This window comes from Mus caroli, unplaced genomic scaffold (genome assembly GCF_978045245.1).
Source record: "Mus caroli unplaced genomic scaffold, Mus_caroli_1 scaffold_2, whole genome shotgun sequence".
Taxonomy (NCBI): Eukaryota; Metazoa; Chordata; class Mammalia; order Rodentia; family Muridae; genus Mus; species Mus caroli.
The window spans coordinates 18,450,650-18,657,393 of NW_028227257.1; the positions used below are offsets into that span (position 1 = coordinate 18,450,650).

The 206,744-nt window shown below is 43.1% G+C and overlaps 1 protein-coding gene and 1 pseudogene across 9 annotated transcripts; one reads left to right on the forward strand and one right to left on the reverse strand.

The window, feature by feature from the left end:
* Positions 1-11,074: 11,074 nt before the first annotated feature.
* Chd6 (chromodomain helicase DNA binding protein 6) lies at positions 11,075-173,837 on the forward strand. 9 transcript variants are annotated; one of them, XM_085832597.1, is made up of 39 exons: positions 11,075-11,157; positions 17,975-18,107; positions 63,332-63,387; positions 69,922-70,439; positions 82,162-82,309; positions 84,850-84,999; positions 93,965-94,027; positions 94,809-94,867; positions 95,474-95,591; positions 98,526-98,612; positions 98,758-98,892; positions 102,618-102,739; positions 104,058-104,301; positions 105,538-105,714; positions 106,423-106,566; positions 109,415-109,670; positions 110,566-110,776; positions 115,286-115,481; positions 131,277-131,441; positions 133,182-133,361; positions 135,279-135,389; positions 138,551-138,753; positions 139,305-139,504; positions 139,965-140,124; positions 140,461-140,550; positions 141,524-141,627; positions 143,626-143,755; positions 145,153-145,200; positions 145,594-145,654; positions 153,013-153,073; positions 153,664-153,880; positions 155,208-155,416; positions 156,457-158,028; positions 161,126-161,277; positions 161,662-161,868; positions 162,906-163,358; positions 165,802-165,993; positions 166,830-166,949; positions 171,097-173,837. In XM_085832597.1, the coding sequence occupies exons 3-39, from the start codon at positions 63,355-63,357 to the stop codon at positions 171,982-171,984; spliced, it is 8,184 nt and encodes a 2,727-aa protein (XP_085688723.1). In that variant the 5' UTR covers positions 11,075-11,157; positions 17,975-18,107; positions 63,332-63,354; the 3' UTR covers positions 171,985-173,837. The 9 variants fall into 9 exon arrangements, with proteins under 9 accessions (XP_085688723.1, XP_085688725.1, XP_085688718.1 ...); XM_085832599.1 differs by having other exon boundaries at positions 17,975-18,093; XM_029474374.2 differs by lacking the exon at positions 17,975-18,107 and adding an exon at positions 60,765-60,995 and having other exon boundaries at positions 11,089-11,157.
* Positions 126,626-126,750, reverse strand: LOC115030508 (small nucleolar RNA SNORA17; annotated as a pseudogene).
* Positions 173,838-206,744: the final 32,907 nt, after the last annotated feature.

Here is a 206,744-nt window from a genome sequence, read left to right on the forward strand (position 1 = left end):
TGAGCTCAGAGACACTTTAAGAGTTAAGCCAGTCAGATTATTACATGGGGAATGGAGGCTGTGAATCTACAAAAGGCATCAGAAGAGATGGGAGGGCTCCTACGCCCAATGTAGGATCAGTGACTTGAGCCTAATCAATGTTAATTCATATGCTTCAAAAAGGCCAAATCAATGAAGAAGGGGCATAGAGAAATGGAGCAGAGGGCAGGATGTAATCGCCATGCAATGATAAATAGCAAGCAGGTACTGTGTGCCAACTACTGTATGCGGATCGTTCAATCCACACAACTCTCATAGTTGGAATACAATACGCAAATTAAGTGAATTTCTTAAGGTAGCAGAGCTTGGATTTTGATGAAATATGGAGCATTTCAGAGTCTGTAGCATTAACTATTCTTTTCTAGTTCTGTCCTAGAGAGTGGTAATCCTGGCAAGAGGACCCCTTCCCCTACCCAGTGGCAGATTTATCTCCAGTGACTTCAGTTCCACAATACACACTGGCTATTAGCATCATTTCTTTGACTCTCAGTTCCAGATCCCAGAAGTCACCTTCAATCCAAACTCCTCTTCCCACAGAAAAAAAAACCAGGTCAGTATCTGATAAGACAGAGCATCTGTCACAATAGACATCTCGATCAACAGGGTACCCCACACAGCAGGGCATCCTACAAAACAGGGTATCCCACACAATAGGGTATCCAGCACAACAGAGTATCTATCTCACACAATAGGATATCTCACACAACAGAACATCTCACACAACAGGGTATCCCACAACAGGGACAATTTCCAAGGGAATATTTATTTAAATACATATATTTTAAATGAACAATCATAAAATATTTCAAACATACGGAAAATAATATACAAGATTAGCCCAGGCTGACTGTGGTGGTATGTGAATATAATCCTAACATTTGGGAGGTAGAGGCAAGAAGATCAGGTGTTCAAGGCCAGTTTCAGCAAGATATATAGCCAGTTCACATTCATGAGCTACATGGGACCCTGTTTCACACAAACGACAACAACAACAAACTACAAGGGTTTGTGATGGTGGGTCAGTGGGTAAAGCAGTTGACTTGCAAGCCTAAGGATCTGCGTTTGATCTGCTGAAGCTGGCCATGGTGGCATGTGCTTGTAATTCCAGCACCGAGAAGGCAGAAAAAGATCCCTAGGGCTCACTGGCCATGTCTGTCTAGCTCAATTACTGATCTCCAAGCCAACAAGACTCCCTTTCTCAAAGGAAGTCGGCTAAATTCTTGAAAACGATATTCAAGGTTGATTTCTAGCCTCCACACATACATGCACTGACACATGTGTAGGGCAGTGGGCGTAGGGGAATAAAGGGAGTGGGAGAAATCCTGGGTCCCACCCGAGGTCCGGTGCTCTGGGCGGGCACGCTTTCCACACGGCCCCCAGGTGGGTGTCTGGCTGTGAGAAGCCACGGAACCCAGCCCACCAGGGGGTGGACAAGGGGCAGTCCGAGGTCTCTGGGCCTCCTGAGGCAGAGATAACAGGTTCTCATTCTCGGGCATCCCAGATGACGCTGGACAACGCAGAAGAGCTGAGAACAAAGTGGGAGCCCCAGGGGCAGCTCAGTTATCCCCAAGGCCAAAGAGAAGAGAGGTCAGGGAGAGAGGGGGCATTGGGTGGTTCCCACACAGGAGAGAGTCCTTGGTACGGTCCATGGACTGTCCTGTCCTTTGTAGAGTTTTCTACTGGGTCTCCGAAGCAAGCCTCATTCAACCAAAACAGGCTGCCTTTCATGGCCCCCCACACATATATGAACACATGCATATATATACTGTCAAAAATGGAGGGGCTGATGCTAGAGCACTTGACTAGTATGTATAATGTCCTAGGTTCAATCTACAGCATTGGAAATGAGGGGTGGTAAAAGGTTACCCAATACTAAATTTTATTAATATTTGTTGTGTTTGCTGTAGAATTCCTCCTTCCCCCAAACACTAGTTAAGACAGGGATTTTGCCAAAGACAGACAGATCTGAAAACAGCACACACGTAAGTTGCTTTCAAAGGGCAGCACTAGTGGAAATACCCTTGTGGTCACATATGATGTTTCTTTGGAGGGCAATTAAGGTGGCAACTCTAACATGCTTCATATCTTACTTAGCTCAAGGATAGTTTTCCTGGTTTTCTTCTAGCACAACCTCAGCATCATGTAGCACCCTCTATAATATTGCTTTTCAAGATGTTAAAACTGTTCCTATTTTTGTTGGACTGATTTCTATCCTTGCATAGACTGCAGGCCTTACAAGGCAGAGCATGTACCACATCTTATTCAGTACTGCACCTCCAGTACTAGGACAGTTTCTCAGTACTGGGCATTTAAATACAAACAAACAAACAAACAAACAAAAAAGAACATTCAAGGTGTGTATTCAGTTTTAAACATCAACCTCTTTAGAAGCTTCTAAGAACAAAAATTGTACAGACTGAATATGGAAGTCCATAACAGTACTATTCATAATAGTTACAAAATAGAAACAATTTAAATGCCTGTCATATTGTGTGAATTTCCTGTGGAGATGTGGGAAAAAAAACCCAAAAAACGAAAAAAAAACTTCAGTCCAGGTAGGGCATCAATGTCAAGCCAAAGAGCCCATCCAAGTCTACCTTAGTATACCTGTAAGTTTATTGGGGTTTCTTGCAGGAGCAGGAACAACTCAAAGGTAGCTTCGTCAATGAAAAGTCCACTCAATATGATTAACAAGCCATGAAATCTGCATCCCTTGCTGGACAGACTAGAGAGTCTTTTCTGCCCAGCATGGTTTACTGCTTGGATAATCTTGGGGAAGGGCCTCGTAGATCTTGTAAGTTCCAGACTTGTGTGTTTCATTTAATTTGTGAGTCTGATGAGCCTCCCTTCTGCCTCTAAAATGAGATTACACACAACCATCATAACTAGGCTTGGTAGCACAGGTGTGTAATTCTAGCTACTTCTAGTTACTTGGAAAGCATACGCAGGAAGAGCTAAAGGTCAAATCCAATCTGGACTACAGAGTTAGCTAGAGACCAGGCTGGGCGACTTAGTGAAATCATTCTTCAAAACAAAAACATAAAAAAAGGACTGGGGATGTATCTCTGGTAGAGTATTTGCTTAACATGTACAAAATCCTGGGAATGATCCTTCATGTTGAATGGAAGGAAGGAAGGAAGGAAGGAAGGAAGGAAGGAAGGAAGGAAAGGGAAGGGAAGGGAAGGAAGGAAGGAAGGAAGGAAGGAAGGAAAAAAAGGCAGACAAATCCATCATTTTGTGAATGTATAAACAAAAGTGGCATATCCATTATGAAAGTTAGTTTCAATGGTCAACTGACATTATCTAAAATCACCTGGGAAGAAAGTGTAAATGAGGGATTCTTTAGCCTAGGTTGATCTGTGGGGGTGTCTTTAGGGGATCATCATGAGTGTGCAGATCAGTATTGGAAGACCTGCCTGCTGTGGGCGACACCATTCCCTAGGCATGACCCCTAAGAGTGTGGAAAATGAACTGAGCACAAGCACTCATACTTTCATGTCTCTGCTTCTGATTATGGAAGTGACATGAATCAACTCCTTCGAGTTTCTGCCACTGTGACTTCCTTGTTATAATGACTACAACCGGGAATTATAAGCTAAAATAAACCCTTTCTCCCCTAAGTTGTTTTGGATAGAGTATTTTATCACAGTTACCCAAAAAGAAACTAAGACACCCATACAATGGAACATTGCCCACCAATTTAAAAGAAAGAATGAATTAGCAAAACATTCTACAGCGTAGATGAGCCAAAAAAAATGTTATATGAAATATGCCAGAGATGAAATACTACATATAGGGGAAACGTGAGCCAATGGGTTTGCATGACAATTAGGTTCAACTGTAAATGGCAGCAGTGGAAATATTCTAAAGCTGGATTGTGGGATGGATGCTTGACTGTATAGATTTACTAAACATCATCAAATTGTTCACTTTTTTTGTAGGCAAATTGTACAGGAATGAATTTTGTACCACAGCAAAGTGGCTAAAGTTGTTTTAGGAAATCAATCTCCTTACTTGGCCACTTTATCCAACGCTACACTCTGTGGAGCATTACCTTTGTGGGACATTGACCTATGGAGCATTTCATTTGTGGGACATTGGTGCAGTTATGCTAGTTGTGTCTATCAACTCTTTAGGGACAGATCTGATTTTTTAACTTGACACATCAAAAAGAAAATAGCCTATTTCCCAGCCTCCTTTGTATCTTGAGAAAAAAAAAAAAACCCTGCAAGCAAGTTCTGGCCACAAGATGTAAACAAAGGCGGTGCAGTATTTTCTGAGAGGCTGTTGAAGACACTGAGCCCCAGGCTTTGCATTTTTCGTCATCTCCTTTATCTTTCCAGGAAGACCTGGACTGGTGCTCCAGTCGTCAGCATGAACGATGAGGCGAAGAGGGAGAGCTAAGAAAGGTGGAGCAACAAGATCGTGAACCTGGTTGTTAACATGCCATGCCACTATCAGACTGTTTGCCTCTTATAGTTCTTTTTTTTTCTTTTTAAAGATTTATTTATTGATTATATGTAAGTACACTGTAGCTGTCTTCAGACACTCCAGAAGAGGGCGCCAGATCTCGTTGCGGATGGTTGTGAGCCACCATGTGGTTGCTGGGATTTGATCTCCGGACCTTTGAAAGAGCAGTCGGGTGCTCTTACCCACTGAGTCATCTCACCAGCCCCCTTAATTATTTTTGTTTTTTGTTTGTTTGTTTGTTTGTTTGTTTTTGAGACAGGGTTTCGCTGTATAGCCCTGGCTGTCCTGGAACTCACTCTGTAGACCAGGCTGGCCTCGAACTCAGAGATCCGCCTGCCTCTGCTTCCCAAGTGCTGGGATTAAAGGCATGTGCCACCACCGCCCGTATAGTTCTTATATAAGATGAAAATCAGTGTGAAAATTATTATTCTTTTGCAGTCATTTCTTTTTTTAGTAAAAGTTATTAATTTTTTTAGCACTTTTAATTATGTGTATGAACGAGTTAAGTACCTCAGTGGCCAGAAACCTTGGACTTTCTTGGAACTGGAATTGCAGGTGGTTGTGAGCTACTTAAAGTGAGTGCTGGGAACTGAACCTAGGTCCTCTGCAAGAACATTAAGTGTTCTTATCCACACTAAGCTATCTCTCCGCACTCCTTTGCAGCCATTTTTATTATATGCAGCTGTCTTAGCTAGGGTTTCTATTGCTGCAATGACAACATCATGACCAAGGAGCAAGTTGTGCAGGAAAGTGTTTATTTGGCTTACATTTCCATACTCTTGCTCATCATCGAAGTAACTCAGGATGGGAATTCAAATAGAGCAGGAACCTGGAGGCAGGAGCTGATGCAGAGGCCATGGAGGGGTGCTGCTTACTGGCTTGCTCCTCATGGCTTGTTCAGCCTGCTTTCTTGTAGAACCTGGGACCACCAGTCCAGGGATGGCCCTACCCACAATGGGCTGGGCTCTCCCACATCAATCACTAATTTTAAAAAATGCCATATAGCCAGATTTTCTGGAGGTGTTTTCTTAATTGAGGTTCTCTCTGCTCAAATACGTCTAGTTTGTGGGTCTCCTTGACATATGGCCAGCCAGCACAGCATCCCAAATTTAATCCTAAGTAATATCAGATTTAGTCGGTATGAAATGAGAGAAGAGTTCTATGGTCAAGTAATTTTAAGAGCTATTAAAACTGTACAGACTTTAATAATGCAAGGTCAGTTGAGAGTTTGGGGGGGATGCTAATAAGTAGTTTCCAAGAACACCCCAAAAGGTCCCAACTCCGATCCCAAAACTATTTTAGTTGGGCATCTCTTACAACAAGTGATTTGAAGGTGGTAAGTGTTGTTTGCAAAAGTTTGTATTTTCGGCTCTTCTTTTCTAATCCTTCCTTCTAGACAGCTCATGAGATCACCTTTAAATGTAAGTGTAACGGAAGAACATCTTAGTTTGAAAGGCTTGAAGGATTCCTATAGGATAGATTTCGAACTTCCCATTTTCATGCTTCAAAAGTTTATTTCTATTTGCCAAGTAAGACATAAAGAACTTGTATTCAACTCAAATGAAATGCATACGAATCAAGAAGTTCTGCAGAATGTGCTAAGAATATGTTTCTTTCCAGTGCTTTCCAGTCAGGCCAGTCCTGCAAACATTTCATGAGGTGAGTGCATTTTCTGAAGGAGGGTGAGGCAAGAGTTTTTCTGGTTGTGCATCCTATCTTGGGGTGCATTGGTCAATGTTCACATCACAGGCTGGGTTCCTGGAAAAGCCCAGTTCTAGGTGAGGCTATGAGAGCTCCAATACTTCCTTTCTTACTTGTTGCAACTGACTTTCAGAGCATTGGGTTTGTTTTGTTTGGTTTGTTGTCATCACAAGCCAGGATCATCTGGAAGACAGAACCTCATGTGAGAAGATGACTCCATCAGACTGTCCTGTAGACTGGCCTGTGGGGCATTTCCTCATGTGAGGAGATGACTCCATCAGACTGTCCTGTAGACCGGCCTGTGGGGCATTTTCTTGATTGATTATTGATGTGGAAGTGCCCAGCCCACTGTGGAAGGTGCCATGCCCAGGCAAGCCAGGAGGAGGAAGCCAGGAAGCAGTATTGCTCCAATGTCTCTGCTTCAGTTCCTGCCTCCAGATTCCTGCCTTGAGTTTCTACCCTGACTTCCCTCCATGATGGACTATAAACTGTAAGCTGAAATAAACCCTTTCCTCTACAAGTTGCTTTTAATCATGATGTATTATCATGGGGAACTTAATTTTTCCCCTTTAAATATATTTTCTACAACTTCATACATATATAATATTTATTTTCATCCCATCTACCCCTCACCGGGCTTCCCTTTTCAATTTAGTCTGTGCTCTCTCTCTAGCCTCACTCGAACTAATCTCCCCCTCTTATGCCATGGACCTTGTCAGAGCTGAGAGTGAAACATATTTTCCCTGACCTTTCCACCGGACACCCTTCCTGGAGCATTTCCTGCCTGTTATCTTGCCTCCGATGTGATCACCTAGCCTTTCAGACCAGACTCAGACATCAGCTCAACACACTCATTCATACTTGGAGCTATGCCTTCTATCTGTAAGACACCGCACCTGTGCTTGAGTGACAAACAATCTCTGTCCTGGAAGGACCAAGAATTCAATGACATCAGACAAGTCCTGTGTTGGTCAGGGTATGCGACTGGATGCAACCATCAGCCTGCATACATCAGTCGCTTGACACTGTGAACTTATTTCTTGTACACAGCATTGTCCAGTGCAGGTGTACAGGGGTTCTGCTCTTTGCAGTCATTCGGGAACCTGGGCCCATGCTATTGCCATTTCCCAATTCTCTTCTGGATAATTATGCTTAGGACCAGCAGATGAAGGAAGGAAGTGAGCTTGGGGGACCAACAGGAGTGTTTAGGGGATGCCCCCAAGTGACACAAATCTTATTTCTACCAAGATTCATTTTTTCAAGAGGTCAGTTGGATGCGCCTACTCAGAGTAATTTTGCTGTAAGTTTTCGGGGGAAAATGAAATGGCCTGGTGAAAAAAGCCTCTTTCTCTCTTCCATAGATTTTGAGACGAGAACAATGAAGAAGCTCATGTTCTAATGGAGGAAACAGAATGGAGGCAGAAGAACACAGCCATGTATCTTCCGTCTCCTCCTTATAGAGTTATCATCAGAAAGTTCTGGAAGTGCAGGAAGTCTTTCTGAGGCTACTGTTTTGAGTTGTAACATTTTTTTTTCTCTCCTGGGACACCATGGGAGTGGATGTATTACTATATGGTACAGACATTCTTATATTTCTGTTCTCACCTTTGTATTAGGCCTTCATAGCCTCATGGTATCAACTGACTCTTCTTGCAGCTGCAGTGGCGAGCGGCTCTGGGTGTGGGCCATCTGTCTTCACACATGTGGCCCCTGATAGTGCTTTGGCTCATGGCCCTCCTTCCAGGGTCCCCGTTGACACTGCGTTTGGGAACACCACAGAAGCTTGTTTGGGATGTAGCCATGACTAACTGACGTGAATCCCTGCCCAATGAAAGAAGAGCTGGTGAGTCAACTTCCTTTCTTCCCCTGCGACACAGGCAATGCCGAGACTCATGTTACATGGCTTCTTAGAGAATAATCTCAGAGCAGAAACTATCCGCCACACGTAGAGGAGGCCAAACTAAAAGTCACTCTGGAATTTGCTTTTCATCCCTACCTTACACTCACACCTCATTCCTTTAGCACAAAACCAGCCTTTGCTTCTGGGCAGAACTCAGCAAAATGCAGCTTAGCTGCTGCCTCTTCCCAGACTGCTGCCCTAGCTGTAGGACCCTAGCTGCTTTCAGAGTCAGCTTCTCAATTCTGCAGACCTATTCTTTCATGGCTGGGCCTGCAGTATCTTGTCTTCTGAATGTAGCCTCAGGCACTTCCTTTGCTCCCACGCATTCTATTCTATTTGGTTGTGAAGCCACCCTGGACTCCTATTGATTCCCTGTCTGACCACCCCACATTGTGTCTTTGTGTCTTATGCTATTGACTTGCCTCTGAGAATGGCAAGGCAAGGCAAGTCTACCTTTCCTTTCTGTCCAGCACCTGCCCTTCCCCAACAATCTCTCTAGTCTCTATGCCTCTGCTTAAAGGTGCTTCTTCCTCTGCCCAATTTTTATTTCCTCAGCCTCATGCCAGACAGAATAAATTCATAGATGTCAGCCCCCTTGAGTACTGTTGAAAGCTCTAGAACCCTTGATCCTGGTATTTGGGCTGACTGGGTCTGACTACCAGCTTTCTGGTCCATTAGTTGTTGCGGAAACTGGATAGGAAGGTAAGTAAGCTATCTCTTAAGAGGCCAGAGCAAGGACAGTTAGCTACCAGCTTGGCAGGATTGGAGAATCTTGAGATGCATTTCTCTCTGACTTGTCTCCAGACTGCAAGCCTCCCTTTGAACCAGGATGCTGTCTGCCTTAATACTCTATCTTTGTATCTATAAAAACAATACCTACAGACATAGCTGATACTTGATATCTAAGGAAAGATGGATAGAGGAGAAAGTATGGGCTGTGACACATTGTGGCCATCCTTGAAACAAATGGAAAAAGGTGGCAGGTGAGACAGCTATGTGATGTGCACTTTCAAACTAGACAAATTAATGGGGTAGTCCAAGAAAAGAAGAAGGTCCTTAGCTAGAATTACTGTTACTGTGATGAAACACCATGATCAAAAGCAACTTGAGGAGGAAAGGGTTTTGTTTCTCACAGCCCCATGTAACACTTCTCAGCAAAAGCAGTGAGGGCAGGAACTCACAACGGGTAGGAATCAGAAGGCAGGGGCTGATAGAGAGGCCATGGACAGGTGCTGCTTACTAGCTTGCTCCTTATGACTTACTTGGTCAGCTTGTTTTCTTATAGATTCCCAGGACCACCAGCCTAGGAGTGGCACTCCCCACAATGGGCTGAGCCCTCCCCCATGAATCATTTAAAAATATGCCCTACTGGCTTACCTATAGTCTGATCAAGGCTCCCTCCTCTGATGACTCTAGTTTGTGTCAAGTTGGCATAAAACTAGCTAGTATAAGAAGCAGGACCCAGAAGAGAATTAGGGCCATTGGCTGAAAGACGTAAGACAATCAGGATCTCTAAGAAGCTAAACATATTCTCTTAGGGAGTACAGGAAGGCTCTGGTAACATTGTGATTACCCTGGACACACGCAAACCACCCTCATCCTAAACAATTCTGACAAACTGCTCTTGGAGTCATCAGACTCAGATCATTCCTGCTTTAATTAAGGTAAAGTGAGCTTTTAAAGTCAGAGTCCAGTCAGTTTTGGGCATTTTATTTTTCTTCTTCTTTTTATTTAAGTATTCACTGGGGAAACACTCCAGATGGGACAGGCAGGAGTGAAGAGGAAAAGTGATCACCGGGTCCCAGAGTAGGGAGGATGCTATGAGGAATATTCAGCTAGGAAGGGTAGGCTCTAAATTCCTCCTTGCCCTAATTGTTCCTCCCCCATCTCTGGTCTGATGTCCTTCCTCCCGCCATCTGTTTTCTTTATGGCATTTATCACTACCTGCCTCTGTGTTCATTTATTTATTTTATTTATTGCCTTTCCTTTGCCTGTTCGGTGAGTGCAAGGGCTTTGTCCTATTGACCGCTACATCCTCCGTCTCAGATCAATGTCAGGTATTTAGTGGGCACTTAAAAATTAGCTGCTAAAAAACGAATTACGGAAGACAACAATTGGTTGAATCTCTGTCATATGCTAGGCCCTGTCCTTGAGGATGCTACAAGGATGGTAGTGGAGATAGGCCCGAAAATAAACACACCATGGTTCCACTCCTGATGTTACTGAAGCATATCCAATGCGCTGCAGGATCCTCAGGGCTGGAAAACTCCCGGGGTGTGCAGGGCCCTGGGAAGACGTTCCTAGTATGCTAGAGAGCCAGGCGGATCTGCAGTATAAGCAGCTGGAGACTGACGACCCGGCTCCTCGCTTCCCTGGGCCTCTCAGCATCTTCTTTTTCCTGTCCGTTGGGACCTTCACCTCTCCTCGAGTGCGCGTTGCAGGATCTGGGCGCCGGCGGGACGCTCACATCGTGGGACCCCAGTACATCTTCTCCCACCTTCGGAGAGCCAATCCCGGGTTTTCCAGCTTGCTTGCCCACTACCTGCGAGACCTCCACCTGCAGGTTGAGCCCCAGCCCCAGGCCAGCGCCCATGTCCTCGCCCCCTGCTTGCAAAACAGAGCGCAGCACCCCGCCCCGCCCCCTCCGCCTGCGGGACCCCAGCCCCGCCCCGCCCCCGCGGCCGGGCCGCTTCATTCCGGGGGGGGGGGGGGCGGGCCGGGAGCTGCGCTGTCTGCAAGGCGGGGAGATCTAGGCTGGGAGGCGGAGCAGCTCCGACATCGACCAATCACCGCTGCGATCACATCCATGCAAATACGAGCACAATGGAGCGAGCCCATCACTCGCTCCTGCAAGCAAGCTTGAAACGGGCTTCAGTCTGATCGGCAGCCCACACGACCAATGAACCTGTGTTTTGGGCAGGCGAAACCCAATAGCGCGGTAGGGGAGGCGGGCCCAAGCTGGGTTAGGGTGTCCTTGCAGGGTGTCTGAGCTAAACTTCACCAAATAATAGCTGTTTGTATTTTGGCTGCTGCAGGAGCCATTTTAGGTAAGTTCTTCTCTTAACTTTTTATTTTCCTGCCTGGCCCCGACAGGCTGGGCTTGCCCGCAGGGACCCTGTCTCCGCCCCGCTGGCTGGGATGGGGCTGCCCTATGAATGGAGCGGGGCTGAGGGGCCGCGGCGGCGCGAGGCCCGGCCGGGCAGGGGTCCGAGCGCGGCCGCGGGCGTACGGCCAGGCCGAGGGCCCCGAGGCCTGAGGCGAGGGGTTTGGCGTCCGCCCCTCCGGGCTGCCGCGCGCTCCGGCCACCCGCCCGCCGTCCTTGGGAGAGCGCCACTGCGGGGCCACGCGCCCAGGCTTGGGGTCCCGCTTCAGACCCCAAGCGCGGGCCTTTGCGGCGGGGCGGGGCCTGCCAAGGCTTCCCAGGGGACCCCGGCGGCCCACGGCGCGTGAGGGCCACCCCCGCGCCCGCCAGCCGCTACCGCCCCCGCGGAGAAGTTGCTCCGCTCCGCGTCCTGCGTCTGTTTGCAGGGGTGGAGGAGGGTGGGCCGGTGCCAGGCTGCTGCTCCGGGAGGGGGCGGGGGCCCCGGCGCGTCCCCGGGTCGCGCGCCCCTCCGGCCCGCTCCTCACGCACTAGCGCGCACTCGCCCCCGAAAATTTGAGCCCTCAAGACTCCAAGCCACCAAGCTACCCCGCTGCCAAGTTTGGTGCGTTATTAGATTGCATGTTAGAGCTTGCAAAGAAATTAAAGAGAGAGAGGGAATATGGAAAAAAAAAATCTGTTCCCTTCAGGGTATTTATTTTTCTTCTCTGTTGAGAAGTAACGGAGGAATGTCCTTCCTAAAATTTCCAGGGACCATGCCTGTTAGATGTGGAGAGGGGTTGGCAGCTCCTTAGGTTTTAAAACGAGGTTATTAGGAAATCCCCACACTAGTGAGATAATTGAAATGTGAGTTTGTTTGCAGCTTCAGTTTTATTTGATCCAATTAAAAATGCATAAGCATGCACTTTATATTTGTGTACATAGAGTATTCCTAGTTTCAGTTATGACTAATATGACTGTGGTTTCACGAGTGTGGGATCTAATAAGGCAGTATAATTCAATTTTGAGCTCGTAGGCCCGTGTTCTCCAAATTAGGCTTTATAGACCATTAGTAATCTGGCCAAGGTTTCTAGCGAGTCTCTGGCATCCCGGAGCATCCTTCTCCGGGGCTGTTTGTGCCTTTTTTGCCACCCCTCAAGAAACTGTTCATTTCTGCTGTAACAGATCCATGAACAGAGAAAATAGATATTTTAAATATTGACAGTTTTCAAGAGTGTCTGAAATATTTTGCCTAGGATTTGATTATTTCCCAAATGGTATATAAGAATACCATGCCAGTAGGCCCTCCTATTGGCATACTCCATGGGCATCTGCTTATAGTGCTTTTGGAAAAGTCTGGACAGACACCATGCTTTCTTCCAGAGCTGTGAGTGCTTGACTTATTGTAAGGGAGTGAGTGGGTCTGTCTCTTTCACTGTGGGTAGCACAGTAGTTCAGTTGAAAGCCAAGTTGGAAGATCAGGTTGGCAGCCTCTGAGAGAGTTTTTGTGAACTTTGTGGTTCTCTGGCAACAGAAGGATTTGAGATGTGTGTATGATAAAATGATTAGGCATGAGTTGTCATGTAGCATGGTTTATGCCAACCAGGGCAGGTGGTTTCACATAAGGGGTGCATCCATCCCTTTCACCAAGGGCCTGGGAAGTGCTGTGACTTAATTTGGAGTTCCTTCTGTCCCAAGATTTCATAGATGGATTATTAATGTTTTTGTATTTAAACTAACTCAAAGACTAGGAAGATGGCCTGTTGTGGTAAAGTGTTTGCCATGCTAGCATTAAGACTCAAGTTTGTATCCCTAGCATCCACATAAAAAAAATCAGGCATTATGGCTAACTCCTGTCATCTCTGGGGCTTGGGGGCCAGCCAGCCAACCTAGCTGAATTGGCAAACTCTAAAGTGAGAGACCTTGTCTCAAAAAAATGTGGTAGTAAGATTGAGGAAGAAACATTTGACATTTGGCCTCCATGTGCACAGGCACACTTACCCAAGCACACACAAAAAGCTAACCTGTACATATCCCTACCCTCACTCTGTTGTTTGGGAATCTCTGCTTATAGTAAGTAGTTTGAAGTGCTATTTTTTTTTTTTTTTTTGCCAGCGGGATATTGCAGGTTAATCAGAAACAGTATGTCCTGAGACCACTATATTTTGAAGATTCTTTGGTTTAAATTTCAAAAAAAATTTTGGTTTTCTTGGAAGCATGGCTTAATCCCAACCGAGTTTGAGATCATTTTCTCTTGTGTTAAAACCATGGAGCTTTGTACCTCAGACTGTCCTGTCATTGCCTGTGCCCTCCAACTTAGGTGGGAAGTCTGTTGGGAAAGACCAGTGGGTCTACATGTGCCCTTTGCATAGGTTGCTGGATTCAGAGTCTCCCTGCAAAAATACCTTTGCTACAGGACAGAGACAGTGTCCACATCCAATGAAGAAACTGCTTTCTTTAGGCCATTTTCCCCAGTGGTTGTACTGCTTATTGCAAAGCCTGCAATAGTTTGGTTCTTAATAAATACTTCTGTTTCTTCTACTTCCATCCCTCATAAAAGCTGTGATTTAGTTCAAGTAAAAAGCTACAGTGGATTTCCTGGGGTTGCCTGCATCTTCCTATACCAGATTATTATACTTCGGACTCCAAAATACATAAAGTAATAGTTAGGGTTTGGTGTCTGTTCCTTAAGGAATATTTTGTTTGCAGTGGAATGTGAAACACTTGAGACAAGCAGCAGAGAACCAGCACTGATTGGATAGATATCCGGTGTGCATCTAGCACTCAGCTGGGGACAGGGGCCATGGGTGTAAATGCCTTTGCTTTCTAACCATTTCATGAAGCTGGGCTGCAGCTCACTGGGATGAAGTATGTTCAAGGCCACCAACTATGGGTAGAATTTGAACCCAGATCCAGAGTAATTCCTTTGGATCAAAGATGACTTCAGAAGCTTGAGTGTAGCGTCTTGTTTTAGTCGTATGGTGCGAGGTCAACAACCATACCTTTTTAAGCCTGCATCCAGGCTTGCTTTTCCATTTCAAGAATCTATCTCCGAAAGGGGGACATACAGTGAGGGCACGGCTTGCCCTCCTTCCCAGCCCGAGGTGCACTTCAGAAGAGTCTGGTGCACAGCAATCATGGCATGCAGAGGGAGAATGGAGTCACTTCCCCTGCCAGAATGTTCTTTTCTTTTGTTTGTGTTGTGGAGGCGTTGATACTCTCATGAGAAATTCTGCTACTTCCATAAAAGTCCTGAAGGTAGTAAAATAGAGTTATTTTAAAATGTCCATTGCTGTTCCCATCCTGAACTCAATTGTTTGGATAAAATCCAGAGAAAAACGCTTTGTAGTACCTCTTGTTTGTCGGTTTCTATAGCTTGTGATAGAGTTTGTGTGCCCTCAGTGCTCTTTATGTCCTTTACCATTCTTACTCTACTCTGGGACCTTTAGAATATATAAGACACATATGACATGATTTAAACTTCTTTTTGGAAGCTTTTTTGTTTTTTGTTTTTTTTTTTAACTTTGAACTTTTTTCCCCTCTGTAATCATGAATGACTTAATTAAAAAATATTTTATGGCTGGGCAGTGGTGGCACACGCCTTTAACCCCAGCACTTGGGAGGCGGATTTCTGAGTTCGAGGCCAGCCTGGTCTACAAAGTGAGTGCCAGGACAGCCAGGGCTACACAGAGAAACCCTGTCTCGAAAAACCAAAAAAAAAAAAAAAAAAAAAAAAAAAAATTATGTGTATGAATGTGTACTCTGTGAGTACTCAGGGGTTACAGATAGTTTCAAGCCATCTTTGCGCCCTTTGGGAATTGAGTCCAGGTCCTCTCCAAGAGTGACAAGTACTCTTACCCACCGAGCAATCTCTCAAGCTCTCAAGTGTTTTACAAGGCAAAAGCCATGATTGTTCATGGTGTGGTTATCCTTTATTTTAGAATTTAGGACAGTATTTGGAAATTTCAGGAGAATTAGGAAATAGAATATTAGAATCTTTTCAGGGTGCATTTCCAAACGTAAATGAGAGTGATGAGTATGCACTGGAGTTTTCTAACTGTCTGAAGGGATATTTTCTTTTTTGTATGTGTTCTATAGGGTTCTTATAGGGAGTATTCATCCATATAGTTTTATAGATAAAATTTTTACAAAACAGTTAAACTTTTGATATATTTTGGATTTTGTTGTATGCTATGTGAACATGTTATTTTATTTGGAGATATATATATATATTTGTTTGTTTTTCCTTTTATTTTTATTTATTTTTGAGACGGGGTCTCTCTCACTGTGTAGTCCTGGTTGGCCTGGAGCCCACTATGTAGACCAGGCTGGCCTCCAACTCACGGACAGATCCATCTATTTCTGCCTCCCAAGTGCTAGGATTAAAGGCGCATACTACCATGCCCTCTCCCCTCTCTCTTGACTTCCACATTTGTTTATGTGAAAGGCCTGGCTTTCAGTGGAGAAGAGATCTAGGTAGGACATTCAGTACTTTTCTAGTTTGGTTGCTACTTCTCATCCTGTCATTAGTTTGTCTTTGAAGGCTACAGAATAGTATGCAAATCTATTGTCATTTGTGGTTCTCATACTATTCCCCTCACCCCGTTTCTATCCACATACTAAAAAGTTAAATTTAGATTCATTGGTTTAAGTCATTTCAAAATAACTGTCCTGTGTGTGCAGCCCCAGCCTCTGCTGGGGAGGTCCCTCGGCAGCGTCCCTGGGGTCACCTCCAGACTTCTTTCCTCCTGTGCTCCTCTGGAAGTTGTTTCTTGCCCATCCTACTACTTTGTAGGCTCTAAGGTTGGAAGTGGGGGCAGTTGTAAGACAGCTTAGAGGGTTCTGGGCTTCTCAGTGCCTGCCATCTGCCTCTGCAGATGGGGCTAGCAGGATGGCTATGGCAAGAATGCATGGCATTTCTTTTCTTCCTTATTAATATTGTTATTGCTTCATTCTGTATATTAGGATTTCCTTTTTCCTAAACCCAGAGTAAACAGTTTAGGTGCTGTCTTTACTCACATACACTTAAGGAAGGAACAAGCCAACAGTTCTTACTATAATTAACCAAAATGCCTCTTTCTTCAAGTCTCAAGACTTAGGTAGTGTCTTACAACTAATATGAACATTAAGTGGCATTTTCTAAAAAGGTTTCTACTTGAGTGTACTGTTTTACAGAGAACGTGCATATGTGTCAGAGTCCATAAAATCAGCTGTTACTGTAGGAAAGTATCTTGTTTTAAGGTTCTTGGGTCTCGCTGTGCGATTTCCTTAAATAGAAACAAATTGATGAACTAGATATCTAGCGCAGTAAGAATCAAAAGAGCAGTTGTAGCAAATCACTGACCGCAGGATTCTTACAGGTTTCCTTATGGAACCTACTTATTGGACTGGAATACCAATTGAAGAGAAGAATCAGCCCGTTTTTCATGACCTGTAGATTAGATGGTTTAGTAAAGGTCACTGATTCCTCTAAGGCAGTTCTCAACCTGTGGGTTAAACAACTCTTTCACAGGGGGTTGCCCAAGACCATCAGAAAACAGATATTTATATTACAGTTCATAACAGTAGCAAAATTACAGTTAGGAAGTAGTAATGAAGATAATTTTGAGGTTGGGGGTCATCACAACATAAGGGACTGTATTAAAGGGTCACAGCATTAGGAAGGGCGAGAGCCATTGCTATAAGGGGACTCTATTTGGTTTGTTCCCTGAGTGTTCATAGTAAAAAAAAAAAAAAGTGTGCCTGGTCTGTTTGCTTTGGGTTCAAGAAAAAATAGTGTTCTCAAAAGTTCTTTGAAAGATTTTCTGAAATGCTAGGTCCAGATCATACGTTTTATTTACTGAAAAAAATTTATGTAATTTAACAGACACTTGATTATTGCTTGTGTATTTTAGCTTAACAATTCTCACAGTGTTAGCAGTCTAAATTCAACTGTTAGGTTCCTTGAAAACATTTGGCTTTCATCATTGCTGGTCATATGACAGGATTAGATTACACTATAAATACATATCACACTATATATACATCTGTATTGGTTACTTTTTGATGCTGTGACAGAATACCTGACAGGAATTAGGGAGGAGGGATTTATTCTTGCTCAGTGTTCAGGGGAAGGCATGTTGATGAAGGTTTGTGGCCATGTTGTGGTTGTGGCGGCAGGAATGTGGGGGCTGATCATGTTGGCATTAGTCAGGAATCAGAGAGAACCCAGTAGGCCCACAAGAGGGCTGCCTGCTACCTCCAGCTAGGCTCCATTCTCTAAAGGTGCCTCTTTCTCCCAAAGCAATGCCACCATCTGGGGTAGCACATGTGATCTGCAGGGACAGTCCCCATCCTGACCCTGTCATCACTAGATTGTCTTTAAAGCCAACTTGGTAAGATTCCATGTTAAGAATTTAAGGGAATTTTACTTAATGGAATTAATAGTTTTGCCTTAAATTGTAAAAATACATTGAGAAACTTGTAGAGGTTATGAAAGATTAATGGCAAACTCCAGAAAGATGATTGTAAAAGTATAAAATCATTCTTTACAGATCAGATATCTTAAAATGGTTCCCAGACTTGTGAAGATCTGAACTCTAGGTCTTTGTGTTGAGTTGTGTACAGCGCATGCAGTAAGCATGCAGACACCTTTGTGTAGTTCTGTAGAAAGGTTGCTTTACTTTTAATTTTTTTATTTTACCTTATATCTAATAATAAAATAATAATATATCTAATAAACACTTATATTGTCCTGTTTAATGTGGCTTTTCCCCCCAGCAATCTATTTTTCTGATATTTTATAGAATTATTAGCTTATGACTGATTGGAAAAGAACAGAAATGAAAATGGGCCTTTCACTGGCAGAGAGCACTTGTGCCCGGTGATGAGCTACTTCATCACTACTTCGAAGCTTGTCAGAAATGTAAGTCCAGTCAGGTACGTAGTGGAGAACCACGAATCTATCGGAGATTTTTATGAAGATTAACATTTAAGAAATTATTCTAAATAAGCCTAGTAAAACTTGGTCCCTTGCTAGCCATGTGTCACCTTTAAACCCTTCAAATGTGGCTGAAGGGAACTTTGAGTTTTAATATTAATATTAATTGGAGTTTCAGTGGCCAGTGCCACTCATATAGAATAGCACAACTTTAGAATCTTAGTTTTTGTGGCACAGACACACCTGCTGTAGTAAAAGTACAACATACTTTTTTTTTTTTTTTTAAATTTTGCTGGAAAGGCAAATAAGAGACAAGACTATCCTTTAGCCTGAAATGAGGGTAAGCAAGTCATACGCTTAAAACTGACACGATTTACCCATTTATATTTGCCAATTTTTATGTGAAAGTTGATTTGAAAGTTCAGAAAATCATAGGATCAGAAATAAATTTAGATGTGTTTCACAAGGAATTAAAAGCAGCAAGGTAGCTGGTAGGTATGCCAGCAAGGCTCTTACCTTCCTGTCTGACTGCTATGCATACTCTCTCAGCACAGCTTCTGAAGTGTTTTCTTATTAAAGATTTAAAGGCAGACAGCTTTTGAGTGCAGTATTGTAGCTCTCCAGTGCTGGTTATGATGGTTCCCATCTCATTAGGTCGTATGTAGGGTTTCTGTTTCAGGTATCAGCTAAGAACTAGGATGGTTTTGCAGTTCATAAAGAATACCATCTTTAATAATATTATCCTTTGAAAGACTGTTTTTCTCTGTCCCCTTTGCATCATGTTTTAAAAAGTAATTTGGTAAAAAAAAAAAGATTTCTTTTACTCATTCAGGAATATATATGTCTCTCTCTGTGTCGAGTGCTTGTACATCAAAATTTAAACTTAAGAAACTCAAGGATAGCATTGATTCCAGTGTATTGATCAGTGTCCCCAGAAGAATTGCAAATTATTTTGTGATTGGAAAGAAAATAGAAATTTGACTACATAAAACTCACATTTGACTGTGAAGATCCACATGTTGAGTCATCTTTTAAAAATGTTATCTAGTTATAATAAATAGGTCTAATCAAACATCAATGTTATTAAACATATTTATTAGATTTCTAGTTCACAGACAGGGAATTGTTGGAATTATTTAGTTAATGCTTCTTAGAGAGGGAGGCTGGGGTGGGGAGAGAGAGAGAGAGAGAGAGAGAGAGAGAGAGAGAGAGAGAGAGAACGAACGAGAGCACGAGCTGTCAGAAGCTAGAGAGCACTGTGTGTAACACAGCAGTGTCTGTCCTGGCTATATCAAGTCACTTGTCCCATTGTCATTCTTTTGAGTGTCAGGTTATATGCTAAGGGCCCAGTGAGCTGTGATACATGGTAGGGAAGAGTGTTTAACTGAAAATGATATGAGAACTTGACTAATACTGATTTGGGGATTTGATGTTTTGAAAATGCTGTTTCGACTTATTTTTGTTTATTTGCATTAATTTTTTAAAGACAATCTCTCTGTATATCTCTGCCATTCTCTACTTGATGCTATATCAAGTGTGTGCCACTGTGCCTTGCTTGCTTTTGGGTAACTTTTCTCCCTAAAGAATGCAAAAATCTAGACATCTGCATGTATATTGAAATTATGTGGCTCTCTCTTGCCCTCCTCTCCCTCTCCCTCTCCCTCTTCCTCTCCTGCTTCTGGCAAGGCTTCAGAGATTCCATATTGGCCCCAAACTTGCTGAGTTGAGTGGAGTATGACCTCCCCCTTGCTTTTACCTTCGAAGAGCTGAAATTACATGTTGGTGCAAACGTGCTTGGTTTAGGCAGTGCTGAGGATTGGACTTTCTTGGGACTTTCTTGCATGTTAGGTAAGCACTCTACCAGCTGAGCAGCTGCACCCTAGCCCACTATAAGGTCTTGAAGAATGGATGGGATTGGCAGATCCTGTGCTTTGAATGTTTGTAGTTTTCCTTGCTTCAGGCTTGTTCCCACACTGCTGCCTCTGCCTCACATATGTTCCCATGTTGACATGGTGCTGCTACACGACCACTTACGTGAGCTGTACACAGGTACACTCTCCACTCTTACCTGCTCTGTATCTGTGTGCAGTGTTTCAAACCAGCAGGGCTCTTCCCTGATGTTCGTATTAAACTAAGCTTTGTTGCTGCCTTTATTAGTGTGGTTATGACAGTTATTTCTAGCTTACAGTTTAAGTGTATCAGATATTGTAGACATTGGCAGCATAACTGGATTTCTCACAAAGTAAAGAAAGTTGCTTTCTCAGTTTTCAGAGTGCCGTAGAGTTGCAAAGTATTTCTGAGAATGTATAATCTAACCTCATTATCTTATGAGTAGTGACATGGGATCCTAGGCATATTAGTATTTTTGAGTCCTTAGTATTGATCTGTGAAGTTTTAGATTCTCATTTTACAGTACAGTTCTGCCTCCTTAGCCTTTGTAGGTTCAGGGTCCTGAAAACTCACATAGGAATTTTTTTTAATAGGGTGTTGGGGGCTAAAGAGAAGGTTTAGCAGCTAAGAGCCCTTGCTGCTCTTCCAGAGGGTGTGGGTTCTATTCTCAGTTCCCATGTAGTAGCTCACAATCATCTGTAACTCCAGTCCCAGGGTATCTGACACCACTTCTTGGCCTGTGTGGTCACTAGATGTTCATTTGGTGCACAGGCATACATGCATGCAAAACACCCATACACATAAAATATATTAATAAAAAAAGAGGGGAAATGTGGGGATGAGGAGTGGCTTGAAAGGAATAGATCTGTGAGCTACATAACATTTACGTTTTCTGAAAATTTTAAATCAGCATTATCTATTAGATACCACTGAGGTTTTTAAACAAATGTTATTCTACTTCCATTTCCCCCATTGCCTGATATTGCCCGTTATTTTCATCTTTCACGTACCATGTGTCCTTTTGTCTCCCCTTCTTACTGTCTAATATTATCCCCTCTTGTTCTCCTTAGATTTTTTTAGACTTTGTCCACATGTATTCCTGTTTATATACGTACATATATACATTATAGGCTAAGATCTGCATACGAGGGACAGCATACATTTTTGTTTTTCTCAATTCAGGACACCTCACTAAATATTATACTTTACAGATCTATCCATATTCTTGCAAGTTTCATGATTTCATATTTCTTTACAGATGAGTAATAGACTATTGTGTATATGTACCATATTTTTATTATTCATTCATCTGTTGTTAGACATTTAGGCTGGTTCTATTTCCTTGCTGTTGTGAACATAGCAGCCATAAACATGGGTGCACAAAGTCTCTCTGGTAGGCTATGGACTACTTTGGGTATATATTTAGGAATGGTATCGTTGGATCATATGGTAGTCCTATTTTAAATTGTTTGAGGAACCTCTACACTGATTTCCGTCCTTGCTGTATTAATTTGAACTCCTACCAACAGAGAGTAAAGATTCCTCTCTCCTCATACCCTCTCCAACATTTAAAAATACTATTTAAAATAAAATGTTAAAGACGTTATCACTGAGACTGTACTATTTTGGTAGGTTTTTATTCTATCTTCTCTTTAAGAAACATGGGCAACCAGTGATTTAACTTTCGAACCCTGCATTCTTAGATGCTGCAGTATTCCACGCTTCTGTGCTCCAGCATCTTGATGCCCATTATTACGTATGAAACATAAGCCCTGCCTCAACTAAAGTTAAAGTTCAGGATTATCTCCTACTAGATTCAGCCTGCCCAGTGTGGTGCTGTAAAGCCCCCCACCCTCTTGTAATCTGTTACCTTTTTTTGTTTCCTTCTGAAACTTTGTCTTTTCTAACATGATAGACAGCCCTGTGTCAATTGTGTGTCCTCCAATCTCTAGTATTTTGGGAGTTTCAGAAGGCCATTGACTTTATGGATAGGATAGCTCCCCATAGTCAGAAAGCCTGTACAGGGTGGTGGTATGGTGTCTACAGCAAGCCCATAGATTATAGGCTCTGCCACTCACTTCCTGTGTGATCCTCCCTCTGCTTCACTTTTCCCATCTAAAGTGGAAGTAATGTCTGTGTCCTATGGTGGGTTTGAAAAGCATGTGAGTTAATTGGTTTGAAGAGCCTGGGAGCAGTACCTGCCATTGAAATCATGTTATGTATTGGATATTATAAAGATTCAGGGAAAAATCACTGGTAATCTTTCTAGTTAAAGCTTTAATACTGCTTTTTATTTAAGCGTCCCTACCACCCTTTTAAGCAGGAATTTCTGATGATACTCTGCAAAGCTTTTTATGCTGGAATGGGGGGATCTTAGAATTTGGTCTCAAGGTTCATCGGGTAAATATATATCATAGGGACATAATATGCCCACAAACACCTGTATATAGGTAATTGTTGTGCTACAGCATTACTTGTGGAAAGTATCATAAGACAGGGGCTCTGGGAGCTCAGGGAGTACAAAGGAGAGTTGGAGAGGTTGTCAGGACACTGAGTGGGACTGGGCAGGCAGGCATGCAGGATTTGGATATATGGAGACTGGTGAGGAGGCAGCAATGTCAGAGGTACAGACCTGAGTCCTAGGGCACCCACTGGAGTTTCCAGGCTCTGTGACCTAAGACAGTGAACTGCATCAGGGACATATGCTTAGAAATATAAATACAGATGGTGTGTTAAGAATAGAAAATCCAACCAGGTGGTGGTGGCGCACACCTTTAATCCTAGCACTCGGGAGGCAGAGGCAGGTGGATTTCTGAGTTTGAGGCCAGCCTGGTCTACAAAGTGAGTTCCAGGACAGCCAGGGCTACACAGAGAAACCCTGTCTCGGGGGGAAAAAAAGAATAGGAAAACCCTCCTGAGAACAAGAGTAGGCTAATGAGCTAAAAGCATGTTTAAAAAAAAATGTCAACGAACCTCATCCCCCTTTTCATGTCCATGCTCTTGTTACATGTATGTAGCCCAGGTGGAGGAGGAGGTCTAGTCTTTTTCTGCCCAGTGGGTTTCTCTCTCTCTCTCTCTCTTATATTGATCTCAATGTTTCTTTCTAGTTCTTGCTTGTCTGTCTGCTGCAGGAGGAAGATAAGGATTAGAGGGCCTAGTACTGTCGTCAGTGTATCCACCACCTAGTCAGTCAAGGTGCACTGAATACCCATGTGCCGGATGTGCAGGCCTGCAGTGCAGCAGCAGACAAAACAGAGCGCCTGCTCTTCCCACATTACGTCCTAGAGAGTATCTGAGCACGTAGGAGGCAGGAAACATTTAGTCAACTGAAAAGCATAATGCATTTCTGAAAATTCTTTTAAAACTTTGAAGGGACCCATGGTGTCCTTGACCAGCAGCCGTTTCCCAGGGTGAGGCATGGGCAGGGTTTCCCACACATGTAGTTCCATTCCTTGTTTTTTCAGCTTGTCTGGATATTTTCTTTCTCTTGAAACTTGAGAAAAATCTCAATGGTTCATTTCCATATTTCCCTCCCTATATCTGCCTGAAGAGCAGCCTCTCTCACCAACACTTCTATAGAAATATTTGGCCTGGTTGACTATGTTGGGACTTCACATTGAACTGCCTGTCTTTCCTCATAGTGCTACTCACTTATTTAGTAAACAGTTAGTTGTTTTTTGTTTTTAATCTGAGCCCTCAGGATTTGAAGATACGTACACATGGTCTCTCTGTCCTTATGGAATGCGTAGTATGCTAGAGGAAGCAGAAAGGTAATGTTCTGTTCAAGGTTTGACTAAAATGAGAGTGAGTAGCCATCAGTGCATGGCCTTAACCTGGCCTGAGTTAAGGCTTCTGCAAGGCAGAGACTCTTAAATCGGTTCTTGGGGGTACTCGGGATCAGCATCTGTGAGTTTGAAGAACCTTTCTTTCATTTAGGGAAATCCTGACCTAAAAGTGCATTGTGAGTTGTGGCTGGAACATTGTGGGGGAGCTGTGGAGGATGGAGGTGGGAGGTACAGGAAGTTGAGGTGTTGAAAGATCATAGCAGGGAGAATTCGGAGGCATTAACCAGTGGCGCGCTGCATGCTTGGGTAGTATGTGGTGCTCAAACTGGTGCACTTGAGGATCATTGAAGAGCTTTTAAAAATGCAAGTGTTCAGGTGCATAGAATCAAATCACACTAGGTGGTAGAGGGACCCAACTTGTAGATTTTTTTTGTAACCTAGGCAATGCCAGTGAACACTGGAATTTGAGAATACGGATTTCAAGTATCCTGCCAATAAAATAATGAATCAGAATTGGCCTAGGCCAGGAGCCACACAGGAGGAGACAGAGCCAACCATTATTCTTTTATTTTCTGTGTTCTTGACTTCTCTAACAATTGGGGCCCCCATGGGCACAAAGTTTATTTTTCATAGAGATGAGTATGTAGTGGGTTTTTTTTTTTCCTCAAATGCTTGTATTGATTAAAGTTAATTTTTTTGTTGTTCAAATACTCCTATTTGAATAGGTAGAACAATCTTAGTTATTTCTCCTTTTTATTGTTAAGTAGGATTGCCTGTGGGGTGAGAGTAGGTGGAAATGAAAGCTCTTGGTTAGTTTTATTGTCTTGTAGCTCTGATTAAAGTTAAGTTGGACCAGTTAACTATGTGTGGTGGCACAACCGTGTAATTCCAGCACTTGGAAATTTGAAGGGGAAGGGTCAGCCGGTTAAAGTCATATGCAGCTGTAGTCTCAAATGGTTTGGGTTAGATGTCCTACCTCAGAGGAAAGTTCGCTTAGGTTATAGCATTTGTATAAAACCCACAGTGCTGATGCTCTCTTTAAGATACAGAAAAGCTGTCCAGCCTGTGGTCAGTATGGTTACCAAACAAGGCCTCGACTCTGATAGCTGTCTTCTTCCGAGGGGTTTGTGAATATGCTATAGATGCCGCCTTGGCTTTTACATGTAAAACATTCTCTTTGCCACATAAATTGTGATGTGGGTAGTAGTTAAATGAAGCACTTTGGGCCAGATTTGTCTTCTTCATTCTAGCGCAGAATTGGAGCATGGAGAATTAAAAACATGTTTATACTTGAAGGCATTTCTATGCCCCTTTTTTGTTTTAAAGATACAAAATATTCAAAATAGTACTTGTCATGGCTATTCTTGGTTGTCAATTTAACTGCATCTGGAGTTAACTAAAAGCCAACAGGCTGGATATATCTGTGAAGGATTTTTTTTTCCTTAATTAAATCATTTGAAGTGAGACCCACTTTTAATCTGGATCTTTTGAGGTGGAAAATACACCTCAGTCTGGGCCGCAGCTTCTGTGAGCAGTCTCTGTCTTTGCTTCGTTCTGCCACATGAGTTACTTGGATACACTGTCATGTAGTTCACCACTGGAGGCAGCTTCTGTGAGCAGTCTCTGTCTTTGCTTCGTTCTGCCACATGAGTTACTTGGATACACTGTCATGTAGTTCACCACTGGAGGCAGCTTCTGTGAGCAGTCTTTGTCTTTGCTTTGTTCTGCCACATGAGTTACTTGGATACACTGTCATGTAGTTCACCACTGGAGGTTTTCCGTCTGTCCTAGAAAGCTCCTGTAGGGCTGCTACATCAGCATTTACCAAATAGCCAGTCCCAATTGAAACTCTCTCCACGGTGGTTTTTTATGGTGTCTCCTTCTAGCTCCTCCCACCCTCCATTAGGGTCCAGTTAGGTATCTTGCATTGTGTTAAGGTGTCATGTGTCCTTAACATTCAGTAGTGATTAGTTTAATCTGGTATCCTAGGATTTCAGAAGTGGAAACAAAGATTTGTCATGGAAAATGGTCTGGTTTAGCTTTCTCCTCTTCCTTTCTTGTTTCTGTCTTTCCATACTCCCTGCTGCAGGCCAAGAATTTACTTTAGAAGATGGAGACAAAATTCTCAAGTGGAAGGAAACTTAGATCTCATACACACTTGTTTGTTCATGTCTTCCTGAGACAGGGAGAGGCTTTGTTTTAAGTTATTTTCCAGTTTAGGATTAAAGCTATTGAATCACCTGTGTGCCTAGCTTTAAAAAATGCAGTATTATCAAGATTTTGGGAAAAGATTTTCATAGCTGACTCTTAAGTCATCATTAGAAATGAAGTTTTCCACCTTTTTTTTTAAAGACTTATTTTATGTGTATGAGTGTATGTATGTATGTATGTATGTATGTATGTACATTATGTGCACTCCTGGTGCCTGCAGAAGTCAGAAGAGGACATTGGATCCCTGGAACTAGAGTTACAGATGGTTGTGGGCACTCATGTGAATGCTGGGAACTGAACTTGGGTCCTCTGCAAGATCAACAAATGCCCTTACCTGCTAAGCCATCTCTCCAGCCCAGCTTTCCACTACTTCTTGAAGACCACTGATTATCATGGCCTGGTTTTGATACATAGTTTATGGAGCTTTACTGTTTTTATTTTTAAATTTTTATCTTTTTTATCCGTTCTAAATATTCCTTTGTATTACGTAGTTTTGTACTTGTGAAAGAGACTTTTTTCCTTCTTGTTTTAAATCTCAATGGCTGTAAGCCTGTATTTTACTTCCGGTTTCCTCTCTGATACAAACTTTAATTCCATTCATACAAAGCAGCTCCATTCTCCTGTCCCTTAAGCACAACCAAGCTCAGCATCTTTCCATAAAAACTAGAAACTGGCTAGACTGTTAGACCTGAGATTGGAGTGAAGTATGGAATTTGTCCAGACCTCTGCCTGACCTATACCTGAAGACCTTACCCTTCCTGGTCCCCTATCCCCTAGTCTACCCACACATGTGTGTGTACACACGTGTAGACACATGGACTCGCACATGTGTGCACACACATGGCAGGCAGTGCCTTACCATTTCCACATTGTGGGCATTTAAGTTTTCCCTCTTCATTTTCTTTCCCAGGGTACTTTTTTAGACCATGTTTTTGGCTTTAGTGCCTTCTTGAAAATGTAATGCCATAGATTCACTATATCTGTGTGTTTTTTCCTTGATACGTATGGATGAGATATTTTCACCCTCAGGAACTGGTGTTTCCCTCTCTGTTGCCCCAGGCAGAGTGTCGGCTTAAATTTAAGCTGGAGTCATATGAAAAGCTGCACATTGAACTGACCAGAGAGTTTGCTGTCTTTTCCACCACTTAGAAGCTCTTTACATCTGACCACTGAAGCTCTAAGGCTTGTAACCTATTGACCACACTTACATCAATAAATACACTGTTACACCCACCATGTTTCTTTTAAAGCTTGTATTGTGGGGGAAGAGCACATGCCATGGCCAATGTGTAGAGCTTAGAGGACAGCCTTGTGGATGCCTGTCTCCTCCATTTTATATGAGTTCTGAAAGTCAGACTTATGTGGCAAATGTTTTGAATTCTAAGTCATCTCACCACCCAATGCAAAGATTGATACTGTTTATTCCCCCGATTTGTAGGATACATTCTGGGCTATATGTTCTCCAGCTTTTGAAAGTAGTTTTATTAAAGTATGCATAGTATAAAACTCACTTACAAATTGTATACAGGTTTTAACTTAAATGCTGATTATGGTCCAATCTAGAGTATGAAAACTATCAGCAAGAATACTATCGGGCAGGCATAGCTGCTCTACAGATCATTTGTCTTTACCAGAAGGGAAGGGAGGGCAGGAACCTGACCTTGAACCACTGTTCTTAGTATTGTCAGTGGTCAAAAGTTTCAGCACACACCTTCAGTTTGAATAAACTGGCACTTTCACTTTTTATGTGCTGTGTAGTATGGGAACTCATGACAAAGGAGAGTTCGAGAGAGCTTTCGCTTGTGTTTCCATGTGCATATCGAGGCCAGAGATCGCTGTTGCCTGTTTCCTCAATACCTCTACCTTATGTTTGAGACAAGGTCTCTCATTGAACCTGGCACTCACTGGCTCAGCTAGACTAACTGACCAGAACAGCCCCGGGCTCTTCCTGTTTTTGCTCCCCAGTGCTAGGATTATAGGCAGATGCTGCCATGCCCAACTTTTTACATGGGTATTGGGGATCCAAACTCAGGTCCTTGACTAGAGCATCTCCCGGCCCTATAGAATTTTATTTTGTTGTGTTTTGTTTTTAAAGACCCCCTTATAAAGCTGCTCCAGTTGGCAGGCACTAGTGCTTGGGTGAAGGGGGCTTTTGTTCTGTAGCTTCAGTGCCAGCAGCACATCCTTTCCTTTCTAAAAGCAGCAGGTAGGGGAGACATGAGCGATTTTCTTAGCTTACAGTTTGAGAGGTTGGGAGCACACAGGGACACATCCCTTGTGACCTGCTTCCTTTTCACTGTGTCATATCTTCTACTTTTTATCAACTGGCAGTAATGCCACTGGTTTACAAATCCATCAAGGGATTAATCCAGTAGTTATATCAGAGCCTTCATGGAGTCTTCTCATCACAAGAGACTCCTTATAGAGACACAGAGAATGTACTGCACCAATCACCAGTCAAGCTGGCAGTCAAGATTGGCCATCACAGGACTTGTATATTAGGCTGATTTTGCCATCATTATTACAACTTTACATTGTCCTTGTTCTGTTGACAAGAGAGAGGACACTGAGGAAATGATATAAGAAAAATAATAATGTTTTCATTTAAGAGAATGGAAAAAAGTGGGTCCATAGAAGAGGTGTTTTATTGGGAGGGAAAAAAAAAACCTTCCCTAGAGCATGCCAGGAGAACTCGGTTGTGCAACAAGAAGTCCAGTTGTAGAAAGACGGGCTAGGTCTGGCCCCAGTGCCAGAAAGGCAGGCACGTCCCAGAGTCGTAAGATGAAGAGCAAACATTTTTTTTTCCAAGAGCTTGAGGATACCAGCACTAAGCATGTTAGAGTACAGGTTTTGTTTCTGCCTCCATTTTCTCAGTGAAGGAGCTCAGACACCAGGAGGTAACAGCTTGTTTTTTATGGCCACAGTTACCACAAAAGCAGCTGTCGTGAGCCTTGACTGTCACAGTTGCTCCTGCTTGACCCTCACTGGGTTTTCCTGCATTTTCCTAGAGAACCATACATAGATACCACTTGGAATTAGGACTTTGCAACTGGATGCTGATGCTAGGAATGACCTTTCTTTTCAGTATTCTTTTAAAATGATTGAGCTACATTCTAGCCAAAATGGAATCACTTCTGTTCCAACCTCCATGGAACAAATTGTAGGTATCCACCTGATCTTGATGCCACCTTGATGTTGTTGGGATTTTGTTTGTTTTGCCTTTTTTTTTTTTTTTTTTTTTTGAGTCTTTTTTCAGTGTTTCCAGTCTGGCCTTGAATTCACTGTCTAACCTACTACATACTGGGATTAAAGGTGTGTACCTCTATATTTGGCGTAGCCAGTGCTTACTTACATTTGTTAAAGTTCCATATCGCCCCCTAGTGCTTTGAAATGCTTAAATCATATGTCTCAGTAGTAGTGTAACTGAGGAGAGAGATGTCATTCTACAAACAGTTACAGCAATGAATTGTTGATCAACTTTCAGTCATAAAAATGGTTTTCAGAAGACTTTCTGGAGAAGAGTGTGTGTGTGTGTGTGTGTGTGTGTGTGTGTGTGTAGAATCTGTGAAGCAGTGAGGTGTCCAGGGACCTAGAGTAAGTGATTCAATTTTGGATTGAGTTGAATTATAAGAATGCCAGAAATGTCACATTAGGAAGAATTTTTGAAGAAAGCATTAGTATTTAAGTTTGTCCTTTGCTTACACTGGAGCATAAGCAGCCTCAAATATGGCCCTGAAAGCCGGGTGTGGTGGCACACGCCTTTAATCCTAGCACTCGGGAGGCAGAGGCAGGTGGATTTCTGAGTTTGAGGCCAGCCTGGTCTACAAAGTGAGTTCCAGGACAGCCAGGGCTATACAGAGAAGCCCTGTCTTGAAAAACAACAACAACAACAACAAAAAAAAACCCCAAAAAACCAAAAACCAAACCAAACCAAAACAAACCAATGGCCCTGAAATAACACAGTGGAGAAGCAAAGAATGGATGTTAATATGGGTTGTCACTGGAGCAAAGGATGGGGTTCTGGAAGTGCTGTTGTGGTGGACAAGATAAGGCTAGGCTGTGAACATTTTTTCCCTCCAAAAATGGAGATGTCTTGATGTTCCATTAATGCTTTAAAAATCCTCTAAGGTTGGATATGTTAGCATTTCTTCTCTTATCAACTGGATTTTATACCAAATACATTCTTCATTGCATCACTTTGCCAAGGATGCTATAACAAAATGCCACAGGCTGGGTATCTCATACTTCTGATTGCTTTGATGTCTGAGATCAAGGTGTGTGTTGGCAGGGTGGCTTTCTTAGGAAGTCTCAGCTTGAGTGAGAGCTGTTTTTGTTTGTCTTCTCATGGTCTTTTCCTTGTTCATGTCTGTTGAGAACCTGTCATCTTTTTATAAGGATTAGATTGGATTTGGATGGATCCATTTTAACATGAATGGATTTGACATTTAGCATTGTCTCTTTAATACTGACCTGTCACACAATGAAGTTCTGGGGCCTAAGATTTCAACTTAGGTATTTTGGGGATCAGACCCATAATCTTTCAGAACCTGCCATGAGGAGACAGACTGTTGGAGGCTAAAGGAGAGGCAAGAAGAGAGCAGTGTTGTGGCCAGTCTGTGTGCACCTGGGCGGTGATTCTGGTCCCACTCTTAACCGTCATCTCAGAGTTCCTAGTGGCTCAGGACGATCCACACAAACCCTCAATACCTGAGAAGAGAAGCATAAAGGCTGGTGGGCACCACGAGTGAGGTAATTTCCTAACTTCACTATCAGTCTGTTTGAGCCAGCACATTGTACCCCCTTCTTTCACCATTGAAACCCTTTTGGGCAGTGTTACACAGTCTGGCATTCTCCTCATGAAGACATTGAATACACAGTTAAAGCAGATCATCTCAGCCCACATACTCCTTGGAGTAAGAAAGCATTTCTATAGGATTCTAAGTCATTTTGATTTTTGAGTTTTCGTTGCCACAAAGAGAGGTTTAGGAGTAAGGGGATTTCTGCTACCTCTAAGGCAAGGCTTTTTTAGTAAAGGAAATAAGGATATGCAAGACTTGTACATAGTCACTTCTTAAAGTTGTTCCCATTGAAGATAAAGGGACTCTACTTGAGTTGTTTGTAACTCCCTGAGTTCCCTGGTAACAGGAGAGAGGCTTTAGGTGCCCAAGCAGGAGCAATAATCGTTTTTGTTTACCCACAGGCACTGATAGGAAATTCTTTTGGAATTAGAACTTTGCAGCTTCTGAGAACCTGCAAGAGCTTAATATGCTGTGTTGGCTCAGGTTGGGTACTCTTGGGAAATGATGGCCCACAGGTGTTCTAGTGCGGCAACCCTCTCATGCCCAAGCTGTGCCATTGCCTCTGCATTCTCTTAATTACAGCTTAGTTAGCCCTGAATTAGATTTTTTGCCAGGACAGTCTGGGTTTAGATGTATTTTAAAGTCTTTGAACCAACAGTCCAAAGTAATTGTAATTTCTCTTTGTGTTTATATGCATTTTTTGTGTTTATAATTTGTTTGGCAGTTTATTGAGGATTGATATTTCTTTAACAGAGCTCAGTGAGTCTTTGCTGATTCTTTTAGAAAGGAATAAGCTTGTTGTTTGGAATAGATCATACTTCAAAAATGTACTGAGAATATTACTTTTTCTTTAAAGAAACAAAATGTCTTTCTCAAAAGTCTCTGTTTAAGACCGTAAACTTCCTTGTCTTCCTGGAAAATTACCTTAGCTTTCTGGATTGTTCAGTTTTATTTTCAGGCATTTTGTTCTACTGTTCTACCCTCTGCCTCACTTTGACTTTATCCTCTTTTTCTCTTGGGTGTGGAGGGATGTACATGACTTTTTTTTTTTTTTTTTTTTTTTTCTTGTTTAAAAACTAAATAGAGGGTGCTAGAGAGAGGGGGCACTAACTGCTCTTCCAGAGGTTTTTGAGTTCAATTCCCAGCAACTACATGGTGGCTCATAACCATTTGTAATGGGATCTGATGCCCTCTTCTGGTGTACTCGCATAAAATTAATTAATTAATTAATTAATTAAAAAGAAAAAAAAACCTAAATAGAGAATCGCACTCAGAATAGTCATCTTTTTTGTTTTTACCATAAAGGTGCTTTATGTTCTCAACAGCATTGAACTTCGGTGTCCTCCGAATCATTACAGCACAGGAGACTGATGACTCTCCTGGCAGTGTTCAGAGCAGCTTTCTGGTGGAAATCCTTGCTTGGTTTATCCCCCTACCACCATTTTAATTATAAGGTTTTTTGTGTTAGTTTTTGTTATTTTGTTTGTTTTACTTTTTACATTGATAATTTATAGCTCATATCCTGTATTTTCAGGGGAGAAAGATAGATAAGAGTCCAAACAATATCATATCAGGAAGTAGGAGTTAGTTCAGGGAGTCTTAATCACTACAATGTAGTTTGAGTCTTTCGGTTACAAGGAACAGGGATTAAACCTGGCTAGCTTTGAAAAGTGGTGGGTGTGATATAGTAGATCAAATTCTATTCTTACATTCTTTTGGCGTAGTTTACTGCTTGATTTTAGGCCTGTACATTTGATTTACTGCTGTGGTGGATAAGATAAGTCAGAGGTATGTGGTGTACTTCTCCCTTAGGTTTGTCCTTAAATCAGTGCCATGGTAGTCCCCATGAAAAGATAATAGTTATAGTCCCTTCAGCCTGGGTCTCATTGTCAGACCACAGAGCACAGACTTTATGGCAGACAGCTTTCAGCAACACTAACCTGACTTAGATGAGTGAACCTAAGTGAATGTCAAGTTTTTATTTGTATGCAACTGAAATTTTTGGTCTGATTTTTAGCATTATTATTGCAGTAGTTGATTGATACCATCATCCTGAGGTGGGAGCAACTCTAAGAAGTTAGTAAGCAGATAGTTTTGATGATTTTTAGCATTTTGACGTTTACAAAGATCCCTACGATTTGGCTCTACTCTCCTTTTCTTACTCATTGGCTGCCTCATCCTATTGGTCTTCTCTTCATGTTCATTCAACTTACTTATCCATGCCATACTCAAGGCCCTGCATAGCTTCTCCAGGCTTGAATCAGCTTTAAACTTCTCTCCTTCCTACTCATAGTACTTCAACGCTTATTCCCTTGGTACATTCTGTTTCGATGTAAGAGAATATTTTACCCAACAGGTACCTTTTTCTCTAACAATGTCATGTTCTTGTTGGTTAGTGTGTTTAGGCATTGGCAGCTGTGATTGGCCTATTTTGTTTAACTAGATACAGCAAGATATGTATTAGAAGAAGAGAGATGTCTTTATGTTTTCAGTGCCTATAAGTGGTTGCCTCAACAATAGTGGACATGAATATGCAGAAGGCTTGTGATAGTTTTTCTGCATTGTTAAGTGCACTGTGTGCATTAACACTTGACAGGTTCCAGACTGAGCAGTCTCCTTTTAGCATTTGGGGGGCTACAATCCAATGTTTTTTCCTACTTTCAAGACCCAGCCTTACATCAAGAGGTCTCAGAATCAACCTCTTTCATAGGAAAGTCTGAGTGGAGAGACCACTAGAAAAAGAAAGCTTAACTCATCCTTAACGTTCTATATTTGTTCCCCAGACAAAGAATTGGGAAGAAACAGTTTATAGAAGAACATGGACAGCTTAAAATTCATTTATAACAATTTTAATGCTATGGTTGAAATTATTTAAGTATTTATTTAGGTATGTTTTGGGTACAGTAATAAGCGGCACTTTAAAAACATTTACTGAGTCTTTCTCACTAATAAGTATATATAGTAAGTTGCTAATAGTTTAATTTTCTGTTTTTTTTTCCCCTTAAAACTTGTAGTGGTAATGATGGTAACATTGTTGTATTATAAAAGACACATGTTATAATGTGGACTCTGCAGCCATCCTGCCTATATTTACATCCCAGTTTAGCAATCAATTTATTAGAATGGTTCATAGGCCATGTCCTGACAAAAAGGCCTGTAGTTGTACCAGTTGGATGTCTCAGTAGTCCCAGTCTGACATTGGCATCCCTGACATAACAGCAGTGAAGGAATGCCTCAGCAGCAGTGTAATGAATTTGCCAGTGTGCTTGTGTGTTACTTCTAACTCCTGAGCGCTGGGATCACTGGGGTTACAGATGTGTCACCTTTCCTGGCTTGCTTTGATGGGGGAGAGATAGTGTGCTTGGTCTTCCCTTCTGTTCTTTGGTTCTCATTGAGCTCACAATAGCTGCTGCCTGTGTGAGATTATTATGTACGGTAAAGTTTACTGCCTTCTGGCATCTTAATTGTTAACAGTAAATGTTAGAAAGGCAAATCTAACCTCAGATTCTTAGAAGCCAAGGTCTTTAAGTAGAAGGGCTTTTAATAAGTAGGCCCTGTCTAAATCTTAGTGTGGCTAAATATAGCTACTTGAGTATTAATTAAGGAAGTAACACTTTTGCTTGGGATATTAAAGACAGAGAGGGAACTGAGCTAATTAATTCTACCTCGAAGGTGGTGATGTTTTGTGTGTGCGGGTTTTTTTTTTTTCCTCTTTCTTGGGGTAGAATAATCTATCCTGTTCCCAAAAGATTAAGATCTCAAACAACAACAGCAACAACAACAAACAAACAACAGATTCCTCAAGAGGAATTGATCCCCGTATGATCAATCAAGTATGTTAATGTATAGTTTCTTTTCTGTTGTGTTCATACTGTAGTTATTCTTTAGGTATTATGTGTTGTTAGATTTGATAGGTTTTCTTTTTTACTTCCATTACTAACCAAACCATGTTCAAATTACAAATAGCAGAGAAGAGCCACAAATAGGGGAGTAAATGATATTCAAAGTACTTGGCAGACTACAGGGTGCAGTATTTTGGATTCATTTTTCTTGCCTAATGAGAGATTCTTTGGTGCCTGTATTATTGAACTAATCTGTATTTTGTTAGTGGTTAACACATTTCATCAGTATCCTCTAGTATTACTTAAGTGTAGCAGACTACTATTACTTGAGGTTTTGAAAGAAAAATGTGTGATGTATTTGACCTGCAAGTTTGTGGTAGTCAGCTAAGGCTCTATCAACACCGACACCTAGGATGAGGTGACGCTGACTCTGTTGAGCAGAGAGCAGGGGACAAGGAGCTTTAAGTTTCAAGTGCTTTAAGTTTCCTTTTTAGCTATGGTGGTATTTTTACTGTATAAAAGATTCCTTCGAGCCGGGCGTGGTGGTGCACGCCTTTAATCCCAGCACTTGGGAGGCAGAGGCAGGCGGATTTCTGAGTTCGAGGCCAGCCTGGTCTACAGAGTGAGTTCCAGGACAGCCAAGGCTACACAGAGAAACCCTGTCTCGAAAAACCAAAAAAAAAGATTCCTGTATAATTATATTTATTTATATTAATTTTGGAGAAATTTGAACAGCAACAGGGATCAACCCCTTAGTTTGTGTGTTTAAAACTAGCATGTCTTAGTAGTCAGTTTCCTAGAATAACTTCTCTGGGTAGAGTTTGTGGAAGTTTGGTTTTGTTGTCTACCTTGTTGGCTGCATTTTTCTTTCTTGGCACATGCTAGGATTCTCTGTTGGCAAAAGAAGCTCACTCAGGACTTCTGTAGTTGTTAGAGGCCTTCTGTTAGCATCTAACATAGGCTTTCTGCAGTTTTGCATGCCTTTTAGTTGCTGGCCAAATTTAGGGTTAGCTTTAGATTTTTGCTATTTCTTTAATCCTCAAGAATATTTTTAATTTAAGAAAATTTTAAGTGACCTAGAAGTAGAATAATACAGTGGATCCTCTTGTCATTTATTTTTTACTCATCCTTCTTATATGACAGGTTCTAAACAGGACGATCATTTCACCTATCTATGTTTAGTGTGCACACCTATGGACTCTATGGAAAACCATACTGTCATTCTCTATAAAATTAACCTACCCCTCCCCTCCCTGTAATGTGCATTGGTGTTTTGCCTGCATGCATCTGTGTGGGGGTGTGAGATCCTCTGGAACTGGAGTTACAGACAGTTGTAAGCTGCCATGTGGGTGCCAGGAATTGGACCTGAGTCCTCTAGAAGAGCAGTAGCCAGTGCTCTTACCGCTGAGCCATCTCTCCAGCCCTAATCCTGATCTATTAATGTTATCTAAAACTAAATCTTTTTTTCTTCATTTTTTTCAAACTTGGCTTTACAGCTAATTCTTTGAGTGAGTCAGGATGAGGCTCACAGAAAGCATTTGATTGATCGGCACACCTCTTCAGTGTTTTTATTGATGATTGCCTCTCCACTTTAGGGTTTATGGAATTTATTTATTGTGGAGACTGGCTGCTTCTCCCCAGCCACTTTGTGACTTTTACTTGAACATCTTTGTATTATACTGTGTTCCTCTTTCCCACATTACTGGTAAGCATGTTGACTTAGAGGTAGGATTATTTTATGATTTGTTTGTTTGTTTGTTTTTGTTTTTCAAGACAGGGTTTCTCTGTGTAGCCCTGGCTGTCCTGGAACTCACTCTGTAGACGAGACTGGCCTCGAACTCAGAAATCTGCCTGCCTCTGCCTCCCAAGTGCTAGGGTTAAAGGCGTGCACCACCATTGTCCGGCACAGTACATGGTTTTAACCACTGACCTTCTCTCTAGTCCAGCAGCTAGTATCTTATTTTTATTTTTAATTTTTTTTTTTTTTTTTTTTTGGTTTTTTTCGAGACAGGGTTTCTCTGTGTAGCCTTGGCTGTCCTGGAACTCACTCTGTAGACCAGGCTGGCCTCGAACTCAGAAATCCGCCTGCCTCTGCCTCCCGAGTGCTGGGATTAAAGGCTTGCGCCACCACGCCTGGCTTATTTTTAATTTTTTAAAAAATTATTTTATTTACATTCCAGCCATTCACATTTACATTTCCCCAATCCTCTCTCACGGTTCTCACCCCATTTCTCCTCTCCCTGCCTCCAAGAGTGTGCTCCCTCCCTCCCTCAACGAGGCATCCCTCTTCCTTGGGGCCTCAAGTCTCTTGAGAATTAGGCACATTTTCTTACACTGAGGCCAAACCTGGCAATCCTCTGTTATAATCCTCTCAGGGGCCTGTGTATGCTGCCTGGTTGGTGACTCAGTCTCTGTGAGCTCCCAAGGGTCTGGGTTAGTTGAGACTGCTGGTCTTCCTGTGGGGTTGCCCTCCCCTTCAGCTTCTTCAATCCTTCCCCTAATTCAACTGTAAGGGTCCCCAACTTCAGTCCAATGATTAGGTGTAAGTATCTGAGTCTGTCTCAGTCAGCTGCTTATAGGGCCTCTCAGAGGGCATCCATGCCAGGCTCCTGTCTGTAAGCACATCATAGCATAGTAGTGTCAGGCCTTGGTGCCCCCACATGAGATGGATCCCAAGGTGGGCCTGTCTTTGGACCACCTTTTCCTTCAGTCTCTTCTCCATTTTTGTTCTTGTAGTTCTTTTAGACAGAATCAGTTCTCAGTCAGAAATATTGACTGTGGGTTGGTAATCCTGTCCCTCTACTTGAGGCCCTGTCTATCTACTGGAGATAGAGTCTTCTATTCCCTCTCCCCAATTTTGGGCATTTTGACTAAGGTCACCCCCATTAGTTCTGAGAGTCTCTCACCTCCCAGGTGTCTGGTACTTTCTAGAGGGTCCCCCCAGAGGCTGCATATTTCTGTTCATTCTTCTAGCCCTCTGGGCTTCTCTCCTGTCCCCCTGCATCATCCCCCCCGCCCCCTGCCATACCTTATCATGTTTCCCCTTTCCCCTCTCCTACCCAGGTCCCTCTCTCCCTCTGCCTCCTGTGATTATTTTCTAACCCCTTCTAAGTGGGAGTGAAACATTCTCACTTAGGCCTTCCTGCTTGTTAAACTTCTTTCGGTATATGGGTTGTATCCTAGGTTTTCTGTACTTTTTGGCTAATACCCACTTATCAGTGAGTACCTACCATGCATGTCCTTTTGGGTCTGGGTTACCTCACTTAGGATATTTTCTAGTTCCATCCATTTGCCTGCAAAATTCATGATGTTCTCTTTTTTTTCTTTTTTATTAGATATTTTCTTTATTTACATTTCAAATGCTATCCCCCCGTCCTGCTCCCTAACCCACCCACTCCTGCTTCCTGGCCCTAGCATTTCCCTGTACTGGGGCATATAAAGTTTGCAAGACCAATGATGGCCAACTAGGCCATCTCCTGCTACATATGCAACTAGAGACACAAGCTCTGGGGGTACTGGTTAGTTCATATTGTTGTTCTTCCTATAGGGTTGCAGACCCCTTCAGCTCCTTGGGTACTTTCTTTGGTAATAATTATTTTAATTAATTTTTTCTCAATAGGGAGAATGTCTTTTAAGCACTTGACATGTTTTGCTAACGATGTTTTGACTTCTGACAGAAATGGGTTTCCTGAGTCATCCTCTAGCCTCTGTGCAGTCTTCCCTTCTTAGGAAATCCCAGTTGGGCAAAAACCATCTATTTATTTTTCTGTTTGTCTATTTATCTACCTCCTATCTGCTCATCAGTCAATTAATTGATCAGTCAGTGAAATCTTTTTTACCCATAGAAAGCACTTAGTTATAGAGGGCACGTCTTCTCGTTTCTGTGGAGGATTTATTTACAGATGTGTTTTTTCTATATACGTTTTAAGGACTGAGATCATAGAATTATAGGGCTTTAGAAGAGTGTGAAATCTTCAGAAAAGGAACCTAAGGAAATTTTAAACTTCTATCTCCTCGGTGAGGAAGCAGAGTTGTTTAATGTTTTGCCTTCCTGCAGTGTCTCCTTGTGTTGATCAGTGTTGTTCTGGGCATTTTAGACAGTATAAAGCAAGACAGGAGACAGCAAATTGGAAAGAATTGGGAGGTCAGTAAATCATTTATTTAGCTGGACAACATAGTTACACATCTGTTATTCTCATATTTGGGAGACTGAGGCAGGAAGTCAGTCTGAGCTCTATAATAAGACCCACATCTTAAAAAGACAAAATGTTTATGTGTGTCTATTCAAAGTGAAAACTATGAAAAATAACTACCTTTTCTTTATATATACACCTCCTTGGTTCTCATCACACATATCCAATGAGACCAACTCTCCACTGGCTATACCTGCCTAAGGGACCATTTTCAAGGCACAGACCTAGCTTGAGAGGCCTTATCTATTGCAGGACAATTTGACATTTCAGTGGATCTGATCCCATTGTGCAAAAGGTACATATGAGTACAACTCACGTTTAGCTTGTTTTGGGAAACACCTGGAATTGAGCTAATATATGCGTAGCATGCTATCCACTTGAATTCCTGTTACATTAAATTTAACCTTTTCTCTGACTGCCTGCTCTCCTCTTATGACTTATTCTCTCTGGAGAGCTAGACGGTGTCCAGTCTTCAGAAAATCTAAATGGTTGCTGAAAGATCTTTAATTTTAGACTCATAGTGTTTAGGTTCAGGCCTAAACTCTGTCATTAATTGAAGTTGGGTTATTTCAGAAAATTAAGCTCTGAACAAAATAGAAGATACCCTTCCATGGTTCAGATGGAAAAGACAGTTGTAACCCATGGGGTAGCAGAGTTCTCTGGGTTTCCTGGGGTAGAGGTAGCCTACAATTACTGGGCAAGCAAGACGCAGCTCTCTGGGATAAGGCAAACAGAGGCTAGGATGTCATAAAGAGACAGTACAAAGCTTGGTGCACACTGTACACACCAGTGAGACCTCGGAAACATCCCTCAGGGTCCATTGGAGCTAGTGGGTAGAAATGTTGTAGGAGTTAGTGTGCCACTGAAGCCACAGTGTCAGGAGCAAATAAATATGGGTATCCTGGTTGCAACAAGACAACTCTGAGTTATAAGCACACAGAAGCATTGAAGAGACTATTGTATGACACCTGGATACCTGAAACCTTCTGTGTCTGCAGGACAATAGAGAGATGGTTACGAGATCAGGACTTCAGCAGCCCAGACCCCCTCAGCCCCCATATATTAATTTCAAAAGTATTTGTAGTTTTCCCACCACCACAAGTGACTATGGTTTTGTCATGCAACTGGAGCAGTGCACACCACCAGATGTCTCCATTATACTCCACTGTTGACTGTTGACTTGGAGCACGATGAGCAGAAGCACAGCACTGGAACCAAAAGGAGAAGCACCCTTCTTCCTGCAGTGCCCCTTCCACTCTCTCCAGTGGTCACTTGACATCATACTCCACCAAAGGAGAAGCGTCAGAGTCTACTCCAGTGCTACCGAGTTAGTGCTGAAGGATGCTTGGAGCTGAAAGGTGATGACCAGCACACATCACAGCCGCACCAATACCTACTATCCAATTTCACCTCCACTAGGCAAAACTAACCTACATGACAGTCAGGCTAGTGGCTACTTACGGGGAAAGGGTGACCAGAAGGGACATGGGTGTTGTTTTCACAGTGGTGTGCAGTTTCTGAAGAGTTGCGTTCGTGTATATTATACTTTAGTAAAAGTTGAAATATGGAACAGTTGGATTTTAAAAAGTAGAAACGTGAAAACATGATCCAGTGTAGTATAGATGAAATAAAAATCCAGGCTGTCTCAACCTCTTAGATTTGTGGGAGGTGGTGGAGGCAATAATGCATGTATATGTATATGTGTGTATGTATGTATGTATGTATGTGTGTGTGTGTATATGTGTGTGTATGTGTATATACATATATATGTGTGTGTATATATATATATATATATATATATATATATATATATGGAGACATATTTGTTGGTAGGCATTCGTGCTCGTGGGTATGTATAGAGGCCACGGTGTCTTCGTTCATCACTCTCCATCTTACTTTGTGAGACAGAGTTCCTCTCTGAACTTGGAGCATAACAATTTGGCTAGACTGGCCACCCAAGGAGTTCCAGAATCCTCCTGTTCTATCCTGATCTGATGCTAAGTGTACAGGTATGCACTGGGCCTAGCTTTTTTGTAGGTTCTGGGATCTGAACTCAGATCCTCATGCTTGTGTTGTAGACAGTTTACTGACAGATCCACCTCCCAAGGTTTGTTGTTGTCTGCATTTTTTAAAGGCCATTTGAGAGGTTTCTCATTTATATTACCTTTCTGTTGGAATAAAAAATTTAAATTCTGAGAACAGTTTATAATTTTTCTGCTGTCATACCATGTGTATGCATGTGAACAGCACATACATGTTTTTACATGTGAGCCTTCTTCCTTATTTGAGACAGTTTCTTAATGTTCACTGCTTCATATGCTAGACTTGTGACCTTCCTGGGATTCTCAGGTCTCCAGTCTTGTAATAAGAATGTGCTACTGCGTCCAAGTTACCTGGTTTCTGGGAATTTGAATTCAGAGCTTCACTTACGCACAGTGACTCTTTTACTCTTTGAGCCATTTCTCCAGCCCTACCGTTGTACCTATTATCATCAGCTCTTGAATAGCAACTTTTGAGCCGGTGTTTTTTTTTTTTGCCACCAGTTATCATTGTTTCAGTTTGAATCTGATGTCTTCAACATGCTCATGTTTTGAATGTTTGGTTCTCAGCTCTTGGTGCTGTTTGGGGAGTCGGTGAAACCTAGCTAGCAAAAGTGACTGGAGACAAGCCTTTGAATGTTTCCATGGCCTCTCCCTTTCTCCTCACTTCCTGTTCTGTGAGGTGAAAGCTTGTCACCATCTACCTCAGGACTGCTGCTCTACTGTGCCTTCCCTGGCATGCAGCGTTCAGTGGACTTTCAGAGATAAACCAGGAGCCAAAATAAATGATTCTTTAAGTTGTTTCTATAAGGTCTGTGAGTCCATGGCTACAAGGCTTTCAAGACAGAAAGCTGGTGCAGAGAAGTGGGATGGTCCCTGGCCAAACCTGACCACATGTGCGTTAGCCTGCAGGACTGAGTTTTGGGAGGAAGTTTTAAAAGTTTGGAAATACAACTAGAAAAGTTCTAGAATTTTATCAGTAGAGATTTAACGTGGGGACTTCTGGTGGGAGTTCAGAGAATCTGAACGGTGAAGTCCTAGCTTACAAGGATTCTGTTGGGAATTGGACTAGAGTTTATTCTTGCTAAATTTTATTATTTTGTTTTGCCTCTGCCCTGAAATTTTGCGTGAAGATGAATACAAGGATAGTGGTGTGTAATAATTGGGGAAGTGGAGATTTCAGAATAGCATGGTACCATTGTGGTAGTTACTTGCTGCTTTCAGCCAGGTTTATGGTGAGAATTGGGGGGGAACTGAAGTAGAAAGATGTGAAAATGCACAGTTGGCCAGAAAAACACCTTTAAAGTTACTGACAAGAGTAGTTATTACAGAGATTAGTGGCTTTAAAGAGAAGCCACATGCTGTTCAGGGACCATAAGAAGAGTGCTTTGAGGGACCTTCAGGAATAGGGCATGGCTGTAACACATCCCAGGATGGAAAACTGCAAATTCATTTGAAAGACTTTGCTTTAATAAGTAAGTGTTCCTGGAGTGCCCTGTTCATGGAAACTTTTCCCATGTTCAGCTGTTTTAGGCAATCAGAGGTTTTACAGACATGGTCCAAGGGCTGAACTTTGCTCAAGCTGGTGTCAGGGCTTGGTGTCATCTATATGGTGGGCAGATTGTAGTCATGTAGAATGTAGGGATTACTAAGAGACTTGCACCAGGAGTGTTTAAGGAAAGTCTAGGAGGCCAAGCAGTGTGTAGCAGGGTTGGATTCCCATGAGGAGCCAGTGACAAGACATGAAGCTGTTAAAGTGAAGCCTTAATTGCATTGGGTGATCCCAGGATGTTGGAACTGCCAGAAATGTGGGTAATAGAACTAGCTGTACTTATGTTTATATTTTTAAATTGTCTTTGGATTTGAGAGTCTACCAGGAATGTAACTGGTGTTTTTTTGTGGCTCTCTTGACATGAATTGTATTGTTCCCCAGACAAGTTGTCCTAAAAGATAGTGATTTGTGTCAGTCTGAACCTTATTGATTGTTACATCTAAGTAAGTATTTGGGTGTTAGAAGTCAGTAGTTCTTTTTTTGTTTTGTTTTGTTTTGTTTTTCAAGACAGGGTTTCTCTGTGTAGCCCTGGCTGTCCTGGAACTCACTCTGTAGACCAGGCTGGCCTCAAACTCAGAAATTTGCCTGCCTCTGCCTCTCAAGTGCTGGGATTAAAGGCGTGCACCACCACTGCCCGTCGAAGTCAGTAGTTCTAATACTATTTTGTTTGCAGGTATACTATGAATTTAAAATGAGTGACCAACCATACTAATATGTATTATTACTAATATGTATATATATATATACACACACATATGTATAATATGCATATTGAGTGATTTACATATAATAGGGATGGAATTAGTAGATTTGAGTGGGTTGGCTTAGGTATACCTAAAGAGGCAGTGTCTTCTAAAGTTTTGTCATATTGCCTATAGTTTCTGATTTTAGATGTGGAGAAACAAATGTTTTGATTTTTAAACTTCCTACTAGAGAGGAGGGTTCTGTTTAGCTGCTTTCTCACCCTCCTTACTTGTTTCTGGCAGAACTTTATTTTGGGTGAGGTGGATGTCTCACTGTATAGTCCAGACCACTGTATAGTCCAGACTGTCCTGGAATCCATGCTATCCCTTCTGCTGTTTCTGGGATCCCAGGCTTGCACCACCCGCTTGGCTCTGTAAGAGCTTCCCATCATGGAGTACCTTATACTAAGTTTGCCTCTTGACTCAGAACTTACAGGTTTCGAGAAAGGAGAGATTGGAAGTGAGAAGATTGAGAGCTGTTCTCATCTACAGCTGTTCTGAGACCCCAAGCCCAAGGTTAAACAGCTTACAGGAAACTGAAATGTCTGGAATCCATCAGGATTTGACAAAAGATGTGAAAGTGTACAGATATCAGGATTTCACCTTTGAAGATGAGGAAATTTGTGTCAGATTCAGAATCTATACTCTTTAAACAAAGACACCGTGGGAAAACATTGAGTTTTTAGAAATTATACTTTAATATAGGACAGTTGTAGAAATAGGGGAAAAACCAGTCTCTAGCTGAGAAGTCCCCAGATTAGTTACAATTGCTGCAGACTCACTCGTGTGGTTCCCTGTTGTCTTGGATCACTTCTAGTTAGATTTCTTACCAGAAATTGCTCTATAACAACGGTTGAAAAATTCAAAATTATAATGGAAGCCTTTATGAATTTAAATGAACAGAATTATAGTTGTATGTGGCCTCCCTTCCCCCCAGCCTGGAACCTGCCTGCTCAAGGGTGGAGCTACCGGCTCATTCGTCCTGCCACGCCCACTGCTGGAACCTGCCCTCTGCTGCCTGGAGGCACACACGTGTTCGTCCTGCTACTGGACCCTGAGTTACTTGGCGGGAAATTGGGTTCCCTCCCCCTTCCTTTATAAACTGAGTGTCTGGAAATATTAAATTGAGTCTTGATCCGAATGTTGTCTTGACTCCATTGTTTCTTCCGCCCCGTCTAGATTCCTCTCTTTGCAGGGAACTGCCATTCTCAGTTGAACCGTTCGTGTTGTGGACCGCGGGCGGGCCGCAACAGTTGTATCCCTCAAGTCTTTATCCATGCTTAGCTATCATATGAATTTGTATAAAATATTCTTCTTTGTGTAATGTTCTTGGACAGATTCATTCACATTGTCTGAGGAGTGTCCTAATGTCCTCTGGTACCATAGTTATTTCAAGCTGTCCTAATTGCTTTCTGTTTCCTCCAGCCGGGGTGAACCATCCTCTGCCACAGTTCTACTTTTTGACATGTATCCTAATGTTACTTTCTATTTATCTCACATATTACATCCCAACCACTCCCCTCCCCCCAGTCTTCCTTCTTCCCTTCCCCTCTCACCCAGATCTACTCCCCTCTGTGTCCTCAGATAAGAATAGGCCTCCAAGGGAAAGCAACCAAATACGACCTAACAAGCAACAGTAAGACCAGGCACATCAGGACTGGACAAGGCAACCTAGTAGGAGGAAAAGGGTTCTACAAGTAGGCAAAAGAGTCAGGGATGGCCCCACATCCCACTTTAGGATTCCCCTAAGAACACCAAGCTACTCATCCATAACAAACATAGAGAGGAATTAGGTCAGGCCCCTACAGGCTCCCGGATCTCTATGAGTCCCCATGAATCCCAGTCAGTCCTGGTGTGTCCCTGACCACTCTAGATTCTCTGATCCCTCCTCCTACACGTCTGTAAGACTTTTCCGAGTTCCACCTAATGTTTGGCTGTGGTACTCTGGTCCCATCAGTTGTTGGATTAAGTCTCTTGTCTCATTGATGACTGTTTTGCTAGGCTTCAGTCCCAGATCACTCTGCAGGCAGGACAAACTAGGTTCAAAAGTTCTGTGACTGGGTTAGTGTCCCAGCCCCTCTACTTGAGGTCTTGCCTGGTTACAGAAGATGGCCAATTCAGGCTCCATGTCCCCCATTACTAGGAGTCTTTGCTAGTGTTATTCCATGGAGTTTCCATTGTACTAGGTTTCCACCTTACCCTCAAAATGCCACCCATTTCCAGTAGTTTCTCTTAGTATTTTCTCCCTCACCTCCACCCTCACCCCATTACCTCCTGTTCCTAATTCCACCTGCTCCCAGTCCTCCCAAGAAATACTCTTGTTTTCCCTTCCCCAGGAGATCCTTGCATCCCCCTTGTTATTTTGTTACTCTGGGTCTGTTTACTACAGCATGACTATCTTTACTTTATAGCTAATATTCACTTATAATTATATACATAACCTGTTTGTCTTTTTGAGTCTGGGTTATCTCACTCAGGATGATTTTTTTTTTTTTTACTTCCATATATTTGCCTGCAAATTTCATGATGTCATTGTTTTTAACAGCTGAGTAATACTCCATTGTGTAAATGCACCACATTTTCTTTACCCATTCTTTGTTTGGGGATATCTAGGTAGTTTCCAGTTTCTAGCTTTTATGAATAAAGCTGCCGTGAACATAGCTGAGCAAGTGTCGCTGTGATAGAATATATCATCCTCTGGATCTGTGCCCAGGTGTGTATAGCTGGGTCTTGAGATAGATTGATTTCCAATTTTCTGAGAAACCACCATATTGACTTCCAAAGTGGCTGTACAAGTTTGCACTCCCACCAACAATGGAGGAGTGTTCCACCTTTTCCACATACTCACCTTGCCAGTTTGCACTGTCATTTGTGGTTTTGGTCTTAGCTATTTTGATGGATATAAAATGGAATCTTAGAGTCATTTTTATTTGTATTTCTCTGATGGCTAAAGATGTTGAATATTTCTTTAAGTGTTCCACTGTTGAGAATTCTGTTTGGATCTGTACCCCATTTTTTAAAATTGTATTATTTAGTTGGTTGATGTCTAGTTTCTTGAGTTCTTTATATATTTTGGATATTAGTTCTCTGTCTGATGGGGAGCTGGTTGAAGATCTTTTTGCATTCTGTGGGCTGCCTTTTGTCACATTAATAGTGTCCTTTGCTTTATAGAAGCTTTTCAGTTTTATGAGGTCCCATTTATTAATTATTGCTCTCTAGTGACTGTGCTATTGGTATCTATTTATTAAGTTGTCTCTTATGACAATGTATTCAAGATTATTCCTCACTTTCTATTCTATCAGATTTAGTGTATCTGGTTTTATGCTGAGGTCTTTGATCCACTTGGACTTGAGTTTTGTGCAGGGTGATAGATGGGGGTCTATTTGCATTCTTCTACCTGCAGACATCCAGTTAGAACAGTACCATTTACTGAAGATGCTTTCTTTTTTTCTGTTGTCTATGTCTGGCTTCTTTATCAAGAATTAGGTGTTCATAGGTGTGTGGATTTACATCTGGGTCTTCTATTTGATTTCATTGATCAACAGGTTGTTTTTATGCCAATAGCAAGCTGTTTTTTATTACTCCAGCTCTATAGCTGTAGCTCTGTATCTGGAGATCAGTAACACCTCTGGAAGCTCTTTGATTGCACAGGATTGTTCTAGCTATACTTGTTCCTGCCCCCCCCCTTCAAAGTCTATAAGGAATTGTGTTGGAATTTTGATGAGGATTGTATTGAATCTATAGATTGTGTTTGATAGGGTGGCCATTTTTACTATGTTAATACTATTGATCCATGAACATGAGAGATCTAAACGTCTTCTGGTATCTTCAAGTTCCTTTAAAGAACTGGAAGTTTTTAATCATACAAGTCTTTCTTTCACTTGCTTGGTTAGCGTTACCCAAGACATTTTGTATTATTTGTGGCTATTGTGAATGGTATTGTCTCCCTGATTGCTTCTTGACTTGTTTGTCATTTGTAAATAGGAGGTCTGCTGATTTTTATTTATTTATTTATTTTAGTCTTGTATCCAGCTGTTGCGGCCCGCCCGCGGTCCACAACACGAACGGTTCACTGAGAATGGCAGTTCCCTGCAAAGAGAGGAATCTAGACGGGGCGGAAGAAACAATGGAGTCAAGACAAGCAGTTCTGATCAAGACTCAATATTTCCAGACACTCAGTTTATAAAGGAAGGGGGAGGGAACCCAATTTCCCGCCAAGTAACTCAGGGTCCAGTAGCAGGACGAACACGTGTGTGACTCCAGGCAGCAGAGGCAGGTTCCAGCAGTGGGCGTGGCAGGACGAATGAGCCGGTAGCTCCACCCTTGAGCAGGCAGGTTCCAGGCTGGGGGGAAGGGAGGCCACATTTCCCCCCATTAGATAACAAAACAAAAATAAAAAAAAAGGGGGTGGCCTGTGGCAGAAAAATTATCTATGTTCAATAGTTCTGCCTGAGTTCCTAGGGCTAAAGAAAAAAAACTGTATCTGGCTGAGACTGTCTTAAAAGCACTGACTGAATAGCAGCACTGGGCTGTAGGCTCTGACTTTATAATGCTAATTAGTGCTGAATTGGTAGCTACCTGTTTGCCTTTTAAGTAGGGCTTGGAACCCTGGCTGAGTTTAACTAAACAATTTTAGAATAACACTGAACTGATAATCCTCTGCAATTTTGGGTAAAAGGCAGGGGAACAGTGAGAAGGGGTTAAGACCAGCTCTTTAGTACAAGGCCAATTGGCTTTTTTATTATTTGGGTGGGAGACAGTGAAGGGCCTGCTCTTACAACAGCAAGGTCTCCAATCTCTCTCCCCCCTATTAATTAAGTTAAATAGGCAATGCTTAACAGAGGTGATCAAATGATTTTCTCATCCGTAGATGAGTGGGCCTTTAACCTTGACTTGGGTGGACATTGGCCTGATTCCTCCTGTGAGCATTGTAACAACTCACATCTGTGGCTCTTCGTATCTTTTGGGGAGGGGAGGCAGAGCCTTAAGTATTTTTGGTTTTTAGCTGGAGTCGGATACCAACCTCCTTCAAATCAGGTGTGTCGCACAGGGAACTCAGAAACGGTCAAACTGGACCTTCCCTCCGCAGTAATCTCCTGCGCCAAGCGGTACCCATACTGTATTCATATGATTATGAATCAGTATCGCAATTCTAAGTTATTGCGAGGTCTCTATATGAGACTTGTCAACCTCAGATTTAGCAAGGCCTAGACAAGAATTATGTCAGTATTAACACCATTAATTTTGGTTAAACTAGGAGCTGAAAGTCTTTCCTCTTCATCTCTGTTATTCCCAGTAGCCTGAGGAACTAAGGACACCTTGCAGTAACAGCAAGGGTGAAAAGCCAGAGGCTAGCTAAGGGACTAAGCCTATATCTATCAAAATAAGAACTAATCTTTGTAAATATATATGAAATTTCTACTTCCCTAGCTCTCCTGTTAAATCTAAATCTTCTCTAGACTGAAAAGCCACATACTGGGATGTCCCTGGAAGGGAGATTAGCAGTACCACCTGTTTGCTCGTAGGGGCGGAGAACCGGAGAATGTAGATTGACCTGCTTGAGAGAAGGAAGAATTCTAAACAATGAGAGTGTAGCAATGTAAATTTTCTGTTCGGAGAAGTCAAGGTACTTTATTTAGATGCAAATTGTAAAGCTAAAGTTAATCTCCGGCCTCTTGTAGGGGAATTGGGAAACAGAGGAAAACAGTTTTCCTGAGAGCTTCTACTCCCAGCACAAGAGGAATTTTAGTCTTTAGAATGATACTTACGAGGAGAGACAGAATCTGTGTTTACCTGACGAATTAATCTCTCTGGTAGCCACCGTGCTTCATCTTCATCTCGTGAAAAAACACAAACCGAGCCTCTTCCCCAGATTAGAACTGGATCTGGACCCTTCCATTTATTAGTCAGGGCGTCCTTCCATTTTACCAATGCATAAGAATTAGAAGTAACTGGGTGCCAGTGGCGTTCCGCTGCAGACTGACCTTTAATGTCAGTTTGCAAAAAGTTTAGGACAAATAAGGTAAAGGCAAGGTGAGCCTTTGGTGACCTTGGGGGATATGCTCTGAATTAACTTTGCTAGGTAATTTAGAATATAGGAATCTCTAATAATTGAACTGAATATTAGACCAGTCTAAGATTGAGTTAGAATGGCTGGTCACACTGAAGAAGAGTGAAAAATCATTATGACTTTATTAAATGACTAATTTTACTAAGTCTGAATATACAGTCTCTGATGTACTATTGCCATAAAGTTAAAAGGCTAGAAGTTAGTCTAAACTGGAAAAATGACAAGCAAGGATGGATCTAAAACATGAATTTAATCTCTTAGTCCTTTTAATCAGGACATTGAGTTAACTTACCTGTCAGCTCAGCACACGAATTACCAATATGCTTCTGTAGAGTTCTGTGGAGAGAACCTGTTTTTCTCTTTTTCTAATAAGGTAGCTGTTTTAGGATCAATTTATAAGCCAATAAGTAGATCCTTTTAAGATACTAAAAAGCATTTATTAAATTTGACATTTTAATCTCAAATTTTGAAAATAAAGGTATGATTTAAATAGTGTGCATGGAAATGCACTAAATAGTATATATGGGGATACAATTTTTCTCTTTTGTCTTTTAAGAGGTTAAAGTTTAAAATTTTACAATATCTAACCTTTTGAATTAATAACTTTTTGGACAAAACATTTTAAATATTTGGCTGTAAAGGGGCAGTGACTGATTGCACTTTCAATCATTTTTCTTAAGGAACGGTTGTAACTAGAAGGCTAGAAAAGTTATTAAGAGTCACACGTGCATAATTTATTTATTTATTAACTAGAAATATGTATAAGCAATTGTAAATTTGAGAATTAATAGTATCTGAGGGACGAATAATTTTAAGTAATTATGAGCTCAGAGATATAGCATTGACTATCAATATATAAATTAAGGTTTGATTGTTCAGCATTTTAAAACACCATCTACAGCACACAACCAGATTATTTGTGCTGGAATAGGGGCAACTGTGTCTTAAGACTCCGCTCCACAGCAGCTAGTTGGGCCCACGTGGGCTAACGATCGGCTGGGAGGATGAGAAAAATGACTTTACAATAATGTTTTTTCTGGCCAAAGAATTGTCTTGGGCACAACTAATTTTTAATTACCAATTAACAACAATTATAAAAGCTTTCTTTATTTTTTGTAAAACCTTTTGTAGTAAACTAAAACACCAAATAACAAAAGGATACTGTCTCTGAATCTTTTGGGTGAGAGCAAGGATTTAAGGTAAACTTCCCTTGAGAAGCATTAGTTAATAAAATACTTTCCACTTAGGAAACAATATATACTGAAAGATTAAAACTTTTGGCTTCTTGTAAAGAAGCAGAAACAATAAACATTTTTCTTACATAATGTAAAGCTATATTAGCCATACATAGAGGCAAAATTTTCTAGTGATTACCAGTTTACTAGAAGCAAAAATCTTTGAATTTAAGCATTATTTTAAACATCTGAATAGATCTGTAACACTGTTAAAAAGAAATTTTCTTGAACACAGGGAAAAACTTTTTTAGGCATTGTTTGCAAAACAAAAGAAAGTTCACAAGCCGCTCTGGGGCTGCCCAGAGCCCTGTATTGACTCAAAGGTAAAATACTTTTTAATCTGAGCATCAATCTTAAATTTGCAATCAAACTGCAAGCTGCAGTCAATGGAACAATGGCAGTTTTAACCATAATTTTTAAGTTTTTGTGCAAGGTTAGGATAATATCTACAACTTTGGGAAAGCAAAACCTATGTTTAAAACAATTTATCACCTTTAAAATCAATATTAGAAGCATTACTATCATATTACGAAGTTTGGATATCAATTAATACCTATGAATACCTATTAAAGCAAGCTTTAACGCTTTAATAAAGAGGCATTGCTTTATATCTTATCTTAAATTTTACTATTTAGGATAGGAACCACATTAATCATTATCTAAACTAGAAATATCTTAAGAGACTCAGCCTCTGAAGCTTAATCTCAAACTTTAACTCGCTTCAGGGCCTCACCAACTTTCTCTCAGGTTCCACAATCTATCGTTTCTTCTTCTTTGAACCATGGACAACAGCTATCTATCTTATCTAAAAAATTTCTTACTAATTGTACTTCAAGCCTTACTCCTTTTTCCTTAAGCAACTCCTGAAAACTAAACACAATCGCCTGATCCATGATTTTGAACCCTTCTTTCTTCCACCTAAGCAGTTTTCTAAAAAACTGCGGCACACCGCCTGTCTCCGTATCTAGTTCCGATTAACGAAACTGCTGACCCCAAGCAGAAACAGTGTTGGGTCAGCACTGCTTCAAACTTGTTCGTATCCTACCGCATCCTCAGCAACACTTTACAAAACTGAAATTTTTTAGGCTAGCGCTAGCATGTGTACCTGTCCGTTGCTCCGATACGAAGATTCTTTCCTTTCTTGTGGAGCTCCACACAGCAGTCGTTTCTCTTAACATCCCTCTGCCATTCTTCAGGTCCCAGTTCTGGCGCCAACTGTTGCGGCCCGCCCGCGGTCCACAACACGAACGGTTCACTGAGAATGGCAGTTCCCTGCAAAGAGAGGAATCTAGACGGGGCGGAAGAAACAATGGAGTCAAGACAAGCAGTTCTGATCAAGACTCAATTTAATATTTCCAGACACTCAGTTTATAAAGGAAGGGGGAGGGAACCCAATTTCCCGCCAAGTAACTCAGGGTCCAGTAGCAGGACGAACACGTGTGTGCCTCCAGGCAGCAGAGGCAGGTTCCAGCAGTGGGCGTGGCAGGACGAATGAGCCGGTAGCTCCACCCTTGAGCAGGCAGGTTCCAGGCTGGGGGGAAGGGTGTATTAGCTGTAGGAGTTCCCTGGTAGAATCTTTGGGGTCGCCAATGTATACTATCATATCACCTGCAAATAACGATACTTTGACTTCATCCATTCCTATTTGTGTCTCCTTGATCTCTATTAGTTGTCTTATTGCTCTAGCTAGAACTTGAAGGACTATTTTGAATAGAGATAGAGAAAATGGGCAGCTTTGTCTTGTCCCTGATTTTAGTGGAATTGCTTTGAGTTTCTCTTCATTTAATTTGGTGTTGGTTATAGGCTTACCTTTACTATATTTAGCTATGACCCTTGTATTCTTAATTTTTCCAGTACTTTTTTTCATGAAGGGTTGTTGGATTTTGTTAAAGGCTCTTTCAGCATCTTATAAGATGAGCATGTGGGCTTTTTTCTTTCAGTTTGTTTATATGGTGGATTACATTGACTGATTTTTATATGTTGAACCATCCCTGCATCTCGGGGATGAAGCCTACTTGATCATGGAGGATGATCTTTTTTATGTGTTCCTCTATTCAGTCTTCCTTCGGATATTTTATTTAGTATTTTTGCATCAATGTTTATATTTTTATGCTTTCATGGTAAACACAAAGAGGAAATACCCTAAATCATTTTAAGTTACTTTGTATAGGTGACTTGTGTAGGTAACTTATTTTGATGTAATAGAATAACTTTTTAAAAATCTATGTCATAGCCTGATACCATTTTTTATACAAATTCTATAATTGAAATAGAACCAAGAAAATTTGATTTCAGAATGTAGGTATTCAGAACGTAGGTAACTTCACTCCCAAATCTGTAGATGTTACTGTTCTATGATGGCATTAAAGTGTTAGGAGATAAGATATCATGTCTTATTGGTGGGTCCTTCTGAGGCTGACTGTAGAGTGATATTTGTGAAACCCTTTGTCTTTCCATGTGGGATTATCACATGAATTTTCAGAACTCTGACTATTGAGTGGGCTTAACTATCAGTGAACTGTTTTCTTCAGCTCTGTGTACAAACATGTTCATTCCTGGTTGTTACCGGTTGACATTATAGCACAGGGTATAAAGACAGGAAGGAAGCAAAAGCCCTGATGCGACTTTTGATAGCTCAGGAAGGGCATGAGCTGCTGCTGCCTTTAGTAGTGATATCTGGGGTTTCAGAATCTGTAACTCCAGCTCCAAGGGATCTGAAGCCTCCTCTGACCGGTGGGCACCTGTATTCACATGTACATAGCCATACACGTAATAAAAAATAAAAATAAAAACATTTGGCTATGCACACAGGTATGCTGCATTTAGTTGGTAGGAGGAGTAGGACCGTGGAGCGATGCTCTGAAAGTCCAAGGAGACCGCCCTCCAGCTCGTGCTTCCCTAGCTAGTGTAACATCAAGAGGAGCATTTTGGGACACGATCATCTTAGAAACATACCACTCATTCAGATGTTTCCCAGAGGTGAGGGGTCACTGAGACAATGATGGGATTTGGGGGAGGCAGAGAACATTACCCAGGCTCAGATGCCATATAAGGAAGGATGCTGGATGGCCAGTTCCTGTTGGATATTATTGGATTTGGGATGGGAAATGATGGTAATTCAGTAGATATGGACTACATGACATGTTGCTTATGCAGGACTCTGCTCTGCGTTTAAAGGGCTCTACCTTTACGTCTGGGATCCATGTTACTCCCAAGGGCATGTTGATGTCCATGGTCTGAAACTTTAATTTATTTCAAAACTCTTTTTTTCATTTTTTATTAGATATTTTCTTCATTTACATTTCAAATGCTATCCCGAAAGTCCCCTATACCCTCCCCCCGCCTTGTTCCCTAACCCACCCATTCCCACTTCCTGGCCCTGGCATTCCCCTGTACTGGGGCATTTGATCTTTGCAAGACCAAGGACCTCTCCTCCCAATGATGGCTGACTAGGCCATCCTCTGCTACATATGCAGCTAGAGACACAAGCTCTGGGGGTACTGGTTAGTTCATATTGTTGATCCTCCTTTACGGTTGCTGACCCCTTTAGCTCCTTGGGTACTTTCTCTAGCTCCTTCTTTAGCGGCCTTGTGTTCCATCCAATAGATGATGGTTACCAACTAAACAGAATATCCACTGTGAGCATGTATTTGCCAGGCACTGGCATAGCCTCACAAGAGATAGCTATATCAGGGTCCTGTCAGCAAAATCTTGCTGGCATATGCAATAGTGTATGGGTTTGGTGGTTGTATATGGGATGGATCTCCCGGGTGAGGCAGTCTCTGGATGGTCTTTCCTTCCATCTTAGCTCCGAACTTGAGTTTCATGTGTTTTGCAAATTGTATCTCGGGTAGTCTTAAGTTTCTGGGCTAATATCCACTTATCAGTGAGTGCATATCAAGTGAGTTCTTTTGTGGTTGGGTTACCTCACTCAGGATGATATCCTCCAGATCCATCCATTTGCCTAAGAATTTCATAAATACGTTGTTTTTAATTGCTGAGTAGTACTCCATTGTGTAAATAAATGTACCATATTTTCTGTATCCATTCCTCTCTTGAGGGATATCTGGGTTCTTTCAAACCCAGATTTCAAATGGGCTATTATCAAAACTTATTTTTAATGATGATTCTAAAATGCTTTAACCTCCATTGTAGCCTATCACCCACCAGAGGTAGTAGAAAAGAAAGGATAAGAGGGAAGTGGGCCTGTTTAGAAATAGTTCTTTGGAGCAACTCCTCCCGTCTATGTTGTCTGGAAATCAGCAGTTCAGTTCACAGGTTAGGAGTGGCAAGTTGATCCCCTTGCAAACACTTCACACCAGCAGTTCAGTTCAGTAGAGTCGGGATACCAAACACGAATCAGCAGCAGTGGCACGACCTAGCACAAACAGCTAGCCCTCAGCCTCCGCTCAAGTCAGCAGGAGGGGTGCCAGAAGTTCTTGGCTATGCCTCTCTCAGAGAAGCAAAGATCAGCGAAGAAGACTCGATCATAAGCGTTGCACAGCTAGCTCTATCAGCAAGCCAAGCTCAGCCTCCCTCACTGTCGAGTCCTATTTATACACTCTGCCACGGGTATTTACCACTCAGCCCAGGTCTTGTCTCAGCACATGCGTCTGTCTCAACTGACTTCACTCTGCCAATCAGACCCAGTCCACAGAAGCAGCAAGAAATTGCAGCACCAGAAGTTTTTTGGTGCCTTTCCCTCTGTGGAGTCCCGAGAAATGCAGCTCAACTACACAATGTAAGGCAGACCAGTATATATGTGTTGTTAGCAAAGGATCCTTCATCACATGACCTTTCACATGCTTGTTTTAGCAGAACATCCTTTCTCCTGTGTCTGCTTCAGCAAAACATTACTTCACGGGTCTGCTTTAGTCTTTCACTTGTGTGCACATCAGCTAAACATTCCTTCATGTGTTTGCCCCAGCGAAACAACATGTAACCGACTTTATAAAGAACCCTTAAGTTTCCACTTCAGTGGTCCATGCTACCACAAGGGCCATGCTGGTGTCCTTGATCCTGTTTTGAGGCTGGGGGGCCATGTGGATGTCTGTGGTCTGTGCTGCCACTAGAAGCCATGTTGGTGTCCACGGCCCAGCAGCAGCCTGGGGTCAGGTTGATGTCTGTGGTCCATGCCATAGCCAGAAACTATGTGCAGTCCATGGTCTGTGCTGCTGCTGCTGACTGTGAAAGGACGAGGAAACTTCTTTTGCAGTGGTAGTGATGGCTGCAGACTCGCAGTTGAGAATGAGAGACATAGAAGACTTGTGTGACAACCTCTCTCTCCCCTTCTACCTCCATCCCCCAGCCCCAAAGAAATGGTCTAGACAGGAAGCCATTGAATAGAACTCTTCAAAAATTGTGATAGGGATGTTGAAGTGTAGCTCTTCATAGTTGGTGGCTTCTAGTGGGGGTAGGGCTGGGGAAGGACTCAGTTTTCTTTAAGGGGCTGGCCACTAGGAATTTGATCATGCCTTATAGTGAGTATACAGGCAACATAAACTGGCCTTGGTATTTTTTTCTTCTTTCTCTCTTTTTTTGGGGGGGTGGGGTGGGGTGGGGGGTGGACCTGGGAGAACTGGGAAGAGTGTGTGATAGGGTACATTATTTGAAGTTTTCAAATAACCAATAAAAATATTATGTTCAAACAAAAATCCACAGTACCTACTAAAGAGGTATCTGATTTTGTTAGCACAGTGGTACTCAACCTGTGGGTCAGGACCTTTTGGGGACTGTCAAATGACCCTTTTGCAAGGATATCCTGCATATTGGATATTTACATTTCAATTCATAACCAGCAAAATTAGTTACAAAGTAGCAACACAAATAATTTTATGGTTGGAGGTCACTACAACATGAGGAACTGTATTAAAGGGTTACAGCATTAGGAATGTTGAGAACAATTGTGTTAGCATTTCAGGGAAAAATATTCTTGATAGCAGTAAAATGGTAGGGTTAGGTTAGGGCAATAGACAACATGGAGTGTAGAGAGGTCCTTAGGAGGCTCTTTCAGACAGGAAGTGATGCCAAAGGGGGTGGGAATAAACCAAAGTGTGCTGGGAAGGAACAACATGATCAGGAATTACAAAAAAGTTACAGGTAAGGGAGACCAAAAAGAGTTTTAGGCTGAGAGGCAGACTGCAGAACACTGCTCTCCAACAGGAACATAGGCATGCAAATGGTAGTGCTTTTGAGGTTAGTTTTCAAGACTTGAAGGGGGGATGGGATGCCTGTGTGATCCCTTCCTAGAACTGGCTGGGATTAGGTTGGGTACGTCTACATAAAGATCAGAAGCAAGGCTTGGATTTAGAAGTGCACAGTGGTCATTGTGTAGAGAAGCTTGGGAGTTTAAAAGAATTTTCAGGAGACTTTGTGGGGTTGAGTGGATTAAGTCCTGGAAGCCATGACATTTGAGAGGAGCCTGTAAAGGGAAGCTGAGCTCAATCAGAATCGGAAAAAAAAATCTTCAAGAAACCCGTGGTTAGGAGCCCTGCTCCTAATCTGAGAAGCTGTGTGCAGTTGATAGCTGCTAGGAGAGCGACAAGTCTACTTTCTCCAGTGGACTGACAGGTTACATCAGCCCCGCTCCAGACCGCATGTCCACACATCCGCCAACACAAAACAGCTCCACCTTTTCTTTTCTTTCTTCCTTTCTATTTTTCTTTCTTTCTTTTTCTTAGAAAATATGAAGTTGGAGGGCAAAGAATATGATCAAAGTATACTGTGAAATTTTAAAAACATTTATAAAAATTTTAAATTAGCCTTTTTAATGTACAGAATAGTAAGTATAAAATGTTCCCAAACGCCCTATCTCTTATCCCACAAAAATTCTCTATTAACATCTTGTATTAATTTGATTCATTGTTTAATGATGAATGAATGTTCATATGTTAAGTCCATAGTTTAGAGTGTACACTCTTTGTATCAGACAGTCTTCCTCCCACCCCACATAGAAAACAGTAGGATGAGCATTCTGAAGCAAGAAGCGAATGAAAGGAGGAGGACTGGGTGGTGTGTATAGGGTTTGTTGCAGTTGATACTATTTTGAGTTGAACATGCTTCTTTGCTGAAACAAGAGCTACAGAAAGTGGGAAATTAGTGATTTTTTTTTTAAACTAGGGGAAATGAACCTCTCATTCAACAAATGTTCGATAAGCATCTCACTACAAGCCCATGAGAGTCTAGCTCCTAGAAGTATAGCATGAATAAAATGGCTAACTTTCCTGTGTTGTGTACAGAGGACACCTGTAGTAAACTCAGAACCCAAAAGCAGAATGATAGAGAAAAACAAGCCTCAAGAAACAGGATTGCAGTGAGATGAGAGATTGAGGATGGGGAGGTACTGTTCTTATTAGACAAGAAAAGACACTTCTGAAGAGGCAGAGAGACTCTCGAATAAAATGAAATGTAGCTGAGGGGATAAGAATTGGCCTCTTGCCGTTTGCAAAGTAATATATACACTAAGCTTGAAATTAATGCTTTGTATAACAGAAGTGCCCCCATCCAGTAGTTCTCACCATTCATATTTATTACATGCCTAAGGGTTATAAATTTGTGCTAAAAAACTTAGTTTCTTCATTTTAAAATCTTGCAACTCCTATCAAAGTTCACTCCCTACCATGGTCCTTATACTTTGGTCCTTTATCATTCTCTCTGACCTGCTTCAAAACACCTTCCTCCTGGAGACTCTCTGTCACCGTTGTCAGGGGTGGACTCCCAAGGACTGGTCCTCAGGAGTGCTGCCACCTTATCTGACCGTAAGGGTTGTCAGCACTTACAGCTGACATAGAGTTTTTATTCACTGTGCAACAGGTGCCATAGGTTGTCATCCTCTTTAATTCTCCTGACCCCTCTGGGGCAGGTGTCCCCATTTGACAATCTGTGAAACCTCTGGAAGGGATCTTCCACAATCACTCCCGGACATTGGATTTGAACTCTGATTTTTGGCACTTCAAATTCTTGATATTTAATAACACCTATAATTTGCTTCACGTCCAGTGTGAGATAAGTAACTTTGTCCAATTTGTGTCTCAAGGGCAAATACGTGATATCTTAGTTCTTTTTTATTCTGGCTGACAGTTCAATGTACATCCTATTTCATCCAGGGAAATGAAATTAGCAGGAGCTTGAAGACTGCTGGTTACACATCATCCACAAATCAGGAAACAGCAGGTGAACACAGGCTAGTGCTCACTTTCTCTGTGTTCGGCAGTCCAGGGTCCCCTGCCCAAGGAATGGAGCCACCCACAGTTCAGATGGCTCTTCCTACATCAGTTAATGTAATAAGGTCACTCCTCACAGGCGAGCGCAGAGGCCCACTTCCCAGGTGATCTAAATTCTGCCAACAGTTGTCAACACTAATGATCACAGGTAGAATGGGAAACTGAGGTAGCTGAGGGGTCCTAAGTGCTGGGTCCTCATTGTGACCGAAATCCAGGTTCTTAAACTGTGGTGCTGTGTGACTGAATGAGTGTTCTGACATGTATAAGTTATGTTGTTTAATTAAGTGTTGAGATTCTGAAATTACTATTTGATTTGTTCTTCACTGAGTCACGATCTAATCACAACTTCTGAGTTCTGGTGACACAGCAGCAGAGGCCATAAAAACCTTTCTGTGTGCGGGATCACAAACCATTCCTGGTGCACAGCATTCAGCTTTACAGAAAGATGAGTTCTAGGGTTTCTGTGTGTTTGTTTTGTGTTTTGTCATCAGAAAGCCTTTTAAAAAGTAGGGGTAGTTTCAAAGAGGATGTTTATAGATTGTAAGGTGCTTAGGAACTGTACAGTGTTTTGAAGTGTCTATTCAGCACTTACTGATGTTATTAATTACTGCTATTTTGTGGGGTGGTAGCATGCAAGTTGGTGGCAACCTATAGGGCATCTAGAAATGAACTAACAGTAATGATTTTAAGCTTTCCCAGGGTTCTTTTCAGTGAACTGGAACAGTTAACCCTGAACAGTCAGGGTTCTTTAAAGTAGCAGAACCTATAGAATGAATCTTTCATTTATATTTGTTTATGGGATTTATATATATGTGTGTACAGAAGGTCTGAGAATCCAGTAGTTGCTCAGTTCATGAGGCTGGATTTCTCACAGGGTCTTCAGTATACACCGGACGGAGTCCTGGAAAAGTAGGTTCCCAGTTGTGTGTGAGAGAGCAAGCAAGCAGGCAGAAGGGAAGCTTCCTTTTTCCATGTTCAGCAGAAGGTGTGGCCCAGATTAAAGGTGGATCTTCCTACCTCAAAGAACCAGATCAGAAGTGAGTCTTCCTATTTCAAATTGTTTAAGAAAAAAATCTCCCACAGGTGTGCCCAGCCATTTGACTTTTAGTTAATTTTATTGTAGTCAAGTTGACAACCAAGAATAACCATCACACTTGCAGAGTCACATGATCTACACTGCCTTGAGTTTCAGAGTATAGGTGAGGGAAACACTTGTGCCTCTTCCCAGCCTTCCTAGCCTGTGGTACTATCTTCTCTGACCTGTGCTCATGACAGAAACCCAAGAACTTGTGCAATGGGAAGTGTCTTCCTTCATCCCACCCCCCTCATCCCATAGCCATCCTCTGCTGCTCAAGCACCTTCCTTCCTGGCTCATTTCTTTATGATGCGTTCCTTAAAGTGGAGCTGGTGAGTGAGCAAGGGCTGGGCAGTAGAGATCTAGTGCACCTTGTTTGAGTTTAGGTTTTAGGAACGCTTGAAAAGAAAGTGCCACTTGCCTGTCAGTGTGGAAAGTAGGGCCTGGTTTTGCACATTCCTAATAATGTTGGGAACTTACTTATTTGACCATGTTAGTTTGCAGCACCAAATGTAAAATACAGAATATTTTGTGGTTTTGTGTTGGTGATTTCTTTTCTTTTCTTTTTTTATCAGTGATCGTGTTTGGTTTGGTATCTGGTTTTTCTTGGACCAGTTATTTATATATTAAATGTAATTTATTGGTGCTGGTAGAACGTCTGTATATTTTTAATGATTTCATTTTATTGAGCAGAAATGTTGGTAAATGTCTAGATTGATAATAACTTTTTTATTAAATGAAATTAATTTTAAAAATTAACTTCAGAATTTGTGGTAGTTTATGAGATAAGGTGAGAATATAGAGTTTTCTGGATGCTCTAGAAATATGTGGTAGTTAGTGGTGGCTGAGAATTAAGATTTTTCTGAGTCTGATAGTTTGAAGTTGAAATTAAAGGGAAAAATATTAACATAATTTACCCAGAACTATAATGAAGCTTATAAAAGAATATTCTTTTTACGTCTTACTTGCTGTGATTGAGAGCTGTTTCTTTTTTCTCTAGGATTGATGGTTGTCTTGGGATGAATCTCTGCGAACCAGTCAGTGCTAACTCTGACTTACTCTTAGAAGCATTTGGCCTAGTGATGGGCCAGTGGTCTGCCTCTCTGCACTGCCTGCTTTCTAGCTTGTTACCTCACTTGCTGTGGAAAATAGCAGCACCCTGGTGGATAAGCCATTAGCAGATTTTCTTAAACTTTGTCCACTCGTGACTCCAGAAATGTATATAAAATAGGTGAATAAGTCAACTTTACTGATAGTAAATCATAAGGAATTTATTTTAGAACAGTTTGTATGATATACATATTTTACTTTTATAAAGATAGAAAGCAAATCTGCGTACCAGTAAAATGAATGAATGTATTCATGTATTTTTATATAAAGAATTAAATTCTGACTCAATGTATGAGATTGAAAGACATAGAGCATCTTAGGTATTTTTCAAAGGAGATTTTTTTTTTTTGTCTGTATGTCTGTTTCTGTGTATGCATGTGTGTGTGTGTGTGTGTGTACATGTGCCAGAGGACAAATTTCTATGCTAGTCCCTGCCTTCCATCTTGTTTGAGGCCACATTTCTTTTTGGTTGGTTGTTCTATGTATCTATGTCTATCCATGGTCTCTTTTTGTTTATTTGTTTGTATATGTGTATATTTGTATGAATGCATGTATGTACCTATGCGGTGTCTCTGGTTTTTGTTTGTTACTATGCTCCAGTACCCAGGCTGTCTGCTCATAAGCTTCTGAAGAGGATTCTCCTTTCCCTGCCTCTCATCCTGTCAGTTCATGCTACCACACCCAGCTTTCACAGGTCTGGGGATTCAGACTCAGATCATAGTGTTTGCACAGCAAGCCTTTCATCCATTAAGCCGTCACTCTAGTCCTTGACCAATATTTTGATTTTATAATGGTCATTGCTGAGAGTGCTGCTTCACATAAATGCATAGTACAACATGACAGAAATGTTTAGGGAATGTTTTCAGAAATAATTGGAAATTTTGCCCTTATCACAAGCCAAAATTTACTAAATCACCTTTTTTTGAAATTCAAGTCAAGAACTCAAGCAGTGATTTTTAAAATCAAATTTTAAAGTAAAACCAAAGATAAGCTAATTTGATATTTATATGCTGGGGAATAATAATAGGAAAATACTAAAAGTTTTAGTTTTCTATACTAAAGCCATTGTGTTTTGATAGAAGAAGAAAACTTGGTATAGTAGTGAAAGCTCTGTGACATCATAGCTGTGTTCATTAGCACCATAGTTCATTAGTCGTGTGCAATGGTGAGTACAGTGCAGAGAACAAATGTATGTTTCAAACCAAGGCTGCAGTGAAGTCCTGTGACACAGCAGGCAGATACTGCCAGGAAATCTTGCTTCATTATACATTTGATTCTAATTTTTGGTAGTTGCCATTCAGACACCTTTTACTGTTGCCAAATTATTTTTTGATCTCCACATTCATTTATGTAACCCTATATGTTGTCATCATGGCCAACAGCTTAAGAAATTGTACTTCAAAGAATACTTTTAATTTTAAAAAATAATTGTTGTTGTAAATTGACCAACTGTGTGTGTGTGTGTGAGCTATAAAGTGATGTTAGGATTTATGAATATAAATATAAGTAAGTCAAGCCAAGGAACATATATCCACATCTCAGATACTTCTCTCTCTTTTATTTTAAAGGTCTAGTAATGCTCGCACTTCATTCATACAGATTTGATTAATGCTGATGTGATTGTATGCCTCTGCTAACATGTTAGGAAATCTCTAACTCTAGCCTAGAGCCCGAAGCCGGGATTCTGTGGACCCCCCCCCGCCCCCCATTTTGTATGGGGGAATATCAGATCTGTAGGTAGTATTTGTAGTTAGTGATGCAAGCAGGCCCCAAACAGGGTTCTCTAGGCCCAGTTCTTTGCTGGCCCAGAAAACCAGTTGCTGGATTCTTGAGGTCCTCACAAGCCACACTGAGGAAACATTGTATCAGAAAGGTCATTGTGCTTCAGATGACGGGTTAAGACCTGAGTAGAATGAAATCAGTCCTTTAAACAAATCATGAACTATTGCACTGTAACTTACCAAGTAGTGTTTTTACCTGGCTTTAAAACATTTAGCAACGTAAGAAAACACCAGGAGGTAGAAGATGCTCCCCTACCAGTGTCAAGGAGGCAAAATTACTCTAAACCATTGAGCTATCTTCTTTTATTGCCTGCATTTCTATTATTTTAATCGATTTGCCTGTGGTAAACAATGTATTGTTGGGTTCCCCCCCCCCCAAGGATGAAGCTTACCTATTTGTACTCTTTCTCCTCGTTTCCGTGGATACAGCTATGCCATTTATTTTTATTTCTGGTTTTAGTTACCTGGCTTTGATATGCCAGCATCTTTTATAAATTACCTGATCTGTAAAGACAGTATCTCTCTTTGACTTCATCCCATCTGGAACATTAATTCGGGTCTGGTGAGAGTTACGTGTAGACTTAGAGGACTGAGCATAGTTTTACAATTAATCTGGAGGAAATCTAAATGTTTTGTGTGGGACTTATTATAATCTTTGCCTTTTTATGTTTTATAGAAATAAATACCTTCCCTTAATTGATGAAAATGAAAATACAGAAGAAAGAGAAGCAGGTAAGTGGTCCCATTTCTTTTAAGTGTTGTGTCTATTGCTAAAGAGGATAGGCTGTGGCTCACGTTTAACCTCTGACAGTTGCCTGTTGCTTCTGTTCTTTATTCTCCACAGAATAACAGAGCTCTGAGTGAGTAGTGCATGGAGTTTCCCTGCTGCTTCAGTCATGTCCATATAGGAACAGTGTAATTGAACTGAATCAGAGCATTAAAATTAGCCTGGTAGAAACGCTTCCTCTCAGAACAGCTCTTTATATTTTTCTGAGTTATGTGACCAATTCTCTGTAGTTTACATATTAATCATTTTTGGAAATTTAGATTGCTAAAAGTATTTTCCCCCTTTGTGTGTGTGTGTGTGTGTGTGTGTGTGTGTGTGTGTGTGTGTGTTCTGTTCGAGGATCTGAGATAGCTACTGGGCAGGTGCTCTTGCTTCACTGGCCAGGAGTACAAAATGGGTAGCCTGCAACATACATCCACCAAAAAAAGGATCGTTTACCTACATTGTAGAATATACCCCAAACCCTCAAAATTGTTGTTATTTATGATATGCAGACAGTCTTACAGTTCTTAAGGTAATTGTCATTTTATTTTTGAACATTCGGTAAGGTAATCTATTATGTAGTTTTAGTTATGGGGTTTAATTTAAACTTCATGGTAATAGCAGGGTGGGATTTTTGTTTTTTGAGAGGCGTCTGTTTGGGGTTTGTTTGTTGGTGTCTGTCGGCATTCGAGTTAATCTTGATAAAGAAGTGCAGGTTTGCTGTGTAGTCAGTGCATATCAGCCTCCTGAGTGCTGGGACTGTAGAGTTACCCTGCTGTACCTTGCTGCAGATTGGAAACTTTACTTGGAAATGACTGTTCGCTGTATAGGGGCTGGGTTGAATAAATGGAAGGACCTGATCCTGTTCTTTTGTCAGTATTTGGCATTGGGTCACATGGACTATTGACCTGTAAGAAATTGCAGAGCATGAACTGGAAATGAATATTGGAGCCAAAACACTTTGTAGTCATACAGTTTAGGGATGGATAGAAAGAAAGAAAGGGCTTCGGTTTTCATAGAATGAGATTGAAATTCCCACTGGGCCACTTAGGATCTCGGAGCAAGTTCAGCCTCATTTTACACCATGTAGAAAAAGATTAAATGCGGTAGTTAAATACTTAGCATTGGAGAAAGAAGCAAGGGGGAGGGGAAAATCTTAAAAAACATCCATTCTTCAAAAAAAAAAAAAACAAACAAAAAAACCTCATTCCGTCTAGTTTACTTTTCTACTTCTATGAAGATAAATCCATTCTGATCTTTAAATTGTTCAAAATTTTTATCAAGGAAAATTAAAATGAGATGATAGATTTTTTTACAAGTTAATAAAAATTTAGCCATAAATAATCATGCTTCTTATTAACCAGGAAGGGTATAGCAGGCGGCGTGCCAGTAATAAAGGCTTTAAACGTTGATTTTGTGTTGCCAAAGGAAATCTTGGAAAAAAAAACTGTGAAAAGGAATCTCTTAGAGTCTTCTTAACTATGTTAATGAAAATAACTAAACTGCCTCTAAGAAGTGGGTAGAGTTAAATGACTAAGATTACCAAACAGTAGTAGGCAGGCAAAAATTAGCTAGCAAAACAAGGTGTAAGTTGTAATTATTAGAGCCAGCTTTTTGGAGTTGAAAATAACTTAAGGGGACACAGCCTTATCTCACTGAGAACAGACCTATGCAGACCTACCTATCCGTTTGATACTAAGAAGTATAAAGTATGACAGACATGAAATTTGATATACAAATAGTAAGTACTTTAGTAATCTAGATCAATTAATCCAGTTTAAAAAATGTAATACTACCGGGCAGTGGTGGCGCACGCCTTTAATCCCAGCACTTGTGGATTTCTGAGTTCGAGGACAGCCAGGGCTACACAGAGAAACCCTGTCTCCAAAAAAAAAAAAAAAATGTAATACTAAAACTTGGAGCTATAATCAGGAGATAATATAGACTTGGTGACTTTGGGAGAACCTTGCTTCCATGAACAAATACTTAGCAGGCATAGCTGACATTTTCCTTCCTTGAGAAAACACAACGGTGATGGATCGGGAAGAGCAATTAGGAATTGCAGACCTTGAGACCCTTCAACCATGTTTTCTTCCTTGAATGAATGTGGACACGACTTATTCAGTAAACAAATACTGCTGAGTTTTCCACATTTCTGCAAGAAGTATTTAAGTTCTACTTCAGGCCAGACACTGCAGTGACTTAAATGTTCTTCTAAAGAAATGTATAGTCTGCTTACAGAAGGCGGTTAGGGTAGAGAATGGCACCTGACTCAGGAGAACAGGATTTTACAATGTGGGTGGCAGGGTAGTGGTCTGGTATTAAATAGAGACACAGGTAATAATCAGCCCCACCAAAGAACCTAAGGGTGTTTTAGAAGGAACAGGGCCTCTGGGGTCAGCCAAGTCGTGTCAGAGAACTCCACATGGAGGCATCGGCAAGCTCCAGAAGTAACTAGGAGTAAGGGGCAAAAGGGAGGCCTGGAGTGCAGGGCTCAGTTTTTGTGGTGGCAAAAGGTGAACTAGAATAAGTATAGTGGATTTAGCTTGCTGCCATGTTCCTAGCACAGTGTGTCCTCTCAGAGAGGAAGGCATTGACCACCAGAACGGATTGCTGGATCATAGCCCTTGGTTGAAGTAGTGAGAGAGGAAGACTAACCAGCTGATAGCGTGAGTGAGTGAGCAGTTGATGGTGAGACTTTGCAGCAGCATTACCTGTCAGAGCAGGGTTGGTGCCGCAGACCTTCAGTCAGTTTGCGTATCAGTCTAGCAGTTTAAAACATTGTCTTCGTGAGTCAAAAGGATTTCAAATGGACTTTCTCCAACTCCTTCCTCCGAGCAGCACATTCTTTCTTTGCATCTTAATATACTTTACAGGACACTCCCTACCCCACGCATGTACAGTACAATCATTCTATTGGTTTTGTATCTGAAATATGCACTTGAGCCCAGAGTAAAGGCCTGAATAGTAAAAGAAGGCTGACTCGTTGCCTGTGAGTTTCATGAATGGAGCAGGGCACTCGAGCCCCAGGGTGAAGACTTCTGGGCCTCTTGAGAGGGAGGTGAAATGTTGATGGATTCACTGACAAGAACGGACCAAGTTGGCCCTCTTCAGTTCCTGGTGTCTCCTGGTCCCTTGGCTTAGCTTCCGTGTCCTTGCTTCTCTTTGTTCCTTCTTGCTGCCCTGGACTGTTTTTCTTCCGTTTCTTCTTCACTCCAGTACCTCTGCTTCCACAATCCTCCATCCCGTTATGGGACATCAGTGTCCTAGGGAAAAGGTTATCAGCTTCCCCTTCGGTATGCATACATCCATACATTGTGTGTACAGTTTTCTTTTAACCTAGGCTTTTGCCGGTGATAATGGACTAAATGAACTTTTCTTAATTTGAGAACCATTGCCTTGGACTGTAATCTTTTCATTTGTTTTTAAACCTTTTTAATTAAGATGAATGTAGTTCATTTACCTATTTTTGAGGAGTATTATGGGTTAATGAGCTTAAATCAAAGGAACACCACTTGGTTTATGTTCTTTTAACAGCCCCTTTCTGTTTCTGTTTGTACCTTGTTCCTAGGCTTTTGCCCCTATTTAAGTTGGTAATATGAAGCAAATTATTGTTGGCCCCTTGTGGTCTACTATCCCTAGAGTTGTTCCTGTTAGAGCCATTTCAGAGTGGAGACACTGACATAGGATTTTTGTTCTCAGGCTTTTTGTCTCTCCTGTCTCAGAAGTACATAAAAGAAATGTTTTTGTGTCAATTTTTTTTTCCTGCTCAGGAATCTTTTCCAAGTTCCCAACATAAAAAATACTTCCATAAGCCGAGCATGGTGGCACACACCTTTAATCCCAGCACTCGGGAGGCAGAGGCAGGCAGATTTCTGAGTTCGAGGCCAGCCTGATCTACAAAGTGAGTTCCAGGACAGCCAGGGCTATACAGAGGAAACCTGTCTCAAAAAACTAAAACAAAAAATGCTTCCATGTCTTAACAACCCCAACATTTAAATTAAAAATTGTTTTTACTAATACTTGCCACTTCCCCTCTCAATATCAAATAATTGCCTCTTCCCCCTTCGGACAGCGCCAGCTCTGTCACTTGAGGGGCTTAGCTTTGGCAAATTGTTTTCTCTCTCATCTGTAAAATTGGGGTGTGTAGGGGTGGGTTGGGGGGGGTTGTTCCTGGATAATTATCTATGATTCCTGGTAGTGAAACTTTGCGGTAAGTGTGTAAGTAGTAAAGACTGCCTGACCTTTCCCAAAGCAGTGCATATACTCATGTTTAATATGTTTAATCAAGTCTCACCTGGCTGGGCTGCTGACCTAATAACCTCTTATGGCTCCCTGGGAAGTCATGAAAATACACATCAGTGTTTGTCAGATTTCACATCCACAGTCCTCCACTTACTAGCTGTATGGTCAGGGCACAATTCCTTACAATCTCCACTTCCACTTCTCCCTCTATAGACTGGGCACCTTCACACTGACCTTGTTAGATGGTTGTAGAGGTTAGAGGTGAAATTTAGTCTTTTAGGCCTTGAAAGCCTCTTTAATAAGCAAATTACTTCTCAATTTCTTCCCACTTAAAAATCTATTTTATTTTCACACACATTGATTTTTGATCAGAGTCTTCTCCGTTATCCTCTCTATCCCTTCCCCATCCCATCAGATCTTCTTCTAAAGTCCTCCTCCTGTGTTCAACTATGGTTTATTTTCTTCTTTTAAGTTAGGATTGCCCGAATGAGTGCAGACAGGAATCTATTTACTTGAACAAAGGCAACGCACTAGTGACTGTACCACTATAAGACTCCCCTTCCCTCCAGCAATCAGAACTGTTTTCCTGCAGCTCCTGGGGTGGAGGTAGGGCTTATTCAGGCAGGTAGCTACCACTGCTGTGAATTCATGGGTGCAGCAACTGTGTCATGTCCAGAAGATTGTGGTTTTGTATTATTCTTCTTAATCCTTTAATTCTTAAATTGTTCCTACTCCCTTTTCTGAGCTCTTTCCCAAGCCCCACAGGAGGTGATATAGATGTTCTGTTGGGGTTGAATACTTAACAATCCTAGTTTACCCGTTGTTGCACACTAAGAAAACTTGATCTCTAAGGTCCAGGTGTCTAGGGCATGGACTTCATTAATACTCCAGGACGAGCACATAGCATAATTCCTTCCTTTCTGAAAGCACTGAGTCTTGTAAGAACAGCTGTTGCCCACAGGGTTTAGGTTAGTTTATTAGCAGAACGTCACTTACTGTAAAGATCCAAAAGAAAAACCTTTCCTTTCTTTGGTGTTTTCCCCCAGTAATCTCAAGTGCTATGCTGTGAGCCTCAGACTGAGAAAGGGCACCAGAAAAAGCAGACAGGGTGACATGAGGCTGAATTTACAATGTTTTTTTCCCAGCGTGGGCCAGGAAATGTGGGTACAGCTTGGGGAACCAGCACACTGGAGGGAAGCAACACCACCTGGGCAAGTATTTGTGGTTTATAACTTGCCAGGCCTTTTAATAGGAGAGCAAGTACTCAGGAATGGTGCTGCTTCTAAACTGTCACCAGAATGCAATTTTACCATCTTCCTGGAAAGCTGGCTCTCCTGGGCTCCCCTAGGCCATTCTTTGTTCTAGATTAAGGAATGAGTGCTGTCCCTGGAGCTAGCACCCACATTATTATCCAACCATTGCCAACTTATCTTGCTTATGAAATGGCAGGTACTTTTTGGCTTACCAGACTGAAAGTATGAGATGAAACTTCTACCTCTAAAGAATTGTTTCCTTAGAATTGTTCACTGAGAGACTGCTTATATTTGATTGTACTCAGAAATGGCTTTGAAGTTCCCTTTTTGGTTCTACCTCAGCTCCTATGACACGCTTCTGGCATCTGTCACAGGAAAGTTTCCTTCTATTTGGGTAGTCTGATTTTTGCAAGTGGCCAGAGGTATTTGGGACTGAGTCAAGTAGCATTCAATAGCACGCTGAACAGGCCTAGTTTTACTTATTGTCAAAAGCAAACTACCACCACTGACAAGTCTGAGTTCAGTGCCCAGGATCCGTATTCCCACAAGTTGTGCTCTGACCTGATTTTTATATACTAATTATGTACTAAAATAAGAATTTGTGTGGTGATCTGTTTGTGTAGGTGTGCATGCCATGGTGAGTGTGCAGAGGTTTCAGGGCAATTGGTTTTCACCTTTTACAAAGTCTTTTCACCTTTACAAGTGTTCTGGGGATTGAACATGGATCCTAAATTGAACAGGAACATCTTTGCCTGTAAGCCATCTTACCGGCTCATGTGCTAACTTGTGACATATTATCAGCACCATGCTCCTGCTGCATAAGGCCACAGATGGCTGTGTCCTGCTTGCTACTGTATCCCAAGACCTACTAGAACTAACACTTAGTAGCAACTCAAGATACTCACTTCTTACTGACTAAATCTATGTCTTCAAACCTAATAGCACACTTTGTGTAGAGCAGTGAGAGAGAGAGTAATGTGCTTGCTTTCTCTTTCACAGTTGTCCAAGTTAAGAGCTTTGAATCACTCCCCAATGTCGGATGCCTCTGTTAACTTTGACTACAAATCTCCGTCACCATTCGATTGCAGTCCTGATCAGGGAGAAAACATTGAAGAAGCTGCCAATCATTGTCTGCCCCATAAGAACCTCTATACTACTGAAGAGGAAGCTGACACCCTTTTTTCTAGGAAATTGACATCCCATAATGGGATGGAGGATAGTGGAGGCAGAGGTACTGGAGTAAAGAAGAAACGGAAGAAAAAGGAGCCAGGGGAGCAAGAGGGGACAAAGGGAAGCAAGGACAGAGAGCCTAAGCCAAAGAGGAAACGAGAACCTAAAGAGCCAAAAGAACCCAGAAGGGCCAAGGAGCCGAAGAGAGCCAAGGAGCCCAAGGAGACAAAGCAGAAAGATGGTGTCAAGAAGCCCCGGAAGCACCGGGAGGCCTCCAGTACCAAGGAAGGTAAAGAGAAGAGGAGCTGCACTGATTATGGATCCAGGACAAAGTCCAAGAAGGCCAGGTGTGTGCTTTCCTCCTTGTCCTTGCCTTCATGGGGCTGTTTGCCTTTGCCGTTAGCCCAACCCCTAGCCTGATTTGACTATACCTCTGCTGGCCCAAGCTGTATACCTTATTTACATAACTTCTGGCATTAATGGCAGGTGGTATTATCTAATTTCTAATTATTTTCTAATTCTGATTTCCAAAATCACACTTCAAAAACACTTTGCTTTTAGGAAATTCCAAGACTTGCTAACCTTCTTCAGATTCCGTTGGTCCTTTTTAGTGTGTGTTCCTAATATTTAGCATTCTTCATATGGTGTGTTTGTGTTCTTTGTGTCCTGTTAGCAGTCACCCAAAAATGAACCCTGTTTTACTTCCTGGCCATGTAATTTCTTTGTATTCAGTTTGTATCTAAAAGAATTTAAGCCAGGCAGTAGTGACACATGCCTTTAGTCCCAGCACTTGGGAACTGATCTGTTGAGTTTGAAGTCAGCCTGGTTACAGAGTGAGTCACATGACAGTCATGGCTGCACATAGAAACCCTGTCTCCAAAAAACAAATGAGATAAACTACAGCAACAACAGAGTTTAAATGTTAACTTGTCTAAAGTATATTGCATAGGGCATCCTGGATCAGAAAGCAAGGACACGTAGACAGCAGTGACACAGAAGCAGAGGACGCACAGCTCCAGGAGTCAGTGGTATGGTAGTCTCACAGGGCCATGAGCAGACAGAACTCTACACACAAGAGAACCGACTTTCCTCCCAGGTTCTACACTGTATTGCAAGGCCATTTCTGATCTAATTTTCTAGTTCAGTGTCTGGCACAGTCCATAACTCTTCCATAGCTGCTGAAGCAGTGCTGAATAAATGAGGCCAGAGAAGAACATAATGACTTGTGTAGGTCAGAGGCCTAGGCATAGACTCACCATATAGTGCATACCAGGCGAGAACATGCAGCAGCCGCACTCCTCACACAGGAATTAATATCTGCTGTTTGTATGCAGTTATTTCTGCATAGCTTTGTATTTAGACTTTCTGAAAAAAGTTAACAAAAGAATGTATATGCCTTAACTCAAAGAACTCAAGTTTCTGAAGTGTAAATATAGAGGCAAGGTGTCTGTCTGTCTTTCCTGTCAGACCATGAAGTCTCAGGGGTTGATGTGAATGTTGAGAACACAGCATAATGAGGCTACCACTTATCTGTCTGTCTCGGGTCAGAGCACGGAGGTATGTTTTAGAAAGGATTTTAAGTGCAACTTCAAGTTTGCTTTGTGACCAGTTTCCTCTTCGGAAGGATAGTTTGTCAGGACCAGATGGGTAATTCTTAATCTAAGTTTAAATGTTCTTCATAATATTCACTCCCACCGCGATTTCATTTTTATCTATTCAAGAGATTTGAATGTGGAAGGTTCCTAGGGGTGTAGCTGGCAGAGTAGCTATAAAATACTGTCCACCTTAGAAGGGCAGGTAAAACCAGTATTCAGACTACTGAAAATCTTAGAGGCTTTAGTTATCATTTAACATTGGAAGGATACATAGTTAGGATGGTATAGTAATTTTTGCTTCTGCCTGTCATTTCCCTTGTTTGTTGTTTTGGGGAGCTTACTTTTTTTTAAGGTGAAGGAATGTTTGAAGAAGGAAAGTCAGATTAGCAGAGTTACTTATTTCAGTCTTACAGAAAACCGTAGTGACTTGGCGAGTGCTCGAGAATTGGGGTAACTTGGAAAACTGTCCTCTGACATGGAGGACTCAGAGTACTTCTCTGAATTCACCCATATTCTGGTGAGCTCTTATGTTGACATTTTTATGTCTCCTCCCTAAAGTTCATATTGACATTATGTAAGATATCAAACAAGTTAATAATATGCAAACATAAATTATAAATTCTATTTTAGGAAAATAAGGAGTTGTTTCACGAAACAAAATTGAATATCAACTGTTGTGTCAAAATCAAGATTCTGATTAATGAAGACCTTACAGCATTAAATGAAAGGAGTGTGGTTTTGATGTAATTAAACTGAATAAATGAGTGGGTTGGAGATGTTCTTGTCCTTTTGCAGACTGTTAACATGTAACATGGAGGACAGTGAAGTCTTGAGCTTTAGAAATCCAAGAGATGTCCCTCGGTAGGAGAATGGCAGGTAAATAAGGGTGGCCATCTCTTTAGAAATATGGACCCAGGCTTTGCCTGTTCTTTAGGGCTGTATGCCATTAACTTGTAATGATATTCTTCTGTGTAGCCCAGAGAGGGCTTTGAACTTTCCTTTTCCTTTTCCTTTCCCTTTTCCTTTTCCCTTTTCTTTTCTTTTCTTTTCTCTTCTATCTTTGTAAAATTATTTCAGTTCCCTTAATTAATGATTCCAGTCAACCAGTTCTTAGTTATGACAACAGATTGAAATTTTTTTCTTTAGCTGAGTAGTGGTGGTACATGCCTTTAATTCCAGCCCTCAGGAGGAGAGGTGGGTGAATTTCTGTGAGTTTGAAGCTAGCCTGCTCTACAGAGTGAGTTCCAGGACAGCCAGAGCTACACAGAGAAACCCTGTCTCAAAAAACAAACAAACAAAAGTTAATAATTATGGTGTGTGTGTGTGTGATTTACTTTTGGAAATTGGCTCAAGTACTTATTTTTATTTGAGCAGTTATTGATTTTAACCCTGGGTAATACTTGATGGTTATAAATGATTCACTGGTTGCCTGGATTACTGCAGGAGCCTGGCCACTGATTTATAGACTTTCAGCCTCTTCTCCTTCAGTCCTTCTTACTACTGCAGCCCAGCCACTCTTTGTGGAGCATTGCTCTCGCCTCATTTATGCTGACAGTCAGTAATGTTAGTGTTAAATCAAACCCTTTTTCCTGTCTTGATTCTAAATCAGCTGAGGAATAGCCAACAAAGATGGAGATGCAGCAATCGGCTTTATTATTGATTAAACTGAGTCAAAGAACTCACATTGCTTTGTGGTTATAATCAGGGGTCAGGTAGGTCTCCAGGTAAAAAAGTGTGTTTCCAGTATTGTACCCTTTTGAAAAGTAAAGCATGTTTTCTCATGAAAATATAAAAACAAGAAAAGAGGATTTCCTTTTCAATTTGTTTATATTTGCACAGAAACTTCTGGTTGTTACAGTTGCCTTCAGAGCAAACTTGTATTCTTTTTTTTTTTTTTTTTTCCTTATTCGAAAATTTGGAGGTCTGACCCTTCCCATCTTTAATTCTGGAAACAATCTGCCAGCCAGCTAGATTGTTTTCATTAACCCTTTAGAGTACCTGTTTTTCTTGTAGATTGCTCTTGCTGTATCAGCCATAATGTCCCTTTCCCCCAAATATCCTGACTTGTTTCCAATCTTCAAGTCTGAATGCAAAACCCAGCTTTTCCCAGGAGCTTCCCCAAAATGAATGTGCTTGTGTGTCCCCTTCTGAACTTCTGTGGCACTTGGAGCCTCCATTATAAATTACAGGCTTTAGATCCCAGAAGACTGAATGGGATCTAGTTCAATCCTCTCATACTGCATTCTTGGAACTGGAGCCCCACAAAGAAGTGGTTTGTCTGAACTCTTTCCCAGTATACATTGTAAACTCAGGCCTCCCCAATTTTTTGTCTTGCATATTGACTCTGTAGCAGGCCCTCTCAGTGGCTAACTTTGGTTTTGATATATGTATGGTTTGCTTGTCTCCTCAGTAAAAGTTAAAAGCCTGAGATCAGGACCACCAAACCTTTATGTCCTTTATTCCCCTGGGGCTGATCACCAAGAAATTTGTAAGGCACAGCACAGTATTCTACATACTGAATTTAATTACATTCAAGAACACTTCTCCATCAAAATAAGATTTATATAGGATACCTATGAACTCATTAATATTTGGTGGTGTTTCTGCTTTATAATTAAAGATAGTTCTGAAATAAAGAGATAGGTCAGAGGTTAAAAGCCCACACTCTATACTTTCAGGGGATGCTAGTTCCGTTCCTAGCATCCATCCATGTCAGGCAGTTCACAGCTGCTTGTAACTCAGGCTCCAGGGCATGTGGAGCCTCTTCTTTCATCCTTGGGCACTTGTGCTCAAATGCACAGACCATACACATAATTTAAAAAATAAAAATATGTAAGAAATAATAATAAAAGATAAGTGAGTTGTCCAGGACAACAGACTGATGCGCCTCATTCTCAGATCTTCAGGTTTCCATGACTAAGGTCAAAAAGGAAAGTAGAAGATCCCTTATCAAAAAAATTTGTAGGAACTAGCCCCTTTTCCACAGACTCTCACCTTGCATACTCAATGGTCTTCTCTGACGGAATAAAATGATTCCAACTCTTTTTTTTTTTAATGATTTCATTTGCTTTGAGAGGCAGAAAGCAACAATTGAATGTGTCCTGGAGCTAAATAGTGATTGTAGTATCTAGTAACCTTTTTAAAGGTTGATATTAATAGTGATTAATATTTAGAGCTTTCAGGGAAAGCCTTCTTTAAACAATATTTTCCTCCTTTCTCCAGATTGTTTTGAGTGTTTTGTTGACCCGCTTAAGGATATAAAGCTTAAGCAAGACAAATCCCTCCAAGAAGTTGTTTGCTTTGTCATTGACTCTGAACTTAAAATTTCATTTACTATAACTTGCTTTTATTATTATTATTATTATTATTATTATTATTATTATTGTACTTTTATTCCAAGGAGGATTAGGATTACTTTTGTAAGGAAATATAACAGGTATGTGTGTACAATTTTACACACAGTGCTATACATATGTAAACACACATGGAAAAAGCTGTTGGAATCTGTGGAATCATGAAATTGATGAGAGATCTCCAGTTCTTTCGGGGAAGCCAGATTTTAGCAATTGAGAAAGGCTTCTTTAGAGAACAGTTCATGGTATAATAGGTGCTGCTGGTCTTACTGGCAGCTTTTGCATCTCACATTTATCTTCATGTACCTGTGAACTTTCTTTTTCCTAAGAGACTTTCTCTTGAAGATGTCTGCTTCCTTCTGTAAAGCACAGCTTGTGCAGCGTTCTAGTTTTCTGGCATTCCTACTCAATACAAAGGAAGTGAGTACCTGAAGACTTTGTTTGTAGTTCTTTAGATTGTCTGCTCCTGAACAAGAGACCAGGCTTTAAGACTCAGTGTCTTAGTTGGGGTTTTACTGCTGTGAACGGACACCATGACCAAGGCAACTCTTATAAGGACAACATTTAACTGGGGCTGGCTTACAGGTTCAGAGGTTCAGTCCATTATCATCAACGTGGGAGCATGGCAGCATCCAGGCAGGCATGGTGTAGGAGGAGCTGAGAGTTCTACATCTTCATCTGAAGGCTGCTAGTGGCAGCTAGAACTAAGGTATTAAGGTATGAAACCCACGCCCATAGTGACACACCTACTTCAACAAGGCCACACTACTTAATAGTGCCACTTCCTGGTCCCCATAGGCTTGTTCAAATACATGAGTCTATGGGGACCATACCTAAACATTCTATAATGCAAAATACATTTTAGTCCAACTTAGTCCCCCATAGTCTATAGCAATCTCAACAAAGTTAAAAGTCCAAAATTCAAAGTCTCTTCTGAGATTTCATCCAATCACTTAACTGTAATCCCCAAGGCAAGACAGGAAATCATCTAGGCACACTCCAAACTCCATGTCTGATGTCAAAGCAGTTATCAGATCTCCACTCCTTTTTCATCTTTGTTGACTGCAACAAACTGCTTTCTCCTGGGCTGGTTCTACTCCCTGTTAGCAGCTTTCCTCAGCAGATAGCCCATGGCTCTGGCATCTCAAACATCTTGGGGTCTCCAATGCAACTTGAATGTTACATCTTCTTGTTTCAGTGTCTGGGATCCACACATGATCTTCTTGGCTCCTCCAAAGAGCTGGTGCCATTTTTACAGCTCTGCCCTCTGTAGCACTCTAAGCTCAGGTTGATCCACTCCACTGCTGCTGCTGTTCTTGGTGATCATCCCATGGTACTGGCATCTCCAATACACTGGGGTCCACTGCAACTAGGTTTCATCAATAGCCTCTTATACGCTCTCTTTGTGGTGCCAAGCCTCGACTCCTTTGCATGGTTCCTTCAGTCCTGGGCCACCAGCTGCAACAGGGGCTGCACCTTCACCAATGGCCTTCCATGGCCTCTCACAGTGCCAAGCCTCAGCTGCTCTTCATGACCCCTTCACGTCTTCAAAACCAGTATCACCTGGGTGACTCTTACACATTACCAAGTACAGCTGCAGCATGAGGTGCAACCTTGGCTATCTCTGGAACACAGCTTCTTTGTGATCTCAGAAAACACTTCCCAGAAGATTTCACCGCAGTGATGTTGGCCTTTTCTTAATCACCACTAACTTCTTAGCTCCAGCTAACCAGCATTAATTGTCCCAGTAGTCCTTTCTATTTTTCACTCTAAAGCCAGAGCCACATGGCCGAAGCTGCCAAATTCTGCAGGAGGTGGAACATGGCCCCTTTGTTTTCCAACTCTTTCACTGCCTAAACTTGACTGTTCTGGATCTTGCTCTGTAGATTGACCTTGAACTCAGAGATCTTCATGCCTGTGTCCTGGAATTAAAGGTGTGTACCACCACACCTGGACTTAAGCTTTTCTTCATCTAGAACTTGCTGTGACCCAGGTTGGGCTTGAATTCAAATATCTGCTTTGTTTTATCTGCTGGGATTAAAAGTGTGTGCCACCATGCCTGGATCAAAATTTAGCCCCAAGGTCACTACTCCCTTAATCTGTTGTCTCCTAGAACACAGGATTCAGCTCCATTTCACTTCCTGGTGTCCCTTTAACACTCAAACCATATATTTTATATTTTTCCTTTCTCAGCTTGCTACTCTTGTTTAAAATGCTCTTCCTGAGACTTAACCAGAGAACAAAGTTTATGATGGGCATTTCTGAGACTTCCTTTGTCGATGCAATTAATCTAAGTCTCTTCACCTTAGCCTCAGGCAGACTCCTCAGACAAGGGCAAAAAGTAGCTACATTCTTCACCAAAATACCACAGAAACAGTCCTTATGCCACATGCTGAAATTCTTCTGCTCTGAAACCTCTTGGGCCAAGTCTGCACAATTCAAATCCCTCAATCATTTCAAATAACAAAGTCTTCCATAGTCTACCTAGGATGGTCCATTAAGGACCATTTAAAGCATTCCACTGCTTTCCAAATCCAAAGTTGCAAAATTCACATTCTTCCAAACAAAATCATGGTCAGGCCTATCACAGCAATACCCCAGTCCCAGTACCAACTTCTGTCTTAGTTAGGGTTTTACTGCTGTGAACAGACACCACGACCAAGGCAACTCTTATAAGGACAACATTTAATTGGGGCTGGCTTACAGGTTCAGAGGTTCAATCCATTATCATCAACGTGGGAGCATGGCAGCATCCAGGCAGGCATGGTGCAGAAGGAGCTGAGAGTTCTACATCTTCATCTGAAGGCTGCTAGTAGAATACTGGCTTCCAGGCAGCTAGGACTAGAGTATTAAGGTCACACCACTTAATAGTGCCACTTCCTGGCCCAAGCATATACAAACCATCACACCAAGTTGGAGGTTACTATTAGAAACTTGGATATGAATCTGTTGTTGGTTAAGGCAAGAGCCTAGCTTTGAAATTTTACATGTCAGAATGACTCATTTCTCTCTCTCTCTCTCTCTCTCTCTCTCTCTCTCTCTCTCTCTCTGTGTGTGTGTGTGTGTGTGTGTGTGTGTGTCCTTGAGTGTCCAAGTACACATACCTGTGCACACGTACGTGGAGACCAGAGTGGAATGACAAACGTCTTCCTTTATCATTCCCTGCCTTGTTGACTTGAGGTGGAGGTTCTCTCACTGAACTCTATCTGGCCTTTTAGGCCCCCTTTCTCTGTCCCCAAATGCTGGAGTTAAAAGTATGCACAGCCATGCCTGGCTTTCTCTGTGAGTTCTGGGGATTCAAACCCAGATCCTCATGCTTGCAAAGTGTGTGTTCTTACCTCCTGAGTGTCTCTCTAGTCTTTATCTTTGAAAAGCAAGAAATTAATCAGTATGCTGGCCCAAGTAGAGGATTGTCCACCTTTTTCTCCTGCTCTCAGATTTTGCTGTGTCTAGGGAAAACTGGGATAGCTTCTTAAGAAAAGGAATTCTCTGACCACATTCCAGAGATGATTTCTTAAGAGGAGCCCTAAGAAAATTGTAGTCCTAAAAGTGTAGCAGATTCTTTATCCTTTGAAAATTGTAGTCCCAAATGAAATTTCATCATGGTGGGCTGTGGGGATCAAGCATAAATTTATGTATTTAACATTAGCTAAGTATAAAAAGCTAAAAAAGAGGAGGTGTTGTGGTTGTTTTGCTTAGCCCCCATTCTCTGCTTCAGCCTTCCTCCCAATTTGTTTTGCTTTGTCGACCTAGAGCAGATTTGTGTAAGCTTAATAACACTTTAAAAGTTTTGCCTTCTCATCTGTGTTGGTTTCTTCTAGAAAGCGTGGAACCCCAGAACTTGTAACAATACAGACTTTGGAGATATCTTAAATACCACTGTACCAACTATCATGTGACTTATGAATAAGAAACTCTCAGAAAACAGTTTATGAAAATTTAAAGCATCAGCATCAGAATATAGGCATTATGGCTTATGCCTGTAACTCTAGGGCTTGGGAGGCTGAGGCAGGAGGATTACCAGGCTAGCCTGCGTTACATAGTAAAACATGGCACTTTTTAACAGTTCCCAAATTAAAAATTCAACAACAACAAAATACATTGAGTACAGAGAGGCCTAAGGGAGTTATATGAAGATCTGAATTTAGTGATTTTCTTATCAAGATTTCAGGAGCTATTGCTTAAACAGTCAAGCGTGACTGACTGGTGAAAGGTCTGAGTTGGGTTGTTGTCAGAAGCAGAATGTGGTGCATAGAACTGCCTTTGCTGTACAAGAGAAACCCTTCGGTAAACTAAGTTTTCTATTTTCAGTTGCTTTTCATTGTTAAAACACTGCATCTTCATCTTAGACGTTTGTGATTCTGTTCAGTTTTGATTATATTATTTCCAACTTATGCTGGTCTTTGTTTCAGTAGTGCAGATTTAACAGTTAAAGCCTCCAAGGCAGCACAGATCTGGCTCGATTTTGTCTACAGCAGATTGCATCTGTACCCAAAACAAGTGCCTTTTAACCAGTGTCCTTATTTTCTGTGCCAAATCTGTTCTCTATTTATAGATGGAATTAAATGTGGGTACTATGAAAGTTGAATGAAATGTGCAAATGAGCCTTTTCAGGGTAGTGTCTGTATTTTGGCAGCATACTTGTGGGAGTATCAAAGCCTGAGGGAATGCTGGGTTGAGACTCTTAGGAGCTGTTTCTACAGTGGAATAATGGTCCCGTGCTGGAGTCTGTAACTTCTGCTTGTCAATGGATGCTGTGACCAGGGTCAGGAGCTGTCCTTGGTTTAATGATTGTAGCTCATTCTTGCCCGCTAAGGCAACAGTTTTCACTGCACCATCACTGCCTGGACGGTTTTAATATTTTAAATGGGATGAGCAACTTCTTGAAATAATGTGCTTTGATAGATATACTCTTCAGTACCTCAAATGGTGGCACAGAGTAGTAAGATCTGTAATTGTGGTGCTGTGATGTTAGACATGTAATTGTGTGGCACTGTGATATAAGATCTGTAATTGTGTGACACTGTGATATAAGATCTGTAATTGTGTGGCACTGTGATATAAGACCTGTATCGTGTGGCACTGTGACACATCATGTACCTGCTCATCACCAGAGCAGCACTAACTCTAACATGTGCTTCTCAAAAACACCTGGGAGCCGAGGTGGGGTTAGGGGAGCAGTTTAAGAAATCCCGTCTATCCAGTACTTAGTATTGTGGTTGTGCCTATTTGGAGAGACATCTAATAAAAACTACAGGAAGTAAAGATTCCCAAAAATCTTAGTTCATGAAGCCATGTAGAACACAAGAGAGATAGGTTTAGACTTTGATATAGTTTGTATGTTGGTAGCTCCTTGTATATTATAAATGCATAGTGGGTGTGTTCTTACAGTAGATACATGTTTTATTATAGAATCAAGTTTTATTTTGTTGCTAAAATAGGTTATTTTCATACACACACACACACACACACACACAAACTTATATCTTCCTTTTTCCTTTCCTGTCCTACAAGTTAGTTTTTTCTAGGTAGAAGCTTAAAAAGGTAGGGTTATAGAAGTAAGATTGCTTTGCTCAGTCTCTAGTGCTGTTAAACAGGGAATGTTAGAACTTTGTATTATTCAGAACTCTTAGTTACAAGCAATGCAGACCCTATTTAAATTATCTTAAGTTTAAAACTGATAATTGGGGATATTCTGGCTTTCAGAATCAGAATCAAAGCTTTAATTGAGAGTTCCAAGGATTTTTGTCTCCAATTACTCTCTACACCCTGGTTAGACTCATGATTGCCACAACTTAATGATGTAGATAAAAAGACATTAACGTACCTACCCACTCCTCTCCAAAATTTTTTTTAAGATTTATTTTATTGTGTACATGGGAGTTGGGGTATGGGTGCAGGTGCCCACTGTCCCAAATTATTTCTTTTTCAAGGAAAAACTCCCAAGTTATCCTAGCTGTCATCTCCAGACCAGTCAGTTAAGAAAGGAATAGAATATCATAGCCCAGCTTTAGCTGTGTTTCTTTGTAATGTTTTTCAGAATTCTATATATGCCTTTATTCAAGTAAACTTTCCAAGATTCCCCCAACTACAAAAAAAATCTTTTAAACATTTATTAATAAGAGCATTTTGTCAGTACTTGTCTGTGAACCACGTGTATACAGCGCCTTTAGAGGCCAGCAGAGGGTGTCAGCTCCCCCGGAACTGGAGTTACAGATAGTTTTGAGGCTCCACTTGGGTGCTGGAAACCAAGCCTGGCTCCTCAATAAGAGCCCTTAGTGCTCTTAACTGCTGAGCCATCTCTCCAGCCTCTGCAAATAATCCATCCATTAATGTAGCTATCTTATCCGTTCCTTAAAATTCTTAAGACTTAAATATTAATTGAGTGCTTGCTGTGTGTGTAAAGGATAAGATTAATCAGGAATACGGAGACTAATCAGATTATCTGGGAAGGACAAGAGAGATACATGACTTCTAAGTTTGGTATCATACTTAAAAACACTGGCTTTGGTGAAATAGCAGAGTTTCAGTACCTAAAGTATTTCCAAGGTGTTTGTCAAATGTAAAGAATTTATCATACAGGCAGGTCAGGGTCTTGGTGGGTTTTTGCAGCATATACTGCCCACCTCCAGTGAATCTTGTATATACTGCCCTGGGCTGTGGCTATAGGGGACGTCGCCATGCTCACAAAGGCAAGGGCAGTGTTTGTCTTGAGTTCCTAGTACTCACTCTGGGCCTTTTATATAAAACATGCTCAGAAGAAGAGGGTGGCAGATTACAGAGCCCGCTCTTGCCATGTACCTTAGAGGTGCTATAATTTGGTGATGCTTAATGTCAGCAAAGTAATCAAACTCCCTAGTTATGACTTTGCCTTAAATTCAAAGTGAGATTTTAGAGAAATTCCTATTGTTTTCCCGATAACATTAATCCTGGCCATGGCAGTCATTGTGGGGAATGAACAAAGTGAATTCTGCCTCAGTCCATGCAGGTGTTTCTTTTCATGTTTCTCCACATTTCTGGCACAAGTCCACATTGGTCCTGGGATTCCAGGGTATGATTTCAGAGCCTAAACAATGAGTTTTCAAAACTGCCCAAAAGTTTTAATTCTGAATGTCTTGTAGCAGGGAGCAAGGACCAACCCCAGTGGAGAGAAAGAAGAAAGGAAAAAGGAAAAACGAAACCACCGTGGAGAGTTTAGAGCTGGACCAGAGTCTTCCAAACCCATCTCTGCAGAGTCCTGAGGAGCCCAGTGAGTCTGCAGACAGCCAGGTACAGCTGTGGCTGGGGACCTGCTGGAGGTTATAGACTTGTCTAGTCTCGACATTCATCAAGTACTGCTCTGTCTGCTTACTGACTGAGCACACAGACCATACACAGGCCTTTTCCAGGTCTGATAATACATTGATAAGCTCCCAGAACTTAGTGTATTTGCTGTCTCTTAAAGTAGGGCATTTCGTATAGTCTTCAGAGGCGGTTGATGTGAAAAAAGAAGTTGTTATTCAGGCTATAGTGTAAGGTTCAGAGACCGGTTTTACCATGGAGTGCTCTAAGTGCCAGGCCAGGGTATACAAGACATCCTCATACAAACATTTTATATATACATACATACATATATATGGACACGTGTGTGTGTGTGTGTGTGTGTGTGTGTATGTATGTATGTATACATACACATTCTTACATACACACACACAGACCAGAACCAGGGAAGTTTCCAAACAGAAACAGAAAGTGGCAATCTAACTTAGTTCCTAACAATAAGTGATTTTTTTTTTTCCTAAGTTGAGGTATCTTCTCTAGGACATTTGAAAGTGCTATTTCCCCTGATATCCACAGCAGGTATCTGAACTGGGGCACCATTCAGAATAAGACCACGCTGGTAGGTCCCCTTGAGTTTCTCAGTGATGTTTGCTCTAGGCAGGCATTGGCTTAATAACATCAGTCTTCATACATCAGCATTTATCTACTGTCAGAGCAAAAGTCACCACATAGACTGTAAGCTAGAATTGGTGGCTGTTAGGTGACTGTGCTGGCAGGAAAGTGGGTATATTGAGCTGACAGCATTTGGCAGAGTTAATGGTTCGTAGAATGATGATTTCTAAGTGGAAATGAGAAAAAGTTTTTTGGTTTGTTTGTTTTTTAAGAATCCCTCAAATGGGACTGGAGAGATGGCTCAACAGTTCAGAGCACTGGCTGTTCTTCCAGAGGTCCTGAGTTTCCAACAGCCACATGGTGGCTCACTCCCGTTTATGTGAACTGGTGCCCTCTTCTAGGTGCAGGTGCACATGCAGATAGAACACTCATATACATAAGACAACTAAATCTTAAAAAAGAAGACAAACCCTTCAAATGACGTTAGACATTGCAGAGGTGAGCTGGTAAGGAAGTAATGGCAACGCGCAGATGCTACCGAGTATTTTAGAAGAAAAAGCAGCTGAGGTTTTGTTTACCTTGTTTGGCCTGTAGTATTAAAGTTTGAGTCTGTGAGCCTGCTACCTGTGACTACTTTCCTGCTGCTTGGAACCAGTGCTAGGTGGAGACAGGGCCTTTGCAGTTTTTGTTTGAGGACATCACTATATTACTCTGCCTGAGAGTTGTAAGCTGTCTAGTTAGAAGCCTCCTCACCCAGTGACTTATGATTTTGTCATAGTTAAGGTCTCTGCTTTATAGGTGTAGGAGATTCTCAGTCTAAGTCCCAGTAAAATTTGTTTTGATTAATTTTCCACACTACAGCCAGGCAGCACGCCATTAATCCCAGCACTCGGGAGGCAGATGCAGGTGGATTTCTGAGTTCGAGGCCAGTCTGGTCTACAGAGTGAGTTCCAGGACAGCCAGGGCTGCACAGAGAAACCCTGTCTCAAAAACAAAACAAGATAATAATAATAATAATAATAATTTTTTCACACTACATTTTTAGGAATTGATGGTTATATGAATTGGAAAAAAGTCAAAACTAGCACCATATAAAAAAATCTAAGTGGACCTCAAAGACAGAATTGAGAGGTCCCAACCTCCATCCTTGTTGCTTGTGACTGGAAGCCTTAGAAGGAATTAAAAACCTCACTGTGGGACTGTAATGGCCTAGGGTTACTGAGGAAGGACCAAGGAGTTTCAGCCCCAAATAATCTCAGACAGGAGGACAGCAGATGTTGGCTATCTCCCCTCTTCCCAACCTGACTCCATAAAGCTGGAATTTATTACCCTAATAGGTATCAGGCCTCACTCCTTATTCAAGCGCATAAGGTCTCTCCCACAAACAACCCTGAATTCTATAGCCCCTGGGTATGTAGATGAAGCATCTTCCAATACCCCTGTCCTGGCCGATGATACCAGGCTACATAAACCTTGCCCCAGAGACCCTGGGCACCTCCCCAGGGTCATAAATACCCCCTTTTTACCCCCTAATTATTGAGCCAGCTTTCCGAAGCCATTCCCAGTTGTGTTCACTGCCCACGCACTTATCACTGACTGATAATCCTGCACTGCAGTACCTGTGCCTGAATAAGCTTCCTTCCCTCCAGTCCAGCTTAGTGTTCAGTGGGCCTGGCTGCCTTGAGGGAGAAGGAGGCACAGGCCGACACATCATTACCACGATGATGAAAACTCCCTTGATTCTGCAGACAGTTCAGAGATTGATACCATTACTTTCTCCCATGCTATGTTAGTTTCGTTTTTAAAAGAGTAGAAGATTCCTTTGAGAAGTTACAAAAATCCGGCTTGGCCTGTCATCAAGTGTAGATGATGGTGTTTGTGTGAAAATGTTTGCTTTTGATTCACAGCAGTCCTGATGAGTGTGTTTTGTTCTGCAGAAACGGCGCTCAGGACGGCAAGTAAAGCGCAGAAAATACAATGAGGACCTGGACTTCAAAGTGGTGGATGATGATGGGGAAACAATTGCTGTTTTGGGAGCTGGCCGCACATCTGCACTCTCGGCTTCCACTCTGGCCTGGCAGGCTGAGGTACAGCCCTAGCATGCCCCCACCCACATGACAGAGTTGTTCTTTGGCCCTTCACTGTAGCTTAAGTTAGATCTCCTTAACTTCCACTGGTAACCTTTCAGTGGCTTCCTACTGCACTGGGAATAAAATTCAGACTCCTCCTCAACAGCACCCTCATGATCAAACTCTCTCTACTGCACCAGATATCAGTCTGCAGAAGAGAGTTTTACCTCTTACTGCTCTCCAGCTGAAAAGCTAGCCACACCATCTACCCAGCTAAGCCTTGACCTGTGCTGGCTGGCCTTCATGGTTTCTACCAACACTTTATATAAGCGGACCACCCTCAGTTAAGTTTCACAGAAAATGAAGTCTCTGTAGAAAGATCTTTCCTGCCTCTTTTATCTAAAGTAGAACCCTGTTTCTTGCTTATTTCCTTCTTAACATATAATTTTATTGGAATGTGTTCCCTCTAAGGTTGGTTGGGTAGTTGATTCGTTGGTTGTTTTTAAGTCACTAGAATGTAAGATTCTTGCAAGTTATGTCTGGTAAATCACATCTATATTCTGACATTCTGGAGGCTGCAGTAAGAGAATCACCAATCAGTTTGAGGCCAGCCTGGACTATATGGCGACTTCTGGGCTGGCCTGGGTTGTGTAATCAGACCCTATCTCCAAAAAAAATTCCAAAAGGACTCAGGAGCTAAAAGCACTTTCCATTGTGTCTGACAACCTGAGTTCAGTCCCCAGAATCCACATGGTAGAAGGAGAGAACAACCTCCCATATTGAGAGGTTTTCAAAATCAGAGACCTAGCTGCTACAGAACCAAAATGTTCCTTCTACATTTGTTTTTACATGCGGAGTTCTTGATGGGATCTGAACCAGTTTCCCAAGCTAACACAAAGCAGCAATGCATGTATCCTTTCTGGGATGCTGGGCAATCCTCAAAGCACAACAAATCATTAAAGAAGGTGAGCGTAAGACCCTTTGATTGCTACTGTGGTGGTGCACTTGAGAAGCCAAACTAGTCTATAGAACAGCTGGGGCCACATTTTTTTTAAAAAAGGCCTGCTCACTGACATCTATCTAGTTGCTCAAGACTGTTTCAGTTTTGGCCTCCCAAGTATTTGTATAGTTTATGTGATTTCATCTTTTGGAGTAAACAGGCTTTAATTTGAATGAAGTGTCAGCTCATAGCATCGCCATGTTACTCTCTGCACTCTCAGTGCCTCCTTCTCTGGCCTTTCTCGTGCACAGCAGGCTGGAGTCTCCTCTGGCCTTTCCTGTGCACAGCAGGCTGGGTTCCCTTTCCTCTTGGAGGCTCTCCCTGCTCCCCCTGAACTAGAGATTGCCCCGCTCTGCTGCAGAACATTCTAGTACAGTTATCCTTGTCACTGTCCTTTGAATACCTGCCAACTCACTTTTTCTTGTAATCCCTGAGCTAATTCAGAGACAGGTTTGTATCTTTAAATTCAGCCTTCTTAGATGGAACCTCTCACAGCACCTCTGTCTTCTACTTTATAATGTTACAGTTGTGTTCATTTGCAGTGTTGAGTCATGTGGAACCCTGAACAACTCACAGCATCGGATGGGTTTTCATTGCCTTTGCTGTACTTTTTTTAATATCACTCTTGTTTGGCCCCTTAATCAGAGATTATAAACTCTTGCAAAACAGGATCAACTTTTAATTTTTCATAATTTTCACTTAGGTACAACTTGGTGTTAGTAGTTAATATTTACATATACTTCATTTTATTTATGTATGTATTTAACGAGTGAATATATTCAAACTCATTATTTAAATAGCTTTGCTTTCTTTTTGTTTTTGTGTGACTCCTGGGTTAAAAGAGAAGAAGGATTATTTTGCTTTGCCGGGCTCCTGTTTTCTCCTTTCCTCATGCTTGCATGTTTTCCCAGTGGTGCTCAGACTTCTTACCTATAGTGCAATCACTTGGGCCTTCAGACCCCTCACTACTGTTTGGTGCTGCTGTTCTTGTGTACTCTCTAGTGTGATTCCATGCCGTGACATCAGTTTGAACACGTGCACTGTTGTGCTCCTTTCAACTCTTAGCCAGAGCTCTGGCTTGTTTTATGCTAACTTGACATAAGCTAGAGTCATCAGAGAGGAAGAAACCTCAACTGAGAAAATGCCTCAGTAAGATCTGGCTGGAGGCAAACCTGCAGGGCATTTTCTTAACTAATTATTGATGGGAGTGGGCCCCAGCCTATTGCCTCTCCCCCCCCCCCCCCCCTTGGTTTGTGGTCCTGGGTTCTATAGGAAAGCAGGCTGAGCAAATCATGGGGAGCAAGCAAGTAAGCACCATGGCCTCTGCATCAGCTCCTGCCTCAGGCCTTGCTTCAGTGATGAGCAGCAGTGTGGAAGTGTAAGCCAAGCAAACCCTTTCCTCCCAAATTGCTTTGGCCAGGGTGTTTCATCACAGCAATAGTACCCCTGACTAAGACGGTCAGGCTTGAAGGTTTCCTGCCTCTTTCTTTCTCCATGGAATACAACCAGTCTCCACATGTCCTCTTCATGCTTGGTTTCTGCCCTTAGCCTATGCTCAGGTGAATGTTCACATCACTGCAGCATTCTTTCTTAATTCTCTGCTGCAACTCTCTGTCCTTATCAATCTAATCCCAGACTGATTTTCCCTAAAATACTAGGGGAATTACTGATAATCTGTGTCTCTTGCATACTTCCTAACTGCTGATATCAGACAAAATTCAGCTTGGATTTTTTTTTCCCCTTTTTGATGTGGCCATGTACCCTACCCCACCCCTGTCCCATTCTTTTCCCTTTCTGTTCTGTATACTGTGTTTCTAAATGAAATCCTAAGCAATTATCCTTCTACTCCTTTTACCCTGTCTTCTAACAGTCCTCTTACACACTGTCCCATCCGCCATTGGGGCTTAATTAAACCCTTGCCTAGTCCAGAATCCAAACTGGTCTCACTTTGTAAACTCAGACTGGACTTGAGTTACCGGCACACTAAGCATTTGCTCCGAGACATTCTAAGGCAAGATGTTGTTCATCATGTCTTCCTTTGGTGAGATTTCTGGAGAGCCAGGACAAGCTCAGAACCGCTTTTAAGTGCTCTGTAGCACTTGGTGAAAACTTGAGCTTCCATTTAGACCCACGTTGACAGTTAGCTAAAGAAAATTAAGTGGCATGGTTAGTTGTGGGAATAAACGAGATTTCAAATTTGGGTGATTTTCTTTTTTGTGAATAAAATTTCTAAATGATAGGAATCTCTAATACATAGTGTTTGAATTAAAATGGTCTTCTCTGAAAACAAAGCATTTAAAAAGGCATTTGAGAAAGCATTTGAGAAAACGAAGCATTTAAGAGCAGATGGGTTTTTAGAGAGCGTTTGGCAGACAGATTTAGTTTATATCTGTGTATCTGTATGCACTGAATGTTTATACATACATGATCTTGCTTATATACAAACTCAGTTGAGGGAGAAAAGATCCTGATATTCCATTTCCTTCTTTAGTGAGTATTTTAGAAATGCACATTTTAAAATTTATTTTTATTAAAATGGCAAGAAAAGAAGAAAGAAAACCCCTCTTTATTATTTGAGAGAGTCTGTGTAACACAGGCCTAGAATGTATAAATTCTGCCTCACCCTCCCCAGAAGCCTGGAGTTTTAGGTGTGTGCCACAATATTTGGCTTGGTTCTCAGTGATTTGTTTAACGTTTGTCAATTGGAATTTCTTACATGGATAGCAAAACTAAAAATTCAGATAAATGAGAGGCTTATAATGATTTTATTCTGGAGACTTGAGAGAAGGCATAGCCAGAGTCCTTCTCTTTTGTTACCTGAGTGTTGGTTATGCCTAAAATGTCTTGTTATAACAAGCCATCGATGCTTCTGGTGCTGATCCTTCAACTGCTTAAATATATATATATGAATTTATATGTGTTGGAATTGAATTCCCAACTTCTTTTAACTTGATTTTTTTTTATATATTCTATGAATGTTTTATGCCTTCTAAGAGTAAAGTCCTGTGCCTTCCTCATCCATGTATTAGTATGTCCTTAGTTTTGACCTTACTAAATACTCTTAAGAATCTTGTTAGAATCCATATTACCTGTTCTCTTTGTAGGTAAAAATAAAAGAATATTTGAAGCAGTCGATACTAGAAAAAGAAAAAAAATAGCATGTATGTGCATCAGTATGTGCTTCCTGCTGATCTGTACTCAATAGGGCTTGAACAGATTATGATTTTAGAGGTTTAGTCCATTAATATTATGGCAGTGGGCCTGGTGCTGGAGTAGTAGCTGAGAGCTACATCTTGATCTGCAGGCAGGCAGAGAAGGACACTGGGTTTTTTGAACTCTTGAAGGCTACTCTCATCAACACACTTCTCCTAAGGAAGCCACACCTATTCTAAGACTATACCTCCTAGCTTTCCAAGTAATGCGGTCGGGGACTTAGCATGCCTGTGTGTGAGCCTGTGGGAGCCATGCTCATTCAGACCACTACATATGGCTGTGTGGAGAGGGAGCACAGATTACATCAGGATTTTGGAGCTGAACACTGGAGAAGGTAGAGTTTTCTTTTACTCGGATGAGAACTGTGGTTTGAAGCATCAGGATTTAGAGCTATAGACTTGTTAATGTATCAGACTAAGATTTAATTTTCAGACATTTATATTTGAATACCTTAAGATAGCTTAGTAAAAATGGCAAGAAATAATTAGAATATGAGTCTGCACTCTGGAAAGACATTTTGATCTGGATGTGTGAATTTGGCAAGCATAACAATGAAGTTAATATTTAAAATCATGAAACTAGATGAGATCATTTTGAAATTAGTGTAGACCCCTCCAAAAAATGAGGAGAGAAAGAACCCTTAAACTGAAACCTCCTGCACCTAAATAATGTAAGTGAATATCAGAAGATTTCCCCTGCTGAGGATGGTGGTTTGAATATGCTTGGCCCAGGGAGTGGGACTATTAGGAGGTGTGGTCTTGTTGAAGGAAGTGTGCCACTGTGGGGGTGGGCTTTGAGACCCTTCTTCTGGCTGCCTGGAGGATAGTCTTCTCCTATTTTCCTCTGGAACAAGATGTATAACTTTCAGCTCCTCCAGCACCATGCCTGCCTGGATGCTGCCATATTTCACTCCTTGATGATAATGGACTGAACCTCTGAACCTGTAAGCCAGCCTCAACTAAATGTTGTCCTTTTTTTAAGAGTTGCCTCTGTCATGGTGTCTCCACAGCAGTAATTAAGATATCAGATAAGGTGCACTAGGTCACAGTGAGCCAGTGTTTAATCAGAAAAGGATAGGTTGCAAAAGCATATTGTTAAGGCATTTGATAGCTGTGGACATAGAAATTAGAAATAAGAAATTTAAAATCTTAGGCAATGAAGAGGTGAACTCACAGTCTTTAGTTGTCTTCTCTGAAGGTACTTAATGGTTCTGGAAGCTAAGGATCAGTGTTGGCCAGAAAGACTGAGACCTTCAGGAAAGGTGAAACTGTTTGAATGGTTAGGAATGTTGTGGTTTTTTTTTTTTTTTTCTTTCTTGGATTAAATGTTAACAGTTTCCTAGGCCTTACCCAACTCAGCTGACTAGATGGTATAGTCTGCCCTCTTCCTCCTGTGTCTGAAAAGATAGGAAACACTGTGACAGACACTATTACTTGCAACTATTATGTTCTTTATCCTCAGTGTCCAACATAGAATAACAGTAAGTAGATGTTCCTAGAAAACAGACATGACACAACTAGTGAGGTAATAGAAAAGAAGTTGAAAATAACTGAATGATAGATTTTGGGAAAGATGGACACATTTCCAATAGAGAAGTAAGCCTGTTAGGACAAATCAACCATTTAGAATTATGAAATCACTTCATAAGATTCAGAATACATGGAAAGATTTAAAAGCAGGGTAGATAAAACTGAAGTTAAGATTTGTGAATATGAAGACATCAATGAAATTTTTCTAAATGTAGCACAGCTTGATAAGAGCAAAACATGAAGAGAAGCAGAATTCAGTGTAAAGGCCCTTCTGAGTGCACTCTTAAGCAGAGAAGAAATGTGAGCAGAGCAACAGTCGAAGACAGAATTAATGACCGAGTTTAATAAACTGGTGAAAATATCAGCAATAGACTTGCAGTCTGGTGATCCTTAAGCAGGAAGAGTATATGAAGAAAATTTTTACCTAGGCATAGCTTATATTCTGGAAACTAAAGATGACATTTCAAGAGCTATTGGGGGAAAATATGGCTTATAACATATTAAATAGTACAGTATTTAATATATTCCCTTAGGATTTGGGAGTGAGAAGACAACTCTCAGTATACTCATTTATATTATTAAGTGCATTAGAGGCCCTGGCTGTCACAGAAAAGCAGAGAAGAAGTAAAAGGTTGGGACTGTGGAGTCAGCTTCGTTGGTGATTTCTTGTACAAGCAGGAAGGCTTAGTGTGGATCCCCAGCACCCACATAAAAGCCAGGTGGCTTTTGGCTTGTAACCCTAGCACTTAGGAAAGGGGACAAAGAGAAACATAACCTGGCAGCCATTCAGCTAATCAGTCTAGCTAGTCTGTGGACTCCAGGTTCAGTGAGAGCCATGACTGGACTCACTCTGCTTGTCAGCCTGCAGCAAGACCTAGTGTGAGGAGCTGCACCCCCTGAAGTTTCCACCTCTCCATCCCATCTGCAGCCCACACACAAAGTTACTACTATTTTCCTTCCTGTCTCCACTCGCACTATCCCTAGCATACAGATCATTAAACTAATACGTAATCCTACCTCCCTTTTCTTCATAGGCCCCCCTCCCTTGTTTCTATTTTTATTTGCTTCCATTCTGCATACTCATCTGCCGTAAGGTGATACCATATAAATATGTCAGATGTAAACAGGAAAAACAGTGATAATTAAGCTATCAGAATAAATAGTTTTGCTTTGAAGATAGGTTGATACATCAGTAGAACAGAATAGAACTGTATTGCCCAGTATAGACATTGACAACCACATGTGCCGATTGAGCATTGGAAGTGTGACTAGCTTGGATTAAAATCTGTTTTAAGTAAAGGACACACTATTATTATAGAGAGGGCTCTGTGGTTAAGAAGCACCTGCCCTGTAATCGTGAGGACCCATGTTCTGGTCCCAGTGTCCCTATAATAAGCCAGGAACCCCCCACAAACGCCTGTAACCTTAGCTTTAGGAGAGACAGACAGGCAGATAACTGGCTTTGCTGGTGTCTAGCGTAGCCGAGGCTCCAGCTGAGGTTCTGGGAGTGTCTGCCTGCTTGCTTGGTGTGCCTCATCATTTCACTGCCATTTGCCTTCCTTGTCTTTTCTTATTTTGTTTTTAACTATCATCACTTTTCTTTTTCTGAAAAAAGCTTAAGATTATTTTTAAAATGTGTTTTCTATAGTGGTATGGCCTTTGGGATAGTCGAACCTTAGAATAAGTAGCTTGAAATTGACATGCAGCACAAATCATCTTTCTGGAATGTTCTAGCTAGTCAGGTTGTCATAGTGAGCATTTGTATCTATACTTCCAGTTTTAGATTAAAGTGGGTCTGGGAAGGTCATAGAACACATGAAAACACAAAAAGGAGACTGAAAAGTCAGAAAGAAGACTAAACACCAGGGAACTCTAACACAGAATCCCTTCTAAGACTGCCGGGTTCCACTCGGGTGTTTCTGAGGCATGAAAAATCTTTTCTTTTTTCAAGACAGGGTTTCTCTGTGTAGCCCTGGCTGTCCTGGAACTCACTCTGTAGACCAGGCTGGTCTAGAACTCAGAAATCCGCCTGCCTCTGCCTCTCAAGTACTGGGATTAAAGGTGTGCACCACCACTGCCCAGCATGAATACTCTAAAGATTTCATGGAGATCAGGGGCCTGGAACTTTGGTGTGTGACTAGGCTCGGAAGGAAGGAATAGATTTTCAGTTGGAATTTCAGTGAAACAGCAGTTTAATATAAGTTGATTATGCCTTGGTTTTATAGTTCAAACTGTTTTCATGTGCTGTTTTATCCTAGTAAACTAGTTATATATTTTTTTCTACAGCTATTATGCAGAAAGCAAGGATAGTAATTAACTTTGCTGAAGTCAGTAGTTGATAGTATTAAAACTGACATCTTATGAATCCCAAGGTACTTTTTAATTTAATTTAATTTTATTACATATATTTACTCCTTGTATCATGCATACACGTGATGGACGGAGATCAGAGAACAATTCGTGAAAGTCACTGCTCTCCACCATGGGGTCTTAGCATCAAACTCTGGTTACGTTTCATAGCAAGTGGCTTTAGCCACTGTGCCCACCCTCACCCTGAGATATTTCTATTTTAGATAATTTTACACATCAAAATGTGTAACTTTTACAAATAAAGAAAATCTTAGGAGCAGTTTTATTGGTTCTTTAGCCTTACACCCCGAGACTTTTCTGCTTGTATAATAAGGGCTATGCCTGAGAACTTAGAACCCTACTGTTTGAATTCTAGCTTTGCAAAATACTTTCTTAGGGAGGCTTCAGTACTCAAAGTCTATAATGTTTTTTATTTTAAATTTCTCTCTCTCTCTCTCTCTCTCTCTGTGTGTGTGTGTGTGTGTGTGTGTGTGTGTGTGTGTGTGTGTGTGTGTATGTGTTTCAGTCATCAGTCTTCTTCCACTGTGGTACCCAGGATCCAAGTCAGGTGGTCAGACCTGTGTCCCAAGAGGTCTTACCATCTGAACCCTCTTGCCAGCCCTATGATTTGTCTTTGAGTGAAGTCATAGTGATAGTGTTACAAGCTAAACATCTCTGAGCAAATTTTTTTTAAAAATCTAAAATCTTTTGAGTGTCCACATGAAGCTAGATGAGTTGTAGATTTCAGATATTTTAATTACAGCTATTCTCGCAGTAGTCTATACAGGTACTCCAAATCCCTGAGGTCAGAAACTCCTCTGAACTCAGCCTCCACTTAGAGTTATTCTCTGAGACATTATTTCCTATAACTTTTTTTAATTTCTGTCTTCAGGAGCCTCCAGAAGATGATGCAAACATAATTGAGAAGATCCTGGCATCTAAGACTGTCCAGGAGGTCGGTAGCTCCTGTTTAATGTTTCTTTGTCACTAACAAACACAGCCTCCTAGTAAAAAAGGGTTTGCCTGGAGAACTAACTATTCATCCTTAGCTACAATGAGAAGAACATTGTCCTTGTGAAGGGTTTTAGGACACTTAGTTCTTAAATGTCTTAAGTGACTCAGTTGATAGTTTTCTCGATTAAGACCCTAACAAAGGTATTTTTATCTCTTTGTTGGTGGAGCCCAAAAAATGTCATCGGGGCCAAGAAGAGGTGGATGGGCAATCGTAACAGGAAACATTGGGGAATTTTCTTTAGGTGTCTTGGGCGTCTTAGGACTCCCCAAGAGCACGTTTCATGACTGAGGCAGTGTGTTGGTTCCAAATCAGATGTAGGTTATCTTTCCTGCAGAGCAGGCTTGTTGTTATTGCCATTTGGAGAGAGAATAGCAGGGGAAGCCAGCAAAAGATGAACTTAAGTTCCTTCTGCACCAGGCTGTGGTCCATACATTTCTGGGTCTTGGGCCAGCCTGGACTGAAAGCTTTTTCCACATGGACATTAAACAGATGCTAGAAAAGGCCCCTTTTCCATACCCCTTTATTCTATTGGATTTTTGGAAAATTTGGGGTTAGGATTAGCTGTTAGCTTGTAAGAAAAGACTTGTGATAATAGAAATTCCTCTCAGAAATCCCTCCCAAAATGAGGCATAGGTATTGGTTGGTTCACCTGTTTTGTTTGGGCCTGTATGAATGACCTTCCTGAGGTATGGACTGATAACTGCTTATTCTTGGTTTACAGGTTCACCCAGGAGAACCTCCATTTGACCTAGAGCTTTTCTACGTTAAGTATAGAAATTTGTACGTCTGTTTGATATGCTGCATGTATTTGAATTTTATATGAATAAAACTTTCTTTCCCATGACACTAAAGGGTCTTCTATATTTTCAGAAACTGGACCCTAAGGCACGACCTTGACTGAGTTAAATTCATCTTAGGCAATGTTACTCATTTAGGTTTATATAGAATCATCTGGGAGGCTTTCAAAACTACCAAAGGCCTTGTTCCAGCCAAGACCAGTTGATTCTAGTCAGAGTGTGCCCTGAGGACTGACGTGTTTTTAAAACTTCCCTGGGCATTTCTCAAGTGCACCCAAGGTGAACAAGCTGTTCAGTGGTGTATATTTTTCCTTCTTGATTTCTCTCCTTTCTGCTACCTGCCTACATTCACTGATAGTTTGTCTGGTAAACCTGCCCCTTTGTCTGTTGAGTCAGTTTCAGTGGAACTTGCAGAGAAATTAGTGATTAGAAATTAATCTTCTATTAATTGCTCTAAAAACAAGGCCTTTCTAAGCAGTGCCCAGCAGTGTCACAGCTGCTGTTTCTGTGTATAAAGTATGGCCATCCTTTTTATTGAAGCCTTAATAATATTTTGCTGTTTGTCTCACAATTGTGTGTCTTTGGATAGTTCCTATTTACATTGTAAATGGGCCACAATGGAAGAATTGGAAAAGGATCCCCGCATCGCACAGAAGATCAAGCGATTTAGGAACAAACAGGCCCAGATGAAGCACATTTTCACTGAGGTGAAACAATGTATATTAACTCACTTCACTACTGCTTATCTTTCTGCATTGAATACCTAGGCTGACTTTCTAAGCTCAAACTAAATTACTGAGTAACTCTATTGGTCAAGTCTGATATGGGTGCTGATAAACTGAACATAACCACGTATTCACTAAACTTTCTAAACTGACAGCTTGGACAATATATAGTATGAGAACAGTATACATACAGTTGTAGGCCCTCCTCCAACAATGGACATTCAGAAACAAAAAGCTATAAATGTTAGAAAAAATAAATAATTAAGCTTGAGAATTTCAAAACACAAGAAAAGACTAGTGAGTTTGCGTGTTAAATCTGTTGGTTCAGTAGGCACAACAAGCATCTCAAGTAAATAGAAAATACAGGGAGAGTCTGTGTATGATTTCTCCCTAATTACACACACGTCCATACTGGTACAGCATACATTTTTGTTCAACAAAGGAATCTTCGTATTTACACATACATATAAGTTAAGTGCCTACACAGACATTTGCCAGACAGCTTTAATAAGAAAAGTACCAGGCCTGAAGTGGAAGAAGTGGACAAATGCGCAGGGAAGTCAGAGAGAAGGAAATGTTCAGGTCATTAAGCATACCAAATGTTTGACTTCCATAGAAACCAGAAGAAGCGCAAACAAAATTGAAATCTTCCAGTTTTTATTTATTAGATACGGGTTTTAAAGGTATTTAAAGCTGTACAGGTGGTTAGCCATTACTGGCAAGAGCATAGGGCAGGGACCCTGGCTTGTACTGACTGTGAGCACAAGTAGGTCTGACCCATCAGATGTCCTAAATCCGCATGTCCTTTCTCCTGTAGAGTCTGGTTCTGTCACGTGTCTTAAAGAAAGCATCGCGTCTTTGAACAAAGAATTGGCTATTTTAAAAGTAGCTTATTCGGTGAAAAATTAAAAGCAAATGCAATGTTGGATAACTGCCATTTGCTAAGTGACATATCCTATAGTATGCCATACTATACATTTAATAATAATACTAAAGAAAATTATTGGTGATTTGGAAATATGCTTAGTGTTATAAAGTGGTGTTGGCTAAATATAAGAAAACAAGAACAGACACAGGCTCTGACAGTACATGGCACATTCATACTAGAGTGCAGGAGGAAAGAAACACCAGAATGCAATCCATAGGAACTCTCCTGAGTAAATAACATAATATCCTATCATTTGTCTCTGGTCGGTGGAATTCTAACACTAGTGTCTTTCTTATGTGTAATGTATGGTTTTATGCAAATAATTTTTGAAGGAAAGAGACAATAAAAATTATTTTTAAACTATAGTCTTACTAGATCCTAAGAGGGCACGCAGGTGCCATCAGTCATTGTAAATTGCTCATCCATTCACCCAGCTGTGATTCACATTGTGGTCCTTTTCTGCTAGTGATAAGTTCCTTCAGGAGGACATGAGCTTTTGATCCCTCTGATATAACCTCACAGTTAGTGCTAAAGATGTAGCCCACTGCTGTGGCACTTGTCTCGGGTGTCTGAGGCCCTGGGTTCAGTTACACACACACTTTCCAGTAAAATTACAGTTTGGCCAGACTCTGTGGTGGATAAGCTTATGAGAACTGTTTTTTAATAACATGTTCCTCTGAAATAGAGTGTTGGGGGAAGGAAGGTGATGACTTAATGAGGACTGTTGTGAACCGTTGGATATTATATTCTGTTTCTCAGAACATGTATTGCACATCTCTGTTTTAGCAAGTATTGCAATGAACTAACTTGTTTACATGTCTGGTTCTTCCATTTTAAGCACTTTGAGGCAGACAGAGCCTGTGTCTTTCTTATTACTGGAGCTAGGCATGGGTCAGTGCTCATTACACCAGTTCCTTGCTTCAGACTTTTCAGTGTAGGTAGATAGGTAGGTAGGTAGGTAGATAGATAGATAGACAGGCAGACAGACCAAATTTAAACTTAGTGGTACAGTACTCTGTCTTTCTGATGCAGTCCCATAGGAATGATTTTTCCTTGGTGTTGAGTGTGTCTTATAATAATATGACAGGAGTTTGAACTGGTAGGAAAGAATGCTAGGAATTGAACCTGGGTCAGTCCAGCCAGTGCTCTTAGCCACAGACCCATCTCTAGTTCCAGGAATAGACTTTTAAAAGGTTGGAGTATATCATAGAAGTAAGGATGAGTGATAGTGGAAAGGATCTTTAACTATTGGGCATTTGTATTAGCAACTTGGATAAATGATAAGTAATATTCTTGTGATATGAATTTTGAATTTTGGGTTGATCATCTTCATGCTCATTATTTCAAATCATACATATATCATACATACATACGCACATAAATACCATACATAGCCTTTGCTCAGCATCTCTCCCCTCATTCAGGCATAAAGTACCAGTAAAACCTTTTCTTCTGTAAGGGTTAAAGGGAAGCACTTGGCAGAACTTGGGATACACATTCACTACTTTTAAATGTGACCGAATCTATCCTTCTTTGGAAGTATAATATGCATAAATATGTTAATTAATTCAAAGTGTACATCCCAGTTGGTTTTTTACAAAATAAAACATGTGTAACTACCACATAAATCAGGAAATAGAACCTTATCAGTGTTACAAAAAGGAAATTATCATTCCAAGTCACCAAGGCAACAGTGAGCTCTAAGACAGAGGGATCCCTTAACCCGGCCTTTTCATATTGTTATAGACGGTGTTACTTGGCCACGGTTCAGACTATATAATGGTTTGGATCCTTTAAATTTAGTCATGAAGAGCAGAATTTGAGGTCAGTCTTTCAGAAATGTCTGTGAGATGACTTATTCTCAAGCACAGCTCTTCGGTCTGTTTTCTGGAAAGAGTCCATAGTAGGGGCCACTTAAAAGTGACACACTGGTTGCTAGAGTTGAGGGAAGAAAACTGCACATCTTAACTCTACTCTGTTTACCTCAGCCTGATGAAGACTTGTTCAATCCAGATTATATAGAAATTGATCGTATCTTAGAAGTGGCCCACACCAAGGATGCAGAAACAGGGGAGGTAGGTGTGTTGCCTTTTTCCTTTCGTAAAGTATGTCACTTCTTTCCTCACATTATGTCTCATCAAAAATGGTCTGTTTTAATGGCATTCATGCGTTCTCATGCAGGTTGACTACTTCACCAAGTTTCTTGTATTTTCCCACCAGGAAGTAACACATTACCTGGTAAAATGGTGCTCCCTGCCATATGAAGAAAGCACCTGGGAGCTAGAAGAAGATGTGGATCCTGCAAAAGTGAAAGAATTTGAATCTCTACAAATTCTCCCTGAAGTTAAACATGTGGTAATATATCAACATGTCTGATACCTCTTATAACATAAAATTTTGAAGTTAGTAATAATGATGTGTATTTGACTGGGTTTCTGAGTGGCTTCTGAAGTGTCTTACCTTTGATGTTCCCTCCCCTTGACAAACTTCATCTGCATCCTGCACAGCACTTGTTCTGATCTGTTTTAACATGTGTAACTGGTAAGAAGCTTGGGCATGTGCTTAGAATCCTTGGAGTGCACCAGTCCCTTGGTACCAGTAACATGGAATGCAGGGGAGATGGGTGTAGCTCCCTGTTTTGAATCTCTTGCTCCTTCCATGGTCTTTTTTCATTGTTTTTAACACCCACCCACACCCCCTCAACTAGAATATTCTTAAGGTGAGAGACTGGTAATGGTCCTTCATGGATCCCTGGAACCTCAAAGAGAAGGCATAGAATTCTGAGATAGCTTTATTGTTGGCTCTTCTGATTCTGGGTCTTTTGTATCAGCGATTAAAAGGAGGCAGAATTGGAATCAGAGCCTTGTTAGGATAGAACTATCCTGAAAAGATCACTTGTTAAAAAGAATGTAACTGTAGACTTTAGTGATCTGTTTTTGGTATTTTTGTTCTATCACCATTTTTATATAAAAATAGCCAGTTATTTAATTTTGCATCATTACCTTACCTTGTAGAGTTCCCAGTGGCCTGAGTGGCATTGGGTTCAGGGATCCAGGCTGGATGGTTTTGGAAGTGATTGCTATGAAGGGACAGGGTGGGCTAGTGAGAACAGGAATGAGTGTCTTTGTCCAGACTTTGCCATAGTAAGTCTCCCTCCTTTCCTTCTGGAGTCTCCTATCACTTCCTCTCAGTGAGCTGCAGTGGCCTCTGTTGCACTTCTCCCGTTTTCCTAGCTTATTCTCACTGAAACGCACATTTAAAATTCTAAGCTGAAATGGTGACTACAAGTGTGCTGCTGCTAACATCCTCCTCTGCCATGTGAGAGAGCTCAGTCTCACGCAGCAGAAGTGATCTGTAGGTGAGTTGTCACATCTGGAAGGTCATGGATAGCTTATGTTAAACTTCAGGTATACGTGACAGAATGGAAGTTATTTTTCAGATACTGCATGCGAATGGCTCAGCTTTATTAACAGTATATGTTAGGTATAAACCCATTGTAGTAATTCAAAGTAAAGACTAAAATTGCTATATAGAAAAATGAAAATCTAGTATCCTTATTTCTAACTGATAGCTAAGGATTGAAGATCTTAAAATGTCACTTCAGACACTTAGTTTATAAACTAAAAAGTTGTGCCTATGTGTAAATAAGAAATATGAATCCTATAGGAAAGCTCAATATATAAAGATTTAAATAGTCTTCCAAGTAAATCAGCACTGCCATCTTAACTGAAATTCCATAGTAATTTTTTAAAAAACTGAGTCTAAACTTAGAGTAGTAAGATACAATCACAGAGCCATTTCTTGTGTATATATGCACACATAATGTCTTCTTGTGTTGGTTTTCACATTATTTCCTTGTTTATTTACCCATTTAGTTGTTGCAGGAAGAGAAGGGGTTGTAACAGGGAGCTTACCGCTTGGCTAAACTGGCTGACCTATCTCCAAAGATCCGCCCATCTCTGCCCTACCACTCCTTACTTGGCACTTCATTGTAGATGTACGTGGCCAGGCGTAGCTTTTTGTGGGGGACTAGCTGTCCACATTCATGTGTTCATGTTTACATGACATGTACTTCTCTCATTAAGCCAGCTCTACTACCTCAGCAAAGACAACTTTAGAAATAATTCTCATCAGACACATAGCTTCAGTGATTAAAGAAAGGTTTTATTGCAGTAGATGAACAGCCTATGGAAAAATAATGAACAGTATAGATACAGCTCCATCGTTGTCTTGAAACTTAATATATAAGGGGCTGGAGAGAGGGTTAAGAGCATGTATTGCTCTTACAGAGAACTCAGGTTCATTTGTCGGCCAGTTCGCAATTACGTGTCACTGCACCTGCAGTCCATCTGACACCCGCCCACTTCTGGACACCCAGGCACTGTACTTTCTCATGTGCACACACAGAAATAGACATACAAACACACTTTTTTTGTTTGTTTGTTTGTTTTTTGAGACAGGGTTTCTCTGTCTGTCCCGGAACTCACTTTGTAGACCAGGCTGGCCTCAAACTCGAAATCCGCCTGCCTCTGCCTCCGGAGTGGTGGGATTAAAGTTGTGCGCAATGCAGTCACCTTGTGAATATTAATGAGGCCACCATTATTATTATATATATATTATAAAGTTTTTAAAAAGATTTATTATTTTACAAACATACTTTTTAAAATAATAAATCTTTTAAAAAACTTTATATATAATAATGTGGCCTCATTAATATTCACAAGGTGACTGCATTTTAGAAACTGGTATTTCAAATGGCAAAATAAAAGAGTAAAGATGCAGCCGGGCGTGGTGGCACACGCCTTTAATCCCAGCACTCGGGAGGCAGGGGCAGGCGTATTTCTGAGTTCATATTCATAATATGGCAAAAGTTAGAGAATGTAGCACCATTAAGAAAAGTAACAATAGCCACTCTAGAAATCAGTCTGGCAGTTCCTCAGAAAATTGGACATAGTACTACCTGAGGACCCAACTATACCATTCTTGGGCATATACCCAGAAGATGCTCCAACATGTAATAAGGACACATGTTCCACTATGTTCATAGTCGTCATATTTATAACAGCCAGAAGCTGGAAACAACCCAGATATACCTCAACAGAGGAATGGATTCAGAAAATGTGGTACATTTACACAATTGAGTACTACTCAGCTATTAAAAACAATGACTTCATGAAATGCGCAGGCAAATGGATGGGATTAGAAAATATCCTGAGTGAGGTAACCCAGTCACAAAAGAACACACATGGTATACAATCCACAGACCATATAAAGCTCAGGAAGAAGGAAGACCAAAGTATAGATGCTTCAGTGCTTCTTAGAAGGGGGAATAAAATATTCACAGGAGGAAATATGGAGGCAGAGTGTGGAGCAGAGACTGAAGGAAAAGCCATCCAGAGACTGTCCCACCTGGGGATCCATCCCATATACAGTGGCCAAACCCAGAAGCTATTGCAGATGCTGGGAGTGCTTGCTGACAGGAGCCTGATATGGCTGTCTCCTGGTAGGCTCTGGCAGAGCCTGACAAATATAGAGGTGGATGCTCGCAGCCAACCATTGTACTGTGTTCGGGGTCCCTGATGGAGGAGTTGGAGAAGGGACAGAAGGAGCTAGGGGGTTTGCAGCCCCATGTGGGGAGCAACAGTGTCAGCCGGCCAGGCCCCGGGGAGGTCCCAGGGTCTGGCCCACCAACCAAAGAATACACATAGAGGAACCCATGGCTCGGTTGCATATGTGGCAGAGGATGTGGCCTTGTTGGACATCAGTGGGAGGAGTGGCCCTTGGGCCTAAGGGTGTTCAGTGCCCCAGTGTAGGGGAATGCCAGGATGGGAAGGTGGAAGTGGGTAGGGGGGTAAGGGAGCACCCTCTTAGAGGCAGGGGGAGGGGGCATGAGAGAGGGGGTTTCCAGAGGGGAGACCTGGAAAGGGGAAAACATTTGAAATGTAAATAAAGAAAACATCCAAAAAAAGAAAACAGCAATTTGAATCTGTCCTTAGAACAGCATTTGGGATTTGCTATCTTGCCAATGGTTCTGTGTTGTTTAACACCTCTGTGCACTGCGCTCTCTGTTCCCTCCCTAGGAACGACCTGCCTCTGATGCATGGCAGAAACTGGAGACATCCCGTGAGTATAGGAACAGTAACCGGCTGCGAGAGTACCAACTCGAGGGGATGAACTGGCTTCTTTTCAACTGGTACAACAGGTGAGGGTCCTGAGCCAGCTCACACACTACAGCTGCCTTCGTTGCCTTGACCTGAGGTACCCTGAGGCTTAGAACACTGGATCTGGAATCATTCCCAAACAACTAAAGGAGAAATGAGTAGAGGGCACGGTCTGACCCAAAGGATAGTGACGAAGCTCTGAGGGTGGGCATTGGCTGGCTGGGTTTGATACAGGGTCTAATGTGGTCAGGTAGTCTCAATCAAATTCGGTATTGTATACTAAGAAAACCTTAAACTCCTGACCCCTTCTTCTTCCTCCCAAGTGCTAGAATTACAGTTTTGTGCTACCACACAACTTAAGTTGTTACGCCCACTGTTCCTCAATTTAAAGTCTGTGAAAGAGAACATATCTAGATTCTAGACTCACTCCACTATTTGTCACTCAGCTGTTACTTAATTTTATTCTGGTTCTTATTAGAATCTAAAGGAACCAGATGAAATCTGGAAAACATAACTCGAGATTTTCTTATGATTGGCTATTGTATCCCATTCAGTTATTTTTAAATTAATGCATTGTAATGCAAAACACACTTAAAAAGGATTCAAGTGGCCTAATGTTCTAGTGTAGCTTCTGCTACTTACAGTGTGACCCAGAGCATAACTTACCCAACTAAACCAGGTCTTGGGTCTGAACAGTGAGGGAGTGAGACCAGATGCAGTAACTTGTCTTCCAGGACCACCATCCTGCTTCTCATCACCGGAAGATAGCAATGTTTATAGTCTTTCATGTGAAGGAATTTATTATGTAGGTTAAAATGTTGTCATTTGTTAACACAGAGGCTACACAGTGGGACTCCTTTCCATCTTTACTTTGGTGTCAAGGAAGTTTGCAGTTCTAAAAACTGTCTTAAAGAATCACAGGTGTTCCCTCATGAGTACAGTTGAGTACAGTTGAATATGTGTGACACAGAAAAAAAACAGGCTCTCTGTGGGGAAATGGAGAACAGCGCCGGGACAGGGATAAGAAGAACCAAAAATAACGACATACACAATGGCATGTATGCTATCTTAAAAATTAATTTAAAAATTAAATTTTAAATGATCCAGCCTGGGTTATTGACATTTCCCCTTAATATTGTTTTATAATATTTTTAGTTTCTATTCTAAAAGCGTTGTTTTAGAAATATTCTCATAAATTGGCATAAGCAGAGTCTAAATAATTATAAAACTAGCCTTAATTTGATCACTATGAAATTATAAAGCCTTCATTAGCCTCACAGGTCAGAGTTTTAGTTATAACTAGCCTCTGTAATTTCCCTATGTTGGTAATGAATTACCCATACTTCTTACCCTCTGCAGAAAAAACTGTATATTGGCTGATGAAATGGGCCTAGGGAAAACCATCCAGTCCATCGCATTCCTTTCAGAAATCTTTGTCAGGGGAATCCACGGCCCCTTTCTCATCATTGCCCCACTTTCCACCATCACTAACTGGGAGCGAGAATTCCGGACATGGACGGAGATGAATGCTATTGTGTACCACGGCAGCCAGATCAGCAGGCAGATGATCCAGCAGTATGAAATGGTATACAGAGACGCGCAGGTGAGCCTCTCTACCCAAAACCTCAGACCTGCCTTTCTGCCACTTGCCTTCAGGGGCTCCAACCCGTATCTCTAGCTGCTGTTGGCTTGTTTGTCGAGTTCTATCTGCTGAGGCTGACTTCTGTGTAAGACTATGATAACACAGATTAAAGAAATGCTTTCTTATCCCCATGAGGTGTATCTGAGGTCTTTTTTTCAGCACTGAAAACTTGGCTTATTGGCTAGTCTGTGAAGTTGCTTTTGTGTGCAAAAGATTTTGTCTCGACTGTTACATACTTATTAAAGAAAATAAAAATAAGTGTGTGAGTCAGGCATGATGGTACACTCCTTTAATCCCCGGGAGGCAGATGCAGCAGATCTCTTGAGTTTGCAGTCTGCCTGATCTACATAACAAGTTCCAGGCCAGCCAAGGCTACATAGTGAGACTCTGTCTCAAAACTAACAACAACAAAAAAAATTTCTTTTTAAAAATACATGGTGTTTAGAATTTGAGCCCAGGGAATTAGTAGAGAAAATGAAGAAATTGGATAGAGAAAGGTAAAATACGGGTTTCATGTTGAAAATACAGCTTTGTTATGCTTTTGTTATAGTAATCAGTTAACGAAGTATGGGTCTGTACTTTTACTGGGCACTGATTGTCATAACTAAAGTAAAAATTAAATAATCAGGCAGAGGAAAACCAGGGCTTCAGACAATGCTGATAATTGCTTGGCAGAAATTTTATATTGCTTCATTATTGGGCAGCTCTGAGATGTGATGGCAGCAGTTAGACAGACAGCAAGACAGGGGTGTACCTGTCCACTAGGCACATGCACAGCACTACCGGAGTTTGTGCTAGCACCTGAGTTATAAGGTAAACTTACGTAGCAGAGGGTTTTCTTGAGTGTTGAAAGTATTAGGGTTAGGTAGACTCCAGCTGGAGATAATTCATGAGTCCTAGCTGCTTTCCTTCGGATCATAGTTAAGAAATGAAAAGCTCCCTGTTGCCCTCATTTTGTCTTAACTTCATGAGGCCAGTGACTCATAAATTCATTTCCTTGATATTCTGAGTTTTCTCTCATTTAAACAGCCGGTTCATTCTTACGGTTTTTGTTTTTTTTTTCATTTTTTATATGAGAGAAAACAGGATATATTGGCATCTCTTCTGTCATTGAATTATGCTGTTTCTCTCAAGTCTACTATTAGCAGAATTCAGTAGCTGTGGTGTAAAGCTCTGCTTTTGGCTTGTCATCCTCAGGGAAACCCCCTTTCAGGAGTCTTCAAGTTCCATGTCGTCATCACGACATTTGAGATGATCCTGGCAGATTGCCCAGAGCTGAAGAAAATTCACTGGAGCTGTGTGATAATTGATGAGGCCCACAGATTGAAGAATAGGAACTGCAAGCTTCTGGAAGGGTTAAAGCTCATGGCCCTGGTGAGAGCTAGCTAGCTTTTTACATAAATAAACATAAATTCCTTCTACTCAGAATGGAGGGAGTATCCCAAGGCCTTGTGCACGTCTACATCCTTTGTGCCATAGATTGATTCCCTGGGGGGGCCTAGAAAGCACTAAAATAACATGGAATTTGCAACCTGGAACTGCGAGGTGTTTATAGTTTGTTTCTTGGTCCTGAATGAATTGGTGCCAGAGAGGATAGACTTCTTTTTTTTTTTTTTTTTTAAGATTTATTTATTTATTTTATGTATACAAGTACACTGTAGCTGTCTTCAGACACACCAGAAGAGGGCATCAAATCCCAGTATAGATGGTTGTGAGCCACCATGTTGTGGCTGGGAATTGAACTCAGGACCTCTGGAAGATCGGTCAGTGCTCTTAATTAACCTCTGAGCCATCTCTCCAACCTGAGTCTTTTAACATTACTGCCTTGTAACAGTGGATAGGCACTTAGTGATTTTGAGTGAATGAATGGTTGATCTAGTTTTCATGAAATTGCTGCTGAAATGATGTGAAAAGGAAATTGGCCTATTCATGACTCTACACATATACAATATTGGTACTCTGTCTTTTCATTAAAGATTTGCCAGAAACTAAACACAAATTACCCTGGCTAATTTTTTCACCACAAACATGTACTATTTTTGTGGCTCCAACATGGTTCACAATCTGCTCTCATTTTTATAGGAACACAAAGTGCTGCTCACAGGAACACCCTTGCAGAACTCTGTGGAAGAGCTCTTCAGTTTGCTTAACTTTCTAGAGCCCTCACAGTTCCCTTCAGAAACTGCTTTCTTAGAGGAGTTTGGCGATCTCAAAACAGAAGAACAGGTAATTCGGAGCCTAAAGGATTGAGACAATATAGTGATTAAGAAAAGTGCAAGTCTCTATGAGGACAGAATGTTTTAAGAGTCCTACTCTTGTAAAATGAGCATTGCCTCCTTTGTTTTGTGTATTCATTTGTTTATGTTGACAAAGGCACCTAATTATTAGCAATTCTTGTTGTTAATAAGAATTATTATTTCCTGCTTCACTGAAGGCCCTGTACTCTCACTGATGTGATTTGTAGCTCTGGCCTCAGTAGCAAGCTGTTGTCTTTTGCTTCCCTGTTCCTTTGTCTTTTCTGCTCCATAATCTGCAGCATGTTTCCAGGGCCTCTCTTCTTATGCGTTACACAAATGTGAGTAAAAGAAGCCAGCCATACATGTGGAGTAACTGAGTCTAATTTTGTCCCAATTGCCTGGACTTTCCCTGCTTTTGAAGATCTGTTAAAAGTCTAGTTTATTGGACCCAATTTAAAACAATATTAATATTCATCTATTGTTGATAGAAATATTTACTATGAATTATAAAAATGTGTCAAACAAGTTTAAATGCTATAAGACGAACAAAATAACAGAGTTGTGAATGTAAAAGCAAAGATCAGACCTGTTTAAGAATCTAGACTAAGGGAGACAGTACAAGTGTAAGAATCTTTTACAATAGGTAAGTTTCCAATGATGAAAAAGGAAAACTGACTCCTGTCCACGAGAGGGGGGCTCAGAATACTGAGTGCCAGGAGCTCACACAGTGGTGACAGGTGACCCGGTCGGGCTGAACAGGATGACTGTACTACAAGAAAAGCCAGAAGAGCTAGAATGTGTTGTGGGAAGAGAAATGGGGGTTGAAAAACAAGAGGGTAACAGAAGTCTTACACATTTTTATTTTAAGAAAGGCATAGTTCTATAAATTGATTAGCAACATTGCAAAAGTGTGGTAGTGTAAAAAATTTGGAGACCACAAAGGTTTGAGACTACGACCAACTGATGTCAAGAGTGTGCTCTGGTTCCAGTCTGATGCTTTTACTTGTCCTGCAAGTCAGACTTTGAAAACAGTAAAAAAATAAATTAAAAATTTAAAAAGCACATGTAATTTTCCCCCTCTGCATTTCAATATCTGTTGATCCTTCAAAAGCCAGCACCAGCCCTCTCCACTTTTGGACCATTGGAAATACATCCTCTTCTCCCATTGCACTGAATTTGTGGTATGCATTTTTTCTTCTTCCTAGACAATGATCTCCTTGAGGACAAGGCCCACATCTTCTCCAAAGTTGTGTTTGTTGTATTGACCAGCACAGTGTCTGGCATGTAGTATACTCTAAGTGATTCAGGTATGAACCAAGTGAAGGGCAAAAGCTGAACCCGGCATGTGGCAGATTGACATTTGTCCGTACCTTTAACAATTAGCTAGCTCTGTTTTCCTCTTTAGGCTCTTACATAGTAATTCTCCACCCATTGGGGGAACTACATTCCTAAATGCCTTCAGATAATCAAGGTCTAAAGAAAGTTAGGTTTAAAATTGGGATTAGTTCATTAGCTATCTGGTTTATTTTAATTGACACAAAAATTGCATTTTTGTGTGTGTGTACAATATCCTTTGAAATATATATATATATATACATAGTAGAGTAGCTGAATCAGGCTACTTAACCTATGCAGTACACTACCATCGTACTTTTTGTGGTGAGAATACTCAAAATCACTCTCAGAGCAGTCCTCAAGAATACGTGTTACTATAGTTTCCATGTTATGCAGTAGCTTTCTTGACTTCGTTCTGTCTAATTAAAATGACCAACATCTCCCCAGACCCACTCTCTGATAATCATCATTCTACTTACTGTTTGAAGAAGAAATGTTTATTTTAAAACACAATACATATAAGCTCAGAAGTGTCTGTTTACAATATAAAAGCATGCTCATCATTGTCTAAAACCTGTTTCACTAAGTATCTCTTTAACCTCCCTGCAAGTGGTGCTGTGTTTCTTCAGGAAGCAGTGCTACAGCAGGTCCTGCCCCTTATAGAAATGTTGAACAGCAAGCCCTTTCTGACTTTAGAACTTAATTTCTTTTGTATTCTCCTGTTTTTATTTTATTTTCTCATCAGGGTTGATCTTGCTGGTACTACACTTGAGCTGTATGTAGATTAACTCAGGTGCTTTGACTCTGAACCACCTATCCTGTCATTGTCTTCTGGAAGAGGGAGAGAGTTCCCTTGCTGCAGTCTAGTGAATGGAGATCTTTGTGCAGATGTGGGTTCTTAGACTCAGAGCCAGATTATAGCAGAGAATACTACCAGGCTTTGAATGGCCCACATAATGACAGCTCCCATGATATTGCTATACAACATTCTTTATCCACTCCTACTTCTAAACAAAAACACTGCTGCTGTTACTTAAAAGGCATATGGTACCTCCATTTCAAACCGCCTCTAAGTTCTTAACTCTGTCCTTTTCAGCGTCTTAGTCTTCCTTCTTAATGTATCATTTGTACCTTCTAACAACACAAAATATTCTCCATATAACTTCTGTGCATGTGTGTGTGTGCGTGTGTGTTACGAAAAGAACAAGAAAGGTTTGTTTTCCCCATCCTAGAGAATAGGTACTGACTTCCTTCCCCCTTTTTATCTCGCGTAAGAGGTTGCCACATAGGTTCCTGATAATTTGTGGACTGAAACCATATCCCTTTTTCCTCCAGATATTATTGTAAGGTCCCCATTTTCAGGGATCAGTCTGACATTTTATGTCATTTTTATGATCACAATACTATGATGATATTGAAGCGATTATAGTGAGTGTTGACATACAATAGTGATCATTTAGTCCACACTTGAGCAAATAAATGGCTTTCCTTTTCCTGAACAGGTAAAGAAATTGCAGTCTATCCTGAAACCAATGATGCTTCGGCGCCTGAAAGATGATGTGGAAAAGAACCTTGCTCCTAAGCAAGAGACCATCATTGAAGTAGAACTGACCAATATCCAGAAAAAGTACTATCGTGCTATCCTAGAGAAAAACTTTTCCTTTCTGACCAAAGGTGCAAATCAACACAACATGCCCAATCTTATCAATACTATGATGGAGCTCAGAAAATGCTGTAACCACCCCTACCTGATCAATGGTGAGTCCAGCAATTGGGAGCAGTAACTCAGGACAGGCATGGGTCTCTGCTGAAAGCCAGTAATAAGAAAGGCCTGTTTGCTAAGTTCTCTTTGTATACTAAACTAGAACATATTTTATCTTTTTACACAGTATAGAACAGAGCTTCAGAGAGGTTGATGGACCTGCCTGAATAGTATAATAATATCTACTGATTCTTTGTTTCTGCAGGGCTTCTATAAACATGCCTGGCAGAGAGGGGTGTTACCTACCAGTTTTCTGCCCTTATGACCTGTCCTGTAACCCAAACTTTGCTGTAGAATAGAGAAGTGTGTTACTTAGTTGAATGAATGATGATGTAGCAATGAGATTAAAAGTGCATAAAAGTTCAGTCATATTAATCAACAGAAGTCATTATCAGAAGTATATCCTGACTAATTGGAAAATACAATGGTGTTGGTGGTGGGTACCAGAGATCCACGTCTAGTATCTTCCTCAGTCACTCTGTACCTTGTTTTTGAGACATAGTCTTTTACTGAATCAGTTGTTTATCAGTTTCGCTAGACTGGCTGGCTAGGAAGCCCAAGTGTGTATCCTCCTCTCCGCTCTCCCCTGTGCTAGCATACGCTGCCGTGTGAAAGTCTTTGTGTGAACTCTCTGGATAATTTTCTTTATCTGAGTAAGTTGGGTTAGAACTTGACATCTCTGACTTTGAGTTTCTTAGACGGAATTCTAGGACAGCAAGGTGGCCCTCCTGCTACAGCAAACTGACTCCTAGGGGTGCACAGCAAACCACACGTGGAGTCTGACTGCTGATCCAGCAGAATCAGGATTCATTGTTTGCCCAGAATCAACAAAGCCAAGAACGTTTTTAGTCACATCTTATTCAAGAATGCTTTTTGTCCATTCTTTTTCAGGGGCAGAGGAAAAGATTCTGGAAGATTTCAGAAAAGCCCACAGCTCTGAAGCCTCTGACTTCCAGCTGCAGGCCATGATCCAGGCAGCGGGGAAGCTGGTGCTGATCGACAAGCTTCTCCCCAAGCTCATTGCAGGGGGCCACAAAGTGCTCATCTTCTCTCAGATGGTGCGCTGTCTCGACATCCTGGAAGATTATCTCATCCAGAGGAGGTGAGGCTCCTTCATCGGCACACTCACCCACCACTACAGGCAGTGTATGTCTTTAACATCCATTCGCATAGGTCTTAACAACAGAACATTCACCATTAGAGTAAAAGAATATCTTTTTAAGCACTGACTAAAGTCCATTGTTAATCGTAGGACCAGGTCGTCTCAAGTTTAACTGTCTGGAATAAATTCATAGCTTTTATAATGTGGAGTTACTGTTTTGCTTCAGAAAAATCCCACACTTGTTTATATTTAACTTCAGTTGGAAGAAATAGAATTGCAGCAGCATTAGGAAAGGCTAAGGAAATGACGGAGTGACATTTTTGTTGTGTGGCGTGATAGAAGTATATCCTGGAAGATGCCGCCTCCTTAAGTTTCTGAAGTACTTAAGCCAGCAACTCAAAAAGAATTGTTTGTCCACTCAGTGGATCTCTGAGGCTTTGTGACACTAATGGTGGCACCCAGCTGTCTACTTCCGGCCCTGTAATTCACTGGACCTGACGTTGATGACTGTACAGTGAGAAGTCTGGTATCATGGAGCTTACTGAGATTCAGGAAGGAGCTGCCCTGGACTCCTCCCTGGACTATTTTAGATTCTCTGTCACTGTAATACACCAGTGACCTGAAGATGATGATAAACTTGTAAGAATGCACTTGCAAGGATAAAAGTTCACAAGATCATTATAGTTAGTAGTGTTAGCACTACACATCTTTCTTCTCAAGTAGTAAAACTGGAGTAGGTCTCAGATGTCCTTGAAAATTGTGTTTGTATAAATTAAATCTCTTACTAGAAAGAATAAAACAAATGACAGGCTTAACTGAGGGAAGTGCTGGCTTTAATATGCATAGGTAATTCTTCAGAGTCAGATTAGGTAATAAGGAAAGTTCTCTGAGCACCATAGTAGAAACCTAGAGGGGAAGCTGATGAGTCTAAAACAGAGCCAACAAAGCAGTTGGGTAGCTTGTCAGTTTACTATAGATTACAAACTTACTGCCAAAGCACTTGCTCTTTGTAAATATCTTACTCTTCAAAATATATATGACTATTGAAGGTAGTGTTTTGTTTTGATAGTGAGTTACAGTGATATGAACAGACTTGGGAAGTATAAGTCTTTACTAAGCTCTCTTTTAGGTTGTTTTTCCTTTATTGTTTATTTTAATTTGTGTTCCAGTTAAGAATTATGATTCTCTTTGAAAATACGAAGTATGTAGCATGACAACGGATAAGTCCTTGTTCATGCCTAAAGGCTGTCTCTTCTTAGCCTTTTATTTTGAACAATAAAATCTACAGAATTTTACTTTCTTTCCAAATAGGTCTAATTGTCTAGTTTTCTATTTAATAAAATAGGATATTTTCCCCAGCATTTATTATCAAGTACTACTTATAACATTTACTGAAGTGTTATAAATGCTAGGTGTATGTCCATTCTTTTCATTCTTCCTTTAAATGTGTTTATTCTTGGGCCAGTAGAGATGGTTCAGTGGTTAAGAGCACTTGCTGTTCTTACAGAGGACCCAAATTTAGTTTCCAGCACCTGCACGGAGCAACTCATGGTTGCCTGAAATTCTAGCTCTTGGGCACTCAACACCCTCTCTGGCCTTCACAGGCACCTGTACACATGTGGCATGCACATAGATACACATAACACATAAATAAAAATATCTTTTAAAATTCTGTTATTATGCTTACATTTTTCTAGATGAACTTTAAAATTATTCTTTAAACTTACTTGTAACCATTCTAGACCTTAACTGCAATGTATTTGTATACACATATGTAATTTATAAAGAGGGAAAAGCGATAATATTCACAATAGGATTTAATTGGACTTGTATACATTAAATAGACAGAGATTGATGTCTTTGAAAAATTGAGAAACATGCTACTCTCTGTATCTTCCTAGGCCGTTTATGTACACTTACTAAGGAGGACCACCTACCTACCTGTTGTTGAGACCTGGGTTATAGCTACATAGTGAATTGCTTATTGCTGGCAGACAAGAATATTGTTCATTTCCCTTCAGGCCTTCTGAGGTCAACAAGTCTTGTGCCAAAAACATGTTGTCCCCACACCTAGCCTGTCTCTCAGAGGTTTCTCCAGAGTGCCACCTGCTTCTTGTTGACATATGACAGTTTCTCAGAATTACAGCTTGATGAGCCACATTAGTTCCTAGGATTCTCATTCACAGTACAGTTGTTACATAGGGTTAATTGCTGAAGTTTGGTGTGGAGAAGTTGATGGTATCTGATTTCTTCATTCAACCTTACTGGCTCTCAAGGTTCTCTTTGTTCTTGAGCACCTTTACTGTGCCAGCTGTCAGTTAGCGTTTTGTCCTCATTTAATCTTATGCCAGACTCTCACACAGAAGTGGGATAGAGTGGAGTGATTCCATTCATTTTTAGTTTTTTCTTTAAGAGCACTCCCTCAAAACTAAACAAGTGCAAGTGGGAATCCTTGTCTCAGCCATTCAGCACACGTATCATCTGAAAGATGTTATGTTACAGCTGCTAGGATGCTTTCTACTTTATGAAGAACACATACACACACACCACCCCCTCTCCTCGTGACGTCAAGCTACATCATCCCTATTTGTTGATTTCTTCCTTCCCAAATGCTGTGCCAGTTCCAACTTAGGACCCACAGGCCTCTAGGTTCTCCTTGATGCTCAAGGGTGTCTTGTCATAAGACCCTCGTCCTCTGTTCCTATAGCATTGCTTGTTGACATAGAAGGGAAGGAGGCTATTGTTTAATAGAATCCTAGGCCTGTCTTCTCACCAAGTTCTGGGCTCCTTCTACCCCATCACACTTAGCCCAGTACAGAGTGCCGCATTGCTTGATCAGCACCATTTTGATATTTAGGTAGCATCATTTTGATATTTAGGTATACTGAGTCTGCCTTCAGTCAGAATTTTAAATTTCCAAACTGTACTAGTGTCCCTAACTTGTCTGTAAGTGCTATTTTTAGTTCTTAAGCAAACTTCTCTGTTCAGCATTGGAATGTGGGTTACTCTGAGAACCATCATTGTCTGGTGGATCTGGCTTCAAATTGGTTCAAATAGGGTTTATTCAGCTTACACTTCCACATTGCTGTTCATCACCAAAGGAAGTCAGGACTGGAATTCAAGCATCAAGCAGGTCAGGAAGCAGGAGCTGATGCAGAGGGCATGAGGGATGTTTCTTACTGGCTTACTTCCCCTGGCTTGCTCAGCTTTCGTTCTTTTAAAACCCAAGACTACCAGCCCAGGGATGGCCCCACCCACAATGGGCCCTAACCCCTTGATCACTAATTGAGAAAAAAATGCTCCACAGCTGGATCTCATGGAGGCATTTCCCCAACTGAAGCTCCTTTCTCTATGATAACTCGAGCTTGTGTCAAGTTGACACAAAACCAGCCAGTACACTTATCTTATGTGTATGACTGTTTTACCCATAAGCATGTCTGTTTACTATGTGCATACCTGGTACCCAAGGAGATCAGAAGACTATGTCAGATACCCTGGAACTGGAGTTGCATATGATTGTGAACCACCACATAGTTACTGTGAATCAAACCAGGTCCTCTGCACAAGCAGCCAGTGCTCAAAACATTGAGCTCCCAGGCTCAGTCTTTTCCTCAGAATGTTCCTAGTACCTGTCCTTCACCTTTGAGTTTTTGGTCAACTTTAGTGTCCAGAGTAATTTATCCCTATAAATTCACTTGTTGTCAGTAGGGTAAACAGAAAGGATATAAAAAGACACAGGAAAAATAAGATTGTTGCTGTCTGTTACTGCTCTGTTAATTTCATAGCATCCACATGAATGTTCTTCTGTGTTGTGTTTTGTTTTCTGAATGGACAATAACAGTTGACCCCAAGCATCTCCATTGCCTGTTCTTTATACTCCTTTCTTTACCCCACCATGCTAGCCAAATATTTCTGTACTCTTGAAGCCGGTGCCCTCTACCTCACTCCATTCTCCTCTTCATGGTCTCAGCATATCTTAGAAACCCTTTTCTGTGCTGTAACTGTACACATGGAGGTTTTGCTCTGCACCTTAAACATTTTTGAGAAACCGACAGGGTGCAAGTTACCAGTTTGCAGCCCAGGCCTGGCAATTCAAGCTCCTTAACACTTCCAAGTGCCCTGAGCGATGAGCACTGCTGAAGTCAATGGTTAAGGCTTATATTTGTTTCTCTACCAGGAAAATTGTACAACAGCATTCTTTGCAAGTATAAAGTGGGAAATTGGTGAGAATAAGTTGTTGGACAACTTATTGGGGATCAATTTCTGATTTTAAGTCTTGTAGGCATCCTTGATTTATAACTGTTTTTTTTTTAAACAAGGAAGACATTTTTCAGTGCAATTTTAATCTGCTCTGCTTCTCCTGTAGGGGGTGGGACTCCTTAGAGACTGTTGTCATCTGATCCATATTTAGAAGTGATATATTTGAGGCCATTGGGCAGTAGCTTCCTAATTGTTTGTTCTTTGAACTATGATTAACACCTGGGCTTTCATTCATTTGGGTCCCCTCAGATACACCTATGAGCGAATTGATGGGCGAGTACGGGGAAACCTGCGCCAGGCAGCCATCGACCGGTTCTGTAAGCCAGACTCAGACCGCTTTGTCTTTCTTCTGTGCACCAGAGCAGGAGGCCTGGGAATCAATCTCACAGCTGCTGATACCTGCATCATATTTGATTCTGACTGGAACCCACAAAATGACTTGCAGGTAACCTTAGGATGATAACTATTTAGCTGCCCTGACTCCCAGAATTTCATAACAAAGTCTAGCTTAGTTATAGATTATCTGGTGTGCTGCATTTGGTAGTATCAGCTCTTAGGGATTTGGCTAGAAGAAGAAACTAAATGAAAAGTAGGTGTTGACCCTTCCCACTAATTAGAGAGTAGCTCTCTCCTTTGATTGAAATGAAGTGATATTTCCTGGTAGTAGCCTCCAAACACAAACAAAAACTGCTGTGATCAGACTTAAATATCTGACATTTTCCCTTCAGTTTGCTTGATGTTACATGTCAGTTACAGTAAATGAATTAACAAAAAAATAAAAATAAAAACTAGAAAAGCTCTCTCGTGTCACAGAGGGGTAGGCGCCCTCACTAGGCTTTTTGCCTCCATTTGATGCACACGTCAGAAGTTATTGTGACCACTTCAGTGGACTTGTAGATTCTGTTTTTCCAAGTGCAGTTAAACTAAATAATATGTGACTTTACAAAGATTGTGGCAAAAACATCTTAAGCATAGGAAATGGACAATGGATGAACAAGTAAGGGTGCTTGCCACTGGGCCTGACAACCTAAGTTTGATACCCAGGACCCACATGGTTTGAAGAGGAGAACCAACTCCCTCGATTTGTCCTTTGACCTCCACATGCACGCCGTTTGCATTCCGGCATGTGAGCACACACACACACACTAAATTTAAGTGTAATAAAAGCAAACATAATGAATAATGAAAAAAAAAGTGTAGTGCCTCTACTTTGCGTTCATCAGCTCTGTTTCAGAAATAAATTCAGGGCAACTACCAGATTGTGCAGTGATTCAGCTATAAAATTTTCCAACTTCTCAGAAAAACTATTAGAAAATAGACTCATAGCCATTATTATTCAAGATTAATTTCATCTTAATGTATACTAAATCTTGAAATAATTTGCTAATGTTAAGATTATTAATGTGTAGGGTGGGAAGTATGTGTAAATGGCTCATAATCTAATAAGTTCTTGATCCAGAATACTAGGAGGCTACTGTTTGATTTAACTCAAGAGGGCCTCTAGGGCGTGCTGCAAGAGAAGGGATGCCAGAAAGAGGGCATCAAACTGAAGAGCAGGCCTTCTTTCCTATCTGCTTACTTCCACAAAGTCATTCTCTTTTGTCCTTTTCTTTAATGAGTCTCGAAGAAATCTTTTGTGTGATGAAAACAGTGTAGTAGTTGAAAGCCAGTGTTTTAAATATTAAGTTGGCTAAAACTTAGGAGAAATACCATGATAAATTATCACAAAGTAAATTGTGTGGCACTATATTCATTATCTGGCTTTAAATTAAATTTGTGGTTATAAATAATTTACTGTCAGTTCTTTGTCCTTACAAAGGGATATTAAAATCAGAGATGGGTTGCTAAATTTCATAAATACAGTTTTTGAATAATTCACATATGTTCAACATTTAAATTGAAAGGCAAAAGCTAGTATTTGATCTCTCACTTATGAAAGAGCCTAATTTGGAGTTAGAGATGTAGGTCAGTGGGAGAGCACTTGCCTAGCTTATGCAAAGCCCTCTGTTCAATTCCCAGCAGCTAACAGTATCCAAGATTTAAAACAAAACAAAAAACTAGGAAAGCATTACCTTTGTGGCTACCACCTATTTATTTAATAGTTTCATTTGAATGTAGCCCATGCCCGTGTATATTATCTTTTCTTGACAAAGTCACAGTGGTGTCTATATATAAGCTGGCAGCAGAAACCTCAAAAGCCAGAAAATAGTTACCATTTGCCAGTGGTTGACCAACCCTAGACAGATCGCTTCTTGAGCCCTTGGCAGCTGTGAAGTTCCATGTTTCTTTGTGATGCATACTCAACATTAGATTGGTTATAAGACCAAATGTCAAGGAGAAGAATAGTATAAAACCAAAAATGAGTGGCCAGTTTGGACATGTGTATAGGAATTTCCAGAAGGGAAATTGGAAGTCTAAGACCAGAGGCAGAAAATTTGGAATCACAGTGCCTCATCTAATGGATTGTAAACATGACAATTGAACAGATAAAACATGAAGAAAAACAGAAGGTGAGAATGCCTTACTTAATGGAGAGGTGAAGTCATCTAAGATGATTGATTTGCATGTATAGCAACCAAAAGAAGTGAGTTGAGCTGTCCAGAATTAGATCTGTTAAGAGAGAAGACACTTTGGAATGACTGTTGTTAATATGTACTGCCAGGGACTTGGCAAAAGATAAAGAGTATTAGTGAAATCATGCTGAAGTTGTGAAGTAGTGTGAAATTGCTCAGTGTGCTGTCAGTTTGTGAGCTTTCTCTAACACTCAGCCTAAATGAAGAGACCAAGAAGGCCAGCACTACAGATGGTCCTGGGTGGCAGCTTGCATGACAGAACATCACAAAACTTAATGAGTCAGGGAGTCACTCACTGTTAGAATTCTAAGTTTTTGGATCTTGGTCTTCCAGACTATCTTCTCTGTTTCTGATCTACTTGTTGCTTTTTTATTGGTTATTATTAAAGTTTCATTAATATGGGGTGGTTTAAAGACAAGGAGTTGGATTGATAATTATTGGGAAGTGATTGATGTGTTGAAAAGACAAGATGATACATAGAGGGACAGTTCAAGTTCTAAGTCTACAGAGATGAAGCAAGGTTCCTGCCTGCTGGATGGCCTGGATTCTGCCTACAGAATGGTGTGCAAATACACTTCCATTCCTCATAACATTTCCCCTTGCACACGGGCACTTATATACAAAGTAGGGGAAAGCTGAGACTCAGACCTTCAGACCACACTATGATTGCCAAGACTGTAGCTAAATTAGCTGTGAAGATGGCTAAAGAGGGATTCTAACACTACTGAAAAAGAAAAGCTACTAGATCTTTCCCAAGAACTATTCTTGTTCAGGACATTTTGTTTGCATGTTTTTATTTACACATGCCAATATTTTTAATAAATGAATCATCTATTGTCTTTGGAAAATAGATTTAGTCATAAGCATTTACCTAGGAATGGGTTAAGGCACATACCACCTATACTGCCTGATTTTGCTACTAAACAAATAAAAGATGGTATTCTCAGAGAATTTATTCCACCCCATGGTCAGTTAGCCCTCTTACCTTCAGGCCTGCAGCAGGGCAGAACATCATGGTGTCGGGCTCGTGGCAGAGTAGCCTGTTCAACTCATGGAAGTACCTAGGAAGCAGAGGGTCCATAGCTGGTTCCAGGATCCACTTGAAAGACATCTCTACGCCAACTTAATCTTCTGCTAGGACCCACTTCTCATAATCTTCTGGAATGCTAAGCACATCTTCAAGACAGGTCTGTGGCCTGGAAAACAGAGCTGCACTCTGGAAAACCAGGCAAGCATCAGAAAAACAGCAGAGCATCAAAACATTAGCTTTAAAACGTCTAAAGGCACTTAAATACTAAAGCTTGACTTCTAGCTAGAATTAGGCTCACTGACTGTACATGTGTACATTCTCCTGTCTTGGCTAAGCATGCCACGTGGCAGCCCTCAAGAGAGTGGAAGGTGCCCTGATAAGCCTGCTAGTCACAGAGAACTGTATTCAGAGACAAGAGGGAGGGACTCCATGGCACAGAGGCTCCATGGGGGAAGGGCTCCAGCACTTGAGCAGCAGCAAGCAGTGCCAAGGTTCCCTTTAACACTAAAGCTTAGGAGATGGCAGTGGTGGAAACGACAGTGTAAGAGGGAAGTGCAGTAATGAAAACTTGGTTTCTTAGGAATCAAGTCTTGCTGAAGGTAGAGAAGAACCTCTTAGGAGTAACAGGGTATCGAGCTCTCTCTCACAGAGCACCCTTCTTGTTGCTGCTCCATAACAACCATTGAGTTCCCCGGGCTTAAGGAGAGCTCAGGTGAACAGTCGTGGACTGCACAGTGTAAGGGCCTTCCTGTGTCTTAATGTTCCCTGAAGGCAGAATGAGAAACCATAGAAGCAGATGTCTTTTGGCTGGAGGCACAGCATAAGCTAATGCAGCTGCCCTGTGTCTATGGGAGTTTGAAAGGGAGAAAATGAGACCATACTGAGGAGACAGCCCCTTCTGTGGCCATAGAAGAGCTCTAGGAGCCTTGCAGGGAAGGTGGGGAGCTGGTTCCTCCTCCTCCTTACTAGAAAGTGACAGTGCCTTGCCTCATGATGTCCAAGGTTGGAAAACTGGTCAGGAAATTCAGCAGTGAAATCAAAGTGGTTGAATTATGGAAACACGAGTTGTTTTTTAACTTGTGATTGTGCCCTGGCCAGCCTCAAACTCAGAATCCTCCTGCCTCTGCCACCTGAGGTGTGGGCTACAATACTTGACTGCTTTGAGTTTTGTTTTTTTGTTGTTGTTGTTTTGTTCGGTTGTTTTTGTACCATTCATCTCATTTTTACACAGTTGTAAAAGGTGTAGTAGAAAGTCTTTCTGACTTGTACCCTTTTGCTTGTACTAAAATCATTAGAATGTGTAGCTGTTTTTTTTTTTTTTTTTTTTTTGGATATTTTATTTATTTACATTTCAGATGTTATCCCCTTTCCTAGTTTCTCCTCTTCAAATCCTCTATCTCATGGCCCCTTCCCCTGCTTCTATGAGGGTGCTCCCCCACCCATCCACCCATTGCTGCCTCACCTCCCTAGCATTCCCCTATACTGGGGCATCAAGCCTTCACAGAACCAAGGGCCTCTCCTTCCCTTGATGCCTGATAAGACTATCCTCTGCTACATATGCGGCTGGAGCCATGAGTCCCTCCATGTGTAGTCTTTGGTTGGTGATTTAGTCCCTGGGAGCTCTGGGCGCATCTGGGTGGTTAATGTTGTTCTTCCTATGGGGTTGCAAACCCCTTCAGCTCCTTCAGTCCTTCCCTCACTCCTCCATTGGGGTCGCTGGTCTCAGCCACGTGGTTGGTTGCGAGCATCTGCATCTGCATTAGGAAGGTTGAGAATCACTGTATCTTAGCAACCATACGATTTACTTTAATCACTTTGTTTTTAAATTTTATTTATTTATTTATTTATCAGGGTGAGGAATGTACATTACAGCAGAAATGTGGAGGTCAGAGGACACTTGTGGGAGTTGGTTCTCTCCTGTGGGACCCTAAAGGCTATCAGACATGATGACAGATGCCTTTACCCACTGAGCCATCTTGCTAGCCCATTGATCACTGCCTTTATTTACCAGAATTATCCAACAAATTTCCCAGAATCAAAGATTTGCTATCACATAATATTTGGAAGGAACAAAACTTTTAAAATTCAGTTATCTGTTAGTAAAAAACTGAATAAACTATAGTATATACTTACTTTTATAAAAAGAATGGGGATATCTCTGTGAACTGCTATGGAATCTACATTGGTGAATGAAAATAAAGAGAGAGGGGGCTGGAGACATGGCTCAGTGGTTAAGAGCACTGACTGCTCTTCCAGACAGAGTTCCTGAGTTCAAATCCCAGCAATCACATAGTGGCTCACAACCATCTGTAATGAAATCTGATGCCCTCTTCTGGTGTGTCTGAAAACAGCTACAGTGTACTTAGATATAATAATAAATAAATCTTTAAAAAAAAGAGAGAACAGAAAGAGAAAATACATGTGTATATTCTAGCATTCGTTCATTTGGGGAGTGAGACTATCTCACTGTTAATTCTGGCTAGCCTTGAATTCAGTATGTAGACAGGCTGGTCTTAAATACTAGCATTCATTTTTAATGGGCTGTTTATATTTATGCCTGTCTCTCCCTCTCTCTGACCAAGGTAAGATAAAACCAAACCAAAACAAAGCAAAACAGTTTGCGTGTGTTTTAAATGCTTTTCTGTAGAGGGGGCTAGGAAACTGTACACGATGGAAGTGGCCTTAGAGCACACTTTAAATATTTCATATCACTATTGTATAGATTCATTTTTTTACCTTTTTAAAAGAGTCAAAATGCTTATTTTCCGTTTCCTTCCACCTTACTTTCTGTGGTATTCATATCTTACATGACCATAGTAGAATGGGTTGTTAGCACCAGGGGATGAACACAGACAGATACAGCATTATTCATGGATTCATATGTGGCCCATGAATGGGAACTCCTGGTTCAGTATCGCATTCCATCAGAAGTCACGCCCCCTCAGCATCCTGCAGGGTGTGACAGTGCCTTGGTCTTTCCTTACTTCAGTGACCATGACACTTTAAAAGGTACTGACAGCTTTTTAGATTGTCCCTTGATTTGTTGGTTTGTATTTGCCCGGTTTTTTTCTTAGACATAAAGTTACTCATTGCAGGCAAGGATTCCATAGAAATCATAGTGTCCTACTCAGTGCTTCCTGTTGGAGCTCACGGTGTCACTCACTGTCCAGTGACCTGGGATGAGATTTTAAACTTGACTAGGTTGCTGTCTCCCAAGTCTCTCAATTTTAAAATAGTTTTTACTTTTTAAAATTAGGTATCTTACGAGTAGATATTTTGGGATCTTACAAATACAGTTTCTCATACTATCCCCATTGCTGTTAACACCCACCAACAGATTTCCCTCTGTCAGTATTACCTGTATTCATCATTTCTTCTATATTTCGAATGGGAATAATAATTGTTTATGTCCCATTTATTTAGTTAGCGCACCATAGATATTTATGTTTTGTATTTTGTTAGTGATTGTTTTATGTTGGGGTCTTGCCACAGTAAATAGCCACAGTAAATAGCTAGGACTACAGGAATGTGTTGGTACAGCTGTCTATTTTATTTTATAATCAGGATCCTCACTGTCCTAATGGTCTTCATATCACACTAATGCCATCTAAGTACTTTTTCACTTTTTTGGATAAAATATTCAGAACAAGGTAACATATTTTTGGACAAGGTCTTGGAATTGGCTATTTCTCCACAGGTCTCTATTCTTTTTATTTGAGGAAAGTGTTTAGTGGTCAAGATCTGAAGCCAAATATGCCATTCACCTCTAATCTTGGCAGTTGGAAGGTAAGAATAGAAAATCAGGGGTTAAAGGTTGGCCTTGATCCACATATCAGGATTGACACCAGCCATGAGACCTGTCTCAAGTAAGTAAATAAACAAAAACAGAAAACTAGATCTGTCTGCTAGGTATGCCCATTGCTTCACCCTCTGGGCAGATGAAACTGGGAAATAGATGCATATGTGGAGCATAAGCATTCATGCTATACAGTTTATACTGCAGACACTTGCCCAGAGGGAGGACTCTGATGCCAGCATATAACATTCTTTTCCAAAGATTCTTAGTTTAATTCTTTTCTTCCATGTTAGGCTGTTTGGTTGTTTTTTTGTTACAAAGTCTCATATATCCCAGACAGGCTTCAAATTCCCTGTGTAGCAAAGATTGGCTTTGAACTCATAATGCCCCTGTTTCTGCATCCCAAGAGCTGTTCTTATAGATACGTGGTGCCACACTCAGCCAGAAAGTTAACTCCTTTTTCTTTCTTTTTTTTTTTTTTTTCCAAGAAAAGTTTCTCGGTGTAATCCCTGATGTCCTGGAACTCACTCTGTAGACCAGGCTGGCCTGGAACTCCACCTGCCTCTGCCTCCAAATGCTGGGATTAAAGGCGAGCGCCACCACTGCCCGGTGGAAAGTCAATTCTTAAAATTCAAAAACAAGTGAACAGTTGGGTCTCTCCAGCATAGATTCCAGCAAGCAAATTATAAATACAAATCAATAGTGCATTTTTTTTGTTTGTGTTTGTTGTAGTTTTATTTTTCAATTCTGATAGACTTTTATCTAGATTTCATCAACTAGGTTTGTATTTTCCTATTTACTTTATCATATTTGCCCCTTTTTTCAGTCTTTTTCTCTGAGTATGTGCATAGACATACATTTAAATTGAGAATAAATTAGGGGCCGTAGACTAATACCTTCTTTTTTCACTTTTTATTGGTTCTTTGTGAAATTCACATCATGCACATCAGTCCTGCACGTCTCCCCGGCCCCTCGTCTCTGCCCGCTGCCCTTACATCCTCACCCCAACAGAGAAAACAAATCTTACTGTGGAAACTGTAGAGTGTCAAGTGTATCCCACAGTATACCCTTTTGTACACACTTCTATGCTTGCAAATGTCCATTATAAAACCTTGTTGGTCAGGTACAAGACCTCTGGCTTCTGCTAGTCTATCAATACAGGAACCTCACTGGGATTTCTCTCAGATATTCTTTTGTTGTCCTGTGTCATGGAGGTCCTATAGTTTGTGGGTTTTTTTCCAAATAGAAATCATCTAATCAGTTTAATATGATAAGAGCTTAATACCATATATAAATCATATATAATCCATATATATGTAAACATATATGTGGTAAATGATTAATATCATATATATATTTTTTTTTCCATGGCTTGCTTATTTTATTAGATATTTTCTTTGGTTGTTTGGTTGTTTTTCCGAGACAGGGTTTCTCTGTATAGCCCTGGCTGCCCTGGAACGCACTCTGTAGACCAGGCTGGCCTCGAACTCAGAAATCCACCTGCCTCTGCCTCCCTAGTGCTGGGATTAAAGGTGTGTGCCACCGCGCCTGGCTAGATATTTTCTTTATTTACATTTTAAATGTTATCCCCTTTCCTTGTTTCCCCTCCGAAAACCCCCATCCCATCCCCCACCCCCTGCTAACCCACCCACTCCACTCCCGATTCCCTGTCCTGGCATTCCCCTACACTGGGGCATCAAGCCTTCAGGACCAAGGGCCTCTCCTCTCACTGATGTCCCACAAGGCTACTTATGTCCTACTCTGCTACTTAAGCGGCTGGAGTCATGGGTCACTCCATGTGTACTATTTGGTTGATGGTTTAGTCCCTAGGAGCTCTAGGGGTACTGGTTGGTTCATATTACTGTTTCTCCTATGGGGCTGCAAACTCCTTCAGCTCCTTGGGTCCTTTCTCTAGCTCCTTCACTGGGGACTCTATGCTCACTTCCAATGAATGGCTGTGAGCATCCACTTCTGTATTTGTCAGGCACTGCCAGAGCCTCTCAGGAGATAGCATAGCAGGCTCCTGTCAGGAAGCACTTGTTGGCATCCACAATAGTGTCTGGGTTTGGTAACTGTATATGGGATGGATCCCCAGATGGGACAGTCACTGGATGGCCTTTCCTTCAGTTTCTGTTCCAAACTTTGTATCTCCTCCCATGGATATTTTGATCCCCTTCTAAGAAAGACCAAAGTATCCACACTTTGGTCTTCATCCTTCTTGAGCTTCATGTGGTCTGTGAATTGTATCTTGAGTATTCCGAACTTCTGGACTAATATCCACTCATCAGTGAATGCATACCATGTGTGTTCTTTGTGACTGGGTTACCTCACTCAGAATGATATTTTCTAGTTCCATCCATTTACCTACGAATTTCATGAAGTCATTGTTTTTAATAGCTGAGTAGTACTTCATTGTATAAGTGTACCACATTTTCTGTTTCTATTCATCTCGGTTCTTTCCAGCTTCTGGCTATTATAAATATATCTGCTATGAACATATGGACCATGTGTCCTTATTACATGTTGGAGCATATTCTGGGTATATGCTCAGGAATGGTATAGCTGGGTCCTCAGGTAGATATGTCTGATTTTCTGAAGAACTGCCAAACTGATTTACAGAGTGGTTGTACTAGCTTGTATTCCCACCAGCAATGGAGGAGCGTTCCAAGCTCAAGTCCAGTCGGATCAAGGACATAAAACCAGATACTCTGAAACTAATAGTAAAGACAGTGGGGAAGAGCCTCCAGCACATGGGCACAGGAGAAAATTTCCTGAACAAAACACCAATAGCTTGTGCCCTAAGATCAAGAATTGACAAATGGAACCTCATAAAATTGCAAAGCTTCTGTAAGGCAAAGGACACTGTCAATAGGACAAAACAGCAACCAACAGATTGGGGAAAGATCTTTACCAACCCTACATCTGATAGAGGGCTAATATCCAATATATACAAAGAACTCAAGAACCAAATAACCCTATTAAAAATGGGGTACGAGGCCGGGCGTGGTGGCGCACGCCTTTAATCCCAGCACTCGGGAGGCAGAGGCAGGTGGATTTCTGAGTTCGAGGCCAGCCTGGTCTACAAAGTGAGTTCCAGGACAGCCAGGGCTATACAGAGAAACCCTGTCTCGAAAAACCAAAAAAAAAAAAAAAAAATGGGGTACAGAGTTAAACAAAGAATTATCAACTGAGGAATACCGAATGGTTGAGAAGCACCTAAAGAAATGTTCAACATCCTTAGTCACCAGGGAAATGCAAATCAAAACATTCCACCTAACACCAGTCAGAATGGCTAAGAGCAAAAACTCAGGTGACAGCAGATGCTGGCGAGGATACAGAGGTCCTGTACTTTTGGATCTGTAGAACCACTCCCGAAATATGCAGGGCCCACTCTTCTCAAGTACTGTAGCTGGCTAGTGGCAGGGTCAGCTCTCCTGCATTCATACTCCCAGGCAGGACCAGCTCTCCCATGGTGCCAGGTTAAGGGTGGGGCCAGTTCTGCACAACCCTCAGACATCCACTTGATCCCTGGTGGTAGCCTCGACCAGGGACATCTGCCTGGCCTTTGGTGGTAACAGACCCTGTTGCTGCAGAGCCACCAACCCAGATGTGCCCTTCTATCCCCATGCCAGCACAGGCCAGGACCCCACCATGGTCCTACATGCACCAACTACTCACATCTGGCTGTTCCTCACTACCCCCAGTCTCCAGCTCTGTCTCGTTCATTGTGCCCACATCCTTCTGTTTCTCTTTTTCTTCCATCTCTCCACCACATATGTGCTCCTCTTAGTGGTACCTCTTAATGTCTGGGGTTGTCTCAGGAGTGGCCTCAGGAGTACTGTGCCCCAGTTGTGCATTATGGTACTGGACAGGGATCATCTGGACAGGGGTAATCTTGGGTATGGTCTGACCCACAGAGCTTATGCAGTGCTAGACTGGTGGTCATCTCAGGCAAGCTCCTTGTCTGGGCCTCATGGCATCTGTCTGGTGGTCTTCTTAGGCTCACTCATTGCCTGGCCAACCTGAGTGGCTCCTTGGAAGAGTCCCCTGTCTCAGTTCACTCCAGCAGGGGGGTCCCATGGTCCCAGGCAGAGTTCTTCTAGTCTCGGCTTACTCCCTGTCCTGGGTTAGAGTTAGGGTTAGGTCCAGGCCTGCCTAGCACCAGACTTCTCAGGTCACTTTTTTCAGAGAATGTTAGGCTACAAATTATTCCGATGTTGTCAGGACAGAGTGTAGACATGGCCTCTCTCATCCCTGGCACCAACTGATGCACATGTGACACAGCAGCCACACCTGCAACACTTGTAGGGGCAGTAGACCCTTTACTTTCTAAACACTTGGGTCTCTATTCCGTATGTACAAAGACCTACTCCTGTATAACCATAGTGTAGTTCTTAGAAGCAGGAAATAAGAGCATTATTCCTTAATCCTCTGGTCAGTACTGACCTGTAGGCTGCTTCTAATGCCTACTGTCTGCTTGCTCTAGAGTGAGTTTAGACTTGGTCCTACTGAACTGATAGTATCCTCCTCAGATATCAGAACCACGAAACATGGTCTTCACTTGTCTGGTCAGGTGCACTTCGACCACATTGTTTCCCTACTCCTTTGAGATTTTAAGTAGTCTTTGAGAAGTACTCTGGGACTGTGCTGGTTTCTTGCCGAAGTCTCACTTGTGGTTTTAGTTTCTGTTAGTTATCTTTACTTGAACCAGGTGTCAAGTGATGCTTACAAAGTGCTAATATTCAGCCGGGCAGTGGTGGCGCACGCCTTTAATCCAGCACTCGGGAGGCAGAGGCAGGCGGATTTCTAAGTTCGAGGCCAGCCTGGTCTAGAGAGTGAGTTCCAGGACAACCAGGGCTACACAGAGAAACCCTGTACCCTGTCGGGGGGGGGAGGGGGGGGAAGTGCTGATATTCTGACAGTGTGGTTTGACACATGCTTGTTAGTTGACATACTGCTCCAGAGGTTTTTCCTTTTTCTCTGATTATGTCAGTACGCATTCATGCCTCTTTAGTTCAGTGGATTACAGTTCATTAGTGGGTTGTTTTTTTGTTTTTTGTTTTTTTATGTCCAGATGGTGTTACAATTGCTGTGTTTGTGTGTGTGAGTGTGAGTGAGTGTGATATATGATGATACTATTCTTGCATACTTAGCATGTATTTACTGATGACTACATTACCAGCCCTTTTTAATTCTTATTTTGAGTCAGGATCTTACTAAGTTGCCTAGATTTGGCCTTGAACTTACAGTAGCTAGAATCACAGCTATGTGTGGCTGTGCCTGACTCAAATGTTATTTTCTTTACATGATGCACAGTGGTGTGTTTCAGATTTATGTCATGTGTCTGTATGTGAGAGAGAGAGAGACAGAGACAGAGAGAGATAGAGACAGAGACATAGAGAGACTGTAAGAGTATAACTTCAGCTCTACATATTAGCCACTTCTCTAATACGATTTGTCCGTGTGGAATTGTATTTGGAAGCCAAGATCTAAGAGTTGGTAGGTATGTTGACTGCAACCAGGATGGCACTGCTTCTAGGTTTTCAAAGTATAAATAGCTAGAGTATACAGTTAGAAAAACAAAAAATATATATCTGTGTATGTATGTATTATCCATTAATCTGTATAGGTTTAGAAGTGCATATGTAAATACAAACAGTTGCATTCGTGTTTTTTTTCTTTAACTATGCATACATATTTGGAGGTGCATACACACTGGTCACCACTAATAACTTGATTCCTTCTATCCTTTCTAATACTATACAGTTTATTCTCAACTTCATCTCTTTCTTATTCATTACTTTCTTCTCTAAGAAGTGACAGGAGTAACTGTCATCCCAAAATATTTACTTACTTGCTCAGTCATTTCAGAAGTGCCAGCAGCCTTACTGCATATAGGAAACCTACTTCCAAGCACATCCCCAAATGTAGTCTGTGCATACCTAGAAGGATGCATAGCCCTGAGTGATTAGAGGACACAAAAAGGCGAGGATCTCAGGTGGTAAAGTGCTTACTGTGCAAGCATGAAGACCTGAGTCAGTCACCCAGGTTCCACAGTAATAGGCCAGGCTCTTTATAATCTCAGTCCCTGCAGGAGGATCCCTACACCTTGATGGCCAGGTAGTCAGTCTAGCCAAATTGGCTGGCTTGTATTCCCTGAGAACATTTCTCAAGACCTACAGTAAAATGAGACACTCTGGCCTCTACATGTATTTGTGCCTGCATGCATACACACACATACACCAATGAAAAAAATTCTCATTAAAAGTACTTATAGGCTGGCCCTGGTAGGACAGGCCTTTAATCCCAGCACTCACTCAGGAGACAAAGGCAGAATGATCTCTATGAGTTCAAGGTCAGCCTGGTCTACAAAGTGAGTTCTAGGACAGCCAGGGCTCTGTTAAATAGAGAAATCCTGTCTGAAAAAAAAACAAACCAAAACAAAACAAAAAAAGCTTACATTGTTTTCAGTCGTTAGTGCTTTCTGTGGGCTGCTATAGTATTGTTTTCCTGAGACTGTAATTGACAGACAGCCATGCATATTAGTCAGGGTTCATTAAAGGAACAGAATGAATAGAGTCATGTTTAAAAAAAAAAAAAAGTGGTGACAGCGGAAAGACTGAGATCTGGTAGTTGAGTGCCGTCCCACTGGGCCCTGGTGTTGGGGAAGGTTCCTGGACAGCTGCTGGTTCTCAGAAGTTGAATTTGATACTGGCATGGTTGCAGGGGAGATGAACTTGCCAGCAAGAGTAAGCAAACGCTCTCTTCATGTCCTCTGTGAGCTGCCATATGAAAGTGTAGCCCAGATTTAGGGTGGGTCTTCTACCTCACATGATCCTGTTAAGAAAACATCATGCAAGCATGCTTAGTATTATTTAGGTGATTCTAGATGTAATTAGGTTGACAAGCAAGATAAGCTATTACAACATGAAATTGGTCTCCGCTTGGCAGGCTTCTGTTTTCATGCCATTTGAGCACTGAGAAAGGATTCTAGTGTCATTTTCGGCCATAGAGATAGGGGAAGGATCTGAGTCTAACCAGGGTGATTACCTGATGGGCAGACTTAAGACTCTGTACTTATCACCTCCCCAACTCCAGTCATTCAGACTCATTCATGTTCAGTGGACTGGTAGCTTCCTTTAAACAGCCTGGCATTTGAGCCATGGTTTTACTGCTTTGCTTACTTTATTCTGGGTGCTGGGATTGCAATAAGACCGTGGGACAGAAACAGGGATCTGAGGCTGTCGCTTTCGTCTGCCACTGTCTTCACTCACCTGAGAAAAAGGACATTCTCACTGCTCAGGTTCACTTCAGTCAGAGCAAGAAAGCACTCAAGTCTGCAAGGGGACCTGCGAGCTTCACATAGATGGCATGGCCGGCCCTCATGATCAGTGTCAGAGACACCGTTCTCTGCTTGCTTTCTGGGGGTGGACATTTCTTGTTGAAGAAAAAACAACAAGAATCCTTTTTAAATAAATGAATCTAGGTTTATACAGGACAGACAGAAAGAACTGTGGAATATGTTATAAGCAAGGTAACCGTTGAAGACAATTGGTCTGTGATATAATATACAGATACAAACACACAGCTATTTGTGGTTTTTTGACGTATGTGTACACACATGCACCCCTGACCATTGAATCATACTGGTACCTCTACTGGTAACTCCACAGAGTCATTTTGTAGAGTCTCTCCCCATAGTCTTCTAGACCATGCCGAAAGAGCTTAGGGATCTATCTGAGGAGTCTCCTGTAGACCATATTTAAACAGCAATAACAATAACGACTAGATACAGTAAAATATAAAAGCCGCATTATGGCTTCACTGTGTTCCTTAAAGAAATAATAATAAAAGCCAATCAAATGTTTAACTTTTCTTTAATAATATATCCTAATAATGGTATATTAGGCCAACCAAAATATTAATGAAGACAATCGTAACCCGTAATAAAGAAACACTTGTATACAGTGGTCTTCTATTTAATAACAGACAGACAGACAAACATGCTTGTTGATGGAATTTAAAAGCCCATCTGTGTTGTACCAATCCAAAAATCAGATCTTAATCTAATAAAGTTGCAAGCTATAACTCCAGTTTAGAGGAAATAAAGGGGGCAAAAACACCCACTCAGGGACACACACAGCACAAGTACTGTAAGCAAGGTGGGAAAACAGGACCAGCACATTGATTAACAGCTGCGCGGGAAGGTTGGAAGATTGGCTAATAGTGAGGAGTATTCTGTTTGGGGAGGCACATAGCTTAGAGGTAGAACACTTGCCTTTAATGTGTAAGACCTTGTTTAATCTTAAGTGCCGCAGGCAGAAAAGAACAGAATTGATTTTAAGTACAGAATTGGTGTGTGGGATGTTTTACCTTTAGAGGTCCTTATTAAAATACATAAGGATTAGAAGCATTCTGCTTAGGATTTGCTGCGTCACCGTTATGGAGAGTGGCAGGAAGGAAGGAAGACTGTCCACAAAGGTTACTATACTTTTCGCAGGTTTTGTCAGTGTTTGAAATTTAAAAATAGAAGAGAAGCAGTGTGCCTGCCTCTGAGGCATTCACAGAGGTTGAGCAGCATCCTGAGGTGAGCCTCACCACCCAAGATGCTTGCACAAAGACCATGAGCCAGGCGGAGAGGATGGCTGTGTCCTTCCCATTGCTTTGCCTCGCTACCCAGTAGTCTGAACCTGTTGGCAAAAAAGGAGTAACTCTCACTATGACAAGACATCAGCTGTAAAAGTTGACCACTTACCCCACAGTGGCTTCTGTCATTGTATCTGTGTGAAATGTGAGTGTATATATATATGGTGACAAAGTATGTGTGACCCTTCTTCCCAGGCTCAGGCCCGATGTCATCGTATAGGCCAGAGCAAAGCCGTGAAGGTATATCGCCTAATCACTCGAAACTCCTATGAGCGGGAAATGTTTGACAAGGCCAGCCTGAAGCTGGGCCTGGACAAGGCTATTCTTCAGGACATCAACAGAAAGGGCAGCACCAATGGAGTGAGTACATTGACCTGCCCAGAGCACCAAGGAGCATGTGCCTTTGATTGCAGCACCAGACAGATGGCTCTCTGAGTCAGACTGGTTTGGGATAGACTGTCTCAAAAGTAAACCAAGAAGGAGTACTTGTCAGGGTTTTCCTTCTGAAAGCTGTTTCTGGGTTCCCTTTCATCATTTTGACTCAGTCCTCCATAGCATAGTTAGATAATCCCCATAACAGAATACTATCTAGAGGCAGTCCCTGCATTTTCCAAATGGATAAAGTGGGAGCCAGGGTGTGCTAGGGCTGCTCAATATACAATAACATTTAAATAAAGTTTAACCACACCCATCAGAACTGGTAAGGTTAACATTTTTTGTAGTATGAATGTGTGTATGTATATGCATATATGCCAAAGGCCTAACATTTTTATAATGGATTTGTTACCTTACCTCATCTCACACCCCAGACTTTGAGCTGCTTTTTTCTTATTAAGATTTACTTATTTTTGTTTTATGTGTATGAGTGCTTACCTGCATGTATGCATGTGTACCATGTATGTGCCTTGGTAGCTGCAGATTCCAGGAAAGGGTGTCCCATCCCCTGGAACTGGAATTACAAATAGTTGTTATCTGTCGTGTAGGTGCTGGAGCCATGCCTCTATAAGAGCAGCAAGTGCTCTTAACCACCGAGCCATCTCTCCAGCTTGACCTTGACCTTGGTGATGTGAGGGAGTCAGTGTTGTCTGTCCCTATGGCCCTGACAGTGTACAGCATTTCAAAGGTGTTCATTGCATGATGATCAGTGAATAATAAACAAACAAATTAGCTTGAAGTATGGCAGTTAACCTCTTTGTCCAGCTGGGCATAGTAACACATGCTTATCCTCCCAGCACATAGGAAGTGGAAGCAGGACAGCTAGGCGATCAAGGCAAGCCTCTGCTACGCAGTGAATTTTCAAGGCCCACCTGGGTATATTAAGACCCAGTCTCAAGACAATGACAACAGATATTTTAGGTCTGGATTGGAGATGGTTAAGAAGTACTGCTAAAATTCTTAATTTGTTGTCAAGAACAGAACAGCATATCAAAGTTCTTCATCATTGGGCTTAGAGCATCAGAAATAGAGCTAAGATCTTAGTGCAGATGTTCTGTATCCTTGGCTATGCATGTGTTGCTAAACATCATACTCCACATTGCCCATCCTGGGAGCCATGGAATTCCCTCTTGTGATTGAAATAAAAAGAACCAGATTGTTAATTAGAACCAGGAAAGGATGTTTGAACTCCATTTCCTGTTTTCAACAAGTGGTTGAAAGATCACACTTGGCACAGGCTCCTTTTTTTAGTTAAGGGGTGACATCATTTCCACAATAAATGTACTTATTTAATAATGAATAAATCATTTTTTCTCAACTCGTGTGGTACATCTGGAAGCTTTAAAGGTATAAACTCAAACTAAAATATTAAAATAAGATGTCAAGTATATCCTCTCCAGTGATGCATAGTTTTAATAGCTTATGACATTTGATGATAACCAGTGTCCTGAAGAATGTTAGGCCTTTGGCTCGTGTGTTAGGCTTTGTTTCAGGGCTCCTTATAGAAAATTGCCTGCCTGGCTGCCCTACAAAGTAGCCAGGGCACCTTCATCTAGCTTGTCTTCCTGATGTGTGTACTTAGTAGAGCAGCTATGTCCTGAATCACGAGGGCCACATTTGAGGCTCTTTTTTCCTGTGCATTTTCCACTTTGGTGACCTGCTCAGGTACAGCAGCTCTCAAAAATGGAAGTGGAGGATTTGCTCCGGAAAGGTGCTTATGGAGCTTTAATGGACGAGGAAGACGAAGGCTCCAAGTTCTGTGAGGAAGATATAGACCAGATCCTGCAGAGAAGAACCCATACCATCACCATCCAGTCAGAAGGCAAGGGGTCCACTTTTGCCAAGGTAGGCGACCCTCCCCTCACCCCACACCATGTGGTCATTTGGGAAGGGAAGAGAGCACTGTTCTTTTAGCTCATTAATGCAGCTTCTGTTCCTCCAAGTACAGTCTCATGGTGATGTCGACACTTAGAGACACAGGCTGTAGTAAAGAGAAGCTAATAGCCACATCCTGGTAGAGAGGAGTCTGTACTTTTTTCTGTCTACTCTTTACAAGATCTGCTCCAGAACCCTTGAGTGGACATCTTCATGCCTTTATAAAGTTTTCTTTTAACACTGTCAGAGTAAACGTTGACTGCACATTCCATTCCTCAAATTCAAGCAGGTATTTTCATTTCACAGGAATGAGTTTTTCAAAAGATTCCCAGCCACTTGACTGAGGATCATCTTCCTCTGTTGTTCAGGTCACTGGGTTAGACCTCTGCAGATTTATCCACAGGTTGCCCTGGCTGCTGGCTCTGCTAATTCCCTTGGGAGCTTTTGAGGCCTATTATGATCAGTCTCATGTCAAGATTTGTTCTGGAGAGTATTTTGTGATAGTAGAGGAAATATAGGTAAATTGCATCTCATTCAACACCTCATACCAACCCAGTTCCATTCTTTTAACATGTGTGATATGCATGCAAGTTCAAAATATACATGTGCACACACATAACATTAGATGTCTATTTTGATTATTCTCCACTTTATTTATATTGAGGTAGGATCTCTTCCTAAATTTGGAACTCAATGATTCAAGATAATTAATCCTACCATCTTGCCCTGTGTCTTCCTCCTAAGTGGTGGGGTAGGTGGCTGCCACTCCTGCCAAACTTGATCATACAGGTACAGACTCCAGTCTCCACCCTTGCAGAGCACCCACTTTACCCACTGGGCCTCTACCCAGCCCAGTGCCTCCTTCGAGGTTTTTGTTGCTGTTTTTGTTGGTTGATTTGGGGTTTGGGGTTTTTTTTATATTTTATTTTTTCAGATATGGTCTTTGTGTAGTTCTCACTGGTTTAGAACTCATAGAGATTTACCTGCCTCTCTGCCGCTCAGGTTCTGGAATTAAAGTTGTATATTACTAGGCCTTGCCCTCCACCCCAATGCCATTTTTAAAGCAGATACTTAGTTAGTTACTATAAAACTGAAAGAAAACAAATCTTCTAAATTGAACCCTTTAGGACCTGGTAGTTGGAAATCTAAATCAGTTGGTAGAGTACCTGCCTGGCATGCACTAAGCCCTGCATTCAGTTTCTGACACCACATAAAACGGAGCTTAGTCTATCTGTAATCTGGGACCAGAGGTGGAGGAGATGGAAACAGGAGGATAAGAAGTTCAAGGTCATCATCCTTAGCTATATAATGAGCCCACAGCCAGCCTGAGGTGCATGGGACCCTGCCTTAAAGGGAGGGGCAGGGACAGAAAATAACCTTTTATACGCCATTTAAGTCAAGCATCACAGTGCATAACTCTTGTCCCAGTACTTGAGAGGCTAAGACTCACAGACTCTAGGCTAGCCTAGACTACATAGTAAGTTTAATTCCAGCACCCAGTATGCTGATAAAGCAAGAGTATCGCACATTTAAGGCCAGCCAGCTTAAGTGTACTTGGTTATACTTAGTATCAAAAACAAGCAAATAAATGCTATTTTTATATCACACTAGACATCAGGTAATGCATTACTATTGTCTAAAGGGGTTGTCTTTTTACTTTGAAGTTTTTAAGTCTCAAGAAAATGAGCCTGTAAATTGAGATTTTGATTTCCTTACTCAGTCTTTAAAATGAAGAAAAATGAATTGTTTTAAGATTTTCAAAGTACTGTTATGGTTTTTAGTTTTGACATGAATGGATTTTGTGTTTCTGGTGCATTTAAAATCAGGTTTGGTATTTGTTTTGTATTCTGTTCAAACTGAACTTGTTAACTTTTGTCTCTTTCACAGGCTAGTTTTGTGGCTTCAGGAAACAGAACAGATATTTCCTTGGATGACCCTAATTTTTGGCAGAAATGGGCTAAAATAGCTGAATTAGACACCGAAGCAAATAATGAAAAGGTACAGCATATTTTTCCACAAGAACACTTGGTTGAATTTGCATGGGCCATGCTTACATAGCTCAGGTCACTCACATAACTCCTGTTTACTCGGGAGTCTGGATTCTTAAATAAAAGCAGACATCCCTTGGTGGATGTTAACTGTTAGAATGTTACAGAGGCTAGTGGGATATGTAGTCTGCTGGGTACCCGAGAATTTAGATAAATACAGGTAGTGATGGAACTTGTCATTGGGTCAACACTTCTCTAAAAATACCCTCACCTCTTAGCAATCAAAAGGGAGAAAAAAAGGAAATACTTGCTAGCTTTGGCTTTTATGTTCTTTTTTTTTTAATAGTGTCTCAGGTTTTTTCCCATTTTTGTACACAGGAGAGACCATGGGTTCCAGAATAAAACTAGACTGTGCCTTTATGCAACCCTCTTGAGCATACCCAGACAAGTGGGGGAGGAGATATTGATGCCCCAACATCAGAGTCATGATCACATTGTGAATATGATTGGCACTGCTGCTTGGCTAGCTATGAGATACCTATAAAATGTTAGTTCTCCTTCCTCTCCCTGATTCCATTGCCTCACTTCAGGATGAATGACAGCCTTCCTTCCTGTTTTCTCAAGTGTAGGTTGAGCTATGTGGCCCACAGACCTGAAAGACAATTTCTTATAATCTAGCTAAGTCAGTGATCAAAACCCACATAACTATTCTGTTGTAGTTAGCATGACTATTGATGGTTCCTTAAGCCAGCTTCTTTTCTCCAAATAGAAATGTTGTTTCTCCTCCTTGAAGAGGATTCTGGGCTTCTATAACTGCCTGCTCGAAGTCCATCAGGGAGCCACTCTGTGAACAAGAGAGTTGGGTGGGTGGGTGGGTGGGTGGAGCTCTCCTACTCTGTAGGCAGCAAAAAGCAACCAGAGCACTCTACAGCAGGACACTGGGTCACTGAGGCACAGTGACACTAGAAATGGACTGCCTGGGCTGCATTGACAAATGTTAGAGTTTCATCTGGCCTTGGGAAGAAGTGTATAAAGAAGGGGTAAGGAGAAGAATAACTGGGGCTAGAGAAGAAGCGATTGGTATGCCCAGTGAAGCCACTGAAATAAGATTTCCTAAGCTAGGAATTTTGCCTTTTAGCACATCATTAGTAGATATAGCTAAAGGAGACAGATAAGGGATGCATCAGCATGTATTTTCTTCAAAAGGCGCTAAATAGATGGAACCCTCTCACCTGTCCTGTCTCCAAAGTTCAGACTGCTCTCTGCAAGCTGGGCGAAATGGCTGGGTTCCCCACTCCAGTCCTTCCTGGCAAGAGAAGGCTGCCATTTTGGGCACGTGGGGGTTTTGTTTGTTAGAATGATGGCAGAAACAACAAACGGTGGTAACAGGGCTGGGGACTGAGAAACAACAACTTGAGCAGATCCTTGAGAGTTCCTTCTGCTTGTCCTCTCTGTACTCAGGTTTGCTAACCCACCTAAGCTCCGGGAAGGGACTGTGCTACGAGCTTCCACCCAAATTCCCTTGAATCCACAGATACAAAGCACACACACACACAGTTGTTCAATTTTATCTTGCCTTAATGGCTCAATTGCTGGGCATTATTAAACTCCCGTGGCTTGTGTGCCCTCCCCAATACTCTTAGCTCAGCACCCTAAATCTGTCCTCTAGTCGCTCAGTTACCTTTAATCCCAGCTGAACACCCCCAACCACTTGCCTGTAGGAGTGGCCTGTAGCCACTCTGTCTGAGATCTCACATAGCTGGTCACCTTTCTTCCTCAGAAGCATGGTGAACTAACTCTAACTCAATCTCCATCCCCTCCCCTCCCCTCCCCTCCCCTCCCCTCCCCTCCCCTCCTCTCCTCACTTTTGTGTACTTGCCTGCAAAGACCTGGAAGTCCCACCTGTTCCTTCTGCCCAGTAATTGGCCCATGACTCCTTTACTGATAGATCAAGAACCAAATGGGGAACAGGACTTTAGCATCAGACCCATCCCTATACCTCACCTTTTCTGTTCAATAAAAGAAAGAAAGAAAAAAAAAAAAAACCTCTTCTCCCAGACATATATTGAACAAAACCATAACAATCATGTAAATGACACAGTATGATATACAAATGACATCTAGTCCATCATAGTTGCCATTAGATAAAGTATTCTACCACCATTCCTAACTTAAAGAATTATGATTCTATCTTTGGATTGTTTAGATTTTAGCCTGTAACACCGTCTGAAAACCATGTCTTATACCCTATAATCTCTCAGTGTTAAACAAATTGAGTTTGATTATGAGACTATAACTAGTCTTCAACGCTGTCAGAAATCTGAGGACAACGTAAACATTCCTAGGGTATACAGGAAGCACCAAACACAGCTTCTCAAAATTAAACAGATGTAGAGACAGCTGACTACCTGGACAGCCCCTAATTTCTTATAACGTTGGAACATCTGTGTTCAGCCTTCTGGCCCAGGATCATCTGACAGACCTTTGCAAAGCAGGATTGCGAAGGACTGTCTACCCTGTCTTAGCAGAGCTATCAATCGACTATTCCGCATAATGTGTCCTGTTCCCGGAAAGTATTTTGTCTGTAGATGAAATAGGCATCTTCTGTCCAGTGGCTATCTTCCCACAACTGGAGCAACTACATCAAGGCTCAATTTCTTTGAATCAAAAAGGGGGTGCTTTCAGGAGCAGACATGTCTGTCTCATTGTCAAATGATTAAATAACATAAAATGTAACGTTCTGTGAATTTATGATGTTTTTGAAGAACATATATATATACAATCTCTAAAATAGCCATTACCAGATACCACAACCCAGGGAATTTGGGCTGACAACTCTTCATAACTTCTTCCTGCTGAATAGGGGCAACGAAAAAATCTTTAAAGGGGTGGGGAGGGGTAGGAAAATTAGAAAATTTTGTTAGACTTAAGAAAGCTAGCCTTAGCATTTGTTAACCAGTCTCTGCATATTTGGAAAGTTCAGAGCTTGACTGACGCTCTGACAGGTTGGATGAGGCAAGGTGACCTGGAACCCGTGGCTTTCCCTGCCAGAGACTGACACGGGCTGATCCTTTCTCAGCTGTGCCCTGAGGAATGGCAGCAGGGTGCTTGTACACTGTGGTAGGAATAAAGACAAGAGAGCCTCCTCCCCACAGTCTCCTCCATTTCCAGGAGAGCTTAGTGATTGACCGGCCACGTGTGAGGAAGCAGACCAAGCACTACAACTCTTTTGAGGAGGATGAGCTTATGGAGTTCTCAGAGTTAGACAGTGACTCAGATGAAAGGCCCACAAGGTCCAGACGCCTCAGTGACAAAGCCCGACGCTACCTCCGCGCTGAGTGCTTCCGAGTGGAAAAGAACCTGCTCATCTTTGGGTAGGTACTGGCTCTGCTTAGTTCTGTTATCCCCACTATCTTTTTAAGTCCTTGGTGAAGATTTGTGCTGTGAACTTCTAGCTCCCTCTGGGTACAGGCTAATGACATCCCCTCACCACTTGATGCTGTAGTATGGACATACTGTGATCTGCTTAAACCCGTGTCACAGCAAATCTCTGATACTAGTTTGCTGCCTGGTACTGATTTTTTTCTCCCACCCAGGAATGTATTATAAGGAATCGGAACAACAAATGTTGTAGTTAAGGCATGGTTATACAGCGGTCACTCCAGCTGCACTTTCTTAATTTCATACTTATTCTCTGCCCCCAATATTACTTAACAGTCTAGCAGCCATATGCACCAGTTGTATATCACCTTAGTGACAAGTGGGGTGGTGTAGTCATAAAGTCCTCATAGGCCTTTCAAGACAAAGCTTTGGGAGTAGCTGATGCACCTGTTAGGGAATGAGGAGTATCTTGTCTCTGATTCCTACTGTATGGAGGATATGTCAGTGGCTCTTCCTCCAACACTTTCTGTATTCTCACCATCAGCTGGGGCCGGTGGAAGGACATCCTGACTCACGGGCGATTCAAGTGGCCCCTGAATGAGAAGGATATGGAGATGATTTGCAGGGCCCTGCTGGTGTACTGTGTCAAGCATTACAAAGGGGATGAAAAAATCAAAAGTTTTATTTGGGAACTAATCACACCTTCCAAAGATGGGCAAGTTCAGACCCTGCAGAACCACTCAGGTAAGAGGGGAGTAGCTCTGCCGAGGTCTCCCGCTGGGTCATGGGTGCCTGTGTTGTCTTGCCATTTCCCACATGTGCTCCTGCTCTGTTTCCTGAGTCCATCAGGAATTCCCTGACTGGGGACTCACTCCTCGAGCTCTGTGGCTCACCTTTTTTATTTCATCATTTTGTTCTTGTCACTTCTGGCATTCCTTTTCTTGTGTTGTACTTCTCTGTGCTTAGCCAAAGCTTCTTCACCTACTAGACCATAGAGACCCAAAAGGGGCAGGCTGGGTTATTCCTCCCTTGAGTTTCCCAGGGCACTCATTAAATCTTCCTGACCATCTTGGATATTGTGGACTTGAGGCAGTCTGTCCACCGGAGCCCACCATGCTGTTTTTGTACCCAGCCCAGATTTATTGCCCATGTTGAAACCCTTTTGGCTCATCCATATATTTGCCTTACTATCTCTCCATTTTAGGCTTGTCTGCCCCAGTCCCCAGAGGGAGGAAAGGAAAAAAGACAAAAAACCAGCTCTTGCTCCCAGAACTGAAGAATGCAGACTGGCTGGCCACCTGCAATCCTGAGGTGGTCTTACATGATGATGGATACAAGAAACACCTCAAACAGCACTGTAATAAGTGAGTTGGGCCCTCCTATTTCCCAGAGTTACCCCCACTCAAACAGTCTAGGTTTCTGGGGTACCCACAAAGAGATCCTTTCACACCCCCATACAAGAAAAAAAGAAAAAGGATTTGGGTGTGAACTGTGTCTGCATTCTCACATTCCCCCTGCCTCCTTTAGCAGTCTCCACTCCTACAATACATTCTGTACCCAGAGGCTTTTTATAACCCAACTTCCAAGAACCAGTCAGGACAGCCTCCCTCTGCTTCTGCTTGTTAATTTCCCTATCTTAATTTGGTGATGTGTTCTCAGTCTTAGGTGCCAGAGTATTGTATTAATGTGTTCTTTCATAGGGTGCTTTTGAGAGTCCGGATGCTGTACTACCTAAAAGCTGAAATACTGGGAGAAGCAGCTGATAAAGCATTTGAGGGAACTCCTGCCAGGTAAAACTTTAACCATATAGTTCTCAGAGTTAAATAATTTATGTAAATTGTCTGCTGATAGACTGGCCAGATCCAGCCTGTTGTTTCAGGAGACCCTTGTTTCCACCCTGCCGAAGGCAGCTACCCAGATAGTAAACAGATAAATAGAGAAGAAATAGATAGTAAACCTCTACTTCCTTCTCAGTCAGTCATGAGTCCTGTTTAGGCTTAATGTATAAATAACACTCATCTCAAAAAGGTCATTTCTCCTATGGCACTGTACAATAAATCAGTAGGTTTCTGAAAAGCTGGGGCCAGGGAACACTAACTTCATACAGGGAGTTGGGCTTGACAGGGAACAGCCAGGCTTCTGTCAGTCACTACAGAGAAACCATCTATCCAAGTAGATGTTTTTCCACCCAAGCCCCAAAACCTTGAGAGAAAACTCAGATGAAGAAAGGCAGTGAACTAAGATCCATGTGTTCCTCAGAACATGGACCAGCCCCTAGTGGGGCTGGTGGTAGCAGGCTTGCCAATCTTGGCATATGTCCCTGAGCACTGTGTTTATACAGTGCTATGTATGCATGATTAGCTTTGACCTAACAGACAACTTAGTTTTTGAAAGGCCCTCTTTATAACAGATTTTACCAGTGTAAACTCTGGGGCAAGATAATTTAGATAATATTATTGTACGGATTCAGTCATGTCTTAGTTCAGTAACTTCGTGGAAATGTTGCCCTTCTATGACTAGTGTATCAGAGACTGGCTCTGGTTCTTAACTGAAGATACATATCACAACTACTTTAATGCACAGAACTACACTGCACAGAGTCACCTGAGGGTAGGCTCTCCTGGAGTCTCAAGTGGAGTCCTTGTTTTAGAGTTTCCTGAGCTGCTACCTTATCCGTTGTCTCTATGGTTACTTAAGCATGCAGCCAGGAATGGTTTCACACCAGGGTTCAATAGCTCAGAGACCACACTCTCCTTCCCACAGAGAGCTGGATGTGCTTCTGCCTGACATTGACTATGTGGAGATCCCAGTGGATTGGTGGGATGCTGAAGCTGATAAGTCCCTTCTCATTGGCGTGTTCAAGCACGGTATGTTTTTAAGAAATTAATCCTTCCAGATCAGTTACCCAGAAAGCTTATTCTTTTCTTAATATCTACAGGAGTTGTTTATGTGTGTATCTTATAAGAAATATAGAATTTAGCATAATATGTGATATAAGATACAGATACAATCTTGTTTCCTTTTTTTATTAATCATTTTTATTTGTTTACATTTCAAATGATACCTGGTTACCCCTCCACAAACCCCCCCATCCCATCCCTGTCAAGCATTATAGACTAGGCTATATATATTCCTGCAAACGCCCAACAATTCCATTGTGTGTTTGCAACTGTTCTGAAAACCAAATCGTACAGTTGCCCATTTGGGAGTCTTGACCAGATGGATGTGTGACTCATAGGAGTTCCATAATATATTACTAATAAACTTCAAAAGGGCAGCTGTGGTCACAAAGAATGAGCGTGATATTTTATCCTCCTCTCTTGCCTATTTGTACTTACGTTGGAACTGGATCCGTCTTGTTCATTGGAAATGGGGTTGTCAGATATGCACACATGTGTGCATCCAGAGGCAGATGTTGGGTACCTTCTCTGTCACTCTATACCTATTGTCTTGAGACAGTTTCTGTCACTAGACCAGGAGCTCATCATTTTACATCTGGGCTAGAAGATCAGTAAGCCCCAAGGACCTTCCTGTCTCCCCAACCCAGCACTAAGATTATAGGCACACACAGCCATGCTTTCTTTTGTTATATGAATGTCAGAGATCTGAGTTCATATCTCCATGCTCTCACAGTAGGCACTCTTTCCAACCATATTAGTTCCTTTTCTGTTGCTTCAGTAAAATAACCTGGCAAAACCAGCTTAGGAAAAAGGCTTACAGTTTCTGGGGAGTACAGCCCATTGTGATAGGTAGGTCATGACATCAGGAGTGTATGGTAGGACTGGAAGGTTGGTTTGACGATAGATTTAGTCTTTAACTTGAACAGGCCTTGTCTTACAAGATTACATTATATTCTGTACTGCCTTCAGGAGACCCGACACCTTCTCACCCCCAACCCTACCCAGCACACAAAAAAGATTTTGTTAGATTCAGTAAAATACCAGACTTCCTCCTGCTTTAAAGTACAATGCGGGTCGCGGGGGAGAGCTATGGAAGTGGCTAATCTGGAAAGTGCCTGACACATAAGCACAAGGACCTAAATTTGTATCCCCAGCACCTACATAAAAGCTGGGCATGGTGGCATGCACCTGAAGCTTTGACACTGGGACCTGAGGAAAGAACAGAGAGAGAGATGACCTGAGCTCACTGGTGAGCCACCTAGGCAGTCAGTGAGACCCTGTCTCAGAAATTAAGGAGAGCAATAGAAGCCACATGCAAACACATGAAGCATTTTTTCATTGTTTCACTGTCTTTAAAGTTCATCTTCTGGGTCAAAAGTATTCCTTTTGTTTACTTTAAATGTTATGAGGACCAATTCCAAAGCCCTGGCAAATGTGTATTGGAATTTTGTGATACTGGGTTTATAATACCGGGCCAAGTCTAGTAACCCAGCAAACCGTCACCATGGTCCAGTTCACAGTTCAGCACTTCCATCATTTTGTTCAGCTTCCTGTTCTAACTCGTGAGATAGAGCTGGACTATACGAAAATAAGCCCATTGGGGACATAACAGTTGTCAGAGTTCTGGGACAGGAGGAAGAGACTGTAAACATAGCTCACTTGCTTCCCTGTGCTCTACAGAGCAGCAAGCCAGGAAGAACGGTCTGGCCCCTGCATCTGTTTACAAACATGATGTTTTACACAAATTGTAGTTTTGGTGAGAAACTGCTCAGAAGTCTCTAGTAGCTCCCGAATCTCCCCATTAGGACACCTCATAGGATCACATTAATCCTAAATAAGCATTATTTTGAGTTTGTTTTGCCTTGATTTTTTTACTGAATAAGGGAGACAAAGTGAATGTCTCAGACCAGGAGCAGATCTGATAGGTTCTGACCTGACTTCTGACACTTGTCATTGCCTGCTCAGGTTATGAGAGGTACAATGCCATGCGGGCTGACCCAGCGCTCTGCTTCCTGGAGAAAGTTGGCATGCCTGACGAGAAGTCCCTTTCTGCAGAGCAGGGTGTTACAGATGGAACTTCGGACATTCCTGAAAGGTGAGAAGCCACATAGGCCCACTCTGATGTCACAGGCCTTGCCACCAATTTGTGTCCTAGTCCACATACACCAGGTCTCTGTATCTATGTATTCATACTTTTTCTGTTGCTGTGATGAAATACCATGACCAAGAGCATTACAGAAGAGTTTATTTTGTCTTAATATTCCAAAGGGGAGTCTGTAATAGAGGGGAAAGGATGTAGCAGCAGGAACAGGAAGCTGGTTGATCACATTTCATGGCTACAGGAAGTGGAACCCTGCTGTAAGTCTCAAAGCCTATCCCCAATGATATACTTCCTCTGCCTCTTAAAGTTTCCATAAGCTCCCAAATTGAGAACCAAGTATCCAGAAATGTGAGCCTGTGGGGACATTTCTCACTCAAACCACCAGTTTCCCTCAATGTCCAACATCTCTCTTAAGCCTGTGTCCTTCAAATCGCTTCTTTGGATTCATCCTGCTATGCCTTAGACTTGTTCTTTGGACCAAATCCCAATTCTTGTCCTTCATGGATTGCTCGGGCTGATTATCCTGCCTGCTTGTTGACCACAGTCATCTCATTCTGGTCAGAGGGCTCTCAGGGGAATTATATATCTTCCCCCCTGCAAAACACTAAGCAGGCCCAGCAAATACAGCCTTCCTGATCATAAAGTTCCTCATCTGATTGCTGGTTTTATTCCAGAATAAAATATCCCCCAATTAAGGCAGACTCAGGAGCCACTTTTTAAGGTAGTAACAGTTCAGCATAGTGAAGGGTAGTATACAAAAACATATAGAAGCATTCTCTTTGGCTTACTTTTATTTATTGTTGGCATAATCTCGAAATGTGTGAGTTCTCAGGAAAACTAAAGCAACAGCTAAAACCTATCTCCAAGATATAAAAATTTTTAGAAAGTAGAATTTACCTCCTAGATGTGTACTGTCAGCTTTGGCCAGATCTCTCCACTGCTGAGGACAAGGTGCTTTGAATTGCCCAGAGCTGTAGTTAGACCTAGCCATGAAAGTATGGCATTGCCAATAACCCCTGGTGAACACTTTAGCTGCCATGATGCTCTATGCCCCTAAGGCATTTTCTGTGGTCAGGATAATAAGAGTGTATTTTGGGAGATGTTGACAAAGGTCTAGGATGGCTGGTTATCCTGGTGTTAGTTAAATTAACTGGTTCAGGAGAAACACTCCCTGGTTCAGGTGCCTGCGTGTAGCTCAAAGCTTTTATATTTGTGGTGACTCCAGTGACGCACCTAAGGTAGGGGCAAAGCAGCTGACGCTTCTTTCCAGCTTAAACGCAGAAGAATCGTGACAGACAGGCTTCAGCAGTAGTTAGGCTTCCAGGAGACATGAAGCAGCTAACCGAGTCACAAGTGTCATATCTGACAGGATGATTCCCCTTCCTTCTCAGCACAAGAGAGAGAGGACCTTGTGAGCATGGTCGCTGCGCTTCCTTCCGGTGAGCACTTGATGAGCACAGTTGCTGTCTGGACTAGAGTTGTTCTCTTTCAGTTGTAAGTGGAGACCGCTCTTGACAGGCTGTGGTTACTTTTTAAAGATTGTGTTGAACAGTAAGCCTCAGGGTATGCCTGAGTAGATCACAAGGTCTAATACATGTGAGGTCTCAGTTGAATGGAAGTCTTTACGCACCTACACGAGAGCAGTCTTGGATGGTAGTTTCTCTCATTCTTAGTCTCTCTAAGGTTCTCCGAAAAGAAAAGGAAAAATCTTAAGATTTGAATGCCAGTGAGAAGAATATCTACTAACCTTGCCTTTAGACTTGGAGGGCTTTCTTACAAGCACCCTTGGTAATAACATGACTCCTAAGTGTTACATAATTACTTTCATTTAGAGGCAACATAGATAAAGAAGACAGTGCTGAGGACAAGTTGGATGGTCTCCAGAAGCAAACGGTGAGTCAGATTGACCGCTCTGGTCCTGCATGCTCCTTCCTGCCTAGGGAGGACTTCATCATGTGGGGGTGGAGTGGGGTAACATTGCTGCACTGTCTTTGTATCACCCTTTAGTACAGAAACTTCAAGATACAAACTTGACTGCATTTGTAGTCTAAAAAAGTTTTTCAGATAGCTGCCGTTTAAGATAGAGTTGTAAAACACAGTACCTGTACCAAGTGTCCTCCAGAGTAAGGTCAGGTAAAATCATTTCGTATTCAAGATGGTGACACTGACAGAGTCACGGTCAGAACATTTGAGTGACTACACTGGTCTTATCTCTATCTCATAACCATTTGTTTGCCCCTCCCACCAAATTATTGATCTTTTCTCCATTTTCATAACTGTCATTTTAAGAATGCAGTCATGCAGTATGAACCTTTGACAGATTTGTTTTCATTTGTCATAATCTTAAAATCTATCCAGGTGGTTGTCTGTTCCAACTGTAGTTGGTTCCCTTTTTGGTTTTGTTTTAGGTTGGGGCCAGGGGTGGCTGCTGATAGTTATTCTATGACATGGATATGACACTGTTTATATAATGTACATGTTTGTTTTGGAGTAGCTGTGCAGTTCACTTTTTCTGCCCTCTTCCTTCCTGTACCTCCTGCATTTATGGTGTCACAGTTTCCTGTGCTCCACGCAGGACAAGCTCTCGTGCCCTTCACTCATGCTCTGCTTTCATTGTGCTCTCCCAGACGCCGTGATAGGTTCCAGATGCTAGTCCTGTGGTTTTGTTGTTTGTTTTTTATTTTGTTTTTGAGATAGGGTGGTGTTGAAGTCAGAGATCCTGCCTCTGTCTCCTGAGTGCTGAGATTAAAGGTGTGCACAGCTACTGCCTGGCCAGATACTCTTCTTTTTATCAGACAGGTGGTTTGCAGATATTTTCTCTCACCTTACAGTTTTGCCTTTTTATCCTTTCCACGTTGTCTTTAATGTGGCAAGAGTTTTTAATTTGAAGAAACAAGTTTCTCACTTTTGCTTTTGTGGGTTGGGTTTATGGTGCCAGGTCTCAGCTGTTTTACCTGACAACCTAGAGCCTCTTCCACCCTCCCCTCCCCCACATTTTATAGTTTTATGATCCAGTTTAGATTAGTTCTAATTTAAATAACAAAAATTAGATCAAGGTAATTTAACCTGTTCCCATCCTGTTGATCCATAAATACTTTTAACCTTATCAAATTACTTTCCTAACTTTGAGAAAACCCAGTTGGCCTGTGTGTGAGGCTCCATTGCTGAGTTCTCTGTTCTATCCTGTCAGTAGTACATAGTCTAAATTGTTGCATCCTTGTCTTAAGTCTTAAAATTGAACCAACTGATCCCTTCCCACTCTATTCTTTTTTAAAATTACTTGACCTTTACTTATTCTGTGCCTCTCTATGTAACTTTGTAAAATTGTCATGTAAAATTTCTATGTAAAATTATCTAGACAGGTAACATGGCTCAGCGAGTAAGGGTGCTTGGTACCAAACCTAAGTTTATTCCCTGGGACCACCTAAGAGAAAGAGAACTGACTCCTGCAGGTTGTCCTCTGATTTCCACAGGACACACTCAGTAAATAAATATTTAATTCATTAAAAAAAGTTTCTATAATTTCAGAGACTGACTGAAATTTTAGTAGAAGTTACATTAAACCTTTTTTATCAATAAGGAAAATTACAATTGTATGCTGCTGCCTGTCATCATTTTTTTATTTCACTTTCTGTTTCTTTTCATCAGTGTGTGAGCTCTACTCGATTGTTACTTCGTTTCATTGTTTCTTCTTGGGAGTGATTGTAAGTGCTGTTGTGATCTCACTTCCATTCCCATGTTCCTTACCACAAGGAGAGAAATCCTGTGCGTGTTTTCTGCCTGCCCTGCACCCTCAGCTGTTTTGGGCTTGCTTACCCATTTTAGGCCACTTTTTATGGATTACTTTGGATTTTTTTGTCTTGTCATCATCTGCAAATACAAAGTTAAAATTCCTGTCTAGTCTAAATTTTAAAACTTCTTTTCTTTTCTTGGATTATGGTACTGGCTGAAACTTTTAGCACTTTATTGGGTAATATTGGTGGAATAAATATCCTTGTTGTAGGCATTAGGATTAAAACACTTAATCATTAGAGTAATATTAATTAGGGGTTGAAGAGGTGGCTCCTCGTTTAAGAGCACTTGATCTCATAGAAGATGTGGGTTCAAATCCCAGCATCCACATGGTGGCTCATAACCATCCATAACTCCAGTTCACCAGGCACTCATGTGGCTCATATATATACATGCAGGCAAAATATTCATAAACATAAAATAAGTAAGTATCTTTAATGCATTTTTATTTTTTTAAATAATTACTTGTTTATTTTATATATATGAGTACACTAGCTGGCTTCAGACACACCAGGAAAGGGCATCAGATCCCATTAGAGCTGCTTGTGAGCCACCATGTGGGTGCTGGGAATTGAACTCAGAACTTCTGGAAGAACAGTCAGTGTTCTTAACCACTGGGCCATCTCTCCAGCCCCTTAATTCTTATTATAAAAATAATACTAGCCAGACAGTGGTGGCGCACGCCTTTGATCCCAGCACTTGGGAGGCAGAGGCAGGCGGATTTCTGAGTCGAGGCCAGCCTGGTCTACAAACTGAGTTCCAGGACAGCCAGGGCTACACAGAGAAACCCTGTCTCGAAAAAACCAAAAATAAAATAAAATAATAATAATAATAATAATAATAATTGTAGATTCTTTTTGTTAGGTCTCTTTATCAGAAACAGAAGGCATTTCCATAATTCTAGTTCCTGAGTTTTTATCATAAATAGCTGTTGAATTTTGTCATATGCTATTTTTCCTGTTAGATAAAAATGGTTTTCAGGGTTTTTCTTCCTCCTCTCTCCTGTTTTCTGATAGGGATGGTCTTAAATGCTTACCAGGTATGTGTGCATGCCCCAGGAGCCAAAGGCTGAGCCCCAGTGCCATTTGAGCAGATGCTGTCTTTGAGCAGTAGAGCAGATGTGTCTGGCAAATGCCATGGGTTCTGAATCAGAATGTTTCATGGATTGGAAGTTTGCACAGCACTGCCCTTTGATGATTCTACTTAGAACCAGAGTCTCCACTCTCCTGATTATACAGTTGGATTCAGTTCTGTTCTGTTCTTTAGTATTTGCGTACATTCTCTCTGAGCTTTTTGTTTTCTGATTCCCTTCATTTCACTGTGTCTCAAGCCTTTGCAACACAGGAAAATAAGTTCTTGAAAAGTTTATGTCCCATGTGGGAAAGTGGTGTTATTATTCCAGGTGGGCACTCATTAGAGTATGATTAGCCTAACACACACACACACACACACACACACACAAAATCCCACTCTCCACCCCCATCCCCTGCTCTACGTTAGAGTGTTGGCTGGATTGATCATATTCAGGCAAGCACAGTAGCTTTGACTTCATGAGACTAGCAGGCCTGTTGTGTCTGGACTCTGATTCATTTGAATTTTTAACATAAATCATCTCCAGCTCCTTGCTACTCTGGCAGCTTCACACACAGAGTTTCAAGGTTAGGAGGAACGATGGGAATGATAAGGTCTGCTCCTCTTGTCTCTCTGTTCTGACACCTGTGATACTTTTGATCAGAAGACAGTTGCCAGCTACAAGGTTCAAAGTTCAGAAGCTGGGTTGTTTTATGAACCACACACAGTTTTAAGAATATTTGTGCTTGGAATGGTCTCGGTCTCAAACCCAGAATCGTCAACAGTGTTTATCACACTGCTATGCACATTGGGAAGGTAACACCTCTGTTAACAAAAACAACAAGTAATGAAACAGCTTTTATTAGCACAGTATTTTGTGGCAAGGGCTGTCTTTGCTGTGCTGCAGTTCTGGCTGCCACTGTCTAGACTGGGACTTGGGTGCTTTCTAAAATAGGAAAGCAGTAATAGGGTGAAATTGTGGCCAATGGAAGATCAGGGAGGAGGAGGAGAAAAACCTTGTAAGGAAATTTTATGACTTAAATGGTCAAATCCTACTGTAAGGAACCTTTAGTCGGGAACTGAACAAGAACCCATTTCTTGTGGGTTAAGATCCTCTAAACTCCCTGGGCAGTGGTGGCACACGCCTTTAATCCCAGCACTTGGGAGGCAAAGGCAGGCGAATTTCTGAGTTCGAGGTCAGCCTGGTCTACAGAGTGAGTGCCAGGACAGCCAGGGCTACGTAGAGAAACCCTGTATAGGGTTCTCAAAAAAACAAACAAAAAAAAGATACCCTAAACTCAGTATTAATTGTATGTAAATTTTATTTGTACTTACAAACAGGCATCATTCTTTCCCCTTTGTCCAGAATTAGAGCACAGTCTCAGTCAGCTACATAGATCCTAAGCAAACTAAAGTGTCCCTCATCTGCTCCTGCAGGCTCTGTAGTAAGACGCCTGAGCTTTATGACGTTTGGTTTTATATCTACTTTGTACACAAAGTTTATGCAAAAGTAGGATGCTTGATTTTCTTGCAAAATGGAAACATCAGCAGGGTCTTTTTGATTCTGGCTTCAGACCTTTTGTTGCCTGTATACAGAGATCCTTGTGTTCTGCAGACTCCTTTACTTTTTTTCAGTGTCTAGCTCGAGAATCACCTCTTAGACCTGTCCCAACAGTCCCTGGTTGATGTTCTATGTTGCCTTTGGTACTGCGTGCATAGCCACTGCTTGTCTTTCACTCACCAGACAGAGTCCCCAGGACTAACACTTCTGATTTTTCCACTGTTAGTCCTGGAGCCTAGCTCTTTACTCATTATCTGGCCAACTGCTGTGTTGACACTGGGATTTGGTAAGGGCATAGGAGAAATCCCCTGAATCCGGAGATCCCTCCCAAGTCTGCACTGCCACTGCCACCTCAACCAAGACAAAATGGGGGGTGGGGGGAGCAGCCCTGCGCAGAGGAGACTAGGCCTTCTAGTTTTAAGTAAGGAAATGTACCTCACTCCTCAGTAGGGAAATACCATGTACATAGCTGTGCCACCTTCAGCTGCCGGCATTACTTTGGAGGGAGCACAGTGTGTCCACTCGCCTGCAGAGCTACACTGCACTCACAAGCCCCTCAGAGGTCACTTCTGACCCTGAGTTTCATCACCATTGATTATTAGCTTAGTGACTTCCCTGCTCCATACTTTCCAGCTGTCTAACATTGGTTGCTAACAATACGTTTTTAAAAATTCTTACGCAGTACTGACTGCAGCCTGTGCAGCAGTTTCTTCCCTAGACTCAGTAGACCTCAGTGGTGCTGTTACTGCTGTTGGTGATCCTCTGGAGTCTACATAAGAACATATACTCCAGGCAAAGGAGAAATGCTAAGTGTCTGTTAATATTCCCTCCTCCCAGCTCCCAGCTATTAATGCATTGGCTTTGTGCCAGCATGTAGATTGCTCTTTACATTCCACAACCACCCTGTAATAAGCTAAGTAGTACTTTCTCCATTTTCCAAAAGAAGAAAAGCACCTTAGAAGGAACCATTTTGCCCAAAGCTTTGTTCTCAGGATGGAGAAATTGTGTTCTGTCTGTCCCTTGTCATCAGCACTATGGACCCCTTACCTGAAGTCAACTCCTATTTCTTAGATGAACATGTCTTCCCCTTATAAGTAGAAAATGGTGTTCCATGTTAAACTGTGAGCTCAGCTGTAAGACCTTCTGTGTACCCACAACTATTGGCTTCCTGTGCATCGAACTCACATTCATCTGGTTACTTGGCCATGTTCTGACATTCTGTTGACAATAAATGCTTTACAAAAGATGGTATACAGGAAAAAGCACTTATTCATACCAAGAACTTTCCTATGTGAGTGTTTACTCAAGGATTATTCACATTTACTAAATGCACCAGCAGAAACTGCTGGATAGACTGGAGGAGAAAACTGTGTGCTGACCTCACACCACACTGGGAACCTGTAGCTGTGAGCAAGCCCTTGTCAGCTGCCGTTATGGCTTGAGAGGGGATGTTCCCTCTGCTTGATAGGCTGGTACACTCTACTGTCCATGCTTTGTATGCTGTAGAGTATTTTCCCCCTGCCAGTATCTATCCTTAAAAATGTCAGCATTCAAAGTACCTCACAGATGTTCTAGCCACATCTAAAGGCTCTTGTTGGCTGGAAGACAGACAGACAAGATGTAGTAGGGCTTTTTAGTTTTGTTCACCTGCCTAAAGAGTAGGATACGGAGGCACTTTTTGATGCCATTTCAAAATGGCATCATAGATCATCCTCATTTTCTGCTCTGTTAAATAGTAGGAAACAGTTCTGGACAGTAGAAGGCAGCTTAGCTAGTGCTCCCCAGTCCTAAGTGTCTTTTCACCTCCAAAGCCAATTTTTTTCTGGAACTCTTTTGGTTCCCTTTCTTAGATAACTTGGTCCTCAAATCAAACTACCTGTATTTGAGGCCCATGTTATAGCCTGAGACCCTGAGTGACTCAGCCTCCTGGGGCAGTTGTCTGGACCTGTGAGATAGTTGGAATAAGTAGAGGGGACATGTGAAGGGTTTTGTCACCCCCATTCTACACAGGAGAAATACATATTCAGAAAATGGACTTCTTTCTCTGCACTTTCTCTAGTTTTCTCTCCTGGGTCCATACATGGCTTCAGGGCCTAAAAGAATGTTTTAAGTTTTAATTATTGGAAGCTCTGTATGTCTATCCACCTTCACTGTGTCAGAGCACCTGTCTTCTGTCCAGGAGGCAACAAGCGCTTTCAACATTCTTAACTTGGGCATCTCCTTTCCCAGTCCCAAATCATCATTTGTAAAGAACATTTGTAAAGTTTTACTTTGAGACAGGATAAAGCTAATGAAGCAGTCTGTTCAGCCAATTTCATTAATGCACTGACATAACAAATGCTGTGCTTCTGTTCTTACTCCAGATTTGTTTGGAGCTTCAAATGTTAATTTTAAGTTCCTAGGGTTTTACACCATAGGGACCCATGTCTGGAGCAGTCATGTTTTATAAAAAATAGTGTCCATTTCCATAATGAGCGATACCCTTACTTTTTCACAGTGAAAAACAGAAATGTTCTTTGTGAGATGACAGTATTAAATTGCAAGTAGTGGTTGCAAAGCAGATATTTAAATTCACAGCTAAAACAGAAATGGTGCTTATAAATAGTAATTGAGTTTCCCATCCCTTAACCTGATTCTCTGTGGGAAGAAGCTCTGGGGGAGGGCATATGAGAGGAACTGCCTAAGTGAGCTTTGTTTGTGAGGCCTGTCTGGGTCTTATGACGTCCGGAGGCTTTTCTGTGCATGCATAGTCTTTGCAGCAGGGCCTTTCTCAGTGGTTTCTTCTGGGCTGCAGTTTCGCTGATGCAATGGCTTCATTTATCCCTAGGCGAGTCCCAGTGATGGAAGTGATGGCATTTTTGGTGAAAAGAAGGATGACAGCCAGGCAGGTGAGACTGTGTCCTGCAGGCAAAGAAAAGTAAGGTCCCAGTTTGTAGTTACTGTGAAGTTTATATAAATCAATGCTATCTTTAAGGAGACTTCAAAGTAAGTTGACCTGTATTAAGCTTCCCTAGAGTGACACATGTCTCTGAGTTCCTCCAGCTAATATCAGATGCAAAAGTTACACAAGCGCTGTCTTCAGGACATAATCTGACCAGTAAAGAAGGGACTGTAATCTCACTGGTGTGGGGTGTTTTGTATCTCAGTTAAATCTTGACTGGAGCTTTGGTAGTTGGAAGGGTCAGCTGCATATAAGCCATGACTGTGAAGAAGGCAACAGAATTTTGCTCTTTCCTTTCTGTAGAGTGACTCTGCCCTCCAGAAAGAGGTGTGCATTTGAGCAAGAACAGCACTGACCACAATGCAAAGCTGTTTTTAAAGCAAAATTGTTGCCTTTCCCACTAGCCTGGCTCCTGACTGATGTTAAAGCAGCTGTTGTAAATCACTAAGCCTGTTTCTTTGTGTTTAAACAAACAAGGAAAAACCCTCTTGTTGCATTTGCATGTGTAAATACTAATGTCCTCACTGATGTTTGAAGCCCAGGATGGCTCCGACCCAGACAAATCACCCTGGCCAGTTTCCTCTGCCCTCACTGCTCGACTCAGGCGTCTGGTCACTATTTACCAGCGCTGCAACCGCAAGGAGCTATGCAGACCTGAAATCTTAGGCCCAGGTAACCAAGGATACTGGGTTCAGGAGGAAGTGTTCAGGAGAACTTCAGAAATGGACCTCATCAACAAGGAAGCCCAAAAAAGGTAACAGTCGGGGCAAGAAAGCATTTTAGAAAAGTGGTCACTGGGTAAAGGGGACAGGGAAAGGCTAGTAGCTAGAGGTACATGGGTTAAGAAATTCTGGGCAGTCCCAGGTGACAGACTGCCTTCAGAATTTCTTAACCACAGCCTCCAGTGGTGAATAAGGAGGCAAATAGATATAAGACCCTCTGTGCACAATGCCTAGGTGTAAGACTTTCTAACTTGTATTATTCCCACAGTCAGACCCCAGTTTCTGAGAATATAGCTTTAAAACACCGTACTGATATATGTTATGCCATTTCAAACTCCCTGATTCCTGTAACAACAAAAGGAATAGTGTGTGTTGAAGCTGTCCTACTATAATCTCGTGTTTATCAAGATTTTGAGATCGATAAATACATGTAAAAATCCAAACCCAAATAGAAAGTGTATGTTACTCATAGTTACTTGATCGTATGAGAATTAAGCTAAATAGGCCAGTAAGGCTAGGAATGAACACAGAAGAGCTACAGCTCTCAGTCTTTAGATTATTTTTCTTCTGAGGCAGAATTTAGCAAATTAAAAGATAGAAAATTCTATTTTTTTTCTCTGTACTCCCTCTCGACAGTACAACATTTAGAAGTGCATCTGGCACAGCTACAGAGCCCCTTCCTTTTTTTTATTCTTCCTCTGATTCCTCATTCCAACCTCTGTGCCCAGCTGGGGTGGAGCGCATACCCAAGAACCCTCATAAAGACTGAGGTGACGGTAGCTTACCTGTTCTCTAAGTACTGTCTTAATCCTGTTGAGGACCTTTGTGTCCCAGAGAAGGTGATGGCCATAGGCCACCGCCCACAGAGTAGGAGGGAGAAAGTAAGGGAACACGCGAGTCAGAGCGCTCGCCTTCTCAGTAGGAGAGGTTGAACAAGACGGGACAGAAAGACCCCAGAGCATGAGGGAAAGGCAAAATGCAGGTGGTATTTTTAATATTTTAGCTTTTATCTCCAACAAGTGAAAGATTAGCTAGATAATTCCTAAAATCGATGACCAAGAAATAGCACAGTCTACATACTTGACTTTGAAAAAGAGAAATCAGTACAAGAAGAGGGAGCTGAAGATTTAAAAGTAGTTCCCTCTTTGGAAGTAGATGTGAGCCTCTCCGCTCTGTTTGACTTAATAATAAAATACACAGGCCAGTGCGAAGCTTAGTAACACAGACGTGTAATCCCAGCACTCAGGAAGAGGATGTAGGCAGACCTTGAACTCAAGACCAGTTTGGGTCCCAGGGTCACAACAGGATCCTATTTCTAAAAGTACAAAACAGCTCACCTTTCCTCTAATTAACTCTCAGGTGGACTAGAAGAGAGCAAGCTGACTTCTATAGGACAGTGTCTTCCTTTGGTGTTGTGTATGACCAAGAAAAGAAAGCCTTTGACTGGACACAGTTCCGCGTCATTTCTCGTTTGGACAAGAAGTCAGATGAGAGCCTGGAGCACTATTTTTATAGTTTTGTAGCCATGTGTCGGAATGTGTGTCGTCTCCCCGCCTGGAAAGATGATGGTGAGAAGACTCTTATGTCAGCAGGGAGGTGGGAAGAGAACATGTTAAGTTTAAATTACAGAAGTACTATAGCTGAGCTATAAAAATGGACTCTGTCTGAAGAATTCTGATAAATACTGGTAGGTTGTTGGAGGTCTGAGCTTGTAATTCAGATCTATAAATTCCCAAAAGGTAGAACCTCTGTGACAGTTAAAATCGAGCTAAAGCCTCACCGCAGTATTACAAGATTGATGCTAACTATGCTTTCCAGAGTATAGGGGGTTTTGTTTATTTCCTTGTTTGTTTGGTTTTGCTTTTTAAAATCAAGATCTAGGAGCTAGAAAAATGGTTCAACAATTAAAGGCACTTGTTGCTCTTGCAGAGGACCTGAGTTTAGTTCCTAGCACCTTCATGGTTGCTCACAACCATCTGCAACTCTAGTTCCAAGAGATCTGACACCCCCTTCAGACCTCTGAGGGCACCAAGTGTGCACCAAGTTGTACACATACATACATTCAAAATATTCATACACATAGACTAAGAAACAAAGAAAGAACTAAATATTTTCTCTGTGTTAGCTTAGATAAAATAAGTGCTATCATTTAAACACCTCCTGATCCAGTAGGCAACCCTTCTGATGTTTCTGCCTGGTTGGAATTTAACACATCTTCCCTCTGGTCTCACTTCAGCCTCGTGTTTGGTTAAACTGTTCTGGGCCATATTGCCACATTTTAGGAAAAGAGAAACAAGCATTGAGCCTCTTGCCCCCAAATATGGCTTGGTTTTAAAGTTTGTTTATTCAAGTCAAGGAGCTAATTTGAACCCTGGAGTCATATTGATGAGACTTGATTTGACCCTTCCTTTACTGCCTTAAGGAGAGTGGCTTTTCTGGACCTGTTCTATTGTCCTTAAGACAGGAATGATTGTATCAGGATTTTTTGGAAGCTAGAGAACATGTCAGGAGTTTAGTCAGGGCACACAGCATTGGTTTAAGTGGAAACCATGGCTTGTTTCTATTTTACAATGGCCTTGTATAAAGCTCTGTGTGTCTTTCTCTCCAGGTCCCCCTGATGCCAGCATCTATGTTGAACCCATCACTGAGGAGCGGGCAGCAAAGACTCTGTACCGTATTGAACTGCTGAGGAAAGTCCGTGAGCAGGTGCTCATGTGTCCTCAACTACATGAGCGCCTCCAGCTTTGCAGGCCCAGCCTCTACCTCCCAGTCTGGTGGGAGTGTGGGAAACATGATCGAGACCTGCTCATTGGCACCGCCAAACATGGGCTCAACCGCACTGACTATTACATCATGAATGACCCCCAGCTATCCTTCCTAGATGCCTATAGAAACTATGCCCAACACAAAAGAACTGACACCCAGGCACCTGGAAGTCTCTGCTGCCTTTACCAGAGCAATTCTAAACTATATGAGTCTCTTACTTATACCCCAGTGAGTAGGACTTCAGAGTCTCTTGAAAGTGAGCCAGAGAATCTGATGAGAATGGAAAGCAGGGATGATCATCTCTGCCTGCCTGAGGGTGGCTTACCTGACATAACGTGTGAAAACTTTGTTTCCAAAGTTCAGGAGGTCATTTCTCTTGACCATGATGAAAACTTGCTGCCTGAGTCTTTGGAGAACATGATATATGGTAAGACAGGACTCAGCCAAGAGCCGCATTCTTTTCAGGAGGCCCCAACTACCAACACACAGTCCAGGAAAAATACTATCACCATCTCAGCCAGCAGAAATGAGAGCTGCCAGCCTCCTGGTATTGAGGCAGAAATTACTTCAGCTTCCTCTCTCATGAGCAGCTTAGAAGCAGGAGTAGCTAAAATGAATATTAAAAATGGAAAACATTTGCTGGTATCTATCTCAAAAGAAGGGGAGCCCTGCTGCAGTGAGACAGGACGGAGACCTGAAACCATAGGCCACCGAGAGGCCAAATGCTTAGTGTCCCCTACCTTAGATACAGGACATGAAAGTGGGTTTGTAGATCTATGTAGTCTTAGTGTCTATGACCCCAAAAGAAACTTCTCCTCAGATGAGCAATTAATTGACTTATTAGAAAACAAGAGTTTAGAAAGTAAGTTGATTTTACATCAGAGTGATGAGGAGGAGGAAGAAAATGAGGACGACACTTTAGCCATAGTAGCAAGCACCACTGAAAAGCCAGAGGTCTTGGATTTCCCCAAGCCCACTGTAAACATCCCAAGGGGAAAGAACCTCAACTTCCACCAAGATGAAGCCAAGAAAGGAAGGCTGGAGGTGGTGAGCAAGACTGCTGGGCCACAGAGGGTCTTTCCTCCCCCAGCCAATCAGTGCCACTGTAAACACATTGAAAGGTGGGCACATGGCCTGGGGAGCGAGGACTCTGAAGTAGAGAAACCCAAGGCTTATCAGCCAGACCTGTACAGAAGCAAAGCCAATAATACGACAGTGGAAGGTGAGGCTGCTATTATTCCACCAGAGACACTTAAACTGAAGCATGAGCTTTTAAAGGAACCATGGAAAGCAAGTTCAGAGGGGGGGAAGAGTTTCTCCATGTGTGTTCCTGAGGGAAGTGAGCCCAAACCAGAAGACATGGATTTTGAGAATAAAGATGATTATGAGAAAGATGGAACCTGCCACAGTCAAGGTACAGTATGCATAACTATGTACGCATGTGATGGGAAGGGGGGTGCTGTCGGAGCCACAATCGATAGTTTTAACTCCTAAACCCTCACCATGTGGGTAAACCCAAGAGGTACAAGGTCTTGATCTGAAAATTCAGCAGAGTGGTTGAGCCGAGTCACCCCAGAGGACTGGGCTGACCGTGGACAGTCAGTGCCTGCACTGCAGCATCCATATTACCTAGAAGGACTGTGTGCTTATGTGCAGAGGATGCAAACTGACACAGGAAAATGCTTTGTTCCTGCACTAGATGAACTGAGCTAGCTGAAGTAGAGTAACTTTGGGACATAAGAGACCTGCAACTAATACAGGTGCCATTAATTTGCAGGAACTCCAAAAATACAAGTCAAGTTGGCCTTGTTGAGGTGAGCATAGAAAGCAGATGTTCGTGTCATCGTCAAAACCCTGTGCTTTATGTCAGGGCATTTGTTAGGTTTCTCTTAGAACTGAACACAAATAGAAATAATAGTTACAAACAACTGAAAACATAGATTTGATCTTTTTAAATAGGGAAATCTTAACTGGGGATTCAGGTTAAAAGGAGTTTCAAGCCTTGTGTGATGGCCTATACCTTTAATCTCAGCATTTAGGAGACTGTAGTAGGTGGATCTCTTGAGTTTAAAACCAGCCAGTACAGTGAGACCCTCCCTCAAAAAAATCTGGGTGACTCTGAAATTTTCTATGCTTTGTGGGAACATACATACAGTGACACAGGATGCAGGCCAGTGAGCAGCAGTGGTTTTTACTCCTTTCCTTAGGTCCAGGAGGGTATGTGAGGTTTATTCTTCCCATTATCTGATCCTGAGTGGGGTACTCCAGGGGTGAGACAGCAATGGCCTTTTTTAAGCAGGGAGAGAAAAGCTTAACAATCTTGGGTTGTGTAGTTTCTTTTTCTTTTTTAATTTTTATTTGTGTTTTATGTATGTGTTTGTGTGTACTCACACAAATATGCATTCATATTTGAAGGCCAAATGTTGATTACTCTCTGTTATTGGAGACAGGGTCTTGCACTGAATCTAAAGCTCACTCTTCAGTTGGACTGGCTAGGCGGTGAGCCCTGGAGCCCTCTCCAGCTTTCCCAGCACTGATGTTAGGCCACCATGCCCAGCCTTTCTGTGGTTTCTGGGGATCCAAGTACAGGCCACCTGTTTGCATAGTAACTGCACAGTTGTCTGCCTCCTGACCTATCTCCCCAACCCATGTTGCCAGTTTTTAAAAACTTCCACCTTCAGTTTTTATCACTATGATTAATAACTAATGGCACTGAACCCAAGTTAGAATGTACATAGTAGCTACAGTAAGGACTTGAAAACCAAACTGAAAGTGACTTGGTGGATGTGTGGCCAGGCCATGAGGATCTATCTATGACCGTGCTCCTGGATTCCTTTTAACCTGAGCCAACAAAGATCATGCAGTGTATCAAACTATAAGACTCACATCACTTTTGGCCCTTTTGTAAATAAACAAATCACCAAAAAGATGAGGTACTAAAAATGCAGATAAATAAGCACATGGTAAATGTGAGAGGAGAGCACTCTTCCTGTCTGTGGTAGGGGCTGGGAGGCTGGCAGCTCTGTGATGAGGATAAATGCTGGCACCAATGCACACACTACAGAGCACTGCCCACAGAGGTATGGAAGGGTAGTGCAGGCAAGTTAGCCCACTCGAGAAATGAGAAATCCTGAAGTCTTGAGAGAGCAGTAGCTTACTAGTGTTCCTTAAGGGTTGTCCCCCTGCATCAGAACTCTCACTGTTGCTCCCATTGACTCCAGAGCAAAATTCAGTTTTATGTCTTGATTTACAAGACTCAGGATGACCAAGGCGATCCCTACCCTGGCTTTACGTCTCTCCATACTCCTGGCTGTCTTGGTTCCTTAGCATGCCCTGCCCTTCCCCAATTGCTTTCTCTCCTGCACAGCCGTCCCTCACTTACTAACCTATTTAGGATAAGCCTTCCCTTCATTCCTTGTCAGTACATCATGTTTTCTTCTCTTTAGATGTTTTTAGCCTGGGGTTTGAGGGGTGACACAGGTTCTCAATCTACAGACACAGCTAGCCTCAAAGTCCAACCTTCCTGCCTCAGCTTCTAAAATACTGGGATTATTTGTGTGAGCCACCTAGCTATGGTTGTTTGCTCCCTGTACAGCACTGCCACAATCGAGCTGTTCTTTAAAGTTAGTGGTTTTCTATCTTCCCTATGAGGGAAGGCGAACACTGAGAGCTCAGACCCTTAGCTACCTGTCTTGATTATTCCTAAATCCACCAGTCCTAGCAAGGCTGCTCATAGGAAGGAGCTTCTGCGGCTCCCTAGGAGACTCATTTCACAGTGGGAAGTAACACACATTCCTTGTCAGTTTATGAAGAAAAGAAGTCTGAGTTTCTCAGAACCTTGAACATTTTACTGCCCTCTCCATATTCTCTGTCATTACTTATTAGAAGGTCTTTGAGATTCCATACCACACTTAAACCTTGCCTAGCATGATGGCACACGCTTTTAAGCCCACCACTGGGGAAACAGAAACAGGTAGATCTCCAATTTAAAGCCAACCTGGTCTACACAATGAGTTCCAAGCCAGCCAGGGCTGCATAATGAGACCTTGTCTCAATAGATAGATAGAGGGGGGGGGGGGGGAGGAAAATATATAAATAAAATCTTTGGTCTTAAGGTAAAGCTCCAGGCTCATTTGCTTCACGTTTTACATGAATCATGGCTCTTTGTTGGGAGGTTCATGATGTCATCCTTTCTTAATCTCATCCTATTGGTTTATCACACTTCGTTCCTCTTTTTAACTGTCAAAATAGTGTTTACTATTGTCTTGTCCACTAAGCTAGCAAGAAATGTTTAGGTAGTCTTAGATGTCAACATTTTTAGTGGCCCTAAGCAGAATTTGCCTCTGGTTTAACGAATTTAATTCTCCTGGAAATAGGAGACATGGACTAATAGACTGAGTGGACTAATTAAAGACAGAAGAGACAGACAGGTTCACATGTCCAGAACCCTTACATCACTAGCATTTCCCAACTATCTAGTTGTTTGTTTGTTTTTTAACCTATCTTTGCAGACTACCCAGGCAAGTACTCTGAGGAAGAGAGTAAGAGTTCGGCGTCAGGCGTTGCAGGAGACCTTGGGGAAGAGGCACAGGAAGTGCGGGCTCCCACCATTGCTCAGCTACTGCAGGAGAAAACCCTCTATTCCTTCTCAGAATGGCCAAAGGTATCTCTCAGAGCTTGCATCCTCCACTCAGGCCATTCCCAGCTTTGATTCCTTTGCATTAAACCTTATAAAAATACTGCTGGACAAACTTAGCTGTATATATGCCTGAACATTGAAGGTGATACACTAAGAGGGGAAGAAGGGTAATACTCACCAGATTAATTAAACAATCAGAGGAAAATGGCAAGTTGCCCCTAGTCATAACACTGAAGATATATTCTTTACTGCCCAGACTATGACATTTATAGGTTGTATAGTGAGTGTGTCTGAACACTCCTTTCTGGTCAGCTCCTTGTGAAAAATTTACCTCCTGCTCTCAGGGACTTTGCAGACTTTGGTAACTTGACAGTTTTTTTTTCTCAGTGCTGCTATTCTTTTCTCCAGGATCGTGTGATAATTAACCGCCTAGATAATATTTGCCATGTGGTGTTAAAGGGGAAGTGGCCCTGCAGCCACCAGTATGAGCCCTCAGGTGCACTGCCCACACCAGTGTTATCCAGCAGTGCAGGTTCTCGAAGCAGCCTCTCAGAGCCAGAGGCAACAGAACACAGCTTCAGCAATGGTGCAGCACTGGCGGCCCAGATCCAGAAGGTATGGTTATGGCTGGTATGGGCTACCACAGAACAGCAGCAGCATCCCATGTTTCCATGGAGTCATTTATTCAACAAGTATTTGGGGGTTTAGTTTAGTTTTTCAATCAGGTAGTGTTAGTTAGGACTCTGGACCTTAAACCAGTGGGGCTGAGTAGTTTGGTGCACACCTTTAATCCCAGTGCTCAGAAGGCAGAAGCAGACAGATTTCTATGAGTTGGAAGCCAGCCTAGTCTAAAGAGTTGAGTTCCAGGACAGCCAGGGCTACACAAAAAGAAACCCTGTCTCAAGGAGGAAAAATATTAAAACAAAGTTTTGGTACAAAGAAGTAAAAATATGGTTTTATTCCTAAACTAGAGCCTGCAGGTTGTCAGGGGAAACAAAGAAAGAAGAGAGACATGCCAGGTAAGGGTGCTGCAGAGAAACATTCTAGGCTGTAGGTTAGAGGAAGAGAAAGCAATCAACTTGGCAGCTGTGACTTGGGGAGAGAATAAGTGTCTTTAAGCCTTTGGAGGACAGATACCAATTATGAAATTGGGGCAGAAAGGGGTGTTTATATGGAAGGAAGGCAAGTGATTTAGGAGTTATTGGCGCACTGAATCTGATTTGACTGCACTTTAGACTCAGCCAGAGACTTTGAAAAACTACTGGCTCTGATTTACTTGTTCTGGTGTAGCTTAAGATATTGACTTGAGTTGGTTTGGTTTGGTTTGGTTTGGTTTGGTTTGGTTTGGTTTGGTTTGGTTTGTTTTGGTTTGGTTTAACTTCCCAAATGATTCTGAGATATAGCTGAGGCTGAGAATCTCTGGGCTTATGCTTGCTACTACAAGTATAGTCTGGAAGCCTGTTAAAGTGTAGATTCACCAAAGTAGACTCTAGATTTAATAAGTGGGGTTTAGCACTAGTATTTGTGGACCCTTGTGGTCACAGAGAAGATAGCAGAAAATAATACAAGGCCTGAGGAAATGAGGCTTAGAGAAGGAGCTGGTGTTTGGCCACAGAGGTTACATTCAAACTTCTTGCCATGTGTGTTCACAGGAGAGCTTCTTAGCCCCAGTCTTCACAAAAGATGAACAAAAGCACAGACGTCCCTATGAGTTTGAGGTGGAAAGGGATGCCAAAGCTCGGAGCCTAGAAGAATACTCTGCCACCCATGGGCGTCCACCCATTGTCCTCAATGGCTGGCATGGAGAGTCAGCTATAGACCTCTCCTGCTCCTCAGAGGGGTCTCCAGGAGCCACATCTCCTTTCCCAGTGGGTGCCAGCACCCCTAAGATTGGTGCTATCAGTTCACTTCAAGGAGCTCTCGGTATGGACTTGTCTGGAATTCTGCAAGCTGGTCTAATCCACCCAGTGACTGGGCAGATTGTCAACGGAAGCCTCAGGAGGGATGATGCTGCCATGAGAAGGCGGAGAGGAAGGCGAAAACATATTGAAGGAGGGATGGACCTCATCTTCCTGAAGGAGCAAACACTTCAGGCTGGAATCTTGGTGAGTATATGAGGTAAAAAAAAAACATTCTACATTGAGAAATTAATTTCTCAGACATCATGTATTTCATTTATGGATCTTTTACACCTGTTTTAAGTTGTTCATGTTTTCTGTCATCATGAAATGTCCTCATCTTTTCTAGAATAGATGATAGTAACCCATTGGTGACCCTTAATGCATACAGCCTGGAGAAATAAACCAAAGGGTCTTATTTCAAATAGAAGCAACCCAAATCCTCCAGTGCTTCAAAAGAGAGCCACTGGCAGTTGAATAAGCAAGGCCAGGTGGCAAGCAACATTACTCAGACATGGTAAGGCTCTCCAGGAGTTGAGACCTAGAAGGTGGAAGGTTGATTTTGGCTTTGATCTGGCACTGATGTGTGGCACACCAACAAGCTTTATTCTGATCCTAAAGCACCTAAGACATCTGCTGTGAGGATCCCTGCAGACTGCACAGAAACAGCATTCTAAACTCAATGCAGGTCCTCGTGAAGCATGGAGGAGGTTGAGAAAAATCTTCTTTAGACTTTGTTTAGTGCCTGATGGCTTGTGTTGTTTGTCTGAGTCTTCCTCTCAGGTTTTGTATATAACTTGAGAGGTGGAAGAGGCATTTTTATCCCCTGTCTAATTCTATAGAGTAATTTTACTGTTTGTTTAGTCTTATGTTTTCATTTTAATAGTGACATTTTATTTACATCCTAACCTTTTTTTTAAAGGTGAGTAAGGGTAGTGTTATCTCAGTATTGCTCAGGCTAGTCTCAAATTTGTAGGGTCACTTGAACTTCCACCCTTAGTCACTGGGATCAATGGGACCCTCAAATCTACCAGTTCTGATTTCATTGATCTGGGGTAGAAGTGTGTATGCGTGTGCATGTGTGATATCATTCTTCAGGTAGCATCCACCTTTTGGGTTGTTGAGATGGATCTCTCCTGGCCTGGAGGCTGGGCCGTGAGCTGAGAGATCATCAGTTCTCCCTTCCCAGCTCCCGCGTCACACGCATGTGCTGCCACCTAGGGTTGGGTTTGTTTTAAGTTTGGGTTTGGTGAGGGAGTTTAGATTTACTAATTCTTGTTTTATCTATATGAATGTTGCCTAAATGTGTACATATGTACCACATGTTTGCCTGGCCCACAGAGTCCAGAAGAAGGTATCAGATCCCCTGGAACTGAAGTTACAGATAATTATGGGCCATCACGTAGGTTCTAGAAAAATACCCAGTGCTCTTAACCGCTGAGCCAGCTTCCCTGTCCCATCTGACTTTTCCCCATTTTTAAAAAGCATGGTTTCTTGAGACTATACTCTGGTCTTCGTGTGTTCAGGCTGAGCTCTGTACTTTCTGAACCACCTCCCCAGCTACCTAAGTGCTGACAGTGAGCTCTCTTTACTGTTAAAGGCTTCTGTAGAAATACCAAGCAGTGATTTTCCTCTGGTGCTCATAGTATTCCAGCAGAGTGACCAGTAGGAAAAAAATAATTTTTTTCTTCTCCTCTGGATAATTTTTAAACTTGTTGATGCAAGCACTGTTAGCACTATTGTAGGATTGTTTGGTTAGTGATTCTGAGCTGAGTGAGACACAGTCAAGCCACAGAGGAGGAACAGGTGAGTAAACCCCAGCATGGAATTTTCTGGGATGTGAAAAATCTGAACAGAATGCTGGACAGAGAATGCAGTGCCTAGGTCAGAGGAGGAGGTGCTTAGGTCAGAGGAGGAGGTGCCTAGGTCAGAGGAGGAGGTGCCTAGGTCAGAGGAGGAGGTGCCTAGGTCAGAGGAGGAGGTGCCTAGGTCAGAGGAGGAGGTGCCTAGGTCAGAGGAGGAGGTGCCTAGGTCAGAGGAGGAGGTGCCTAGGTCAGAGGAGGAGGTGCCTAGGTCAGAGGAGGAGGTGCCTAGGTCAGAGGAGGAGGTGCCTAGGTCAGAGGAGGAGGTGCCTAGGTCAGAGGAGGAGGTGCCTAGGTCAGAGGAGGAGGTGCCTAGGTCAGAGGAGGAGGTGCCTAGGTCAGAGGAGGAGGTGCCTAGGTCAGAGGAGGAGGTGCCTAGGTCAGAGGAGGAGGTGCCTAGGTCAGAGGAGGAGGTGCCTAGGACAGAGGAGGAGGTGCCTAGGTCAGAGGAGGAAATGCCTAGGACAGAGGAGGAGGTGCCTAGGACAGAGGAGAAAGTGCATAGGACAGTGAGAGATGGTGATAAAGGAATGGAAATTAGGGTGAGGTCAGGCCTGCTGAGTAGATAGGTCCAAGGTGAGCACCTAGAATATATAAGAGCAGTGAGGAGTCAGTGGTATGGATGAAATCCAAGCACTCAGTGGTGAAGATGGGGTGGGAGCAGCTGGAAAAGTCAGATACCCCAAGTTCTCCCGTAGACCTGTGACTGGTGTGAGCAATGTAGAGATGGGTGTTTCAGGGACTCACTTCATCCTGCCATCATTATTACTCATTTTGTCTTAATCCAGGAAGTCCATGAAGATGCAGGACAGACTACCCTGAGCACCACACACCCTGAAGTGCCAGGAGCTGCTTCCTCAGCTCCTGAGCCAACAGCAGCAGCCAGCAGCCAGGCTGAGAAAGCTGTTCCCAGCAAGAGCCTACTTGACTGGCTGCGGCAGCAGGCTGACTACTCTTTGGATGTTCCTGGCTTTGGGACAGTAAGTATTGGCTGTTGCTACCCTAGACCACTGTTAGCTCATTGCTAACTTGGGACAGTTGAGAGAAACTAGAAGGTAGAAGCTATTTGGAAGAAATTTATATTGACTGAGAGCATCATACTAAGGAATATTTTTTGTTTTTAACATTTAAATCCTGACTAAATTCTCCAATAATCGAAATTGCAAGAGCATACCAAAAACTAGACATGCAAAAGTTAAAAGAACAGACCTAAGTTCACCCCTTCCCCAATATCTCCCCAGAAATGACCACATAGCATCATAAGTCCACAAAGAAATCTTTAGGTTGTATAAGTTTTACGACTTGATGAAAATTCTCCCTGGCTACTTTTTGGTACTTCTGTAGGAGCTCTGTCACTCTGCTGGGATTCTCATTCAGGTCACCTGATGCCTTCGCTCTGTGTTCTCCAAGTGAGGACCTGGGACAGCGCCTGAGCACTGGCGTTGTCTTGGTTCTTCCTTTCTTACTTGCTCTGTACTCACTCCCTCCCCATCGCACTCATAAGACACATAGATAGAGAGCGTACAGGAGCACAGATCACAGCTGCACACTCACACAAGACCCACAGAGCCAGCTAGCTGGATGCCCTGGGAAACTGGTAAGTCAGCTCAAGGCCCCAACCAAGGGCATGGGGCCTACACAGCTTGTTTTCCAGCCTGCTGTAGGAGTTCTGATACCTCAAGGAGAGGTTAAGTGAGGTTGATAGTAGAGTTCTGTGTAAAGTACCATTAGGAAAAAATGAATAAAACCAACTGAAGAGCTCTGTGGTATCAGACTATGGCAGAATGCTGTGTGACATTTTTCTCCATTAACCTAGAGTTTTTCAGACAAACCCAAGCAGAGAAGACCACGCTGCAAAGAACCTGGAAAATTAGACATCAGCTCTCTAAGTGGAGAAGAGAGGGTTCCTGCTGTCCCCAAGGAGCCAGGACTCAGGGTAGGAAGAGGGCCGTGGGTGTGGGAACATGGGGACCATCTTGATTGTGCCATGCCTTGCACACTTGGGAGAGAGCCCTGCTGAACAGTGGGTAGCTGGATGGCATTTTCCCAGAGGACAAGAGGCCAGCGCACAGTAAACCACAGTAAGTGCCACGGCCCTTGTCGAGCAGCTGTGTGTCTCCTGAGGTTATGTTTCCATCTTCACCTCCTAAACAGTGTGTTAAACCATTTGTACAGTCACACAGGATAAACCCTTAGCTCTGGACAGCAGTCTGCTGTTTGCAGTTTAATAGATGCCATCAGGGAAACTTTCATGTCTTACCTAAGTTTTTAATGACCATTTAAGTAAGACATTTCTTCCTAGTGCTTCTGCACTAGCAATGAAAAACAGCTGACTCTAAGCATTGCCCTGTTCCTATTATAGAATCATAAGACTGGAACCAGCTTCAAAGACATCCGCAGAATACTTGGAGTCTAACGAAGCTAAGTTAATTATAGTTTACAGATGGATGCAAGTTTAGAATAGAAGTGTTCTAACCTCTAGGGGGCGGCAGTGACATTTCCCTTAAAAAACATTGGCCAGTGGGCCCACTGCGTATCATGGACATCTTATCTCGGTGCATCTTAAACCTGTCATGGTGAAAGGTCATCCTCTCTACCTTACCTCTTCCTCTTGGAAAGGCTGTTCTTAACCCGTGTGTTATCAGCTGACACAGCGTCTGTTTCCATCCTACCTACACTTGTCCAGTCTTCCCCTGAGCCTCAGTGTGTAGTGTCTTCAGGGAAAGACCTCCAGTTCCTGTCCTGTTGTATTCCTGGAGTTGTTGGTTTACAGACATGCCGTTGACCTTGTTTCTTTCTACATGCCCAACAGTTTCCTTCATAGTCCCTGGGAATTAATGTTCTAATGAGCATTGACCCTTTGCCAGCAACCTCATCCCTATGGCACATCTCCTTCCTTTATGAAATCACATTCCCTGTCTCTGAGGTTCCTTTTCTACACTGAGGCAAGAACAGGAAGCTTTTGTCTGCCTGGCCCTCAGAGCCGCTCAGTCTTCCCAACACGTAGGTGGGCAGTGGTTCTCCACAGCTCTGCCAGGATATACTGCCTCTTCTCTCCCAAAGGAACTCTTAAACCATTCAAGTGGGTGTACCAGAAAGCTTATAAACAGCAGAAACTTATTTCTCATGATTCCCAAGGCTGAGAAATTGAAGGTTGAACATCTAGTGAGGGTCCAGTATTCATACCCATCTTGCTGCATCCTCACATGGGGTCACATGGGGTGTGACAGATGAGCTCTCTGGGATCTCTTACGAGGGCTCAAACCCACTCGTAAGGAGTTGGGTTTGATCTCATTGTCATAAAGCCCTCCCTGCCCCCAGCTTTGGGGGTGGGATTTTATTATACAAAGTCCAAGGCAGAAACCCCTCCCCTTCTAGAAATAGATTGAAACGCACAAGGAGCTTGGTTCAAGTTCAGAATCCAGCTATATATGCTGAGGGTTATCTGGGTAAGGTCCATAGCACCAGAGGCTTTGAGACTTACTTTGTTTATAAGTTGTATCAGTACACGTGTATTTAGTATAGAGAGAGATCTTCATTTATTTACTGCAGCTATGCTGTAACTACCTAGATACCACCACTGTTGCACTTGTAAGCACTGACAGACTCAGCAAAGTCATACTCAGATCTTACCAGTGATTCCAAAGATGCCTGTAGACCTGGTAGTGTCTTGACTTTGTTTCGTTTTGCCTTGGGGATTTCTAAACATTGAGTTACCTGGTCTCTTTTCACCCAGTTGTTGGATAAGCCTTTGTAACAGTAACAAGAATGACTCAGTCACTATCCTGTTGGTTCTCCCCAAGAGATTGAGGGTTAGAACAAATGCCATCATATATGGATGAGGCTGTTAGTGGGTTAAAATGTCACGCAGTCATCTGGCATCCCTGTGCTGCTGCTTGAGCACAGCACTCTTCTTGCTCTCCATGCACTCTGTCTAGGCCTCCTCTGGAAGAGGGAGCAGGTTTGCTCCCCAGGGTATAATTATCAGGATGGAGAGCTGCCAAAGCCCAATTTGGCTGCTGTGTGTGGTCGCAGAGCTGCTGGGAGGGGCACCTGTCTGTGGTGGGCAGCATCTGGGTGGCTGAAGTAGCTAGCCCTCCTCCACAGGAAGTGTTGAGGGCTGACTTGCTCTCTCAGTCAGTGCTTTCTACACTGTACACAGATCGTTCTCTTCATCTGAGGAGAAAAGAAGAGAGGTCCAACTCTCCATCGAGGTCTCATTTCTCAAAGGACCCTGTGTGTGCACTCGCTCTGTCTACAACTCTTGGCAAGGGCAAGGAGAGGATGCTCTTACACAGCCTGGAGCCTGAGGAAATACCAAGTGCCAGGCCTGTTTTCCTCTTAGCAAAAAGACTTTGGAGGTGGACTGTGCCCTTCCCAGTGGCCAGTGATGGGAGGAACTAGATAGAGCACGTGTGGTGCAAGAGAAGAAGCCTCCCCAGCACCTTCCCCTGGCTCTCTGCTGTGGGTGTGCAGCAGAGAAGCTGGGAGATGTAGTGTGCTCACCAAGTAAGGTGATTGACAAGCAAGGGACCCAGAGCAAGGTGGTTTGTGTCAGTGAGCTTAAGACGGAGTGGTAGAAAATCATTTTTAAGCTGGATCCTGTCCTTCAGGTCTTACTGTCTCTCTAGAAGTAAGCAGCCAGGAGTTTACTTCTAGTGACTACCTCAAAATCAGAATGAGCCCTTGCCCATCACACTCCAGAAGAAAGCGTCCTGGCACACTGCTAGTGGGTGGTCCTGTTGGGAGTAGAGGCACATGGCATGATGTGATGTCGAAGAACCTGGGTGCTCTCCTGCTCAGTCCCTACCCGCTTGCTCGGCCCACAGTGGTCCTTGCCTCTCAGTTTTTAAAGGGAAGAACTGGTGTAACTGTTGAAGAGGTTCCTTCTAGATCAGTGATACTGAACTAAGGCTTTTCGAAAAGTTCTCTCAGCCAGAGGCAGGTGGATTTTTGAGTTCCAGGACAGCTAGGACTATACAGAGAAACCCTTTCTCAAAAAACAAAACAAAAATGTTCTCTCAGCATTGGCATAATAAAGTTTTTTGTCCATGATAACTCTGTTTTTTGTTTTGTTTTGTTTTTTTCTAGAATATTTTTTGGGAAAGTGAAAGATAAGCATAGCACTTCAAAAATAGCTCTCTGGGGACTCAAACACTAGAGTCATGTGTCCGTGAATTGTTAGTTTTCTGTGACGTGACACTCATACCGATTGACTGAGTTGAGAGGAGGTGATGGAGCCCTTGGGTTAGCTACTGACATGACGCTTCCATTGCTCTCTTCCTGTCACCACTCATTCCTGAACAGCTTCTTCAGAGCTGACTACTCCCTGTGGGGAAATATGCATCCTATGAGCTTCTCCTGGAGCCTAGCATGCCTGTTCTTATAGCTCACTGAAAGCCAGAAACTAGTGTCACCAACACCCATAACTACCCTGCAAGGAGAGCTCTGTTGAGTGGTTTAGTTTTTTATAGGATGCATACATCATTAGCATGTCATGTCCCTAGTAAGGACCCCTTCTATGGCTGGGCAGCATTATATACACTTCGCTTTCAGTGACACAAACGTGTCACTATCTTTTTTTTTTTTTTTTTTTTTTTTAACCAAAGCTGACCTATTCTGAGCCTCACCAACAGCTGTACTGTTGCTCAGTCCGCCTTTAAACTCGAGTGCATCTGACTCCCAAACCCATCCAGCACACACTGCTCTGCTGCTTCCGTACAATCTTGTGAGAAAGAAGGCTGGAATGCTCCATGGAGGGATTGTAGCCGTAAGAATCAAGACCTGAGGCACCGTCAGTGCTAGTCCCCCCTGCCCATCTCTGCCAGTTTCTCATACAGTGGAAACTGCTCTTCCCAGTCAGTATTGGAAGCACTGTTTGATGGGAACAGGCATCTGGTTGCTCCCTTGCCACTAAATGCTTTTGGCTTCCAAGAGGCAAACGCCTCTAGGCCAGGACACAGGAGATACTCTCACTCTCGAGCCCTGTGTGGAATGGGGGATAAGCTATGCCAGGACACAGCTGCAGCCACCCTTTGCCATCTGGTGACTTCAGCATCCAATGTTTCTTTGTCCTTTTTCAGGGGTTTCTCCCAGAAAGCAAATTCAATCACACCCTTGCTGAGCCTGTGATTCGAGATGCAGGTCCCCGCAGGAGGGGGAGGCGGCCTCGAAATGAACTCCTAAAAGCTCCAGCCATTGTAGCGGACTCTCCTTCTGGAATGGGACCACTGTTCATGAATGGGCTGATTGCGGGAATGGACCTGGTAGGATTGCAGAATGTGAGAAATATTCCAGGCATTCCTCTCACTGGGCTGGTGGGCTTCCCAGCTGGTTTTGCCACCATGCCCACTGGTGAAGAGGTTAAGAACACCCTGAGCATGCTGCCCATGATGCTGCCAGGCATGGCCGCGGTACCCCAGATGTTTGGAGTTGGCGGACTCCTCAACACACCCATGGCAACCACCTGCACGACCACTGCATCAGCGTCTCTTGCAAGCACAAAAAGTGGTACCTCAGCCACTGAAAAATCTACAGAGGACAAGCTGAGTGGCCATGATGTAAACACAGACGCTCTGGTAGACGATAAGCCTGGCCCTAGTCCGTTTTCTGATCAGTCAGAACCCACAATAACTACTAGTAGTCCTGTGGCTTTCAACCCATTTCTCATCCCAGGAGTGTCTCCTGGACTCATCTACCCTTCCATGTTTCTTTCCCCTGGCATGGGCATGGCTCTGCCAGCCATGCAGCAGGCCAGACACTCAGAGATGGTCGGTCTTGAGACCCAGAGGAGGAAAAAGAAGAAAACAAAGGGGGACAGCCCCACCCAAGAGCCTGCGTCTGTGTGTGAGAAGGAGCCAGGCAGTGATCAGAACTGCACCGAGTCCAGTGCCACTGTGTCCCCAGAGAGAGAACATGGGGCACAGGCCAGGGAGGAGGGGCTCAAAGACTCCAATGATGATACCAATTAGACCTTTTCCATTTAAAAATGACTGTGACTTGTAAGTTTCTTATCCCATAAAGGTTTGTTACCTCCCTCACTCCACCTTCACAAGAACCTGTGTTTCCATCAGTAACATTACCTACCTAATTTCCTGTCTGGGAACTCTGGTGACATGTTAATAGCTGCAGGGTCTTGCCACTTTGTTAGATAAGTGTCACCTGCCTAGTCTAGGCGGCACAGAATCCTTTCTTTTATCCGGTTCATTCCAGCAATCACAGTTGATACAGTGCTTGGTGACATACCACCTTCCCCTTCTCTTTCAAGTCCCACTCATCTGAGGAAGAAAATGGCAGAAGAAAGCTGTCTAGGGATTCATTGTGGGGCCAAAGAGCAAAGATGAACGTAAGTGCAAGCTCGTTCTTTTGTGAGCAACTGAATAAAAAGATCGTATTGAGGAAACCAAAAGGCACATGATAGGAAGTGCCAGTGCATACTTTTGTAGTTCAGGTGTCCTGTTATCATGGTTACTGAGTAGTGTAGTCTACAGCATATAAACTAATGGTTCAAAATGCATATACTGATGGCTTCTTTAAAACAGGAACCTTCCAGATAGTAATACAGTTTCCCCCTCAAGGTTTTCCTCCTCTTCAGCAAGAAGAAATAATGGCCAGCTAGGCAGTATCCCTATCATCCCTGCTATCTGAGACACTTCAGCACCTTGAGTTACTGCAGCAACTGCGAGGGCGCTGCTAAGGGTCCACAGATGCTGCTGGCGTTTATCCCAAGGGAACTGCTGCCACCCGTTTCCACTTTTAAGAAACCTGCGGGATTTTTGTGTTCTTTCACCCAGAGCAAGGCTTTTTGGAGCCTAGTAAGGTAATCGCTCAGCACTTGCTAGAGTCTGTCATTAGCGTAGCGTGTCAAAACACGCACACCACCTTTTACATTGCAACTGTGAAGTTTTGTCCCTCCCATTTTCTCTCTACTCAAACTGTATCTTAGTATTGGGCCCAAATTCCAGATTGTCAGTCAGACAAGGTTCTGTTAAGTCAGCAGCATACACTCTCCAGCTCCGCGTTGAAGAATTGAGCAGGGAGAAACGCACTCAGCGGCGCTTCCGTTCCGTTTTCTTTCCCCTCGCCCTTCCTTACATCATGCTCCTCCTGATGGTCCCCTCCAAGGACAGCCCCTGCTGAGACTTGAACCAGCCAAACCTAGTTCTCTAGAGCACAGGCTCAGGGGCTGGACAAGTGGCGGGTGTCCCGAGTACCAGGTTCACTTCGGTGTTACAATTAACTGTGTTTTTTTACTGTTTCTGTTACAGTTTTGCTAACTTATCAGAAGGTCAGAAAGTTTGGCTGTTTCAGTTTGCATTATTTATTTATGATGATTTTTGTCATTGTCTTTTATACGTTTGGGTTATAAATTATGTAAATGTTAAAATGAGCATCTCAAAGAAGTCTGTTAAATTGTGACCGGAAAAAAAGAAACAATCAGGTGTATTTTCAAAACAGAGAGTCCCAGTTTTATGAATCATAGATATAAACTAGAAATTCTATAACGATCTATAAGAAAGAAGAATCCAAGAACTGAATAAATGCTATTTAATAACCTCCTTGTAGTGTAGAAGGTCTGTGATGCTGGTAACAGATTTCTTAGAAATGCTGCTCACTGTTGAACTAACATCCTGTTCAGTTCTGCTCCGGCGGAGGCAGAAAGGTCTCTCAGCTGTTAAATCCTAAAGATCAATATAATTTATTTATGTAAGAGAAACATGCAATCAATATATTTTTTGAACCTTTTAAGTACTAATTTTCTTTTTATCAAGTAGAAAAAAATGTATTTGCCCTAAATCCTTAAAAATACAAATGCTATAAAACCTCCTGTATTTTGAAAGCCTTACTGCAATGAGCATTGTAGACACCCAGCAGAGTCTGCTCTTCCTGTCGTCTCCCGTGTTGTCTCATGTGGAGAGCTCCTCACCCAGCTTCCACCTAAACTTCCAAGTAGGTCACAGGGTCCGCTGCGGACCCAACTTAACCACCAGCATGCGCAATCCCTTGTTATATCTTACTGAACCTGTATGTTAACTCTCGGGTGTTCAGGCTTTTGTTGACTGCTGTTGTGATACTGTTTGCAAAATGAAATTGACACTGTGGATTATTTGCTCTGTAAGGCATAAGTGCTTCTTATGATTATTTTAACGTTCCGAGAGCAAAAGCCAAATTTAAACTCTCTTCAGCAAACTTGAGCCTCTTCATCTAATTCCATGTCACTCATAGCCATAACTTCCCTTGGTCATCTTCACCCATGTTTCACATAATAAATTGTCTGTGGTCTTGATCCTGGATTTAAAAAGGAAGTTCAAAATTCAGATTTATATTAAGGATTTCATTAGTGCTTGGATGTCTGGCTACCTGGGCATTTTATGAATGTATTGTGTATACCAGGGATCTACAGTCCTTCTGGGTACCTGATTCCTGCTGGGCAACACTCTTGGGAGCTGACCTGACCCATCTCCACTCACAGAACACAGATTAAATTGTGCCATGGGAAGGACTTAGTATAACCTCCCTCCAGAACCAGCCCAAAGCTTCTCCCTTAAGGCACTTCTTTAAACCCATACTGCATATCTTACTAGGACCTAGAGTTCCTTAAAGAACTAGGCTGCTGTGGGTAGTGTGTCCCATAAGGTACAAGAATACCTGGTCTCTTAAGAACTTTGTTGTCCTGTGTATGGGGAAACACAGCTCCTTGGCTCCAGGATTAGACGTGATGATCAGTGAGGCTAGAGGGAAAGGAACAGGCCTCAGTTAAGATGAAGCAGGATACTAGCCCAGCCTCCCCTGTGGACAGAGCCCCTATCTGGGAGCCCTCACTAGGCAAGTAAGAGGGTGAGGTATTGAGAGTCAGGTGCAGAGCCCTTTGCTGTTATTTTTCACAGCAGGAAGTACAGTCACCAGCTTAAGATCTCTAATGGAGGACCAGGGGATGGTTACTGCGCACGACAGTGAAAGTTCGATCTCCAGAAGCCACCTTGTGAAAGGAGAGACTCCTGAAAGTTGTCCTCTCAACATGCACACACATGCAAACGCACACATACATACACACACACACACACATCAGTGAATGGCCTTTGAAACCTCTAATGGAGACTTCAGGGACCCTCCTAGATAGAGAAGAGCTAACTCACTAATAGTCTTGGTTTTGTTCCTTGACTTAGCCCCTCACCCAGACAACCTCCCTACCAAAACAGGGGTTAAAAAGTACATTTTGCACCCTAATACAAGGGCTAGCCAAGTACACCCACTCCTCCACCCCGTGCAAAAGTTTATCTGTACACATTGCTAGTATTTATATATGCCATAAGCTACCCAGGCTATGTTAGTCTTAGGAGGCATAGCTGAAGCCAGAGCTCATAGTCCCACCGACAGACGACAACATCCCAGTCCTGGCTTCTGTAATACCAGTCTGGGACCTCTCAACTTGGAGACCAGAACTCTGAGGAACTTTTATGAAAACTTGGCACTGGGAAAAAGGGCAGACACAAAGCCGCCCCCACTGAAAACCTTTCTGCTTGACTCGTTGGCATCTACTGTCATTAAGTGGCCCTCACTCATGTGCTTGATCTAGAAACCTCCAAAGAATTTAAGTCAGAATTGGCCAAAGGATGCGGGTTTCATTTGGTTGTGTTTGCGGTTTCTTCAGACATGTAATCTGAAGTGCAGGAGCTGAACAGCAGGACCCCAGGACATGCTTACTTAGAACTGCTTTTGTGGTTCCCATACAGGATATCTGTGGGGTAAAATGAGAAGCAAGTAAATTAAGTACTGTCTCCCACTACGTACTTCATGAGCTTAGTGTGGGACTGGAAGCAAGGTGGCAGTGGCAGTTCCATGTCACCTGAACGGCTCTGATGCCCGAGCCCTGGAGAAGAAAAGCCAAGTCCGGGGTGAGAAGGGAGCAGTAGAGTCCCCAGCAGACCTCACCCGAGGTGGGTCCTCATCTGTGATCATTTCTATCCTGGAGGGTCAGTAGTGGGGTTGGTAGAAATGGGCGAAATCAAGTCCTGGGTCATATACTCCTTTCAGTAGCCAGTGAGGGTTGCCAGCTCCAATAGGAAGAGAAACCACGAGTAAAGAAAGAACAAAGAAGTACTTGCTGCAGATCCTGAGGCATGTACACAGGGGTAAACACCGCAGGAAACCAGCTTTCCGGCCCAACTCCAGGGCCCACACACAAGAAAGGGTTCTTTCTGCGTGACCTGTGTTCTGGGTGGATGAAGAGACACCATTGTAGTGCCAAGAACAGGGAGGTGTGGTTCAGTACACATTACCAGGACTTACTCAGGGTGCTTAATGGCCTTGTCCTTGGTCCCCACAATAACTGCCTATCTCTATATCCATGAGCAACCTGAGGTCCAGAGAGGGTAAATAGCTTATCTAGTCAGTGAACTGGTCAGTGACAGAGCTGAGCTTTGAGAATCCAGATTGGTTCCTGAGCCCTAAGTTGCCTGTGGGGAGTTGGAGGGAGCAGGCAGCTGTTCTGCCTGGGGGCTTCCTAAACTAGAAGTAAGTACAGATGGCTGAGAGAGAGGGACCGTGCTAGCTCACACTGTCCTTTGCCACCAGTGTCAGCCAATTGGGAGGCAGTTAATTTTGGGTGAGTATTTCCTAGCCCTGTTAACACGGGTGTTGAGAGGTTTCTGGGCCAGGGTGATCTGGAGAGATCTTGGTATCTCTGCTTGGCCTCACCAGCCTAGGGCTAAGGAGCCATGTGAGAAGTGGCTTCGCATCTCAAAGGTGGAAAGAAGAATAGCAGGCCTTGAGTACCTGCTCAGCTATAAGAACCTGAGGGAGAGGGAGCTACTAGAGAAATGGACGCACCTCACACACTTGACCTCCCACCCTAGGCAGCTGACCTGCATACACCATTGATGATCACCACGGCGCCTATTGGTGCCTCTCTGGGTCACTGTGTCAGGGCTTGAGAGACGTGCACTTATCACAACATGTCTTCCCCAAATGAGAACCCAGTTCAAGTAGATGGCTGCCTGCCTTCAGTGGCACAACTGGTGAGCAGAAAAGCAAGAATGAAGGGCAGTCTAAATGTGGCTTTGGCTTCCTGTGTGAAGCCGCAGGCCACACAGAGCTCTGTAGAGGGAAACCAGCCAACTACAAACCCAGGCTGAGAAGGGACTTCATATGGATAAATTATGGGAAAAGCCAAAGGAATAGTCCATGGACATGGAGATTATATCACATTTAAATTACCATAAATAAACTTAGTGCTCATCCACACTCATGCCAGGCTGTGCTGCTTTTGTGCTGAGACCGCTGTTGTCACAGGAGCCTGTGTCTGTGAAAGCCTAAGACATTCATTCCCTGGCCCTTGACCAAGATTCTTGTCTGCTGACCCCTGGCCCACAATGTCGATTTAATTTATAGACTATTTGTTAAGTCAGTTAAAATATACTCATGAACTCAAACATTCTATAGGAATGTGGGTCCTACAGTAGAATCACATTTGCATTTAAGATAAAAACAGACGTCAAAGCAGCCCTGGACTCCAGGCAGCTTCCTGAACATCCTGGAAAACCCTGTGGTGTGTGTCCTTACTCATTGGAGGAAAAGTTTGGTCTGTCCTGCCCTGTCCTAACCCATGTTTTTGGGAGCCAGAAGAGGGCAAATTTGAAGATGCTGTCAAGAGTTGAGATAGCTGAAGGGAGGATCCAGGAAGTGTGTGAGGAAAGTCGAGATATAAGGAGATAACCAGGAGGCAAAAACCATCTGTGGCTTGTCATTGAAACAATGACAGTCCTCCAAAGTGGCAGAGGCTGGCCAGCAGAGTGGACCACAGGGAACCCTTGCAGGAGGACAGGCCTGGCAGATGAGCCCTTTATCAGTGCAGAAGTAAGGGAGCTTATCTACCACAACCCACAATTGGGGTAGCTCCCTCCAGCCAGTTGGACTCTGAAATGTCTTAGAGACTTCCAGGCTTTCCCACAATGGACCAAGCTGGCTGTACCCCACCTTTGGAGATCTGAGTGTTCAGTGAGTGGCAGAGAATGATTGGATTGTGCAGTCGTTGCCCTTTCCTAACTTAACACCAGGTAAGATTTGAGACAGTGTTTTGTTCCCCTACTGGCCTGTGTGTGCTGTCACACAGTGATAGCAACCTCCAGGGCCTTCAGAGAAGCTCCACCCAGCATTCAAAAAGGAATATGGGGGTTCCCGACTGGGCAAAATTATAGAAGGATTTGTATTAGTCTGTTTGAGCTACCATGACAGAATCGCGTAGTCTGGGAAGTATAAACTTTTTCCCACCATCGAGAGGTCAGGAGTCCAAGATCAGGGTTCTGACGTGTCCATCTGTTTCTGCTGAACACTTACTGGCTTGGAAATAGCTGCATTCTCGTGGGCACCCAGAGCATGGAGGAAGAGAGTTCTTGAAGGCCCCTTTTACCGATGTAGCCGGGGCTTGCTATCCTAGGCACAAAGGACAAAAGTGGAGAGCTGTGGACATCCACCTCTGTTTGAACGGCTGCCCCACAGGGAGCTGAGAAACAGGTGTGTCCATCCAAGCAACTTCCCACGACCCACAGGCACTTCACTCTAGGTGAGTGGTTCTCAACCTTCCTTTTTTTTCAAAAAAAGATTATTTATTTATTTTATGTATGTGAGTACACTGTAGCTGTCTTCAGACACACCACAAGAGGGCATCAGATCTCATCACAGATGGTTGTGAGCCACCATGTGGTTGCTGGGGATTGAACTCAGAACCTCTGGAAGAGCAGTCAGTGCTCTTAACCACTGAGCCATCCCTCCAGCCCCAGTTCTCAACCTTCCTAATGCTGCAACCCTTTAATAACAGTTCCACATGTTGTGGCAACCCCTGACCATAAAATTATTTGTATTGCTACTTCATAACTGCAATCTTGCTCCTATTACGAATCGTAAGGTACTTTTGGAGATCGAGGTTAGTCAAAGGGGTTGTGACCCGCAGGTTTAGAACCGCTGCCCTAGGCACAGCAGAGTTTGTGAACTTGGATGTCTACTTCTCAGGGCTTCTACTACTCAGGATGACACACCTGGATGACATGGAGGCTTAAGGTGGCAGGAGGTGATGGAGACCAGAACCTTGACACTTGGCTACTTAGCTGGTACCTCAGTAGCTGCTGTCTGCCTTACAGTTTGTGAACTTGGATGTCTACTTCTCAGGGCTCCTACTACTCAGGATGACACACCTGGATGACATGGAGGCTTAAGGTGGCAGGAGGTGATGGAGACCAGAACCTTGACACTTGGCTACTTAGCTGGTACCTCAGTAGCTGCTGTCTGCCTTACAGGGATGTGAGCTCTGTGCTGGTCCATTCCTCATTCAACAGAGCATGGAAATGCAGGTGTTCCCTTTCCTTGATATTTTAAAATACATTTTATTTATTCTTTGAGAGTGCCATGCATTTACATGATGTATTTTGTTCATAGTTACCCTCCTACACCCCCTCTAACTTCTCCCAGACTCCTTCCCATCACATCTTCCTCCTATCTCCGTAGTCTCTTTTGTTAGCCTACTGGATCCATAAGTGTTTCTAGTGTGTGTGTAGATATGGGGCCATCCACTGGAGTATGGACAACCTCCCAGTAGCCGCATCCCTGAAGAAAACTGACCTTCTGCCCCTCGCAGCTATCAGTAGTGAGTGCCTCTGCTAGGGGTGGGGCTTTGTAAGTGCCTCCCCCAGCCATAAGGAGATTTGCTGTGGAACAGTGTCTTCCTGCCGTGACAAGGCTGTACACATAGGGCCTCACAACTGTTGCCTTCTCAAGCCCTGAACACGATCGACTCCCTGACTCGCAAGTGTCTGCCATCAGTTATTTTCACACTGAGTTATTTTACTTGAAGCGGACAAGTAACCTGGCTGCAGGCTGAGCCTTGCTCACAGAGCTCAGTGTGAGCGATTACAGACCCGTGGGTGCCGACAGGTTCCTGATACAATCCGGAGGTAATAGGGAGATACAGAAGCAGATTCCATGTGGAGGGAGCTGACTCCCCTGTCCTGCACTGCAACGTCCCCTGGCTTTAAAAGCAGCAGGCTTATCTGGAGGTTTCAATGCAACACTGAGGCCAGACAAGTAGCTTAAGAAAGTCCCCTGAGTAATGTGTCCTTGGGCCCCTACTCAGGCCCTGTTGGAGTGTGTGACTGTGGCGACACCCTTCAGATAACCTCGGTTTTCTCCCAGTGTCTCTGGGCTCCCGGACCCTTAATGATTGCCAAAAGTGACACTCTCTATAGCCCCCTGCAGGGCTGAATACTGGGAGCAGTGGCCAGAGGAAAGGGAGAGCAATCCCCAGCATGCCCATGGTGTGATGGACCAAGACAGCTGGAGCTGCCTAGACACCACTCCCATCATGCCCTTCCCGCCCCCGCTTTAGCTCTGACCCAGGCTTTTCCACTTGATTTCAGACTTTCCAGACAGCAAAGCCCAGATGGCCAAGGAGGGAGGGAGGGAGGGAGAAGTAGGAATCGGCAGGGGTTGGACACAAGGTCTCTGCATCTTTTGGATCCTATATGTATTTCCAGCATCCAGGAATCCCCTCCTAATCTGGGCCAACTTCCCAGTTCTCATCCCTGGGACCCCTAAAGCCACCCTTCTTACATGGATATGGTAACTCTTACAAATGCTCTCATCCACAGGCCAGTAAAACATGGCCCCTGTTGTCTGAACTACCTACTATTCAGGAAGAATTCTTACACCCTTGGACAATTATTGCTTGGGACTCTGGGATAAAACCCTGTGGGAACACAGGGGAAGACCCTCATCATGGTGTAGGCAGGAGCATCACAGACTCTTCTCTGTGCCTCTGTGGGATTGGGAGAAATGACCCCAACCCCCTGGCACCCGTTAGGCGCTGGGAAACCCCTGACTTCGATATTTTGGGGACCTGGGGAGCTTTTGTTCCCTTCAGACCAGAGGAAGAGGCTCAGAGCCTGCTACTAGAAAGCCACAGGAAACTACCAGCTGCTTACAATTGGGGCTGACTCCAGGATGCTCTCAGCAGAGGCTGGTGGATGCTGAGATTCCACATGGCCTGGGCCTCTTCTCCTGTGTCTGTTTAATGAAGAAGGCCCCTCCAGCTCTGTTGCCCCACCATGGAACCATGAGTTGCTACGCCCCCCCTCCTTGTTGGGGTAGGAAGTCTCTAGGCTAGGCTCAACCTTAGACTGCAGGGCCCTCTCCCTGGCTGGGGCTCAGCACTGATATTCCCATTAAATCTTGCCTTAGAGCAGGAGTCCCGAGTCTCCCAGGCAGGATCCCTACCTCCCTATTAGTCTGTTCCCCATGAGACTTTTATGTAAAAACTTTGGCTGGAGACCAAGGAACTTTTGAAACCTCTATGGGCTAGATCAAGATGTACAGACCTGTCTTCCTCCTAGAGTTGATAGGGACCAGATTGTTCACAAATACTGAGGTAGAAGCTGGAGGTGGAAGAGAGGAAAGGACTGCTTAAAGTGGCCTTGCCTACTGCAGAGCCCCTGGCAGCAGTCTGCCCATCGGAGTGGGTGGGATGTGGGGAGAAGTGAAGCCTGGAGCCAGGGAACTCCCATAACACACATGTGACATATATGAAGTCACCCACCCTAACATGTTTAGGTATAGATGTGTTAGATAGATAACAAACCTTAAAACTACATACTAACATGACTGATGTATAGAGAGAGGAGGGCACAGGTGAGCCAGGCATTACAGCTGCAGAGCCATACGCAAACATGATTTATATCAAGACACAAGCACCCCAAAGGGGTACACAAAGGTTCACACTGCAGACAATGCCAAGCCAGACACAAGAGGTTAAGAAAGGGCTGGAACTCACTGTTCATCCAACCTGCTGGAAGCCAACACACATGCATGTGTGCATGTACATATATGCCCTTGTGCGTGCACACATACATGTGCACACACAGAGAGAAAGCCTCTTCCTCCATGGTAGTTTTTTTTTGGGGGGGGGCGGAATTCTGGATAGCAACATGCAGTCAAGAGCTGGTGCTGGGAATAGAGCTACTGAAGCAGCTGCAGCCTCCTCCAGGACAAGTGCCAGGCCGGTTCTTCATCCTAGGAAGGAAGGTCAAGTAAGGCCCAGGATAGGATGGAGGGCAGGCAGGGAGCTGGGAGCTGTGGTAGGCTCTGCCATTCATCCTAGAGAACAGTGTCCAGCTATGGCACAAAGCCTAGAAAGCCAGTTGTCCCCTGCTATGGCTACTGTGACTTCTGACCTCGGGCTAGCCTGGCCTACATGCCTGTCATAAGCCGATATAGCTCTTCCTTTTTTTTTTTTTTTTTTTTTTTTTCGAGACAGGGTTTCTCTGTATAGCCCTGGCTGTCCTGGAACTCACTTTGTAGATCAGGCTGGCCTCGAACTCAGAAGTCCACCTGCCTCTGCCTCCCAAGTGCTGGGATTAAAAACTCTTCCTTTTTAATGGAGTGGAAGGCCGGTCTCTGAGTTACAAAAACTTGATAGTTAGAGCCTTGATTTTTGTCACTGTGACTGGGTGGCTTTGAGAAAACAGTGAACGTGTTTGAGCCCGACATTTGAGTTTCTGACAAGTGATCAGCACTCAAAGGCAAGGCCTCTTTACCAGCCTGGGAGCACCGTGGCCTTCTTTCCGTGTGTAGAAGACCTCTAGTAGAGCTGACCCAGCAGGCCCAACACTCTTCCCCAACCTACCACAGTCTCTCCTTCTGTTCTAGGCCCAGGGAAGAGGCCACCACCATCTCTAGAGCTTCCCCCCTTTTGCCCACCCCTGGGGCCCTGCTGGGGTACCTTGGGGTGTCCTGTGCCCTGGGTATTGCCTGACCCAGCCTCAGCCAGATATCTGTCCCTTTAGAGCTGATTGATACCCCGAAGGCTGATGAGAGCTGCTTCATTTTCCTAACTCAGAAAAGTGGTTCAGGGCTAGAGAGATGGCTCAGTGGTTAAGAGCACCGACTGCTCTTCAAATCCTGAGTTCAAATCCCAGCAACCACATGGTGGCTCACAACCATCCGTAATGAGATCTGACGTCCTCTTCTGGTGCGTCTGAAGACAGCTACAGTGTACTTAGATATAAAAATAAATAAATAAATAAATAAATAAATAAATAAATAAAACCCATCATTAAAAATAAGTTTTGAAAAAAATAAAAATTACTCTTTAAAAAAAAGAAAGAAAGAAAAGAAAAGTGGTTCAGATGTGGTTTGCTCTCTTCCAAAGGCAAGTTGAAATTTGTTTCCCAAGATAAGAGCTTTGAAAGACGTAGAACCCAAAAGCTATTTGGGGGTGGGGGGGTGGGGAGGGGTGAGGTGACCCATGCCTGCCCTCAGGAAGGGCCTGGCACTGCTCAGAGCTAGTGGAAATGGGTTTTTCTTTTTAAAGTCAAGACAAACCACGTGCTTTCTTCTTCCATGTGACAGTACTCCTTGCCTTTCTGCCATGGTGAAGACACAGCCAGTGGGTTCAGAAGAAGCAACTCCCTGGATCTAGCCTTCAGATCTAGAAACTAAATAAGCTTACCTGGTCACGGGCGTTCTGTTACAGAGACAGAAAATAGAGTGAGACAGAACATGATTTTGCTTTGAGAGAATCTCCCAAGAAACGAAGCAGACAGCCCTAGAACTCAATCCAGTCAGCCACGCAAAGGGGATTCACTTGAGGGCCTCCCATACTAACCTCAATGCTAGGATTCAGCAGAGGACCGGAGGGCACAGATAGACAAAAGTGTCTGTCTTTGTGGGCTTTCCCCTCACTGTGCACAAACCTTCTGCCTCATACATGGTCATATCTTCTCATGAGTTGGAATCACCCCACAAATGCAGATCTTTGTACCCCCAACAAAAGTTTGAAATGTTGCCATCAGAGCCCTGTTTCCCTGTCAGCTCATCCCCATAGACCACAGGTCAAGGACAGGATACGGATAGGCCACAGGCTGTGTGAGCCGGATTGTCAGAGACAGCAGGGACTTTCAAGTGCATTAGGTAAAAATGCCCACCAGTTAATTACTCCTTATGATGCCTCTGTGTGTGTGTGTGTGTGTGTGTGTGTGTGTGTGTGTGTGTGTGTGAGAGAGAGAGAGAGAGAGAGAGAGAGAGAGAGAGAGAGAGAGAGAGAGAGAGAGAGAGATGCAAGAGGGATATGGGATATGCCACAGCGTCTATGATGCAGAGGTCAATTTCAGGAGTCAGTTCTCTCCCACTTTCAGAGAATGAAACTCCGGTTATGAACTCTTGTAACCCCTCGAGTATCTCACTAACCTGTTTTCATGTGAGTGGAAAGGGTGCATGTGTGTGTGGATGGGGGGGGGGGGGTTATGCACATACCAGATGCAGAGAGAACAAAAGCCGTCTCATAGAGACCCCTGTCTAGGCCACAGCCTACATGAGGACTGCCCGGCCTAGTTTATCTTGCTGCAGACCAGGATATTTGTAAAGCTAGGAGACTTATTCAGCTCCTGGTACTAGTGTCTAGGAAGCCCAGGAGTGTGGTGCTGGCAGTGCAGGTGTGTGTCCGCCCTGGGCTGCCGTCCTTTTCCTATAAAGCCACAAGTCTTATTATGGGGTCCTAACTACGTCCCGGAGGCCCCCAACTCCAAATACTGTCAGGGTAAGATTTATGGACATTTCCACATAAGTTTATAGCATGGCCCTGGCCTTGTGCTGATGAGCAAACCCTGACACTGGACAGAGCAAGGGCTGGGCAGGATGGTGAGCTGCTGCTGTGGTAGCCCCTGGAGAGTACCTTGACTTGAAAGACAAGGTGAATCAGAGACGCTTTCTCAAGATGGGCTCAACCCTGAGGGAAAGCTGGAGTTTGTCCAGGCAGAGTGACGAACGCACATAAATGTGGTAGAATTGGGGCAATACCTGGTGCCTGATGTGAAGCACACTCTGGCAGAGTGTGGGGTGTTCTGGGCAGAGGGAGGTGAGAGTGTTTGACTGAGCAAGGAAGCTACTGGCAGCAGAGGAAATGTGATTGCCAGGGCGACTGGGGAACTCCTGCCACATGGAACCCCTGGCTCCAGCCCTGGAGGTGCCCTTCTAAGCCATCTCCACTTAACATGTCCGACTCAAACTCACCCTCCAGGGTTCATCCTAGGTCAAACTCACTATGGTCAAATTCTCCTTGATTCTTGGCTTGGGGGTCTGTCTAAAATCAACCTCTCTCCCTCTCTCTCTCTCTCTCTCTCTCTCTCTCTCTCTCTCTCTCTCTCTCTCTCCCCCTCTCTCTCTCTCTTTCCCTCCCTCCCTCCCTCCCTCCCTCCCTCCCTCTTTTCCTTCCTTCCTCTCTCCCTCTCACTCTCTTCTTCCTCCTTCTCTAGATGGGAAGAAACCTCACACTGTGAGTTTGTAAATCTATCAACCTGTTCAGATATTCTCTTCGTTCACACCGTGTAAGCATCTGAGTTCTTTTACAGTTTTGTGTTTCATTCTTTTTTTCTAATATTTAAACCTTTAAGCCATCTGTGGTTTATTTTGGTATAAGGTAGGAATCTTAACTTTATTTTTTTTCCAAATCCTTAGCCAGTTATTCTGTCCCATTTTCTGAGTAATCCATCATTTCTGCAATAGATTGTTTATTTTTTTCCCCAAGATTTCATTCCCCTCCTGCCCTGCTTGGCTTTAAAGTTGCTGTGTAGAGAATGAGAAAGAGCCAGAAGAGGGAAAATGTGGCAACCCCACGGAGGTGTGTGCCATGGAGTGTGAGAGCCCTCTTTTCCTACCTCCCCAAGAAAATGACACCTGATTCTTACTTAATATGTATCTGCTTATCTGCGTAGTATTATGTTGTGACTTGCAGCCGGGTTTTTCTTCCACACATAGACAGAGAGAGGAGAAAATCTAAAAGGGACCATCATCTCTAGATAATATGTATGAGCATAAAAATATATTACCTTGGGCTGGCAAGCCATCTCAGTGGCTAACGATGGTTGCCCCCAAACCTAAAGACCCCAGTTCAGTCCTCAAGAACAGCATGGTGGGGAGAGAACCAACTTCCACAAGCTGTTCTCCGACCTCCGTGCACATTCATTGCTCATGCATGCCCACATACAAAAACACACCAGCACCTCAGTACAGGGGAACGCCAGGGCCAAGAAGTGGGAGTGGGTGGGTAGGGGAGTGGGGGGGGCATGGAGGACTTTTGGGATAGCATTGGAAATGTAAATGAAGAAAATACCTAATTAAAAAAATGTCACACACATGCACACAAAAAAAGAACATATAAAAAATAAAAATAAAAATCAGGGTTAAAAAAACACACAAGCAAATAAACAGATAAAACAAATGGGGTGAAGAGACAGCTCAACCTTTAAGACCACTGGCGCTCTTCCAAAGGACCAGGTTCAATTCCCAGCACCCCCATGGTGGCTCGTAACCATCTGTAATTTCTGACCCAGAGAGTCTGACACCCTCTTCTGGCTCAAACCCACAGCAGGCTGCTCACAACCAACTCTAATTTTAGCTCCAAGGGATCTAACACCCTCTTCTAGTCGCCCTAGGCACCTGCACTCGTGTGCACCTACATGTACAATTATAAGTTAGTTTTTTAAAAGAAGCTGTGTGTGTCTGTGTGTGTGTGTGTGTGTGTGTGTGTGTGTGTGTGTGTGTTTGGAAAAGCCGAGCAATCCTGAAAGATACAAAACAAAAAATAGAGGACGAAACGAGAGTTCAAGGCCAGTCTGAGCTACTTAGCAAAACTGTCTAAAAAGAACAAAAGGAATGAAAGAGAGCTGAGAAGGTAGGTCAGTAGGTTAACTCTTTGCCACTCAGATGTGAAGACTGGCGTTCACAGTCACTGCACCCAGTAAAGACTGAGTGTGGCAGGCTACCTGCAATCCCAGCACTCAGGAAACAGAGACGGGACAGCCCCCCTGCCACAAGCTAGCCAGCAAGGCTAACTGAATCTGCAAACTCTCATAGTTTGTGTGAGTCTCAGCCTCATGAAATAAGGTGGGAAAATAACCATGGAAGACACCCTTGGCCTCCACATGTGCGTGTGTGTGCACACGTACACACATACACACATGTGTATTTGCACACCCCCACACACATATAGACCCACACAGGTGTGAACAGACAATCACACATACAAGCATATGAAAAGGAGAAAATGAAAAGTGAATACTTTTGTGTCACTCACTCCTGGCCCTGCCCATGCCAAGACACTCTCCCTAAACGTAACCGCAGCTGAAATGGCCTCTTCGCTCTAGTCTGAAGAGAACATCTCTCTTATATTCCAAGTTTTCATCCGTAAAGGGTCCACTTTGGGATCTTGGGTTTGCTGTGCCAGACTGGTTTTTTTTGCCAGCGATGAGCTGTTGAAAGTATCTGAGTTTTACCATAGGATTCGGCCCCTGAGCACTCAAGTCTTTGCCACATTGTTTGCTTCAGAAACTCAGCGACTATTCTATAGCTATTTTTCTCATGAGCCTTATATTGTACATTCCTCCTCCTCATTGACTGGGATTTTGTTAGAACTGAATTCTTCTCACAGATTATTAGGCTATTTTGTCTATGGAGTAGATTTCCCCTTTGCTGTCTCTCTTCTGTGACTATGTTCAGACTTTGTGACTCTTTTCATGGGTCCTCTGCATCCTCCTGCGAGTTATCTTAATCTCAAGGCCCCTGGTGTCAGTCACCTGAGAAGAAGAGAAAGCTGGAGACCCAGTGGTCAGGAGCTTAGGAGGGGCTGTTGGTACTCAGCATTGCTCTCACAACTTGCATTAGCTCCAGGGGTCACCCAGGGGCCGCTTGGGCTCAGCAAACAGAAAAGTGTTCTATCTGTTGGCGCTGTGCAGCCATGGAACAACTTCTGGAGGAGGCAGTGAGTTCTCCAACCCTGGCTCTTTCCCAGTGTTCCAGGGGGAAAATGGAGTCTGGGCTGCCTACAGGCTTCCCACTTGGTGACAGGAACAGGGGAAGGTGCTAGGTCAGAAACACCACACACACACACACACACACACACACACACACACATTGGTGTTTTTACTTTGCTCAAAGAAAAAAGGCTAAACCTTCCAGCCCTTGCTCTGTTCCTCTCAGCTCATTTCTCCTTTTAGGTGGAATGGTGTTTCTCTATTTCACATTCTAAGACACAAACGTCTCTGCAAGCCAGGTGACTACCAAGAATACCTAGCAGGGACCTGGATTCTTTCAAACGGACTCTTCCCTGGCCACCGTTCTGATTGTCTCCTGGGAGTCCTTGTTCAGAATCAGGCTGACAAATAGAAACCTGTGTCGCCCTCCCTACCTCTCAGTCCTGGGACAGTTTCTGGGCAAGTGAGCAGTGGGCAGTGAGCAAGCACCTCCAGCTTGCATCCCATCCCTGGTTCTGCATGTGCATACAGTCCTCTTTCTCCCCCGGGCAGCACTCAGCTTGGCTTGCAGTGTCCTCAGGGGGCCAATGGGCTTCTTGATTCCAGCCTGCACATCTGGAAGTTGACGCTATTAAAACAAACCCCATTATATAACAAACGGACATCTGGAACCCTTTAGCACCGAGTTTTTAGAAAAAGACATTGTTTTGGATAGGCTTACTCCTAAGAATGTGGCACAGCGCCCTCCCTCTGGCTGTCCAGGAACCCGGGGACCAAGTGGCCTCCCCTGAGTCCATTTCTCAAGGTAAGGGGCCAGAGGTGAGCTGGGGCACAGATGAGGAAGGAGACCCCACACAAGACAGCTTCATGTGTTCCTGCTCTCTGCATCTTTGCAAGCTTCCTTTCCAGACCCATTTGAATCTTTGCCCCCAAAACATACCTATTATGTGCCTCTGTCTCCATGTCAATCACATGCCCATCTCCAATGCTGCTGCTGAATCTATATACTCCAGTATGTCTTTTTCCCCCTAAGCCTGCAGGGATCAATAGACAGCTCCGGAAGTAACAGTGCTTGCCACACAAGCCTGTGTTTGATCGCCAGAGCCCACATTGAAAAGGCCAGATTTAGTAGTATGAGGTCCGTAAACCTAGGACTCTAGGTAAGGTAGGATGGAGTGGTGGAGACAGGAGAATCACTACAAGCTGGCAGGCTGGCTCACCTGGGGTATGCAACATGGCAGAAACGAGAGTCCCTGCCTCCAGTCAGGATGGAAGGAGAGAAATAACTCCAGGAAGTTGTCCTCTGACCTCCGCATATGCACCTGACATACATGTGTACACGTACACACCAGCCCTCAATCTGGGCATACTGGTGTGCACCTACCTGTGTTCCCAGCTACTCGAGGAGTCTGCAGAGGGAGGACAAACCTGGGTAACACTGTGGAAACCAACAAAAGGAGGGAAGGTGAGAAAGATGAAAAACAGAGAGAGCCTAAACTACCTGAATTACTATCTATTGTTATTTTGTTACTGCTTCGTGTATACAGCCAGCCGTGTGCATGCAGTACCCACAAAAGCCAGAAGAGGCGGTGTGATGCCCTGAATCTAAAGAACAGTGCTTTAGCCACTCTGATGTCAATCTCCAAGATTGTAAACCTGACCGCCCTTAGCCTTAGACCTCCTCCGTCCACTCTCAAACTGTTCTCCCTACCCATCTTCCCTGCACATATTGGTGGGAGTGCTGGCGCAAACATGACCTAGGCATAAGTGTTACTCTCTAAGCAGACCTTGGTCTATCATAAAGGAACATCTGGCTGGAGTTAGGGGTGTAGCTCCATCAGTAGGATGCTTGCATAGCACGCACAAGGCCCTGACAGCACATAAAACCACTGTGCCCTGTAATCCCCACCTCTGGGAAGTGGAAGCAGAAGGATGAGAAGTTCCCAGTCATCCTTAGCTACTTGGTGTGGTCAAGGCCAGACTAGACTTATACGAGACTGGCTCAAAATTAAAGAACTGTCTAAATACGGGCTGGAGAGATGGCTCTGTAGTTAGGAGCACTGGCTGCTCTTGCAAGACAGCCTAGGTTTGAGGTCCAGCATCCATCATGACTTAACGATCTATAACTCCCACATTCCAGGGATATGATGCCTTTTTCTGACCTTTGAAGACACCAAGCACATAAGCTATCTACATATGTAGACAACTACATGTAGAAAAAAACACTCATGCACAGAAATTAATCCAAAAAGGCTTTTTTTTTCCTGTCTGGCTAACATTTCCAAGTGGAAGTTCTAATTAAAAAATTTCCCCCAACAAATTACATTCAAAATGTTCAAAAATACAAAAAAAAATCCTAATAACTTGTACATGGAACAAGTGTGTGTATATGGCGCCCGTGCAATAGTTGGTGAGTTCTTGTGCGTTTCTGTCAATTCCGAAGCAAGTTGTAGGCATCAGTATACCATCCATCATCGACACTATGCCAGTATATGGCTGTTCTGAGTTTTACTATGTGCCTGCACCTGTGTGTGCCTGCACCTGAGTGTATATGTGAGCACCAGTGCGCATGTGCTAGGGCAGGCGTGTGAAGGTCAGAGGACATCCTCACATGTCCATCCTTGCCTCCCACCTTGTTTGTGACAGCGTCTCTTGTTCACTTCTGCATGCACCTCATCTCCCCACAGGCACACAACAGAATCACAAACACATGTGCTACTGTGTCTGCCTCCAAACCCAAACCATCAGCTTTACAGAGCAGGCGCCATCTCAGCCTGTTTTGGGGCTTCCATGAGGTGAAACCGATGGACAGTGAGATGCACAAGCCTTATGTACCCTGTCTCAGTGAGCTTGGCGTGTGTAGACACCTGTGCAATGCAGCATGATCTCCATAAGCAAGACTGCCAGCCCCACTGAGCCTCAGCCTCCCTCTTGCTCTCTGGACCCTTGCCCCTCCCAGAGACAAACACGGCTATGTGTATTTTCACCATCAATGAGGATTCACCAAATTCAGATGTTTGAAGTTGTCAGTGCCTCCCCAGGACTTCAAAATGTGATTTACTTGAAGACAGGTTCTTTCAAGAGGCTAGTCAATAAAAATAGAGTTTAAGGTAAGCCCTGATGTCCTGCGGCTGTGTCCTTATTAAAAGAGAAATTAAGAAACAGCTATGCACAGAGAAGACAATGTGAAGACATGGGCTTTCTTCCTCAGAGAAAAAAGCCCTCCAGCAGCTTCCTGATGGCAGGTAGGCTTGAGCCTCCAGGATTGGGAATGAGTGAGCGCATGTCTGTTGTTTAAGCCACCCAAACTGTGGTGCTTTGTTTGAGCATTCCTAACAATCTAAGGTAGATCGGGCTTGTCTTTTCAGGAGTGCACATAAATAAAATCAGGAGCTGAAAAGAGACAGTCAGAAAAGCAACTCTGAGGTCCAAAGCTCAGTCCCCAGAACACATGTGAACTCCAGCATTTGTGGTACGTGCTTGTATTCCTCGTGCTGAGGAGGCACAGAGAAGTAGGTAGACCACGGAGGCTCAGACAGACTAGTCACACTAGTGGTGAGACTCAGGTCCCAACAAGAGATCCTATCTCAAAAGACAAGGTTAGACTGGAGAGATGTCTCAGTGGTAAGAAAGCTTACCATACAAGCATGAGAGCTTGAGGTTCCTCAAAACCCACGTAAAAACTAGCCATAGGCCAATGAATGACTCAGTGGGCAGAGGGGCATTTGCCAAGTCTGTTGACTTGAGTTCTATTCCTCAGACACACATAGTGAGGGAACTGACACCCACAAACTATGCTCTGATGGCCACACACACACACACACAGGCACGCACATGTGCGCGCGAGTGTGCCATGTGTGCCTGTAACCTCAGCATGGGAAGGAAAGCCATGATGGAAGTCCTAGGGCTTGCTGGACAGCCAACCTGGCTGAAAATAGTCAGGTTCAGTGACAAAGTCTGTCTCAAGGGAATAATATAGAGAGTTATTGATAAAGGAGATACCCAGTGTTCTCGTTGAGCTTGGGCATACTTATAGCACCTGCACAAACACTATGTATGTGTATGCATGGGTGCATTCGTGCGTGCATGGGTGTATGCATGCGTGCGTGCGAGCGTGTGTTTGTGTGTGTGTGTGCATTAGTGTGTATATGTATGTGTGTGTATGTGTGTGTGTGTGCATTCGTGCATATATGTGTTTGTGCATGTGCATTCATGTGTTATGTGTGTGGCTTACCTTGTCCAGACTAAGGCGCCTGGGATTTATCCACGATGTCTTGTCCCTTTTTGTTTATGGTTAATATTCCACCTTATGGCACTAGGGCAATTTGGTTTTTTTTTTTGTTTTTTAACTATTGGTTGCTAAACATTTACTTTGTGTATTTTATGGTTTGTTCTGTGCAACAGCTGTCAGGTCTAGGACCTTGCCATAGACAGGACATCAGAAGCAGAGTTCTGGGCCACTATCAGGAGAAAGTGAGTTTTCTGCACCGTCGTTACGAATAATAGCCGAGAGCAAGGAGCTGGGTGGCAATGACCGTCAAATCACCAGGCACCAAGATCAATTAATCTGCTGATCATAGGAGAAGTGGTACGGTTAGAGCTGTGTGAACCCCACCCTCAATTGTGATATCAAAATGCTTCTGGGGTGCCCATATTTTATGTGTACGTGACGGTCAGCGTGATGTAATCTAAAATTACCCAGGAAGGGAGTCTCAAGAAGAGATGGTCAGGATTAGGTTAGCTTGTGGGCAAGTCAGGGAGTCAGCAGGGGGCGGGGGAGGAGATTATTTTAATTACATTACTTGAGGCTAGAATACTTTCCCACTGGGGATGGTACCATCCCCAAAACAAAGGGTCCTTGATGGTACAGGGATAAAGAGGGCCAGCTGTGTGCATGGATGCAGAATTCCTTCCTCCGAGCTTCTTATCTATGGATGCAACGTGACCAGGTGCCTCAAGCTCCTGCTTCTATGGCTTCCTAAATGATGGACCGCCACCGTAAGCTGTGAGCTAAACTGACCACCCCACCCCCTTCTCTAAATTGCTTTTGCCAAGGTATTTTATTACAACCACAAGAAACAAAACCAAGACAACATATGGCCGGTTTTGTATCTTATTCTGTTCCACCTGAATGGGGCCTGGCAAAAATTTGCTTCACACTTTGCCATGATACTGTCTAACAATGTGAATATTCGAATTAGAAATTACAGGAAGTGGGGCCTGGAGAGATGGTGCAGCAGTTAAGTACACTGACTGCTCTTCCAGAGGTCCTGAGTTCACTTCCCAGCAACCATGTGGTTGCTTGCAACCATCTATAATGTGATCTGATGCCCTCGTCTGACATGCAGATGTACATGCAGATAGAGCACTCATTTATAAATTAACAAATTAATTAATTAAAGAAATTACAGGAGGTGGTGGTGCACGCCTTTAAACCCAGCACTCGGGAGGCAGAGGCAGAAGTATCTCAGTGAGCTGGAGCCCAGCCAGGTCTGCAATGCTAGTTCCAGGCCACCCTAGGTGATATCCTGACTCAAAAGAGAAAGGAATGAGAGGGAGGGGAGGGGCTGGGGAAGGACACAGAGAGCAGGAGCCCATCCTTTATCACAAATACTAATTTAATACATTCTTAAATCGAAGAAGTATATACCCCAAAGTGCCTTCATTTGTTTTATTCCAAAATTCTTTTTATCTGAAATGCTTTCAGGCTTTGAAGTTCTCAGGAATTGCTTTTTTGGCACAGTTTATCTGCCTTGTCCCGAGTGGCCTTGGAGACCTCATCATTTCGCTCCAGTGATGATCATTTTTGGCTCTTTGAGACAAGGAGAATGTCTTTGGTTTCACTTTGAAGCTTGCTAGAGAAAAAAAATATCCCGGGACCTTTATCATGAGGTAAGGAAACTTGAAACAAGAGATAATTCAGATTTGGAAACCGTGACTGTAGTTGGCTCCCCCTGTCGCCGGCAGGATGTGAAGAGTCCTTTGTGGAGGCTCCCTGTAACTTAGTAACATCTGATGAAGTGGTCCATTTGCAGAGGATGCTGATGGAGGAGAGGCCTCATGTGTTGCGCAGGAAAGAGTTCCTGCTGCCTCCTCGCACTTCAGCTTCACCTGCCTCCAGCGGCTTGGGAAATGCTTTCTTATTAGTAAGGCCAGGAACAGAGCTGAAAGCAGGTTTTTTTTTTCCCCCTTCCCTCCCCATAGTCATTTTTGTCACAACCACAAAGTGTATAGGAGCTCGCCAAGCCGCCTGCCTGCCACTTAGTGACCCCACAGAGGGGTTTATTCAAATCAACTACACTTTACCCGTTTGGTTTTTCTGGCTGGTTTTCTTTTTCTTCCTTTGGTGCTGAGATTTGAACCCAAGCCCAACATCATGCATGCTAGGCAAACACTCCACCATGGAGTCATACCCCCAGCTTGGTGTATTTTTATAACCCTGGGCTAGAGGGTGGATCGTACCAACACTTGTGAAGCTCTCTCTAGTTAAACCTCAACAATGGCAGCTTGGAAGTCTCATTGTCTTTCTTTCCAAGCTCCAAACCTGCTCCTGTGGCCGAGTTCCAGGGTCAGCCAGCAGCCAGGCCTAGGAGGTGGGGCAGCGTTGTGCTGAGCAGGCTGGCTCGGGATTTACTCTCCCTCTGCGCCAGACAGTAGGGACATTGAGCTCAGAGGACTTTGGGTGCGAATCAGATCTCCACAGTTGCAAAACTTGGCACAGGACCCACCAGAGGAGCGGCAGAGCCAGGAGCCTTGGGTGGTCCTGGTAGCCCTACTGCATCCCTCCCGAAAGCAGAGCACTTGTCCTGAAGCATAGGGAGGCCCGATTAGTGTATCAGCAGAACATGGGCCTTGGGGATGAAGAGAATTCCAGGAGACAGAGGGAAGATGGGTGGCCAGTGGAGGGGATCCAACAGATAGAGAGGGAAAGAACCCGAGGGTGGCATACTGTGGAGCCACGGGAAGATACCAGCCATGTCTGAAAAGAAGAGACACAGGGCGAGATGCCAAGCATCTGTCATCCCAGCCCCTGGGAGGCTGAGGCAGGAGGATCCCAAGTTTGATACTAATGGTTAGACAATGTGGCTTTGTCAGAAAGGAAAAAAAAAAAAAGGCAGGAAAGGGAGAAAAAAAATTTCCTGAACATGGTTTTAGGAGACATTGGTTGAAATTGAAAATGAACTGGAAAGAGGGTGGGGATGTGGGAATCCAGATGGGGTAGAGATGCAAAACCCAAAGCTAAAGTGGAGAGAAGAGCCTGCGGGGTGTCGTGTGCGCAGAACAAAAATAAGTGTAATATCCTAGAGGGGAAAAAGCAAGCGGGGTAAATACCATCACTCTTTAAATGGAAAGGAAAAGTTTCCGTGGTTTGAAGAACGCCCTGGGTTTTGCAGACTGGAAGGCTCACTGGGTTCCAGGCAGAAATGATGGAAAAAAGACTCACAGCTAGGCAAGGCCAGGGAAGAGCCCAAGATTCCATGATTAAAGGGAAAGCTCGCACAAGCTTTCCAGTGGAGAGAACAAGTCGCAAAGAACGGGGGAGTCAGACCCAAAACCAGCATCCGTTTGCAGTACTAGACTTCAGTGTTCAGTCTGTAGAGTGCCAGCCTTGCAGGGCCGAGAGCTTGATCTGGAACCCCAGCACCCAAGGGAAGAAAGCTGAGCCTGGTGACACCCACTTGTAGTCCCAGTGCTGGGGAGGTGAAGGCAGGTAGACGGTCGGCATAGCCAAGTTGGTGACCTCCAGGCCAGTGAGAGACAAGATGGGCAGCATCTGAGGACTGAGAGCTGAGGCTGGTCTCCAGCCTCTCCATACACAGCATACATGTGCATCTGCATGCATACAGGAAGGGAGGGAGGGAGGGAGGGAGGGAGGGAGGGAGGGAGGGAGGGAGGGAGGGAGGGAGGCAGCTTATATGAATTGCTTCCACATCCTACTGGAAACCCATTCCGTAGTGGCCAGGCTAGCATTCACTCATCTAACCAGGAAAAGAATATAGCCCTGCAAGATGAAGCTAGGGTAAGCTGAGCCACCCACTCGTGTCTAACCAGCAACACACGATAGTGGACGCCGAGCTGGTGCTGTAGTTTGGTTGTCCCCTGAGAAATTTGCATTGAGCAGAACCTGGTGGCACGGGCCTTGCTTTGGAGACTCAGGCTGGAGGATAGCAAGTTTAAGGCCTGTCTGGGGTTCAAGACCAGCCTGGAACAGCTCAGCGAGATATTGTCTCAAAAACAAAAATAAATGGGGGCTGGGGGCAGAGTTGAGCAGTAGCGCGCTTACCTGGTGTGTCTGAGACCCTTGGTTCTGTCTGAGGTATGGAGAAGGAGGTAACCCTGTGCTGAAGTGTAATTGTCACTCTGGTGGTACTGAAAGGCAGGATATGTAAGGATGAAGTCATGGAGGAAGGGCAATGCCCGTAATGAACAGATACGGCCATTATCACAGGACTACAAGCTCTCCCTCCCTCCTTCAATGTCTGCCTTCCTCTCCCCCCCCCCCCACTTCCCTCCCTTACCATGTAGTGCCTTCATCACGTTATGACAGGGCGGGAAGGCCTTCACCTAGACAACAGCCCTTGGACCTTCAGTCAAATCTCTGGTCTCTATAATTTACCCAGTTTGTAGTGTTCTGTGACAGCGGCAGGAAGCAGACTGAGGCAGATGTATTTTTGATAGGAACCTATCCTAGCTGCTTTTCTCATTGCTGTCACTAAATCCCCGAGAAGGAGCACCTTAAGGGAGGAAGGATTTACTTCAGTGCATGGTGTGGCGGGAAAGACAATGGTGGCAGGAGGAATAGGAGACTGCTTGCTCTGGGCAGAGCAGAGAGCAGAGAAATTAACACCAGAGCTCACCTAGCTTTTCTTTTTACTAAAATCAGGCACCCAGTCCATGCGGTGGTGTCCCCCACTTCAGAGTGGATCTTCCTCATTTAACCCTCTGTGGAAATACAAGTGTTTGCACGTGTCTGCAGGTGCATATGTGTGCCCAGAGTCCAGAGTCCAGATTCGGCATTAGGTAGCTTCCCTCATCAGTCCATACATTATTTTGTTTTTGAGGCAGGGCCAGCAAACCCTAGGAATCGTCTTGTCTCTGCCTCCCAGACACTGGAATTATAGGTGCACACCAGCTTGCCTGACTTTTTACATAGGTGTTGAAGACCCAAACTCAAGTCCTCACTCATGCTTGCAAGGCAAACACTTTACCAACTAAGCCATCCCCCCCCCCAGCCCCCAGCCTGTTCTAAGCTAATTTGTCCTTCAGCAAGACATTAGGAAGTAAAAAAATGGTTAGGGAAGTTTGTAAGAACAGCAATAACTGAGGGAGGCAAGCTAGTCTGTTGGAAGCTAATAGCACATGGAAATGCTAGCGTCAACCAGGTGGTTCCCTCCCAATGTTCTTATTTTCCTTCGTTTTCTTTTTCTTTCTCAGTGAGATTTGACTTTTGAATTTATTTTCCCATTGTCACATCTTCTATCAGTTTCTGTTACTATAACAGAACACATGAGACTAGGAAGGTTGTAAAAGCAGAAAGGCTTATTTTGGCTTACAGTGTGGAAGCCTAAGAGCATGGTCCTAGGAGGTGCTCAGCTTCTGGGGAGAATATAACCCAGTTCTCTGGGCAGCCTAAAGGCCAATGAGTGTGACGGAAAACGAAGAGGGACAAAAGAGCGCTTTATAACCTCCAACTCTCGTGGTGAGGCCTCAGCTACTCAGAACTGAATTCAGTCTCCGAGTCACCTCCTCAAAGGCCCCACTCCCAACCCCGAGACCTTGGCAAGCACATTTCAACATGGGTTTTGGCAAAAGAGCCCTATCCAAAACCACAGCAGCCGTAAAACAAATAGCAGCGTCGTGCTCTCCAGTCTACACGTGTTTCAGGTGATGCTCGGAGGTCCAGTTGCGCCCCTCCTGATCCTGTTTCGTACAATCACTGATCTTTTCTTCCACCAGGCTCTCCCCTCCTCCACCCATCTGCCTCTGCGGGGCCCCTCCATATGTCTCGTAAGTAAGTGATTTAGTCTCCACCCTCAAGCTGCAAAGGGCTGTGAGCAGATGCTGTGGTCCAGCCCTTCCTCAGACTTTCACTTCTGGTCCCCACCTAAAATATCCCTCCATCCCCTCCCCGAATCTCGGGTGGGTGGGGGGGAGCTTCGACACCTCTTGTTTAGCATGAGCACAAAGGCTACTTCCTACCATCACCCACTCCTGCCCGGAAACCCCGGAAACCCCCGCCACACCTTCAGGCCTGCGCCTCTTGGGCTTTGCTGATCACTTCACTTTCACCTTCCTCTGAATTCCTAATTCTCCTCTCCTTCACTCTTGGCTCCTCCCTTTCCCATGATTCAACCCAGCTCAACCCAGGCAGGGACGCCCCTGCCTTGGCTTGGCTTCTGTGTAGCTCAGAAACTCCATCCTACCTTGGCTTGGCTGGTGCGTCTCTCCTCCTGTCTCCGACCACATCTTTCTGATTTTCTTCCACAATGCCTCTTCCTTGGATTTTACCTTCAGTGGCCCCAGATAGCTTCTCACCACACAACTAAATGCCTCTGGAGACCGCCAGTCCCCTGCTCGGGACTTTTGCAGAGAAATGAATTTCTCTCCGGTTTCAGGTAAAAGAGACAGGGAAGATTTTGTAAGCCCAGCTTGTTTTTGTTATGGACATTTTTGTTTGTTTTTCCTCTTCCACTGCATAAGAAGCTCCGATTCCATTCTTTTATCTTTCCTGTATTTAAAGAGCATTTATCTTTCCTTTATGTGCATTGGTGTTCTACCTGCATGTGTGTCTATGTGAGGGTTGTCAGGTCTCCTGAAATTGGAGTTACAGACAGTTGTGAGCTGTCACGTGGGTGCTGAGAGTTGAACCCAGATTCTCTGGAAGAGCAGCCAGTGCTCTTACCCTCTGAGCCATCTCTCCAGCCCCAGACTCCCCTTCTTAAGACAACCTCCTCCCCTCTTCTCAGGAATGCAGCCAGAACGGCACCTAAGTACCTAAATTGGGGAAATTAGTTTCTCACTGGCTGACAATTTGGGTTGCAGACATAATGAGCAATCAAGCCTCTTCCTGATTGTGGGAAAGGAGAGTGGGGTTTAAGGAGGGTCAAGGCCCTTGGGGAGGACACCCAGGGAGCACTAGGATGGGGCCTGGGAGGAAGTTGTGGGAACAGGAAGTGTCAGGCCAGAGGAACAGAGAGGGATAGACTTGGGGGCTGCAATCAGCTGCCTGGTCTGCCCTCTGACCAGGGCCTTTGACAAGAATCTTGGAGAAGGACAGGAAGCCAGCAAGACCAGCAGCCAGCCATCTACTTGTGGCTCCAGGAGGAGCCCTAGATGCCATCAGGGTGGCTGCTTCCAAAACCTGACCCTGAAACACATCCCAACACCCCGTGCTGAGAGTGTAGAGGACAAGTGAACCCAAGGCTAGACACAGCCTGGTGCCCTGGGCAGGTTCCTCTAGGACATCTTCCTGGGGCCTGGCTGTTCTCTCCTCCAGCAGCTTTTCCTCAACCCTTCCTCATAGCTGCAGATGGGCCTGCCTGTCTTCCCTCCAAACACCGCTCTCTCCTGTCTCAGCAAAGGAATGAGAATCCAGAGGTCACTCTGGAGCCCCTCACAAGTCGCCTAGGGCTCTCGGTGCCAATCCGAATCACTCCAGCTGTTCACCAGCTCCTGCTCCTCTCTGGCTTGGCCATGGCCACAGCACATCCTTCTGGGCCACTTTCCTGTTCCTCTCCCTCACTTGTCCAGGGAAGCCATGATGAATAGCTTGGGCAACAAAGAGGCCCTTGGAGAGGTCAGGTACTGAAAAAGCTAAGGCAGAGGTGGCAAGGAGAGAAATAAGAAGGGGAGACACGTGGAGATAGGAAGCAGCCATAGGGGAAGGGTTGGGAGGCAGCCATAGAGGCAGGGGTGAGAGGCAGTCATAGAGGCAGGGGTGGGAGGCAGACATAGGGGCAGGGGTAGGAGGTAGCCATAGGGGCAGGGGTAGTAGGTAGCCAGGAATCAAGATGTCCTAATCTCACACAAACCTGAACAGAGGAGGGACTGATGGTATAACATCCCATCCATGGGAGACTCCTAACCTCTCTTTCCCAAAGGAACTGAGGCTACCAGCCAAGTCCAGAGTAGCCAGGATTGCAGGAGGCCTCACTGCTGAGATTCAACCTCAGGAAGGCCCCAAAGGTCACATAGTAGTGGCAAAGTGGATAGATGGAACCCAGGCTGCTGGACAGGGAAGGGGAGGTCTACAAGTCCAGGCCCTGGCAGGGAGCCCTTATAAATAACTGTCCAATGTATCTTCAGTCCTAAGCATAAGACAGAGGAGGCTAGGGTCCCCCAAGGGATGGGCGCTCCTGACGCTGACCTCAGCCTTGATTTACCTCCAGTCAGCTCCTGAAGCTTGACAGCTCCAGAATGGCCTTCCTGTCTGTCAGCAGCAGCCCTTTCTGGATCCACAGCTGGCTCACACGCATGCACGCGCACGCGCGCGCACACACACACCAGTTATAGCTACAGAATGACCCATCTAAACCCAGTATTTTTTCAGATTGTGAGCAGGAGATGGTCTGAAACTGCCAGTCTGTATTGGAGCACAACAGAGGTACACCCAGAAGCTGTGCTGTGGGTCAGGGGTCTCCAGTGGATTCATGGGGCTGGACACTAACAGTGTCTATGCACCACCTCTGGTCTTCAGGCTGCATGTAGCCTACACCCATCAGAGTCCCCCCAGGAATCCCTCCTGGGACATCTCTTAATCCCCCCCCCCCAACACACACACACCTCTGTTTCTCCCACCCTCCGAGTGCCTTGAGGAAAGCCTGGGGCATCTGTGCTTTCCATACCAAAGAGATGGCCAGCAGATGTCCCAGAGAACTAAGGAGTCCCAGCAGAGCAGGTCTGCGATAAGGACAGTGTTTGGGTGAAGGTCAGGTTCTGTCTGCCCAGGCATGAGTTTTCCATGGCAACAACAAGCCCTCCCCTCCCCGCCCCCTCCCCCGGGCAGTCCTTTCTCTTGTCTGCTTTGTCCTCCCTGTATCCTCCCATCCATCTGCGCCTCTTTGCCTGATAATCCCGTGTGCATCTTTTACTCCAGTGCTTATGAATAGAAGAGTTAGAAGAGAATGAGCAGAAACCATTCCCAGGGCCTTGCATCCCCAACTTGATGCCTGGGCAACTCTACTCCCCGCCCCCCCCCACACATACTCCCCAGCCTGTCCCTATCCTAAGCCCTAGACAGATGCCAAGCGCCCAGACAGGGAGCAGCTCCAGGCCTGACTGGGGTTGGAGCTGCCCCCCTGTCTTCCACCCCCACACGCCTGTCTGGTCCTAGCTTTGCTTGAAGGACACAGAAAGTGCAGGCTCCTGTCCCGCTCCCTGCGCTTGATATGCACCCCCTCCAGGTCACTTTTGTGCCAGTCCCAGTGTTTTGTGTCCCTTCTGCTTAGCACCTTCCAGATGTCTTTGTATATACCTACAGCCTCCGCTCACTCAGCCTCCAGGACCTGCTGGCTCTCTACCCTGACAGACTGTGAGGTCTAGACTTGACACCCACTCTGATGGGTTCTGATGGCCTGCCTCACGGATCCCTTGCCCGGTGTGCCCACGCCATCACCAGCAGCCTGGGATATTTATGGAAACAGCTCTCTTGTGTGCTGTCCTCAGCTATAAGTCCTGACCCTTCATTAAGATGTTCAAGATGCCTCTTGTTGGCCCCTACTAAGCTCTCTTGAGATCTCAGTTACCCAGAGCCTTGAAGTGTTCATCAAACACACCAAGCTCTCTCCTAAATCTTGGTCATGTACATGCTGTGAACATTGCCTGGGACCCTCTCCTAACATGGTGACCTATTATGACCTTTCTTATAACACACACACACACACTTCAGTCCAGGCAATCAACCATTTTGTTTCCTGTGGTCCCAGACCACACAAAATGTCACAGTCAGGGACTCCCCTGTTTACATATGTGTCTCCCTGAACTGGGTCAGGGTTCTGGCTTCTGGAATCAGGTGATTTACTGGAATGTGGGTAGGTGCTCTCAAATATCCATATTCTCTCTCTCTCTCTCTCTCTCTCTCTCTCTCTCTCTCTCTCTCTCTCAGCAGAAGAATATAGGACTATAAAATGGATGCCAGGTAGAATTTAGACAGGGCCCAATCCAGGGGATTTAGCATAACCCATACTGCCAACCTATCCCCTAAGGCAAGAAGGCTGTCTTTGGTGTCCTGTATCAACTAGCCAAGTGGAGGAAGGTTCTAGAACTCCCTGGAGCAGCAACTGTCATCAACCAGGATGACTCACACCTATGAGAGGACTGGTGGCTGTGCTGGCCAGGTACCGACAGTGTCCCCAGTGGAGTGGGACCTCTGACAGATTTCTGAAGGAGTGAGAAATGAGGATTCCTAGCTCTCCCAACACCACCAAATCCACAGGTGCCTGCTGCCCTGAGAGAAGGTCCTGTCCACAGTCTGGGAGAGCACAGGGGAACTGTCACAGGGACAGACAGCTCATCTCCAGGGATGGAAGCTCCACTGAGCACTGCCCCACTCAGTGAGCATCTGTGCGCCCAACTGTGAGGCCACCGTCCCTACCTGTTCCTCTATAATGCTATAGAAGACCATTATAACCCACAGCGGCCACTTTGCATGTGGGAAAACAGGCTCACAGGAGTGATGGGACCTCAGACAGATGATATAAATTATGAGAGAAAGTTCTGGGATTCAAACCCAGGTGTGACTCCCGGCCTGCTTTCACCCGCTCCTGTCTGAGTAACCTTGAATCCAGCTCTTCCTTGTCTACCAGAAGTGGTTGGGTCATGCTTCTACTGTACAAAAGTGCTCGGTTAAATTCAGAGTCCCCCAGGGTCACATCTGGTATTTGCAAGTTGGGAGGCCCACACAAGTATTTTGCATACAATTTGCATAATAGATGCATCTGGCTTGCACGTGTCCATGTTGAGACCCTACAATGCCAAAGCTGTTTGTAAGCCACTCTCACTCCACGCTTTTTAGAGTCCAGGTTTTGAGATTCCTGGACTCTCTCCCTGGTCCTCACACCCAGGCTGCATACACTCTGGGTCCTGAACAAGTGATATTTGTATACTTGGAAATCACCACTGTGAGCTGTAGCCCCGGAGACTTGTGTCACTCTGACAGTCACCTTTTTTAGTGGTGCATGTGTAGTCCAAATGGGTTGCGATGGGCTTTGAGAAGGCAGAGCGGGACAAGGAACCTTGTTACAGGAGGTTTTTAACAGAGCGGTTCAGGTGTGCATGGGTGGTAAGCATGGATGTATGGACGATGGTCCGAGTGGAGTCTATAACCCACACCTTGGTGTAGGTGCCTCCACACTTGGCTTAGAGGAGCATGGGCTGTGCTTCTCTCAGCAGCAGGAGCTCATCTGCAGCAGGGAGGGCTCCTGCCAGAAAGCTGGCAGAGTCCGAGCATTCTATTTCTGTCTCTTTTGGAAGAGCTACATTCTATAAACTGTGGCTTTCAGCGATCGTAGGTGATGATCTCTGGATAAACAAGGAGCCACATACCCTGGGTGAGACCGAGGAGGCTGAAAAGAAGGCTCACTTCTCAGGAGGGTTTGGGGGGCACAGAAGGAGTGGATCCTAAAGCATATGGCACACCAAGCATCAGGGCCCCAGGCTCACACATCACTAGCTGGGTAAGCCCAGCTCTTTGCATCCTCCCAGGATTCAATGCTCGGTTCATCCTGCTAGCATCCTTGGCTATACCGGTTACCAGGGCTACCGAGGAGGGCAATGTGTGTGACTCTGTGGGGTGCGCAGGTTTCCACAAGACAGTGCAGCTGATTGTGTCTGGAGGTGGCTGTGCATGTCCTGTGAACGGAAACTGCGCATCTGTGTGTGGTGCCTCTGGAGTCTTCATCCAGGTGGAGACACTCCCGTCTGAGTCAGGGAGGACATGACTGTCTGCCTCCCTCTTCTGCCTCTGGCCTCCCTAGGTTTCCTGTCTGGCAAATGCAAGGTGGCTTCATCATCCACAGGGAGACCCCAGTCTCTGGCTGTATCCAGCCAAGCCTCTGAGCATCTCCCTGTGCTGGTGTCCTCCTCCTCCACTGGGATGGGGCCCAGGCCCTGGCTCCCCGAACTGTTCCAATTAAAGAAGGAGCCTGTTTTTGATGTCAGCCACCTGGGAAGGGGAAGTAAGTCCCATCTGTCCTTCTAGCCCCTTGCTACATGGACATTTTCAAGTTCAAACAGGGTCCAACCTCCTTCCTGTGAGTTGTGGGCCCCACATCTGGGGCTGGGGAAGGGAGTGAGAGGAAGGGGTGGGACCCTTTGGAAAAGGATCACAGCTTCTGGGGTGGGGGGAGTTTTCTCCCAGAGCCAGCTGAATGGTGCTGCCAAGCAGTCAGAGCCCAGCCTGGCGGGGAGCTGGGCTCTATGCATTTGCCCTTCAGATGTCTTCCTTCATGAAAAAGCAGGAAGTCCATGGCTTCAAGAGCACGGGCACCCTGTCCTTGCAGAATGGCTCCTAACATCTCTGGTAAATATGAGGCTTGGGTGCATCTGGAGTTGCCTGAGCCACTCAAGCTAGATCAAATGGTAGGTTATTAGAAGCAGAGCGAGGAAGCCATGGCTCATCACTAAATGGCTGTTTTCTAAGCGCTGCAGTCTCTTCTCTAGGTTTCTACCCTCACTTCCTTCTAACTGGTACAGAGCTGCTGCGACTATAGTACGCCTTCTCTGGTGTATCTTCTCACCTCCAGGAGCCCCTGTAGGGGCTTGAACAGAGCCCCATTCTGCTAAAATGTAGTTTCACCAGAACCCCAGATTGTGACCTTATTTGGAAATAGGGTCTTTGAAGATATATTTACTTAAGATGAGGCTGTTCAATGGCCACTGTCCTTATAAGAACACAGAAACACAGAAGAGGGTCGTGTGAAGACCAAGAGAAGGGCACGTGAATGCCAAAGCGGAGATGAGAGTGCTGTGGACACGAGCCAGAGATTGCTCAGAGCCACCAGAAGCTGGAGAGACAAGGAAACATCGCTCCTTAGAGGAATGACCCACATAATACTTTGATTCTGGACATTAAGCCTCCAGAAATACGGGACAATAAATTGCCGTCATTTCTAAACCGTTTGCGTTAAATGTATCTTATTTTGTGTGCTTGGTGTTTGTAGTGTGTTTCTGCAAGAATGTCTGGGTACCACAGTGTGTGCCTGGTTCTGGAGGAGGCCAGAAGACAGCATTGGGTCCTCTGGAACTGGATATGTGTGAACAACCATGTGAGTTCTGGGAATCAAACATGGGTCCTCTGGAAGAGGCGTCCCAGACATGTAGCCATCTCTCCAGCCCCATAAATTGCTATCATTTTCCAGGCACTTGATTTGTTAGTTATGATGGCAGCCCTAGAAACTAAAACACTCACACCTTTAGGGCATTCCAGCCACCTGTGTCCCACCATTACCGGGTTCAGGCGAAGGACCATCAGAAAGCACCATCAGAAGGACCACCAGAGGGGCTGGAGAGATGGCTCAGTGGTTAAGAGCACTGACTGCTCTTCCAAATGGTCCTGAGTTCAAATCCTGACAACCACATGGTGGCTCACAACCACCTGTAATGGGATCTGATGCCCTCTTGTGGTGTGTCCAAAGACGGTAACAATGGACTCATATACATTAAATAAATAAATATCACACAAAAGATGCTTTCTTTAAAACAACAAAAAAAGACCACCAGAAAGGCTTAGGTCAGGTATCAGCCTTGAGAGAGCAGGTGGAGAGGGCAGGGCATAGATGTGGATTCAGAACTGCTCTTTCCAGCATCCTTAATACCACCAGCTTCAAATGAGTTTATTCACACCTCAAAGTTACTTTTAAGAAAAATTGTTTCCCATGTCTGGTTATTTTACCTGCATGCATATGGTGTACCACATGCATGCCTGGTACCCAAGGAGGTCAGAAGAGGGTGCCAGGTCCTCTAGAACTGTCCTCTGGTAGTGCATCAAGTGCTCTTTAAAGCTGAAGCATCCTTCCAGCCTCTCAAAGTTCCTCTTGAAAGAAAGCAGAGTTGGGGAGACAGATCAGTCGGTGGAGTGCTTGCCTTGCAAGCATGAAGACCTGAATTTGATTTTAAAGAGACATGGAAAGGAAGAAGGAAGGAAGGAAGGAAGGAAGGAAGGAAGGAAGGAAGGAAGGAAAAAAAGAAAGAAAGAAAGAAAGAAAGAAAGAAAGAAAGAAAGAGGAGAGGAGAGAGAGAGAGGAGAGAGGGGGGAGGGAGAGAGAGAGAGAGAGAGAGAGAGAGAGAGAGAGAGAGAGAGAGAGAAACAGGAAGGAAGGAAGGAAGGAAGGAAGGAAGGAAGGAAGAAAGGAAGAAAAAGGCAGGCATGACTGCAAGCACTTGTAACCCCAGTGCTGGTGTGGTAGAATTGGGATCCACTGGGCTTATTGGGCCAGTTCACTGGCCAGCCAGCCTAACCTACTTGACAGACTCATAACAGTGAGCAACCTAGTCTCAAAGAAACAAGGTGATAGTCCCTAGGAAGTATCACCTGAGGTTGGACTCTGAATCCACGTGTTTGTAAACACATAGGAATGAACCCCACCACACACACACACACACACACACAGTGGGGGACAGGGACCTCCAAGCAGGCCCTTGGTGCAGATTCTGGAGGACTAGCTATGGTCCTGTGGGGATGAGACAAAGCCAGAATGACAGAATCAGAATTCAGAAAGCCTCTTGCAGGGTAGGCATTTAAGAAGGTGATGTCCAATAAGCATGACTGTATAGACGAACTCTTAGGTTACATAGTCATGTTCAGGAATGAAAAATGCAGGAAGCCTGGCTTAAGGTAGTTTCTTACGAGGATGCCCTCGCAATATTCTTTGACTAGAAGCTAATAATGAACCAGACACCAGACTGTGGCCCACCTAATTAAAAGCTTTTATGGGAAACACACG

What these genes read in the sequence shown, in the direction of transcription:
- Chd6 (XM_085832597.1), top strand. Translation starts at nt 63,355, where the DNA reads ATGAAAATGAAAATACAGAAGAAAGAGAAGCAG. An exon ending in GTGAGTCTGCAGACAGCCAG is followed by an intron (nt 82,310 to 84,849) that starts GTACAGCTGTGG and finishes TTTGTTCTGCAG; the next exon opens with AAACGGCGCTCAGGACGGCA. An exon ending in CTCTGGCCTGGCAGGCTGAG is followed by an intron (nt 85,000 to 93,964) that starts GTACAGCCCTAG and finishes TTCTGTCTTCAG; the next exon opens with GAGCCTCCAGAAGATGATGC.